Source organism: Rana temporaria, chromosome 1, assembly GCF_905171775.1.
Source record: "Rana temporaria chromosome 1, aRanTem1.1, whole genome shotgun sequence".
NCBI classification, from domain to species: domain Eukaryota; kingdom Metazoa; phylum Chordata; class Amphibia; order Anura; family Ranidae; genus Rana; species Rana temporaria.
In genome coordinates this window covers 377,605,136-377,893,493 of record NC_053489.1, presented here as the reverse complement: position 1 = coordinate 377,893,493, position 288,358 = coordinate 377,605,136, and the positions used below count along the sequence as shown (strand labels likewise).

Here is a 288,358-nt window from a genome sequence, read left to right as displayed (position 1 = left end):
GTCACGTCTACAGATCCATACGGGCTGAGGTTTTCGTTTTTTAATGATTGTTGACCACAAACTTCTCGCCTGTATGTCATACGTGCACGTTCTTTCTTACACCTACATCTACCCACCACGGTCTGTGGGTACATTGGCCCTGAGCGTTTCATTTTTAATTACCTGTCTCTGCGCGGCAGGTTACTCGGCCTCACTTACTGCTTACACTTATCACATACACTTGGGTGGGTTTTGTCGTCAGGTTCATTCACGCGCTGAGGTCTGGTCATTTCTGCTCACGTCTTTGGCCCAGGCAGGTACAGAAGGGGGGGGGTGTCTCATGTTTTGTTGTCTGTTGTCTTTTCTTCCTGTTTTCCTAGGGTTGGGCGTGCCGCACGTTTCGGGGGCGACACATTCTGGTACATCCTGGCTGCTCCACGTGGGGGTCCAGAGCATGGTAGTACTCCGTCACTCAGGGGTTGGTCCGTACTTGACTCAGCAGAGCGGTAAGTCATCAAGGGGTTTCCTTTTCCGGCCACAGCAGGGTAGGCGGTACGTTTCAGTTTGTGTCCAATTCCATCCCAGCTACTTCACATACTAGCATGGAGCATGTTCTGGCCTTTCCTGCAAGGATAATTTTATCAGGGTTCTCGTTCATGGAGTCGTCGCTTCTTCTCTGCTCATGGTAGGGGTCTGGGCCTTTATCTTTGGGGCTGTTCTCTTGTTCATAGGTTGCCAGATTGTTGGGGCAGGTCTGTCAGTCCAGGCTTCTTTGTCCAATTCCCAGTCTGTTCCTAGGGGGGGGGGGTCACAGTCACTCGGGTAGGTTGTGTCATGCCATGTCTGTGTTGCATATCGCTACTGCGTGTTGGCCTTATCCGTTAACATCAGCAACTCCTCTTTCGGGTAGCCGGCTCTCATACCCCTTCCCTCCTATCAGTTTGTCCATTTTTGGCATCTCTCCCTCTCACGTCCCCTTACCAGGTATGGATAGTTAGGCCAGGGGTTGTGGGTGTTTGACAGGGCTACTGGTCTTGTGTCCTGTTGGATGGGGTTTGCATTTCACAGGGCTCCTCAGGTCGGCCCTTGTTCCATTCCCCCACGTATCCTCTCGCCATCAGCATTTGTTCCCGTGTCTGTGCTTTCGGGAGGGAGGCTTAGTCTATCAGTCACGGGACAGTCGTTTGGTTTTCTGGGCAGTTGTGTAAGTGCCAACGGATGGGGGGAAATATAGGGTACTGAAGTTTTCACAGTATCACTAGTGTACACAATTTTAGGGTTTGACATGTTGAGTATCTATTCACAAGGCACAACCTCATCATTTCGATTTTACTAAAAAATTGCATTTATGTGCCCAAAAATTTACTTTAGTGTATTTTTTACTGAAATATTGCATTTCATAAGCCGTATCGCTAATATTGTGTAACATGAAAAACTGAAACTACTCTCCTACCTTACACAGCATGGAAGTCTTAGGGCCCTTTCACACGGGCGGACGAAAGATCCGTTTACGGACTCACAATGCATCCCTATGAAAATGATAAAAATGATAAGCTCTAATAGTTGTATTTTGTGTTTGTTTTTTGCGTGTTTGTTTTTGAATTTGTAGTAGCTGTCTGCTTGTGTGTTTTGCTTTTTGTGTGTTTCTTCTGTGAGTGTTTGTTTGTTTGTTGTGTGTATTTGTTTGTTTGTCCTGCAAGTTTCTTCTTGTTGCTGAGTGGTGTCTGTGATGGCACCCAAGCGCAGGAAGCTCAATTTTAATCAGGTTGAGAAGCAAATCCTTGCTAGGTCCATCGTCCTATATGGGCGCTATTTACATGGGCCTGAGAGCCGGAACACCTCCCCGGCCCAAAGGAAGGCGATTCTAAAAAACATAACAGATCAGATCAATGCGGCGGGGGTGGGAGGGGGGGAGACGAGGACCCCCGCTGGCATCCAAAAAAAATATAAACGATCTAAAGAGCGTGGTCCGTAACAATGTGGCAAAGATCAATGCCCATGCCAGGGGCACTGGAGGAGGGGGACCCTGCCCCATCCGTCTGAGTGAGGAGGAATGGGCAGTGGCGGGTGGTGGGCCTGCGTGGATATCAGACAGGTGTTCCTGTGGGGCCAGGTAAGTTTTTGTTTTTTCTATCTGGTGATTAGCATGTGTGGGTGGGGGAAGGGAAGATGTGCCAAGTGTGTGGATCCTCAAACCTGTGATTGTTTTGTGTCCTCCACAGATGACCAGGAGATTGCAGGCCCATCAGGCCAGGAGGTTGCTGGCCCATCAGGCCAGGCTGCTGCACCACCCCAAGGACAAGAGGCTGCTGAGGATTCCCCAGGGGAGGGGAGTGGCCAAACCTCCCCTCATGAGGAGGTTGAGGGGGAGGAGGAAGAAGATCTTCAAATTGGCCCGGAAGTCCTTTTGGCCTCTGATATGACCTTTGAGGATACCCCTGAGGCTACCCCAGAGGCTGGCAGCAGCCAGGCCACCATTAGGGGTAGCCCCTCCCACTCCTCCCCCAACAGGCCACAACCCACAAGGGTCACTCTCCCCCCACCTCCCAGGCCACAAGCCTCAGGGGCAGGCAGGATGGCGACCCAGGAGACCAGCGTCTGCCGGCCAGTCTGCAGAAGGACAATGCCCGGCAGACCCGCACTCTGGGTCAGATAAAAGTCACTCTGACCCAGATGGAGCACAGTAATGAAGGAGTCACTCGGTGATGTGGCCACCAACTGATTGGCGGTCACCACATGTTTGTGTGAGCTGCAGACCGCCACAACAGGCGTGGCCCAGGAGGTGACTGCCCTGACCCAGGCTGTGCAGGACAATACCCGGGCTGTCCAGGACAATACCCGGGCTGGCCAGGCCAATGCGGCTGCTGTCACTGTCTGTCTCACAAGGATAGCAGTGAGCTTAGAGGGCAGGCCAGCAGGAGGACAGACACCAGGGGAGGCTCCTCCTTCCCCTGCTCACTCACCCCCCCCTCTCCCCTGCTAACACCCCCCCCCCAATGAAGATCCTCCAGTTGGCCGTGGCCGTGGGCAGCCCAGACGGAGCAAACGCCACCGAAATTAATTTGCAGGGGTACTTTTGATTTTTTTTTTTATATTTATGATTTTGTTTATTATACTGTACTTATGATTTGGTTTATGTGTGTGAATGTGGCATTCCTGATTAAATAAGGGTGTCACCCTCAGTTTTGGTGGAGAAGGGATACCCAGGACCAGGGAGAAGTGATCCCAGGTTCCTGAATGGTGTATGAATGCACAGTAACAGAATTGGAGCCGTGGCATGGCGTTACTGCTCCCAAGTACCAATGGGGGGGGGGGGGTACTTGGATCTAATCCAATTAGATGTGCATGTGATATGTCTGTGCTAGGGACCACAGTGGTGTGCATTTATGCATTCTCATGGTGACATAATTAATGTGTGTGTTTACTGTGCAAATATGCATTCTGCGAGGCGTCTCCTGACTGCTGTTCCCTCAGAAGAGGGGGTACCCTCGGTCACTAGTCTAGCTATGCGCATGGATGCCCCTGGCATGTTGGCATACAGATTGTAGTCCAGCAAGTGTGTGTGCTCAGCTCTTCCTTAATGGTGTTGCTTTAGCTGACCTTTACACGGCATGTGTAAAATTAGGGCACCTTTTATAATGTGTAAATTTACACATTGAAACTAACAGAAGCGCACAGGGCGTAATCTACGGCGCACACACTTAATTTTGTGGATCGCCTTATCTCCCTCATTTGCATCTTTGCCTATGAAAACAGCGGCGTTTCTAGCGTAATTTGCACACAGAAAAGCGCCGGTGTAATTTTAGGTAGGACGGAAAAAACGGATTTTAAGGCGTATCTCGTTTTGAGGATCAGGCGCAAATATACACGCCGTGTAAATTTCAATTACGCCGCGTATCTCGAGTGAAGTCAGCGCATCTGCTTTGTGGATCTGGCCCTTAGTTTGCTAAGAAACTTTTGTCCGCTGGAAACCTGTCCGCTAGTCTAAGGACCAGTTTCCGCAGACATGTTCGACCGTGTGTACGGGGCCTTAGAGTTTGATTGGAATTACACCTTTTTGCTGCCAGAGCCGTTTTTGCACATGTTCCAAAAAATTTTAAGGCCTGAAGATTACACAAAGCTTCCAAACATTATGGCCGGGATTCAGAAAACAGATAAGCAGCGTAAGTGTAGATGCGAATTTGTATCTATGCACCTTATTCACAATACTAGATACGCCTGAAATATGGCTTCATCCGACCAACGTAAGTCTTAGTACGCCGTAGGATCTTGGGCGCATATTTACGCTGGCCGCAAGGGGCGCTTCCGTAGATTTACGCGTCGAATATGTAAATGAGCAAGATACGCCGATTCACAAACGTACTTGCGCCCTTCGCAGTAAGCTACGCCGTTTACGTAAGGCTTACGTCCGGCGTAGAGTTACCCCTGATATATGAGGCGCAGGTAATGCAAAGGTATGGACGTCGGAACAAGTGTCAAATTTTACGTCAGTCGTATGCGAATGGGCGTAGGTTACGTTCACGTCACAGGCATTGAGCCGGCGTATGTTATGGAGTAAATTCGACGTGATTCTGAGCATGCGCCGTTCGTTCAGCGCTTCATTTACATGGGGTCACGCTTCATTATAATACAACACGCCCACCTTCCACCTACTTTGAATTAGGCGGGCTTACGCCGGACGATTTAAGTTACGCCAGCGCAACGTTGTCGGCGAGTGCTTTGTGAATAGTGTACTTCCCTCTCTATGTTACGTCGGCGTAGCGCATATCAGATGCGCTACACCGCTCTAAAGATACGCCAATGTATCTGAAACCCGGTCTATGTATTTTCTAAAAGGAGACACCCTAGAGACTAAAAGGTGGTGGCATTGATTCTTTATGTCACACAATATTACCGCAAAGGTCCAGGAAACAAAATCTCAGTAAAAAACACACTAGTTACAAAAAAAAATACATAAGTTCATCCAGTTCAACCTGTGTAGGTGTATGTATCAGTGTCTATAATGATTTCCCATATCCCTGTATGTTGTGTCCTATAAGATGCACATCTAATGCCACGTACACACGATCATTCCCTTCTTCCCATAACGAAAATCACCCAATATTCCACGTGGAGGAATATTCCTGGAATCGCCCAATAAGCCACACATGAGCCAAGCTTACTGCTGGAACAAGACACTCTTTAATGGCAGCATGCTGCTAGGTATATATGCAGTTTACAAGCTAATCCTCAATCAAAGAACAATGAAATCTCCACCCCCTTTTCACACACAGTGGGGGCTTCCATACAGGTTATAGGCAGACACTTCGGCGCCGACTCTTTAGATAATGACATCAGTGAAGTTAATTACTAGTTGTAACAGAATACGTTATCTAGACAGCTTGGCTCCTCATACAGAAGAGGTAATTACCACAATGAAGCAATCATAATAATTAACATGAGCCACTTATCTAATCATTTAGACACAGAGGAATGAGTCACACCTGAAATCACCTTGTACCTCTAACACACACAGGATTACTAGCAGGGAGAATTAAACTGAAGCATATCCTTCACAGGCACCAAAAGATATCGGCCCAGACCCCCACCATTGTGGGCCGACACAGAGACATTGGTATCGAGTAAGGACTGCGCGGACCCGAGGGTAACCCGGCAGTGAAACTGACTGACGCTGCTAACCGTAATTGATTACACCAGTGTGCAGCACCGGATGGTAGAACATATAACCCACATAGTAATGGTAAAGACATTGTGTCCCGTGATGTACGATAAAGAAATTGGGTTAACAGGTGATCAGGAGCAGGACTTAGGGTGGTGGGGGCCCCTGGGCTTGAGTGTTGAAGCGGCTCTCTTCCCTTCAGCAGCCACAGTCCTCCACACACAGCGCTCCCTCCTGCTTGAAATTGAGAAGCGGGGGGCTGCCGCAAATTGAGAAGCAGGGGGGGCCTTTACAAAAACCACATACATATTTAAAAAAAAAAATAGTGGGGGTTGCTGTCCGGACCCCTAAAAAATAAATAAAAAAAAGGGTTGCCATCCGGGGCCCCCTATTGGGCGGGGCCCATGGGCTTGAGCCCAGTCAAGCCCAATGGTAAGTCCGGCCCTGATCTCCTGTTCTCTCCTCTCGGGCCAGGCCTGTGATTGGGAAACCCTGCACACTCTCCTCTGCCCGCTCCATCCTCGGAGCGGCACGTGTCAGTGCAGGGAAGGCGCGCTCCAGCCATAGCCCGACTCTGCCTGCCCAGTGCCCGCTACTCACCCAGCAGCTCCAGCGAGAACGCGGCCATGCCCCTGTGTGCAGGAAGCACCAGCTCACCCGACCACATTCAAACTCAGCGACTAGGAGGGGAAAATCAGCTGAGCGCCGGGAAGTCTCGAAGTAACGTCACTTCCGCAGAAAGACAGGTTTAAAGGACGCCGAGCAGCGCCAACTAGCGGCCATAATGAGAAGTGCATTGTGTGCTGGGAGGGTTCATTCTACACAGGAAGGAATTCTGTTCTATAGAAATGTCTGTTGCTTGGATCAGAGATCAGCATCCTGTGCGAGACCAGGATCTGTAGAATTCCACACAGTCACAGCTTCCATGGCACAGCAGTGAGGGCTGATAAACTGCGCACATGACATCAGCGTATTTCTGCGTTGGGTACAAATTATGTTCTCATCAGCGTCATACACTGTGCGGCGTGTTTAACCACTTGCTTACTGGGCACTTAAACCCCGCCCAGACCAATTTTCAGGTTTAGTGCTGATGCACTTTGAATGACAATTGCGCGGTCATACAACACTGAACCCAAATACATTTATAATTTTAGTGGCATTTGATCACCTCTGCGGGTTTTATTTAAAAAAAAATAATAAAAAAAAGACTGAATTTAAAAATAATTTTTCTAAATTTTGTTATAACATTTTGCAAACAGGTAATTTTTCGCCTTCATTGATGTACGCTGATGAGGCTGCACTGATGGGCACCGATAAGGTGGCACTGAAGTGCATTGATAGATGGCACTGAGAAGTTGCACTAATAGGTGGCAGTGATGGGTTGCAATAATGGGCACTGATGGGTGGCAATGGGCACTGATTGGCACCAATGGTGGTGGGCATTGATAGGTGGCACTGTGGACACTGGGAGTGGCATTGGCAGATGTGCCTCCTTCCTCTTCGGGACCGATGTCCCTTGCAAACTAAGCTGGTGATTACCGAGCTTTGTTTACATCACATGATCAGCTGTCATTGACTGGCCCCTTACTCGGATCTGTGATCACCTGAGTCTCAGTGACAGTGCGAAGGGCGCAGGAGTGCGCAAAGGGCAGGATGTCTATTGACGTCCTCCCGGCAATTGAGGTCCGCGCTGTAGCCATCATTCGGCTATAGCGCGGGCGGGAAGTGGTTAACCTTTTCAATACCGCCCACTTTCACACCTTCCTGACCAGGACCATTTTTAGCTTTTAGCTCTGTCACACTTTGAATGACAATTGCGTGGTCATGCAACGCTGTACCCATATGACATTTTTATTCCCCGAAACAATTATTATTTTTTTTTCTGAGTTTCTGTTACAAGATTTTTCAAATAAGTAATTTTTCTTCTTCTCTGATGGGCAGTCATGAGGCTGCATTGATAAGCGGCACCAATGAGAACTGATAAGCCTCACTGATGAGCACTAAGGCCTCTTTCACACAAGGTGGATCCGTTGAAACGGAGTCTGCCAGCTCAGCAGGAGATCGCTCTGCTGATCTCCACTGAGCTGGCAGATGACAGGTCCGTCTCTGCTCACTGATTTCTATGGAGAAATCAAAACGAAAATGTACAGCATGTCCATTTTTGTCAGATCTCATCCGATCCGCCAAGACGGAAGGCGAATGTTTTGCAATATGTCTGTCTTCAGTGGATCAGATTACAGACTGGTGTCAGCCGACACATCTCCGCTGACATCCGTCTTCATATAGGTGTCAATGGATGGCTCGCTCAGATCCGCGTGAAAAACAGATAGGCGGATCCGAGCATGCTTGCTGTGTTAAAGGGGCCTAATAAGCGGCACTGATAAGCTGCAACGATGAGCAGCAATAAGTGGCACTAATGAGCACTGATAAGCGCCACTGATGAGCACTAATAAGCGGCACTGATAATCAGGGCACTTTATCAGTGTAAAGACCAGTGGCGGCCCGTCCATAGGGGCCACCCCCCCCCTGTAGTCACCCAAAAAAAAAAAAAGGCCCTGTTAAGACCTGCAGTAGTTAAGGTACTGCAGCCTTCTTTCCATCCCTCAATCGCCAAGCATCGCTACCAATGGAGGTAGAGGAATAGTGAAGATGAATGCAGTTTCCAAGATGATTCTTCCGAATTGTTAGAATCTTCCCCTCCCAAACATGAGCCAAGACTTCATGAAGGGTGTCCAGATATAGAATAGCTTTATTGAGAGGCAGGTTCTTATATACACCAAAATGAATACTTGAAGTAATCAGATGAACAATGATAATCTCCTCCCACAACATCATACAATGGTTTTACCAACGAGCCCCCCCTTCAATAGACCTCTTAGGAGACAGACGTCCTGTCTCCGATATAATCTACACAAGTTAATTACTGGTCATTTACCCAGACGAGGTGACTCGGAGATAAGCTCTTCTCACCTGCTAAACAATAGAAATTCACACAATGAACGCTTCTTGAGAGACAGACGAAAGTTCATTTACATGACACCGCAGACGATATTATCACAACAAGCTCTGCCTGGGAGATATTGAGATCAGTTAAGGAATAAACCAATTATCTCCAGGCAGAGAGCACCCCAAGTTTCCCAAAAGTTGGAACACCACTTTCCGCACAAGGTATCCCTACAATTACATATCCCCTGATAGCCCCGATCTGGGGGACCAACATATCCAAATTTCACCCAGATCGGTCCAGGGGTTCTTAAAAAAACAAATAGAACGTATGAGAAAATACTGAATAAAGTCTATTTTCTTCACAGGCCCTTTAAGACTTTTTATTTTGCCTAAAATGTCGTTTTACTTATACTGCAGTGATGGCGGCCGTCTGGCTCTCGCAAATAACATACATACATTGCCACAATGAAGAACGGGGAAGGTGTGTTCACTCACACACACCTCTCCCCATTCTTCAGCTCCTGTTACCGATCGCGGGACACCAGCGGCGATCAGTCCCGCGGTCACGGAGCTAAGGGCCGGGTCGAGAGTGCGCCGCCGTGCTCTCGACCCCACGGCTGGGCTCTTAAAGAGGACGTACAGGTACGTGCTTGTGCCCAGCCGTGCCCTTCTGCTGACATACATCTGTGTGAAGGGGTCCTTAACCACTTCCAGACCGGCTCATGTACATATACGTCGGCATTTTAAAGATGGATATCTCGGTAACAGCAGCAGGTATCCATCTTTAGTGCCAATGGTCCTGTACACGATAACGGCGGTCTTTGCGGCGGATTCACCGCGAGATCGCCGTTATTGGTGGCGGGAGAGGGCCCGCCCCTCCCGCCGCTAACCGTTGCCGTCGGTAGCGGCGGAGGCGATCGGGACTGTTCGGCAAGTGACTGGAGTTGCGAGTGAAGGAAAAATGTCCTTCACCCGTCCTCATAGCTCTGCTGGACGGAAGTGACGTCAAAACGTCAGTCCCGCCCAGCGTCTTAAAGAAACTTTTTTTTTTGTCATTTGAAAAAATTACAGTTTCAATTTTGTTTTCTGCATTTAACTCTAAATATGAGATCGGAGGTCTTTTTGACCCCAGATCTCATATTTAAGAGGACCTGTCATGCTTTTTTCTATTACAAGGGATGTTTACATTCCAGGGCTAGAATCTGGTGCTTGCCTGTTCCTACGGCGCACGATCCTAGGAGTAGGACGTGTGGCTCAGGCACCAGAACAGGCAGGGTCTGCCGGTCCAGCCCAGCGCCGATCGTTCCGTTCCCTCTGGCCTTCTCCTGGCTTTCAGCTCCCTCCGCAAGGTAAGCCCCTGGCTCCCAGGGGTACCCCATCGCACCACTGCCTGCAGCGGCCGTCCTTTTCAGGACAAGCCGCGGCCCCCGCGCCACTTCCTGGTTCTAGTCAGTGGCCGCATTTTTAGGAAAGGCCGCGGCCTAGCGTCGCGCGGCAAGATACACGGAATTACACCGTGCATCTTCCAAAAACCCCCTCAAACGGGTCCCCCCTCCTATCCACCTCCAAACAGTCCAACAGCCCTATGCCTAGTAGGATTAAGCCACCCAGCTGCATAACCCCCCAGCAGGAGCACAGGCCTTCAGCCCGTGCCCAGCTTGTTACACCCCTAGACTCTTATCCCTCACCCCATTCTCAACCCAATAACTCCCTACTGGCACCCCCCCCCCCTAAAAAAGTTAACACAGGCTTCCATAGTAGCTTGATCCATCCGATCGCCCCTTGGGGGGTCAGGAAATAATTTTTTCCCCTGCCACGGCACATTGGCTTAGCACGGACAGGGGTTTTCCCGCCTTCCTCTGGATCAAGCAGGGAAGTATGATTCAGTGAATCGTCCCTCCCAGCATTACGGACCCCCCCCCCGATAATACTTCGCCCCCCAGGACGTCAATCATGACCAATCTGAGATACTCAGCAGTAACCATTTGGGGCATAAAGCCATTTGCCTCAATACTGCCGACCGCCACCAAAAATGCCTTAAAGAAAGAACGACTGTTTAGAATCGATCGACCGCTAAACATGGCACCAACCTATCCCAACCAAAATGCATATCATGCGCACTGGTCAACACAAGATCGGCAGTAAGACACCGACTGGAAATCCATGATCTTATCCTACAATGCGATTTAGACTGTCTGGTTATTACAGAAAGCTGGCTTTCAGCAGACTGTAACACCATTCTGTGCCTACCTCCGGGTCCAAAATCGCAGCTTCTTTCATCTTTAACAGAGTTCATCTCCACTTACACCCTAAACAGCAAACATCTTTTGCTGCTGGGTGACTTCAACCTCTGGGCCAACTCCCCAAAGGATCCCATCGCGGATGCCTGCATTGACCACTTGAAAGCACTAGGGCTACAGCAGCTAGTGTGTGGGCCTACGCATACCTCAGGTCACACCCTTGATCTTATTTTCAGACAAGAGCTGGAAGTAAAAATCCTAAAAAAATGAGCCCCTACCATGGACAGACCACCATATAATTAAATTAGTAATTATTAAAAACGCCCTTTCAACAAAAACATCTAAACCAGTGACTACGCACTGGACAAGATCTCAGAAGAAGCTCCATTCAGAACTCTTCAAAACATTGGGGAACAAAATAAAACCAATCCAATCTCGCCAATCAGCCAATGAAACCCTGAATGTCATAAACACAGCGTTACTACAGTAAGCCAACGTAGTAGCTCCGAAACGCAAAACTTGCATCCGGAAAAACAACGCCGGCTGGTTTAACGACCAGCTGGCGTTGATAAAGCAAGAGCGCAGAAGAGCTGAAGCAGCTTGGAAAAGAAGCGCCACAAATGAAAACCATACCACCTATAAGGTAGTAACAAAAAAAAATACCACAAAGAAATTTTTAAGGCCAAAAAAAAAAACATTTTTCCTACATCATCTCTAATGCCCTAAATCGCCCTCGCGAACTGTTCAAGCTTGTCACCCAGACCATGAATCCGGTCTGTTTGGAAGCCCCCAACTCTGACACACAAGAATTTTGCAATGAATTATCGGATTATTTCATTAACAAAATTGAGGGGATCCGGAAAAGCATTCAGCAAAACGGTACCCCCCTCAATCCTCCCCCAAGTCCCACACCCAACTCTTACACAAGTTGGCCGCAGTCAACGAGGTTTGTCCCAAAACCCATCTCCATTGAAACTACCAAAAACATCATTGACTCCTTGCGTAATAGCACGGCGCCCAATGACATTATCCCCACCAAACTGCTGAAGGAATGCGCCGATATACTGGCACCACTTATCATGCAGCTGATAAATCGATCATTTAAGGAAGGCATAGTACCCACCCTGTTGAAACAGGGCACAATTAAGCCTATCTTAAAGAAACCCACCCTCGACCCCAAAGCCCCTGAACATCGTCGTCCCATAACAGGCTTGAATGTCCTCTCCAAGGTAATGGAGAAAGCAGTGGTACAACAGCTGCAACAGCATCTGGATACCCATAATCTGCTCGATCCTTTTCAATCGGATTTCCATCCCGGGCGTGGGACGGAGACAGCACTGCTCAAAATATGGGACGATGCCCTCGAGGCTGCAGACGAAGGAGAATCATGTCTTCTGGTTCTGTTGGACCTAAGCGCAGCATTTGACACAGTAGAACAAACTTTTACTGACTCGGCTAGTTGAAGTAGCCAGAGTCACGGAAGGTGATTTATCTTGGTTCTCCTCCTTTCTGGAAAACCGATCACAAACAGTGAAACTTGGTCCGTTCACTTCTGAAAACGCACGGTGTCATGCGGGGTCCTTCAAGGATCCCCCCTGTCGCCGGTACTGTTCAACATCTATCTTCGCCCCCTCTTTGAAATCATCAGCACCCAAAAACTACTTTATCACTCCTATGCAGAGGACACAACTGTATTTTTACATCTGCAATAAAAAGGATCATCATCTCGGTCTAGAGAAATGCCTCTCTTTGATAGAAAACTGGATGACAAAGAGTTATCTTAAACTCAACGGGGCGAAAACAGAACTTCTTCTGTTACACGCCAGTCGTAAGAATCAACCAGCAACTCCTTGGACACCCCCGCCCATTCTGGGCCAAATCATCACCCCTAGCACCAAAGTCAAAAGTCTCTGGGTCATCTTTGACACCCACATGACAATGGATGCACAAATTGGGTCAGTAGTCAGCGGATCTCACCATCTGCTGCGCCTACTACGCAGACTTACTCCTTTCATTCCCAAAGACATAGCGGTCGTGGTGGGAACAATTGTGAACTCCAGACTGGACTATGCCAATACCCTCTACCTCGGACTCCCAAAGTACCAAATCACTCGTCTGCAAGTCGTTCAAAAGTCGGCCGCCAGACTGGTGACTGGGATAAAACCCTGGGAATCAATCTCACCTTCGCTGAGAACCCTTCATTGGTTGCCAGTAAAAGATAGAATTACTTTTAAAGCACTCTGTCTGATACATAAGTGCATCCATGGGAAGGCCCCCCAATATCTATGCGAAAAAAATCAAAGCTCACAACCCCAATCGCGTTCTGCGATCCACCAACCAAAATCTACTCCAGATACCCAAAGCCAAATACAAGTCCAAAGGAGAGCGAAGATTTGCGCTCCAAGGTCCAAGACTATGGAATGCTTTACCAACCAGCATTCGGTTGGAGGAGAATCACTTGACCTTTAGAAGAAAGATCAAAACTCATCTCTTTTGATATCAAAGGAGACAGAAACAACGAGCGCCCAGAGGCGATTTAATTCGCATGTGCTGCGCTATATAAGTTCTTCACTCACTTATAATATGAATAAAAGTGATCAAATTTTTTTTTTCAGTGTAAAAAGTAATAAAATAAAAATAAATGACAAAAAAAATGTTTTTAAAGCACCCCGTCCCGACGAGCTCTCTCGCAGAAGCGAGTAGCGCCTGCATATGAAAATGGTGTTCAAATCACACAAGTGAGGTATCGCCGCAATCGTTAGAGCGAAAGCAATAATTCTAGCCCTAGACCTACTCTGTAACTCAAAAAAACAGAGTTGGTCTTACCGGAAACTCTGTTTCCAGGAGTCTTCCAGGACAGCCCTTGAGAGATGGAGCTCCTCCCTGGACAGGAAACACATCACCCCCAGCTCTTTAAAAGGCGGTCCCTCAGGCATCTGGTCAGTTTTAATCCAAAAACCGAAGGACGGAGCTGAAATACAGTTAATAACATATATACCATTTACATTATTCATATATATATATATATATATATATATATATATATATATATATATATATATATATATATATATATATATATATACACACATACATATATATACACACATACACACATATACACATACATACATACATACATACCTACCTCAAAGCATAGGGTGGGAACGTGCTGTCCTGGAAACAGAGTTTCCGGTAAGACTAACTCTGTTTTTCCCCAAGGCGTCTTCCAGGACAGCCCTTGAGAGGATGAGCAAGCACTCACCAGATTAGGGTGGGACTACTGCTTGGAGGACTTTTCTCCCAAAGGCCTGATCTTGATTACTCAAGACATCCAAACGATAGTGTCGAATGAATGTTGACATGCTTGACCATGTGGCGGCCTTACATATCTGCCCAGGACGTGGCCACCGCCCTTGTAGAATGTGCCTTCAAGCCTTGCAGAGGGTCCAGGTGCAGAGTTTTGTACCCTTCCAAGATGGCCATTTTGATCCACCTGGATATTGTCCCTTTTGAAGCTTGTTTTCCTTTTCGATTTCCGGAAAAAAGAACAAACAGGGCCTCTGATGTTCTAAACTCCTTAGTTGCATCTAGATAGGCAAGGAGGCATCTTCGGACGTCCAGCCGATGCAGCTGTTCTTTGCTGTTCGCAGGTTTATTGCAAAAAGAGGGTAAAATGATGTCCTGACTCTTGTGAAAAGAGGAAGCGACCTTTGGAACAAAAGATTGGTCCGTCCTCAGAATGACTCTATCCTCCAATACCTGCATGTAAGGTTCTCTGATTGACAGAGCCTGGAGTTCGCTGACTCTGCGAGCTGTAGTCATCGCAATTAAAAAGATGGTCTTTAAAGTAATTAACCTTAGAGAAGCCTCTGATATCGGCTCAAAGGGCTCTCTAATAACTGCTTTCAACATAATGGAAAGATCCCATGTCGGTACTTTTCGGCATGGGGCCGGCCGTTGTTTAGCAACCGCCTTACAAAATCTGTTAATAAGTGGATCTTGCTGTAATGAGCGTTGAACGTAAACTGATAGGGCCGCAATTTGAACTTTAATTGTACTTAAAGCCAATTTCTTGTCGATGGCCCTCTTGTAAGAATTCTAGAATTGTTGGAGAATCGTATTCTCTCTTCCTATTCTGTTTCAGCCAGAGATTAAATTTTTTCCAGTGCTTCTGATAAATTGCTCTGGTATTTGGCTTGCGACTCTGCAACACAGTTTTGATCACCCTGTCTGATAGACCCTTGGACTTCAAGATGTCTATTTCAGATACCAAGCCGCCAGATTCAAAAAGGCTGGGTTGGGGTGCTGGACCGGACCTTGAGACAGCAGATCCGGACTGCACGGCAACATCCAGGGTGGCCGATCTACTAAGGATAGTAGAAGTGAAAACCACGCCCTTTTTAGGCCAAAAAGGGGCTATTAAAATGAGGGAAGTCTTCTCCGTCTTGAATTTGGAGAGGACTCTTGGCAAAAGATGAAGTGGAGGGAAAGCATAGGTCAGGGTGAATGTCCAACTGTTCTGTAAGGCATCGACTGCTAGTGGTTGATCCCTTGGATTCAGAGAGAAAAAGTTTGGTAGTTTGGCATTTTTCCTGTTTGCGAAAAGGTCGATTTTCGGAAGACCCCACTTGGTAACTATGTCTGCAAACCCTGTCGGATCTAGAGACCACTCCTCTTGAGAGATCAACTGTCTGCTCAAAAAATCTGCTAGACTGTTCTGCGTACCCTTGAGATGGACGGCTGATAGAGACTCCAGATTCTCTTCTGCCCAAACAAACATTTCTTTGGCTATATTCATCAGGCTGGGGTTCCTGGTTCCCCCCTGCTTGTTCAGATATGCCACTGACGTGACGTTGTCCGACCTGATCTGCAGATGTTGATGTTTTAGTTGGTCTTGAAATGCTGCCATGCCTTTTGCTACAGCTTTTAACTCTGTAATTTGACGAGCGCTTCTTTTCTAGGCGACTCCAAGGGCCTTGCGCCCATTGATCCCCTAGATGGGCTCCCCAGCCTTGGTTGCTGGCGTCCGTCGTCAGGATGAGCGTAACCGAGGGGTTCCACGACAGACCTCCTGTCAGATTGTTTTGGTTTCTCCACCACCAAAGTGCTTGTTTTGTTTTTTCTGAAAGAAACACTTTGTCCTCCAAGTCCTTTCCTAAAAGATTCTGTAAAAGGAATGACTGGAGCGGTCTTTGGTGAAACCTGGCCCATTTCACTGCTGGGATGGAGGCTGTCATGAGGCCTAAAACCGACATTATCTCCCTTACTGTTACAGGGAGATTTGTTTGTATTTGCGCTACCCGTTGACTTATGTGATCGATTTTTTCTTGAGGAAGAAAGGTCTTCTGTTCTGTTGAATTTATTATGTAGCCCAAAAACAGGATCTCCTGAGAGGGAATGAGGTTTGATTTCTCCTGGTTGATGATCCAACCTAACTGAATCAACCACTGCTGGGCGACCACTAGGTCTGCCAGCAGTTTTTGCCTTGTCGGTGCCAAGAACAGTAAGTCGTCTAAGTATGGGACGACTGTTATGCCCTGGAGTCTTAGGGGGGCCAGTGTCTCCGCAAGAATCTTGGTAAAGATCCTCGGGGACGAGGAGAGGCCAAAGGGAAGAGCTTGACTCTGAAAATTATAATTTTTTTTCTCTCACTTGAATGGCTATGCGGAGGAACTTTTGGGAGCTTTCCCTGATAGGAATATGAAGGTAGGCATCCTTCAAATCTGTTTTTGCCATGAAACAATCTTTTTGAAGCAGATTCTTCACAGAATAGATTGATTCCATCCGGAACTTTTTGTACCGAATGGCCGTGTTCAAAGGTTTTGGGTTGAAGATCAGGCGGTACTTGCCGACGGCTTCCGCACTAAAAAGACGTGCGAGTAAAAACCCTGACCTTCCTCTTGTTTGGGAACTGGTATTATGACTTTCTTATCTACAAGCTCTCCTTATGAGATGTTGTAATGCCTGGGCTTTTGTCTGATCTTTTGCCAGTTGTGTAACCAAGAACCTTTTTGGTGGTACTTGATCGAACTCCAGAGCATAACCCTTTTCTAGGACTCCCCTGACAAAATTGTTGGAGGTCAGTTTTTTCCATTGTGTAAGGAAGTCCCCCAATCTTCCTCCCACTTGGATCCTGACATCACTGGGTTTTGGGATTTTTGTCAGGAGGGTTAAAGAGCACATTGGCTTTCTTTTTCCCCCCCTGTGTCGCCCAGGGTCTATTGGCTTCCCTTTTTCCTGATTTTTCTTTTGCCCTTTAAAGGGACGAAAAAACTTCTTGAAACCTGACTTTTTCTCGTCAGGAAAAGTCTTTTTTATCCGCAGTGCGTTCTAACGCTTCATCTAGCGGAGTGCCAAACAAAAAATTTCCTGAAAAAGGAACGCTGCAAAGGCGTAACTTAGAGGCAGTGTCTCCCGGCCAGGTTGAGCCAAAGAGTTCTCCTCGCAGCCACTGATAGGGAAGCTGCCCTGGCTGAAAGTTTTACCGATTCTGCCGAGGCATCGGCGATAAAGCCCACAGCTTTAAACAGCATGGGAAAGGATTTTAACAGCTCTTCTCTAGACGTACCTGCTGTCAGGTGTTCCTGCAATTGTTTGAGCCAAAACTCCAAATTACGTGGTTGCTAGGGCTGGCTTAAGGTTAGCCATGGCCGTGTCCCAGGATCTCTTGAGGATAACATCCCCTCTTTTATCCATGGGATCCGCCAAATGTCCCATATCCTCGAACACGAGATCTGAGTGTTTAGATACCTTTGCTAGTGGGGCATCAAGTTTGGGAGATTGATTCCAGACCGCAGCGGGGTCCTCATCAAAGGGGAATCTTCTTTTTAGGCCACCTGAAAAGGGCCTTTTGTCAGGTTCCTCCCATTCTTTCAGGACCAAGTCTGAAACTATTTTGTGCACTGGAAAAACCTTTTGTTTTTTCCTACTTAACCCCTGATACATTCTATCATGACGTGAGAGAGAAGTTTTTTCCTCCTTCAGTTCTAACGTCTCATGAATTGCCCCAATTAGTTCATCTACCTCCTCCTGAGAGAGTTTGAATCTAGTGGGGGTGCAGGAGTCATCCTGATCATTTTCTTGCGCAGAATCTGGATGGGAAGAATCTGAATCAGAATTTAAGGGAGATCTCCTCATTCTCTACAGGATCACCTGTTCCTGATGCTACCAGAATAGGAGATGTGGGCACCTCCTGCTGTCTCGCAGTTGAACCTGGAATCTGAGTGTCAGCAATGAGTTTTCTGAACGATTGAAAGGTGGCTTGCATTTCATCTTTAAACGAACCCAGAAATTTATTGAGTGGGGAATCTTCTTCGCTATTCACCACAGTAGCAATACAGGGACCGCATAAACTTTTGGTATATCCAGAAGCAAGCCTTGCATTACATGTGGCACATTTCTTTTTATCTTTAGAAGGGTTTTTAACTTCCTTTGATTCTCTGACAGAAAAAAGAGAGAGCTACCTTTAGTGTTATGCATAGGCAAGAGCCCCCTCCTCCCCTGTTCTAAGGTGCCCACTGAGCTAAAATATAGGACTAACAGACCTATCTAGCTCCCTTTAAATACAGGTGAAAACACAGGAAAAAAGGTTCTGGCACAGCCAGCCTACCTGTGAAGAGCCGGCGCCGGACTCCCCTTGTGCAGCATCCATGCTGCTTCCGTGTATAGGCAGAGTATAGCCCACGCTTGCTGCCTTATAACACGCCGACTCGGCCTTCCTTCAAATCCCGCGCCAGGAAACCGGAACCTGAGCTTCCGGCGCACAGTGATGACGCGCATCTGGCCCGGAGATTACGCCCAGCGACTTCCGGGTCACGGCGTCCACCGTAAGGAGAGCTTCTCCCGCCTGCCAGACACCGCCGCCATGAACGCCATCACTGCCCACTCCCTTGCCGGGCACCGGAGGAAAGGAGGAACGGGAAACTCCATGCTCAAGCGGAGGGAACCCGTGGCCACACAAACGGAGAGATTTTTAAGCTAGGGGGAACAACCAGCCCAGCTGTCTTCCCCAGCCATTTAGAGATGGATACTCTCCCTGATCCATCCCCCTGTAAAAAAAGACGGTTCCTCGTGGTGACATGTCTCCTCCGTCTGAGGAAACACATAAAACTGACAAGATGCCTGAGGGACCGCCTTTTAAAGAGCTGGGGGTGATGTGTTTCCTGTCCAGGGAGGAGCTCCATCTCTCAAGGGCTGTCCTGGAAGACGCCTTGGGAAAATGCAACCTATAGAATTTTTTTAAACGTCACCTATCGAGATTTTTAAAGGATCACTAAAGGAATTTTTTTTTTAGCTAAATAGCTTCCTTTACCTTACTGCAGTACTGGTTTCATGTCCTTATTGTTCGTTTTTGCTTTGAAGTGGCTGTAATTCTGCTGTGATCTCCACACTTCCTGGTTGTCTTTTTCCTTATAACCATCATACTGGGATCTTTTCACTGTAGGTCTGAGCTGTCATTACTGTGTGTCTAAAACTCAACAGAACCAATCAGATTCATTTTAAAAACAAAACACTGCCCTGGATTTGTTTGTTTTTGTTCTGTGTGTCTCTCTCGTTCACAGGAACATGAAACCAGTTTAAGAGTGAAACTAAACTGCAGGCACATTATATGATTGATTATCCATTTGTAATCATTTTTAAAAGGAATCAGTTAACTTTTATGTCTCTATACCCTGTAAAAGAGTCATGTCAGCAAAAAAAAAAATTTCCTTTAGTGACCCTTTAAGGGTAAATGTTTGACGCCATGCCACGAGCGGGGGCAATTTAAGTGTGACATGTTGGGTATCATTTTACTCGGCGTAACATTATCTTTCACAATATATAAAAAAAAATTGGGCCAAATTTATTGTTGTCTTATTTAATTCAAAAAAGTGATTTTTTTTCCAAAAAATGGAGTTACTTACCGGTAACGTCCTTTTCCAGGAGTCTTTCAGGACAGCCACCTTAGAGAGAGATCCCAGCTCCTCCCCTCTCAGGAAACACCGCCTTCATTAAGGTATTTAATCCTCCTCCTCCCACTGGCCCTTCAGTTTTTCACGAGCACCTCCGGCCAACTGAGGAGACACAAGAACACGTCATACAACACAAACATCTTAGTCTTACCTGACGGTCTTATGGGGTGGGTACCGGTGCTGTCCTGAAAGACTCCTGGAAAAGGACGTTACCGGTAAGTAAATCAATTTTTCCCTGGATCGTCTTTCAGGACAGCCACCTTAGAGAGGATAAGCGAGCACCTTACCTTAGGGTGGGACTACTGCTTGCAGAACTTTACGACCAAATGCTTGGTCTTTGGCTGACAGCAGATCCAATCTGTAGTGCTTGACAAACATGTTGAAGCTGGACCACGTTGCAGCCCTACAAATTTGCTCCGGAGAAGCACCAGCCCATTCCGCCTGAGAAGCTGCAGCTGCTCTAGTGGAATGTGCCCTGATCCCATCTGGGGGGTCTGACCCTCCTATCACATAAGCTTGAACAATAGCCGATTTAAGCCATCTGGCTATAGTTCGTCTGGAGGCTCTGGATCCTTTCCTAGACCCCGAAAATACAAAAAGGGACTCAGACTTCCTAAATTGTCTAGTGAATGAATGAATGAATGAATGAATGAATGAAAAACTTATATAGCGCGGCACATGCGAACTGAATCGCCTCTAGTGCATTCTAAATACTGGAGGATGCACCTCCTAACATCTAAATTATGGAATGTACGTTTCCGTTCCCTCACAGGATTAGAACAAAAAGTAGGCAAGATGATTTCTTGGCCTCTATGAAATTTTGAAGCACCTTTGGCAAGAAGGCCGGATCAGTTTTAAAAATCACCCGATCCAGAAAAATTTGAAAATAAGGAGCCCTAATAGAAAGGGCTTCGAGTAAGCTTGCTCACCCTGCCGTGGTAATTGCCACCAAAAACGCAGTTTTGAGGGTAATTTTAAAGAGCAGGACTCCAATGGTTCAAAAGGTTCTTTTGTAAGAGCCTGCAAAACTAAGGAGAGGTCCCAAACTGGGAGAAAAGAGGTTCTAACTGGCCTCTGTCTACTTAGACCTTTAAAGAATCTTGCTATCCAAGGGTCTAGCGCTAGCGGTTTCTAAAAAAACGCTCAACGCAGAGCTAGAATTCCTCCTGACTGTAGGAATTCTAGCACTGCCACTGAACTGTGTACGTCAAAGGAGCCTTCTGAGCACCAGCTATTAAACCGTTTCCACACTTTACAATAGATGTTTTGAGTCTACACTTTTCTACAATTTAGGAGAGTCGGGATCAGACGCTCAGAAAAGCCCCTGCCCCTCAACAATGACTCCTCAGAAGCCAGGGTGCCAAGTTCCACCTGTCCACGTGAGGGCAGCAGATTGGACCCTGAGTGAAAAGGTTGGTCTGAGCCGGAAGAATCCAAGGAGGTTCTATTGCCAGGTTTTTTAGAATGGAGAACCACGGTCTCCTGGGCCAATCAAAATGAGGGTCGTATTCTCCCCCTGAAGCTTCCTCAACACCGCAGGAATCAGTACCGGAGGGGGGGGAAGGCATAGCACTTTGAAAATGCCCATGTCTGAGCCAGTGCGTCTATTCCCAGCGCCCCGTCCCATCTGTTTAGGGAGAAAAGACCTGTCTTGGTATTTTGTTTCGAGGCAAAGAGGTCTATGCATGGCATTCCCCTGAACTCTGAACAACCATGTTGAATACGTCCTGGTTTAAGATCCAGTCGCCTTCCCTCAGAGTTGTTCTGCTGAGGAAGTCCGCTGTTTGGTTCTGATCTCCTTTCAAGTGAGTTGCCGACAGGGACAATACATTGAGTTCGGCCCACTTCAGGATGGCTTCTGCCAGAAGCCACAGGGAGCAACTTCTTGTACCCCCCTGCCTGTTGATGTAGGCTACTGCTGGGGAATTGTCCGAACGGATTCGCACATGCTGCCCCTGAAGTTCCCCCTGAAAGGATCTGAGTGCTAGTTCTACTGCTCTCAGCTCCCTCCAATTGGAGGATCTTTGAGCGTCTTCTTTCCTCCAGGTACCTTGTACCCACCTGGGACCCAAGTGCGCTCCCCAACCTGATCCGCTGGCATCGGTTGTGACTGTCTTGGCCACTGGCAGAATCCATTCGAGACCCTGGGACAGATTTGCTCCCTTTCTCCACCACCAGAGTGACCATTTGACCTGTTTTGGGATGGAGATTAAGGCATCCAAAGAGGTCCGACTGTGGTCCCAAACCTTCAGAATGAATAACTGAAGAGGACGAAAGTGCAGTCCCGCCCAATGAACTGCTGGAAGTGTGGATGTCAGTAATCCCAAACCTGACATGGCCTCCCTGACTGAAACCTGACTGCTGCTCTGCAAACGTAACATGGCCTTGTCTACCTTTAGGACCTAACGAGCCAACCACATAGCCCAGGAAGGTGACTCTCTGGGCTGGGACTAAACTGGACTTTTCTAGGTTTAAAAGCCATCCTACATTTTCCAGGATGTCTCTCGCTACCTGAAGATCCTGAACCAATTGTTCCGCTGAAGGAGCAAACAAGAGAAGATCGTCTAGATATGCAACTATTGAGAGCCCCTTGAGTCGCAGAAATGCCAGGACTTCTGCCATCACTTTTGTGAAGATTCGGGGGGAAGATGATAGCCCGAAGGGGAGTGCTCTGAACTGCCAATGCAGTACCCGTTTCCCAGTCCTTACTGCTAGCGTTAGGAACTTTTGATGGTCCTCGGCTATGGGAATGTGTAGATACGCATCTTTTAAATCGATCGATGCCATGAAGCAGTTTGGCGGAAGGAGCGCTCTGACCGAATAGATCGAGTCCATTCTGAACCTCCTGTACTTGACGGAGACATTCAGAGGCTTCAGATTCAGGATGAGCCTGAATTTTCCTGATGGCTTTTTCCCGTGGGAGTAAAAGCCTCTGCCTGTCTCTGGATTTGGGACCTGGACAATCACCTCCTGCTCTTCCAACTCCTGTAAAGAGGAAAGGAGAGCAGAGGCTTTTTCCGCAAACACTGGTAGGTTGGTAACCAAAAACCTGAGTGGTGGGGGATTTGAGAATTCCAACCTGTAGCCCCGTCTGATGATCCCCAAAACAAATTGATTTGAGGTGATCATCTCCCACTGTGGAAGGAAGGCCCCCAACCTTCCTCCCATCGTTACCGTGTCACTGGGTCTTTTTGGGCTGTTCAGGAGGGCAAAAAAATTGCAGCTCCACGCCCTTTCCCCTTTTGTCCCCAGACTTTCTTCTGGTGACCTGTTTTAGGGGTTTCAGATTTCCTGTGAAATTTAATTTTTTTCGCCTGTTGCCCAAAATGTCCTTTTAATGGGAAAGGCTTTCTTTTTGTCAGCCGTCCTATCCAGGACGGCTTCCAGGTCAGGCCCAAACAATAAATCTCCAGTGAGAGGTATACCAAAGAGCTTAATCTTGGATGCACCGTCCCCCTGCCACGTTTTAAGCCACAAGGCTCTCCTTGCTGAATTGGTCAGGGCTGAAGATCTTGCCGACATGCGCACTGATTCGGCCGAGGCGTCTGCCAGATAGGCCACCCCTTTAAGAAGCGTGGGAAAAGCAGCAAGGATAGTCTCCTTTGCTGTACCGGCTTCAATATGCGCCTTGTTCTGAGTGAGCCAGAACTCCATATTGCGGGCCACCACTGTGGCCGCCATGGCGGGTTTAAGCTTCGTCTGCGACGACTCCCAGGACTTTTTCAAAAGGGAATCCATCCTTTTATCCATAGGGTCAGAGAGTACCCCCATATCCTCGAAGGCCAGATCTGTATGTCTGGACACTTGGGAAAATGCTGAATATAGTTTGGGAGTTTTATTCCAAACTAAAATTATCTTCCCCTGCAAAAGGAAACCTTCTTTTCAGTGCATTAGAGAAAAAAGGCTTCCTCTCCGGGTCTTGCCATTCCTTCCTAATGGCACTGACCAATACGTCATGGACTGGAAAAACCTCTCTGTTCTTCCAGACCCCTGTACATTTGATCATATAATGACAACACTTTCTTTTCCTCCTGGATACCTACAGTGGTGTGGATGGCGTCCAAGCTCTTCCACCTCCTCTAGTGAAAGTTTGTACCTTGAGGATTTTGTGGACTCCCCGTCTACCCCCCTCTGTATCTGATTCTCCCTGAGAATCTGAAATGGCGCTACCCGCTTCTTCCTCAGCATCCTCTGCCAGACCCTCCGGCTTCTCACCACTACTAGGGAGAAAATCCGCTAGGTTAGGTGAAACAACCTGCTGCGCTGGTGGGGGCATTGCTTTGGGGCAATTGAAGAGGAAAAAAAGAGCTTGAAAAGACTGAAAGGTACTAGAAATCTCCTTAACTGCCGCCGCCAGATCTGCCCCCTGTTCTGCTGTCTGTTCCCTTAAAACACCCTCAATACAACGCTTACAGAGCGTTTTTGACCAGGATTCCCCTAGTGTTGACCTGCACAGAGGGCACCTCCTTTTAGACCCATGGGCTGATTTACTTGCGGCTTTCTGAAAGAGAAGCAAACAAAGACAGCAGTACATTAGCTGGGCCCACCAGTGTTACGCACAGGGATCACCAGGAGTGCCCCCCCAGGACCAACCACCACCAGGGTCCCAGAAACTCCTATTCCCACCGACCACCAGGGAGGGAAGAACACCCGTGGAGCTAACGGGGTACAGGCAGGTGAACACCACCCCAGGGTTCCGCTTACCTGCGACTGGCTGGTGCTTTCCTCGGATGGAGCTGTCCTCGAGACCTCTGTCTCCGACATTGCTGCTCAGTGGAACGGTGGTCCGTCGTCTCCCTGCTGCTGACACGTCAGACTTGAGAGACTGCACCAGCCAGAGTGCCTGGTCCGCTTTCCTAGGCCGCGTCCGGAACCGTAAGACGCGGCCTCGTGTAGCTGTCCCGCCCAACCAGAACTGACGTCGCCCATTGTCCGGACCAGCAAGCTCCATGCTGGCTGGAAGGCAGGAGGGCCTGGGACAGCCCACAGCGCCACCCTAGGCGGAAGAAAAAAAAACGGACCTCCCAGCTTACACTTTTCCCCAAAGAGACGCTGAGATGCACACGAGCGCTTGCAGGTAACCAACTCTCTAGCCGGGCTGAGTGCCAAATTTAAATGTATCAATTTTAGGCAGAAGATCCTTATCTTCCTAAAAATGCCCAAACATTGCCTCAGCTTCCCCAGCCATCGGCCCAGGTTCCACAGCGGTGTTTCCTCACCGGAGGAAACACCATAACTGAAGGGCCAGTGGGAGGAGGAGGATTAAATACCTTAATGAAGGCAGTGTTTCCTGAGAGGGGAAGAGCCGGGATCTCTCTCTAAGGTGGCTGTCCTGAAAGACGATCCAGGGAAAAAAGTGCGCTTGTAAGACCGCTGCGCAAATACGGTGTGACAAAAAGTATTGCAATGACCACTATTTTATTCTCTAGGGTGTTAGAAAAAAAATATATAATGTTTGGGGGTTTTAATTAATTTTCTAGCAGAAAAAAACTGTTTTAGTTTTGCAAACACCAAATCTGAAAAACACCTAAGGTCTTTAAGTGGTTAATTGAAAGTCCCGCCTCCTGTGATGGACAGAACAGTTGTCCAATGAGACATAGTTAGTCAGGTTGAAAAAAGTCCATCCAGTTCAACCATAAAAAAACAAACAAACAAAATAAAAACACAGTACATCACATATACCCAACTCCATATCCAGAGGAAGGCAAAAAACCCCAGCAGAGCAATGATCCAATTTTCTACAAATTCTTTCCGGATCCCAGGAGAGGCAATCGGATTTACCCTGGATCAACTTAACTACACATCTTAGTACTCAGTTATATTATGTGCATTTAGGAAAGAATCCAGGCCCTTCTTAAATGAATGAATAACTTATATAGCGTGGCACATGCAAACTTAATCGCCTCTGGGCGCTTGTTGTTCCTGTCTCCTTTGGTATCAAAAGAGATGCGTTTTGATCTTTCTCCTGAATGCCAAGTGGTTCTCCTCCAACCGAATGCTGGTTGGTAAAGCGTTCCATAGTCTGGGACCCTGGACCGCCTATCTCCTTTCTCCTTTGGATTTGTAGTTGGCTTTCGGTATCTGAAGAAGATTTTGATTGGTGGATCGCAAAACGCGATTGGGATTATGAGCTTTTATTTTTTCGCATAGATAATGGGGAGCATTCCCATGGATACATCTATGCGTTAGACAGAGTGCTTTAAAAGCAATTCTGTCTTTTACTGGCAACCAATGAAGGTGAGATTGATTGCCAGAGTTTTTTTCCCAGTCACAAGTCTGGCGGCCGTATTTTGAATGACTTGCAGACGAGCGATTTGGTACTTTGGGAGTCCGAGGTAAAGGGCATTTGCATAATCCAGTCTGGAGTTTACAATTGCTCCCACCACGACTGCTATGTCTTCTTTGGGAATGAAAGGAGTAAGTCTGCGTAGTAGGCGCAGCAGATGGTGAGATCCGCTGACTACTGACCCTATTTGTGCATCCATTGTCATGTAGGAGTCGAAGATGACCCCAAGACTTTTGACTTTGGTGCTAAGGGTGATGATTTTGCCCAGAATGGGCGGGGGGGTCCAAGTTGTTGCAGGTTGTTTCATACGCTTGGCGTGAAACAGGAGAAGTTCTGTTTTTGCTCCGTTGAGTTTAAGATAACTCTTTGTCATCCAGTTCTCTATCAAAGAGAGGCATGTCTCTAGATTGAGGTGGTGATCCTTTTTATTGCAAATGCGGAAATATAGTTGCGTGTTGTCTGCATATGAATGAAAGCAGTTTTTGGCTGCTGATGATTTCAAAAAGCGGACGAAGATAGATGTTGAATAGCACCGGCGACAGAGGCGATCCTTGAGGGACTCTGCACGATAATGTGCGTTTCTCAGAGGTGAAAGGTCCTAATTTCACTGTTTGCGATCGGTTGTCCAAAAAAAAAAAAAAGGAGGAGAACCAAGATAAATCGCCTCTGGCTACTTCAGCTAGCCGAGTCAAAAGTAGCTTGTGGTCTACGGTGTCGAAGGCTGCACTTAGGTCCAACAGAACCAGAAGACAAGATTCTCCTTCGTCTGCTGCCTCGAGAGCGTCGTCCCATATTTTGAGCAATACTGTTTCCGTCCCGTGTCCAGGACGGAAGCCCGATTGAAATGGATCAAGTAGGTTGTGGGTATCTAGATGCTGTTGCAGCTGTTGTACCACTACTTTTTCCATTACCTTTGAGAGAACGTTTAGGCCTGTTATGGGACGGCGGTGAATTGGGTCCTTGGGGTCTAGGGTGGGTTTCTTTAAGATAGGTCGGATTATGCCCTCTTTCGGATTATGCCCTCTTTCAACTGGGAGGGCACTATGCCTTCCTTGAATGATTGGTTGATAAGCTGCGTGATAGGAGGTGCCAAGATGTCAGCGCATTCCTTCAGCAGTTTAGTGGGGATGATATCATTTGGCGCAGTGCCGTTACGCAAAGTTATTCTTTGTGGCATGGATAGAGATGGGTTCCAGCGTAAACTTACCTAATTGTGGTAAATTACTGCAGGTATTGTATGGATAATTATGGGGGGGGGGGTTGGGGGGGGGTTTTGCTGAATGCTTTCCCGGATTCCCTCGATTTTATTAATGAAGTAATCTGATAATTCATTGCAAAATTCTTGGGTATCCGAATTGGGGGCTTCAAGACATCCTGGATTCATGGTCTGAGTGACCAGCTTGAAGAGTTCGCGTGGGCGATAAAGAGCGCTGTTGATAGCCTCAGAAAAAGCAAGTTAGGCTTACCGGTAACTTGTTTTCCAGAAGTCTTTCAGGACAGCACCTCGAGAGATAGTGGCTCCTCCCTCTCCAACAGGAAACACCTTCACTTCAAACTTTAAAGGGAGGCTCCTCCCAGCACACCTCAGTTGTTACCGAGAAACCTCCGGCCCCGGCTGGAACATATAAACACATAGGTTAGTCACATCACAGCATGGCATATTTAACAAGTATCTCAAGCGGGCGGGTTGCTGCTGTCCTGAAAGACTTTTGGAAAACAAGTTACCGGTAAGCCTAACTTGCTTTTTCCCAGAGCGTCTTTCAGGACAGCACCTCAAGAGGATACCAGAGACTTACCACCTTAGGGCGGGACAACAGCTTGTAGGACCTTTCTGCCGAATGCTTGGTCCTTGGCAGAAATAAGGTCCAACCTATATAAAAAAGTGGAAGGGACCACGTTCCAAATTATTGACCATTTTGTCCCTCACTGGCGGGGTGAACCAGGTACCCGTGGGGTGTCAAAATTGGAGGCGTTTTGGATCTACCAGCTCAAGAGTTACACGCCCCACGGCCTTAACGTGGAATGGGACGTGAACTCATTCATTAATCAGTCTTAATAGTTTAATAAATAGTTTAATATAATCTTTCAGTCAGTCTTTTTTTGAACATTTGCTCTGATTGAGCTTTTTATGTATATTATCCAACATTTTTTCTGTTTCCCCATGATTTTCACCCATCCACTTATTAATTTAGTTGTTGGATGTTGCACACCTATATTCCAACATGCACACGCCAGCCCTGGCCTTTGTACCTATAGGACACTGTGTATAGCTATTGTCCTTATGGGATTTAATGCATTTGCTCCACAGCCAAGGGTTAATGCTACTGCGCTAATACCCTTTTTTCCCAATGAATCCTGGGATGCTTATGATGGAGCGCACGGCGTCATTATGTTTTGACGTTGGTGACACGCATGCAGCGGTCACATGACACCGGCGCTTCCGTCATCGCCGCCCCCTGTGATGACGAGTTCAGCTATGGACAGCATTGGGCTGAGCCTTGGACTCCGATTGGACGTGGGTGTAAGGCGGGGCTATCTACTCACACTCCCTCACATTGGACAGAGGGACACATGTGAGACAGGAGGAGGGGATGTTTGTATGATTCCCCCTTATGATTCGTCTGACCATCGTGTCTCACTTCCGCTGCGTGGAACGCAGGAAGGGGAAAATAGAGGCTGTGGAACGCACGCCGGATGGGAACGGCGTGGCATGCATGGATGACAGGTAGGCAATTATGGGGGTTATTTATAGGCGTGGGAAGGTGGGGGAGTCCAGTTTCATGCCCCAGTAGAAGTCTGTGAGGACGAAACCGGTCGGGTACACTGGACTCCAATCACTTTCACTACGCTATTGATCTCTGATTTTCTCGATTTGCTGTGGTGATTTGACCTGCTGTGGTGACTTAAGTGTGGAACCTTTTATCCTTTTGGAATTTTTTTATATATACATTTGTACCTGTTTGGACTCTCTCCCTGCTGTGAAATATTTTTATATCTTTTGAGAGATCTATTACATTTTCTACACTATGAGGAGGTGTTCTTTTTCCTTTTTTTCCCTCTGAAATTTGGAGTGTTCACTCCACACCATCTCACGGACGCTCCTGGGGCCAGCACTTCCGGAACATCAGAGTCAGGATTTTTCCTTCATCGGTGCGGTTGGAGGGTATCTGAGCCCATATAAGCCTTGGAGACCTACCCACCGTATGGTGAGATGTGGGTCAACGGGAGCCGGTAAGAGTATTTATCTTTTAACTTACCAAGGAATGTCCATAAGAAGAGTTTTGGTCTTTTCGTGTGAAGATGTGTTGTCTTTCAACTGAGGGGAATATTTGAACACTGTCACGTGCTATGAATGTACCATAAGGAACCACCCTTATACATATATATGGGACTATTTCACTTGTGTGCAATTATATCTGTGGCCGCACAGATTTATAGGACTTATTAATTGTTTATTTCACCTTGTATTTTCACACTTTCATATTTAGCCTTGAACATATATTTTTTGTTCGTGGCATATATGATCCTTCTTTCCACTGTGTACCCAGTTAAGTTCTTGGACATATCCCCTCATTGGGTGTTTGTCCATTTGGGGCCACTTTGTGGATATATCTCTTCACATAGGTTGGCGCTACATTTTTTTCATTTCCAGAAATAAGGTCCAACCTATAATGCCGTACAAACGTGTTAAAGCTTGACCACGTCGCCGCCTTGCAGATTTGTTCCGGGGTGGCACCAGCTCTCTCTGCCCATGAGGTCGCAAGCGCTCGTGTAGAATGAGCACAGATCCCATCTGGTGGGACAATCTTTGCATGCAAATAGGTCTCCCTGATGGCTAGCTTTAACCATCTGGCTATCGTACCCCTTGAGGCTGGATGGCCCTTTCTTTTGCCCCCAAACAAAACAAATGGTGAATCTGAGCGTCTGAAGTACTCGGTTATTTTTTTTTTCAAATTCTTTATTTTTCATTTTTCCTCATTTCACAATTCCACAAAAACAGGGACATTATCATATCAGAAAATAAAAGCCAACAGTCAAACCACTATACATTGTACTTGTTCCTGACCTATCTCTAATCTTAATTGCTTCTAACACGTATACTACCATATAGATCCAAAACTAATTCCTCTCTCTTCTTATTTCCTATTCCCCCAGGACATTTAACATGTCCTCTCCCTGTTTGAGAAATTGAGAATCCCAGTCTCCCCCTCACCCACCCCAACGTCCGGACCCCTTGTCCAAAAGCCTTCCCGAGCCCGGACAAAAAAAAAAAAAAATAATAATAATTTCAGTTCCTCCCTCTCCCCCTCTCCCCTCCCCCCACCCCCCCGCCTACTCCCCTCGTTCCCTATAACTGTCATAGGGGGCCCATATCTCCCTATACTTCTCCTCCTGTTCCCTCAAAGCCATCGTGAGATTCTCCATACATTGGATTTCCCTAATTTTTTCATGCCATTGTGGTCTACTTGGTGAACACATGCTCTTCCATAAGGCTGGAATGCATGCTCTAGCTGTTATTAGTAAATGTCTTACCAAAGATTTTTTATAATTTACTACTGATATCGGGATATCCAACAGCAGGTAGACCGCTGGGTTCTCTCCAAGAGACATTTCAGTTATCTCTATTTCCTCTGACACCATCTTCCAGAATTCTTTCACTCCTTCACAGTTCCAGAAAATATGTATCAGAGTTCCCTCTTCTTTTAGACATCGCCAACAAAGATTAGACGTTTGTGGAAAAATTTGATTTAAAACTTCCGGGGTCCTATACCACCTGCTCAGGATCTTATATCCTCCCTCCTGGTATTTGGATGCTAGAGAGGCTTTATGATTGAATTCAAAAAAAAATTCCCTCTGGTTCTCTGTAAAAGTTACCCCTAGGTCTCTCTCCCAAGTATGTATAAAGCCTATTTCTTGTGGAGCTTTAAGTTCATTAACCAGGGAATAAAACAGTGATAACGAATGTCTCACCGCTTCTCCCTTGAGACACAATTTCTCAAATTCCGACAATCTCATCCTCACCGTTGTCTGACCCTGTATTGATCGCAAAAAAACCCTTAGCTGTCTTCTCCTGTATGGCTCTAGGTCCTCTGCTAGTTCACTTTCAATTTCCTCCCATGTCATTACCCGATTTTCCTTCTGAAAGTGAATCAGTCTAGTTTTGCCTTGTCTTTTTAAATTCCCGAACCCTGGGTCGTTCAAACCTGGCATAAATGCCGGGTTTCCCAGGACCGGAGTCAGAGGATTTGCTTCTGTTTCATCATTTGATTTTCTAAATACTTTTTTCACCACCCTAATTGTCGTCCCTATCGTTGGGTGCTTTTTAACTGATTGTGGTAGAATGGATCTAGAAAGCCAAATTAGTCCTTCCAATGGTATTTCTATCATTGCCTGTTCTAAGAGGATCCATGGTTTGACCTTCGGAGTAACACACCAATCAAGAACTCTTGACAAATGCACAGCCTCGTAGTATGCGAGTGGGTCTGGAAAACCTATGCCCCCTTTTTCTTTTGGTAGGGTTAAGATCTCTCCTGACTCTGGCTGGTTTCCCTGCCCAAATAAATCCCGCAAACTTCGTTCTAATCTCTTTCAAAAAACCTTGAGGTATACTGGTAGGGAGTGTCTGTAATAGATATAATATCCTAGGCATTGCATTCATCTTTATAATATTGACCCTGCCAAACCAGGTAAAAACCTCCTTATCCCATTTCTGTAGGTCACGTTTTATTTGCCTCGTCAACAGTGCTAAATTTAGCTCTAAGATTCTATTTAGTTTCTTCGGGATTTTAGTCCCCAGATATCCGATATGAGAATTTGTCCATTTGAATGGGAAAAAAGCGGCCAATTGTCGTTGTTGTACCACATTCATCTCTACCCCCATTGCCTCCGACTTGTCATAGTTTACTTTGAAGTTTGAAAGCACGCCATATTTAGCAATCTCAGCCAGCAATGGGGGAAGAGATAAAATAGGTTCCGTAAGAGAAAACATCAAATCATCCGCAAAAGCTGCTAATTTGTATACTCCTCCCTTTACACAAATACCTCTGATGTCGGTATTCAGCCTTATCGTCCTCAAAAAGGGTTCAAGTGTCAAAATAAAAATAATTGGTGACAGAGGGCAGCCTTGCCGCGTCCCATTCCGTATCTCAAAGGGTTCCGACATAATCTCGTTTATCTTTATTCTAGCTTTCGGCTGTGAATATAGGCTCATAACCCATCTTTGCATCCCCTCCCCCAGACCAATATATTTTATAATTGCTTTTAAAAATTTCCAGTCCACCCTATCAAACGCTTTTTCAGCGTCGGTAGATACCAGAACTAGCGCTTTCTTAGATACCTGGGAGAGATGGATCGCGTTAATCACCCGCATCGTATTTTCCCTGCCTTCCCTTCCTGGGGTAAATCCCACCTGGTCTTGGTGTATCAAATCAGGGATATGTGGTAATATTCTATTTGCTAGGATTTTTGTAAAGATCTTCAAGTCAACGTTTAGTAGCGATATAGGGCGATAATTTGAGCATAGTGTTAAATCTTTTCCCTCCTTAGGTATAACCGCAATATGTGCCATAAGGGCTTCATCCGGTATCCCCTGTCCTTCTCTTATCGCGTTATATGCTTTTAGAAATCTTGGCATTAGTTTTTCTGCATAGGTCCGGTAGTAAAAAAGGGTAAACCCGTCGGGACCGGGGGCTTTACCTGATTTTAGTAATTTAAGGGTATTTGTGAATTCCTCAGCCGTAATCGTCCCTTCCATGTTTCTCCCAATTTCCTCTGCTAATTTCGGCATTCCTGACTTCTCTATATATTCCTTTATCTTCTCCTCCTGCCTACTAATCTTTCCTGTATCCCGCTCTTCTTTTAGTTGATATAGGTTCGTATAGTAATTTTTAAATACTTTTGCAATTTCTTGTGAGGATTTCACTATCCTATCCCCTGTTGTTTTGATGCCATCTATATGATTTTGGGTCCTCGTTTCTCTTAATGCCCTCGCTAGCATCCTACTCGGCTTATTACCATATTCATAGAAGGCTTGTTTACATCTTTTTAGTGAGGCTTTTGCATTGTCTGTTAGTAACAGGTTCAGTTCATCCCGCGTCTGCCTCAACTTCTCCTCAATCTGAATTGCCAACGATTTTTTATGTACCTTTTCTAGTTTACGAATTTCTCCCAGTAATGTTTCCATCTGTCTCCCTATCCTACGTTTCCTTCGTGTTCCCATTGAAATTAAAATCCCTCTCATAAAGCATTTATGCGTTTCCCAAATACAACTAGGCGACACCTCTCCTACCTCATTATCAGAAAAGAACCCCTCCATTTCCTGAACTATCTTTTCCTCATACTCTGGGTCTTTCAGGAGGGATTCGTTAATTTTCCAGTGCCACTCGCGAGCTACGGGTTCTCCCCATTCCAGTATACAATTTGTCGGTGAGTGATCAGAAATTGTAAATAATCCAATGGAGGCCTCCACTATATTCTGTAAAATATTTTGTGATACAAATATATAGTCTATTCGGGAATATGTTTTATGTTTGGCTGAAAAAAAAGTGTAATCTCTCTCATGGGTATGCCTAGTCCTCCAACTATCTACCACCTGTATCTCCTGTAGCAAGCTCTTTGCTTTACTTAATTTGCTATATGATAGATGTGATGCTCCCTTAGATGTATCTAGGATAGGATCTAGGGCCATATTCAAATCCCCTGCCAGTATGATTCTCCCTTCTGCATTCAACTGAATCACATTAATGTATTTCTCCAACGCTGCAATCTGTCCTTCATTAGGCATATAAACGTTAACCAGAGTTACTTTCTGGTCGTTTAAATAGCCTTTTACTATAAGTAGACGCCCTTCCTCGTCCTGAATTACCTTTAGTTCTTTCCATACAATCGTCTTTGATAACATAATTGCCACCCCCTTCGTCTTTGTTGACGATGAGGAACTCTGATAGACCGTTGGAAATCTATGATTGCCCAGTTTTGGGCTTTTATTTTTCTTAAAATGAGTCTCTTGGAGAAAAACAACCTGTGTCTTTAGTCTCCATAATTCTGCTAACAATTTAGATCTTTTCTCGGGGTTGTTTAACCCTTTTACATTATAAGAAATCAAATTAATCTTTGCCATTTTAGGATGTCAATCACGTGGCTCCTTGGGAGACTAATAGAGGTACCCAATGAGGAGATAAAGGGCTAAGGACAGGGGAATCCCCCCCGAAAGAGGGAAAAAAGACGGGCGAGAGAGGAGAGGAGGAGAGAGAGAAGAGACGAGAGAAAAAAAAAAAAAAAAAATCTCTCTAGTCCTCCAATCCGGTTGATCCCCTAGGATCCCAGAGAGGACAAAAAAAAAAAGAGTCTCCGACTTCCCTCCACACGGAGGAGAGGCGCTTCAGTGGGCTAAGGTGTGTGAGCACCGAGGAGAGTCACGCCTTAATATAAGTCCGGGTGCGCTTCCCTGAATTAACCCTTTCAATCCCTTTTCCCCTCCCCCCAATTCTAGTCGAATAAATAATACACACGAGAAATGAAATATCCCCCCCGCCATAAAGACCTTACCGCTTAGACATATTCAGTCGTATACATATACTATATAAGCACATTTAGACATATAAATCTCTGTCTAACTGTCTACCCAATTAGAGGTCTAATTTTTTAACCCCTATTATCAAGTTACAGGACTGTTATTTTAAGGTAGCATAACAAAGCCCTTCTCACATCTAGCATGTGAAAAAACAATTATTTTTTCCCCTGAGGGGTTTGAACAAAACGTAGGTAGCACAATCTCCTGAGAACGATTGGCTGCTGAGGCTACCTTCGGTAAGAATTTTGGGTCTGTTCTAAGCACAACCCTATCCAAAAATAAAGAAAAATACGGTTCCCTTATTGACAGGGCCTGTAATTCGCTCACCCTACGAGCTGAGGTGATAGCGACCAGGAATAGAACCTTCAAGGTAGCATCTCTAAGAGAAGCATCACTCAAAGGTTCAAAAGGCTTTTCAGCTAAAGCTTTCAATACAATTGACAAATCCCACTTCGGGAAAACCTTAACCTGTGGCGGCCTAGCCCTCGAGAGGGCTCTAAAGAACCTGGACACCAATGGTTCGAAAGGCTACCGATCTTTCTAAAAAGACTGCTAAGGCGGACACTTGCACTTTTAGAGTGCTGACCGCTAACCCCATATCTGCTCCGTTTTGCAAAAATTCTAGGATGGCCTTCAGGCTGCTAGGTGCCATGTTCGCAGTGTGACACCAGGACGTATACACTCTCCAAACCTTAGCGTAGATGGCTCTTGGCTCTCCTCGATTCAGGTGCTCAAGTAACACTGATTTACCGGGAGTTCTACCAGAAGCATTTGAAGCATCTACCCCTGATGGAGTTAGAGGATCTCGAAATCTGGGGTATTGGGACTCAGAAGCTTCCATATGATGGGTGTCTACAAGTGTGAAACTGGAGTTCAGTTCGGCAACTGTTGGACAACCAGGGGTCTGTGACGCCTTAGCCATTGTATGTCCCCGCCCACCAGGAGCTAATCGAAGTTCTATGATTGTGGGAACAAATACTGACTTGGTGAGACGCCTTATAACTCCATTAGTGATGGAAGAGAATTCTACTTCAGAGGAGATGCACCCGATGTTGCGGCCAATCTACCAGCGGATTATTCAAGAACAGAGGGCCCCTGCAGAAGTGGGACGGCTTTGGAGATTAGAAAGAGCAGAGAAGGTCTTACAGCCAGGAGAAAGGACTAGTTTCCGGGCCTCAGTCAAGTTGAATTGGTCACAACCAGGCCCCTATGTGGTCCTGGAAACTGATCCCAGAAATATGAAGAGATCTGGAGTGGAATTGGTGCCTGAGATAATATCCACCAGAGCTCTACAGCGGGCCCGTGGGAGAGTCTCTGTAAGTGTATGCAATGTGTCAGACTCCCCAGTGACCTTGAAGGCACGGATGCCGATTGGACAAGTGGCCACTGCCACACCCCTCTCACCCACTGAATTGATAGAGGGAGTAGACAGAGAAATCCCAGCTGAACGATTCTATACTAAAGATGCCCCTATCTCGCCTGAGTGGAAGAAGCAAATTCAGTCTCAGCTCCTCAAGTGGCAAGATTTATTCTCCAAGGATGAGTTTGATGTGGGGTGTGCTAGGAGCACTCAGCACCGCGTTCGCCTCCAAGATGACAAGCCCTTTCGAGAAAGGTCACGGCGAGTCCCATTGGGAGATCTAGATGACCTAAGGGAACAGCTGGCTGAATTGAAAAGGACCAGGATAATCCAAGAATCCAGGAGTCCTTATGCCTCACCCATCGTGGTAGTTCGCAAGAAAAACGGTTCCATCCGTTTGTGCATAGACTACCGCACACTCAACCAAAGAACCATTCCCGACCAATACACTACTCCTTGAATAGAAGATGCCTTACAGTGTCTGTCCGGAGCAAAGTGGTTTAGTGTACTTGACCTGCGAAGTGGATATCACCAGATACCCATGCATCCTGAAGATAAAGAGAAGACTGCTTTCATCTGTCCACTGGGATTCTTTGAGTTTAATAGAATGCCCCAAGGCCTCACAGGAGCCCCAGCAACTTTCCAACGACTAATGGAAAAGACGGTGGGAGACATGCACCTGATCGAGGTACTAGTGTATCTGGATGACCTAATAGTCTTCGGAAGAACACTGGAAGAACATGAGCAGCGGTTGGAAAAAGGTCTTGAAGCGGCTGCATGAAGAAGGATTGAAACTTTCCTTAGAGAAGTGTCAGTTCTGTCTGCCTTCAGTCACGTACCTGGGACATGTTGTTTCAGCAGAAGGCATATCAACTGATCCTAAGAAGTTGGAAGCTGTGGCTTCATGGCCGAGACCTCGTAATATTACTGAACTCCGGTCCTTCCTAGGATTCTGCTCATACTATAGGAGGTTCGTAGAGGGGTTTGCCAAGATAGCTCAGCCTCTGAACACGCTTCTAAGAATGGAAGGAGCAGAAGATGAATCAATGCCTTTTGAGCCGGGTTCATCAGCCCACGGAACTAGGAAGCCTTGTGAATCAATCCAGGAGGAATGGACCGACCAATGTGAAAGAGCTTTCCTCCAATTGAAAGGAAGTTTAACACAGGCTCCTGTCCTTGCCTACGCTGATCCTGCCAAGCCTTATGAACTACATGTGGATGCTAGCAGAGAAGGGCTAGGAGGAGTACTATACCAGGAATATGATGGCCTCCTGAGACCGGTGGCATATGTGAGTCGGGGTCTCACCCCTTCTGAGAAGAATTACCCCACTCACAAGTTGGAGTTCTTGGCCTTGAAGTGGACAGTGGTGGACAAACTAAAAGACTACCTGTACGGGGCCAATTTCGTGGTCAGAACTGACAACAACCCACTCACATTCTCACTACGGCCAAACTGGATGCCACTGGGCACCGGTGGTTGGCTGCCCTGTCAGGATTCCGCTTCAGCCTCAAATATCGCCCTGGGGTCAATAACCAAGATGCGGATGCCTTATCCAGGAGACCCTATAGCACAGGGGTCCCAGAAACAGAGTGGACTCATTTGACTCCAGATGGAGTTCAAGCCCTATGCCAAGGGGTGGAGTGCCGAACCAAAGGAATGATTGGAGCAGAGGCCATAGGAGTCATGGCTGCCGGTGTCCCTAAAATGTATTGTAACCCTACACAGCTGAGTGAGGGCCTGCCTACTTTCACGAAGAAGGACCTGAGAGTAGATCAGGCTGAAGATCCTTTGATCGGGTTAACTCTGAGAGCAATGAAAGCGGGTCAAAGAGGGCTCCTACTAACTGATTCACCAAAAGAGGCTTGTCTGGTCCACAAAGAGTGGGAATGGTTGAAACTGCTAGACGGGGTGGTCTACCGAAGGGGCCCCTCGGATGACTTAGAAGAAAAGCAGCAGTTGTTCCTCCCAGAGAAGCATAGAGAAAATGTGCTGAAAGCTTTGCATGATGACCATGGTCACTTAGGAGCAGAGAGAACTTTTAAACTGGTCCGAGACAGATTCTATTGGCCCTGCATGAGATCCGAAGTTGAAAGCTACTGCCATTCCTGTCTAAGATGTATCCAGAGGAAAACTTTACCTTCTAGGACTGCTCCAATGAGCCATCTGCAGAGTCAAGGGCCTATGGACCTGGTGTGTATTGACTTCCTGTGCTTAGAGCCTGACACTAGTGGACAGGGAAATATCCTAGTGGTGACAGACCACTTTACCCGTTATGCTCAAGCTTTTCCAACCAAAGATCAAAGTGCTCCTACTGTAGCCAAAGTCCTAGTAGAAAAGTTCTTTGTTCATTATGGTCTACCTCAGAGGATCCATTCTGATCAAGGCAGAGACTTTGAAAGTCGACTCATCAGGCAGCTCTTGGATCTATTGGGGATTCAGAAGTCAAGAACCTCCCCCTATCACCCCCAGGGTGATGCACAACCGGAGAGATTCAATCGGACTCTACTCAATATGCTGGGAACACTGTCGATCAGGGAGAAACAGCACTGGAGTCGGCATATCTCTACCATTGTGCATGCTTACAATAGCACAGAAAGTGATGTTACAGGATACTCACCGTACCGCCTCATGTTTGGAAGAGAAGCCCGATTACCAGTAGATTTAGCTTTTGGCCTCTCCCTTGACCAGACGTCTATTGCCTCTCACCAGGGTTATGTGGATAGACTGAGGAGAAACCTGGCTTCTGCATTTGAGAAGGCCCGTTTGACATCCGGGAGTAGAGAACAAAGAAACAAACGGAACTGACTTGAGGGTTCGGGTACAGGATTTACAGCCAGGTGATCGAGTTCTATTAAGAAATTTGGGTGCTTCGGCCAGGCACAAACTAGCTGATAGATGGAGTTCTCAGATCTACATCGTCTGTAAACAATTGGGTGCCGTGACGTCATCGCGTTCCGTCCTGAACGCCGGCTGTGTTTTCCTGACCGAGTAGCGAGAAGCATCGGAACAAGAGATCGGAGACGTTTTGCTATCCATGCTGTATTTATATTGCCTAATTGTAAGTGCAATTTTTATTAAACCCTCTTCTATTTTTAAACGTTATACGCTATGAGAGGTCCTTCTTCTCTTTTTTTTGGTTTATGACTCTTCGGATTGTATGCTGAGCTATACCGTGGTTATCTTGACGGCTAAGGTATTGGGAGACCAGACTTCCCACAGGCCCTATTAGACTGATGCAAAACAGTCTTTTCATCTGGTAAGCAGGCAATCTTATCCTTCCTCACGGGTGTATTGGTGACAGCTTACCTCACATCAATCAAGAGTCTTTCACATTGTCTGCACAATCCACTTCTCTTTCACAAGGAAAATTACTGGATAGAGTCATATGAACTTTGTTTCGTGGCTTTTTAAGACTTTTTCTTCATATATCCATCTGCATTTTTATGTTTTTTCCTATTCTGGCTAAATTTTCAGTTTATTCCAGAATGACTTTTTTTGTTTATTATTAATTTATATGAGCACAATATCACTCACTAGCGCTGCACTGTTTTTTTCTTTTTTTGTCTGTAAACAATTGCCTGGCCTGCCAGTGTACCAGATTCGACCAGAGGGAAAGACCGGGCCACTGAAGAATTGGCATCGGAATCATCTCCTACCTCTGAGTGAAGCTGTGCGGGTACCAGATAGAGATGAGTCTCCTTCACCCATTCCATCCACTTCCCGTCAAGCACCTGTTACTCGGTCCCAACAGCCACCTTCTACAAGAGAAAGTGAGGACGACAGCGATGAGGAAGATGTGTGTCCGAGTTGGATGTGGCCATCTGAACCTATGGATGTTCATCCAACTATTATGACTCCTGAGCCGGATTTGAGCAATTTGAGACCAGATGCCCCTGAATTTGTGCCTCAAGCAAACGAGGATAATTCTGTACCCTCTCAAGTGGAAAGTCTCTTGCCGGAAACCTCAGTGTTAGAAGATGCCCCTGTTCAGCCAGTTGAAAAGGAAACTGAATTCCCTCAGTTAACACAGCAAGTAGAAGAGGACTCAGCAGATGAAGGCCCATCCGGGTTTTTAGAATCAAGGTCCAAACGACTGGTGCGACCTCCTCAGAGACTCACTTATGACTCACCAGGGAACAGCACAGAGGAAGCTATCACTACTGTACGCAGATCACCCAAAGTGTCAACCCTAACCACAGAGGTATCAAAGGACTTGTGTCCAATCCCGACCATCAGCACACCTTGGTGGAGTGTTCCTCTGCCCCCTCCACTTGCTAGACGTTGTCATAGACTGCATCTATCTATGCGCAGTAAAGGTATTCAGATGGTCTAGTATAAACTTTATATGTGCCTTTCATACTGTATATATTGTCTGTAGAACTTACAAATACAGTTTACCCTTTGGGGGGGACCCCAAAGACTTTAAGTAGGGGGAGAATGTAGCCCTGTTGTGATTTTCAGCCATTTAAGAGGATGTAGATATATATATATATATATTGCAGCAGGTGGAGCCAGAGAGCACAGATTTGGAGGCTGCAGTACAGAACAGACATAGAGATACATTTCTACAGCAAGGGGCTGGATAACTGCATTTCCCAGGAGGCTTTGAGACAGGAAGTTCCGGGAGAGAGGGGAGTCAGGAGGAAGTAGTGAGGAGAGGGAGTCTGGAACAAGGACCCAGGCAAGACAGATCTGCATCACAGGGTGATTTAAGACGGCCTGTGTCAGAGCTGTGTGTTTGCCACTGAGACACAGGCTCTATGCAATAGTTCTTGGAGAGACTGATGTTTGTCTACTGAAACAGAGAGAGACTGTGTTTTGAGCGATAGAACTGAGGCCTGGTCGCAGGGCCGATCCAGCCACCGGAGTAATCCAGCCTGCCCAACTGAGTGAGTGGAGCATTGGGACCATTGTCATTTTCACAGCAAAAAGTGCTATAAAAATGCACTGATTACTGTGAAAATGACAATTGCCGTTAACCACTAGGGGTTAAGTGTGACCTCATATGTGTTTCTAACTGTAGGGGGGCGGGGCTGGACGTGTGACATCAGTGATCGTCTTTCCCTATATCAGGGAACAGATGATCACTGACACTGCCACAATGAAGAACGGGGAAGGTGTGTTTACACACACCTCTCCTCGTTCTTCAGCTCCGATCGCGGGCGCGGTCACGGAGCTTCGGACCGAGTCGCGAGCGTGCCGCCGGCGGTGCGCTCGCGACCCCACGGCTGGGCCTTAAAGAGACATGTACAGGTACGTGCTTGTGCCCAGCCATGCCATTCTGCCGACGTATATCGTCGGTAGAGGGTCCTTAAGCGGTTAAAGGCAATCATAAAAGGTTTACTGTGCCCAGTTAAGGGGGTTGTAAAGGTACCATTTTTTTTCCCTAAATAGCTTCCTTTGCCTTAGTGCAGTCCTCCTTCACTTACCTCATCCTTCGATTTTGCTTTTAAATGTCCTTATTTCTTCTGATAAATCCTCACTTCCTGTTCTTCTGTCTGTAACTCCACACAGTAATGCGAGGCTTTCTCCCTGGTGTGGAGTGTCATGCTCGACCCCTCCCCTTGAATACAGGAGAGTCGGGACACTCTCTACATTGCAGATAGAGAAAGGAGCTGTGTGTTAGTGGGCGTCCTGACTCTCCTGTAGTGCAAGGGAGGGGGCAAGCACAACACTCCACACCAGGGAGAAAGCCTTGCGTTACGGTGGTGAGTTACAGACAGAAGAACAGGAAGTGAGGATTTCTCAGAAGAAATAAGAACATTTAAAAGCAAAATCGAAGGATGAGGGAGGACTGCACTAAGGTAAAGGAAGCTATTTTAGGGGGAAAAAAATTACCTTTACAACCTCTTTAAAGGCAATCATAAAAGGTTTGCTGTGCCCAGTTAAGAAGCTGACTTGAGGGCAGGGCCAAATCACTTACAAGGTGACCTAGGCACAGGCCTTTGGCCCAATCAGTATCCAGGGTCAAGATTTTCACACCACATTCCTAAGGTTATTTATGGCGTTGGAATGCAAAGTAATTTAAAACCTTCTCCTCTTCAAGAGAAAAATAAGAGATAAGAGCTAAATCAGTTTACTTCTTAATGCAATCTTTTCCACTTGAGAAGCCACTGTGAGTGCGACCACTGATCACTTTATATGATACCAAACCAGACGGTTTTATTATACATACTGTATACAAACAGACACATTCATGTCTGATAGTTTTTATTGAATGTGATAACATACATACAAGTAAACAGTCAAATTACATTACAAATCTTCTCTCTGAGTTCTAGTCTTCAGGCATCTCAATTGGCTGGCAGGAGATGACATAAGTCCTGCGCATGCACAGGAGTCAGCCACCCAGCACACAGGAACCGTGCCAGCATTGAGCTGCATGTGCGCAATTCAGTTTACATTCTGCTGAAAACTGCCAGCAGGCAGGTACATGTATTTTAGTGTAGAAGAGACATTACATGTCCAGGTTCACATCAGTGAGACTTGTCATGCGATTTGCCAATTGCATGACAATGCACCCTAGTTGTGCCAATAGAACCATTCAAATCCATGCAACTCTGATTTGCACCGATTTTTAAAAGGTTCCTGCACTATTTTTGGCGATTTCATGTGCGACTTGCATAGTTATCTGTGCATGAAGATGCAGATGTTGGCAAGCCACACATGAAATCGCACTGGCCGGCGTTTTTTAAATCACTCCAAGGTAGCGTGATTTTAAAGTTGCATTCAGTGTGAATTGGGGCTTAATATCCTGCCTGCTTGCAATTTTGGGTAAAAATACATTCAGTTCTGCTTTAACATTTACGGCCCATTGGCACTTGTGCAACTTGATATGTGACTTTGGACCATTGATACTTGGGCGAATTGTCACGCGACTTTGGACATGACGAGTCACATGACAAGCCACAGCCCATTGTTTGCAATGGCACATGTTCAGGTCTGTATGACTAAACGTTGCAGTGATTTTGAAAACGTGCCTGCACTACTTTGGTGTAACTTTTGATGCGACTTTGGTCCAGAGAGTGTAAAGTCAGATCAAGGTCTCACCAAAAGTGGAACATTTCCCTCACTCAGGACAGGAATACGGCTTCTCCCCCGTGTGAGATCTCTGATGTGCGGAAAGATGGGACTTCACTGAAAAACATTTCCCGCACTCGGGACAGGAATACGGCTTCTCACCTGTGCGAGATCTCTGATGTCTTGAAGGTTTGGACTTCACTGAAAAACATTTCCCACACTCAGAAGAGAAAAACCTCTTCTCTGTTGGAAGGACGGCACCATCCCTCACAGTCTGAGGTTCCTCAGGATGAGAGGAATAGGATGGTCCGGCACCGTCCCGCACAGTCTGGGGTTCCTCAGGATAAGAGGAATACGATGGTCCGGCACCGTCCCGCACAGTCTGAGGTTCCTCAGGATGAGAGGAATACGATGGTCCGGCACCGTCCCGCACAGTCTGGGGTTCCTCAGGATAAGAGGAATACGATGGTCCGGCACCGTCCCGCACAGCCTGAGGTTCCTCAGGATAAGAGGAATACAATGGTCCGGCACCGTCCCGCACAGTCTGAGGTTCCTCAGGATAAGAGGAATACGATGGTCCGGCACCATCCCGCACAGTCTGAGGTTCCTCAGGATAAGAGGAATACGATGGTCCGGCACCGTCCCGCACAGCCCGAGGTTCCTCAGGATAAGAGGAATACAATGGTCCGGCACCGTCCCGCACAGTCTGAGGTTCCTCGGGATGAGAGGAATACGATGGTCCGGCACCGTCCCGCACAGTCTGAGGTTCCTCAGGATAAGAGGAATACGATGGTCCGGCACCGTCCCGCACAGTCTGAGGTTCCTCAGGATAAGAGGAATACGATGGACCATCTACACAGTGTGGTGCCGGATGGACATTTGAGGTAGTTGGGTTTTCTTCTGGACTATACTGTGTGATGTCCTCATCTTCTACTTTACAGTCTGGAGACAAAGTGAGACAATCCTCTGAGGTTTTCCTCATCTCCCGTCCATCTACTAAAATAGAAATAAAAAGATTATTACTAGACATGAGCAGATTGGTTCCCCTAAACCAGGACTCCGCCCACATCAGGCAGCTTTGTCTCTGAGGATCTTACAATTCCCCCCTCAAGGTAACTAGTAAATGACTCCTCTGATCTACTACCAGTGGAAGATTAAATGTTTACATGAGACAAGTTGCAGAGATCCCACACCGCTGCCTCCCATCTCCTGAGACTGCACTCAGTGGCCCGGATTCAGAAAGCACTTCCGCCAACGTATCTCGATATACGCCACGTAAGTGTAAATTTGCGCCGTCGTATCTTTGCGCCGTACCCAGAAAACTAGATACGCCGTAAAATAGGCTTCTTCCGACCGACGTAAAATTCTTACGCCGGCGTATCGTAAGGTGCATATTTACGCTGGACGCATCTGCCGCTCCCATTGATTTCGTATTCAAATATGCAAATGAGCGCAATACGCCGATTCAGAAACTTACGTTTGGCCGGCGCAGGCTGCGCGCGTAAGTGGAATGTCTGGCGTAAAGTTACCCCTCATAAAGCAGGGGTAACTTTGCACCAGACGTGCACAAGTCAGCTGGAGAGCAGCTACCATTGGAAATGACGTAAAAGCTTTTAGAGACCTGTTTGGAGCAGAACTAAGGGTAAAACATTTTAAATTTTGGATAAAGTAAGAGAGAGTTGTAACCCTTTTTTTTTTGCCATCTTGTCCCACTGGAGAGATTTTCCTTCACTTCCTGTCCCATAGCCAAAACAGGAAGTTAGGAAATTCTTCCAAAGTGAGAACACCATTGGAATATTTTCCCTCTATTACACAGTTCTAGGGACAATCTAAAAATTGTGATTCTCTTACTTTCGATGATAATGGAAAACATGATAAATACATAGTGAATCTCCCCAACACAAACAAACCACAATAAAAACCAATGGTTTCTACTACTACTACTCCACCTATCCGAAACAAAGGAAAAATAGGATTTTTTGTACTCCCCGTAAAATCCCTTTCTCTGAAGTCCATGGACGGACACAGCTCCTTAAATCTTGACAAGTGGGTTATGTTCCCTGTTTACAGGAGAGGACTAGGCAGAAACATGTTAAATAGTTAAATACATGTTACATTAACAGAGTTGAACAGCCACGCCCAGGGGGCGGTCCCTCCAGACATAACCCTCCTCACTGCAGCTTGCAGCCTCAGTTCATAACAAGCAGTACAAACCTAAAAAGGAGGGGTGGGAGCCGTGTCCGTCCATGGACTTCAGAGAAAAGGATTTTACGGTGAGTACAAAAAATCCTATTTTCTCTTATCGTCCATGGACGCACACAGCTCCTTAAATCTTGACAAGTGGGACGTCCCCAAGCAGTGTAAAAAAAACGAGGGGTGGGAAATATATCAGTAAAACCAATTTTTTTTTTCTTCACCCCAAAACAAGCAGAGCTCCTCAACGGAGGAGGTGCAACTTTAAATAGCCGCCGGCAAAAACTAGCGGCTGAAAAAAACATCATAAGATGCACTCACAGCAACCATGTAAATTCTGGGAAAAGCGTGAACGGACGAGCAAATCGCCGCCTCGCACACCTGTGAGACCGACGCATGATGTCGGAAAAAAAACCCAGGAAGCACCAATTGCCCTGGTCGAAAGTGCCGTGACCGAAAAAGGGGGCACGCCCCTTAGGGGCATAGGCCTGTATGGCGGCCTGCCTGATCCACCGAGAAATGGTGGTCGACGAGACCGCCAGGCCCTTTTGTGGACCAGACACCGACACAAAAGAGTCAGAAGCTCCGAAACGGAGCCGTAGTAGGCTGGTATACCCGCAAAGCGTGTACCACGCCTAAAGTATGAAAGGCCGAAACCTCCTTCGGAAGAAGGGAAGGTCGCGCGCGCACCATCACCTAATCCTTATAGAGGATCAAGCATGGCGGCTTGCAAGACAAGACCGCCAACTCAGAAACCCCTCTAACAGAGGTAAAGGTCACTAAAGGGGCCACCTTCTGAGATAGTGTCAAGAGAAAATCTCTCTGATGTTTCCAAAAGGAAGGTTCCTGAAGAACCGAGAGCACCAGAGTCAAAACTCATGGGGGAAAAGATGGGCCAAGAGGGGAAAGTATATGACAAACTCCCTGCCCACAAAAAAAGGGGACCCACCAGGGAACGGGCCGCAAAAAGGCCACTGAAAGAACACAGCCAAGGCTGAAATCTGCCCCCAAACGGTGCTTTAAGCTATTTTTAGATCCACTCCAAGCTTTAAAAAAAACAAAAAACAAACAGCAGGACCCTGGACACCGAGTACGTCCGTGGAGGTCACTCCATCCCTTTGCACCAAGAGAGGTGCGACGGTAGATCCTGCGGGATAAGACTACGGTGCCCTGTTGAGATGACCGAGTCAGACAGACCCCGGTCACCTAAAGTCTGGCTTCCAATAACCATGTTGAGCAAGTCAGTGACTGTACAACAGGAGGAAGTATGGGACCTTGAGACAGAGGAACCTCCTGCCCTGGCAACTGCCAGGGTACCTCTGCTACCAGGCGCCCGATATCAGCGTACCAAGGACACAGAGGTCAATCTGGAGCGATTAGAATCATCGGGATCTCCTTAGCCTCCACTCTGTGGGGCGGCCGAGGAAGCAACTACCATGGAGGAACGGCAAAAAAATCACTGATACAGACCCCACAGGGCCACCAGCGCGACTGACACGTCTGTACCAGATCACTAGACCTGGCCACTAACTTTTTTTTTTCACAAGAAAACAACTGGCCACTAACTTTGACACCCTTGCGGCGGAGACGAGCGACCAGGAGATCCATGCCCTGTGAGGCTCACCTCCTGCAAGGGAGCCGAAACACCCCAAGCACAAAGACCAGTCGTCCTGGTCCAGCATCTGGCGACTCCAGTAGTCCGCCTGCCGGCATTCCTGATGGTAGACCGAAGCCGTGGCATTGTCCGGCTGAAACCAGATTGGTCAACCACAAGGAGAAGCATAGCCTGATCGCCTAAAATAGTAGGACAATGAACAGTAGACAGCACCTGGTATTCCCAGGCAGTCTCCCACCAGGCACTAACCAGGCCCGACCCTGGGTAGCTACCGAGACCAGACACATTCAGGGAGGTGTGGCCGTAGGTCCACGCAAGTCCAGCGACTCAGGGCCGACTCGACCCCCCAGTTTTGTGAACCCCCCACAACCCGTGAGCTGGCATCCATCGTAAACACCGACCACTGGAAGGAAGAAACAACTTCCCGGACCGAAGAGTCCGGGATCTCTGTCACCACTCAGAGAGATTGACTAGGTTTGCACAGTAATCTAATGATTTCAGAGACAAGAGATTTTTACCACCTGGACAGTATTTCCCCTGGAAAACCAAGGTGTGGAACTGGGCATACAGTACCGCCTTGAAGGAGGCTACCCACAGGCCCCGAACCAGCAGGCGCCCGGAGAGAAGACCGATTGCGTGATGCCAATACCTTCACCGCAGACTGAAGAGTCTGCATTTTCTCCAGGGGAAGAAGGACCTTTGCCACCGAGGAGTCTGGATCAACACTAGATACTCCAACGCCGAGTCGGAACCTAGCATGCCCAGGATTTGAACCCTGGGTCACACACATGGAGGGCAGGCTTGCTGCCACTGAGCTACACCTTCTGGACTAAACGTTTAACACCCACCCGAATCTTTGGAGGGTCTGAATGGGAATAACCCATCCACTAGGTCGGAGACAGGAGCTGCTCTCAGAAGAAAGTCGTCCAAGTAGCTAATGAGGCAAAGCCTCGGTGTCCCAACAAAGTTAGGATAAGTGCGAGCTCCTAGCTGAAAACCCATGGTGCTGACGCCAGATCAAAAGGGAGGGCCACAGGCTGACAGAGACCCTTCTCTCATCACGAAACACAGAAAAAAAACACTGACATGCGTAAAACGGGACATGCATGTATGCGTCCCTGATGTCCGAGGACGTCAGGACATCCCCCGGATGGAGCGCAGCTACCACCGAACAAATGGATTCCATGCGGAACTACCCGACGTTCACAAAGGTATTTAGGGCCTGAGGCCCATAGAAAACCCCAAAACTCTCGTCCTGCGGGAGAGGTAAAATTACCCCGCAGCTTAGCAAATCCCACACTGCCCAAGGCAGACGGACGGGCCGGGAGAGGAAGACACGAGGAAAGAACTTTGTTCTGTGGATAGGAGGAAACCCTATCTAGTACTCCGAAGAGACCACCTCGCAGACCCACTGGTCGGAGAGCAGGGAGGTCTCACCGAATTGTGAACCTGCAAACCGCCCCTCCAGGGAGACAGGGAAACATACATTGGCAGGATTTGGGTGCCGGCGTGCTTGGCTTATGCACCCAGGGACGGATTAGTCCCCCAGCTGGGCCTTTGACGGCCTGGGAGAGTTTCCCCCTAAATAATACACACACATAGTGTGTATGTATATTATGTAGGTGTATGCACACATGCCTTTGGAGGAAACCGGAGTACCCGGAGGAACCCCACGCAGACACAGGGAGCGACAATGCAAGCTCCAGGCAGATTGGCGTCAGTGTCAGGATACGAACCAATGACTCTCTTGCTGCCAAGTAATGGAGTTAAGCACTACACCACCATGTGCATAAAACCATTCTGAAACAGACGCCCTGGATAACAAGGGCACAGCATTCAATGAAGCATCACAGACCTATATGAGGCCCTGGACCAGCTGGTCCGCTAGCCTAATAACCTCAGGAGAGAGTCGGTGCTCCTCCACTGTCTGGTGCAAATGCTCACTCTGTGAGTTGTATACAGCACTAGAGGTCAGGACTACTCCAAGATGGCCGCCAAGCATTCAGAACGCGGTCACAGGAAAATGGCCGGCACAATGTAAGCTGCGCCATAGAGCGGCTACGGCAAAATGGGCGCCAATGGGAGTTTTCAATGTAATTTAAAAACCTCCCAAAAAATGGTGCCAGCGCCGAATGAGACCCCAGTGTAGTGGCCACAATAGGCCGCAAGCCAGACCCCAGCATTGTAGACATGGAACGGGTCAGTACTTCGGATCTTCTATCAGTCAGATCCATACAAGTGGGGGTTCCCACCCGGCAGTGAGGGACTATAAAAGCCCTCAGCGGCTTTTCTCATTCCGCATCTCAAAAATTATCAAAGAAGGGCACAGAAGGAAAAAACCTACACAGCGGTCTGATTTGCGTGAGCCAAAAAAGACCGAGCCCTCGACGGAAACCCAGCTGCACTATGCAGCTTAGGAGAGTCCCTTGTAGCAGTAAAAAGCGCACCCATAAATGCCTTTTCTGCTTTTTTTTTATTTTTTATTAGGTACCTGGTCCATAGCTTCATAACAGAGCATTCCACAGGGGATAATGGGGGAAGGGGGCACTTTTACCGCCCACCCCCACCCTGGCACATACGGTGTCCAGGACTAACAATAAAAACTCTGTGGGAATCCCAGGTGCTAACACCTGCTGCCACCACCAGCATGTGGAGAAGGACCCAGATACTGGGGCAGATTCATGTAGCACTAACGCCGGTGTTTCTTGAGATGCGCGGCATAAGTGCAGATTTGCGCCGGCGTATCGCTGCGCCGTACCCAGAGAACTAGATTACGCTTCCAAATAGACTTCTTCGTCTCGGTGTAACATTTCAACGCCGGTGCGGCGTTGGCGCATATTTACGCTGGTCGGATCTAGCGCGGCCATGGTTTTTGTGTTTTAAATATGCAAATTAGGGTGTTGGGCCGATTCACCAAATTACGAATGACCGGCGCAGGCTACTCCCGCTGCGCGTAACTGGAAATTCTGGCGCCAAGTTACCCCTCATAAAGCAGGGGTAACTTTGCACCAGACTTGCACAGGTCAGCTGGAGAGCAGCTACAGCAGCACCGTTACAGACGACCTGAGCAACCACACTTGCTGGACAACACATCTGTGTGCCAACATGCCAGGGGCAGCCATGGTCATAGCACTACTGCGTCGACAGGCACGTAGGAAGGTACGCGCATTGACGTCTTTGCCATGGGGGAAGCAGAGGTGTATCGCATCTACAGATTCAGCCGTGAAGTCATCCTGGAATTAACCAGAATCCTGCAGGATGATATCACCAGCAAGAAACACCGCACACATGCAGTGAAGCCACTGGTCAAGGTCCTGGCAACACTGCATTTCCTTGCCACTGGCTCTTTTCAAAGAACAAGTGGATTGTCGGCTGGGATGTCACAATCCACCATGAGCAGATATGTGCACCAGGTTGTCCCCGCAATCCTCAGACGCATGTCCCACCACATCATCAAACCCTCCCAGGAGGTCCAGCGGATGAAGACAATGACAGATTTCTACCAAATTGCCAGATTCCCACGCACCATCGGGGCCATTGATTGCACACGTGGCACTACAGCCCCCCCGTGACACAGAGCACATATACTGCAATAGGAAGCACTGGCATTCCATCAACGTACAGGTGATAGCCGATGCCCAATGCCTCATATGGCACGTCCGTGCCAAACACCCCGGGTCCAGCCATGACAGCTTCATATACCGTCAAAGCCCCATCCCAACAGAATTTGAACAGAACGTGTATGGGAACAGCTGGCTGGTTGGTGAGTGACATGGGTGTCAGGTATGTCTGCCCCCCCCCCCATGATGCAGACATTACGAGGGGCACATGCATGACTTACATCCTCCTGTCTTTTCCCTTCCAGGTGACGCGGCATATGCACTGGGACCCCATCTCATGACTCCATTCCGGAACCCCCAAACCCCAGGAGAGAGAAGATGGAATGCTGCACACATAAGTACCCGTGGAGTGGTGGAACGCACATTTGGCCTCCTGAAGTCCCGTTTCCGATGCCTGGATAAGTCTGGGGGTACCCTGTTTTATTCCCCAAACTTCGTGTGCCAGATCATCGGGGCATGTTGCATTCTGCACAACTTCGCAGTGAGAAGGGGCCTGGAGATTGACATACGTGATGACCTGACACCCGAACCACATAATCCCCCCCTGCCAGAGGCTACCCCGTCTGCTGATGGAAGAGCAGTCAGGAGACGCCTCGTGGAACGATTCTTTTCATGTTAAACCCACACATTAATCATGTCACCATGAGAATGCATGCATGCACACCACTGTGGTCCCTTGCACATACACCCCACATCCACATTGAATTGGATTAGACCGAAGTACCCCCCATGGTACTAGGGAGCAGCAACGCTGCGCCAAGGCTCCAATTATGTTGCTGTACATTCATACACCTTTCACACGGGTCGTGGGGATCACTTCTCCCCAACGATTGAGGGTGACAAACCTTAATGGCAGGAGTGTCACCCCCCCACATTCACACTGAAGCCTGCACTACTCCCCGTGTGCAGGGATATCAAAGAAAAAAACTAAGAACCTGAGTATAAAATTAATAGGCAAAAAAATCAACGGCCCTGTCGTGGGCTCTTTCTTGTCCCTAGGCTCCTGGTGCGCAGTTGCCTGGGGCGAGCCGGGGCTGGTGGAGCTGGGGGGGCTGGTGGTGGAACCTCCCCCAGTCTCTCCATAGCTGCCTGCCTGCCCTCCATTGACACGGCTAGCCGGTGGAGGTAGGTATTTGTTGCAGCCTGCATCCGCAGCCGGCGGGTGGTAGTGCTGCGCTGCTTGCGCCGTGTCAGCCTCCCCTCCTCTCTGACAGCACCTGCCAGGCTCCGGACCTCAGCAACCAGCTCATTATGTGGTGGCCCTGCAGGTCCCCCAGACATGACAGAAGGGCTGCCCCCGTTACCCACAACGTCCTGCAGGCTCTCGTTTACGAGCCGACTCTGCCCAGCCTGCTGCGTAACGGCCTCCAGCACTGCTACAGTGCAGGCAGCCTGGCTCTCGGCAGAGGACGCCAGGCTAGCTGCGACCCGTGTCAGATCCCACGCAAGAGTCCCAATGTGGCGGGTCTGTCTGGTTTGGTCCCTTGCCAGATTGCCCTCCAGCTCTGCAGGGACTCCCCTCGTTTTTTTTTAAAGCCTTCCTCGGGGCAGGAGCAGCTTGAGGCCGGCTGGAGGGGCTGGCCCTGGAGGGGCTGGTGTCCCATGAGGGGCTGGCCCTGGGAGGGGCTGGCCCTGGGAGGGGCTGGTGGCCCGTGAGGGGCTGGTGGCCCGTGAGGGGCTGGTGTCCTTAGATGGGGAATCCCTGAGAGGGATTGAGAGCCCTGAGGGGGTAACTCTCATGAGGGGGGAGGTTTGGGAGGGGCCAGGAATGGGGGTCTCCACCAACAAAAAAATAGTCTCCTCCTCTACCACGACCTGCTCCTCCTCCACTTCCTACAGCACAGACGTAGGGGCAGTCTCCACCCTGGATGTGGTGGGTTGCCCTGCAGCCGATGATGGCCCAGATCCATCCTGCACATCTGTGAAGGACACAAAACATTCAGATGTTGGTGGACCCAAACACTTGACACTTGTTCCCCCCCCCCCCCCCCCCCCACACACACACACACACACATGCAACACACCCGAAAGAAGATAAAACACACTTACCTGTCCTCAAGGGCTGTTCTCCAGAATCAAAGCCCTCCAGGCCCTCCACCAGCTCCCTAGCCAGGAACCTGGCCACGACAAGGTCCTCCGGTGTCAGGGTGATCCTTCTGGCTGGTCCTCCACCTGTTCCACTGGCATGCTTTTTCTTGGCCACCAATTTCTCTTTCACTAGTCTACGCAGATCATTGATCTTCTTGCGGATGTGCTTGGGCTCCCTCTCCGCCACACCCAAAGCATTGACCTGGGTTGTGATTTCCACAATAATTCTGGCTTTGTCAGCCTTTCCAGTGTAGGCACTCTGTGGCCCATAGAGGTGGTCCCCATGTTGGGAGAGGCCCTCGATAATTACAGCCCTCTCCTCTGGGCTGAAATTGGTCATCCGCCCACTTGAGGAATCTTCATCAGCCATAATTGCCCCCAGCACACAATAGCAAACGACCTAGCACACTCAAAAAATGCTTGGGTACATTTGCACCTGTAGGGCGTAAGTCTGGGCTTATTTATGGCCTGGGCGTTGGCAGTGGGCCGGCGTAGCTCAGGGGTCACGCCGGGGCGCAGTTCTGAGCATGTGCAGATTGGGGCATTTACCCCCTGTAGGTCACTGCGCATGCGCGGTCTAAGATGTACCCCGGCGTGACCCCTGTGCCACGGTCGGCACTTCATTTGCATAGGGTGACTCCCATTTGGCCTTACCCCGCCTTCCGCCGTCTAAAATCCGCCCCGCTGGGGCATCTTGCACAGAAAAATTTTCATGAATCAACTACCTGCCTCTCCGCGCTGGGCCAGCGTAGTCTAAAAATTATGCGCTACGCCGGTCCAAAGCTGCGCCATTGTACATGAATCTGCCCCACTGACTCCAATATTTACATATAGTGTGTATTATAATGTGCACACCTGTCCATACAAATAGACAAAAGCTCCTAGAGCCCTATTCAGGGCCTCTGTCATGGAAGATTCTCCAGTATCAGGAGAATCCGGTCCCGGCACGTGCGCAGTGGTGCGCGTTTGCGCGCACATCGATGGCGCACGCGGTGACAGCGTTTGGCGCCAAAACTCCCTATATAAACAGTCTGATCCCTCACCAACTTGCTGTCCAGTCTACAGCGTTTACCTGAAGAATCTGCACCTGTGAATCCGTTGTTTCCTGATTACCTGACCCGGCTTCCTCTGACCTCTCTTGTTTGCAACCTGCCCCCGACCTCGGCTCCGTCTGACCACCGCACCTGCTCTGCCCTTGGCTCTGTCTCTGCCCGCCTGTTATACCGACCCGGCCTAAACTTTGACTACCCCTTTTGATTTTGCGCTAGTTTTGATCCTGTCCGTCTGTGTTTGACCCGGCTTGCCACACCTGCTTGATTCCTGTCCCACAAGTGCCGCACCTCCACTCCAGCTTGCTGCCAGCATCCTGCCAGGACCTTGGTGCCTCATCCTGCTGCCGCTTCCAGCTACTACTCAACCAACTACCAGGCACTTGTGCCCCTCTGCACTCTTGACCCCTTGTCTGCTCTACCAGGGGCTCCTGAGTCAGAGGCTTATGAGAGGCTGCTCCCTGCACGTTGGGCTCCCATCACCAGGTACGTGACAGCCTCTCACCCACTTGCTGCGCTGACCAGGGGTAACCAGGGGACTCCCTCAGGAGGAGACTGCCCAGCGCTGCCAGTGAGGAAAAGAACCATGAGGTAACTTCTGCAGGGACCTGTGTTTAAACAGGAAAAGCCTCCTAGGCTTTTTTATATAAGGATAAGACACAGATACAGCATAAAAAGCTAAACCGTTACAGGTGTCACCAATCAGTCAGCGTCTGCTGAAGTATAATCATAAACATCTGTGCTCATCACAGGGCTTTTTAACAGTGAAAAATCCCTCACAGGAAAGCCCAATACAAAAAAGAAAAAACACAGACCAGATAACAGTCCCCTCAGGAAGGCCCCCTCCCCCCTGATGTTAGCAATGCAGCAAGGGAAAGGAGCAGGGAAGGGAGCAAAGGGACCCCCGAACCCCAGGAATGCCCAGCCGTACCAACCCACTGAAGCAGGAGGGACTGTACTTACCTGTCCAAGCGAGGACTCGCTGACGCATTCCTGACAGAACTACAACCGAAATGGAGGTAGCTGTCGGCCTGGTCCACTGTGAGTGAGACAACACCACAGCAAAGCTCACCGCCCCCCCCAGGAGTCATGGGGTATGGCGTGGCAGACCAAGCCTCTTTGCAAAGGTGTGCCCTTGCTTGCTGGGCAGACTGAGTAGACTACAAGGATCTATATTATCCAGCCTGTCTCTCAGCCGACAGTTGAAAGAAGATTCTTCAAGAAAAAGTAAAATAAAACAAAACAACATTTCTCCTCAGGCGCTGGGCCCAAAGGGAGCCATACGTCCTTCTCCTTGCTAGGCAGAACGAAACTGAGGCTGCAAGCTGCAGTGAGGAGGGTTATGTCTGGAGGGACCGCCCCCTGGGTGGGGCTGTTCAACTCTGTTAATGTAACATGTATTTAACTATTTAACATGTTTCTGCCTAGTCCTCTCCTGTAAACAGGGAACATAGCTCCTTAAATCTTGACAAGTGGGTTATGTCCGTCCATGGACGATAAGAGAAAAAGTTTTGCATTTAGTCACACTTTAACCATAAATTATGGACTAGGGATGAGCCGAACATACCCACGTTCGGTTTGCACCAGAACGTTCGAACAGACCGCGGGTTCACGCGAACATTTAGAACCCCCATTGAAGTCTATGGGACTCGAACGTTCGAATTCAAAAACGCTAATTTTAAAGACCAATATTCAATTTGATGTTGGAAAACGTCTTTCAGAACCCGGGTCTTGCCCCAGGGAACATGTATCAATGGAAAAAAAAGTTTTAAAAACGGCTGTTTTTTCCGGAGCAGCAATTTTAATGATGCTTAAAGTGAAAAAAAATAATGAAAAATTCCTTTAACCACTTACCCCCCGGACCATATTGCTGCCCAAAGACCAGAGTACTTTTTGCGATTCGGGACTGCGTCGCTTTAACAGACAATTGCGCGGTCGTGCGACGTGGCTCCCAAACAAAATTGGCGTCCTTTTTTTCCCACAAATAGAGCTTTCTTTTGGTGGTATTTGATCACCTCTGCGTTTTTTATTTTTTGCGCTATAAACAAAAATAGAACGACAATTTTGAAAAAAATGAATATTTTTTACTTTTTGCTGTAATAAATATCCCCCAAAAATATATAAAAAAACATTTTTTTTCCTCAGTTTAGGCCGATACGTATTCTTCTACATATTTTTCGTAAAAAAAAATCGCAATAAGCGTTTATTGATTGGTTTGCGCAAAAGTTATAGCGTTTACAAAATAGGGGGTATTTTTATGGCATTTTTATTAATATTTTTTTTTACTAGTAATGGCGGCGATCAGCGATTTTTTTTTCGGTATTGCGACATTATGGCGGACACTTTGGACATTTTTGACACATTTTTGGGACCATTGGCATTTTTATAGCGATCAGTGCTATAAAAATGCATTAGATTACTATAAAAATGCCACTGGCAGTGAAGGGGTTAACACTAGGGGGCGGGGAAGGGGTTAAGTATGCCTGGGTGTGTTCTTACTGTGGGGGGGGGGGGGGTGGCCTCACTAGGGGAAACACCGATCTTCTGTTCATACATTGTATGAACAGAAAATCAGCATTTCCCCTGCTGACAGGAACGAGAGCTGTGTGTTTACACACACAGCTCCCGTTCCCCGCTCTGTACCGAGCGATCGCGTGTGCCCGGCGGCGATCGCGCCGGGCACACGCACGGGAGTCGGGGGCGAGCGGGGGGCGCGCGCGTGCCTCCGGCAGAGCGTGTGCGCCCCTAGTGGCGGCTAAAAGGCAGGACGTCATAATACGTGCTCTCGCCTAGGAGAGCCACCTTGTGGACGTATTATGACGGTGCGGCGACGGCAAGTGGTTAAATATCACACCTGCTGTGTGTCTATAGTAGTGGCACGTGTTTATAAATGTCCCTGCATAACATAAGATTATTATAAGAAAAAATAGGATTTTTGTACTCACCGTAAAATCCATTTCTCTGAGTTCATAGACGGACACAGCCTTCTTTGACATTAGGGTTATGCTTCTTCCTACCAGGAGATTTAGGCAGAATTTTACAGCACTTAAGGTGTTAAAACCTTTCCTTCATGCCGCTCCTCCCAGGGGGTGTGGCTCCCCCAGGCATAACCCACACCCTGCTCTGGCAGCCCCAGTTCGTAACAAGCAGTACAAACAAAGGAGAGGTGGGTGCTGTGTCCGTCTATGAACTCAGAGAAATGGATTTTACGGCGAGTACAAAAATCCTATTTTCTCTTTCGTTCATAGACGGACACAGTCTTCTTTGACATTAGGGACGTCCCCAAGCAGTGTCAAATTTTTTTCGAGGGATGGGAAAAACAACACAGCAAACCAGGGTACACCCCAAACAAAACCGGAGTTACTCAACGGAGAAACTCCAACCTTAAACTGCCGCCTGCGGCCGAAGGAGGCATCAGAAGATGCACTCACGTCCACCTTATAAAACTTTGATAAAGTGTGGACCGACGACCAGGTCGCTGCCTTACACACCTGTAACACAGAGGCTTGATGTCGGAAAGCCCAAGAGGCCCCGATCGCCCTGGTCGAATGCGCCGTGACCCGAAAAGGAGGCGCCCGCCCCTTCAGGGCATAGGCCTGAAGCACAACCTTAGACGCGAGTTTCACAACTCGCATTCGGCGCTCTATAAGTATTTATTCCAATCCAATCTGTCGGATCCACCTGGAAATGGTGGCCGACGAGACTGCCAGGCCCTTACTGGGACTGGACACTGACACGAACAGTGAGTCCGACTTCCGGAACGGAGCCGTCGCCGACAAGTAAACTCGAAGGGCCCGAACCACATCCAGGGAATGTAAAGAGTGAGTGAGTGAGTGAAGAACTTATATAGCGCAGCACATGCGAATTAAATCGCCTCTGGGCGAGGTAAAGAGGCCTCCTCCTGTTTTTTTGGCTGAGGACATAAGGATGGAAGAACAATGTCCTCGTTAATGTGAAAGGCCGAAACGACCTTTGGAAGAAAGGAGGGCTGTGGGCGCAGCACCGCCTTATCCTGATGGATGACCAAGTAGGGGGCCTTGCAGGACAAGGCCGCCAATTCAGACACCCGTCTGATAGAGGTAATAGCTACCAGAAAGACCACCTTCTGTGACAGGGTCAGCAAAGGGATCTCCCGAATGTCCTCAAAGGGGGCAGTGGAGGGTGCACCGGAGGGGCCACATGGCGGACCCCCTGCACAAACGTGCGAACCAAGGAGTGCGCCGCCAAGGGACGCTGAAAATAGACAGCCAGAGCAGAAATCTGACTCTTGATCGTGCTCAAGGCAAGAGCCTGGTCCACTCCCCGCTGCAGGAACAGCAGGATCCGGGACACCACGTAAGTACGGGGGTGCCACTTCATCTCCTCAAACAGAGATGTATGCTTTCCATGTACGATGGTAAATCTTCCGAGAAGTGGACTTCCGTGCACGCAGAATGGTAGAGATCACCGGGCCCGACAGGCCCCGGTCCTTCAGTACCTGGCTCTCAACAGCCATGCCGTTAAAGCCAGTGACTGTAAAGCAGGATGGAAGATCGGACCTTGAGACAGATCTTCTCTCAGGAGTAGACGCCAGGGGGCGTCTGCCACCAGACGTACCAGGTCCGCGTACCAAGAGCGACGCGGCCAGTCCGGGGCGATCAGGATTGTCGGAATCCCTTTGGCTTCCACCCTGCGCAGCAGGCGAGGGAGGAGCTTCAGAGGAGGGAAGGCGTAAATCAAGTGATAGTGACCCGAGGGAGCCACCAACGCATCTGACGCGTCCGCCCACGGGTCCTTTGACCTGGCCACGAACTGTGGCACCTTCCGATTGAGACGGGACGCCAGAAGGTCCACGTCTGGAGTGCCCCATTTTTGGCACAGGTTCTGAAACACCTGCGGGTGGAGAGACCACTCCCCCTGATCCAGAGTTGTGCGATTTAGGAAGTCGGCTTGCCAATTTTGAACTCCCGGAATGTACACGGCCGACAGAGCCGGAACGGACCTTTTCGGCCCACCGAAGGATGTGTTCGTACCCTGGTGTGGAATTGGGCATACGGAACCGCCTCGAAGGAGGCCACCATCAGACCCAGAACTCTCATGCAGAAGTGAAGGGATGACCACCTTCGTGTCGACAACTGTCTTACCGCAGATTGCAGGGTCTTTAGTCTTTCCGATGGGAGGAACACTCTCGCCTCCACCGAATCCAAGACTAGACCCAGGTGTTCCAGTCGCTGGGACGGGACCAACACTGACTTTTGGAGATTCAGAAGCCAGCCGAACTCTTGGAGAGTCTGACACGTGATAGACACGTCCTCCTCTAACTCTGAGCCTGAGGAAGCTCTCAGGAGAAGGTCGTCCAGGTATCCCACGATAGCGATCCCTCGCTGCCTCAGTAAGGCCAGGATCGGGGCGAGTACCTTGGTGAAAACCCGTGGTGCCGAAGCCAGACCGAACGGGAGGGCCACAAATTGAAAGTGGTCCTCTCCGATCGCAAAGCTCAGATACCTTTGGTGTCTTGTGCAAATGGGAACATGCAGGTATGCGTCCATGATGTCCAAGGACGCCATGAAGTCCCCCTGGTGGAGGGCCGCTATGATCGATCGGACCGACTCCATCCTGAATCTTTGCACCTTGATAATGGAATTGAGGGCCTTTAGGTCCAGGATAGGGCGAACCCCTCCCTTCTTGGGGACCACAAACAGATTGGAGTAAAACCCCTGGAACCGTTCCTGCGAGGGAACCGGCACAATCACCCCCCTGTCCAGAAGATCCTGGACAGCCCCGGACAGGGCGAGCCGCTGGAGGGAAAAAATCTGTTTGGGGGACAAGAGAGAAACTCTATGTTGTACCCCCAGGCAACCACCTCGCAAACCCAAAGGTCGGATAGAAGAGACTGCCATCGATCCGCGAAGTCGTCCCCCCACCCGAGACCCGGGCGGGGGCAGACCTTCATGCGGAAGCAGGCTTGTCTGCAGGCTTGTTGGGTTTGTTGAACCAGGTGCGCTTTTCGCCCTGCAGCGGGGGATTTAGCACCTTGCGAACCCTTTCCCGCTGTGCTGGGCACACAAAAAAAAACGCTTAGGGGTAGTAAAGGTAGGGCTTGCTTGCGGCGAGGTTCCTTACCCTTCCCAGACTGTGGGAGCAACGTGCTCTTACCACCCGTGGCATTCTTAATGATGTCATCCAGGGACGCCCCAAAAAGCCGTTCGCCCTTAAAGGGCAAATCCACCAAAGCCTTTTTAGAGGACTGGTCAGCCGACCAGCATTTCAGCCACACAAGGCGGCGCAGAACCACTGCGTAGACGGAAGCCCTTGAAAGCAAGGGGATCGTATCCATGGCCGCCTCACAGAGAAACTTTTGACCCTGAACCAATTGTTCAGCCAGGTCCCTAGAGGACTCGGTAGCGCCCTGGTCTTCCAGCTCCTGCAGTAGGAGCTTCGCCCTTTCAGTCAGGGTCTGTGCCACCAGGGTCCCGGCCAGAGCCGGCCTCACCGCCGAACCCACTACCGTGAATAGGGAGCGGGCCACGGCCTCCACTCTCCTATCAGCAGGGTCCTTAAATGCAGGAGCCCCTTCCACAGGCAACGTAGTAGCCTTGCTCAGTCTGGACACGGGAGGGTCCACTGACGGAGGAGAGACCCACTTTTTTTAAGAAGTCCTCCTCCAGGGGGTAGCGGGTTGCAACAGTAAAAACCTTTTGCGGTGTATCCCATTCCTTGTACAACACCGCAGAAATAAGAGCTCCAACAAATTCCTTGTCAGCAACTGACTCTGCAGCAGAGTCATCCTCACTGTCCATGTGGGCTAAGCCCGCATCCTCAGACACTACAGAACCAGAAGCAGCTTTTTACCCCCCAACCGTGCACTAGCTGTTTCAAACCTGGTGAGAAAGGACTCCAGGACAGCAGACATTGCCTCAACAGATGTGGCAGGGGAAGGGGCGCTAAGGGTTAACTCAGGCATTGCTGGGAATGAGGTACCCGATTCAGGCTCCATAGTGCCAGCGCTGTGTCACCCCCACTGCCAAAGCAGGAAAAAAAAAACCCACTGGTCACCTCCTGGCCGCTAGAACAGAGTATGGGGGCCCCTGGGATTCACCACCCCTCCAGTTGTAGCGTGGTCTGTGAAGGGCTAGAAGTGCTGAGAGCCATGCAGCGCTGTGCCTGTGTCTCCTCAGACGAATTTGCGGTCTTTTTCCACCGCTGAAACCGTCACAAGAGAGCAGAAAAGGCAAGATGGCCGCCGAATGCTGAAAAAACAGCATAGGACCACAAGAAAATGGACACCGGGCTATATAGAGCGCGGCTCCGGCAAAATGGCCGCCATGACGCACATTTAAAAAGACAGTGACACAGCAACTGCCATACAAAAAAATCACCTCCCAGCACACAGGAAAGGCCCAGAAGTGAACACCACAGCCCCTGCAGTGACACACACACAGCCCCTGCTACATACACGGGTCCAGTGACATGAGCCCCAGAAAAAAACCCTCACAGCCGTTACCCAAAAGGGAAGGAGGGAGAGGAATAAGGGAGAGAGGAAAGCAGGGAAAAGACCCTCAGTCGACCTCCCAAGGGAACATTCCAGCCAGACCACTTACCTGAGCAAGGGGCCACTACTTAACCGTCCTGCGACTACCCGGCTGGAGGTATCCCAGACAGAACCAACGTCCGTAAACGGCATGGCTGTCGGCCAGACACACTGTGACAAAGCCATAAAGGCCGGTCATATGTGTGCCCTAGAACCGAAGTTCCCCGGCCGCCCCTGGAGCAACGGGGCCTGTCGTGGACGTCCCAAAGCTGAGCTAAGGGCCGGCACACGCTCGATGGCCGAACATGGGGGGGACTACAAGAGTCGAGGACCCAGCCTGTCACCCAGTCGGCTGTTGATAGAAGAATCAAAGGATTAAAAAATGCAGGAACAAAATAATAAAAGCGAGAAAAGTCGCAAGAAAAAAAAACTCCAGAGTCCAGGACTCCAGAGAGCGCCTGACTCTCCTGTCATTAGGCATAAAAAGACTGGGGCTGCTAGAGCAGGGTGTGGGTTATGCCTGGGGGAGCCATGCCCCCTGGGAGGAGCGGCATGAAGGAAAGGTTTTAACACCTTTAGTGCTGTAAAATTATGCCTAAATCTCCTGGTAGGAAGAAGCATAACCCTAATGTCAAAGAAGGCTGTGTCCGTCTATGAACGAAAGAGAAAAGTAATTTAATACTGCTTGCGCACGTGCTGTGTGGCAACAATATGCTGATTATTTTAGGGGTGGTGGGGGGCCATTATTTTTTTGTGAAATAAAAATTGTAGAAAAAAGGGCACCCCTCAAACATACTGTAATTGGAGCGCAACAAAGAGCCACATGCAAAGTATTGCATCAAAAACTGTTATTAGACGCCCCTGTTAAACAGGGGCACAAAAATTAGGCCTTAGGCACTGGTGGCGGAGCCCAGAAACACAAAATTTCTTACTAGCTATCAGCAAGAAAAGTGAAGCGAAGGATATTCCATCAGCAGCATAAAAGGACAGTCACTCAGCATCAGCATACGCAGTCTCAAAAGGGATCTGACATTTCAACAAAAAATTATCATTCAGTAACATCAGCATCAGGTGCTTGGTAGCTGGTGTTGATCCAAGCCCGATTCATTTTGATGAAGGTCAGTCGATCAACAGAGTCGGTGGAGAGGTGCACCCTGTGATCAGTCACAAAGCCTCCAGCAGCACTGAATGTGCGTTCTGAAAGAACACTGGATGCAGGGCAAGCCAGTAGGTGTCCAAGTCGGATCTTGCCCCTAGGTATTCTCAGACCATGTAAACCAGACGCTGGCGATGGTTGCTGGAACCGGTCATACCTTGGGGATGTGGACTAAAAAATTGTCTGAACGCATCGGTCAGATGGCCACCTTCTCCACCGCTCCTTCTGTGACTCACCGAAGCCTCAGCAACACCTTGTCCAGGGCCAGGTTTTGGTAATCCCCCCGGTTCTGGGAACGCATTGCACAGACCCTTCTGCAAGGCCTCGCGCAGAAGTTTCATCTCCTGCTCCCTCTGCGATGGCAACATAAGGTCCGCTACCTTACTCTTGTAACGTGGATCAAGGAGAGTTGCCAGCCAGTAATGATCCCTCTCCTTGATAGCACGTACACAAGGATCCTTACGCAGGCTTTGCAGGATCAGGGAGGCCATGCAGCGTAGGTTTGCAGAGGCATTCGGGGCACAGTCCTCTGGGTCACTGAGGACGACAGGATCCGCAGCCACCTCATCCCAGCCACATAAAAGTCCACGTGTTACTTGGGACTGTAAATGATCCCTTGAAGACTGCTGCTGCTGATGCTGAGTGCTAGGCTCCACCTCCATGCTGCTGAAACAATCATCCTCCTCCTCCTCCTCCTGTGTGCTAGGTGGGCAAGCAGGACCACTGTCTGGATAAAGGGGGCCTTCAGAGGTAAGGAAGTCCTCCTCTTCCTCCCTCTGTTCTGCCTCAAGGGCCCTGTCCATTATTCCACGTAGCGTGTGCTCCAACATGTGAATAAGAGGGACAGTCTCACTGATGCATGCACTGTCACTGCTCACCATCCTCGTGGCCTCCTCAAATGGTGACAGGACAGTGCATGCATCCTTGATCAAGGCCCACTGGCGTGGTGAAAAAAAAAACAAGCTCCCCTGACCCAATTCTGCTGCCATATTGGCACAGGTACTCATTGATGGCGTGTGCAGCCGCTGCAGCGTGGCCAACGTAGAGTTCCATCTGGTGGGCATGTCACAAATTAGGCAGTTCTTGGGCAGGTTGTATTCCCTTTGGAGGTCTGTCAGCCGAGCAGTGGCATTATATGACCTCCGGAAATGCACACAGACTTTCCTGGCCTGCTTCAGGACATCCTGTAAGCCCGGGTACCTGCACAAGAACCGCTGCACCACCAAATTCAGGACATGCGCAAAACAGGGCACTTGGGTGAGTTTTCCCTGTCGCAGGGCAGAGAGGAGGTTGGTGCCATTATCCCTGACCACCATTCCAGGCTTCAGCTGGCGTGGCGTCAACCACCTCTGAGCCTGCCCCTGCAGAGCTGAAAGAACCTCTTCCCCAGTGTGGCTCCTGTCTCCCAAGCACACCAGCTCTAGCACCGCATGGCATCTCTTGGGCTGCATTCCTGCGTAGCCCCTCGTACGCCTATGGAGCACAGCTGGTTCTGAGGAAACATCACCACAGGAAGAGGCCACAGAGGTAGAATAAGAGGAGGGGGTGGAGGAGAGAGGTGTGTCACAACCAGTAGTAGTGTTTTGGAGGTGTGGTGGCGGAACAACCTCCAAAACTACTGTACCTTGCCCTGCGTCCTTCCCAGCTGCCAGCAAAGTCACCCAATGGGCCGTAAAAGACAGCAGTAAGATGCACCTTACCACTGACCGCCCTGTCCAGCGAGGCATGGATGTTGCCTTCCACATGCCGGTAGAAAGCCGGAATCGCCTTCCGTGAGAAAAAGTGGCGTTTGGGTACTTGCCACTGGAGGTACTGCACATTCCACAAACTCACGGAAGGGGGCAGAATCTACCAACTGAAAAGGTAGCAGTTGAAGTGCTAGCAATTTCACCAAGCTAACATTCAACCGTTGGGCATGTGGATGGCTGGGAGTGTACTTCTTTCAGCGCTGCAGCAGCTGGGGCAGGGAAATTTGTCTGGTACTATCAGTAGATTGCCCGCATGTACTACCACTACTAGGTTGTGACACACCTATTTCTACACCTTCAGTGCAGGCTTCAGAGAGGACTGGGGGTTTAGTGGGGTTGGAGGTCACAGAAGGGCAAGGGGAGGTCCGCTTTGGTCTTTGGTGTGGGTCTTTCTGGTATGCTTGCCAACGAGCTGCATGGCAGGTCGACATATGTCTGGACAAGCATGTGGTGCCCAAGCGGGTGATGTTTTGGCCACGCGAGATACGCTTGCGACATATGTTGCAAATAGCAAAGGTACGATCTGATGGACAGGTTTAAAAAAAAGGCCCACACCAAAGAACTTTTGCTGTACCGTTCAGACACAGCAGCGCCATGCACAAGTGTAGATGTGCGATGTAATGCAGTTGGTGTGCCCTTAACCTGACCCCTGGAGGGCATCCTGCCTCTTTGGAGATGTGCCTGTGCCTCATCCTCCTCCTCCTCTCTCCTATCAGGCACCCAGGTAGAGTCAGTGACCTCATCATCCCCTCCCTCCTCATCACTGTCGAAAACCTGGCAGTATGCTCCAGCTGGGGAAACATCACTGCCAGATTGCTGTCCCTCTCGGCCACCCCCTCTTCCTGGGCTCACATCAATGCCTTCCTCTATCTGTGTTCCATCATCGGAGCCTTCAAAACGCTGCGCATCTTCATTCAGCATGTACCCAACACATGCATGTTGAAACAGTTCGGGGGACTCCTCAGGAGGACACGGTGGGACTAGGGAAGGATTGTGTGATGCCATTGTGCAGAGGGAAGAGGACGCCTTGGCAGCTGCTTTGCCAGTCAAACTAAGATCAGTCTGTGTGAGAGAGGATGAGGAGGATGAGGACGGCTTGGTCATCCACTCTACTAATTTCTCTGCATGTTGAGGCTCAACACGGCCTATGTGCGATTAAAGAGCAAAATTGCACTTGCAGTAAATGCGCTTAGTTGCAAACAGGACATGTGCACTTACAGTAAATGCGCTTACGTGCGATTAAAGAGCAAAATTGCACTTGCAGTAAATGCGCTTACGTGCGATTAAAGAGCAAACTTGCACTTACACAAAATGCGCTTAGTTGCAAATAAACAGGACACATGCAGTAACACCCAGTACGTTTAGGTGTAAACTACACAGCACACAGGCAGGCAATACAACACGTTAGAGCACTGCAGCTATGCACAATCTCCTGCCTGACAAATACTAATAGCAGATCTAGCTAAGTTATACAGTGTATAAATATATGTACAACTCCTAGGGATGTATATATATTCTCTACACACTGTATTTCAAGCTAAACTGACTACCCTGCTCTATCTATCTAAAAAGATAATCTCTCTAACTGCTCTCTGTAACAAGCCGGAACACACTACACGAGGCCGCCCGGAAGGCGGCCTTTTATAGTGTGGGGCGTGTGCTAAAGCGTGTGCTAAAGCCCTGAGCCATAATTGGCCAAAGCAACCCAGGCTTTGGCCAATTATGGCTCTTCGTTTTTTGCGCGCTGTGATTGGCCAAGCATGCGGGACATACAGCATGCATCAGTGCTCAACGCCACAGTGAATTATGGGCTGTTTTGCGTCACACGAATTTGGCGCGGACGACCCGATTTGTTCGAATTTCGACGAACGATCGAACGGCCGATGTTCGAGTCGAACATACGTTCGTATCGAACGCGAAGCTCATCCCTATTATGGACCTAGAACTATTGGTGTCACTCATGGCGATACTTCACACATAGCAGAATTAATGTTCATATACAGTTTTTTTTTTTTTTATAAGAAATACATTTTTATATACATGTCTGCACGCTAAGCTGGGCGTTTAAATTTGGGTGTACAGGGGCGACAAGGGCACTTTATTTTGTTTAATTATGATTTGTAACAATTATTCTCCTTATTTGAAGTCTAAATGCAGCTAAAATGAAAGAAAAAAGTCAGCACAAGAAACAACTTCCAGTCAGTAGGATTTGCCCCTTTTTCCGATACCTCTTTCAGTTGGAATACTCTTCCTCCGTCCCCTCCCACCCAATATGCTGTAATCTTCTGATGTGGCAGGAGTTGATACAATAAGACATAGTTGCCAACATTTGAAAAAAAAATCCAGGGACACTTTGCAGCACAGCTATGAACATGCCGCCGCGCTCGCGACCAATGGCTCCGCATCTTAAAGGGGACATACCTGGACGCCCATGTGCGCAGCCGTGCCATTCTGTCGCCGTACATCGTCGTACGGCGGTTGGCAATCGGTTAATCCTTATCAACTGTCATTGCATGCATGCATTTTGTAAACTAAAAAAAAATATTTCTTAGGCCCGGTTCACACTGGTGCAATGCGAGAACCCTGTGAATCCACTGCAGGTTCCCGCATCGCACCCGTCACGCATGGCAGTTCACACTGCCATATGCGAACTGCTAGGGAGTGTCATTATATGTTAACGATACCCCCAGTTCAGCTTGCGTATCGCACTTCCAACTGACAGTTCAGACTTGAATCAGATTGCATGTGTGTGAACACACATGTGATCCGATTGTGGTCCGAACAGAAAAAAAGGCACACCACACAGACATCGCATGTAATGTGAACAGCAGTGCGCACACAAATTTCAAATGTACAGATAAAAAAGTAATCTCCTTAAAATTTATGGAGCTTTTATCTTCATAAATGGTATCAACATTCCCTGCACTTATTGCCAAAAACGGTGGCAAATTACATAGTTACATAGTTAGTCAGGTTGAAAAAAGACACAAGTCCATCCAGTTCAACCACAAAAAATAAACAAACAAAAAACGCAGTACAATCCCATACAGTTGATCCAGAGGAAGGCAAAAAACCCCAGCAGAGCATGATCCAATTTGCTACAGCAGGGGAAAAAATTCCTTCCTGATCCCCCGAGAGGCAATCGGATTTACCCTGGATCAACTTTACCTACAAATCTTAGTACTCAGTTATATTCTGTACATTTAGGAAAGAATCCAGGCCTTTCTTAAAGCAATCTACTGAGCTGGCCAGAACCACCTCTGGAGGGAGTCTGTTCCACATTTTCACAGCTCTTACTGTGAAAAAACCTTTCCGTATTTGGAGGTGAAATCTCTTTTCCTCTAGACGTAAAGAGTGCCCCCTTGTCCTCAGTGTTGACCGTAAAGTGAATAATTCAACACCAAGTTCACTGTATGGACCTCATATATTTGTACATGTTGATCATATCCCCCCTTATTCTCCTCTTCTCAAGAGTGAATAAATGTAGTTCTTCTAATCTTTCCTCATAGCTGAGCTCCTCCATGCCTCTTATCAGTTTGGTTGCCCTTCTCTGCACTTTCTCCAGTTCTCCGATATCCTTTTTGAGAACTGGAGCCCAAAACTGAACTGCATATTCCAGATGAGGTGTTACTAATGATTTGTACAGGGGCAAAATTATATCTCTGTCTCTGGAGTCCATACCTCTCAATACAAGAAAGGACTTTGCTCGCTTTGGAAACCGCAGCTTGGCATTGCATGCCATTATTGAGCTTATGATCAACTAAAACCCCCAGATCCTTCTCCACTACAGATCCCCCCAGTTGTACTCCCCCTAGTATGTATGATGCATGCATATTCTTAGCCCCCAAGTGCATAACTTTACATTTATCTACATTAAACCTCATCTGCCACTTAGTCGCCCAATTAGACAGAGCATTGAGGTCGGCTTGTAAATTGGTGTCATCTGCAAAGACAGAAATGTTACTTTTGATCTCAGACCCAATATCATTTATAAATATATTGAAAAGTAAGGGTCCCAGCACTGAACCTTGGGGTACACCACTGATAACCTTGGACCATTCAGAGTAAGAATCATTAACCACGACTCTCTGAATTCTGTCTTTCAGCCAGTTTTCTATCCATTTACAAACTGATATATCCAATCCTGTAGACCTTACCTTACACATGAGCCGTGTGTGCGGAACTGTATCCAACGCTTTTGCAAAATCCAAATATATCACGTCCACAGCCACGCCTCTGTCCAGGGTTTTACTTACCTCTTCATAAAAGGAAATCAGGTTTGTCTGACAACTTCTGTCTTTCATGAATCCATGTTGTCTGCTGCTTAAATAGTTTTTTTCCAGCAAGAACTCATCCATGTGGTCTTTTATTAAATGTTCCAGTATCTTCCCAACTATAGAAGTTAGACTAACAGGTCTATAGTTACTTGGTAAAGACTTTGTTCCCTTTTTAAATATAGGCACCACATTGGCTCTACGCCAATCCAGTGGTACTATACCTGTCATTAATGTGTCCCTAAATATTAGATACAGTGGCTTTGAAATGACAGAGCTCAACTCACCTAGGATCCGTGGATGGATGCCATCAGGTCCAGGTGCTTTATCCACCTTTATTCTGTCTAAATATTTCTGGACCATATCACTTTTGAACCATTGTGGATTTGAGGCTGTGTCACTCCCACCCCCATTTTGGACATGAGCTCCCCCATGCTCCATTGTATACACAGAGCTGAAGAAAACATTTAATAAATTTGCCTTCTCTTTGTCCCCAGTCACCCACTCTAGATTATTTTGTAAGGGGCCTACATGCTCAGACTTCACCTTTTTACTATTAATATATTTAAAGAATTTTTTGGGGTTTGTCCTACTATCTTTTGCAATCTGTCGTTCGTTTTGAATTTTTGCATCCTTGATTTCCTTTTTACATATCCTGTTATATTCTTTGTAACATTTAAACAACACTAGTGTTCCTTCATTTTTATATTTTTTAAAAGCTACTTTATTGTTTATAGCTTTTTTAACTTTGACCGTGAGCCACATAGGTTTTATTTTTAGCCTTTTAAACTTATTGCCCATGGGAACATACTTTGCCGTGAGGTTCCACACAGTCTTTTTGAAAAATTCCCATTTCTGTTCTGTGTTCATCTGTGCCAATAGTCCCTCCCAGTCCAAGTCCTGGAGAGCAGCCCTCATCCTTGGAAAATTTGCTCTCTTAAAATTTAGTGTTTTAATATTTCCTGTATGTATTTCTTGCTTATAGTTAACATTAAATGAAATCATGTTATGATGATCATGCATGGTTTGAGATTATCAGGTCCAACAGGGCATCATTCCTAGTTTGGGCCTCAATAAACTGCACCATAAAACTGTCCTGCAATAGGTTTTTAAATGTTTGTCCTTTAACTGTCCCAGAAGTGCCATTAATCCAGTCAATTTCTGGGTAGTTAAAATCCCCCATTATTATCACCGTCCCAGCCCTTGCAGCCCTTTCCATCTGTGCAAGGAGCTGAGTCTCCACCTCCTCATTAACATTGGGTGGTTTATAACAAACTCCAATGATTAATTTTGAACTACGCACATCTGTATGCAGTTCCACCCATAATGCTTCAGCCTCATCACACTCTCCATCAACCAGGTTCTCTTTCACGCTTGCTTTGAGGTCACTTCTCACAGAGACAGACCCCTCCACCTTTCCTTTTTACCCTGTCTTTCCGAAAGAGAGCATAGCCAGGAATATTAATAGCCCAGTCATGTGAGGATTGAAGCCAAGTTTCAGCAATACCGATTACATCATAGCTCTCCTCATGCACCAGAGCTTCCAGCTCACCTGTTTTGCTTGGCAGACATCTGGCATTGGTGAACAAACACTTAAATGTATTGTTACATTTTTCTCTGGTGTTTTTCATATAATTTATAGTAGTACAAATGGCACTATTATTTCCAATGGCTGTTTGCAAAATGGGAACTTTCTTGTCATCTGCCATAACCCTCCCCCCATCTATCCCCATTCCACTCTCCATTAATGTCTGACCCCTAGCTGACCTGTGTGCCCGATGTAATTCTAGTTCACCCTCCCCCCTCAATCCTAGTTTAAATACTCCTCCAGCATTCCCATAAACCTCTCCCCCAGCACAGCAGACCCCCTTCCATTCAAGTGCAAACCGTCTTTAGCATATAGGTTGCACCCCAATGAAAAGTCAGCCCAGTGCTCTAGAAAGCCAAATCCCTCCTTCCTACACCAGGTCTTTAGCCATGCACTCAGCTCTCTAATCTCCCCCTGCCTTTCCTGTGTTGCGCATGGCACAGGCAATATTTCAGAGAATATCACCTTGGAGGTCCTTCCCTTCATCTTGCAGCCTAGTTCTTTAAATTGATTCTTAAGGAGCCTCCACCTTCCATGTATTCCATGTATACGGTCATGCCCAGCCCCTCCCAGTAATTTATCCACCCAGTCCACCACATGCCGAACCCTGGCACCAGGGAGACAGCAAACCATTTGGTTGAAGCGATCCTGGCGACAAATTATTCTATCAGTCCTTCTGATTATAGAATCCCCTATTACCACCAACTGTCTAGGCCTACCTGCACTCCCCTCCCCACCTCTACTAGATGGGTTGCTCTCCCGGCTGTTAGGGGGTTGCAGTAACATCTAGGGCTGCCACCTCTGTGTTCGCGACCTCCACATCATCACCCAACTTGGCAAATTTGTTTTGATGCACAAATACAGGACTGGCCTTCCCTTTCTTCACGCCCCTTCCACTCCCTCTAAATTAAATAAAAGGATATAAAAAAAAAAGTTTGCCTACAAATGATTGAAGGATAGGTGCACTATTCTCTTCCAAAATCATACCATTTGTTGATCTAGTGCAAGCCTGTGGAAGAAAGCCAGGGATGTGCTTTGAATTATGTGCTTGCATTTACCTAAATAATCATGACACTGTGCTAAGTGTTGCCAACTTACTTGCCTTTTTAGAATTAAAATGTAGTTGAGTCCAGGGGCGTTTCTAGGTGCCAACAAGACCAGGGGCTTCAGCCCAAAGCCAAGCCAAGCCGGCACCGGGGGGTGGGGGTGCGGTCGATGGAGTGGCGCAGGGTGACCTACGTGAGTGTGTGTGTTAGTACACACACACACACACACACACACACACACACACACACTGACATAACCTGCATACACTAACACGACCTGACCTGCATACACTGACCTGACTACACTGACCTGACCTGCCTACACTGACCTGACTACACTGACCTGACCTGCCTACACTGACCTGACTACACTGACCTGACCTGCCTACACTGACCTGACTACACTGACCTGACCTGCCTACACTGACCTGACTACACTGACCTGACCTGCCTACACTGACCTGACTACACTGACCTGACCTGCCTACACTGACCTGACTACACTGACCTGACCTGCCTACACTGACCTGACTACACTGACCTGACCTGCCTACACTGACCTGACTACACTGACCTGACCTGCCTACACTGACCTGACTACACTGACCTGACCTGTCCTGCATACACTGACATGCTCTGACTACACTGACCTGACCACACTGACATGCTCTGACTACACTGACCTGACCACACTGACATGCTCTGACTACACTGACCTGACCACACTGACATGATCTGACTACACTGACCTGACCTGTCCTGCATACACTGACATGAGCTGACCTGCATACAATGACCTGACCAGACCAGACTACACTGACCAGACCAGACTACACTGACCAGACCAGACTACACTGACCAGACCAGACTACACTGACCAGACCAGACTACACTGACCAGACCAGACTACACTGACCAGACCAGACTACACTGACCTGACTACACTGACCTGACTACACTGACCTGACTACACTGACCTGACCACACTGACCTGACCACACTGACCTGTCCTGACCACACTGACCTGTCCTGACCACACTGACCTGTCCTGACCACACTGACCTGTCCTGACCACACTGACCTGTCCTGACCACACTGACCCGACCACACTGACCCGACTACACTGACCCGACTACACTGACCCGACTACACTGACCCGACTACACTGACCCGACTACACTGACCCGACTACACTGACCCGACTACACTGACCCGACTACACTGACCCGACTACACTGACCCGACTACACTGACCCGACTACACTGACCCGACTACACTGACCCGACTACACTGACCCGACTACACTGACCCGACTACACTGACCTGACCTGTATACACTGACGTTAGTGACCTGACCTATATACACTGACCTACCTACACTGAGTTAGGGCTGTATATTGTACTATAGGGGCAGGTTAGGGCTCGGCTCTATAAAGTGAGTGACAATGTGCTCACTTACTGTGTAGCTGCAGATACAGACATTCGTGGCTCCTGTGTACTCTCCTCCAGGATCAGCCAATGAACGAGCCTTTGGGTGGAGTAGAGGAGGCAGCCACACCCCCATCTCTGCCCACCAACTCCAGCTTACTCGGAAGGCATTGAAGATCGTGGAGGGACAGCCCTGCCTGATTGGATGACTGGGGAGACAGGCAGCCCCCCTCCCCTGCACCGCTGGGCCCCCTGCCGAGCCGATGATTACAAAGCTGGGAAAGTGCAGGGGCGCCCTCTCTTTATGACGGCCTTTCTGCAATCTCATCTCACACACACACCCCTGGACGGACACCCTCTTATGTGCGGCACCCAGGGTGGCCCAGGAATGGACTGTATATATGGGGTAACCTGCACTTTGAATGAAGATGTTAAAATATAATAAATATAAGACTGCAGCCCCCCCTATTATGTATCCCCCAGAGGAGATACAGAAAATGGGGTGTGGGGGTGGTGGCGCTGTCTCTACAATCCCTATATGTATAAGGAAGGGTGGGGGATGAGAATATAGATCAGACCAAGGGTGTAATTGTATAATAAACCCTAGGTAAAATCCTAGAAGGAAATTGCTAATATCTTTAAAGGAGAAATGAGACAACTAAATAAGTTTAGAAAAACTGGTGAGCAGCATATATGTATATGTGAACCACTAAGTTATGACACGAATGTGAAATCTGTGCTACTCATATCAGTACAATTACTAAATAAATGTGAACACGCACACATATATATGAAATAAGGGGTTCAGATTAAACCACCAAAAAGAAAAAGTGAAATAAATAATGAAATAAAAAATAAAAATAACGAAATAAAAAAAACATTTATTTCACTTATTCATTTTTTTTATTTCGTTATTTATTTCACTTTTTTTTTTTGGTGGTTTAATCTGAACCCCTTATTTCATATATATATGTGTGCGTGTTCACATTTATTTAGTAATTGTACTGATATGAGTAGCACAGATTTCACATTCGTGTCATAACTCAGTCCATGGCCAGTCCATCCATCCATGTCCATGTCCATGTCCATGTCCCACTCCCCACACTCCCCTACCTTAGTCACACAAGTCAAGGCAGCCGGGAAGCAGCATGGCACATCTTCTCCATCCAGTGTGCTTGCCAGAGCCCAGAGCACAGCGTGACATGGCTCCCTGCCTCAGCACGCTGACTACAGAAGTCAACACGCTGAGGCGGGGAGGCGTTTCACTCTGGGCTCTGGCAAGCACACTGGGTGGAGCAAGATGGCCGCCGCTCGGGAGCTAGGCCGAAGCCGGGGACTTTCATAGGCTCCGGAGCGCTCCGCGGATCGATCGCGGGGTCCCCTACAACCGGGACAAGTCCCGGCAGGCTAAATTAGCCGGGACTAGGTCCTATTTGACGGGACTGTCCCGTTAAAAACGGGACAGTTGGCAAGTATGTAAGAGGGTGTCACAGGCTCTCATCAAGCAAGCTGGACTATGCCTACTCTTTCCGACGACCTGCCCCATATACAAAAGCATTACTACGGGTTGCAAGAATGAAGGGGGCAGAGCCGTCATCCACCCATCGTCCATTGAACAGGAAAATGTGTGAACAGAAGACAGTAACCCGAGGTCGAAAAGCCTTAGAGACACATTCTAGTTTGAAAAAGTGTTTTCCATCTTTAAAAGATGTGTGCCTGCATCATTTGCTGAGGAGGTATTCAGCTGTGGCCAAAGTTGGCCAAGTAGAAAAAAAAAAGGGGCGGCTATGCCCCATGTTGGATATATATATATATATATATGTATATATATATATATATATATATATATATATATATATATATATATATATATATATATATATATATATATACACATACATATACATATACATACACACCCCCCCACACACACACATATGGCCTCTGCCAACAGTTACAGTGCAAGAGAACAATTCAGATACTGCCTAATGCTTCAAGTCCTGTTCAAGAAGGAAATTGTAGTCTAGCTATAACAGAAGCCAAGGTACCTCCAGTGTACCCTTACTGAGTATGAGATTGTGAATTTTTTTGACCGCAAGCTTTCCAGTCTGGAGAGATGAGGGGTCTTATTGACTCCACATGTCTCCACAAAGAGGACCTGTCACGCACCATTCCTATTACAAGGGATGTTTACATTCCTTGTAATAGGAATAAAAGTGATAAAAAAAAATGTAAAAGAAAGTAAAATTAAAAGAAGTAAAACGAAAGTGAAAAAGCCACTGTCCCAAGGTATCGCCGCCTGCGTTAGAGCGCAAGCACAAATTTTAGCACTAGACCTCTAAAATGGCAACCCGTAAAAAAAATGTAAGCGTCGCCTATGGAGATTTTCAAGTACCAAAGTTTGGCGCCATTCCAGGAGTGTGCACAATTTTAAAGCATGACATGCTGGGTATCCATTTACTCAGGGTACAGCTTTCACATACAAAAAAATTGGGCTAAATTTACCGTTTTGTTATTTTTTTATTCATGAAATGTTTGAAAAATTGTTGTACAAATACCGTGCATTTTATTCCCTAGGGTGTCTGCTAAAAAGCATATATGTTAGGAGGTTCAGAGTAATTTTCTAGCAAAATTTTTTTTTAAGATTTTTACATGTAGGAGAGCAGTACCAGAATAGGCCCAGTATGGAAGTGGTTAAAGGAGATATTTTTTAATTAAACCGAAGCCAGAGGACCAGAACTTGGCTGACGTGAATTGTCAAAGCAACCTTAGGCAGAATTACACCATCTTGTCCCTGTGAATGTACAAGACCAGGAAGGGCTCAATACAGGACAGCGTTCTGACACATGCTTCACAGACCTTATGGCAACAAGAAATGCAACCTTGTATGACTGGTTCAAAATGCAGTTTTTAAAGTGATGAGAGAACAAAAAAAAAAAAAAACTATGCCGCAGAAGCCCACAGTCCTGCCCCAAATACCTACCTGAGCCCTATCTCGATTTCACAAAGTGCACAAGAGCCTCACCTGTCTCAGGGGTCTCCTTCATTGGCTGAGACAGCAGCAATTGGCTCCCGCTACGGTCAATCACAACCAGTGAGAGGGGATGGGTTGAGCCACCAGTTGTGTGTGAATGGATGAGGAGCATCTGCTCAGAAGCAAGCCTGCTCGGGTGCCCCATTAGCAAGCTGCTTGATGTCTACAACTTGGTGGGAGGGGCCAGGGGGACCGAAGAGGAGGATGGGGTGGGGCTACTCTGCGTAAAACCATTGCATGGAGCAGGCAAGTATGACATGTTTGTTATTTGAGGTTTTAAAATGAATCTTTGAAAAATATGCCCACTACCCATTTCTATATGTATTATTCAACCAAAAAAATGCCCATTAAACACTGTAGCCTTTACAATGAAAACCACTTAACAGGGAAGATATGAAAGTGTTAAGATTTTAGCAGAAACTAACAGTGGCTATATAAGAGCATAAAAGCAAAAATACCTTTTGTTTTCTTTCTACGTCTTGGAGTAGGAGTGGTGGATGCAAATGTAGGCGTGGAGGGATCTGAAAACGTGGAAGCACTACTCAGTTGAGTCCTTGTTAAACGGGTGCTGTTAGTCTGGTCATCTTGATCAGCATTAGGTTCCATGTGTTCACTGTCTTCTGGATGTGAAGCATTTAGCCTTTCATCCTCACTTTCCTCTGAACTTGCAGAAATAATACGTTTTCTCATCTGTCTGACAGACGAGTCGCCTTGCTTTGTTACTTTGGTCAATGTAGACTCTTCAGCTTGTTCTAACAAAATAGTTTTTATAGACAGTTTTGTGAATTTCCCTGCTAGTTTGCCAATACTGTAGCTTATTGGCCATTTCCTAGGTCTGTCTACAATTTGCTCTCGAGACCTTGCATTTTCTTGCTCAGCTGCTGGAACATCCATCAGATTTTCTGATTTTATTCCTGAACATTGTAAGGACACCCTTTTTGGAGAAACTGGCAGACTGGGATTTGTTTGAATGCCATAAAGCTCAAAATACTTCACCAACTCATTTACAGAACGCTTTCCCCTATGACCTCTTGTAACTGTAGTAACTTGTTTGGTTTCCGTTTCAGAAATCTTAGCCAAATATTGTGAGGCTGGTTGTTCCTCCTGTGAAGTTCCTTCATTGACTTTGCGTTTTCTCCCTCTTTTTGGAGTTACTGGAAGCTGAACCTCAAGATCAGCACTAGTACTTTCAGATCTTGTTGATTTCCTCACAGTTCTCCGTGGGGTTTGGGGGTTCGCAACCTCAGACATGCCTCCCATTAGCCTTGCAACATCCGATCTTTTTAGTGGCGTTACCGCCTGGATAACGCTCTCAGCTTCCACATAATTTTTTTTGGTTTTCTTTTTTCTTGCAGGCGTCCTAGAAGTGTGGACACGTCTGCACTTCTTTAGAGACTCATTTTCGCAGGCCAATTCGTTATCCCCTCCAGAAATAAAATCTTTGCCGCTTATACCTTTGAATACATCTAGCAAGTTTTCTTCTACAGCTACCTTAATTGGCTCTGGCACGTAAGGCAAGGTCTCCATAATCTTTGTCTTATGTTCACCATCTACAAGGGTGAATGCATTTGCAGGGCACGTGTCGGTAATTTGAATTTCTTGCCCAGCATAGTCCTCAGTCTTTGAAACGGTTTTTAGTTCTTTGTCTGAAGAATGTTCTGATTCAAGAGCTTCAGTCTCTGCAGCTGCTTCAACTTCTTCCTCTCTTCCTTCTTCCTCAAGAACTAATGTAAAATTACTAGCAGCTACAGCATTCTCTACATCATCATCAGTTTCTATGGCATTCTTATCATCAGAATGTTCACATTTGTAGTGATCTTCAATAAGTTCAGCATTTGAATCCACCTGGAAATCAACAGCTGAATGCAACTCATGGCAGCTGGTCAGGAGTTCAGATTCGGATGCCTCTTTTTCCTTTAAATCCTTGTCCTATAAAAGAAAATTAAAGATTTTCTTAAAAGGGGTTGTAAAGGATCATCTATCTTTTTTTTTTTTTAAATAACAAACATGTTATACTTACCTCCACTGTGCAGCTCATTTTGCACAGAGTGGCCTCGAACTTGGTCTTCTGGGGTCCCTCGGCAGCTGTCTCGGCTCCCTCCCACAAGAAACCCCTTCATGGGAGCTCTCTTCCATGGGGGCTGGTTCTTGCTGGTGCACTCCCGTGATACAGTGAACGACTATGGCTGCCGGCTGTATCACTTGACCCCACCCCCGGTACACCGCGTCATTGGATGCGATTGACAGCAGCGCGAGCCAATGGCTGCGCTGCCATCAATCCATCCACTCTAGCCAATCAACGGCCAGACTGATCAGAGAAGAGGACATCTGGGGCGAGTGCAGCAGGTGAACTGTCTCAGTTAAGTAAAAACGGGGGGGGGGGGGCGTAACTGTCAGATGTTTCCACTTTAATGCATAGGATCAACAACCCCTTTAAAGCAAAGCTTTTTTAACTCAACATTAAAAACTTGTATTTACAACTGTGGCAACATTGACATTCAGAAAGTATTAAAAAAAGGTAATGCTAACATATTTCACTTTAAAGTATATATGTGTCAGCAAATTAAACATTATGCAATACATTATGCCAATTTCCTCATGTTCTATCCCTTTATCACTGCAAAAAAAAAAAACTGATGATCCTGCCAGAAACCCAGTGAACTACTCCAAAAACCCATAATGCGTAACCAGCCCTGTCCACTTCTCCCCATTAACTACAGAAATCCTCCCCATGTTACTGATGTGGAGTGAGGAAGGTGTTTTGTAGTCCAGCAGTGGTGGACTGGGCAGGGCTGACATTGCTTGGCATTTTAGTGCAGTGAAGGCACCGTGCTGGCAGCTCACTAGATGAGCTTAAGAGCAAATTGGATGTTTGGAAGAGCAACAAGTATTTTTCTGTGCATAAAGAGCTTTGATTCCTTGAGAAATTTGCTAGTGGTTCCCTAAACTGTGGCTGGTTCATCCCCCATCCGATTCCCACATAGATTTGGATCTAGAGCAGCATGGCAGTACCACCTGCACGACACCCTAAAGAGCTGTGTAGCCATCTGTAAGGGTTGCATTCTCACCACCACTGTGAGGGCACATCATTCTCACTGACCACCTATGTAAGGGGCATTTTTCTAATGAGTCCTAATGAATTCAACTCCAGGGGTTTCCAAAGACTTGAAAAATCATAGGATTTTTGTACTCACCGTAAAATCCATTCCTCCGAGTTCATGGACGGACACAGCAGCCTTTGACCTTGGGGTTAAATCCGCTTCCTTCAGGAGAGTTTAGGCAGAAAAAAAGCACTTTAAGTGTTAACAAACACTTTCCTTAGTGCAGCTCCTCCCAGGGGGCGTGGCCCCCCGGGTATAACCCACACCCTGCTCTAGCAGCCTCAGTTCATAACAAGCAGTACAACAAAGGAGGGGTGTGTCCGTCCATGAACTCAGAGAAATGGATTTTAAGGTGAGTACAAAAATCCTATTTTCTCTTCCGTTCATGGACGGACACCGCAGCCTTTGACCTTAAGGACGTCTCCAAGCAGTGTCAAAAATTTCGAGGGGTGGGAAAAATACCACAGCAATCAAGCTTACACCCCAAACAAAAACCGGAGTTACTCAACGGAGGAACTCCAACCTTAAACTGCCGCCTGTAACACCTTGCAGCCGAAGGAGGCATCAGAAGATGCACTCACATCCACCTTGTAAAACTTTGAAAAGAGTGGATCGACGACCAGGTCGCCGCCTTACACACCTGTAACACAGAGGCTTGATGTCGGAAAGCCCAAGAGGCACCGATCGCTCTGGTCGAATGCGCCGTAACCTGAAAGGGAGGCGCCCGCCCCTTAAGTGCATAGACCTGAAGCACAACCTGACGGATCCACCTAGAAATGGTGGCCGACAAGACCGCCAGACTCTTTTCAGGACCCGACACTGACACAAACAGTGAGTCCGACCTCCGGAACGGAGGCGTAGCAGATAAACACACACGAAGAGCCCGAACCACATCCAGGGAATGTAAAGTAGTCTCCTTCGGGTTCTTCAGCTGAGGACATAAGGATGGAAGAACAATGTCCACATTAATGTGAAAGACCCAAACGACCTTTGGGAGAAAAGAAGGCTGCGGTCGCAGCACCACCTCATCCTCATGGATGACTAAATAGGGAGCCTTGCGGGACAAGGCTGCCAGTTCAGACACCCGTCTGATCTATGTAATAGCAACCAGAAAAAAACACCTTTTGTGACAGTCAACAAGGGAATCTTCCGAACGTCCACAAAAGGGAGCATCTTGAAGCACAGAGAGGACCAAATCCAAGTCCCATGGGAGCAGTGGAGGGTGCACAGGAGGGGCCACATGCCGGACCCCCTTCACCAACGAGCACACCAAGGGGTGTGCTGGCAATGGTCGCTGAAAGTAAACAGCCAGAGCTGAAATCTGACTCATAACCGCACTCAAGGAAAGAGCCTGATCCACTCACTGCTGTAAAAACAGCCGAATCCGGGACACCCCGTACGTACGGGGGTGCCACTTAATCTCTTCACACATAGAGACGCAGGTCTTCCACATACGATGGTAAATCCTACGTGAAGTAGACTTCCGTGCACACAGCATGGTAGAAACCACCAAGCCTGACAGGCCCGGGTCCTACAACACCTGGCTCACAACAGCCACGCCGTTAAAGCCAGCGACTGTAAAATAGGATGGAAGATCGGACCCTGTGACAGAAGATCTTCTCAGGAGCGGTGCGGCCAGCCTGGAGTGAACAGGATTGTCGGAATCCCTACGGCTTCCACTCTGCGCAGCAGGCAAGGAAGAAGCTTCAGAGGAGGGAAGGCGTGAATTAGGCGATAGTGACCCCAAGGCGCCACCAACGTGTCTGACATGTCTGCCCACGGGTCCTTCGACCTGGCCACGAACCGTGGCACCTTCCGATAGAGACGGGACGCTAGAAGGTCCACGTCTGGAATGCCCCACTTTTGGCACAGGCTGTGAAACACCCCCGGGTGAAGTGACCATTCTCCTTGGTCCATCTCTTGGCGACTCAGGTAGTCGACCTGCAAATTCTGAAACCCCCAGAATGTACACGGCCGACAGAACCGGAACAGACCTTTCGGCCCACCGAAGGATGTGCACGACCTCCGTCGCCGCAGCTGAACTCCGTGTGCCCCCGTGATGGTTGACGTACGCCACGGCCGTGGCGTTGTCGGACTGGATCCTGACCGGTCGGCCCTGCAGATCCAGGGACCACCTGGCAAGGCACAGCTTGATCACTCGGAGCTCCAGAATATTGATCGGCAGGCCCTGGGCTGACTGGGTGCCCCAAACGCCCCCCCAACCGGAGAGCCTGGCATCCGTTGTGACCACTGTCCAGCGGCACGGTAGAAATGACTTCCCGGTCCGAAGCGCCGGAGATGTCAGCCACCACACCAGGGAAGACTTGACCAGATGGGTCAACCGAATCTGGGAATCCAGAGATGACGGGAGCTTGTCCCAACGAGACAGTATTTCCCTCCCCTGGTGTGGGGACCGCCTCGAAAGAGGCCACCATCAGACCCAGAACTCTCATGCAGAATCGAAGAGACGACCACTTCTGGGCCGACAACTGCTGCACAGCAGATCGCAGGGACTTCAGTTTCTCCGTCGGGAAGAAAACCCGCGCTTCCGCACAATCCAGGATTAGTCCCCAGGTATTCCAGTCTCTGGGACGGAACCAACACTGACTTCTGGAGATTCAGAAGCCAGCCGAACTCTTGGAGAGTCTGACACGTGATAGACACGTCCTCCTCTAACCCTGAGCCTGAGAAGCTCTCAGGAGAAGGTCGTCCAGATATCCCACAATAGCGATTCCTCGCTGCCTGAGCAGGGCCAGTATCGGGGTGAGCACCTTGGCAAAAAACCCGTGGTGCCGATGCCAGGCCGAACGGGAGGGCCACAAATTGAAAGTGGTCCTCCCTGACCGCAAAGCGCAGAATCTCTGGTGCTTTGTGCAAATGGGAACATGCAGGTATGCGTCCATGATAACCAAGGACTCCATGAAGTCCCCCTGATGGAGTGCCGCTATCACCGAGCGAATCGACTCCATCCTGAATTTTTGTACCTTGACAAAACAATTGAGGGCCTTGAGGTCCAGGATTGGACGGACCCCTTTCTTCTTGGGGACCACAAACAGATTGGAGTAAAACCCCTGAAACCGTTCCTGTGAGGGAACTGGCACAATCATTCCTTTGACCAGAAGATCCTGGACAGCCCCCGCCAGCGTTCGAGGAAGCTGGAGGTAGGAAGGAAAGAATCTGTTTGGTGGACTCAATGCTTTCCACAATGGAGTGTGAGGAGCGGCTCTTTCAGGGCACTTTGCAGGCGCCATTTTTAGCGTTATAGCGCCTCAGTGTGAAATGCATGATGTTCAGGGTATGCAGAATACACCGATGTCAGGAAGTGCATTGTGTTGTAGTGTGCTAAAGAGCACTTGGTAGCAGGAGCACTGGTCTATTTTCTTGTCATGTTTATCGCCATAAAAATGCATACAGTCAAGATTTACATAAAAGCTATAAAAAACACACGCTGAAACATAAACCTGAATGCGGAATGTAAACATTTACATTAAAAAGTACCTTCTCTTCCAAGCTGCGATGAATTGGGGATCTAGCCACAGGGTATTTCTCAATCACTAGACTTTTGTTTTCTACGACTTGTAATTCAACTTCTCCATTGAGCTCCACCACCTCATGTTCTTGATTTAGATGTTCTGAATGTTCACTTGCAATGTCTTCACTGTCATGAATACTAACAACAGCTACAAAAAGGAATACATCTGTATTATAACAACTGACATGAAAAAAAAAAAAAAAAACCCAGGCTAAAACTCACGGAAAGCTTTGCCAAATTAAAATAGAATAACTTTAATTAAAACCCTTTTCACACTGGGAGGCGTTTTTCAGGCGATTTTGCGCTTTGTGGGCTCTTTTAACCCTTTTTTGGCCGCTAGCGGGAGTTAAATGTGCCCCGCTAGCGGACGAAAAGCGCTGCAAAAATGAAGGCATTTTACTGCCGACACCCGGGTCGCTTTCAGTGTGGGGACAATTACATTCTATACAAAGTAATTATTTCCCAAACATATGGAAACAGTTGGGATGCATGGGGAAAAAAAAAGTATGGCATAGCTATTTTGAGGAAAATTTGCAGAATTACAAGTAGCTACAAAAGAGAATACTAGTTACCACAAAATAAATTCTAAGACATAGAATGGTGAAACAAGCATGCCACCCTTCCATGCACAGCAAGGTGACTGAATCAAGCCAATACCACTACAGCGGAATACATGCTCACTGCTCTACTTGTGCTTCCAGATAAGATTTTTTGTCTTTTAAGAGAAATGTGCCCCTAAAAGTAAACATGTGCTTTACTCATACAGGAAAACACAGTCATCTGCCACAAATAAACTGTATTTCCAGGTATTGGAGAGCATGTGAAACTCCCGCTCCTTGAAGGTTGCCATGCTGGTTTTCAAAGGACCAAATGCCTGGTACTATAGCTATAAAAAGGGAGAGTTTAGTGCTGTATAAGCTCCAACCACAAAAACTTGGGAGCTTACACAGGGTTTTTTCTACTGGCTCATTCTATTGAACAGAGCAGAGGGAGAATGGGAAGCCTTGTATAGGTAGCTGGAGGAAATTGAAAATGATGAAACAAGTCAATTGCATTGCCTACATAGTTCACCTAAACTGTTCACTGTAGTAGAATTTCAGCTCAAATTGGTAACGGTATAAAATAAATGACATCTTAACATGACACTAGGGGCCTGATTCCCAAAAGAGATACGCAGGCGGAACTGCTGTTCAGTCTGTGCCTAACTTTGGAAACGATCCTCAAAAGGCTTTTTCCAAAGTTAGGCAGAAAATCTGACATGTGTAAGACACTTACACGGTCAGATCTTAGGATGCAGTACCGCATCCGCCACTGGGGGCATTTCTCATTGAAATGCAGCTTTGAGTATGCAAATGAGGACTTAAGCAGATCCACAACGCTTTTCATCCTTGTGATTTCTGCGTAAGTTCTGATTTGCTTGCGCAAAACTAGGGCTGGTTTTACAATGTGGAAAGTTAGTCTCACCTTGTAAAGGCCCATTCAAGCGACGGCATTTGGTATGCATTCCCGAGGGAGAACCCCACGGCGATTTGTAAATTCAAAACCGGCATGGGTTCCCCCCCCAGGAGCATACCAGGCCCTTAGGTAATTAATGTGGGGGCCTTTTGGTGGGCAAGACTATTATTTATTTTTGGAGGGGGTGGCAGCACTTCAATCCTGGGCCCAGGCAGTACAATGTCTTGAATGAATGAAAAAACTTATATAGCGCGGCACATGCGAACTAAATCGCCTCTGGGCGCTTGTTGTTCCTTTCTCCTTTGATATCAAAAGAGATGCGTCTTGATCTTGCTCCTGAATGCTAAGTGGTTTTCCTCCAACCGAATGCTGGTTGGTAAAGCGTTCCATAGTCTAGGCCCTTGGACCGCGAATCTTCTTTCTCCCTTGGACTTGTAATTGGCTTTCGGTATTTGGAGCAGATTTTGATTGGTGGATCGCAGAAAGCGATTGGAGTTGTGAGCATTTATTTTTTCGCACAGATAATGGGGAGCATTCCCATGGATACATCTATGCGTTAGACAGAGTGCTTTAAAAACAATTCTGTCCTTTACTGGCAACCAGTGGAGGGATCTCAGTGAAGGCGAGATTGATTCTCATGTTTTTTTCCCAGTTACTAGTCTGGCGGCCGTATTTTGAACGACTTGCAGACGAGCGATTTGGTACTTGGGGAGTCCGAGTTAAAGGGCGTTTGCATAATCCAATCTGGAGTTTACAATTGCTCCCACCACGACTGCTATGTCTTCTTTCGGAATGAAAGGAGTGAGTTTACGTAGTAGGCGCAACAGATGGTGAGATCCGCTGACTACTGACCCTATTTGTGCGTCCATTGTCATGTAGGAGTCAAAGATGACCCCGAGACTTTTGACTTTGGTGCTAGGGTAGATGATTTTGCCCAGAATGGGCGGGGGGTCCAAGTTGTTGCAGGTTGATTCATACGCTTGGCGTGAAACAGGAGAAGTTCTGTTTTCGCTCCGTTGAGTTTAAGATAACTCTTCGTCATCCAGTCCTCTATCAAAGAGAGGCATGTCTCTAGATTGAGATGGTGATCCTTTTTTTTGCAAATGCGGAAATACAATTGCGTGTCGTCTGCATATGAGTGATAAAGTAGTTTTTGGCTACTAATGATTTAAAAAAGAGGACGGAGATAGATGTTAAACAGCACTGGCGACAGAGCGATCCTTGAGGAACTCCGTCCGATACCGTGCGTTTCTCAGAAGTGAACGGTCCCAATTTCACTATTTGTGATCGGTTTTCCAAAAAAGAGGAGAACCAAGATAAATCACCTTCTGCGACTCTGGCTACTTCCGCTAGCCGAGTTAGTAACAGTTTGTGGTCTACCATGTCGAAGGCTGCGCTTAGGTGCAACAGAACCAGGAGACAAGATTCTCCTTTGTCTGCGGCCTCGAGAGCATCGTCCCATATTTTGAGCAATGCTGTTTCCGTCCCGTATCCGGGACGGAAACCCGATTGCAATGGATCAAGTAGATTATGGGTATCTAGATGCTGTTGCAGCTGTTGTACCACTACTTTTTCCATTACCTTGGAGAGAACGTTTAGGCTTGTTATGGGACGCCGGTGAAGTGGGTCTTTGGGGTCTAGGGTGGGTTTCTTCAAGATGGGTTGGATTATGCCTTCTTTCAACTCGGAGGGCACTATGCCTTCCTTGAAAGACTGGTTTATAAGCTGCGTGATAGGAGGTGCCATGATGTCGGCGCATTCCTTCAGCAGTTTGGTGGGGATGATATCATTTGGCGCTGTGCTGTTTCGCAGAGAACCGATGATATTTTTAGTGGCCTCGATGGAGATCGGTTCTAGAGTTAATTTTCCTAGTTGTGGTGAATTTCTGTGGGTATTGAGTGAATAATTGCGGGGGGTGTTTCGGGGGCTATTGTTCTGCTGAATGCTTTCCCGGATTCCCTCAATTTCATTAATGAAGTAATCCGACAATTCATTGCAAAACTCCTGGGTATCTGAATTGGGGGGTTCAAGACAGACGGGATTCATGGTCTGAGTGACCATCTTGAAGAGTTCGCGGGGGCGGTTTAGGGCGCGGTTGATAGCCTTGGAAAAATAGTTTTTCTTGGCTATGAAGATTTCTTTGTGGTATTTTCTTGTTATTGCTTTGTAGATGGTGAGGTTTTCTTCTGAAGAGCTTCTTTTCCAGGCGGCTTCCGCCCTTCTGCGCTCTTGCTTCAGTAACGACAGCTGGTTGTTAAACCAGCTGGAAGTGTTTTTCCGGATGCAGGTTTTACGTTTCGGCGCTATTAAGTCGGCTGACTGCAATAGAGCTATGTTTATGGCATCCAGTGTTTCTAAGGCCGTTTGATGAGGTTGAATTGTATTTATTTTTTCCCTTAGTGTGGTTTTGAAGAGTTTCGAATGGAGCTTCTTCTGGCATCTAGTCCAGTGTGTTGTCACTGGTTTTGATGTTTATGTTAAGGGGGGGATTTTGGAGATTATGAATTTAATTGCATGGTGGTCTGCCCATGGCAACGGTTCATTTTCCAAAATGTTTATTTCCAGATCTTGTCTGAAAATAAGATCAAGCTTGTGACCTGAAGTATGTGTGGGCCCACATACTAATTGCTGTAGCCCTAATCCTTCCAGGTGGTCAATACAGGCATTGGCGACAGGGTCTTGAGAGGAGTTGGCCCAAAGGTTGAAATCCCCGAGCAGCAAAAGGTGTTTTCTGTTAAGGGTGTAAGTGGAGATAAACTCCGTCAATGATGATGTAAGCTGAGATTTTGGACCGGGTGGTCTATAGCAGAGTAGAATCCGTACGGTCGCCTGGGAATTTGTTTGCAGTTGCAGAGTAAGGGTTTCCATGAAGGGGGTTTTGAAGGGCTGGTTTAGTGATCGCAAGGTGATTCTTGTGGATCACCGCCAGGCCTCCTCCTCTTTGTCCTATTCTGTTTTCGGTTATAATATGATAGTTTTCTGCCACCAGTTCTCCCAGTATGGTGTTAGTCGGCTGTGAGCCAGCTCTCTGTAATAAATAGGCAGTTTAAATCATATTGTCGAATTAAATCGTGGATTTCTAGTCAGTGTTTTACTGCCGATCTTGTGTTGATCAAGCACATAGTATGTGCTTCGGCTGGGGTAAATGGCTGAAATTTGACAGTCGATCGTTGATCGATTCTCAATAATCGTTCAGTTCTTAGGGCTTTTTTGGTGATGGCTGGTAGTATTGCGGCAAAACGCCTCAGGCCCCAAATGGTTTCTGCAGAATATTGCAGATTAACCATGGTCGCCAAACACCAGGGGGGGGGGAGGTTTTTTTTAAGGGTGATGGAGGGAAGATTAGTCTAATCTTCTCTCCTGGCTTGGTCCAGAGGAAGGCAAAAAAAAAAAAAAAAAAAACCCTGGCCGAGCTCTGCCAATATGCTACGGCAGGGAAAAAAAAATCCTTCCTGACCCCTTGAGAGGCGATCGGGGCAAAGCCCTGGATCAAGTTTTAATTGTGATTAAGAAGTGGGGGAGTGGGGAAGAGGGGTGCCCTTGTTTCTGGGTGTAGCAAGATGGCTGCTGATCAGGCAGCAGGATCCAGGCTGGGGACTGTCTGTTGGGATCGGAGTTGCCAGGGAAGGCTGGATGGGTGACTGGGAGAGCCAGGTATCCTTCTAGGGTATTGGGGGGGGGGGGGTTCTGGCAGTTTGGAGGTAATTCCCGGGGGAGGGAAGCGGCGTGCCGCTAGGCAGCGGGTGAAGCCGCGGTCTTTCCTAGATCGCGGCTGCCGCGGCTCTCAACAGGCCGGCGCGGATGTCTGGGGAAACACCATAAAAAGGCAGGCGATTGAGGCGGGGAGGTGGAGGTGGTGGGGGGATGTCTGGAATGGGGATGGTAATGTGGGGGTAAGGAGAAGGGGAGAGCCGTGATGGTTGAGATTATTTGCGGCGGCTTATCCTGAAAAGGATGGCCAGCAACGGTGCTGGTGGATGGCCCTTCTTCCCTAGAGAAGGGAAGAAGGAGAAAGCCAGGTGATGTCAGGCTGAGCCGGGGGAGGCCAAGTGGTGATTCTGCAGAGGGAGCCGACAAGCAGAGGCCGGGGAGAGCAGACAGTGTGACGGGGGGGGGGGGGAGAGGCTGGAGCAGGGGGTGGAAGCCCTGCCTGTCTGGCTCCAGGAGCCGTACATCCTACTGCTAGGATCGCATGGCGATTACTACTGGAGCTCAGTTCTAGCCCTGGGGAGGAGTCACTCTTTCAGACTCAATCCTGGAGAGCAGGAGATCAGTTCTTGGGCCGGCCCTGAGATATAGATATATCCTCCAGGCCAATTTAAGCTCACCTGTGCAGACAGACTTCGCTCTGCCCTGGGAAACACAGATAGTGTTGGTCTGTGAGAGCAAAGAGGTTGGTTAAACAAAAACTGTTAAGCAATCTATGTGGAGGCTGACAAGCTGTAGGCTTGTTCAGCCTGGTAGTGAGGGTGTGTATATTGTATAGTTAGAGCCGGGACACGGCTAGGCTTGTGTTTAATTACTTTTGTTTTTTCTGCACACTGCACAGCACCTGTAAAAAGACTTTGTATATAGCACCAATAAACACCCCACTGTTTGTCACTTATATTATGGACTTGGCATCTGTGCCTGCTCACCCCCAGGGAGCCTTTGTACCTTCTACCTATTCACCAGCTGACTATATATATATACACACACACACACACACACACACATATACGAATACTATTTTTGGATATGTATTCTAGCAGAAAGTAAACAAATTGTTTTTGTTTATAGGAGAAAAAAAATAAAAAATAAAAAGGTGATCAAATACCACCGAAAGAAAGCTCTATTTGGGGGGGGGGGGGGGGGTTTGTTTGGGTACAGAGTCGCACGACCTGTCAATGGGGCAAATCCTTCCAGGGCTGAAGTGGTTAAAGAGGAAAGGAAATTTTCATGTTACTACCTTCTATTTAAAACTCTACATTTATAAAAGCCATGTTTGTACTTTGAGGCAGTCTAAACAGCCCCAGGCATTGCCAGAAAAGATAAAATGTTATAAAGCTGCAGGAATATGAGAATAATGCTGTCTTCCCTCTCATGTTACCATCTAAAAGAAGCAATGAAAGGGCCAATCCAATTTGTAATTGAGTGCAGACGAAGACAAAATATACAGGACTGAAAACAATTACCCACATTTACACACACGCAAACACACCTTTATCTTGCAAATCTTGAACATCTGAAACATGGATTTCTGCTGCTGTTAAGCTGCTCACTTCAGAAGGCAAGAGTCTTTAATGATGAGCTCCGATTTACCTGTTACAGCAACTGCATCATCTTCCATATCTTCTGGTGTTAGAGCATCATGATACTCCTGTGTTGTCTGATCCGACCTTGCAGATACATAACTTGAATCCCTACTGGGACTCCCATCCTGAATACCAGATGAAGACTCAATCTCATCAAGGTCTTTAGTAGAGGTGTTGCTTATAGACAATGTCATCCTTTCTTGACAAATGGTATCCTGAGCAGATCTTATTAGTGGGGATGATGCTGGCAAATCCCTGTCCGGTGTTAAAACCTGCAGTAACAAGACAAAAAAGAAACTATTAGTGCTTGTCCAAGTTTTCTCGAACAGTTAATGGGGTATTGGACCTAGACCATTAGAGAATGGGCACCAAGTGGAAGGGTATACATTGTCTTTTGAAAGCTTAATTCTCTTCACAAGAGTAGAAGCTCATGAGTAACTAGTAGCACAATTCCCCAAAATGCAAGCATGGCAAAAGCCCAAAAGCAAAGAAAAAAACAGCCAAGAAAAAAAAAATGTCCTACCCGTTTATACTGCCACTTACAGGAGGACTGGACCCCAGCAAAAAAAAAAAATTGTATGTCCAAAGAATGCCCAACTGAAGGGTGGGAAAATGAAAAAATCCATTGTGCCAAACAGGAACTAGGGAGTGTGTGCAGCTCAAAGGACCAACGCCTGAAACTAACGACAAATGCCCACCTGATAGGAAAAAGACCAGACTAGGTGGTAAATTGGCACAGGGAGATATGCCTGGTGACAGAAGACCAAGGAAATATGGGAGAGCAAGAGAAGGGAGGACCACACTCAGTGCTGACTGAGCAATTTGACAGCGCCACTGGTAAATAGAGTGGGGCCCTCTGGTGACATCACCACTCAGACTCGCCCCTTGTGACATTGACCCTGCACGCCCCAGAGTTTATTTAGTGGTGATACTGTCAGCCAAAAGCAGACTTTTTTTTTTTTTTTACGATGGCTCTACACCTGGGGACTTTGTGCCTTTTTGTAAGCACTTTTTTGGTAAATGAGAAGGGATACCATGTAACCCATACTCATTCACATGGAAGGGGGAAGACCAGGATCTGGGGGCGCTCGCCTGAGACCCTACGCAGTTAAAAAATGGTGTGGGGATTCCCCTTAAAAAAAAATAAAAAATCACTAAAGCCAAAAGGTTTACAATGACAGCTGGTGAACTACCAACTCTTAAGAACTCAATAGTAGCCCCCAAGAATCTTAACAAGAGTATTTTTAACCACTTGCTTACTGGGCACATAAACCCCCCTTCGTGCCCAGGCGAAATTTCAGCTTCCGGCACTGCGTCGCTTTAACTGACATTTGCGCGGTCGTGCGACGTGGCTCCCAAACAAAATTAACGTCCTTTTTTCCCCACAAATAGAGCTTTATTTTGGTGGTATTTGATCACCTCTGCGGTTTTTATTTTTTGCGCTATAAACAAAAAAAGAGGGACAATTTTTAAAAATATATATATTTTTTACTTGTTGCTATAATAAATATCCCAATTATTTTTTTTTTTTTAACTATTTTTTTTCTCAGTTAAGGCCGATACGTATTTTTCGACGTATTTTTGTAAAAAAATTAAAATCGCAATAACCGACTAGTTTGCGCAAAAGTTATAGCGCCTACAAAATATGGGACAGAATTATGATTTTTTTTTATTATTATTTTTACTAGTAATGGCGGCGATCTGCGATTTTTTTATTGGGACTGCGATATTGCAGTGGACATATCGGACACTTGACACAAATTTGGGACCATTCACATTTATACAGCGATCAGTGCTATAAAATTGCACTAATTACTGTATAAATGTGACTGGCAGTGAAGGGGTTAACACTAGGGGGTGAGGAAGGGGTTAAATGTGTATCCTGGGTGTGTTCCAACTGTGTGGGGGGAGGGGGGTGACTGGGGGAGGTGACCGATGCTGTGTCCCTATGTACAAGGGACACAGATCGGTCTCCTCTGACAGCACGTGGAGCTCTGTGTTTACACACAGAGCTCCACGTCCCTGCTGTGTTCCCGACGATCGCGGGTACCCGGCGGACATCGCGGCCGCCAGGCACACGCATCGGCTTCCCAGCGATGCGCCGGGACAGTGTTTACCCGCTGCGCGCCCCCAGAGGCGCATGCAGGTAATGCACTTTAAATGACGTCCAAAGACGTCCAGTTGGCACCTGAGAGCCGCGCTGTTGACGTCTTTTGTCTCAAGTGGTTAAAAAAGTACTTTCAGCCCTCTACATATCATAACTTCCTATATTCAAGTTACAAATTCCAGGACAAGATATATCTAAAAGCTTACCCCTTTGATATATTTGTTACTGATCTGTTCCATGAAAGAGATTTTAGCCTCTCTAGGTCGTAAAGGAGGCGTAACCGATCTTCCAGGAGAAGCTGAAGGAGAAGCCAGAGGGGTAGTTCGAGCACTGGACCTCAAAATGGACTGAGGCGTATGCATTGTAAATACAGAAGAAACTGAGCTTGCAGCTAAAACTGTTGCCCTCTAAAAACAAACAAACAAAAAAAAAATTTTCAGTGATTATCTATATTTATATTATATTCTATTCTATATCTCTCTCTCTATCTCTCAATTAAAGGTTGTAAACGCTGGCAGCTCCTCCCTGCATTAAGTGTCCACATTGGAGAAGGCTCTCCCAAGGTAGACACCCATGCGGACGTGCTCCCGAGTCCTGAATCTGTGTCCATTCACACAGAATGCAGGACACAGCAGCCTCGATTGGATTGACCGCAGCAGGAGCCAATGACTGCGCTGCTATCAATCCAATCAGGACACGAGAGCAGCCAGAGCTGGTGTGCTTGTTCCTGTCCAGAGGATGAGGCTCAAGTAAGTAAAATGGGGGGCTAGAGCACTATAGAAGGTTTTTCACCGTAATGCATAGAAAGCATTACGGTGAAAAACGGTAAGGCTTTACAACCCCTTTAAAGCGGGGGTTCACCTGCAAATTTGTTTTTAAAAGCCATCAGCTACAAATACAGCAGCTGCTGGCTTTTAAAACATGAACACTTACCTGTCAAGGTAGAATACCTATAAGAAGGTGGGATTTTCAGGGCAACCACAATTATGAATGACAACTAAGGTCATAAAAAATACTGATTTTATTACAAAAATTGGTAAACATACTAAATATCACAATAACATATCAAAATACACTGTAAAAATATCATTCTAGAAAAAGTACTGTAGATCATCGTATGCCCCAGGGCATAGCTAAGGGCACAGATGGTTGTTTCATTTTGATATGTTATTGTGATATTTAGTATGTTTACCAATTTTTGTAATAAAATCAGTATTTTTTATGACCTTAGTTGTCATTCATAATTGTGGTTGCCCTGAAAATCCCACCTTCTTAGAGGTATTCAATTTTTTATTGACCAAGGGATGATGGCAACGTCATGCCTCTACACATGAGCCAATCTTTTCTATCTTACCTGTCAAGGTTGCCCACGACATTGGCAGCCGAAGGCTTCCCCCACCGCCATCCTCTGTGAGGGAATCAGGAAGTGAAGCGCTGCGGGTAACGCAGAGGGGCCGGACTCCCGCAGGAGTCTATACCAGGAAGTGGTGCAAATACGTGTTTTTGTGAACCTCCGCTTTTCGGAACCCTCCCCCCCTCTGGTGTCACATTTGACACCTTTCAGGGGGGAGGGTTCCGAAAAGCGGAGGTTCACATGAAGCAGTAGCTACGTAATTTGCGCGGGTGCTCCTTAAAACTGCCCGGCGTAAGGGCGCGTAATTTAAATGATCCTGTAGGGGGCGTGGATCATTTAAATTAGGCGCGTTCCCGCGCCGAACGTAGTGCGCATGCTCCGTCGGGAAACTTTCCCGACGTGCATTGTGGCAAATGACGTCGCAAGGACGTCATTTGCTTCAACGTGAACGTAAATGGCGTCCAGCGCCATTCACGATTCACTTACGCAAACAACGTAATTTTCAAACATCGCGACGTGGGAACGACGGGTATACTTAGCATTGGCTGCCCCTGCTAATAGCATGAGCAGCCTTATGCGGAACCCGACGAACGCAAACTACGTAAAATGCATACGTAGTGCGCGCGTACGGTTGTGAATCGGCGTTAGTATACAATTTGCATACTCTACGCTGACCACTACGGGAACGCCACCTAGCGGCCATCGTAAGAATGCAGCCTAGGATACGACGGCATAAGAGCCTTATGCCAGTCATATCTTAGGCTGCAGTCGGCGTAACAAGCTTTCTGAATACAGAAAAGTCGTTACGCCGGCAATTGCTTACTGAATCCACCCCAATTACAATGGAAGTAGTATGGGAATGAAAAAGTATGCACGTTGGGAATGAAAAAAAAAAAAAATAGGATTTTGTACTCACCGTAAAATAGATTTCCCTGAGTTCATGGACGGACACAGCAGCCTTTGACCTTAGGGTTATATCCGCTTCCTTCCAGGAGAGTTAGGCAGAAAAAAAAGCACTTTAAGTGTTAACACTTTCCTCAGTACAGCTTCTCCCAGGGGGCGTGGTCCCCCACGTATAACCCCCACTCTGCCTCAGTGGCTCCAGTTCGTAACAAGCAGTACAAACAAAGGAGGGGTGGGTGCTGTGTCCGTCCATGAACTCAGAGAAATGGATTTTACGGTGAGTACAAAAATCCTATTTTCTCTTCCGTTCATGGACGGACACAGCAGCCTTTGACTTTAGGGACGTCCCCAAACAGTGTAAAAAATTTGAGGGGTGGGAAAACAGCAAACCAAGCTACACCCCAAACAAAACCGGAGTTACTCAACGGAGGAACTCCAACCTTAAACTGCCGCCTGTAACACCTTGCGGCCGAAGGAGGCATCAGAAGATGCACTCACATCAACCTTGTAAAACTTTGAAAAAGTGTGGATCGACGACCAGGTCACTGCCTTACACACCTGTAACACAGAGGCTTGTTCCCGGAAAGCCCAAGAGGCACTGATCGAATGTGCCGTAACCTGAAAGGTGAGGCGCACGCCCCCTTTAGGGCATAGGCCTGGAGTACAACCTGTCTAATCCACCTAGAAATGGTGGCCGACGATACGGCCAGACCTTTCTTAGGACCAGCCACCGACACCAACAGTGAGTCCGACTTCCGGAACGGAGCCGTAGCCGATAAGTACACTCGTAGGGCCCTAACCACATCCAGGGATTGTAAAGTGGCCTCCTTCGGGTTTTTCGGCCGAGGACACAAGGATGTCCTCATTAATGTGAAAAGCCGAAACCACCTTCGGGAGAAAAGACGGCTGAGGTCGCAGCACCACCTTATCCTTATGGATAACTAAGTAGGGAGCCTTGCAGGACAAGGCCGCCAGTTCAGACACCCGTCTGATCGATGTAATTGCTACCAGAAAAAACACCTTTTGTGAGAGTCAAAGGGATCTCTCGAATGTCCTCCAAGGGAGCATCCTGAAGCACCGAAAAGGACTAAATTCAAGTCCCATGGGGTAGTGGATGGCGCACCAGAGGGGTAGAGACCACCGAGCCCGATAGGCACCGGTCCTTCAGTACCTGGCTCTCAACAACCAAGCCGTTAAAGCCAGCGACTGTAAAGCAGGGTGGAAGATCGGACCCTGCGACAGAAGATCTTCTCTCAGGGGTAGACGCCATGGGACAATTGCCACCAGACGCACCAGGTCCGCGTACCAGGAATGGCGCGGCCAGTCTGGAGCGATCAGGATCGTTGGAATCCCCTAGACTTCCACTCTGCGCAGCAGGCGAGGAAGAAGCTTCAGAGGAGGGAAGGCGTAAAGTAGGCGATAGTGACCCCAAGGTGCCACCAACGCATCAGACGGGTCCGCCCACGGGTCCTTTGACCTGGCCACGAATCATGGCACCTTCCGATTGAGACGGGACGCTAGAAGGTCCACGTCCGGAGTGCCCCATTTTTGGCACAGACTTCGAAACACCTCCGGGTGAAGTGACCATTCTCCCTGGTCCAGTGTTTGGCGACTTAGGTAGTCGGCGTGCCAATTCTGAACACTCGGAATGTACACGGCCGATAGAGCCGGAATGGACCTTTCGGCCCACCGAAGGATGTGCGCGACTTCCATCGCTGCAGCTGAGCTCCGTGTGCCTCCCTGATGATTGACGTACGCCACGGCCGTGGCGTTGTCAGACTGGATCCTGACCGGTCAGCCCTGCAGCTCCAGGGACCACCTGGCAAGGCACAGCTTGATTGCTCGAAGCTCCAGTACATTGATTGGGAGGAAGGACTCCTCCTGAGTCCAGCGCCCCTGGGCTGACTGGGTGCCCCAAACGCCCCCCCCGGCCGGAGAGGCTGGCATCCATCGTGACCACTGTCCATTGGCATGGCAGAAACGATTTTCCGGTCCGAAGCACCGGAGATGTCAGCCACCACACCAGAGAGGACTTGACCAGTTGACTCAACTGAATCTGGCAATCCAGAGAAGACGGGAGCTTGTCCCAACGTGACAGAATTTCCTTTTGTAGTTTCCTGGTGTGGAATTGGACATAAGGAACCGCCTCGAAAGAGGCCACCATCAGACTCAAAACCCTCATGCAGAATCGAAGAGACAACCACTTCTGGGTCAGCAACTGCTGCACCGCAGATTGCAGCGTCTGGAGTTTCTCTGTTGGGAGAAAAACTTTCGCCTCCGCGGAATCCAGGACTAGTCCTAGGTATTCCAGACGCAGAGACGGAACCAACGCCGACTTCTGGATATTTAGAAGCCAGCCGAACTCTTGGAGAGTATGACACGTGATAGACACGTCCTCTTCTAACTCTGAGCCTGAGGAAGGTCTCAGGAGAAGGTCGTCCAGATATCCCATGATAGCGATCCCTCGCTGTCTCAGCAGGGCCAGTATCGGGGCGAGCACCTTGGTGAAAACCCACGGTGCTGAGGCCAGGCCGAACGGGAGGGCCACAAATTGAAAGTGGTCCTCCCCGATCGCAAAGCGCAGAAATCTCTGATGCTTTGAGCATATGGGAACATGTAAGTATGTGTCCATGGTATCCAAGGATGCCATGAAGTCCCCCTGATGGAGTGTTTCTATTACCGAGCGAATCGACTCCATCCTGAACTTTTGCACCTTGACAAAACAATTGAGGGCCTTGAGGTCCAGGATTGGACGGACCCCTTCCTTCTTGGGGACCACGAACAGATTGGAGTAAAACCCCCTGAAATTGTTCCAACGAGGGGACTGGTACAATCACTCCTGTCCAGTAAATCCTGGACAGCCCCTGACAGAGCCTGCCGGCGAACTGGAGGAAGCTGGAGGTTGGAAGGAAAAAATCTGTTTGGTGGACAAGAGAGAAACTCTACCCCAAGGAAACTACTTCACAAACCCAACGGTCGGAGAGAAGAGACCTCCCACCGAGCCGCAAATTTGCGAAGCCGCCCCGAGACATGGGCGGGGGCAGACCTTCATGCGGAAGCAGGCTTGTCCACAGGCTTGCGATACCAGGGGCGCTTCTGCCCTGCAGCGGGTGCCTTAGCACCTTGCAAACTTTTTCCCGCTGCACTGGGCACGGGAGGGTCCACTGATGGAGGAGAGACCCATTTTTTCAAAAAGTCCTCCTCAAGGGATAACGGACCGCAAAGTTCTTTGGAATAGCAAAACCTTTTTGTGGCGTATCCCATTTTTTGTATAACAATTTTTCCAAATATGGAATACAGGGAAACACTTTTGAATGAATGAATGAATGAATGAATGACTTGTATAGCGCAACGCATGTGAACTGAATCGCCTCTGGGCGCTTTTTCCAGCCAGTATCTACTTGGCTGGTGCGGTCATTTTTACCCCGTAGGATCATGACACGCTAGGGACTCACAGTCATACACACATATATACATATATACTGGGCCAATTTGGACGAGATCCAATTTACCTACCAGCATGTCTTTGGAGTGTGGGAGGAAACCGGAGTACACAGAGGAAATCCACGCAGACACAGGGAGAACATGCAAACTCCAGGCAGATGGTGTCGTGGTTGGGATTCGAACCAGCGAACCTTTTGCTGCTAGGCGAAAGTGCTACTCACTGCACCACTGTGCTGCCCTTTTGTGGTGCCTGGCGGTTTGCGGAACCCAAAAGGGACCAGCACGCGGTGCCTCCGCCAAATCCTCAAGTTTCTGAGTATCCCGCCCCGCAGAGATGAAAGCTCCAACAAATTCCTTATCATTTACTGACCCTGAAGCAGAGTCATCCTCACAGTCCATGTGGGTTAAGCCCGCATCATCTGACATGACTGAACCAGAGCCAGAAGCAACTGCAGGACATGATTCTGTGTCAGAGACATCCCCAGAAGCAGGTTCAGGGAGGGGGCGCTTTGTACCCCCCTTCTGGCTACTAGCTGCTTCAAACCTGGCGAGAAACGCCTCAAGGACAGCCGACATTGCCTCAACAGATGCAGCAGGGGCAGGGGGATTAAAGAATAATTCAGGCATTGTTGGGGGCAGAAGCACCAGGTTCAGGCTCCATGTTGCCCCACCACTGTGTACTGCAAGACAGAACAACCCACCGGTCACCTCCTGGCTGCAAATAGAAAGCAGAGGCCCCCCAGGGACTCACCACCCCACCCAGTTGCAGAGAGAGCTGAAAACCTGAGGTGTGCTCTGAAGTGCTTGCTGCGCAGCGTCTGTCACCTCAGGGATGATTCGTGGCGTTTTGCAGCACTATCACAGTCACAAGAGGCCAAGACTATTCTAAGATGGCCGCCGTCTGAGGTAAAACGCACCAGCGGGCTACAGGAAAATGGTCGCCGAGCTATGTAAACCGCAACCACGGCAAAATGGCGGCTGTTGCGCAGTTTAAAACCCCCAGTGACGCACCAAAAACAGAACAGCACACAGTAGCACCCCCCATAAGTAAAAACACAGCCCCCCGCAACACACGGTCCCCGGTGGTAATAAAAAAAAAACAGAAGGCCCCCCCTCACAGCCGCTACACAGTATGGGGAAGGAGGGAGAGGAAAGAGGAAAGCAGGGCGGACCCTCAATCGACCTCCCCAGGAAAAAACACCAGCCAAACCACCTTACCAGAGCAAGTGGCCACTACTTACCCGTCCTGCGACTACCCACTGGAGGTATCCCGAACCAACGTCCGCTAAACTGCATGGCTGTCGGCCAGACCCACTGTGACCAGGCCATAGAGACCGGTCATATGTGTGTCCTGGAACATGTAGTTCCCCGGCTGCCCCTGGAGCAATGGGGCCTGTCATGGACGACCCAGAGCTTAGCTGAGGGCTGGCACACGCTCGATGGCCGAACATGGGGGGACTACAAGAGTCAAGACCCAGCCTGTCACCCAGTCGGCTGTTGATAGAATTCAAAAATGCAGGAACCAAAATAATAAAACCGAAAAATCGCAAAAAAAAATCCAAAGTACAGGGACTCTAGAAGGCCATGTCCTCTCCTGGCATTAGGCAGAAAGAAACTGGAGCTGCTGAGGAAGAGTAGGGGCTATACCCGGGGGACCACGCCCCCTGGGAGAAGCTGTACTGAGGAAAGTGTTGTTAACACTTAAAGTACTTTTTTTCTGCCCAACTCTCCTGGAAGGAAGCAGATATAACCCTAAGGTCAAAGGCTGCTTTGTCCGTCCATGAACGGAAGAGAAATAAAGCAATTTCGATATTTATTTGGTTTAGGTTGGTATGGTACTAAAGCAAACAGATTACAGTTTACCAAGACTTGGACGTGGCAGCTGCATTCATTTTTTTTAGGCTCTTACCTCGATTTTCACCTGGCGATCTTTTTTTAATGTAGCTTTTCTACAGAACAAGTTGTCCAGCAAAAGTAGTAGTAATAGGGCCAAGACAAACCACTGACAGGAGTGCGTACAATGGTCAGTATTTATGTAAAACCATTATGCCAAAAGGGGGAAAAAAAAAAAAGTTTGCTGCAATTGCTTAAAATGTGCTAGCTGGAGATTGGCTGCATTAGGCTCTTCTAAAAGCTTCTATCCTGGACTCCGCTTGGCTCAGCAAGGGATTGGCTGATCCCCAATGAGCAGGCAGGTGATGACAGGTCCATTTCCACTCCCTGTGCAGAGATGGACCCTTTTAGAGTCCCCCCTCTCCTCTATGGGGAGGACCGGATCAAAACAGACCATCCATTTGGATTTCACAGAGGGGGATTGGATAGCAGTGGCTGTCAGCAAACATTTCACCGCCGACAGCTTCTGCCCCATAGGAGTGAATGGAGCATCCAATCAGGTGCGTCTGAAAAACTGACAGGCGGACCTGATCGGAAAGCCTGTGTGAAATTGGTCTTACAATTAATAAAAAAATAAATAAATCCAAGGTGTTCTCAATGGCAGAGGTGCTGATTGAGCCACCCTGTGGTCAGTATACCAAAAGGAAAGTCGTTCAAGCAGCATCAAGAAGAGAAAACCACTGACTGCATAAAGCATAAAGGCTGCTACAGTAAATTTATGAATAACCAGTGACCTTCCCGCTGTGAAATATGAAGAGTAAAATGTAACCAAGGAGCTATGCCTTCAATTACTGTATTATAGAGTTTGAGATTACTGGCTTGAATCAAATAAAAAAAAAAAAATGATACACACACATATACATAGAATTTTACACAATCATATCAATGTCACACTACATCTTTCTTAGTTCATTTAAAATACCTTTACTACGATAGGCGTTTCCAGAAGGTTAAACTCTGATGCTTTGGTCAAATTTCTCAACTGTGCCATTTTCCTCAGATTTGATTGGACAGAACTAGAAGTAACCAACATGGAAGATTTACGAGGAGTTCGCTCATTAGCCACCTCAAAAGCTGCATCTAAAGTTGAAAGCTCTGTAAAGACAGGATGGACAATAGAATCCAGTAATCTGTGGAAAAAACAAAGACATCCAACCATTTAGGGCAACTGGGAAAAACTTTTTCAAATAAATAAATTTCTAACAGAAAAAAACACTGCGCAGAAACAATAAGGTGTAAATGCTGCCAAGTACCAAAAAATTGGAGATACAAATTAGAAAGCAAGTGAAAAAGGCGTACAGTGCAAAAACTATTAGTGATTGATAGAGGTACCTACGTTGTGAACTAAGGTATATGTATAAAAAACACAATATATATATATATATATATATATATATATATATATATATATATATATATATATATATATATATATATATATATATATATATATATATATATATATATATATATATATATATATATATATATATATATATATATATATATATATATATATATATATATATATATATATATATATATATATATATATATATATGAATTACATATGATAATGCAAAAAAGCAAAAGTTCATATTAAATGAGAAAAATTATTATAAATAAGTGCAGTCCATACACATATAGTGGTGAATAATATAGAAAATACAAAGAGTGAAAAAAGTCCAATGAGAATCGCCGATGCAATATTCAAGATGTGACATCCATAATAATCCAAACGATCTTATCCACCAAAATAAAACACCCAAGTGATGAGGTATTGTAGTCTGCTTACCGAAGCTATTGACCACTACAGTGGTCAGTATGGGCCCAGGATATTTTTATAGTCTCCCAACAAGACTGAGGGGTGTCCGGTTCCTAGATCCTAGGTAGTACCTTCACAATGTGTCTCAGAAGGGAGAAAAGAAATGGAATCCCCATAGCGTGATATTGTTTCACCAGCGGTATTTAATAAAAAGTAATGCACTTACATTTAAGTTGAGAATGCAAACACATAAAAGTATGGCGTCCGCCTATACGAACAACCGCCTATACGAACGATCTCGGCGTCTTCTCCTCAAATTCTCCCGCTGTCGCGTGGCTTGCATCCCGACGCCATCTCGTCTCACATAGCAAGCAGGGACAGCGGGAGAATTTGAGGAGAAGACGCCGAGATCGTTCGTATAGGCGGTTGTTCGTATAGGCGGACGCCATACTTTTATGTGTTTGCATTCTCAATTAAAATGTAAGTGCATTACTTTTTATTAAATACCGCTGGTGAAACAATATCACGCTATGGGAATTCCATTTCTTTTCTCCCTTCTGAGACACATTGTAAAGGTACTACCTAGGATCTAGGAACCGGACACCCCTCAGTCTTGTTGGGAGACTATAAAAATATCCTGGGCCCATACTGACCACTGTAGTGGTCAATAGCTTCGGTAAGCAGACTACAATACCTCATCACTTGGGTGTTTTATTTTGGTGGATAAGATCGTTTGGATTATTATGGATGTCACATCTTGAATATTGCATCGGCGATTCTCATTGGACTTTTTTCACTCTTTGGATTTTCTATATTATTCACCACTATATGTGTATGGACTGCACTTATTTATAATAATTTTTCTCATTTAATATGAACTTTTGCTTTTTTGCACCATTGGAAATTTTGCATTATCATATGTAATTCCTATATATATATTGCTTGTGTTTTTTATACATATACCTTAGTTCACAACGTAGGTACCTCTATCAATCACTAATAGTTTTTGCGCTGTATCTCTTCCTTTTTCATTCATTTAGGGCAACTGCCTTCTGTAAAAAAAATCAAGGCAAAAAACAAGAAAAACTAAGCCGTATAAAATTTAATATGGCATTAAAAACAAAAATGGGCAAGACTGGAAAAAGACAAGAAAATAAAAGAATGTCATTTGGCATCAGAGGAGTGTAGTTACTAACCTTGACACTCTTCTAGATTTGGATATCAGTGTACCAATAAATGCATCAGTCATTTCTAAATGTGGCAAAGCAGTTACTGGATTCTGCTCTTCAGTAGTTAGGCTGCAAAGTAAATGAAAATTTTTAAATGGATTTGGTTACTTTGCAAGGTAATAGTAAAGAACTGTAGAACCTCACAAATTACCCCTACCATCTCAGTAATCGCATGGTTGGTCCCCAACCTACAATTCAACTCTTTGTAAAAGAAGGGCATATCTTAGATCTCAGAGGAGATTCAGTTCGCATGTGTTGCGCTATACAAGTCATTCATTCATTCATTAGATCTCAGTCCCCCAGACAGCAAATTTTGCACACGTGTAGAGGAGAACTGGTATCCACAACTATTTTCAAAGTGTATTTATCATACAGTAACGAAAATACCTTTTGTAGGGTGAGAAGTTAATGTCTGTGGCAGATACTTCTTTTATCTTCATCAATACATTGCTGATAAAAGTTGCCTTGCTCATAACACTTCCTGATGGAGCTTGATTTACAACAGTAGATAAAGGCTTGGGCCTTGTCACTAAAAGCCAAAAGAAAGACAAATTCATATTAAGAGAACTGTTAGAGGATACATCTATTGCATATATTTTCTTTTATGGTCATGGCTAGAAATGGTACATGTTACATGTCTTTCAGTTAGCATTTTCATAAAAAGCCAGCAGGTGGTGTTCTAGTCCTAAGCCAGTCATGTATGGTCCGAACATGTATGGGCACACTGAATGTACCCACAGTGATCAACCAGTCTGTTGGACTTTACATGCGATTATTGCTCGTGGCCATTATAGCCACTAGCAGTAAATTACTGTGTTCTCCTGGCGGAGACAGCTACCCTCGCCTGAGCACAATGGCACAGGGATTACCCCTCCCCCCCATCAACACAGAGCTGATGGGGGAAAAAAGTGATTTTCTTTCCTGCAATACCTAGAGGTATTTTCCTGAGCCAATACTCCCGTAGACAGCAGTATAAGCAGAAGGTTTAAGACTCCTTGTATCCTTCAATGGATGAGAAAGAAAACAAAAATGAATCCAAAAACAGGTTCCATTTAGCCATCCTAGCAAATTTTATTAGTAGGTACATGACATTTTTCTTCCCATAACTATCCAGTTTTTCTTGTTTTTGTTTTCACTCAGGGCCCATTATTATATATATTTTTCATGTTACATTCATGCATGCAAAGTTGCGTGTAACATTTAATACATCTCGCATCACTCCCCCACAAGTGTATTTGCATTTCTTTCCATTAGAAAACTATTTTCAGACATCATCCAAAAGCAGCATCCAATTTTTGGACTAAAAATTCTGGCTTTGGAAATGACTATGTAAAAACAGCAGCCTGTGCAGTTCTCCGCTGTAGTCATAAAATATCAAACACACATCAGCCCTTGCTACAGCTTAGTGTTAATCACTGTTGGGAACGGCAAGTGATCCCTGCTGGGGTGGATTCAGGACGATATGCATCTTCCTCTGCCTGCTGCAGACAAACCGAAAGCTCAGGTATATATTTTTTGGAATACTTCATTCTTATACACTTAGGCCCAGATTCACAAAGACTTACGACGGCGTATCTCCAGATACGCCGTCGTAAGTCCGAATGGCCGCCGTCGTATCTATGAGCCCGATTCATAGAATCAGTTACGCATAGATTTGGCCAAGATACGAGCGGCACAAGTCTCCTACATCGTCGTATCTTGGGTTGCAATAATTCTGCTGTCCACTAGGTGGCGCTTCCTTGATTTCCAAGTCGAATATGTAAATGAGCAAGATACGCCGATTCACGAACGTACATACGTATGCCCGTCGCAATTCGTTACGCCGTTTACGTAAGACATACGCCAGCGTAAAGATAAAGCATGTCTCTAGGTGGCGCAGCCCATGCAAAGTATGGACGTTGGAACAAGCGTATCTTTACGTCATTTGCGTAAGTCGTACGCGAATAGGGCTGTGCGTAAGTTACGTTCACGTCACAGGCATTGAGCCAACGTATCTTTGGGCGTAAATACGACGTGATACTGAGCATGGGCGCGCATACGCCGTTTGTTCGGCCATGCATCTACATGGGGTTAATCCTCATTTAAATACAACACGCCCCCTACCAGCCTACTTTGAATTACACTCGCTTACGCCGGCCCATTTACGCTACGCCGCTGTAAATTAGGACGCAAGTGCTTTGTGAATACAGCACTTGCCTCTCTAAGTTGCGGCAGCGTAGCGTAAATACGATACGCTACGCCCGCGCAGCGTAGAGCGGCCGTACGTGAATCTAGGCCTTACTTTGAAAACCAAGGTATTAAGTGGACTTAAAAAAATAACCAGGGACTTTTACATTTTTTAAACAGTGGGGGTGGGGGGGTATTATTGCTGCCATCTGTGCTCCCATTGGGAAGATTTCCACATCAATTGGGGAGAAAAACAATGGTAAATTGTGACATCAAATGTACCTTCCTTCCAAAGTGTTGATAATGCAGAGTGCTTATTTCTTTCATTTGCAAGAGTCCGCTGCACCCCTGGCAGTGTTTTGCCATACTGATCAAGTATAGCGTTCCTGTCTACTGCTCTCTCTCGAAGCTTTTGATCTGAATCAAACTGCACAAGCAGAGAAAAATAAAAATGTATAAAATAAAAGATTACTCATAGCAGGATATATAATGTGGCAAGAGAAAGGTGTATTTCCTCATCACACAAAAGCATTTAGTTGTCCTGCATTGGAAAACCGTTATCCTTTGCACAAAAACCTTCGTCTTTTGATGCCCAAATGTGGGCAAGTGATCTTACCTTTTGGCAACCTTTCAAAGACTGGTTCAGCTGCAGAGCTGGGATGTAATTGGCTCTCTGCAAGTGATGCACCAGAAGCAGTTCTTGATTTTGCACACCTCCACTTGTCTGCAAAAACCTGTGCAAAAATCCCTGAAATTTAAATGGACATGTTGTAAATTAGCTAAAGCAGTAAAATGACATTCTTCAGACCAATAGCTAGATTCAAAAAGACGCACCCAACGTTAGGTAGGCGTAGCGTATCTCATATACGTTACGCCGCCGTAAGTTAGAGAGGCAAGTGCTGTATTCACAAAGCACTTGCGTCCTAAGTTACGGCGGTGTAGCGTAAATGTGCCGGCGTAAGCGCGCCTAATTCAAATTGTGAAGAGGTGGGCGTGTTTTATGCAAATAAAGCATGACCACGTAAATGACGTTTTTATGGACGTATCCCAGTTACGCCAAATTACGCCACAAAGACTCATTGGTTTCGACGTGAACGTAAATTATGCCCAGCCCCATTCACGGACGACTTATGCAAACGATGTAAAAATTTGACGTGAGACCGACGTCCATACTTAACATTGACTGTGCCATCTTTTTGGTTGACTAACTTTAGGCCTGAAAACGCCTTACGTAAATGGCATAGCTCTACTCCGACGGGCAAGCGTACATTCGTGAATAGGGCGTATCTCGCTGATTTACGCATTCTAGGCGTAAATCAGTGTACACGCCCCTAGCGGCCGGCCTAAATAGACAGCTAAGATACGACGGCGCTATCTTAGCTAGATTTAAGTGTATCTCAATTTGAGAATACACTTAAAATTTACGACGGCGCAGATTCAGAGTTACGACGGTGTATCTACTGATACACCAGCGTAAACCTCTCTGAATCTGGCTATAAGACTTCATACTTTAGGCATTGATGAGCATGAGACTTATGGGTTGAAGACATTACATACTTGCTCAGAATCCGTGAATGTTAGTTTTAACAGATCTTCTATGAGTCCCACTTCCCGGCATGTTTCATACATGTGTTTTGAAAGCTCTTCTACATTCAGTCTGGTAGAGTGAAGCCTCTGTAGATTCCAGGCCTCAATAAGATTTCTGACAAATGAAAAAACATTTTTTATATATATATATAAAATTTTAATTATTTCACCCCTACCGGTTTTACAAAGTTACAGGTACAAATTTTACATGTCTAAATTTTACCCAAGTGACATAGGCAAACAAGGTGCTGCCATGTCCATTGCCAAGAGGTAAGAGAAGGCTGTAGAATGAACAAATACATTTGCTTGCGTTTTTTTTTTAAATCCCCAATATTCCCAGGAATGGATCAAAATCTTGCCAGTTCCTGCTAAACTTTAAAAGCATCATGCTAGGTGAAAATAAATTAAAGTGATCTTGTCCATAAATGAGTTGATTTTTTTTTTTACTCAAATCAGAACCCTTGCCTATTACTTCTTGTTTCAAGATTATTAAAAGGAATTGAGGAACGACAATTGTTGCCGCTAAGAAATATTTTTATATATCATTTTAAAACAGCGGCAGAGATAAGCAGCCTTGCAGGTCTTAGAGGCAAGTTCTGGAACTGCCAGCATCCATAGCTAAAGTCCAGGGGCCAGATCCACACCGGAGCAACCTAGCAGTTATGCGGCGTATCTATTGATATCTATTGATACGCCGCGTAACTGCTAGGTTGCTCCGGTGTATCTTTGTTTTGTATCCACAAAACAAGATACACCTAAAGCTGGGCTAGATCTAAGGTGCATATTTACGCTGGCCGCTAGGTGGCGTTTCCGTCGATCTCCGCGTAGAGTATGCAAATTAGATATTGCCATTTTGTTATGTTCTAGATGAAGAATGAAAAACATTAAGATTAACTGCAGTAGAAATGAGATAAGCAGGGCACAAAGATGGGATGAAGTCACATGACGTGACGAACACGTGTGGGACACTAAGCCCTGGCAGCAGCACCTGACGGACGGTAAACGAGCGCGGCGCTCGTAGGATATGTAACCGATACCAGACTGCTACATGTGAGTCTTTTAAGATTGTTTTATGCTTTAATTAAATAGTTTTTATACGGAATCACGCGATGTGCCCCCTTTCTTCTCCTTCCTCCACCCCCTCTGCCTTCGCATGAGCCATCTGCTCCGCGGACATCTAGGGAAGAAAAGTTGTGCAGGAGAATTTAGGGAGACGAGCTCGGCGCTCGTGGAGACAAGCACTCCATTTCTACACAGCGTGTAAGTTGTGTGAGTTTCCATCCACCTTATACAGAGCTCCCCCTTTATTTATGTGATACCAGCATCACGCCACATTATCTTTATTATTATATATTTTCCATACATGACCAACTACTGAGACTCACCAGGAAAATCCCCACCAAATGAAAGGCCAGAGCACCCATTTTTGGGGTTGTTGAATAATAACCAGGAGGTAAGCTGCTTGGATCACTAACGGTGTGGGCGCACTTGTTTGGATTTGATTTTCCCGCACATCTTCATTCATTTGGATTTGATTTTCCCGCACATCTTCATTCATCATTGGCTTTGGAACTTTATTTTTGATTATTTACTCAGTATGCTTTCTTGCAACAGCACTTTTTGGAATTTGATTTTGGTTCTTTTTTTCATCTAACTTGGGACTATCAGATATATGTACTGTAGTTTTTTCTCAGTCCTCTTCAGTGATATGCACAGTTTTGTCTAGTTTATGTTGATTTAATCACCACTTTGCAATTGCACCTCTACCATTTTTGTGATTTCATTACTGCTCCAGAGACCCACCTGACTTCAACCCCCCCTCCCCCCTTTAACCTTAATTCTCCCCCCCCCCCCTCACCTTCCCCTCACCTTCCTCTCTCCCCTGCCCACAGTGGTAATCATTCACAGCGCAGACATCACCTTTTGCACAAAGATGGGATTGCTGTATTCTATGCACGTAGTATAATTGTGACGAATATTACTTGTATAACCTAATTACTTACATATGATTGGCTGGGACTAGAGCGTCCCTTCTTGTAAGAGACAGAGACATAGAGAGATAGATATATAGAGATATATATGAGATATATATAAAAGTTACGCTTACCGGTAACGTCTTTTCCAGTAGTTTTTTAGGACAGCCACAATTGAATTCCTTTAGGAAACACTGCGCCAACCCATAAATTCTCACTTCCCCCCCCCTGCCAGACCTCAGTTTTTACGAGATCACCTCCGGTCAGCTGGGGAGACACAAGAACACATTAGTAACATACTATTACATATCATTGTCATGTCCTGGTCCTTCAATGAGACTTCCATCTATTCGGGTGGGTAACCAGGGCTGTCCTGAAAGACTACTGAAAAAGAGGTTACCGGTAAGCGTAACTCTGTTTTTCCCTTTCCGTCTTTCAGGACAGCCACAATTGAGAGGATAAGCGAGCACTTACCAGCTAGGGTGGGACTATAGCTTGCAAGACCTTTCGCCCAAAGGCCTGCTCATCTGCCCACACCAGGTCCACTCTGTAGTGTTTAACGAAAGTGGCTTAGCTGGACCATGTTGCTGCTTTGCAAATCTGTTCCGGCGTTGCTCCAGCCTTTTCTGCCCGAGAAGCTGCCAAAGCTCTGATAGAGTGTGCCTTTATCCCTGTAGGGATCTCCTTTCCAGCCAAAGTATATGCTAGCCCAATGCTTACTCTAAGCCATCTGACAATAGTGCGTCAAGACGCTTTGTACCCCTTTCTGGTTCCAGAAAATAAAATAATGAGTCTGACTTCCTAAAAGCTTTTGTCAGCTCCAAGTAAAGTAGGATACATCTCCTGACATCTAAAGTACCGAACCGAAACTCCCTGGGACAAAAGGAAAGTAACACCATTTCCTGACTTCTGTGGAAGGATCGGTCTTAAAAATAGGATTTTTGTACTCACCGTAAAATCCATTTCTCTGAGTTCATAGACGGACACAGCATCCTTTGACAGTAGGGTTATATCCGCTTCCCTTTAGGAGAGTTTAGGCAGAAAAAAAGCACTTAAAGTGTTAACACATTCCTCAGTGCAGCTCCTCCCAGGGGGCGTGGCCCCTTCGGGTATAACCCACCACCTGCTCTAGCTGCCTCAGTTCATAACAAGCAGTACAAACAGAGGAGGGGTGGGTGCTGTGTTCGTCTATGAACTCAGAGAAATGGATTTTACAGTGAGTACAAAAATCCTATTTTCTCTTCCGTTCATAGACGGACACAGCATCCTTTGACAGTAGGGACGTCCCCAAGCAGTGTCCAAAAATTTCGAGGGGTGGGAAAATAACACAGCAAACCAGGTTACACCCCAAACAAAACCGGAGTTGCTCAACGGAGAAACTCCAACCATAAACTGCCGCCTGTAACACCTGCGGCCGAAGGAGGCATCAGAAGATGCACACACATCCACCATGTAAAACTGTGAAAAAGTGTGGATCGACGACCAGGTCGCTACCTTACACACCTGTAACACAGAGGCATGATGCCGGAAAGCCCAAGAGGCCCCGATCGAATGCGCCATAACCCGAAAAGGGAGGCGCCCGCCCCTTCAGGGCACAGGCCTGAAGCACAGTCCGTCGGATCCACCTAGAAATGGTGGCCGATGAGACTACCAGGCCCTCTTGTAGGACCAGCCACCGACACGAACAGTGAGTCTGACTTCCGGAACGGAACCGTAACATTAAAGTATACTCGTAGGGCCCGAACCACATCCAGAGGATGTAAAGTGGCCTCCTCCTTGCATTTTGGCCGAGGACATAAGGATGGAAGAACAAGGTCCACATCAATGTGAAAAGCCGAAACGACCTTGGGGAGAAAAGACGGCTGCGGCCGCAGCACCACCTCATCCTTATGGATGACCAAGTAGGGAGCCTTGCAAGACAAGGCCGCCAGTTCAGACAGACACTCGTCTGATCCGAGGTAATTGCTACCAGAAAAAAATCACCTTTAGTGACAGTCAACAAAAAACCTCCCGAATGTCCTCAAAGGGAGCATCCTGAAGCACCGAAAGGACTAAATTCAAGTCCAATGGGGGCAGTGGAGGGCGCACCAGAGGGGCCACATGCCAGACCCCCTGACCAAACGTACGCACCAAGGAGTGCGACGCCAAGGGTCGCTGAAAGTAAACAGCCAGAGCAGAAATCTGACTCCTAAACGTACTTAAGGCGAGAGCCTGATCCACTCCCTGCTGTAAAAACAGCAGAATCCTGTACACCACGTATGTACTAGGGTGCCATTTCATCTCCTCATACATAGAGATGTAGGCCTTCCACGTATGATGGTAAATCCTACGTGAGGTAGACTTCCGTGCAGGCAGCACGGTAGAGACCACCAAGCCCAATAGGCCTCGGTCCTTCAGCCCCTGGCTCTCAACAGCCACGCCGCTAAAGTCAGCGGCTGTAAAACAGGGAGGAAAAATCAGACCCTGTAACAGAAGATCATCTCTCAGGGGAAGACGCTAGGGGGCGTCTGCCACCAGACGCACCAGGTCCGCGTACCAGGAGCGCCGCGGCCAAACTGGGGCAATCAGGATCGATAGAATCCCATTGGCTTCCACTCTGCGCAGCCGGCGAGGAAGAAGCTTCCGAGGAGGGAAGGTGTAAATTTTAGGCGATAGTGACCCCAAGGAGCCACCAACGCGCCTGACGTGTCCGCCCACGGGTCCTTAAACCTGGCCACGAACCGTGGCACCTACCGATAGAAACGGGACGCTAGAAGGTCCACGTCCGGAGTGCCCCACTTTTTGGCACAGACCCTGAAACACCTGCTGGTGGAGAGACCACTCTCCTTGGCCCAGTGTAGTGCGACTTAGGAAGTCGGCTTGCCATACTGTACCCCCGGAACGTACACGGCTGATAGAGCCGGAACGGAGCTTTCGGTTCACCGAAGGATGTGCGCGACCTTCGTCGTTGCAGCTGAACTCTGTGTGCCTCCCTGTTGATTGACGTACGCCACGGCCGCGGCGTTGTCGGACTGGATCCTGACCGGTCGGCCCTGCAGATCCAGGGACAACCTGGCAAGGCACAGCTTAATTGCTCGGAGCTCCAGAATATTGATCGGTAGGCGGGACTCCTCCGGAGTCCAGCTCCCCTGGGCTGACTGGGTGCCCCAAATGCCCCCCCCAACCAGAGAGGCTGGCATCCATCGTGACCACTGTTCAGTGGCACGGCAGAAAACGACTTCCCGGCCTGAAGCACCGGAGACGCAAGCCACCACACCAGGGGAAACATGACCAGTTGACTCAATGAACCTGGTAATCCAGAGATGACGGAAGCTTGTCCCCACGTGACAGCAGTTCCCTCGGTTGCACCCTGGCGTGGAATTGGGCATACGGAACCGCCTCGAAAGAGGCCACCGTCAGACCCAGAACCCTCATGCAGAATCGCAGAGATGACCACTTCTAGGTCGACAACTGCTGCCCAGCAGATTGCAGAGTCTGAATTTTTTCCGTTAGGAGAAAAAAACTCCCTCCCCGGCGGAATCCAGGACTAGTCCCAGGAATTCCAGTCCCTGAGACGGAATCAACACTGACTTCTGGACAATACAGAAGCCAGCCGAACTCTTGGAGAGTCTGACACGTGATAGACACGGCTCCACTAATTCAGAGCTCGAAGAAGCTCGTAGGAGAATGTCGTCCAGACACCCCACGATAACAAACCCCCGCTGACACAGCCGGGCCAGTATCGGGACGAGGACCTCGGTGAAAACCAGCGGTGCCGACACCAAGCCGAACGGGAGGGCCACAAAATGAAAATGGTCCTCCCTGACCGCAAAGCCCAGAATCTCTGGTGCTTTGAGCATATGGGAACATGCAGGTACGCGTTCATGACATCAGAGGACACCAGAAAATCCCCATCCTAAAGGAATTAAGGGCCTTAAGGTCCAGGATTGGACGGACCCCTTCCTTTTTTGGGGACTACAAACAGATTTGAGTAAAAACCCCTGAAACCGTTCCCTTGAAGGAACCAGTATAATCACTCCCCTGGCCAGCAGATCCTGACCAGCCCCTGACAGGGCCACCCGGCGTACCGGAGGAAGCTGGAAGGAAAAATCTGTTTGGTGGACAAGAGAGAAACTATCTTGTACCCCGAGGAAATTACCTCGCAAACCCAGCGGTCGGAAAGAGGGATCTCCACCGAGCCGCGCATCCGCAAAGTCGGCCCCCCATCCGCGTAGGCGGAGGCCCTGGAGAGCAAGAGGAGCGTATCCAGGGCCAATTCACAGACAAACTGCAGGCCCTGCACTAACTGGTCAGCCAGGCCCACACAGAGCTCAGGAGCATTATGCGCCTCCAGCTCCTGCAGCAGGGACTTTGCCCGCTCGGTAATTGTCTGGCACTAGAGCTCCGGCCAAAACCGGTCTCACTGCCAACCCCACTGCTGTAAACATGGAGCGGGCCTCAGCTCTCCTATCTGCGGGGTCCATAAAGGCGGGAGCCCCTTCCACAGGTAACGTGGTAGACTTGTTCAGTCTGGACACAGGGGGGTCCGCTGACAGAGGACTTTTTTTTTTTTTTTTAAAGTCTTCCTCAAGAGGATAACGGACCGCAAAGTATTTTGGTACATCAAAAACTTTCTGCGGCCGATCCCATTCCTTGTATAATATTTTGCCCAGGTAAGGAACACAAGGAAACACTTTTTACGGGGCGGTGTGCGGAACCCAAAAGGGACCGGCATCGAGTATCCTGCACCCCAGTGATAAAAGCTCCAACAAAACGCCTTATCAAGCGCTGACCCTGAAGCAGAGTGATCCTCACTGACCGTGTGGGCTAAGCCTGCAACATCTGACATGACAGAACCAGAGCCAGCAGCAGGATCTGGTTCCGTGTCAGAGCCTTCCCCAGAAGCAGGCGCAGGGAGGGGGGTTTTTTACCCCCCTTTTGGCCGCTTGTCACTTTAATCCTGGCGATAAACGCCTAAGGGACTGCCGTATGGGCTCTACAGAGACCGCAGGGGCACTAAGGGTTAACTCAGGCATGGTTGGGGTAGAAGCCTCTGTTCAGACTCCATGTTGACCCACCGCTATGCCGCCCTAGTACTGCAAGGCAGAGACCCACAGGTCACCCTCCCGGCCGCAAAACAGAGAGCAGGGGACCCCCAGGTAACTCACCACCCGGCCAGGCTGTAGTGCTGCTGAAGCACTGAGAGTGCTGTCCGCTCTGCGCCGTCCCTCAGGAAGCAATTCGCGGGCTGCAAAATGGCGGCCATACACGTGTTTAAAGCAACAGTGACACAGCATAAAACGCAGCCCAGCACACACAGCAACTCCAGTACAACAAATTAAGAAGGGAGAAGCTGCTGTTCCAGGTGAGCACACCTGAGCAATCAATGTCCACTCAGAAACAGGTGGGTGCCTGCAATGCATGAGGCAAAAACTTGAAGGCAGGGTATGGACAGCCGCACACCAATGAATCTTAAAAAAGTAAGCCTTTAATGGTGAAAAAGGAAAGGCACTACAAAAAATTAATAGCACCACACAGCAGCACAGCCCCCATAGTGACAAAGCCCCAGGCGGACCCCCCCCCCCCTTACAGCCGCCACCCAGCATGGGGAAGGAGGGAGAGGAAGGGAGAGAGGAAAGCAGGGCGGACCCTCATTCGACCTCCCCAGGAAAACACCAGCCAGACCACTTACCTGAGCAAGGGCCACTACTTACCCGTCCTGCGACCAGGAGGTATCCCAGACAGATCCAACGTCTGCTAAACGGCATGGCTGTTGGCCAGACACACTGTGACAAAGCCATAGAGACCGATCATATGTGTGCCCTAGAACAAGATGTTCCCCGGCCGCCCCTGGAGCAATGGGGCCTGTCGTGGACGTCCCAAAGCTGAGCTAAGGGCCGACACACGCTCGATGGCCGAACATGGGGGGGACTACAAGAGTCGAGGACCCAGCCTGTCACCCAGTCGGCAGTTGATAGAAGAATCACAGGATTCAAAAATGCAGGAACAAAATAATAAAAAGCGAGAAAAATCGCAAGAAAAAAATCTCCAGAGTACAGGACTCCAGAAGTGCCTGCCTCTCCTGTCGTTAGGCAGAAAAAAAACTGAGGCTGCTAAAGCAGGTGGTGGGTTATACCCGAAGGGGCCACGCCCCCTGGGAGGAGCTGCACTCAGGAATGTGTTAACACTTTAAGTGCTTTTTTTCTGCCTAAACTCTCCTAAAGGGAAGCGGATATAACCCTACTGTCAAAGGATGCTGTGTCCGTCTATGAACGGAAGAGAAAAACGACCTGATCCAGAAAAATAACACAACAAGGGGGTCTGATTAATAAGGCTTCTAGCTCGCTGACCCTCCTAGCAGTGGTCACTGCAACCAAAAACACAGTTTTTAAGGTCAGTTCCTTTAGAGAACATTTGTCTAGGGACTCAAAAGGAGCACCCGTCAGGGTTTGCAACACCAGAGATAGGTTCCAGCTGGGGAAGGGCGGACCCTGAGCCAGCCTCTGACTGGATAGGGCCCTAAAAAACCTGACTACCCAGGGGTTGGTGGCCAGAGGCTTTTCTAAATATGCACCAAGTGCAGAAACCTGACTTCTGAGGGTGCTAACTGAAAGACCCTTATTCGCGCCACACTGAAGGAATTCTAGGACAGCCGTGGGGCTCTGTACTGAACAGGGGCAATCTACACACCATTTGTTGAAACAAAGCCAAACTTTCCTGTAGATTCTGTGAGTCTCCTTTTTCCTACTGTTAAGGAGGGTGGCAATCAATCCTTCTGAAAACCCTTTGGATTTCAGTATGTCTTCCTCAGTAGCCACGCCGCTAACCTCCACCTGTGTACCTGTGGGCAGAGAACTGGGCCCTGCGAGAGGACATCCTCTCGCAGAGGTAGAAATAAGGGCGGTTCTGCAGCCAACTGCACTGGGCTAGATCTCAGAAGAAGCACCATTCGGAACTCTTCAAATCTACCTTGGGAAACCGAATCGAAACTATTCATCCTCAGTTAGCAGCCTCAGATACACTGGATGCCATAAATGCAGCTCTGCTACAGTCAGCCGACTTAGTAGCACCGAAACGCAAAGTCCGCATCCGGAAAAAAAAGTCCGGCTGGTTCAACAACCAGCTGTCCGTACTGAAGCAAGAGCGCAGAAGGGCGGAAGCTGCCTAGAAAAGTAGCCCTTTAGAAGATCACCTCATCATCTACAAGGCAACAACAACACGATATCATAAAGAAATCTTCAAAGCCAAGAAACATCATTTTTCTATGGCGATTAACAGCGCCATGAACCGCCCCCGAGAACTCTTCAAGATGGTCACCCAGACCATGAATCCGGGATGTCTTGAAGTCCCCAATTCAGACACCCAAGAGTTCTGTAATGAACTATCGGATTTCTTCATCAACAAAATCGAAAGAATCCGGGAAAGTATTCTGCAAAACAACACCCCCCCTCAACCCCCCCTTCAATCAACCGCAAAACACCAACAGAAACTTTCTACAATCAACAAAGTTCTCTCTGGAACCGATCTCCATCGATACCACAAAAAATATCATTGGTGCCTTGCGAAACAGCACAGCACCCAATGATATCATCCCCACCAAACTGCTGAAGGAATGTGCCGACATCCTGGCACCTCCCATCACACAGCTTATAAACCAATCATTTAAGGAAGGCATAGTGCCATCCCTGCTGAAAGAGGGCACAATCCAGCCCATCTTGAAAAAACCTAACTTGGATCCCAAGGACCCAACTCACCGCCGCCCCATAACAGGCCTAAATGTTCTTTCCAAGATAATGGAGAAAATAGTGGTACAACAGCTGCAACAGCATCTGGATACCCACAATCTACTCGATCCATTTCAATCAGGTTTCCGTCCCGGACACGGGACAGAAACGGCCTTACTCAAAATATGGGACGATGCCCTCGAGGCCGCAGACGAGGGAGAATCCTGTCTCCTGGTTCTGCTGGACCTAAGCGCAGCCTTTGACACAGTAGACCACAAAATGTTTCTGATGCGACTGGCCGAGGTAGCCAGAGTCGCAGAAGGTGATTTACCATGGTTTTCCTCTTTTCTTGAAAACCGATCACAAACAGTGAAACTGGGATCTTTTACGTCGGAAAAACGCACGGTGCCATGTGGAGTCCCCCAAGGATCCCCCCTGTCACCGGTGCTGTTCAACATCTATTTTCGCCCTCTCTTTGATATTATCAGTAGCCAAGAACTACTTTATCACTCCTATGCAGACGACACACAACTGTATTTTCGCATCTGCAACAAAAAGGATCATCATCTCAGTTTAGAGAAATGTCTCTCTTCGATAGAAAACTGGATGACTAAGAGTTATCTTAAACTCAACAGTTCCAAAACAGAACTTCTTATGTTTCACGCCAGCCGAAAGAGTCAACTGGCAACTACCTGGACACCGCCGCCCATTCTGGGCCAAATCATCGCCCCTAGCTCCAAAGTCAAAAGTCTAGGAGTCATTTTTGACACCTTCATGACAATGGACGCACAAATAGGGTCAGTAGTCAGCGGATCGCACCATTTGTTGCGCCTACTACGCAGACTTATTCCATTTATCCCCAAAGAAGACGTAGCAGTCGTGGTGGGAACAATCGTGAATTCCAGACTGGACTATGCAAATGCCCTTTACCTCGGGCTCCCAAAGTACCAAATCGCTCGTCTGCAAGTCGTTCAGAATACGGCCGCCAGACTTGTGACTGGGAAAAAAACATGGGAATCAATCTCACCTTCGCTGAGAACCCTTCACTGGTTGCCAGTAAAAGACAGAATTGCATTTAAAGCACTCTAAAAATTGGGGAGAAAAAGTTGCGCTAACCATAAACAATATTAACCTGCAGCCGCCAGCACCAACAAGAGACAATGTTGTGTACAGAGAATGAAAAAGAAAAAGTGCAGCGCTAAATATTCAGTGAAGTGAATCAAAAAATATGGTAAATAATCAAATTCAGTGAAAAATCAATGAAATTGAAAAAAAGGGGAGAACACACCACCAAGTGGTATGACAAGTGAAACACAGAAGGTGATAACCATGTGGTAACCTGGAGAACCACTGGGAGGTGGGATCTCTCTAAGTTACTATATAATAGGAGCACACCGTGATGAGTGATGTGACACAAAAATAAATAATATTTGAACCCCAAATGAAGTCCATATAAAATATACGTGTTAATCCAAAATATAAGTATGATAGTCCAAGGTCAAACTGGCATATACAATCCAAATTTTTTTTATTTTTTGAGGTTGGTCAGGAGTTCTTTGTGGAAAAAAACAGTCAACAGAGGAATGGAAGATGATGTGATCTTCTCAGGTGTGGAATTCAGGTATTCTTGGTAAATAGTGGGTACCTCATCAGCAATCCATAATGGTATCCAAACAAATAAATATAAAGATGGGTACTCTTACCAGAATATGTGGACATACACGTCAGCGACGGTATGTCAAACAAGCATGCACAAACTCCTAGGCAGCAGTGATGTCAGTAGGAAAGCCGTTTGATGTGCCAGCCTTTGATCCACCATAGCGGGTTCGGTCCAATAACAGGAGACAACTCATGCAGGTGAGGTTCTCAGATGAAGGTGTATAATATGCAGGCCAAACGTGGAACCATGTAAGGGAAAACGTAACTCACAGTGCGGTTAATCCCAAAACAAGCCTTTATTAGGCATAAAAAAGTAAGCCACAATGAACAGAAAACTGGATAAAAATAGATGTATAAAATAAATAAAAAAGTACAAGCCCGGTGAAAGACGAGTACAAGTGATCACAAGTAAAAAAATGGCGTAATGGGCGGGTAGCGTATGAGCTATGTACCCGACATGTTTCGAGCAGCAGAGCTCTTCAACTGGGGCTCGATTATTGGACCGAACCCGCTCTGGTGGATCAAAGGCTGGCACATCAAACGGCTTTCGTGCATGCTTGTTTGACATACCGTCGCTGACGTGTATGTCCACATATTCTGGTAAGAGTACCCATCTTTATATTTATTTGTTTGGATACCATTATGGATTGCTGATGAGGTCCCCACTATTTACCAAGAATACCTGAATTCCACACCTGAGAAGATCACATCATCTTCCATTCCTCTGTTGTCGGGTTTTTTTCACAAAGAACTCCTGACCAACCTCAAAAAATAAAAAATGTTTGGATTGTATATGCCAGTTTGACCTTGGACTATCATACTTATATTTTGGATTAACACGTATATTTTATATGGACTTCATTTGGGGTTCAAATTATTATTTATTTTTGTGTCACATCACTCATCACGGTGTGCTTCTATTATATAGTAACTTAGAGAGATCCCACCTCCCAGTGGTTCTCCAGGTTACCACATGGTTATCACCTTCTGTGTTTCACTTGTCATACCACTTGGTGGTGTGTTCTCCCCTTTTTTTCAATTTCATTGATTTTTCACTGAATTTGATTTACCATATTTTTTGATTCACTTCACTGAATATTTAGCGCTGCACTTTTTCTTTTTCATTTAAAGCACTCTGCCTGACACATAAGTGCATCCATGGGAAGGCTCCGCAATATCTTTGCGACAAGATAGAACCTCACAATTCTAATCGCGTTCTGCGATCCAGCGACCAAAATCTGGTCAAGGTTCCAAAAACCAAATACAAGTCCAAAGGAGAAAGAAGGTTTGCTTTTCAAGGTCCTAGACTATGGAACTCTTTACCAACCAGCATTCGGTTGGAGGAAAACCACCTGACTTTCAGAAGACAGATCAAAACTCTGCTCTTTTGATGTCATGAGACACGAACAACAAGCGCCCAGAGGCGATTCAGTTCGCATGTGCCGCGCTATATACGTTTTTCATTCATTCATTCATTCAACTGCTTGAGGACTGAGAACCACGCCCTCTTGAGCCAGTATGGTGCTACCAGGATTAGAGAGGTGTGTTCTGACTGAAACTTCCTCTGAACTGCGGGTTAACAGAACTGTCAGCGGGAATGCGTAGCACCTTCCGAACCGCCAGCTCTGAGATAGAGTGTCGTCCCCCCCCCTCTCCTCTGTTCAGAGAGAAAAAACAGGGGGTTTTCGCGTTTTCCCTTGACGCAAAAAGGTCCACCTCCGGAGGTGCCCATCTCTCGGCCAAGAGACAGAAGACCTCCCGATTGAGGGCCCATTCGCCCTCCCTCAGTTGCCTCCGACTGAGAAAGTCTGCCGTCACTTTCCTCTCTCCTCTCAGGAAGACTGCTGAAAGTGAGAGGGTGTGGATCTCGGCCCAGCCCAGAATGTCTGCTGCCAGGGCCGACAGAACTCCACTTCTCGTGCCGCCCTGCTTGTTTAAATAAGCCACGGCCGAGGAATTGTCCGACCTCACCTGAGTGTGGTGCCCCTGAAGTTCTTCCCGAAAAAACCTGAGGGCTAGGCCCACTGCCCTCAGCTCCTTCCAATTGGATGATCTCTTTTGATCCTCGTAATTCCAGATGCCTTGTGCTGGAAGGGATCCCAGATGTGCCCCCCAGCCTTTGCCACTTGCGTTTGTGGTCACCACCCGAGACACCGGGATAAGCCACAGACGTCCCTGCATTAGGTTTGTGACCTTCCTCCACCACCAGAGGGATCTTTTTACCTGATCTGGTACTTGGACTAAGGCATCTAGGACCTCTAGTGAGTGATCCCAGACCCTTAGAACGAAGGCCTGCAGGGGACGAAAGTGAAGACCTGCCCACTGAACTGCTGGGAGGGTAGACGTCAACAGCCCTAGAGTTGACATCAGAGACCTGCTGACTGCCCTGGAGGGAGGCCACTGCACTGTCCAACTTCTTGATCTTATCCATCGGGAGGAACACTCTTGAAAGAGTCGAGTCCAGCAGGTACCCTAGATAAGTGACACGTTGCGATGGGATTAGGCTGGATTTTTCCAAGTTCAGCAACCACCCTAGGTCTGTTAGAACCTTTTTTGTCACCTCTAGGTCTCTGGATAGCTGCTCTGGGGATGCTGCAAATAGAAGCTGGTCATCCAGGTAAGCTATGATGGACACTCCCTGGAGTCTCAGAAGCGCTATAGGTTCTGCCAAGATCTTGGTAAAAATACGGGGCGAAGAGGATAGCCCGAATGGCAGAGCCTGGAACTGCAGATGTACTACTGTTCCGTCTAGGTCCACCGCTAGTCGCAGGAACCTTTGAGAGCTCTGTGCGATCGGGACATGTAGGTATGCGTCTCTGAGGTCCAGAGATACCAAGAAACAGTTGTGGGGGAGAAGGGCTCTGACTGTGTATATCGATTCCATGCAAAACTTCTTGTACGCAATGGATCTGTTCAGAGGTTTTAAATTCAGAATTAATCTGAATTTCCCTGAGGGCTTTTTTACCACAAAAATGTGTGAATAAAATCCCTTTCCTTCCTCCGCCTCTGGAACCCATTTTGATCCTCCAGCTCCCTTAGGGCCCCCAGCAAGGCCTCGGATTTTTCCTTGCCTCTGGGTAGCTGTGTGACTAGGTATCTCCGAGGGGGTGGTGTCGAAAATTCCAGACGGTACCCCCTTCTTATGACCGCCAGGACAAACCGGTTGGGGGATATTGCTTCCCACTGTGGGAGAAAGGCCCCCAATCTTCCTCCCACCCGACTAGGGCGTCATGGGTTTTTAGGGGGCTGGTCAGGAGGGAAAAAAAAAAAAATCGCCCCTCTGCCCTTGGGGGTCCAAACCCTCTTCTGGCCTTGCCGGTTTGGGAGCCCCCTTCCGTCTTTGCGAACGAAACCCCATCCCTGACTGTACCGAGGTTTTCCGCTTGGGAGGAAAGGACTTTTTGTCCGCCATGCGGTCTAACACTGTTTTAAGGCCTGGGCCAAAAAGCAGGTCACCTGTAAAGGGTATACCACACAACTTGGATTTAGAGGTGCTGTCCCCCGCACCCTACAACCGCGCTCGGCGAGGATGGGGTGGCGGAGCGGTGGGAATGTACCGCACCTAGGATAACCTGAAAGCCCCTGCTTCCCAAGGTATGTAAAACGGCCTTAGTCCCTTGACTATTTCAGCCAGGTTCCTTGCACAGTGTCTCCCCACCGGAGGAAACACTAATAACTGAGGTCTGGCAGTGGGAAGTGAGAATTTATGGGCTGACACAGTGTTTCCTAAAGGAAGAGGAGGAGCCTCTCTCTCAATTGTGGCTGTCCTAAAAGATGGAAAGGGAAAAAAAAAACACGTTATACTTACCTGCCGCCCTGTGCAGTGGTTTTGCAGAGCAGCCCCTATCCCATGGGTCTTCAAACTACGGCCCTCCAGTTGTTCAGGAACTACAATTCCCATAATGCCTAGTCATGTCTGTGAATGTCAGTGTGTCACAATGCCTCAAGGGATGTGTAGTTCTACAACAGCTGGAGGGCCGTAGTTTGAGGATCCCTGCCCTATCTTCTTCTTGTTGGCTGGTGCAGATGATGCAAAGAATAATCAGACATATATGGATGGCTGTAGTTTACTTGGATTCATTTGTATTGAAGAGACATACAGCAGAGAGCATGGTGCTCATGTTAGCACACGAGATATAGAAGAACAACAACCATAGATAACAGGAAAATGCAGTAACAGATAGTTAACACATAGAACATTATGATAGAGTATCTGTGTATAGTGACATCTAGTGGTCATACTCCAAATACACAGGGAAATAAACCAAGCAATGTATAACATAGCATGAAACAATGTTCAGTCTCCAACACCCCTTCTCATTGTGAAGTGCTTAATTAGACAAACCGATTCTTCTTGTTAGATCCATATGTCTCTTTGCAGGCAAAGGCTTAGTAAGGATGTCTGCTAACATTTCCTCAGTGGGACAGTATTGTAGATCCATCTGTCCTTGCTCTTGTAAGTCTCTTAAGAAGTGATATCTCACGTCTATGTGTTTGATTCTCGGGTTTATCCGCTCTGTCTGTGCGAGTGCTATACATCCTTGATTGTCCTCATAGATTGGCGTGGACTCTTTCTGGTTCTGGTCTAGATCTTCCAGCAATTGTCTCAACCAGATTACCTCTTGCCCTGCTTGTGATGCGGCCACGTATTCTGCTTCGGTGGAGGACAGTGTCACTGTGGACTGTTTTCTGGTGGTCCAGCTGATCAGGCCGTCTTTAAATAGAAACAGGTGTCCACTGGTGGATTTCCGATCACTGGGGTCGCCTGCCCAGTCTGCATCCACATATCCAGTCAGACCACTCTTCCCTGTTGATGAAAGTTTCAGTTTAAAGTCTATTGTTCCCTTCAAATAGCGTATGATCCTTTTTGCTGCGTTCCAGTCCATCTGGGTTGGCTGGGATACTTTTCTGCATAAGAATCCCACTGCTGTAGCTATGTCAGGCCTTGCCACTGTAGCAATGTATAGTAACTTCCCCATTGCCCTTCTGAATTGAGTCATTTTGCAAGGGGTAAATTGAGTTGTTTAATTCTTTAAGATAATTTGTCTCCATAGGCGAGTTGACTGGTTTGGCATCATTGAGCCCAAAAGTTTCAATTACTTCCTGTATTTTGTGACTCTGGTTAATAAGAAAACTACCATCTTCTTCTCTTTCTATCTGCATGCCTAGGAAGTGTTTGACATCACCTAGATCTTTTGTTTCAAAGTCCATGTTTAAGACCTCCAGCAGTCTGGAACAATCCTTCTTGCTCATAACATACTAACAGATCATCTACATAAATGAGTACAAAGATCCACCTACCATTTAGTTTCTTGGTGTATAGGCAGGGATCGGCCTTGCTCCTCTGAAAGGATTCGCTCAAAAACACCTCATTAATCTTCATGTTCCATGCTCTGGCTGCTTGCTTGAGCCCGTAGATCCCCTTCTTAAGTTTACACACCTGTTCTGGCTTTTGTGGGTCTACAAAGCCCTCTGGTTGCTCCATGTAGATGTCTTCTGTTAAGTCACTGTGTAGGAAAGCGGTTTTTACATCAAAGTGCTTTACTAGCATTTGTTTTGTAGTTGCAACTGTGAGTAGAGCTCTGATTGTGGTATGTTTGACGACTGGGGCAAATGTCTCATCGTAGTCTTCTCCATATTTTTGGGAGTATCCTTTGGCTACGAGTCTCGCTTTATATCTCTCAACTGTGCCATCAGTGTTGTACTTGACCTTGAAAGTCCATTTACACCCAATTGCCCTCTTTTTGGCCGGCAGTTGCGTTGGTACCCAAGCCTCCGTGTCCTGTAGTGAGATGATTTCTTCCTCAGCTGCCTTTATCCATCTCTTGGCTTCCCTCTCTGGGAGTTGTGTTATGTCTTTCCAACAAGTGGGTTCTCTTACGCAGGATGTTTCTACTTTGTACGAGAGTCTGTTGGGGGGTTTACCTTTGTTTTCCCTCATTGAGCGTCTTGGTTCAGCGTCATTAGCTGGTTCAGTTTGTTCCAGTCTTTTCTGTGACACAGTATCACTTTCGGGGGTTCGTTCCATAGGAAAGAAAAACCTGCTCAGCGTTATTTGGTTCTTCTGCTCTTGGCATGGCTGGCTCCGTTACTTAATTTCTCGGGTCCTCGATAAATGTTACGCTGCTGCTGATTGTCACTTTATCGGTCTTCGGGTCTATGATTCTGTATCCTTTGGTGTTGTCGGCATAACCAACAAAGACACCTTCAATTGCTCGATTCTGGAGCTTGCTGCGCTTTTCTCCCGGAATGTAAGCAAAAGCTTTGCTTCCAAATACCTTGGTGTCCTATGCTTGGTTTTCGACTGTGCCATAGCTCGTATGGAGTTTTGGTTGTTGCCTTGGAGTGTAATCTGTTTTGTAAGTAGGTGGCCGTTTGTACTGCTTCTCCTCAATATTTTTCTGGGAGTCCAGAATCAGTCAACATGCATCTGATCATTTCAGTCAGGGATCTGTTTTTCCTCTCTGCTACCCCGTTCTGCTCTGGAGTATATGGGACAGTCTTTTGATGTTCTATTCCTAGTTCCCTGAGTGTATTCTCAACTTGAAACCCGGTGTACTCCCCACCATTATCACTTCTGAGTACTAATGGTTTTCTGTGAAATTTATTGCTTACTTTGGTAACATAGTCCTTCAGCTTGTCGAATACTTCTGACTTATTCTTCATTAGGTATGTCACTGTAAACCTTGAGTAGTCTATAAAAGTTAATATGTATTTATTTCCTCCTGGGGTGGTTCTCATAGGCCCGCATACATCTGTGTGTATTAGGTCGATCGGTCTTGTTGCTCTGCTTTCACTTGCCTTTGGTGGGGTTACTCTGGTGGCTTTGGCCTTGATGCAGCATTCACACCTTAGCGTGTTTGGGCAGCCTGTTAACTTGAAGCCTTTCGTTAAATCCCGTCTGGCCAGCTCCTGTATGCTGTCAGGGTGCCTGTGGCCCAGACGTCTGTGCCATAAATGAATACAGTTCTTGTGTTTATGTGTGCAGAGCTTTGTTTCTTGCTCAACAACATCAAGTTCATAAAGGTGCTTGCCCGCTTTAGCTGTTGCTATCACTCTTTCCCCATCTTGGATAGTGCATTGGTCACCTTTAAACGTTGTGGTTAGTCCTTTGCTTGCCAGTCGCCTGACTGATATAAGGCCGCCATTGAGTCCGGGAACATACAATACATCCGTCATTGGTATTTTTAACACTTGTCCATCCTCATTTTTACAAGTGACTATTCCATGTCCTGTTCCTTCAGCAGTTGTGCAACTCCCATCTGCAAGATATATGGCTTCTTTCTTGTCTGGATTGAGCTCTACAAAGAATTCTCTGTCGTTAGTCATGTGACTTGTTGCTCCAGAATCTATATACCATTTATGGTTGGTGAAGGCATCTGTCACTTTAAAAGTTCCGTGCCACGCTGCTTGGTCGTTGTTTTTCATCATGGTTATGAGTGCCTGATTGGGATCTTTTTCCCTCTGCTCATTCCTCCACAATGGACAGTCGCGCTTGAAATGCCCAGCCCTGTTACACCGGAAACATAGTTTGGCCTTCCAGTTTGGCATCTTAGTGTATGTTGCTTTAAGTGCTGCTCCTGTATCGCTCTCTTGCCTGTGAGAAGTTTGCTCCTTTCTGCACTTGTATTCATCTGAAAGTCGATATTTCACTAACTGTAATGTGAGTTCTGCTTCAGATCTTGTCTCTAATGCATTAATCAGAGGGTTGTATGACTCTGGCAGGCTGCATAAAAGTATTGCTGTCACATGGTTATCTTTGATCTCCTCTCCGAGGTCCCTGAGTTGTGCAACAATCTCCAGCACGCTTCTTATATGTTCTTGCATATCCCCTTCTGGAGTCAGTTTTGACTGGTACAGCTTCCTTAGTAAATATAACTTGTTGTTTAAGCTGGAGCTCTCATGTAATCTACGGAGTGCATTCCACATACCTTTGGCAGTATCTAACCCTTTTATGTGGATAAGCTGTTCATCTTCTACCAGTAGGGCTATTGTGGCTCTTGCCTGTCTGTTTTTCTTATCCCACTCCTGGTTGTCTACATCCGGCCTGTCTGTGGTGAGGACATCCCATGTGTCATGTTTGCTCAGCAACATCTCCATCTTGAACTTCCACATCTGGTAGTTGTCACTATTTAGCTTAGTGATCCCCAGTTTAAGATCCCCGCTGCTAGCCATGATTAATGTACCTTGCTCGTATTCCAAGCGCCTGGATACCTCAGAGCAGATTTCCTCCGCAGCTTGATCAAAGATGGTGTGCAGGTGAAGACTAGGCCTCTGTTCCGGCTGTCTGATGATTCACGTTGTCTGGGCCCATAACCTTTGTTGGCTGGTGCAGATGATGCAAAGAATAATCAGACATATATGGATGGCTGTAGTTTACTTGGATTCATTTGTATTGAAGAGACATACAGCAGAGAGCATGGTGCTCATGTTAGCACATGAGATATAGAAGAACAACAACCATAGATAACAGGAAAATGCAGTAACAGATAGTTAACACATAGAACATTATGATAGAGTATCTGTGTATAGTGACATCTAGTGGTCATACTCCAAATACACAGGGAAATAAACCAAGCAATGTATAACATAGCATGAAACAATGTTCAGTCTCCAACACTTCTCAGCTCCCTTTTTGGCACTCCTGGCTCCTCACTCCTGTTGAGTGCCCCCCACAGCAAGCAGCTTGCTATGGGGACACCCAAGCTCAGCCACAGCTCCCTGTGTCTATTCCACAGCCCGGCCCTGCCCTTTCTATCATTGGCTGACAGCAGCACAAGCCAATGGCGTTGCACTGCTGTTTCAGGCCAATGAGGAGGAGAACCCTGGGCAGCCAATACTGGCTATGTTGCTTGCAAATTAAGACAATCTATATGTCAAACCTGAAAAAAAGCACCCTCCTCAAGGGTGTCCATACAGATTAAAACTGCTGGGACTCAAGCTGTTAAACAAAACGTGGCAATATACAACTTACTTGTTGGTCAGCAGCACAGTGATTTGCAGTTTGACTTCTGCACTTGTAACTGGAGGCTTCATTACTTGTATGTAGCGCAGGGCTTGTCTGTAATCTCCTTGGCACATTAAAGTTTCAATTATTTGATTATGCTGCCAGCTCATCACACGGCTTGCAGCTGGGTAAAGAAAACAGTCCAGAGAATTCTAAAGTAAAAAACAAATATTTTACCATAACTTCAATTTTGTAACTTAGACTAGGTTGATATTAGCAAAGTGTGGACTAAAATTGAACAAGATGGAGTTTTAATAAACTGAGGAAAACTCAGCTAAAACTGGTATCTCCTTGCATATTAGCTTCCAACCAGGGGTCAAGTCCTGGGGAAAAAAGTGTGGGAACTCCACCCAAGATCCACTCCCCCACGAAAAAAAAAAAAATCATACGCTCATATGCATAATTACTTAACCGCAAGTTCTTTCTAAACCCCGCGATAACTAGCGACAGACCTCCGCAATGTCTCCTGGGAACAATGACAAAAGCTCCCAGGAGACATTGCAGCATCGAAGAAGTGACGGAATACCCGCACACTACCCGATGAATACAGGAAGCGGCCAGTAACATAAAGGAATACTAAGGTTCGCCTGCCCCGACAGTGACTCGAGCTGGGCATCGCCGCTTGGTGAAGGATTGGCACGGGCGGCTCGGCTGCTCTCGGCTGCTCTAGTCCTGCAAAGGGAACGGAGTTCCTGCTGTGAAAAAAGTGCAGGAACTCCGTTCCCACGCGTTCCCGCAGGACTTGAGCCCTGCTTCCAACAGATACCTCTTTTTTGCTGGCTTCTACAAAGACCTCTCCATAACATGACCAAGTTTAAAGAAACGGGTGATTATATCCAGCGGCTCCCATCATTTTGCCAATTATGTGGTCTTTTGCAAATAGCTCATTTGTTAAAGAGCATGTAAACCTATATACTCTGAAAACTAATAAGTGATTTTTTTTATATATTTTAAATAAAATAATCCTATGGACTAGAATTCCTGTTATAAGGAGATAACCATTCCAGTAGTCCTTCTGCGTGGTCACCGTCTTATTGGCTCTCCCAATGGAGATTAAAATGGGCTGTGCCAAAGTATTAGTATGTTCCAATGATAACCGAAAAACCACCCTACAAAAATTACATGTGGCAGAGGGCATTCATATAGACAGGAAATGGCTGTAAAGGTGTGCAGCAGTGCATAGAAGATAAAAACAATTTTTTTTACACTTAGTACAAAATCCATTTGTTGGAGTTCATTGAGGGGCAGATTCAGAGACTTCTGAGTTACACTGCCATCTATAGAAGGATTTGGACACGGCACCAAAAAAATAAATACAAATTTTGTGATTAGCCCAGTAGAACTCCTACAGTTTTATGCAAAATCAGTACCAAAAGAATGATCAGACACACATATCGTGATCACAATTAACTCCAAGAAATGGATTTTAAGATGGGTACAAAAATAGGATTCTATTTTTCTTGTTTATTGAGGGGCACACTTTCAGAAACTGTTGGGGACAACTAAAAGCAGCCCAAAAATGCCATGTCTTCTAGAAGCCAGGATGGAATAATGGTGAGAAGTCAAAACTTCGGACAGAAGATGTAGACCGTTTAGAGGAGCGCACAAAGAGTCTGTCAGGAGACAGGTGAGGTCCAAGTACACATCTATCTACAAGATTGGCATAATGAGAATCACTAGGGATGAGCCGAACATATCCGCGTTCGGTTCGCACCGGAACGTTCGAACAGACCGTCCGTTCGCACGAACATTTAGAACCCCATTGAAGTCTATGGGACTCGAACGTTCAAATTCAAAAGTGCTCATTTTAAAGTCCAATATGCAAGTTGTTGATGGAAAACGTCTGAGAACCCGGGTCTTGTCCCAGGGAACATGTATCAATGGAAAAAAAAGTTTTAAAAACGGTAGTTTTTTCTTGAGCAGCGATTTTAATGATGCTTAAAGTGAAAAAAAAAAATACTTTTAAATATGGTACCTGCTGGGTGTCTATAGTAGTGGCACGTGTTTAGAAATGTCCCTGCACAACATGAGATTACTCTCAGAAAAAAGTAATTTAATACTGCTTGCGGCTCCAAACACTGGGGAACTCTCTTTGGAACCAGCACCCTCATCAGCTCCGAGCATCCTCCTCCTTGATGGCCTTCCGTAAGGGCTTGAAAACACTTATTTTTTCACAAGCCTACAGATAGAGACTTGGCCTTCCAAGCCCTTAGCAGGACGCTGCCTTAATCTCAGGCTGCGGTCCATGGTCAGGGAGTAGGGATAGGCTTTTTGTGCCCTGACACCCCCCCCCCTTCTTTTTATATTTCTTGTCTGTTCCCCTCTTTTACTTAGATGTCCTAGTTTCTTCTTTTTGCTCTTGGGAACTGGATACCCCCAGCTTGTTGGTAAGCGCTTAGACGCGAGTTTCACAACTCGCATTCGGCGCTCTATAAGTATTTATTCCAATCCAATCCAATGTTTGGTCCCTGCAATATGGAAAAAAATCATTGAAAAAAATAGCATGAATTTCCCCGCCACCACTCCCCCAGGTCATTACAAGACCCAGTGCCAATCCTGACCTCCCTGGGGCCCTAAGCAAAATGACATGGCACATGGGGGGGGGGGGGCGCTGACGACAGTGACATGTCACATTAAAGAAAGTTGAGAAGCGGGGGGAGGGGGTGTTCTGCTGTCGGAAATTACTCAGCCAGCGAGTTTAGTAGCGGGGTGAGGGGGCGAAAATGACTTCTCACCAGGCGGGGCCTCTAGTAATTTGGGGGGCCCTTTGCAGCTTTGCGGGACCCTAAGCGGCTTGCATAGTGAGCCTATAGTGAGGATCGGCCCTGACAAGACCTTTTGGCCCTATATACTTTGAACAACAGTATACAGGCATTGCAAACAAGATAAGGACTGTAGGTTTCTTAAGTAGAATCAGAACCATGTCATACTTTGCTCCTGCATATTGCACAATTTCCTAAAGAGACCCTCAACAAACTACATGACACTTGTGCCTGATGAGGCCACTGATGTTCCAGTGGTGGTGGCCCGTGAGACTGTCCATACAGGCTTGGCCCCCCAAAGTGCACGTGCTGTGTGGCAACAATATGTCTTAGGGGGGGGGGGGCATTACAATGCCAGATCTTGGCTCAATAAAATTATTTTTTTGGGAAAGTAAAATTCTAGAAAAAAGGGGGGTTGCCATCCGGGGCCCCCTTTGGACAAATTCTGTGAAGAACTCCTGTTCTCTGAAGGCCTCCATTATTTCTGCAAGTCAAAATTTCGCAAAAAAAAAAAACACTAATGTCAGTCAAGCCTTAGCTTTCTCCCCATATCTAACCCACAAACTCATCCACTGATCATAAAGTCCAAAAATCAAGTTTCGTATCGTATTGCACGATCGTTTGTGCGAAGCTCCGCACGTTGCCACGCCCATGACGATCGTTCTAGTGATTGACACGCCCCTTTTCAGTCGTTCAATGCAAGAGTCAGAAGAAATGGTGGAGGGAAGACAGCAAGCTGCAACCAGGCAGGAGAGAGGACCTGCACACCAGGAGGAGCAGGAGTTACAAAGCCACCAACATGAGCTTCGAAGAGATGGTAGAGATGGTGGCTGTTCTTAAAAAGGAGGACTACGACGGCAAAAAAGGCCCTTACAAGAACCCCAATAAACTGAAGGAACAGATTATGGAGATGGTGCAAAATTCGGGGTGCAGAGGTCCAGGGAGCAGCTGCGGAAGCGATGGTCTGATTTGAAAATCAGAGAGCCGGACCAGATGGGGAGAATTAGAAGAGTTTTCAGAAGACGTAAGTAAATTTCATGTGTACTCTGAATATTTGTTTTAATTCTTTTGCGTCATTTAGTTTTCTTTCAGGTTGTGTATATAGACAGTCCAAGAATAGATGTTTCAAGGTTCCTGTTTGTGGGCATAATACTTGGTTGTTTTTTTTTTCTTTTAAAGTGTATTTTGTGCGTGTACTCGAGAGAGGAGCCGGACTGCAGGAGTTGGGAGTAGGCAGGCCTCCCCCAGAGGCAATCTGCCACCTTTCTCCATGCCCCGGGTGGCAATGGTGGGTGTGTGAGGGGGTCCTCCCACACAGCCTGCCCTACCTGCTCCACTTTGAAGCCCAACGGCTTCAAAAGGGAGTGAGAGGCTCTAGCCCGCTCAACCAGCCCCGTTAGTCCTTCGCCTCTCTTTTTAGAGACCGCGTGGTCAAAGTGCGTGCATGTTAACCCAATTTTGAGTGCGTGCAAGTGTGGTGGTTTTTGTGGGAGGGGGGTGGGCGTACTAAGCGCAGGCTTACCTCGCATAGCACACCCACCGGGAGCCGGGCTGAGACCACCAAACCCAATTCACATGTAGCCGAGACTGGGATCCGAACCTCTAGCTGCAGAGGTGAATGGCTTGTCAGCGCAGTGCCAATCGCGTTGAGCCACCGCAGCTCCCCAATACTTTGTTGTTCATTGTATTTAAGATCTTTTTATGTGAGACCAATTTTTTTATTGAATGTAGATGGGTTATTAACTAGATTTAAATAATCCGACTTAAGTCATTATACAGTAAAAGGAGAGTATGCTCAGTGCAGAAGTTGATTACACATATGGACTCAGTAGCACAATGGTTGGCATGGCCGATCCGCCCTATAGGCTCGCTATGCAAGCCGCTTACTGCCCCGCAAAGCTGCGAAGGGCCCCCCAAATAACTAGAGGCCCCGCCTAGTAAGAAGTCATTTTCGCCCCCTCACCCTGCTTCTCAACTCGCTGACTGCATGGGAGAAGAGGCAAGAAGTCAGCACCCCTTGCTTCTCAATTTAATGTAAGATGTCATTTCCGACAGCACAATACCCCCTCCCCCCACTTCTCAACTTTCTTTAATGTGACATGTCACTGTTGTCGGCGCCCCCTGCTTCTCATTTTTAATGTGCTATGTCATTTTGCTTCGAGCCCCAGGGAGGTCATGATCAGCACCGAGTGTTGCTCACAACAACAACCTAGTTAGGGTGAATTTAGGTGAGGAGCTATTGATTGGGCTTTGAGGGCACACAGTACAATTTGGTATAGAAAACTAGAGATTTATTGAGTATGAAATATCATATAAAATCAAACAGACATAAAATCGAATTTAGGTCAGTGACTAATACTACAAGGGTAGTGACAACAATATACAATCTTATTATATACAAGCTTTATCTGACAAGCACAGTTACAAGTATAATGTTGAGTTGTGTATCCCATGTGGTATTTCCGGAGGTTTACTGGAGGCCTTGCTCTACATGTTACGCGCGTTAGCGCTTCCTCAGGAGCATAAGATATTGCATCTATTAAAACATATATACGGGAAAAAAATTAAGTTCACAAGTATACATACATAGGAAAAAGATTTTTGTGTTATAAACAACACATAGAAAATAACATAAACATAACAAATTATATAAAGAAAAACAAAATAGACACAAAAAATGTAAAATATTTGCATTTGTCAGCATAGGTGCGGTAGAGCAAAGGGGCAGCGTGTCACCAAAACCCATTGAGATAGATAAAAAGAGAAAGCATCACAAAAATTTGACGCCAAGAGAGAAGGGGGTAAAATGAAAAGGGAAGAGAAAAGAAAAGAAAAAAGGGGGAAGGGGAAAAGAGAAGGAGAAAAGAGAAAAAGGGAGAAGGGGGGAAAAAAGGGGGAGGGGAGAAAAGGAATTTATAAGGGGTTGAGAAAGAGGTAAAGGGGGGGAAAAAAAAAAGGGGGGGGAAAGCAAAAAGAAAGTGCAGGAATGAGGGATAGAAGAATAAAGGGGAAGGAAAAAGGGGGAAGAGGAGGGAAGGGGAAGGGAAGGGACAGGGTGAGGAGGTAGAAAAGAGAGGGGAAGGGAAATAGTTAATGTGGGTAAATAAAAGACATGAATAACTTACAAAATAAGTCGCATTGGGGGTAGACAAGCGACAGTGGTGTCCTAACCCCACAGTGGCTGAGTGGACAAAGTCTGTCAATCCAGCCTAACGTGGGGATAATATCTGTAGACAATATGGAGTTATTAATATGGTACTTTTATAGGACAGAATGAGAGGGGAAGGGAAAGGGGGGATTATTTTTTGGGGTTTTTTTTTTGGAAAGAATGATTAAACCTACTGTATCTGGATACCTACTCACCAAAAAACACATAAAAGATTGTAAGAAAGGGTGATCAAGCAGTCAGGTGCTGGTAAGCACTTAAATTCAGATCCGCGGATCTGCACGTGCGGTATTTCAATGCTCAATGTGCTGGGCTAGATAGGGTAGATGAAAACATCTAATAACGCAGTCTTTCGATCCTAGGTATGAGTGCCAGAGGATATTGTATAATACTGCCAGAACAGAATCCTAAAGATAAAACGAGTATATGAAAGGGTGAGTCTTCAATGTAAATGACTGAGAGTCATTATTGGCATTAAGGCCCTATGTTTAGACCTATATGGTAAAGTAAAGGTGTGTGTACCTGTAGCCTGATCCGCACGTGTCCCCAGTGAAGTGATGACGCCGATACACCTATATGTTACAAATTACCAGATTTATAGCACCCTACCTGATTGTAAGGAGCTATGTCAGCTGGAACAGCGAGGTCCGTCGCGTCAGTGATGACGTCATCTCCGAGCGTCTATCACGTGACCCGACGTCGAACGTGATGTAGTAAGAGATGGTTGGATAAGGAGGGCGGGCACAGCAGGTACCCAATGAGGGAGCTATGAAAACGAGGCAGGAGGACAATTTGGTGCCGTACATAGTGCAGACAACGCTGCATCACATGATAATCCCCCACGTGGGCTGCAATAACATTGTTAAACGGCGTCACACATAACGCGCTGTCAGGTCGGCATGGAGACCGCCCAATAGGGCGGGTATATCGCCTAGACCGGCCAGTGGGAAAGGGTTATCAGGGAGGGGGGAGGAGGAGTATGGAGGACAGGGGGTAAACAACCGTTCACATCAGCTCAGTAGGTCCATATAGAGGTTGTTAGAAGGAGGGGAAAAAAAAAAAAAAAAGAAACAGTGACAGCAGGTTAGGTGAAGTGGTTATAACTAAGATGGAAACAAGGTTATATGGAACCATATCGCAGCCCAATGCTGCACCGCACCGACATAACAAATACTCTACCACAGATGAACAAAGCACATCACCCCTGGTTACCAAGGATGGTGCGCTGAGTAAAGAGTTAAAATCTTCATCTAAATCATAAAGATAAAGATAAAGGAGGAATTAAAACGTTTCTCATACTTCAAAAACTGAAAAAAATAAAATAAATTTATATATAATATACAGTTTGTTCTTTTCGTTTCTCATTTATTTTTCGTTTTATTAGTTTTTTGTTTCTTTTTTTTGATACTAGGCCACATAACGTAATATTCCTTGCTTTAAACCATTATGGATTTTGTGGGCTCGGCCTGGCTGGGATATGTTAATGAAATACAAACAGGATGCAATGTCAACAATGGACAGGAAATAGGAATTAATCAATATATCAATAAAATGAAAAGGCTGTTGAAGAAAAAGTCCAACCTACATTGGCATGTGAATTTTCTTCAACAATATGCCCATGAGAATATCAGCCCCTTGGGGCTCAGAATTCAACTGTTTCCCTCTTTCCAAAATGTTAGCATTGAACTAAAAAATTGCTGGGAAAATATATTAAATCAAAGCAGCAATGCACTCATTAAACTTTTAATTACTCACTACCAAGCCGAACTCAACAGCCTGGATGTAGAGATTATATCTCTACAAACCACTAGCGAAAGCCTAAAAAGCCATGCTCAATTTGACAAAAAATGGCAAGAAGTAAAAGACTATATCACTAAAATTAACAAAGATATCATTTTAAAAAAACAAAGCAAATTGGCGAAGGATAGGCTAGCCTTTGTTGAGGGCTTTGCCTATCGCTGGCAGAACCCCTTCCAAGGGCGAGGTCCAAGACGAGTGAACAAACAAAAAAGTCGGGGTGGCAATGATACAAGAGGGTTTGAGGAACACACAGAATCAGACTCCTCTATCTCTACTTCTTTTTTACAGTTCTCACAAGGACGAGGACCGAATACGGCACACAGTGGTGAAAATACGGCGCACAACGGTAGACGTAAGAGAGCACATGGTGATGGGCACTACACACCTTACCCAAAGAAAAAATCAGATAACCGTGAGATAAGATCTTTTGACCCACCACCACATCATGTTGTTCCACCCATTAATTCCAATGGGGACACGTCACAAAACAAATACATAGGAGCGACAGCACAACAGGCGTTACAAATACTAAATGCATCAAAGCAGCAACTCACCAACAACACAAACCTATATCCCTCAGGTTTGGGTCCCATTAATATACAACTACCAACCAATTCTGGGGACACTGATCCCCAAAGTCGACCACCCAATATACCAAATACACCAAATTTATATCCCACAGCTCAACTACAAACGTGTAGGAAACAGAGCACACTAGACTCCCACATCAACATCAACAGTTCTCAAATACTAAATTTTCCCTCACTGGGGATTCCCCAACCTCCAACATAGAACAAGACATCCTTAACCTCACCCCCTATCATTTTACCACCGATGAATTAAAAGTTCTAAGATATGGTTTGAGTTTCTGCCCTTCAGAACGGATCGATAAATACGAAGTAATCAAGGACATATATATGTTCACTAGAAATCTTACTTTTAAATTCATTTTTGATCAAGACCGTTCCAGACTAAGAGAGGAAAGGGAATTCTCGGAAAAAATAAAACACTTCAAAATGGAAGAATTTAGGGCACTTTGTGACCTAATTTTCCTATTAGAAGAAAACTAAAGTAGTACACCAAGCGGGGAAAACAGTCCAGATTTTAAAACCGGTAAAAAAATTCAAACTAAAGTCCAAAAACTTTCCTGACCTCACTACCAGCCCAAAAGCTTGGGCATTCTTATGTAACATCATTAGCGACATTAAGCGATTAAATATTCCGTTCAAAGATGATAATCTTACAAGAGATGAGCGCCAAACCATCCTCAAATTACAGAGACACCCAGATGTCATCGTTAAGGCGGCTGATAAGGGTGGAAATATTGTTCTGATGACGAGAGTATTCTACGAGGACATGTGCCTAAAAATTCTCCAGAACAAGGATTGGTACCGCCCCATCTCTTCTACCCAAAACACCAAATTTAAGAATGAGTTCCTGGACATCATCAATGATGCCTTTTCTAAGGGCCTCATTGACCAGGAGCTATACGATTACCTGAACACTCGGTCCCCCAGGGTGGCAACATTCTATGCGCTTCCCAAAGTGCATAAGAATCCATTGTTGCCCCCTGGGAGACCGATTGTTTCAGGAATCGGTTGCCTTACGGAAAACGCAAGCCGACTTGTTGACTCGGTACTAATGCCTCACGTTCTAGCATTACCCTCCTATACTAAAGACACCTTGGCCTTCCTTAGGCAAATTGATGGTATGGTGATCCCTCCCAACTCCCTCCTCGTGACTTTGGATGTGGAGGCACTATACTCCAGCATCCCTCATGAGGGGGGAGTTGGGATGGCACGTACCTTTTTGATGGAAGAAGATCATCATCATTGGCCCTACAATGAATTTATTATTCGCCTGCTGGGATTCATCCTCACCCACAACTGGTTCAGCTTCAACCTCTCCCACTACCTCCAGATACAAGGCGTGGCTATGGGCACCTGCTGTGCCCCGGCCTACGCGAACTTGTATCTGGGGGGGTGGGAGAGGGAGCTTTTCTCTAATGACATCATGTCACAATATACTGATCGCATCCTTTGTTGGATGCGATATATTGATGACATCTTTTTTGTATGGACAGACACAAGAGAAAGGCTGGACGAATTTGTCCTAAGGCTGAACTCAAACACTTTCAACTTAAAATTTACCTTTGAATGCAATAGTAATAAAACCAATTTCCTTGATGCAACTGTATTTCGAAATGAGGATGACTCCCTAGCAGCTGATTTATACCGCAAAAAAACTGCGGGGAATACATTACTACATGCATCCAGCTCACATTCTCCAGCCCTAATTCGTAGCATACCCTATGCACAATACATCCGTTTAAGACGCAATTGTACTTTGTCATCAGACTTTCAAATTCAATCCAAACTACTTCAGACCCGTTTACTGGCCCGAGGCTATAGCAAGAAATTGCTGTGCCAAGCGTATAACAAAGCAAATAATCAAACCAGAAATGCTCTGTTATTCACAAACAAAACTAGAGCACCCAACACCACAGTGAAACTTATCACCAAATTCTGTTCCCAACATGAGAATATCAAATCTATTCTAGAAACTCATTGGCACTTGTTAAGAGAGGATGTCACCTTAATGAAATATGTGGGTATTCACCCACAAATAATATTCAGACGAGCTTCGTCTATTCGTGACAAACTAGTCAAGAGCTATTATACTAGACCAACCACAGACTTCTTATCTCTCCCTCTGGGGACCTCTTGCTGTGGTGCTTGCTCCTTTTGCAAATGGATAGCACCGTGTAAAATTATCAAACTCCCGAATGGTGAAAGTTTTACACCCAAATTCTCTGCTAATTGCCGCACACAGGGCCTAGTATATTTGATGACATGTAATTGTGGGGCATTCTACGTGGGGAAGACAGTTAGGCAATTCCGCCAAAGGATCAACGACCATGTATACTATTATTCAGGGAATGGTAAAATGCTGACCCCTGTTAGTAGACACCTTGACCTATACCACCGTTTCGATACATCTTGTATCAAATTTACCGCCCTGGCCGTCATTCCCCAAAATCCAAGAGGAGGTGAATGGGACAGATTTGTTCTCCAAAGGGAGACAATTTGGGTCGAGAGGCTTAATGCCACCCAACCCCCCGGATTAAACGAAACACAATCATATAAACCCTTCCTATAGTTTTGCTTGGGCAAACCCCCCCCTTTTTTTCTTCCTTTTCCTTCCCTAATCATAAAATGCCCCCTTTTCTTTCTTTCCTTTTATTATTCCTTTCCCCCCCCCCCATTTTTTCTTTCTCTCTTCCCTCTTCTCCCATTTTGCCTTTCTCCCCTCTCTCTTTTTTCGGTGTGCCCTGCTACTATCTGGCCATCGATACCTCAGTCCGTGTCTATGCTATCACTTATTAATATCAATATATCACTATAGATACTCATTACTCCAGGCGACAAAGGAGTATCTTCTTAACCTTGTTATTAACACACTCACTAAAAAAACAATTTTTCTTTCCCAATAATTTTTGGTCATTACTGATATGACCATCGTACCTAGTTAGTACGTGTTAATCACTTATTTTATGTGTTTCAGTTACACAATAGACCTTATATAAGGCATAATGGGCCTTTTTGGCATGCACTTTTTTGAACCCCATTTCATTAATTTGATCTAATTAATTAATTTTTCACTTCTTTTTTCTCTCTGGCACGGACTCAGACTCATGGCCTGGCCGGATATCTCCTGGCTTCTAAACATACTTTATATGAACAATCTGTCCCAATCCCACTCTTCTAACCACCCCTGTGGAACCTAATTTGGGAGCTTTCTGCCCTCTGTCCATGGATGATTGAGTCTGGTTCAGAGTAATGAATTCACAAAATAAACAATTTATGCATGTTCATACATACATACTTAATGCAGGATATAATATGGTAAACAGCTAATGAATATCCAATTTTGGCGAAAGAACAAACTGTATATTATATATAAATTTATTTTATTTTTTTCAGTTTTTGAAGTATGAGAAACGTTTTAATTCCTCTTTTATCTTTATCTTTTTGATTTAGATGAAGATTTTAACTCTTTACTCAGCGCACCATCCTTGGTAACCAGGGGTGATGTGCTTTGTTCATCTGTGGTAGAGTATTTGTTATGTCGGTGCGGTGCAGCATTGGGCTGCGATATGGTTCCATATAACCTTGTTTCCATCTTAGTTATAACCACTTCACCTAACCTGCTGTCACTGTTTCTTTTTTCTTTTTTTTTTTCCCCTCCTTCTTACAACCTCTATATGGACCTACTGAGCCGATGTGAACGGTTGTTTACCCCCTGTCCTCCATACTCCTCCTCCCCCCTCCCTGATGACCCTTTCCCACTGGCCGGTCTAGGCGATATACCCGCCCTATTGGGCGGTCTCCATGCCGACCTGACAGCGCGTTATGTGTGACGCCGTTTAACAATGTTATTGCAGCCCACGTGGGGGATTATCATGTGATGCAGCGTTGTCTGCACTATGTACGGCACCAAATTGTCCTCCTGCCTCGTTTTCATAGCTCCCTCATTGGGCGCTGTACCTGCTGTGCCCGCCCTCCTTATCCAACCATCTCTTACTACATCACGTTCGACGTCGGGTCACGTGATAGACGCTCGGAGATGACGTCATCACTGACGAGACGGACCTCGCTGTTCCAGCTGACATAGCTCCTTACAATCAGGTAGGGTGCTATAAATCTGGTAATTTGTAACATATAGGTGTATCGGCGTCATCACTTCACTGGGGACACGCGCGGATTTAGGTGCGGATCAGGCTACAGGTACACACACCTTTACTTTACCATATAGGTCTAAACATAGGGCCTTAATGCCAATAATGACTCTCAGTCATTTACATTGAAGACTCACCCTTTCATATACTCGTTTTATCTTTAGGATTCTGTTCTGGCAGTATTATACAATATCCTCTGGCACTCATACCTAGGATCGAAAGACTGCGTTATTAGATGTTTTCATCTACCCTATCTAGCCCAGCACATTGAGCATTGAAATACTGCACGTGCAGATCCCCGGATCTGAATTTAAGTGCTTACCAGCACCTGACTGCTTGATCACCCTTTCTTACAATCTTTTATGTGTTTTTTGGTGAGTAGGTATCCAGATACAGTAGGTTTAATCATTCTTTCCAAAAAACCCCCCCCAAAAAATAATCCCCCCTTTCCCTTCCCCTCTCATTCTGTCCTATAAAAGTACCATATTAATACCTGTCTAACTCAAAAAAATTTAACTCCATATTGTCTACAGATATTATCCCCACGTTAGGCTGGATTGACAGACTTTGTCCACTCAGCCACTGTGGGGTTAGGACACCACTGTCGCTTGTCTACCCCCAATGCGACTTATTTTGTAAGTTATTCATGTCTTTTATTTACCCACATTAACTATTTCCCTTCCCCTCTCTTTTCTACCTCCTCACCCTGTCCCTTCCCTTCCCCTTCCCTCCTCTTCCCCCATTTTCCTCCCCCTTTATTCTTCTATCCCTCATTCCTGCACTTTTTTTGCTCCCCCCCCCCTTTACCTCTTTCTCAACCCCTTATAAATTCCTTTTCTCCCCTCCCCCTTTTTTCCCCCCTTCTCCCTTTTTCTCTTTTCTCCTTCTCTTTTCCCCTTCCCCCTTTTTTCTTTTTTCTCTTCCCTTTTCATTTTACCCCCTTCTCTCTTGGCGTCAAATTTTTGTGATGCTTTCTCTTTTTATCTATCTCAATGGGTTTTGGTGACACGCTGCCCCTTTGTTCTACCGCACCTACGCTGACAAATGCAAATATTTTACATTTTTTGTGTTTATATTTTGTTTTTCTTTATATAATTTGTTATGTTTATGTTATTTTCTATGTGTTGTTTATAACACAAAAATCTTTTTCCTATGTATGTATACTTGTGAACTTAATTGTTTTCCTGTATATATGTTTTAATAGATGCAATATCTTATGCTCCTGAGGAAGCGCTAACGCGCGTAACATGTAGAGCAAGGCCTCCAGTAAACCTCCGGAAATACCACATGGGATACACAACTCAACATTATACTTGTAACTGTGCTTGTCAGATAAAGCTTGTATATAATAAGATTGTATATTGTTGTCACTACCCTTGTAGTATTAGTCACTGACCTAAATTCGATTTTATGTCTGTTTGATTTTATGATATTTCATACTCAATAAATCTCTAGTTTTCTATACCAAATTGTACTGTGTGCCCTCAAAGCCCAATCAATAGCTCCTCACCTAAATTCTCGATATATCGGGGCGGTGGCACATTTTATACAGGTGCATTCGCGGTATCACCACGCGACATATGCACATTAAAATAGGCTTTTCCTCTTTGCAAAATAACCTAGTTAGGGTGTCACACAGAGGTGGATCCAGTGTATACTTGTTGTTTTTCCATGTAGGAAACTTGTCCAAAGATAGAGAAATGCAGCAGCTTCGGTAATGGATAAAATCCAGTGTTAAGCTTAGAAGGATTTTAAAAGCAGACAATTGTACTACACTTTTTAAAAAGAATGATTGATATTCCACTTTCAGGCCTCTAATCTTTTTGATTCATCTATCCCTTTTTTTTACAATCTCATAGGCCGCAATCAAGCTGCAGAAATGGAGCCGACCAACCCCACACAGTGCCAAGTCCCACCCTCGCCGGATGTACAGGAAGTGCAAAATGCCACCACATCAGGTCAGTGTCATACAGCACAGCTTCAGGTAATACATGTAGGCCTGCATAATTTTAATACATGTTTTTTCACAAATTTCAGGTGTACGAGCTGTTGGTGGTGGCTTAGACACTTCCAGTGCCCAGGTGCTAATTGGGGAGATAATGTCCTGCAGGGCACAAATAGGACACAAACATCGCCCTGGAGAAGATCATAAGGAACAATAGAAAGGTGGACCAAAGCCTCAAGAATATTATTGATGTTCTGGGGAGGGTTTAAAAAAATAAAAATAAAAAAAAAAATCCAAAAAAAAATAGATGTAGAATAATATAAAAAAAAAAAAATGTAAAAAAAAAGAAAAATGACACATTTTAAGTGTGATACAATAAATATTTTTGGATACTGAACAATGTCTGGCTTCTTATTATATCAATGCTGCCTAAAAGAACAAATCTTGATTTGTGGTGTTTAAATTGACAATGATGAGTATTTAGTAAAGGAAAATAAACATGACACTATGATAACGTAGGAGAAAGCTAGAATGAACTCAAATTAGAAAAGAATCAAACCAAGAAAATTACTGCAACAGGGGCATAAAATTTGGGTCTTAGGCACTGGTGGCGGTGTCACAACACTGCAACCCCTCACAGATACTGTAATTGGAGCGCCGAAAAGAGCCACATGGTAAGTATTGCATTAAAAATTGTTATTAGACGCCCCTGTTAAACAGGGGCAGAAACATTGGGCCTTAGGCATACCAAAACACTGCAAGCCCTCAGATACTGTAATTGGAGTGCAGAAAAGAGACACATGCAAAGTATTGTATTAAAAATTGTTGTTGTTAGACGTCCCTGTTAAACAGGGGCAGAAACATTGGGCCTTAGGCACTGGTGGCGGAGCCCAGAACCAAAAATGTTCTTAATAGCTATGAGCAAGATCAGTGAGGAGGAAAAGGATATTCAATCAGCAGCATAAGAGGACAGTCACTCAGCATCAGTCTTGACCACTGGGCACTTAAACCCCCTTCCAAACCATATACATTTTCAGCTTTCCGTGCTCTCACAATTTGAATGACAATTACTCAGTCATACAACATTGTACCCATTTGAAATTTTTGTCCTTTTTTTCACACAAATAGAGCTTTCTTTTGGTGGTATTTGATCACCTCTGCGGTTTTTATTTTTTGCGCTATAAAAGAAAAAAGACTGAAAATTCTGTAAAAAAAAAAAAAAAAAAATTCTAGTTTCTGTCATATTAGCGGGTTATTTCTGACACACAGCATATGCATACTACAAATTACACCCCAAAACACATTCTGCTATTCCTCCCGAGTATGGCGATACCACACATGTGAGACTTTTACACAGCGTGGCCACATAGAGAGGCCCAACATGCAGGGAACACCATCAGGCGTTCTGGAGCACCCAGACCAATTCTGACATTTCTCTCCTACATGTAAAAATCATCATTTATTTGCTAAAAAATTACCTAGAACCCCCCAAACATTATATATACTTTTTTTTCCCAAAGACCCTAGAGAATACAATGGCGGTTGTTGCAACTTTTTATCTTGCACGGTATTTTCGCAGCAATTTTTGGAACGCGTGTTTTTAAAAAAAAAACTGTTTTGTGCTTTAAAAAAAAAACACAGTAAAGTTAGCCCAATGTTTTTGCATAGTATGAAAGATGAAGTTACGCCGATACCCAACATGTCACCCTTCAAAATTGCACACGCTCATGGAATTGCGCCAAACTTCGCTACTTAAAAATCCCCATAGGTGACGTATTACAAGGTATTGGAGTATTGGGGTATTGTGGAGTATTGAGGGTATTGTGGAGTATTGCACAGTGCGGGGGGTATTGCACAGTGTGGGGGGTATTGTACAGTGCGGGGGGTATTGCACAGTGTGGGGGGGGGTATTGCACAGTGTGGGGGGGGGTATTGCACAGTGTGGGGGGGGTATTGCACAGTGTGGGGGGGGTATTGCACAGTGTGGGGGGGGGGTATTGCACAGTGTGGGGGGGTATTGCACAGTGTGGGGGGGGGGGGGTATTGCACAGTGTAGGGGGGGGTATTGCACAGTGTAGGGGGTATTGCAGACAGTATGGGGGTATTGCAGAGTATTGCGCAGGGAGGGATGGCTGGATCTGTGTTTGTCACAGATCCAGCCCACAGTGCTGCTGCTGCCACCCGCTCCCCCCCCCCTCTCTCATTTGATGGAGCGATCACGTGGTAAACGGCCGATATCAGCGGCAATTTACCACGGTCTGTGATGCGCCGGTTCTTCTAGACCCGGTGCTCACGGATGATTCCAGGAGCGCGCCCCAGGGGGCGCGCGAGTGAAGGATTCTGGGAGGACGTCCCAGGGACATCCTCCCAGAATAACTCCACCGCGCTGTATCAGTATTTTCACTATGGCGCGGTGGGAAAGTGGTTAATGTAATGCTTGGTCCCTGCAATATGGATAAAAATCATTGAAAAAAATAGCACGAGTTTCCCCGCCACCACTCCCCCCAGGTCATTACACAAGACCCAGTGCCGATCCTGACCTCCCTGGGGCCCTAAGCAAAATGACATGGCACATTAAAAATGAGAATCGGGGGGCGCTGACGACAGTGACATGTCACATTAAAGAAAGTTGAGAAGCGGTGGGAGGGGGTGTTCTGCTGTCGGAAATGACTCAGCCAGCGAGTTTAGAAGCGGGGTGAGGGGGCGAAAATGACTTCTTACCAGACGGGGCCTCTAGTACTTCACGTCTTTGCGGGGCCCTAAGCGGCTTGCATAGAGAGAGAGAGAGAGAGAGAGAGAGAGAGAGAGAGAGAGAGAGAGAGAGAGAGAGAGAGAGAGAGAGAGAGACTTGTAAAGCGCAACACATGCGAACTGAATCGCCTCTAGTGAGCCTATAGTGAGGATTGGACCTGACAAGACCCTTTTGCCCTATATACTTTGAAGAGCAGTAGACAGGCATTGCAAACAAGATAAGGACTGTAGGTTTCTTAAGTAGAATCAGAACCATGTCATACTTTGCTCCTGCATATTGCACAATTTCCTAAAGAGATCCTCAACAAACTACATGACTCTTGTGCCTGATGAGGCCACTGATGTTCCAGTGGTGGTGGCCCGTGAGACTGTCCATACAGGGTTTGCCCCCCAAAGTGCACGTGCTATGTGGCAACAATATGTTGATTATTTTAGGGGTGGGGGGGGGCCATTACAATGCCAGATCTTGGCACAATAAATATTTTTTTTGGGAAAGTAAAATTATAGAGAAAAGGGGGGTTGCCATCCGTGGCCTCCTTTGAACAAATTCTGTGAAGAACTCCTGTTCTATGAAGGCCTCCATTATTTCTGCAAGTCAAAATTTAGCCAAAAAAAATAATGTCAGTCAAGCCTTAGCTTTCTACCCATATCTAACCCACACTCATCCACTGATCATAAAGTCCAAAAATCAAGTTTCGTATCGTCGTACTGCACGACCGTTTGCCCGACATATTCTACCAACTGCGAACGACGTTCTAACTCACGCAATATCCCTTGATACACTGCACATGCGGGAAGCTCCGCATGTATTCCCGCCTATGACGATCGTTCTAGTAATTGGCACGCCCCTTTTCGGTCGGTCAATGCACTTCAGTGAAGAAGACATAATGGAGGAGACTCAGGAAGCTGCAACCACAATTATGGAGAGAGGCCAGGCAGACACCAGGAGAAGGAGCATGAAACCAGCCACCAGAATGACCTTTGATGAGATGGTGGAGATGGTTTCAATTGTTGAAGAGGAGGACTATGACTGTCTAATAGGGCCTTACAGTAAACCTAAGAAGCTAAAGGGCCAGATCATGGAGAAGGTACGGAGGACTCTCCATGAGAAATTCGGGGTGCAGAGGTCAAGGGATCAGTTGAGGAAGAGGTGGTATGACTTAAGAAGAAACCCAGAGCAGCTGGAGAGAATTCGAAGAGTCCTCATAAGACGCAAGTAATTTTCATGTGTACTCTGAGTATTTGTTTTTATTATTTTGCGGCATTTGTGGTTTTTATTTCAGGTTGTGTATATATACGGTTCAAAACTAGATGTTTCAAGGTTCATGTTTGTGGGCATAATAATTGGTTGGTCATTCCATTTAAGTTCTTTTTATGTGAGACCAATTTTTTATTTAATGTAGATGTGTTATTAACTAGATTTAAATAATCCAACTCACGTCAATATACAGTAAAAGGAGAGTATGCTCAGCACAGCAGTTGGTTACACATATGGACTCAATGGTTGGCATGGCCGATCCGCCCTATAGGCTCACTATGCAAGCCGCTTAGGGCCACGCAAAGCTGTGAAGGGCCCCCCAAATAACTCGAGGCCCAACCTGTTAAGAAGTCATTTTCGCCCCCTCACCCCGCTTCTCAACTCGCTGGCTGCATGGGAGAAGAGGCAAGAAGTCAGCACCCCTTGCTTCTCAATTTAATGTAAGATGTCATTTTCGACAGCAGAACACCCCCTCCCCCCACTTCTCAACTTTCTTTAATGTGACATGTCACTGTCGTCAGCGCCCCCCGCTTCTCTTTTTTAATGTGCTATGTCATTTTGCTTCTGGCCCCAGGGAGGTCAGGATCGGCACTGAGTGTTGGCCACAAGAACAACCCAGTTAGGGTGTCACACAGAGGTGATCCAGTGTATACTTGTTGTTTTTCCATGTAGGAAACTTGGCCAAATAGAGAAATGCAGCAGCTTTGGTAATGGATAAAATCCTGTGTTAAGCTTAGAAGGATTGTAAAAACAGACAATTGTACCACACTTTTTAAAAAGAATGATTGATATTCCTCTTTTAGACCTTTAATCTTTTTGATTTATGTATCCCTTTTTTTACAATCTCATAGGGCGCAATGAAGCTGCATCAGTGGAGCCGACGAACCCAACACATAGCCAAGCCCCACCCTCGACGAATGTGCAGAAATTGCAAAATGCCACCACATCAGGTCAGTGTCATACAGCACAGCTTCAGGTAATACATGTAGGCCTACATAATTTTAATACATGTTTTTTTTTTCCAAATTTCAGGAGGTGTCGGAGCTGTTGGGGGCACAGTGGACACCTACAGTGCCCATATCCTAATTGGGGAGATAAACTCCTGCATGGCAGAAATAGAGGAAACAAACATCATCCTCGAGAATGTTATAAATAAAAAGCGAAATCTCGAACAATTGAAGAATCTTATAGATGTGCTGGGGAGGGATTTAAATAAAAAATAAATAAAAATAAAAAAATACATGTAGAAAAATATTTCTCGACCCCCAAAAAAAAATAAAAAAATTTATATTACGATATTTTTTGAAAAAATTAAAATGACACATTTTAAGTGTGATTCAATAAATATTTTTGGACACTGAACAATGTCTGGCTTCTTATTATATCAATGCTGCCTAAAAGAACAAATCTAGATTTGTGGTGTTTACATTGACAATGATGAGTATTTAGTAAAGGAAAATAAACATGACACTATGATAACGTAGGAGAAAGCTAGAATGAACTCAAATTAGAAAATAATCAAACCAAGAAAATTACTGCAACAGGGGCATAAAATTTGGGCCTTAGGCACTGGTGGCGGTGTCACAACACTGCAACCCCTCACAGATACTGTAATTGGAGCGCCGAAAAGAGCCACATGCAAAGTATTGCATTAAAAAATGTTATTAGATGCCCCTGTTACACAGGGGCACAAAAATTGGGCCTTAGGCACAACACAACACTGCAACCCCTCCCAATATCTGTAATTGGAGCGCAACAAGGAGCCACGTGTAAAGTATTGCATCAAAAATTGGTATTAGGCGCCCCTGTTAAACAGGGGCATAAAAATTAGGCCTTAGGCACTGGTGGCGGAGCACAGAAAAACAACATTTCTTACTAGCTAACAGCAAGAAAAGTGAGGAGAAGGATATTCCATCAGCATCCATCAGCATCATAACAGGACAGTCACTCAGCATCAGCATACGCAGTCTCAAAGGGATCGGACATTTCAACAAAAAATTACTATTCAGTAACATCAGCATCAGGTGCTTGGTAGCTGGTGTTGATCCAAGCCTGATTCATTTTGATGAAGGTCAGTCAATCAACAGAGTCGGTGGAGAGGCGCACCCTGTGATCGGTCACAAAGCCTCCAGCAGCACTGAATGTGCGTTCTGAAAGAACACTGCATGCAGGGCAAGCCAGTAGCTCAATTGCGTACTGTGCAAGCTCTGGCCAGTGATCCATCCTCAAGACCCAGTAAGCCAGAGGATTTTCGGTGGGGAAGGTGTCCATGTAAACCAGACGCTGGCGATGGTTGCTGGAACCGGTCAGACCTTGGGGCTGCGGACTAAAAAATTGTTTGAACGCATCGGTCAGATGGCCACCTTCTCCACCGCTCCTTCTCTGACTCACCGAAGCCTCAGCAAGACGTTGTCCAGCGCCAGGTTTTGGTAATCCCCCCCGGTTCTGGGAACGCATTGCACAGACCCTTCTGCAAGGCCTCCCGCAGAAGTTTCATCTTCTGCTCCCTCTGCGATGGCAACATAAGGTCCGCTACCTTACTCTTGTAACATGGATCAAGGAGAGTTGCCAGCCAGTAATGATCCCTCTCCTTGATAGCACGTACACGAGGATCCTTACGCAGGCTTTGCAGGATCAGGGAGGCCATGCAGCGTAGGTTTGCAGAGGCATTCGGGGCTGTTATATCCTCTGTGTTGTGAGGGACACAAGACTCTGGTCTGGAACAATGGAGGTTTATTTCAGTACAGGCTGTACACTGCAACATGCATTTCTGGACAGTACAGGTTATCTCTTCCTACATGTGCTCTCTCCAAGATGGCTACTATGCCCCCTTGACCCTTGTCATCACTGCTGGGTGGAGCCAGCCTTAAAGTGCCAGTACATGTGGAACCCTTCAGGTATAACACCTTCCATCCATCCCTAAAAAAAAACTCATTGTGTTTGACCATCTTGTCTTGGGACTGCAGTACATGTTCCTGGACTGTTTGAGGGCGGAGCATATCCAAAACAGTCCATGGCTGCCGCCCCAGAAGGAGTTCTGCTGGAGTTTTCCCAGTGGTTGCATGTGGTGTGTTTCTGTAAGCAGAAAGGAAGGAGTCCAGCTGCTGGGGTGACAGGGACTGTTTACTTGCAGCCACTGTAGCTTTGAAATAGCGTTTAAAAGTCTGCACAAACCGCTCTGCTTGACCATTTGTAGCCGGGTGGTAAGGTGCGGTCAACTTGTCTCCATTGTTTCTGGGTGATAACTGAAACTGGTGCTCCTGTGTCTACATCCATCTTGAGTCTCTTTCCCTCAACGGTTACATCTACAGTCATTGCGGAGGGTGCCGAATGCATATGATGAATGTCTAACCTGTGGAGCACTTCCTCATCCTCTGACTCAGATGATGATGTATATCTTCCCACCATATATGTCTTTGTCTTGGGGTTCAGAGGTTGTTTATCTCGCACCTTCTTTCTACGGCAAACTCGTTTCAGATGGCCGGTCCTACCGCAATTATGACATGTCTGATCCTTAAACCGGCAGACTTTGTGATCATGGTCTGTATTCCCACAACGGTAGCAAGCTGACTCCCGGCTTGGTGGGGGTCTGTATTCCCACAACGGTAGCAAGCTGACTCCCGGCTTGGTGGGGGTCTGTATTCCCACAATGGTGGCAAGCTGACTCCCGGCTTGGTGGGGGTCTGTATTTCCAGTTTGCAGCAGTTGGCTTGACTGCTGTCCTGAAAACTTCCTGCTTCACCTCTTCCCTTCTGCTCTGGGGGTTCCATTCCTCTGTCTCTTTCACAGCCATTTCCATCACTGAAGCTATCTCAATTGCCTTTGTAAGGGTAAGGTCTTTCTCTGTTAACAGTCTCTTTTGTGTTGACTCACAATTCAGTCCCATGACAAACTTATCTCTCAGTGCAGTAGGTAGGTAGTCCCCAAAAGAACAGGTAGAGGCTAGTCTGCGAAGGGTGAGCACATAAGCTTTAATCTCTTCACCTGTCTGCTGCTGCCTCTGATAGAAGCGAAATCTTTCTGCAATTTCTAATGGTTTAGGCTGGAAGTGATCCTCTAGCAGTGTCAGCAGCTCTGCCAATGTCTTAGTTGCTGGTTTTACAGGGGAAAGCAGATCTCTAAGAGTGTCATATGTTTTGGCCCCAACCACTGTCAGAAACACTGCTACTTGCCTGTTGTCTGGGTTGTCATTTGCACTGAAATACTGTTCCAGTCTCTCAACCCAGGAAGTCCAGGATGTCTGTTCTCCATCAAACTCACTTAATGTCCCGATTAATGACATTTTCCTGCTGGCATCTGTGATTGCTTTTATCCAGGTGACAATCCACAATGTCTTTGTCTCTCTCTCAGGCTGATAGACACTTTGTAAATCCCATTCTCGTCGCCACTGTTATATCCTCTGTGTTGTGAGGGACACAAGACTCTGGTCTGGAACAATGGATGTTTATTTCAGTACAGGCTGTACACTGCAACATGCATTTCCGGACAGTACAGGTTATCTCTTCCTACATGTGCTCTCTCTAAGATGGCTACTATGCCCCTTGACCCTTGTCATCACTGCTGGGTGGAGCCAGCCTTAAAGTGCCAGTACATGTGAAACCCTTCAGGTATAACAGGGGCACAGTCCTCTGGGTCACTGAGGATGACAGGATCGGCAGCCACCTCATCCCAGCCACGTAAAAGTCCACATGTTCCTTGGTGTGTAAAGTGAAATTCCGCGCCTAACTAATAAAAAACAATTAAATTTATATATAAAAATACATACAAATATTGAGAGTGAATACACATAAATGATAAGCTGCTCCTCAATAACACAAGTGGTATGTGGACATGATAGAATATAAATAGAGGGCGCTGGGCCCATACAAATTAAGTATAGTGCCGTGACAAAATGTCTGTTTAGCAATAAAATTGCAACATAAATAACACAAAAAATATATGAAAGAGTCCCAACAATTGCAGTCAACCTGCACTTGAAACCACGCGAGTGAATTCAAATATGATCAGAAAAATATAAAAAATAAAACAGTGAACAAGGTCCAATTGTAATGATAATTCTGTGAAAGAAGAAATGCCACCACCGCTTCAGTATAATTATCAATTCCACCCAAGGTGCTTTAGATAAGGTGTGCTCTTACCAGAGCTCGTTGACCCCTTTAGTGAAAAAGATGGTCAACTAAGCTTATGCAGGATTGTGCCTGCAACACATGAAGATATGGACAGACCACTTTGCAAATCCAGGAACCTCACACGGGATTATATGTAAAAGAAGAGAGGCCAGATAGCCAAATAGCGTGATACCGTTTTATTTAAAATTTTAAAATAGACATAAAAATCTGCCGAATGGCTCCTTACATTAGGGGGTGCCCACCCGGCACTGAGGCTGCGGACCTGTCACCGCTCGAAGAGGTTCTTTAGTCGGATACGCTGGGGGATGAGAGCCGCCGCTCACATGTAACGCCAAACGATCCCTTCAACAGTCCAAAGCACGGGGGGTACGTCACGTGACCAGGCTGCCTCCGACGTACGTTTCGTTATGTTAGTCATCAGGGGGGCATGGACATTGCCTTCCACATGCCGGTAGAGAGCCGGAATCACCTTCCGTGAGAAAAAGTGGCGTTTGGGTACTTGCCACTGAGGTACTGCACATTCCACAAACTCACGGAAGGGGGCAGAATTTACCAACTGAAAAGGTAGCAGTTGAAGTGCTAGCAATTTTGCTAAACTAGCATTCGACCGCTGGGCATGTGGATGGCTGGGAGCGTACTTCTTTCGGCGCTGCAGCAGCTGGGGCATGGAAATTTGTCTGTTACTATCAGTAGATTGCCCGCATGTACTACCACTACTACGTTGTGACACATCTATTTCTACACCTTCGGTGCAGGCTTCAGAGAGGACTGGGGGTCTAGTGGGGTTGGAGGTCACAGAAGGGCAAGGGGAGGTCCGCTTCGGTCTTTGGTGTGGGTCTTTCTGGTATGCTTGCCAACGAGCTGCATGGCAGCTCGACATATGTCTGGACAAACATGTGGTGCCCAAGCGGGTGATGTTTTGGCCACGCGAGATACGCTTGAGACATATGTTGCAAACAGCAAAGGTACGATCTGATGGACATGTTTCAAAAAAGGCCCACACCAAAGAACTTTTGCTGTACCGTTGAGACACAGCAGTGCCACGTAATGCAGTTGGTGTGCTGACCCCTGGAGGGCATCCTGCCTCTTTGGAGATGTGCCTGTGCCTTGTCGTCCTCCTCCTCTTCCTCCTCTCTCCTATCAGGCACCCAGGTAGAGTCAATAACATCATCACTGTCGAAAACCTGGCAGTATGCTCCAGCTGGGGGAACATCACTCCCAGATTGTTGTCCTCTCCCTCTCCATGGGCTCACATCAATGCCTTCCTCTATCTGTGTTCCGTCATCGGAGTCTTCAAAACGCTGCGCATCTTCATGTAGCATGTACCCAACACTGTTGAAACAGTTCGGGGGACTCCTCAGGAGGACACGGTGGGACTAGGGAAGGATTGTGTGATGCCATTGTGCAGAGGGACGAGGACGCCTTGGCAGCTGCTTTGCCAGACAAACTATGATCAGTCTGTGTGAGAGAGGATGAGGAGGATGAGGACGGCTTGGTCATCCACTCAACTAATTTCTCTGCATGTTGAGGCTCAACACGGCCAGCTCCCGAAAAGAAGGACGAGCGGCCACGTGCTGAAGAGGATGCACCACATCCACCACCAGCGTTACCTCTAGATGCAGAGCCTGCTTGCCCTCGTGACTCTCTGCCTCTCTTTGTCCTTCCAGCCATATTTATGCGTTCAGGTGCTATGTAACAAAACAGGCGCAGTCACACCGACTGCGTTCAGGTGTTAGTAAACTGCACACACGCAGTAAGAGCGACTGCGTTCAGGTGCTATGTAACAAAACAGGCGCAGTCACACCGACTGCGTTCAGGTGTTAGTAAACCCTACACACGCAGTAAGAGCGACTGCGTTCAGGTGCTATGTAAAAAAATAGTCGCAGTCACACCGACTGCGTTCAGGTGTTAGTAAACTGCACATACGCAGTAAGAGCGATTGCGCTCAGGTGCTATGTAACAAAACAGGCGCAGTCACACCGACTGCGTTCAGGTGTTGGTAAACTGCACACGCACAGTAAGAGCGACTGCGTTCAGGTGCTGTGTAACAAAAACAGACGCAGTCACACCAACTGCGTTCAGGTGGTATTAAACAGCACCCGCGCAGTAAGAGCGACTGCGTTCAGGTGCTATGTAACAGCACACACGCAGTGACACCAACTGTGTTTAGTTGCTATTAAACAGCACACACGCAGTAAGAACGACTGCGTTTCTGTGCAATTCAATAGCCCACTTGCATTAACAGCGACTGTTTCTGTGCAAATAAATTGCACACGTGCAGTAACAGGTAATGCGTGTATGTGCAATTAACTAGCACACGTTGACTAACACGGAGTACTAAGTTTAAATCGGTTCTCCACCCTAAAGTGGAGTCCCACTGATCGGAACCCTCCCCCCCTCCGGTGTCACATTTGACACCTTTCAGGGGGGAGGGGGGTGCAGACACCTGTCTAAAGACAGGTATTTGGGGGGCGTGGCTTGCAGCCGATGGAGTAGGACGCTCTGAGCTCTAGCTCCGCCGGGTATCCTGTAATAGATCCTGATTTACTCATCCTACACTACCGCAAACTTCACTACCTAGCTTCCCGAGGCCCGGAGGGGATCGCGATCCTGCGGAGAACCGGTGGCAGCACACAAATATGTCCCGGAGGGGGAAAGACTTCTCGGCCGCGGCAGACCATGCTGCACAAGATGGCGCCCGCTCCACGCGCTCAGCGAAAGAGGCAGCTATACGGCTCTTTACCAAGCCCGGGGCTAAGGATATCCCTCCTCGGTCTGACCTTTCATCCTCAGACCGATCGGAACGTGAGGAGATGGAGGCCTCAGGGCTGGTCTGGTCCGACGACACCGCGGACGCCGCCATGTGGGACGCAGTGAGTACACAGGCCCCCCTCCCTACAACCGCTGAGGAGCCGGGTCCGTCTGGGCCTGCGGCGGAACCCACTCTGAGAGATGTATTGTCAGCAGTTACATCCTGCAAAGTGGCCATCACTGCCTTGACCACAGAAATTAAGGGGGTGAAGCTGGAGGTCAATTTGCTCAGGCACGATATGCAAAAGCTTCGTGACCGCACCGCTGACCTGGAGGGGAGGATGAGCAATGTGGAGGATGATGTGGCGCCATTGTTGAGGGAAGTGCATCATTTACAATCTCACTCCTCTGGTCACACTGCCCGTTTAGAGGACATGGAAAACAGACTAAGAAGGAATAATATAAGGGCAGTGGGGATCCCAGAAAAAGCGGAAGGGAAGAACCCAGTGGCCTTCATAGAAAGCTGGCTGACGGATACGTTTGGGGAGCAAGCCTTTTCAAAAATGTTTGCTGTGGAAAGGGCTCACAGAGTCCCAGCTAGGCCTCCTAGGCCTGGTGCACCCCCGCGCCCATTCCTCTTTAAGCTCCTGAATTTCAGGGATCGCGATGCTATTTTGCAATATGCCAGAACCAAGGGTGACCTTATGAAAATTGATAATGCCAGGATATCCTTTTATCCGGATTTCTCTGCGGAGGTGCAACGTCGACGGGCACAGTTCACTGATGTTAAAAGGCGCCTCAGAAAATATGAGGTGATATACGCTATGCTCTACCCTGCTAAATTACGTGTTGTTGCTAACAACGAAACCCATTTTTTTGAGAATCCCGCCACTGCATCCGCCTGGCTAGACAGAATGGAGCACTCGTTAAGAGGTGCGCCCCCTCCTGTTCACTAAGCTTCATCTACCTCACCATGGTTGTCAAGAGTTTTTCCTGTTTATGGTCAAGATACGGGGTGTTTTTAAATCTGTATACGGATTTGCTTTATGTTCCTGTAAAGGCGGATGGATGGAACTCTGGAAGAAGCTGTTTGGTTGCGTCCTGATGTGAAGAGCACAGATGCAAGTTCCTTCGATCGTTGTGTTGTATCGAGACGTTGGGGCCCCCCCAGTTCCCCACTTGTCCTGCGAGGATCAGTTCTTGCAGCAAAGATGTGTTCTGTTTTTGCTGCTCTTTTTTGTTTCCCCTATTTTTTATATTTTTTTTTCAGTTTTTTTGTCCCTTTCTGATTTTTTTTTTTTCAGCCTTTTGCCGATATCTTCTTGCGAAACTGAAACACAGTATGCCTGCTACCTGTCATTTCTATGGACTTCTACACGTGATGACTGGGGTTGGTATGTACTTACTTACCTGTACTGAAGTGTATACTAGCTGCTGGACTGGACATAAGACTTTGTGGCACGTACGGAGGATGCCTCTGAGTCTCGGGCCATATATTACATTGTTACAATACATGTATTTGACACGCCCCATACTCATTAATGCTATTATTTTAGATTATGGCATCTGTATTGAATTTTGTCTCTTGGAATGTGCGTGGGCTGAGTGACGGAGTGAAGAGAGTAGCTCTGTTTACTGCTTTAAAGAAACATGCGGCGGCGGTTGTTTGCTTGCAGGAAACTCACCTGCGGCCGGACACCCTAGCTGCTCTTAAAAGAGGCTCCTACCAAATCCAGTTTCACTCCACTCATACTGCATATTCCAGAGGTGTTAGCATTTTAATTGCCAATACTACTCCCTTTGTGTTGATACGGTCAGTTATTGATGATCAGGGTCGATATGTGTTTTTGCTCTGTAAGGTAATGGGGGTTTGTTGTATCATTGCTAATATATACATACCCCCTCCATACACGCCCGAGTGCTTAGTTAAGCTTTCTCAGTTTATGGCCCTGCATTCTAATGTTCCACTATGGGTACTGGGCGACTTCAATAATGTGCTCAACAGGTGTCTAGATAGATTCTCGCCCCGGACAGTGAGTGGGGCTGTTATGGGGGGTATGACTCCATTTGCTAAATTGATCAATGAGTTGGGCCTACGGGACATTTGGAGGGAGAGGAATCCTGAGGTACGGGTGTACTCATGTTACTCAGCCACCTACCATTGCCTGTCACGTATTGACCTCTGCTTGGGGAATGTAGGGGCACAAGATAAGACAGATTCAGTGCTGTATGTCCCCAGGAACATCTCAGACCATTCCCCCTTGGTAATAGGTGTCAGGTTTACTCAACAAACACAATCTAGATTGTGGAAAGTAAATCCATTTTGGTATGAACTATTCCCCGCCCCTGACCCGATTTCTGGCGAAATCTCCGATTTCCTCTCAGTCAATAAGGACACCGCTAACCTCACGGTGGTATGGGACGCCCTGAAGGCTCACATGAGGGGGCTTATTATCAGACAGATATCCAATATTAAGACTAAAACCAAGGAATGGGAAAATACAGTTATGAATATGGCTGGAGAAGCAGAAATACAATACATTCAAGACCCCTCAGATATTACAGAAAGGAAGTGGTTGGAGGCCCAAACGTTATATCAACAAGTCACATTAAATGCAGCCGAAAACAAACGTTTTTTTATCCAACAAACCTATTTTAATGAGGGGGAGAATACAGGGCACCTTCTGGCGGTGATTGCAAGAGCACAGCAGGGTAAAACACATATAGCCGCCATCCAAACGCCGCTTGGGGACACAGTCTGTGATCAGGCTCATGTTGCCTCGGTGTTTACAGACTTCTTTAAAGAGGTATATACATCCAAAGTGGATCCCACCGAGGAAGCGGTCTCCAGTTTTCTGGACCAATGTACCTTACCTAAGGCCTCGGCCCAGGAAGTGTTGATGCTGAACGCTCCACTTAAATTAGAGGAACTGTCACTGGCTGTGTCACAAATGGCAAACAGTAAAGCACCTGGTGCGGATGGGTTACCCGTAGAAACATATAAAAGGTATGGAGGCACGCTATTACCAGGGCTGTTAGAGGTACTCAATGAATCCTTTAAGATGGGTCGATTACCGACCTCTATGGGAGAAGCTGTGGTGGTGGTACTTCCTAAGCCAGGCAAGGACCCTTTGCAACCTGACTCGTACAGGCCTATATCGTTATTAAACTCAGATGTTAAAATTCTGGCACGAGTTCTGGCAACAAGGCTCTCCACGGTGATAGCTAGGCTGGTCCATGTGGACCAGTCAGGCTTTATCCCTGCTCGCTCCACGGCACTGAACATTAGGAGACTCTTCCTGAACCTGCAGTTGCCGGTGGAGAATCCGGGGCATAGGGCGATTCTCTCGCTCGACGCTGCCAAAGCTTTCGACAGCGTCGAGTGGAGATATCTCTGGTCGGTGTTGAACAGATTTGGCCTGGGGGAGGACTTTATCAAATGGGTAAAACTTTTGTATGCAGCCCCGTCAGCGAGAATTAGGATAAATGACGAAATGTCGGAGGCCTTCCCTTTGTTCCGGGGCACTAGGCAGGGGTGCCCTTTGTCGCCCCTGCTTTTTGCCCTAGCATTGGAACCCTTGGCCGCTAGAATACGCACGTCCCCCGACATAGTGGGGTTTCGGCGCAGGCATGGAGAGACCAGACTGTCCTTGTATGCGGACGATGCACTGCTCTATTTGGGGGACACGGAGGGGTCCCTGCTTGCCGTGATGCAACTCATTGAGCGTTTTGGGGATCTATCTGGCTTTGCCATTAACTGGCATAAGTCGGTGCTCCTCCCACTCGATGACTTGCCTTCGGAATTACCGGGGATAGCGTCCAGAATTCAAATAGTAGACTCCTTTAAATACCTAGGAATTACAGTGACTAAAGACCCAACAGACTATGTGTCCCTAAATCTTAAACCTTTACTGCATAAATTTAAAACTAAATGTTCTGCCTGGTGTAAGTTACACCTGACAGTAACAGGACGGGTAAACCTGATTAAGATGGTCTGGGCCCCACAGTTGTTGTATATCTTGCATAATGCCCCGGTGTGGATCCCGAAATGTTGGTTCCAACGCATAGACTCCCAATTCCGATCCCTTATCTGGAACAATCGGGTGGCCAGAATAAAACTCCTCACTTTACAATACCCTAAGGATCAGGGAGGAATGGCGGTTCCCCATGCTCAGACATATTTCTATGCAGCCCAATTACAGCACTTTGCAGGTTGGAACCAGCCAGCAGTGACGGACCCTTCAAGGGCCTTGCTCATTGACCCGACCACTTCATACTCTGCGATGTCTCACATGGAGATGGGTTTCCCTGGGGCCCCGGATACGTGCCCTACGATTTGCCTCTTAAAGAAAGTGTGGAATGCTGTTAGGAGAAGGATGGGGATCACGGGCTTCCTACCTAGTACACCCATTTGGCGGAACAGATTTTATACCGAGTTAGTTAAAATTCAGGACTGCTCCAGATGGGAGGCAGCGGGCATTCAATACTTAAGTCAAATCTTTGATGGGGCGGCCCTGAAATCATTTGAAAGGTTGAAGGAGGAGTTCCCCTTATTGGTCGGGTCACAATATCAATACATTAGGCTGGCACATGCGATTAGATCCCAGGGTCATTGTTCCATGTTGCGACGGGAAGAGTCTCGTTTCTTAGGCTCAGTCTTTGATGACACTGAGAAAAAGGGGTTTATTTCCAGGGCATACCTACAGCTACTGGCACCCATACAAGCACCTGATGTTCTTCCATGCAGAGGGAAATGGGAGAGTGACATAGGGCCCATAGATGGGGAGCAATGGGAGCAAATACTGAGTACAGGTCCTTTGGTTTCAGTCTCAGCGGCCCAAAGACTGTCACATTTGTTTATTCTTCATAGAGTCTATCGGACTCCAGTGCAATTGCATCGTTGGGGTAGGCGTGATACACCCATATGTCCCAAATGCCAGGCCCACCCGGGTGACCTCATCCACATGCTGTGGAGGTGCCCCAAGCTAGTGAGGTACTGGAACGCTGTGGTTAAGATCATTAATTCTACCTATCAGGTCCAACTGACGGTAAGCCCACTGGTGTGTTTGCTGGGGGGTGTAGATGAGGACCTGTACCTGCCTCCTGTCTACACTGCCTTGCTTAGACTACTGTATTTGGCACGGAAGCTTATAGCGAGATACTGGTTGTCTGCCCGGGTTCCGTCGAGCCAACAGTGGATACAGGAGGTCAATAGGATCCTTATAAGGGAGAAGAACACCTATTTGCATAGAAAGGCACCACAAAAATTTGACAACATATGGCAGGGATGGCTGGGTTCCCCGGAAGTGGCCCCTCAACAGTTGGTACTTGATAGGCTGTTACTTGGTTGAGGACCTAGTTAAATGCAATGGTGGGATGGGATCATCTCTCCAGACTATTGATCGAGCAGCTAATGGGATGTATGGTTTAACAAACGTGATACCTTCGGCATCAGGCTGGGCTGGTTCCCCCCCCCCCCCCCCTTATTGTTTTTCCTTCCCAATTTTTTTTTTTTTTTTTTTCTTTTTCTTTTCTCTCCATTTTTTATTATTATTTAGTCTTTATATTTCTCTTATGTTTAATGTGCCACGAGGTGGAATACCGGAAGTATGGAAAAATCGCTTTAGTACTGTACTAAGATTATGTATTGCTTCTTGGCTTGGTGTTCAACTAAATATGTACCCTGAATGGCCTTGTTTCCTTTTGGTCACTTGTATGTACGGTACATGCCTGGTATTCTGTACTGCTACTGTTTTTCTTTTTCAAAATAAACACTTTTCTGATTAAAAAAAAAAGACAGGTATTTGCACCCACTTCCGGCCACACGCTACGGGCGAAAGTCAGGTTTTTCTGACTTCCCGTCTGTTGCCCGTTGTGTGCTGGGAACACTCGCTCCCAGCACACAGCGTGTGAGCCAATCGGCGGGCGCAGCGCGACTTGCGCATGCGCCGTAGGGAACCGGGCAGTGAAGCCGCAGCGCTTCACTTCCTGGTTCCCTCAGCGTGGATGGAGGGGGGAGCAGCAGAGAGACGAGCGATCGCTCGTGCTCTGCTGCGATCAGCGCTGGACTCCAGGACAGGTAAGTGTCCTAATATTAAAAGTCAGCAGCTGCAGTATTTGTAGCTGCTGGCTTTTAATATTTTTTCCCCGTGGCACATCCGCTTTAAGCTAAACCCTAATGCAGGCAATGCAACACATTAGAGCACTGCATTTACATCAATCTCCTGCCTGACTAATAGCAGATCTAGCTGAGCTATACAGTTTATAAATATATTGACAACTCCTAGGGATGTGAATATATTCTCTACAAACTGTAGATTTAACTATACTGACTAGCCTTCCTGCTCTATCTATCTGGTAGAAAAGACACTGTGTCTCTATCTCTCTCTAACTGTCTGACTGACTTCTCTAACAAAAGCCGGAACACACTACACGAGGCCGCCGTGCAGGCTGCCTTTTATAGTGTGGGGCGTGGACTAATCCCCCTGAGCCATAATTGGCCAAAGCCACCCTGGCTTTGGCCAATTATGGCTCTTCGTTTTTTGCGCGCTGTGATTGGCCAAGCATGCGGGACATACAGCATGCTTGGCCAATCATCAGCGCTCAACGCCGCAGTGAATTATGGGACGTTTTGCGTCACTCGAATTTGGCGCGAACGACCCGTTTTGTTCGAGTTTCGTCGAACGATCGAATGACCGATGTTCGAGTCGAACATACGTTCGTATCGAACGCGAAGCTCATCCCTAAGAATCACCAGAAGGCCTTCCAACTCAAACCTACGGCACAGGTGAGCAAGGAGTCTGAGGAATTAAGTCATAGATCAGGTCCACCTGATCCCACAGTGACACCAGAGAATCCACTGCAAAAACTGGAGCATTCCTGGACCTGGGGACAAACTCGCAGGCTGCTGAAGAACCTGAAATCTAGAAGTCCACATCCGTTAACCCAAACTTGTGACAAAGTCTTCAAATAATTCAGGTTGAAGAAACCACACTCCAGATGTTGATGAATGAGTGGGCTTGCCAGTTTTCCACACCCAGGTTGTGCATTGCGGAAAGGAGTGGGATGCGACACTTGGCTCAAGCAAAGATAATGTCCAAGTCTCTTTGAGATGCCAGACTTATGGTTTCTTCCCAATCATTGATGTAAGGCAATGCCATGACAATATCTTGCTGCATCCTGGGTTAGATGTCCTTGACAACAAAATATCCAGCATTGATTGGATAACTCTAGGATTCAACACATTTAACCAGGAGACACGTGTCCTCTATTCTGACCAAGTCCATTGCAACAAGAGAATATCTAGGGCTTCTGCCCAACAGTCTGGAATTGTTAGAACTTCCCAAACCCATGGGAGGAAGGATTTTCCCCCAACTAGTACAGGACTTGTGATCCACTAGGCCAGGGAATGACTGGTTTAATTTTAGGTGCATGCGATGATCCAGAGAGACTGGTCAAGACCGAGCTGGCAGACTGTTGAGTTGCAACAGTCTGCACCAAAATATGAAAAAAAAAATTGAAATAGGCTACCATGCCCAGAACCCTCATGCAAAATCAGAATTTTGGTTGCCTACTGAACTGCCGAGTCTAAACATGGAAGCTGAAAGCAGTACGACATGTGGTTTGAAAACCTTAGACAGGGCTTGATGCAAGATACTCAAAGAAATTAGCCCGTTTCCAGCTCAGACTTCTGGAAATTTGGGATCCGCCTAAACCAGGGGTCTCAAACTGGCATCCCTCCAGCTGTTGCGAAACTACAAGTCCCGTGAGGCATTGCAAGGCTGACAGTTACAAGCATGAGTCCTTCAGGCAGAGGCATGATGAGACCCCTGACCTATACCTTTGCAAGATATGGACAGTGCATTGAACATTGGCTTTAAGAGCCAGTGTCAATTGATCTTTTAGAAGAAAATAGTCTAGATATTCCACTTAGGGGAATTTCCTGAGAAGAAAACAAGAAAAAGGCTCACCTTGGTGAAAACCTAATGTGCAGTGGACAGATTAAAAGGGAAGGGCAAAAAAACTGTTTGAGAAAAGGCAGACCCTTAAAGTGGTTCTAAAGCCTCTGTCCAGCAGGGAGATTCACTAGCAATAAACAGGATGAGGCTGTCTTATAGGTTCATGTCGCTGAGATTATATATCTCTCTATGTCAAGGCTTTACTCCTCATGGAAGGCAAAGGAATGGACCACACCCCTGGACCTGTTTAGCACCCTACTGCTAACTACACTTGTTGCACCAAGCTGCCCTACAGTATGGGGTCCAGGTACAGCTCCCAAGGTATTACTGAGGTTAGACTGATCTGGATGCACTGCTTTTATTGTTACAGCAAAAGGCAGTAAAGAGTTGACTGAAGAATCCAAAACAGTAAAAAAAAAAAAAAAAAAAACGAGGACCCGCTTAGTGAGGTGGGGTTTTAGAATTACACCTATGGGCTGTGCCAAGCAAAGCCTTTGGCAGCTTTTAATTACCTGAACGTAGCAGCCTATAACCCAGGGATTATACAATTACGATAAAAAAATTGCACTCAAAACAGTGCAAGTGTTTGATAGTTTGTGCTTTAGCAAAATGAATCATCCAGTTAAAGCAGTGTTTCTCAATTCCAGTCCTCAGGCCCCCCCAACAGGTCAGGTTTTCAGGACTTCCATTATTTTGCACAGGTGATTTGATCAGTTTCACTGCCTTAGTAATCACCACAGCCTTTTCATCTGAGGGAAATCCTGAAAACCTGACCTGTTGGGGGGGCCTGAGGACTGGAATTGAGAAACACTGCGTTAAAGTGTATATGTACTTTAACATATGTATACACATTAAACATATCCGAAGGACAACCCTGTACATGGAATATTACAATACTGCCTCAATCAACTGCAGAACGTGGCATGACAAGTACGAACAAAACTAAAAGACAAATTAAAAATGGTACAAATATAATTTATCAGGAGCCAAGGCTTTTCAATTTGTAAGTAAATAAAAACAGAAAAACAATGCTCTACCTGGTAATCATTGTGATCCAACAGCCAAAATCCTTGAATAAGCTTTACGAGTCCACAAGGGACAGAAAAAGCACTAGGAAAGGACTCAATGGAAGAATTAGGCTTGTCTGGAAAGGAGTACATAATGTCCAATAAAAAATAAATTGTCTGAGTTGCAAAATGTTAATGCAGAACCAGAAAAAAAAAAAACGCAAAACAAGATTTTACACACACACACACACACACACCTGATCGCCAAAGTACTGTATAAATCGTTTTTTTTTAGATCATAAAGTAAGGCGATGTTATATTTATCCAAAATAGTTAATATGCAAATACAGTGATACCTATTATAAATAAGGTGCCAAATGTGATATTAAACAGCGCTCAAAAAAATAGGTGAAAATGTAAATCAACAAATATAATATTGGTACAGTGACATAGTGAAAAATAAATAAATAATCCACCCTCTAAGTGAGTCAATATATAAGTGTCCAAAAATCCGTGCAAAAATCGCATCAAAAAATACCAGGTTGGCAAATAAAGTCCATGAACTGTCTAAGTGAACAAAAAAATATATAAATAATTCATAAATGGAGAGCAAAGGAAAAGAAAAAATCCTTCCCGATCTTCAATAAGTGCTTTCACCACACCACAGTGACTGCGTGCTTCCACCACCCATCAGAAATGCAAACTCACCGCAACAAATGGCCTGACACTTTCGTGTTTAGGCACACAGGCTTGTTAACTGACCCCCTCAGTTTAGTTGATAGAACTCCTTCTTTTCATATAGAGTGGAGCATTCAGTTAAACAGATGGAGATCCGAAGCAAAGAGAAAACTCCAAGATAACAGCCATATGCAAATAAGAAAAAGAGAGCACAATAGTGTGATACTGTAACACAACTTTTAATAACACACTACAAATCTCCCAAAGAATGCACTCACAAAGGTAACTCTTGTTACAAGCAGTGTATAAATCCAAAAACTGACACGGTGTAAAACAAAAAATAAAGATATCCTCCAGGTGAACTAGTGGTCACAGCGGACCAACGAATAGCCCAAGTGTTACTCACAGCCCTTGTGCAGGTGTACTGGAGCTGCTGCTTAGGTAATTGAGCTGGTGGCAGATTAGACCATTCCACGTTCAAGCTTAGAAAGTTAGGTGTGCGGTTGTGACTTCAGTAATCACTCCCCGACATGTTTCATCGAAATGATTTCTTCATGGGCTTACTTACCAGCTGTCTAGTGCCGCTTTATATAGTTGCCAGGGTCCTCCCTCCCCCCTTGTGTTGATGCGTGCCTTCTGATGTTAACAAGCTGCAGCTGCGTGGACTTACGTTCCTCCCAGCCATGCTAACATGCAGCTGATCCGCTCATCCAATCAGAGCAGCATCATCGTCATGACGCTGTAGCTGGCATTCTTCCAATGTGGTGGAGGCCCTCAGTGGCGACGTTGGTGTATTACACCACATCCCACTGCCTAGTATCGAATGTAATGTCTAACCCCGATGGTTAAACTGGGGTATGACACTCAACCTGCCTGCAGTGTATTCCATAATGGAGGGATGAAAACCAAATATTGCTGACTGTCAGCTTTTCGGATGTCCCTATGACCACAAGTTACCTGTAGGTCTATGCATACAGAGTATAGCAGTATAAATTCAGAAACACAGAGTACATTGGCTCTCATTATTTAAGCACAAGAGCCAGCCAATTAATGGTGTGTATAGTTATGAATGACATGTATACATATATAAAATATATATTATATAGCACTCTAAAATCTACAAACACATCTCTAGACAATAAGTGTATATACAAAATATAAATGATATGTTAAAAATTGTATATAAAAGAGTTGCAGATATTGTTATCCATATTAAAAATGCATAAAAATATTAGTTAAAAGATATTAATAGGAATAAACAATATATATAAAATAATACATATATTTTTAAAAATGTTAAAATTATTTAAAAACATTATATTAAAATGAATACTGGAAAAAGATAATAAACTGGGCCATGAGCTGTAAATGACATGTGTATAAATATACGTTAGTAAAACAAATAAATGCTCTGGTTTAGACGTAAGTGGGTGTACTACATCATCCCCATATGCATGCACTCATCAAAACTCTGATCATGACGGGTAGCCCAGTTGTTTGGCCCCCTTATATAAACATAGCTCATGATCATCCTATATATGTAAAAACGCATGTCTCAAATCTATTGCTCATAATTTAGGCATTGCTAATGAAGCAATTCACATCCAGTTCTATGTTTAGTCCCCTCGGAAAATGGCTTTTTAACAGGAAGATCCATTGAGTTTCGCGCTGCGACAGGTCTCTCACCCTATTTGAGCCTCTCCACGAAGGGTACACACAGTCAATACCGCAGAACTGAGCTAACGAGGGGTCTTGGTTATGTTTTTCTTTAAAGTGGACTGACACACTATGATACTCGAAGCCTTTCTTAATATTCGCAAGGTGTTCAGCCACTCGAATCCGCAATAACCGCTTGGTTCTCCCTACATAAAGTAGCCCACAGGGGCACCAGATCAGGTATACTACGTAAGAAGAGTTACACGTAATAAATTCTTTAATAGAAAAACTCTTCCCATCACTACTCATGACCTGTTGTTTACCCCTGTTACTTGTTCGTACAGTTCTACAGCAGATGCATTTCCTACAGGAGAAAAATCCTTTAAGATCTATTCTAAGGCCCTGTTTGTCTGGGGGATCTAAAATCTTACGAACCACCTTATCACCGAAATTAGGAGCCCTCCTGTAGATGAATCGTGGTTGACTCGGAAGAATTTCGGCAAGGTGTCTGTCCTTACCCAAGATGTGCCAGTGATTTTTAAAAATGGCCTCTACCTCCCTATATTGGGCATGAAACCCAGACAGGAATCCGCATTGGTGTTGATTATTGTTTGGCTCTTCTGCCTTCTTCTCCAAGCATTTATCTCTAGGGATAACAGCAATGTCTTCAATCATAGTATTCAAAGCTGGCTCATCATATCCCTTTTGAACAAATTTATTCTTGAGTATTTGTGCTTGTGAGAGATAGTCAGTGACATCTGAGCAGTTGCGTCGAACTCTTAAAAATTGCCCCTTAGGGATATTTTTAATCCACGCTGGATGGTGTCCACTATTAATGGACAGGTAACTGTTCCGATCAGTGGTTTTAAAATACACTTTAGTCTTTAATTTATTTCCTTCTCTTTGAATAGTCACATCCAAGAAATTGACAGTATTTCCACTGATCGTGTATTCCAGTTTAATATTATTGGAATTATTATTGAGTTCTCCCAGGAACTGGAGTGCTTCTTGTTGTGATCCTTCCCATATAAATAAAATATCATCTATAAATACATCGAATTTGTTCATCGTTTTTCTAGGGGCACATTTTAAACCCGTATTGAGGACATTGAGCTCTTTCGGGCTCAGCGCTACCTTACTCAGGTTAAATATTCCTATGCTTCCACTTCCCTCATTCGTTTTCTGGGATTGTTTCCTTCGCCCTGCCCTGCATCCCCGTCTTCTCTTTGATAGATTTCTGGTCCTCTTTGCGGAAATTCGATGTGTACATGGACACACAGAAATTCATCAGGACTCTTAATTTAAAGAAATATTTCTTGAGCCACCCTGTAACGTCTTCTATGAATAGTACCATTGTGACAACGAAAGTAGATAGTGGACTTAAGAATAAATCATTATTCAATCCCCAGATTTCCAATAATCATTTTATTGAGGTCTTCAAACAGTTGGTACTCAAAGATATTGAGGAATTACCTCTGAAAAAAGGGGTTAACCCCCGTTACATCAAAGAGGGTATTGAATCTTTGGAGGATAAGAAGGATATTGTGATCCGACCAGCGGACAAAGGGGGAGGGGTGGTAGTCCTGGACAAGGAGTTCTACTGTACCCAATTATCCCATATGTTGAGCGATACCTCCACATATAAAAAACTACCATCAGATCCTACTGAACCTTTTAAGGTACAACTTGATGCGTTGGTAGATTGGGGATATCACATTGGAGCTTTAAGTCTTAAAGAGAAAAAATACTTAGCTCCTTCAGCGTGCAGGATACCGGTGATCTATACTTTGCCGAAGATCCATAAGAATGAAACCATTCCACCTGCTCGTCCAATAGTCAACGGGATTGGATCAGTTACAGCCAGACTGGGAGAATATCTCGATAGGTTTCTTCAATTGAGTGTGCGGACCACTAAGGCATATCTGAAAGATACCACTGACCTGCTACAGTCCCTGGACAAAGTGAGCATCAAGCCTGATATAGACATCTTTTTGGTGACAGCCGATGTGGCGTCACTTTATACTATCATTCAGCATGATGATGCCGCACTGGCATTGAACTGGGCTCTTAGCAGGAGGGATGATTTATCGCACATTCAGAAGAGATTTATGGGACATGTATTAGAATTCTGCATGTCCCATAACTACTTCTGGTTCGATGGCTCTTTCTTTTCCCAGAAGGTTGGCGTGGCTATGGGGGCTAAGTTTGCCCCCAGCCTCGCCAACCTGTTTATGGCTGAGTGGGAGGACAGGCATGTTTTTTATAACCGGAGACCCCAATTATTATTTTATCGGAGGTTTATAGATGATATTTTATTTATATGGGAAGGATCACAACAAGAAGCACTCCAGTTCCTGGGAGAACTCAATAATAATTCCAATAATATTAAACTGGAATACACGATCAGTGGAAATACTGTCAATTTCTTGGATGTGACTATTCAAAGAGAAGGAAATAAATTAAAGACTAAAGTGTATTTTAAAACCACTGATCGGAACAGTTACCTGTCCATTAATAGTGGACACCATCCAGCGTGGATTAAAAATATCCCTAAGGGGCAATTTTTAAGAGTTCGACGCAACTGCTCAGATGTCACTGACTATCTCTCACAAGCACAAATACTCAAGAATAAATTTGTTCAAAAGGGATATGATGAGCCAGCTTTGAATACTATGATTGAAGACATTGCTGTTATCCCTAGAGATAAATGCTTGGAGAAGAAGGCAGAAGAGCCAAACAATAATCAACACCAATGCGGATTCCTGTCTGGGTTTCATGCCCAATATAGGGAGGTAGAGGCCATTTTTAAAAATCACTGGCACATCTTGGGTAAGGACAGACACCTTGCCAAAATTCTTCCGAGTCAACCACGATTCATCTACAGGAGGGCTCCTAATTTCGGTGATAAGGTGGTTCGTAAGATTTTAGATCCCCCAGACCAACAGGGCCTTAGAATAGATCTTAAAGGATTTTTCTCCTGTAGGAAATGCATCTGCTGTAGAACTGTACGAACAAGTAACAGGGGTAAACAACAGGTCATGAGTAGTGATGGGAAGAGTTTTTCTATTAAAGAATTTATTACGTGTAACTCTTCTTACGTAGTATACCTGATCTGGTGCCCCTGTGGGCTACTTTATGTAGGGAGAACCAAGCGGTTATTGCGGATTCGAGTGGCTGAACACCTTGCGAATATTAAGAAAGGCTTCGAGTATCATAGTGTGTCAGTCCACTTTAAAGAAAAACATAACCAAGACCCCTCGTTAGCTCAGTTCTGCGGTATTGACTGTGTGTACCCTTCGTGGAGAGGCTCAAATAGGGTGAGAGACCTGTCGCAGTGCGAAACTCAATGGATCTTCCTGTTAAAAAGCCATTTTCCGAGGGGACTAAACATAGAACTGGATGTGAATTGCTTCATTAGCAATGCCTAAATTATGAGCAATAGATTTGAGACATGCGTTTTTACATATATAGGATGATCATGAGCTATGTTTATATAAGGGGGCCAAACAACTGGGCTACCCGTCATGATCAGAGTTTTGATGAGTGCATGCATATGGGGATGATGTAGTACACCCACTTACGTCTAAACCAGAGCATTTATTTGTTTTACTAACGTATATTTATACACATGTCATTTACAGCTCATGGCCCAGTTTATTATCTTTTTCCAGTATTCATTTTAATATAATGTTTTTAAATAATTTTAACATTTTTAAAAATATATGTATTATTTTATATATATTGTTTATTCCTATTAATATCTTTTAACTAATATTTTTATGCATTTTTAATATGGATAACAATATCTGCAACTCTTTTATATACAATTTTTAACATATCATTTATATTTTGTATATACACTTATTGTCTAGAGATGTGTTTGTAGATTTTAGAGTGCTATATAATATATATTTTATATATGTATACATGTCATTCATAACTATACACACCATTAATTGGCTGGCTCTTGTGCTTAAATAATGAGAGCCAATGTACTCTGTGTTTCTGAATTTATACTGCTATACTCTGTATGCATAGACCTACAGGTAACTTGTGGTCATAGGGACATCCGAAAAGCTGACAGTCGGCAATATTTGGTTTTCATCCCTCCATTATGGAATACACTGCAGGCAGGTTGAGTGTCATACCCCAGTTTAACCATCGGGGTTAGACATTACATTCGATACTAGGCAGTGGGATGTGGTGTAATACACCAACGTCGCCACTGAGGGCCTCCACCACATTGGAAGAATGCCAGCTACAGCGTCATGACGATGATGCTGCTCTGATTGGATGAGCGGATCAGCTGCATGTTAGCATGGCTGGGAGGAACGTAAGTCCACGCAGCTGCAGCTTGTTAACATCAGAAGGCACGCATCAACACAAGGGGGGAGGGAGGACCCTGGCAACTATATAAAGCGGCACTAGACAGCTGGTAAGTAACCCCATGAAGAAATCATTTCGATGAAACATGTCGGGGAGTGATTACTGAAGTCACAACCGCACACCTAACTTTCTAAGCTTGAACGTGGAATGGTCTAATCTGCCACCAGCTCAATTACCTAAGCAGCAGCTCCAGTACACCTGCACAAGGGCTGTGAGTAACACTTGGGCTATTCGTTGGTCCGCTGTGACCACTAGTTCACCTGGAGGATATCTTTATTTTTTGTTTTACACCGTGTCAGTTTTTGGATTTATACACTGCTTGTAACAAGAGTTACCTTTGTGAGTGCATTCTTTGGGAGATTTGTAGTGTGTTATTAAAAGTTGTGTTACAGTATCACACTATTGTGCTCTCTTTTTCTTATTTGCATATGGCTGTTATCTTGGAGTTTTCTCTTTGCTTCGGATCTCCATCTGTTTAACTGAATGCTCCACTCTATATGAAAAGAAGGAGTTCTATCAACTAAACTGAGGGGGTCAGTTAACAAGCCTGTGTGCCTAAACACGAAAGTGTCAGGCCATTTGTTGCGGTGAGTTTGCATTTCTGATGGGTGGTGGAAGCACGCAGTCACTGTGGTGTGGTGAAAGCACTTATTGAAGATCGGGAAGGATTTTTTCTTTTCCTTTGCTCTCCATTTATGAATTATTTATATATTTTTTTGTTCACTTAGACAGTTCATGGACTTTATTTGCCAACCTGGTATTTTTTGATGCGATTTTTGCACGGATTTTTGGACACTTATATATTGACTCACTTAGAGGGTGGATTATTTATTTATTTTTCACTATGTCACTGTACCAATATTATATTTGTTGATTTACATTTTCACCTATTTTTTTGAGCGCTGTTTAATATCACATTTGGCACCTTATTTATAATAGGTATCACTGTATTTGCATATTAACTATTTTGGATTCTATAATTTTTAAAGCAGCAGCTCTTGCATATTTATTAATTTATTCATTTATTTTATAAATATCACTAGTGTTCACATTTATTCTCCAGCTACGCGCAGTGAGGGTGGCTCACATTAGACGGCCCTTATCTCCACCCCTTTTTTCTACCTGATGTTATATTTATATGTCCACCTAGAATTTGTGAATGCTTCCCAATATCTTACAAAAAAAAAAAAAAAAAACAAATCAATGTGAAGTGCTCAAAAAATCAAATATATATATATATATATATATATATATATATATATATATATATATATATATATATATATAATTTTTAAACAATCAACAATTGTTAAGCTCACATTAAAACGTCCCCCGGCCAGCACCAGCTTAAAACAGCCAGCACACTTGCCCCCTGGCAAACTGGGTCTAGCTCACCGGACTCGTTCACCCTGCCAGTTGCCGATATTTCACCGGCGTACGTCCATTCCACCAGTGCCTGGATGCAACGTCGGTAGGTTATCCACGGCATTAGACAGCAACCCAATCTATATGCATCTTGCTTATAGAGGCATCATCAGGAAATGTCGCTTTTCAGAGATCCTAATATATCTATATCCATTTTTTATTTCTACAACACTTTTTTTTTTTTTAATATGTCATGCACAATATTACTTTTTCGAGCACTTCACATTGTAAAAAAAAAAAAAATATTGGGACACATCAATATAAAATGTAACAGCCACTACCAGAGATGGTGCCTTAGCTCCATTGAGAATTAACCCTTAATGCCGTGAAACCAGTGGAAAATTTCAAGGGGATAAATACTTTTTCCAAGTACAACATCCAGGAAAAGGTGACAAGAGGCAAATGCATACTAGGCACGGTGCGGATAGGTAGGTCTTAATGCTGTAAAGCCACAATTGTTGAGGTAGCCCTGCTTTAGTTGTTTAAACCCAAAGACTGAATGAAATGACAGCCAATGTAGAAAGGATACAATAGCATGCTTGCTTATGTCATCTACATTTTCTAGGAGATATAGATCCAAAAGTGCCTGAAAAAAGAAGAAATGTGTTAAGCAACCATTGTCCAGAGGCAAAATGACAAAAAAAAGGAAATATAAAAAAGTAGATACATACATGCAAGGTAGCAGGTGGATATTTGCCTGCGCCTCCATCTCTCTTCCATAACTGCTCAGCTTTTTCCCCAAGCTGACAAACCATTCCATCAATCATCAAAGTACTGGTGTTCCATTTGCCTCTACAGAGATAAAAGTGGTGCTTCCCAATTAAAAGCATGTTCAGCAAATATTGACTATTTTATTCCAAGCACACTGATTTTTTTTGGAATTAAAATTAATTTTAAGACCTCTCAACTGGTATCCTGCATGGCTCACCTGGGCGAAGTCCCGTGTATACAGCTTCACCCAGGAGAGCCAGAGGGCGAGCTCCATCAGCCATGCGCGTTTACACACAAACCCCCCAAAAAAATTGCAAATCCTTGCCATTGCTATATCTATATCTATATATCTATATATCACATACACAAAAATATGTAGAAGAATACGTATCGGCCTAAAATGAGGAAAAAAAAAATGTTTAAAAAAAATATTGGGAAAATTATTATAGCAAAAAAGTAAAAAAAGATGAGAAAAAGAAAGCTCTATTTGTGTGTGTGTGTGTGCGTGTGTATGTCAATTTTGTTTGGGTACAACATCGCACGACCGTGCAATTGTCAGTTAAAGTGACGCAATGCCGAATCGCAAAAAAAATGGCCTGGTCACTGGGCAGCCAAATCTTCCGGGGCTAAATCGGTTAACAAACATTTTATGAAAGTTAACCAATTCATTACCAGGCCATTTTCATGTGCCCGCAATACAATAGTTTGACAATTCTGCTCTTTTGGTGGCATTTAAGAACTGCAAGGTTTTTCATTTTCCTAATACTATTTTAAAAATACCTGTTTCTTTATACTTTCTGTAAAAACAACAAAATTAGCCGTTTTGAAAAAAACAGACACGCCCAAGGTGATAGTTTTTTTTTGCCACAATTATTTGGAAATGAAACTTGCAGGTCCTGAAGGAGTTAAAAAAAAGCTTGAGAAGGTACATTAATATACAAATCATGTACACAGGGAGGAAAGGAAGGGGTTAATGCACTAGTCACCTACATTGGCATTATGAAGATGAAGGGGGTTAATGTTCAGATGTAAAAGGATAAAAAAAGAAGGAGAAAGTTGAGTTACACGCCATGTGGAGACAAGCATGTGTAGGAGATGAGGTAGGAGGAAGGGGAAAAAAACAAAAACAAAAACAAAAACCACATGAAACAATACCCAAATCTGCAGCTGCTCTTCAATTTATTCTGCCCTATTACTTAATCTCTCCAAATCCCCTGATGTAAGGGAAAAGAGGGATCAATACTGTAAACTGTACCATGTGACTGCTGTGATGACCAAGAACAGCAATCACTTCGTACTCAGCTTTTTAGAACAGCTTGTGTACTGAGCCATCTATCCAGTGCCGCTTATTTGTAGTAAATAAAGGGCTGCTGATCCACAGTTGAAAGACGTACAGCTGTACATATGGGGTTAAAGAAAAGTTCCAGGTATGGGTATTTTTACATAGTTACACTGGCCCAGATTGGACCAGTGTAACTACACATATACTATAACATATATGGGGGGGGGGGGGGGGGGGGGGAAATAAAATATTTTATTGTATTTATAAATCGTGCTGGGTTTTTGAACTAAAACAAGATGTCCAACCTCAAAGCTCACTGTATGTCTAAAGATGGCTGTAGATCTCCTTCCCATTCTTTAAAAGTGGTTGTAAAAACGTATAGATCACTTTTACCTACAGGTAAGCCTAGATTAAGGCTTACCTGTAGGTGCAACAAATATCTCCTAAACCTACACGGTTTAGGAGATATTTTCAAAAAAGGCAGCACTGATATCTACGACGCATGAACGCCTTAGACAATGGCGCAGGCGCACTGCGCGTGCCACTAGTGAATGTGGCAGCTCCCACTCGCATGCGTGGGCGTGACGTCATCGCAGCTCAGGCCAGTCACAGAACCGGAGCCGCGATACCCGGAAGTCACACCAGGAGAGATGGTAGCAATGCAGGACGGCTGCAGGGGCTTCGATCTCAGGTAAGTACTTCATAATGAGCTAGTATGCTAGGCATACTAGCTCATTATGCCTTTGTCTTGCAGGATTTTTTATTTATTTTTTAACCAAGGCTTTACTTCCTCTTTAAGACAATATAGAAGGCTGGAGAACATTTTTGCGTAGGAGTAGCCATCATTTGGGTTTTCATCACTATTTAACATACCTAGATAAATGCTCTAATTTTTTCCGCCGATCTGCGCAATACTGCTGCATTAGATTGTAACTGTAGCAAGGTCGGTTCAACTGCTTTGCTTCATCTGAAAATAAGGCAGAAAAAACAAAAATAAATAAAACACACACACACACACACAAGCAGCATTTTTACAAAAGAATACATACATAAAATTAGACTCTCGCCTTTCTGTGGAGTATATGGGAGGGACAAAGTCATACTGTTATGTTATACCGATGTCTACAGCAGGACTGAACATTGGCAAACAAAATTATTGTAAGCCAACCCAGGATCTCCTACTACCTTCTCATAGCCAGCAAACCTCAGGTTCATAGCAAAGCAAGATTAAGAGCATGATACAACACAGAGGCTGGGCCTTCATCTCCTAATAGGCTTCAAGAAAAGGATTTTATGACTAGTACAGAAAAAGGTCTATATCCATTGGGAAGTCCACAGGAAGTCATACTGTCAATATTTCCAAAAGCAATTCAACAGAGGTGAACAGCAAACCGCTGGGGGCAGACTGAAGTTCGAGAGCCACTAAAGAACCAAACAGGACTAGCCATTCCCCATGTAAAAAATTCTTAGCCCCTCAACTGCAACACTTCCTAGGATGGACTAAAACAAATCCATGAGATCCAATACAGGGCTTGTTATTATCTAGTTATCTAATTCCAATTAATGAAGCGTGGAAGGTTTGACCTGTGGAAGACAATACATGTCCCAACTAATGACATTCTTCAATCATTTGAGCAGCTAGAGCAGTGGTCTCAAAGTACCGGCCCGCGGGCCATTTGCGGCCAGTTTTTTTTTTTTTTGAGCTGGCGCCATCTGGTGGTGGCCGTTGGTATTACAAGTTAAGCATTACAAGTTAAACAGCAATTCTAATGTCATTTTACACTATTTTCACTGCCATCTTCTTCCCTCTAATTAGAACCCCCAAACATTATATATATTTTTTATCCTAACACCCTAGAGAATAAAATAGCGATCATTGCAATACTTTCTGTTACGCCGTATTTGCGCAGCGGTCTTACAAGCGCACTTTTTTTGGGGGAAAAATTACACTTTTTTTAATTAAAAAATAAAACAGTAAAGTTATCCCCATTTTTTTTTAATATTATGAAAGATAATGTTACGCCGAGTAAATTCATACCCAACATGTCACGCTTCAAAATTGTGTCTGCTTGTGGAATGCCGACAAACTTTTTTACCCTTTAAAATCTTCATAGGCGACGTTTAAAAAAATCTACAGGTTGCATGTTTTAAGTTACAGAGGAGCTAGAATTATTGCTCTCACTCTACCAATCGCGGCGATACCTCACATGTGTGGTTTGAACACCGTTTACATATGAGGGTGCTGCTCACGTATGTGTTCGCTTCTGCGCGCAAGCTCGTCGGGACGGGGTGCGTTTTCTGGCTCCTAACTTTTTTAGCTGGCTCCTAGATTCCAAGCAAATTTGTCAACCCCTGACTTACACCAGTGCTGGTGGTAATAATGCGCTCGCTGACACCAGTGCTGGTGGTAATAATGCGCTCGCTGACACCAGTGCTGGGGGTTAATAATGTGTTCGCTGACACCAGTACTGTTGTTTTTGAAGTTTGAAAGTTTGCATGCGGCCCCCCCATGGCATATGAAAACTTGTCTTGTGGGGCGTGGCCTGGACATGGCTGAGTGAGGAAGCAGAAACTTGGAGCTCCCGGCCTTGTCCCCTCTTTCACCGGCCAAAACCTGTGATTTTCGGCATGCAATCTGCCAGGAAGACTAAGGGCAGAACAGTGACCCGTAACACCCGTTCCAGCGCAAGAACAGGAGATTTACTCCGTTTTTTCAGCCCCTCGGCAGCGATCTCCTCGGGCGCGAGGGTGGCGGCGCCAAGAGACAGCCCACGTGGCAGCCCAGCAGAGGACTTGGAACAGGGCCTCTGGACCTTCCAGCCGGAGGACACTACAACGTACCCCGCTGCGCCGGGCGCGTCTGAGGCTATCGGCACGGATATGTCGATCGTGACTCCCCCAGCAGGAACCATGTCGGCGGAGCAGGAGATAAGGGCGCTCCTACAGGCCCTCCCCACGAGAACCGACATAGAGTCCCTCATCCTTAAGTTAGAGGAGACCCATAGGAGAGACTTTCAGGAGGTGCGCGCGGAGGTCTCCACGCTGTCAGACAGAGTCGCCTCCGGTGAGGGATCGCTGGCAACATTGGAGAGGAGAGTGGCCGACCTAGAGCGAGATAGAGACCGGCAGAAGGAAACGGCGAGTGCGCTCCAACTGCACCTCGAGGAGGTAGAGGACAGAAGCCGGCGCAATAATTTGCGGATCCGGGGGATCCCGGAGACGGTGGAGCCCGCTGCCCTGGATGATGCTCTCTTGGGTCTATTCCGCGAGGTGTTGGGAGACCCGGCGGAGACAGTGGAGGTGGACCGAGCGCACCGCGCTTTAGGCCAGAGGTCGGCGGACCCGGATAGGCCGCGGGATGTGGTGTGTAGGCTGCTGCGCTACACACAGAAGGAGCGCATTATCCGTGGAGCTTGGGACCGTGGAGAGATTCTCCTGAATGGGGCCTCTGTGAAGGTGCTTCCGGATCTTTCCAGGGCAACACTACGCAGGAGAGCGATGTTAAAACCTGTCCTCGACCTGGCTAGACAGCGGGAGTTCACCTACCGCTGGGGTTATCCACTGGCCGTGACATTTAAAAAAGACGGTACAGCCTTCACGGTTCAGTCACCCGCAGACCTGCCGGCCCTCTTTCGATTTTTGGACGTGGAGACGATACAGGTCCCTGACTGGCTGCAGATGCTGCCCCGCGCGGCGGGGAGATCGGGACCCTCAACATACAGACCTGGCATGGAGAACCGGCAGAGAGGACGTGGACGGAGGAGACAGCGAGATCCCTCAGGAGAGGGAGACAGCGAGATCCCTCAGGAGAGGGACACCGTGAGTAGGCCTTGGGCCGCGTTTCTCTGACCTCCACACTCTCCCCTAGAAAGAACCTCTAATACCTCCCGATCCCTTTCCATGCCGTCCCGGAACCCTCCCCGTGGTACTGTCCTGCTAATTCTGGGTCACCGGTCCCCACACCCCGATGGTTTCTTCATGGGAAGAGAGATGGTTACCCACCCCGTTTTTTTGGTGGACCCCCCCGCCCGTACCTTGCCCTGAGTGACCCGGGAGATACTACCCATGATACCAGGGGGCTACAACCTCCACCCTGACCGTTCCGGTCCATCACAACTATGGGGCTTCCGCGCTGTTAGAGCGCGCCCCGGAACGCCTTTGGGATCCGCACATCCCCCCCCCCCACGAGCTATGGACCCCATCTGCACTTTTTGAGATCACCCTCGATTGGAGCCATTCCCATGGGTTGAGGGATCCCCGCTTCCCCCTGTATTTTTACTTTTTTTTTCTTCCTTTTTTATATTTTATGATGTTTTTTCCGGGGCACGCCTTACACCTCAGGCCTATCTGACACTGACGCATGCAGCTGCCCCTATATACTGCACTTTAAAGAGGAGTGACCGCCGTGCTGCCCGATGCACCCGGGAGAGAAGGTGGGAGCGGGGTGGGATCTTATGTGATGTGTTGTGTTATGAGGGGTGGGGGCGGTGGGTTATACCTGAGAGGAATAATGTGAGGTCGGGGTCCGGATCTGGACGGAACTGGAGAACTATGGGGGAGTGGAACTCCGAATGGGGTGGAGGGGAGGAGACGGGGGAACTTTTTCCGTTCAAGGTGGGGAGGGAGACCAGGGACCGGAGATCCCACAGGACTTTCTGTAGTTCACTGATCGACCTCCCTATCAGTTGTACCCCTCAGCTTTGAATGGGGTCCTTCAGAGGGGACGTCTGACGTTGGTTATATGTTCCTCAAGTTGAATGTTTCTTGCCTAAATACTGTTATGTGTTATATGTGCTTTGTTACAGATTGCATTGCCATAAAAGTGTTTTACTGATAACAATGGCCGGGGGGGGGGGGGGGGTTGGATGGGGTCGGGAGTTCACAGTGCTGGCCCTGTCCATTCACCTACCCACATAGGTCTGCGCTCGTATTCCAGGCTAGATCTGGTGAGCGCTCTAGCTTATTAAGCTAATTTAGATTTCTCTCTTAGCCACACTCCCTGGTGCTGGCTTCCTAATACGCACTTTTCTACTCCCTCCTCTTCCGGACCTCTTCGGAAGACCTACTTTCTCTCCCTTACCATCCCCAACCTCTCCACCCGTCCCCTTACCCCCACCCCCACGAGCATGGACACGCTGACTATTACTTCATTGAATGCTAAAGGCCTGAACACCCCCGAAAAACGCAGGATGCTGCTCCGTGAGGTGCGCAGCCTGAGAGCGGATGTTGTACTGCTGCAGGAGACGCACTTCAGGGAAGACAAGCTCCCAATCTTAAAAAATAGATATTACCCTACGGTTTATCATTCCTCCTATTCGGAGGCGAAATCCCGAGGTGTTTCTATCCTGATAGCGGCCGGTGTACCTTGGACACTGGATGACATACAGAGGGACACGGGGGGACGCTTTCTGTTCTTGAAAGGCCGGATAGGCTCGACGGCCGTGACCCTGGCCAACCTTTACGTCCCCAATGACAACCAAGACAGCTTCCTGACAAAACACCTAGAACGACTGTCGAGATTTGCTACCGGACAACTGATTGTAGGGGGCGACTTTAATGTTCCACTGTCCCCCCGGGAAGATACTTCCTCAGGGACATCCTCGACCTCGGGGAAGATGCGGGGACGTATACAGACAGCACTTCACACCTGCCAACTGGTAGACACGTGGCGCCTATTTCACCCGGGAGAGAAAGATTTCACTTTCTTCTCCAGACCCCACCAGGTATACTCCCGGATCGACTACTTCTTGGTCCAGCATAGGAACCTGATTGCGGTCAAAGACGCTAAGATAGGATCGATAACCTGGTCGGATCACGCCCCAATAATCTTAGTATATGCCCTGTCGGACGCAGAGACGGAAAGGAGACACCCCTGGAGATTGAACGAATCCCTATTGCAAGACCCGGACATACTGGCAGACGTAGTAAAGGAGCTGGGACACTACATCTCCACCAATACCGTCCCAGATAGTGGACCGGAGGTGATCTGGGAAGCCCATAAGGCGGTAGTACGGGGCATTTTTATTAAACATGGGGCCAGACGGAAAAAACTTAGGGCGGAACAGTTGACAACATTAATGACCAAGCTGAAACTTTTAGAGACGCAACATAAACAGACGCCGACCACGCAGCTGGGACTGGAATTAGACACAGTACGACGACAGGTAACGGACGTTCTTACATATAAGGCCAAAGCAGACATCCAGATCTGCAGACGCAAGGTTTATGAGTCGGGGAACAAGTGTGGGAGGATGTTAGCCGATCATTGCGGACACAAAATAGTGCAGCGTACATACCCCACATTGTCACCAAAAGCGGACAGAAGGTGGCAATCCCACAAGCGATCGCCCGTGAATTCAGAGACTTCTATGACACCCTATACAATATACCCCCAGCGAATCTGAACCCCGACGGGGATCCCTCTCGAGACTATTTGGCCACCTCGACCATGCCAACACTGTCCGCCGAGGCCAGAGACCTGCTAGAGGAACCCATTACCTTGCAGGAACTCCAAATGGCTCTAGGTAACACCAAACCGGGCAAGGCCCCGGGCCCAGACGGCCTAACGGTAGCGTACTACAGGGCATTGCTCCCCGCCCTGGGCACACATTTGGTTGAGCTGTTCAATGGGCTGGGGACGGGAGGGAAATTACATGTGTCCACCCTACAGGCACAAATAGCCATCATTCCCAAGGAAGGGAAAGACCCAAGTCAGTGCGGTAGTTACCGCCCTATCTCACTCCTCAATGTAGACCTCAAGCTCCTGACTAAAATTGTGGCGACCAGAATTCAACAACACCTAACGGGCCTCATCCACCTCGACCAAGTGGGGTTTGTCCCTACTAGGGAAGCTAGGGACAACACGGTTAAAGTCCTTAACCTATTGCATGTTGTAAACACCACCAAAACACTGTGTCTTGGTGAGCACGGACGCCGAAAAGGCGCTCGATCGCGTCAACTGGCAATTTATGTTTGACACACCAAGACACATCGGCATGGGCCGCAGAATGCTGAACTGGATCTCGGCGACGTACACAGAGCCGACGGCTCGGGTTAGGGCTAATGGGGTGCTATCGGAGACCTTTCAAATACGAAACGGAACGAGACAGGGATGTCCCCTGTTGCCGCTGTTATTTGCGCTTACTCTCGAACCATTCCTGAGACGCGTGCGCCTGAACGCGGACATTTCGGGTGTTAAAGTGGGGGACGGGGAGTACAAGGTTTCCGCCTACGCGGACGACCTGATGTTCTCACTGACGGATCCTGAGGTATCCCTACCGAGCTTGATGAGAGAGTTTGAGGTCTATGGGCGACTGTCCAACATGAAAATTAACATGGGAAAGTCAGTGGCGATGGGGGTGGGAATTCCGAGCCCCCGTTTAGACAAGCTACGCCAAGGCTTCAGTCTGCAATGGACAGACACAGCCATAAGTTACTTGGGAACCCGCATTCCCCCGTCCCTCTCACAGCTTTTTAGACTCAACTTCCCGCCACTATTAAAAAATACCCAGAAGTTATTGGACCAATGGACAACCGGCCTCCACTCCTGGTTCGGGAGGTGCGGAATACTTAAGATGTCCATTCTCCCTAAATTTACATATCTCCTCCAGGCTCTTCCTATACACATACCGGCGGACTACTTCAAGCAGGTGCAATCCATGTTTAAAAACTTTCTGTGGGCTGGGAAACACCCCAGGATTCACAGGACAGTGTAGTCTCTACCCAAAGCACACGGCGGACTGGCCATGCCCAATATCCGCACTTATTACCACGCGGCACACTTAAACCGGCTCGTAGACTGGTGCCGACACGGGAGCACCAAACTATGGCCACACATAGAGCAGGCACAGAGCGAGTTTCCCTTGCAGAGGGCCCCATGGTGCGATGCGACTCTACCCAGATCCCTGAGGTCTCACCCACTGATAGGGACCACAACCAAAATTTGCGCGAAGATGCTATGTCAACTGGGGTCACCGCCGGGGAATTCGCCCCTACGTCCGGTACTAGGCAACCCGGAGTTCGACCCGGGGGTCCATGACGGTAGATTCCGAGCCCTGAGAGAGTCGGGTGTGAGTCAAGTCTCCCACTTTAGTATAATGGGCCGCTGGAGAACACTCGCGGAACTGATGGATCAGGAAGGGGGATTTCGGTTAGACTTTATGCGAGCAAACCAACTTAAACATTTCTTACGCACCATGACTCCCCCCCAGGCGGGAAACCCAACTCTCACGCCAATAGAGGAGATATGTTCGGAGACGGGCATACTACCACATGCATTGTCCATCTTACACAACATACTGGTCACACCGCAGGAGAGGTACCAGCTCCCCTGTATTGCGAAATGGGAACAAGAACTGCATTGCACATTCTCGGCCAAAACAAAACAACAGATCCTGGCCTTCACACACAAATCTTCTATTTGTGCTAAAATACAGGAAACAAATTACAAACTCCTGACTCGCTGGTACCGCACCCCGGCCCTACTTCACAAATTTTTTAGGTCCACATCGGACGTGTGCTGGCGCTGCCAGGAAGATGTGGGGACATTGACCCACATTTTTTGGTCCTGCCCACTGTTGAAGTCCTACTGGGCGGAGATTAGGAGGATATGGCAGAAGTTTACCGAGCGCCAGATTCCGAACGACCCGGCATACCTCCTGCTGCACGCTAACACCTACCCCGCACGCGTGTATAAAAAATCAGTGGTCCGACATCTCTTAGACGCTGCCAAGGCGTGCATCCCCGCCTGTTGGAAGTCCCCACGTCCACCTACGGTGGCAATGTGGCTCCGGAGGGTTGATGACATCAACAGAATGGAGGATCTCATCCTCACAGACCGAGACAGGCAAGAGTTGTACAAGCAGACGTGGCAGCTGTGGAACGTCTTTACCTATTCAGACGAAGGACAAATGCTCAGGGGACTGACATAGACTGTTCGACCTACATCCCCCCCTGTCTGGGAGGAATTGGCCCGGCCACTCAGTAGAGAGATGGTAGGCCGGAAGGCTGCTTAGCTCCATGCTCGCGGACACCTTCCCCCCCACTCCCCCCCTTCCTCTTTCTTCTGCTACTCTCTTCTCTTTTCCCAATTTTTTCTTTCTTTCTTTCTTTCTCTTCTACCTTTTGGTTAACGGAAAAAGAAGGGCGGGTCTGCGGATCCCTGAATTCGTACTGCACCTTATAGGTAGATGCCCTCTTGATGGCAAGTCCGTCGGGAGGGGACTAGACGCACTCGGTCTCATGGACGAGATGCTGTAGATCCATTGACTTTGTTATAACCACTGTCTTAACGTATTATACTGAGGTAAGCTGGTACGTATGAAGATGTTGCTGTTTACATGTTGCTAATGTGGTCCATGTGGACGCGCCTTTTGATGTGAGTAAATAAAGAATTTTGAAAAAAAAAGAAAACTTGTCTTGTGGCCCTCAGGTAATTTGAGTTTGAGACCCCTGAGCTAGAGTGTTAAATTTGAAATAATGAAACAATGGTTCTTTCAATTTCTTCAGTTACAGCATGCTACCCAGGCACAGGCCCGTACTCATTCTATGAGATTTATTAAATCCAGTAAAATGAAGGACTCAATGATATTGTATACCAGAGGCGCAACTAGAAACTTCAGGGCCCCGGTGCAAGAAATCATTTCTTTTTCAGTGACCTCCCTCACCTCCCCACATTCTCTTTGGATAGGGGCGGGGGCAGGGCGGTCCACGCCCACTGTCTCAGCTCTGCCTTCTCTCCCCTCATCCTCAACAGTATCAACTGACGAACCCCCCTCCTCCCGCAGCGGAGCTAACTGGCGGGCCGTTCACACTAGCAGATGAACGGGCGGGGGGGGTTTTCCGCGGCACCTCACACTGGCGGACGGATGAAGGGGGGTCTGCGGGCCCTCGTAAAGTAGCAGAACTGCGGGGCCCAGTCGCAATTGCGACTGCCGCGACCATGATAATTCCGCCACTGTTGTATACTCTAGAGCTGCACGATTCTGGCCAAAATGAGAATCACAATTTTTTTGCTTAGAATGAAGATCACGATTCTCACGGCATAAAATCTTGTCTCTCTCTGTCCTCATTATTTCCCTCCTCAGTATCACACAAGTCCCCTGTGTCACCGCACTGATGTCGTCACCGCACTGATGTCGTCACCGCACTGATGTCGTCACCGCACTGATGTCGTCACCGCACTGATGTCGTCACCGCACTGATGTCGTCACCACACTAATAATGTTGTCACCGCACTAATAATGTTGTCACCGCACTAATAATGTTGTCACCGCACTAATAATGGTGTCACCGCACTAATAATGGTGTCACCGCACTGATGGTGTCACCGCACTGATGGTGTCACAGCACTGATGTTGTCACAGCACTGATGTGGTCACCGCACTAATAATGTTGTCACCGCACTAATAATGTCACCGCACTAATAATGTTGTCACCGCACTGATGTGGTCACCGCACTGATGTTGTCACCGCACTAATAATGTTGTCACCGCACTGATGTTGTCACCACACTGATGTTGTCGCCGCACTAATAATGTTGTCGCCGCACTAATAATGTTGTCGCCGCACTAATAATGTTGTCGCCGCACTAATAATGTTGTCGCCGCACTAATAATGTTGTCGCCGCACTAATGTTGTCGCCGCACTAATGTTGTCGCCGCACTAATGTTGTCGCCGCACTAATGTTGTCGCCGCACTAATGTTGTCGCCGCACTAATGTTGTCGCCGCACTAATGTTGTCGCCGCACTAATGTTGTCGCCGCACTAATGTTGTCGCCGCACTAATGTTGTCACCGCACTAATGTTGTCACCGCACTAATGTTGTCACCGCACTAATAATGTTGTCACCGCACTGATGTTGTCACCGCACTAATAATGGTGTCACAGCACTGATGGTGTCACGCACTGATGGTGTCACGCACTGATGGTGTCACCGCACTGATGGTGTCACCGCACTGATGGTGTCACCGCACTGATGGTGTCACCGCACTGATGGTGTCACCGCACTAATAATGTTGTCACAGCACTGATGTTGTCACCGCACTAATAATGTTGTCACCGCACTAATGGTGTCACCCCACTGATGGTGTCACCCCACTGATGGTGTCACCGCACTGATGGTGTCACCGCACTGATGGTGTCACCGCACTGATGGTGTCACCGCACTGATGGTGTCACAGCACTGATGTTGTCACCGCACTAATAATGTTGTCACCGCACTAATAATGTTGTCACCGCACTAATAATGTTGTCACCGCACTAATAATGTTGTCACCGCACTAATAATGTTGTCACCGCACTAATAATGTTGTCACCGCACTAATAATGTTGTCACCGCACTAATAATGTTGTCACAGCACTGATGTTGTCACCACACTAATAATGTCGTCACCGCACTAATAATGTTGTCACCGCACCAATAATGTTGTCACCGCACCAATAATGTTGTCACCGCACCAATAATGTTGTCACCGCACTAATAATGTCACCGCACTGATGTTGTCACCGCACTAATAATGTTGTCACCGCACTGATGTTGTCACCGCACTAATAATTTTGTCACCGCACTAATAATGTTGTCACCGCACTGATGTTGTCACCGCACTAATAATGTTGTCACCGCACTGATGTTGTCACCGCACTAATAATGTTGTCACCGCACTAATAATGTTGTCACCGCACTGATGTTGTCACCGCACTAATAATGTTGTCACCGCACTAATAATGTTGTCACCGCACTAATAATGTTGTCACCGCACTAATAATGTTGTCACCGCACTAATAATGTTGTCACCGCACTAATAATGTTGTCACCGCACTAATAATGTTGTCACCGCACTAATAATGTTGTCACCGCACTAATAATGTTGTCACCGCACTAATAATGTTGTCACCGCACTAATAATGTTGTCACCGCACTGATGGTGTCACCGCACTAATAATGTTGTCACCGCACTGATGTTGTCACTGCACTAATAATGTTGTCACCGCACTAATAATGTTATCACAGCACTGATGTTGTCACCGCACTAATAATGTTGTCACCGCACTAATAATGTTGTCACCGCACTAATGTTGTCACCGCACTACTAATGTTGTCACCGCACTACTAATGTTGTCACTGCACTACTAATGTTGTCACCGCACTAATAATGTTGTCACCGCACTAATAATGTTGTCACCGCACTAATAATGTTGTCACCGCACTAATAATGTTGTCACCGCACTAATAATGTTGTCACCGCACTAATAATGTTGTCACCGCACTAATAATGTTGTCACAGCACTGATGGTGTCACCGCACTAATAATGTTGTCACCGCACTAATGTTGTCACCGCACTAATAATGTTGTCACCGCACGGATGTTGTCACCGCACTGATGGGCACTGGTGCCACTGCACAGATAATTAACTGGTGTCACCGCACTAATGGGCACTGATAATGCACTGGTGGGCACTGACATTTGGGTCTGGTTGTGGTTCCGGGGCCGATGCGGGGGGCCGAGGCCGATGTGGGGTGCTGTGCCGGGGCCGATGCGGGGTGCGGGGGCCAATGCGGGGCGCTGTGCCGGGGATGATGCGGTGGGCAATGTTATGGTGGCAATGTGCTGTGCTGGGGGAAGAAAAAAAGGAGGAACTCAGCACAGGGATGGTGAGAACCCCTCATAATGGGCACAGCGGGTGTACAGACCCGGGAACTCAGCACAGGGAAGGTGGGAACCCCTCATAATGGGCACAGCGGGTGTACAGACCCGGGAACTCAGCACAGGGATGGTGGGAACCCCTCATAATGGGCACAGCGGGTGTACAGACCCGGGAACTCAGCACAGGGATGGTGGGAACCCCTCTGTGACGAGATCCTTTCTCGCCCAGGTCCTGCTCTCCCGACACTCCTCTGCTACCAGTGAGTCAGCTTGCAGATTGCAACGTCTGATGGTCCAGTCATCCAAGGTTCCGGGATCCGAATTACAGCTATGTGCCATTCGGACCCATTGAGAACAAACACCAGGCAGGCTGTATGTAAGTTCCAACAGGACTCTTTATTTCAAGTACACAGCACACTTTTATACAGAATTTTGGAACATCCCACTCCCAACAACCGCTTTCCTATTGGTCAATTGTAAAGTATATCCAGTCTTCACTCAGGTCCCCCTTGACCATGCAAATGAGGACTTGAAATTGTCAACAGGGATTGGTCCAATAGCTTGGATAGAAAGACTTGTGTATTGAGACAGAAGCCCCAGGGGGTAATCAATGTACACAATAACCTGGTTCCAGCTAGACGGCCTGACTCCGACACCCGCTCTTAACCTGCAGAACACAATAAAAGGTATTTCGCAAGCTGGTTCCACTTAGCATTTCAAAAGCCTTGCATTGAATGTCCCTCTCCTGTGTAACATATGTCAAGTAGAAACACTTTAATATCTCAAGGTCCATGACACCCTCATAATGGGGCACAGCGGGTGTACAGACCCGGGAACTCAGCACAGGGATGGTGGGAACCCCTCATAATGGGGCACAGCGGGTGTACAGACCCGGGAACTCAGCACAGGGATGGTGGGAACCCCTCATAATGGGCACAGCGGATGTACAGACCCAGGAACTCGGCACAGGGATGGTGGGAACCCCTCATAATGGGCACAGCGGGTGTACAGACCCGGGAACTCAGCACAGGGATGGTGGGAATCCCTCATAATGGGGCACAGCGGGTGTACAGACCCGGGAATTCAGCACAGGGATGGTGGGAACCCCTCATAATGGGGCACAGCGGGTGTACAGACCCGGGAACTCAGCACATGGATGGTGGGAACCCCTCATAATGGGCACAGCGGGTGTACAGACCCGGGAACTCAGCACAGGGATGGTGGGAACCCCTCATAATGGGCACAGCGGGTGTACAAACCCAGGAAGTCAGCACAGCACAGGGATGGTGGGAACCCCTCATAATGGGCACAGCAGGTTACAGACCCAAGAAGTCAGCACAGCACAAGGATGCTGGGAACCCCCTCATAATGGGCACAGCGGGTGTAGAGACCCGGGAACTTGGCACAGGGATGGTGGGAACCCCTCATAATGGGCACAGCGGGTGTACAGACCCGGGAACTCAGCACAGGGATGGTGGGAACCCCTCATAATGGGCACAGCGGGTGTAGAGACCCGGGAACTCAGCACAGGGATGGTGGGAATCCCTCATAATGGGCACAGCGGGGGGTACAGACCCGGGAACTCAGCACAGGGATGGTGGGAACTCCTCATAATGGGCACAGCGGGTGTACAGACCCGGGAACTCACCACAGGGATGGTGGGAACCCCTCATAATGGGCACAGCGGGTGTACAGACCCGGGAACTCAGCACAGGGATGGTGGGAACCCCTCATAATGGGGCACAGCGGGTGTACAGACCCGGGAAGTCAGTGCAGGGATGGTGGGAACCCCTCATAATGGGCATAGCGGGTGTACAGACCCAGGAACTCAGCACAGGGATGGTGGGAACCCCTCATAATGGGCACAGCGGGTGTACAGACCCAGGAACTCAGCACAGGGATGGTGGGAACCCCTCATAATGGGCACAGCGGGTGTACAAACCCAGGAAGTCAGCACAGCACAGGGATGGTGGGAACCCCTCATAATGGGCATAGCGGGTGTACAGACCCAGGAACTCAGCACAGGGATGGTGGGAACCCCTCATAATGGGCACAGCGGGTGTACAGACCCGGGAACTCAGCACAGGGATGGTGGGAACCCTTCATAATGGGGCACAGCGGGTGTACAGACCCGGGAACTCAGCACAGGGATGGTGGAACCCCTCATAATGGGCACAGCGGGTGTACAGACCCGGGAACTCAGCACAGGGATGGTGGGAATCCCTCATAATGGGCACAGCGGGTGTACAGACCCAGGAACTCAGCACAGGGATGGTGGGAATCCCTCATAATGGGGCACAGCGGGTGTACAGACCCAGGAAGTCAGCACAGCACAGGGATGGTGGGAACCCCTCATAATGGGCACAGCAGGTTACAGACCCAAGAAGTCAGCACAGCACAAGGATGCTGGGAACCCCCTCATAATGGGCACAGCGGGTGTAGAGACCCGGGAACTTGGCACAGGGATGGTGGGAACCCCTCATAATGGGGCACAGCGGGTGTACAGACCCAGGAACTCAGCACAGGGATGGTGGGAACCCCTCATAATGGGCACAGCGGGTGTACAGACCCAGGAACTCAGCACAGGGATGGTGGGAACCCCTCATAATGGGCACAGCGGGTGTACAGACCCGGGAACTCCTCATAATGGGCACAGCGGGTGTACAGACCTAGGAACTCAGCACAGGGATGGTGGGAATCCCTCATGAAGGGTTCCCACCATCCCTGTTCTGTGCTGACTTCCTGTGCCTGTACTCCTGCTGTGCCCATTATGAGCGTACGAATCCGAAGCGAGTTTCGGGCACAAAATACGAAATAACGGCTAATGCGAAACGGAACTAAACAAAATGAATTTATTGACAGTGCACATGTCTGGTATATGTATACACACCACATATATAACAAGATATATATATCATCTTGTTATGTAGATATATCTGCACAGGAACAAATTATTTTATATATTTACTGGTTCCTGGAAGGAGAAGGGGAGGAGGGGAGGAGAGGTTTGCATAGAGAAGGGGGCGGTAACTTCCTCTGACACTCCCGTTGCTATTGAAACCTGATCTGAAACCATTTCACTGCTGAAATCCAGAAGTCATACAGTCTGGCTTCATGATGCCCACACTTAAGATGGCCCCAGTTAATTTCTGTTTTATAAAGTGTCTAAATGCTGTAACAACCTAACAAAACGGACCTTAGTTTACAGACTAACTGTAGTAGAATACATTAAGCTTGTGTATTACAGGGGTATTTATATTTAAAAAGTTTTTATATTTAAAATTGTGGCCGGAACTCCGCTTTAAGGCCTGTATTTTAAAGATGTTTTTTTTTTTCTACACATGTACAACTTCGGGTCACATAACTTGGTTGTAATGAAGAGTATCCCACATTCTGCTGACTGCCAAATACTTAAAAAATAATCTCTTTAGTTAGGTCAGATCCATACCTCGACACTTCCAATGCTGTATGGGTTAACTGCCATTACCTGTCAATCACGTACCTCTCCCTCATTCACAGAACACGTTACATTTTATGAAACAAAAAATGTTGCCGCGCTAAACCGATATTGAATAAACAAGTGTCCATAAAGTGTGAACAAGTGGTGCTGTGCCATTTTAGTGCAGATGAATGCCTTGATGAATATCCAGCAACAAGGAGTATGATAGATGTGCGTTTTGATCACCCAAGTGCACCTCTGATACTAATATAAAATGCCTCCTTAGCAAGAGGTACCACGCATGCCAATCCTGTATATTAGTCGATCGACTTCTGGGATGTCTTGGAGCCATGCTTGTTTTTACCGGATTTCTGTGTTTAGCACCGAAATATTTTCATAAACTTTTAAGCAGTTTTACACTGTGTGGCGGTTTTATCTTTCCTTCATGGGCCCTACATGGAGTAGACTTTACCATCAGCCATGACAGTACCACTCCTGCAATATAATGGAGGAAGCCGACTGGATCTTCTATACTTGCATATCACGCCTGTCTAGACTCTTATAATTTGGAGTCTAGACCTCTGGCAAGGAGGCATTTTATATCAATATCGGTGAAGGTGCACTTGGGTGATCAAAATGCACATTATACTCCTTGTTACTGGATGTTCATCTAGGAATTCATCTACACACTAAAAAACAGCACCGGTTCACACTTTATGGACACTTGTTTAGCGCAGCAATTTATTTACTGCTTCACGTTTATCACAATTGGTCCTGTTGTATTGTTGCCAGCAGCTTGCACTTTTGTAGTCTGTATACCTGCGCAATCATTTCTTTTGTTTATGTTGTATATTTAACCACATAATACCCGGACCAAAATGCTGCTAAAGGACCTTGCGCCTTTTGCGATTCGGCACTGCGTCGTTTTAACTGACAATTGCGCGGTCGTGTGACGTGGCTTCCAAACAAAATTGGCGTCCTTTTTCCCCCACAAATAGAGCTTTTTTTTGGTGGTATTTTATTTTTTGCGCTATAAACAAAAATAGAGCGACAATTTTGAAAAAATTCAATATTTTTTACTTTTTGCTATAATAAATATCCCACAAAAATCTATAAAAAAAAATGGCTTTCCTCAGTTTAGGCCGATATGTATTCTTCTACCTATTTTTGGTAATAAAAAAAAAAAAATCGCAATAAGCGTTTTTCGGTTGGTTTGTGCAAAATGTATAGCGTTTACAAAATAGGGGATAGTTTTATTTCATTTTTATAAAAAAATATTTTTTTACTACTAATGGCGGTGATCAGCGATTTTTCTCGTGACTGACATTATGGCGGACACTTCGGACAATTTTGACACATTTTTGGGACAATTGTCATTTTCACAGCAAAAAATGCATTTAAATTGCATTGTTTATTGTGAAAATGACAGTTGCATTTTGGGAGTTAACCACTAGGGGGCGCTGAAGGGGTTATGTGTTCCCTAATGTGTGTTTACAACTGTAGGGGGGTGTGGCTGTAGGTGTGACGTCATCGATTGTGATTCCCTGTATAAGGGATCACGCGATCGATGACGCCGCCACAGTGAAGCACGGGGAAGGTGTGTTTACACACGGCTCTCCCCGTTCTTCAGCTCCGGGGACCGATCGCCGCACTCCAGCGGCGATCGGGTCCGCGAGTCCCACGGTGCTTCGGACCGGGTCACGGGAGCACGCCCATGACCCACGGCTGGGTACTAGTACAGGACGTATATGTGCAGGAGGCGGTCCTTAAGTGGGTAATGAAAGCCATGCAAAGAGCTTTGTGACTTGCAGAGAGTTCAGAAAGCAGTTAACCCATACAGCATCAGAAGCTCAGCACTGCAAAGAGAATGTGGCTTCAATGAGAAGATTTCTACAGTAAGAAGCAGCCAGTGGGGCATGGGTCCACCAGCTTACTTATAATGAAGTGTAGGACTAGAGCTATACCCCCAAGAACTAAACTTCAGCCTTAAACAGTGGTCTGTAAAACCCAAGCTTTGGTGTGGACTACCTTTGCAGGCAGGGATATCGTCTATTACAATTTGTTCTCTAGGTAGCCCCCAAAACACCAGAGGCTTCTATGCTGCCATTAATGACAGACGAGCTGAACCCAGTCAGAGCATCCCAACTCTTTGAGAGGATGGGGTTTCTACCTAATAGCTTTAAAAAAATTGTGAAGATAGGCAAATGCAGTGTTCTTTCAGATGCATTTCACCCAATTTGAGATAAATTTGGTGTGCTGGGGATATACTATTCAGTCACCATGGTTTTTCCAAGAAAGAAGGGGAGGGGCATTTTAGTCCTGAAACGTTCATCGCTTCCGTTGGTGACTTTAAAGTAAAAAAGGTAGATATGAGGAACATTTGGTGTGCTGGTGGCTATGCAATCTATTGTTTAATGGTAACAATGCCATTTGAGTGGTCTTTTCAGCACTCTCAGTTTGAGAACCATTAGGTGGGCACTGGGAATTACCATAGTTTTCCAGACACTTCGAATTCCATTTGAGTGCTTTTTTGGTTGCATTTCACCTGCAGTTGATACAATTTGCATTTGATCTCAAACTGCCTAAAGCTGCTTTTGCATACCCATAAACTTGTACAAGAACAAAATTCTGATGTGAATTAAATCCCTTAAACAGGCAACTTTTCACACTGAATGCTTTGAACAAATGCAATAAAATTACTTTGCAAAATTAGAGCTTTTACAGCACAAAATTGTTTTTCCCTTACCTGAGCAATCTGGTAGAAGTCCACATCGGCAAAACCAAAGCACAATAGAGGCATACTGAGCCAAGAGCTTTGTCACCGACTGTTTGTTTGCTAGGTCTATAATCCCTGTTAAGCAAACAATAAAAGACAAAAATCAGGCAAACATAAGCAAGCTAGGCTTGAAAATAAGCAGGCTGGGTTTGAAAAGGCATGGAACCTGTGGATTGCATACATTTTAAGCTCCCTAAACACTTGGGCCACCTTGTGAGGGGAGGTCCGGGCTAAAGGGACCTACTCTGTTCTTTCCTCACACTTTGTCTCTTTCAATCTTTTTTACAATTTAGTTTTTCCTGTTTTTTGGTTTTGTTATACCTTTTTTTTGGTAGGATGCCGATGGGGGGGCAGTAAAAACCTCCCCAATTATACAATTCTCTCTAGATCGAGACCCCATGTTTTGGGGCATGGATCAATCTTAGACAATGTTTTTCTACCTTACCATGTTCTAGAGATCTGCCTGGCCTACAGCTTACGGTATTACTTGGTAATTATTTCTATTGGTAGATTTTTCTTGGTACTCAATTGTTGATACAAATGGTTGCGCTAAATCGGTAGTGCCAGACTGTTAGGCCTATAACTTTTGAAATTAATTGCTTTGTGTTTAGCTGGTCAGGGCCTCCAATCACTTTGGAGAATGCATCTTTTTTGCATTATTTGACATTAAGTTTTTGTACAATACGTAAAACTTCCAATAAAAACGAGTGAAAGAAAAAAAAAAAGGAGAGTTTCCTCTCAGGGTTTAGTTCTATCTTACCCATATCAAAAATGCAAAAGTGTAAACTGGGCATAATTACTTTGAATTACACATCAGAATAAAATCACATTGCCTAGAGATATTGGTGGTTATTTTGCACCCTGCAGTGTAATCAGTTTAGTCTTCTTCTTGAACATCAACATACAAGACCCGTGATAATAATGATCACACCAAGACAAGACCGTAATAAATGCAGTACCTTGTTTAGTAAGTTCCTGGGCTTCTGTAAAAGAGCGGTTTAAGACGATAGTCAGGTTGCGGAGATGCAGGTGACAGTTATGCAGAGAATGCAGTGTTTGAGGTTCAATAAAATTGCAAGATCCATCAAACAATGGAACACCTGTAGAGCAAAACAAATTTTTATAAAATTACAAAATGTAAATATGTACTTGTTGCCAAACAATACTCCAAATATTACATTATACTGAAACTTACACAGTCTGTCAAATTCCCGCTTTACAAGAGCCACTTTATTCCATGTCCACTCCAGAACAAATCGCAAGTTGACTGCAGATCTTGGTTGCTCTTAAAACAAATATAAAATAATTTAGTCATTACTTCCTAACAAAGCAGACTATAACATAGCACTGCAGGATCAATAATCAATCTTTACCTTCTGCAGTCCACAGTTTGATGTAACGAGTTAAAAGGCTTATTGAACCAGTTTCTACAGCTGTTGATAACACAGCTTGTAATTGTTCTTCCTAGAAATTGAAATGTTTTAAATGACTCCAAGTTTTGCTGGTATACCAATGTTGAAAAAAAAAAAAAAAGTGCTTACTTGACTCATGCTTGAAGGCTGGACATGAGCCAGTCTTGGAGACAACAGACCAGCAACTAAACATCGACTATAGACATCAGGAAGATTTTCCTTCAAGGAAGAGCCAGAATTCTTCAAAAAGTACAGAGTCTAGTTTAAAAAGCAAACAAACGGTGCTGCTTTAAATATTCTGATCAACCAACCATGATTATATGCTATTGTGAGGGCCTACAAATGGATGGTTTAGTACTAGCCAACAGCCAGTAGTGTTTGGGCTCTGGCCAAGCAGGATTTAAAAAAAAGCCTACAGTTGTAGAGTTCCATCCCAAGCACCCAACAAAAGAAAATGAGCAATGTATACAATGATGTGGTCATTAAACGATTCAGTTTCCACGTACATTTACTGCGGCAGGTTGGCACGAGCACGCAAAATCATGTACCCATCTTCTTACGCGCGATTTAGGGGGCGTGAGCCAATCTGTGGGTCTGGTGGTTGTGTACATCGGCACACCGCTGAGCTGTCGGAGGAAAGGTGAGAGATCATGTTTCAGCCAAGCTGAATCACAATCTCTTTTCGTCCAGTGAATCCACTCCTCCCCCATTAGAAACACCTACCAGGGAACACATTTACCCCCATGATCACCCCCTGGTGTTAACCACTTCCCAGCCAATGCAATTTATACAGTAATCAGTGCATTTTTATAGCACCGATCACCAAAAAAAAAAAAAAGTAAATACAAGTCCCTAAACCTATCCTGTAGTTTGGTTTGCGCAAAGGTTATAGCGTCTACAAATCAATATATGCCTATTGGGATTTTTTTTAACTTAAAATATGTAGCAGAATACATATTGACATCAATTAATGAAGAAAATTGCTTTTTTTAATTTTTTGGGGATATGCATTATAGTAGAAAGTATTATTTTTTTATAAAATCCTATAAAAGTTGTTCGAATGACTGGGACCACAATGACGTCACTCCCATGCATGCGCGCAGTAGCCACGGCATGGCACTCGGCATGCATGTGCTCTGAATGCAGACCGTCATTGCACATGCCATCGCTGATGTGAAAATCTCCTAAAGGGTACACGTTCAGGGGATATTCATTGTACCTGCAATTCTAAAATTCCTAGTAATTAAAAGTTCTAAAAGAGTCTACTTCTGCTTTAAAATCTACTGTTGATTTTCAAAATTGTTTTATGCAGCTGCATCCACTGTAATCCCAGGCAGCCAAAATGTAATAAAGACCTGCTATAAGTTTACCACAAAACTTCAGTTTTTTACTAAAAACATGGCCAGGAGGTCCATATTTTATATTAGCACAATTCTGCACTTGTACAACAAAGGGGAATTTATAGCAAAGCTCCACCCAAAAGGGGAAGCTCTGTTTGACCGCCCCCCCCCCCCTCTGCCGCCACATTCACAGGTCTCAGAAGACTGTAACCCATTGACAAAGCTCAGCGAGCTTAGCGCAGTAGGAGACCGGGGCTGTGAGGACACAATGTCCGAATATTAAAAATCAGCAGATGCAGGATTTGTACCTGCTGACCTAATTTTTTTTTAGGGGCCTGTGTAATATTATAGTAAATTTACCTTGTAGCTTGTTTTGTTTTTTGGTCTAGCAAAACTGATGAATCTCATTTATGATTTACAGATAATATGAATTATTCCAGAGCTCAGCAAACATGTGGCATCTTAAAAATAAGGGGGGGAGATATTTAAATAAATCATACTGCAAACAAAATCACACAGACATGGCTTTTTTGTTTCAGAACTCACAAATTGTATGCAGCCAACTTGACCAACATGGCAAATTACTGTAAAGCCAATGCTGACCCTAGATCCCATTTTCTATCCAGCAACTGTCATGGCCAGGACGACAGATAATTGCTAGTGTCTTTATCCATAGGCAATAACCACATGATCAGACAGGCTGGTTGTTTGATTGATCGACTTGGGTACAATCAGCCCTGCCATACATTGCTCGAATCTCTGGTCCCTGCTGAACCAGCTGAGATTCAAACGGCCTATGGTCAGTTTACCAGAGAACCATACATGATTATCAAACAAAAGATGCACTTCTAGCAGCCAGATTTGCCAATGTGGATAGTGTGAGTAACTAAATGCCAATTCTTCCTTCATATGAAACATTAAAAGACAATTTTCAGGCTTACTGTATCTTTTAACTTGTTTAGGCAAAGTTAGCCCAAACAGCTTTCTATGCTAAGCAATGTCCCCACTGGGCCACTGTATAAAAATGGTATGTAGCCCTGGCTTCATACACTATATACACACAGCCTTGTGTTTTGGAACCGAAGGGAGAATTTCCATAGCGGAGGCTACAGTTTATATAGCACGCCCAGCTGATGCGCTTGTAAGCTGTTCATTTGGATCAGCTTGACCCTTGGGTTTGGGGAGGGAATGCCGATGATCTGCATCAATTTAAAAAGCTTCAATTTTAAGAAGACAAAATATGCAAACAAACAACCACCATGTTATGTGTATGCAGATATACATGAAGTCTGTATAATCTGATTACCAATAAAACCTTTGTGATTTTAAGACAGGGTATAATTAGTACTTATATAAAATACCCAGTGGATGTATTTTTATTATAATTAATTTGATCATTATGCTGCCAAGGTTCTTGAAAGGTCCCACCCCATAAACCTGTGAGGCCATTTCTGTTAAATCTATAGTTCTCATCAGTCCAGATTTTATACACCTAGAATTGTTCCCTTGCATCTCAGTTTCATCAAGCTTTTTAATAGATGCTTTATAAAAAATTAAAATATGATTATGTGTCATACTTTGGAAAATATCCACTGATATTAAAGTACAGAACAGTTACAGCCAATCCCTGTCCAAAAAATGGAGTTACACTTACCGGTAACGTCCTTTCCAGTAGTCTTTCAGGACAGCCACAATAGAGAGATAGGCTCCTCCTCTTCCTGTAGGAAACACTGCACAGCCTTCAAATTCTCTCCTCCCCTTGCCAGACCTCAGTTTTTTTACGAGTACCTCCGGTCCGCTGGGGAGACACAAGAACATGTTAGTAATCCATAATTAAACACCAATGTCATACTATGTTCCTGGACTAAAGACAATCACTCCAATCTTCGGGTGGGTAACCAGGGCTGTCCTGAAAGACTACTGGAAAGGACGTTACCGGTAAGTGTAACTCCATTTTTCCCTATCCGTCTTTCAGGACAGCCACAATAGAGAGGATAATCGAGTACTTACAATTAGGGTGGGACCACGGCTTGCAAGACTTTTCTCCCAAAGGCTTGTTCGCCTGCTGACACCAAGTCTACTCTATAGTGTTTGACGAAGGTGGCGTAGCTGGACCAAGTTGCGGCTCTGCATATTTGATCAGGTGTCGCTCCAGCCCTTTCAGCCTGAGAAGCAGCTACTGCTCGAGTAGAGTGTGCCTTTATTCCTGTAGGGACTTCCCTACCAGTCAAGGAATAAGCCTGCCCAATAACTAATCTAAGCCATCTAGCAATAGTGCGTCGAGATGCTTTCTGTCCCTTTCTGGCCCCTGAAAACAAAACAAACAAAGAGTCTGACTTCCTAAAACTTTGAGTCAACTCCAAGTACTGTAGGATACATCTCCTGACATCTAGTGTACTAAACCTGAATTCCTTCTCACCTGAGGGATTGGAACAAAACGAAGGCAATACAACCTCCTGGCTTCTATGAAACTTAGAAGCAACTTTAGGCAGAAAGGCCGGATCGGTTTTAAAAACAACCCGATCCGGGAAAATAACGCAAAAAGGAGGTCGTATGGACAGGGCTTCCAACTCGCTGACTCTCCTGGCAGTGGTCACTGCAACTAAAAAGACTGTTTTTAACGTTAAATCTCTTAACAAACATTTGTCTAATGGTTCAAAAGGCAACCCTGTTAGCACCTGTAAGACTAACGAAAGATCCCACTTGGGGAAGGGGAGTCCCTGAGAAGGCTTCTGTCTGGACAAAGCCTTAAAGAACCTAATAATCCAAGGATCTGCGGCCAGAGGTCTTTCTAGATATACACTAAGGGCTGAGACCTGACCCTTTAGGGTACTCACTGATAACCCCTTATCTGCCCCACACTGGAGAAACTCCAGGACGGATGTGGAGCTCTGTACTGGAAAAGAACCTTCTCGGCACCACGCATTGAACCTTTCTATAGATAGAACGAGTCTCCTTTTTCCTGCTGTTAAGAAGAGTGGCAGTTAGCTTCTCTGAAAACCCTCTAGATCTCAGTAAGGTCTCTTCAGTAGCCATGCCGCCAGGTTCCACCTGTGTACCTGGGGGCAGAGTACTGGTCCCTGTGAGAGGAGATCCTCTCGTAGTGGCAGAAAAAAGGGGGGGGTTCTACGGTCAGTTGCTTGAGGACCGAGAACCAAGCCCTCTTGGGCCAGTGAGGTGCAACTAGAATTAGCGAAGTCTTCTCCAGTTGAAATTTCCTTAGGACCAGAGGTAGAAGGACTGGCGGAGGGAATGCGTAGCAAATCCTGAAGTGCCAGGTTTGGGACAAGGCATCTACCCCTCTTGTTCCCTCCCCCTTGCTCTGAGAGAAAAAACAAGGGGTTTTTGCGTTTGCTCTGGACGCAAAGAGGTCTATCTCCGGAGCACCCCACTTCTTGACCAGGAGATGGAAGACTTCCTGATTGAGGGCCCATTCGCCCTCTCTTAGTTGGCTTCGGCTGAGAAAATCCGCTGTACTGTTTTCTATCCCTTTTAGGAAAACAGCTGACAGGGATAGGGTGTTCGCCTCTGCCCAGTGAAAAATCTCTGCTGTTATGGCCGACAGAGCTATGCACCTGGTGCCACCCTGTTTGTTCAAGTAGGCCACGGAGACATTGTCTGACCTCACCTGAACGTGGTGCCCCTGTAGTTTTTCCTGGAAGAATATGAGGGCTAGACCGACCGCCCTCAGTTCCTTCCAGTTGGAGGAATTTTTCAGCTCTGCATTTTTCCAGAGGCCTTGCGCTGGAAGCGACCCCAGGTGAGCACCCCAGCCCCTGCCGCTTGCGTCTGTGGTAAGAACCTGTGGGAACGGAATATGCCACAGTCGACCTTGCGACAAATTGGAGATTTTTCTCCACCACCAGAGAGACCTCTTTACATGGGATGGGACCTGTACTAGGATGTCTAGCCGTTCTATGCTGTGATCCCAGATTTTTAGCAGGAAGGCCTGCAGGGTCCGAAAGTGAGAACCTGCCCACTGGACAGCCGGGAGGGTGGAGGTTAACAAACCCAATGTTGACATCAGGGATCTGATTGATACCTGATGACTGCCCTGAAGGGCAGCTACCGCCCTGTCTAATTTCAGAGCCTTCTCTAAGGGAAGAAAAACCCTTAAAGGGTGGAGTCCAAAAGGTACCCCAAGTACGGAATGCGTTGAGAGGGTATTAGGCTGGACTTGTCTAAGTTTAACAGCCACCCTAGAGCCGTAAGGGTCTTCTTGGTTAAGTCTAGGTCCCTGCGTAGTTGTTCTGGAGATGCCGCAAAGAGAAGCAGGTCGTCCAAGTATGCTATTATGCCTACCCCCTGGAGCCGCAGAAAGGCTATAGGTTCCGCCAGGACCTTTGTGAACACGCGGGGCGAGGAGGATAGACCGAATGGCAAGGCCTGGAACTGAAGGTGCACCACCGTTGTTCCTAAGTCTATCGCTAGACGCAGAAACTCCTGAGACCCCTCTGCAATGGGTACGTGCAGGTACGCGTCTGAGGTCCAGGGAGACCATAAAGCAATTCTGAGGTAGGAGGGCCCTGACCGAAAAAATTGACTCCATACGGAATCCCTTGTACGCAACTGACCTGTTCAGTGGTTTTAGGTTTAGGATTAACCTGTACTTCCCAGAAGGTTTCCTTACCACGAAAATATGGGAGTAAAACCCCTTTTTTTCTTCCACTTTTGGGACTCTGAGGACAACATTTTGATCCTCCAGGTCCTTCAAGGCCCCTATCAGAGCTTCTGCCTTTCCCTTGTCTCTGGGAAGCTGAGTGACCAGGTACCTTTGAGGGGGAGGGAATGAAAATTCCAGTGAGTACCCCCTTCTGATGATCTCCAAGACATACCTGTTGGGGGGAAAAGGACTCCCATTGTGGAAGGAAGTCCCCCAACCTTCCCCCCACCCTGATCTGGGAGTCATTGTTTCTTAGGGGGCTGGTCAGGAGGGCGAAAAATCGCTCCCCTTCCCCTTCCCCTGGGTGTCCAGGTCTTTTTCTGGGCTTCTGTTTTAGGGACCCCTGTGTTTCTTTGGGGACGAAACCCCCTCCCTTTCAGTGGGGCTTTATGTTTGAAAGGGAAAGATTTTTTCTTATCCGCCGTGCGGTCTAAGACTGACTCCAGACCTGGGCCAAACAGGAGGTCCCCTGTGAACGGAATTCCACATAGTTTGGACTTGGAAGCAATGTCCCCTGACCAGGTCTTGAGCCAGAGCGCTCTTCTGGCAGAATTAGCTAGAGCTGCCGACCTCGCCGACATGCGAACTGACTCTGCCAAAGCATCAGCAATATAGGCCACCCCTTTTAAAATTGTAGGGAAGGAAGCTAAGATAGTGTCCTTATCTGTCCCGGCCTCAATGTGTTCTTGAATTTTTGAGAGCCAATGCTCCAAATTACGGGCCACTACCGTAACTGCCAATTCTGGCTTTAAGTTCCCAATTACGGACTCCCATGTCTTTTTCAATAGAGAGTCCGCCCTTTTGTCCATGGCATCTGTCAGATTGCCCATATCCTCAAATGCCAAGTCGGTTTTCTTGGAAACCTGGGAAAAGGCCGCATCTAATCTAGGCATTTTATTCCAAACGGAAGTGGGGTCTTCTGAGAAGGGAAATCTTTTAAGGGACCGAGAAAAAAAGGGCTTCCTTTCAGGGTCTTGCCACTCCTTCTTAACAGTATTTACTAGAAGTTCGTGAACCGGGAAGACCCTACCCTTGTATTCCCCCAGACCTTTGTACATCTGGTCGTGGAGGCTAAGGGGCTTATTGTCTGTGTGAATGCCTAGGGTCGTGTAAATAGCCCCTAGTAATTCCTCAACGTCGTCAAGAGACAATTTATACCTAGAAGACTTCTTGGGCTCACCGTCCTGGTCTTCTTCATCTGATCCTGATGGGAGTCGGAAGCAACATTCTCTTACAGAGTGGGTTGTACCTGAGAAGGGCCTGCAAAATCAACTGCTACTGCTGAAGGGTCAGGAGAAACAGGAGCAGGACCCTGATCGTCAGGATGGGTTGTAACCTGTGTGGGGTCCAAAGGGGGCTGCATTCTTTTAAACAGTGATTTAAAGGAAGAAAACGTAGAAGCCAGTTCTTTAACAGATGCTGCTAAACTATCTTCCTGTTCTGCATCCCTTTCCCTAACAAGAGAAAGTATGCAGTCTCTACATAGCACTTTAGACCAAGAGTCAGGAAGAGAGTCCCTACAGGAGGCACATTTTTTCCTTGAACTATGTGCCCTTCCCGTTTTCTCTAGGCTTTTCTGAAAGATAAGAAAGGGGCCCCCCACACATTAATGATTAAACCAACAATTTACATACAAAAGTGTTTTTTTTTTTTTTTTTTTTAAAACAGCGGTTACAACCCTGGGGGAATCCCTGGACAGACACTACTGCTGGGTTCCCTCTGTCTTCTCCCCCTCCCCCCCAACCACCAAGGGGCATTAGAGGGGAAAAAAGACAAAAGCCTAAGGTTCGGGATCCCTCCCCAGGAAAACCCTTACCTGAGGCTGGCTGGAGGAAGCGTCCTTGGTCGGGCAATGCTCCGGAGAAGTCGCCGACATTGCGGTGGTTGCGCTTGTCCTACTCGCCCCAGCGAGTATCAGACTCCTCCAGCAGACGCGTGGGTCCCTATCAGCGCCGCGACCCGGAACCGGAAGTCGCGGGTCAAAGGGGAACGTTTCCGGAGCACGTCACCCGCCATTCGGCCCGCGAATTTTGAGAGATGAATGCGGCCTGAGAAAGGAGGGCGCTTGGATCTGCCCCCCCACGCCTCGGTCCTGTGGACACGATAGGGACCCCCCGCAAGCCGGCTGCCGTGCTCGACACGGATTGGGCTGCGTTTCGGCGGTAAGTCCTCGCCTGTTTTCCCAGGAAAGCCCCTGCTCCCTTTGATAGGAAAGTCTCTGTAGCCACAGTCCCCCGACTGCCCAGCTCTGATTCCTCTGCAGTGTCTCCCCACCGGAGGAAACACTAAGAACTGAGGTCTGGCAAGGGGAGGAGAGAATTTGAAGGCTGTGCAGTGTTTCCTACAGGAAGAGGAGGAGCCTATCTCTCTATTGTGGCTGTCCTGAAAGACGGATAGGGAAAATAAGGTTTTCACATTTCCTACTAATTTTTGTCCGCAAAAATAATGTTTTGCCATTACACCATTTGAAAAGTCTAAGCTAATAGCTTAGGGGAGGAAAAAAAACACACACACACACACACACACACAAACTACATAGGGGGGGGGGGGGGGAACGTAAACTGCAAAACATGACAGACAGCAATTATCTATGAACAAAGCAAACCCATATGCGATTTTTTTTTCTGGATTACAAAACACCACAAAGAAAATTATGCCTGTACTTGGCTGGCCTTAGCCAGTGCCTGCTTCAGTGATCTGTACTACTGTAAATTTAGATAAATTCAATAGCAGTTATTGAGCAAGGACTTGGTCTTTAACATGATACACGTTCCACTGACCTGCAATTTGGTGAAATGCAGCAATGTTGTAAAGAGTCTCATTTTGTTACTCTAAATTTAATAATTACCAAAATTGTAAGTGCCGGGGTAGTAAAACTGCTCTGGAGGAGGGTATGATGTTGGCGCTCCTCTGCTAAAACTACGCTCATGCACAAGCATATCAAATATGTTGTCCTGAGTCACATTCAGCACAGATTCGAGGGACCAGAATACAAAGTAGGAGCAATTCCTGAGAAACTGACCAGGCCTGGAATAAAAAAAATTGTATGATGAAAAAAATGTAAGAATCCAGAGAGATATAAAGACCATGATAAATCCAAAGAAAGATCCAAGTGACATCAAACTGAATTCCTCAGTACTCTTACCTTAGAGAATATGGCATCTGAGCTTGATACCAACGATTTATATCAAACACTGCCATGTAGATGGATGGTTTACCATGTTCATAAGTAGCTACTTGCCAGCTGAAGACTGTGACACTGGTATCAGGTGATGTTACTGAAAGCCAAAATATGAACCAAAATATTTTTGAATAAGTCTAGATTACCAAAATGATAGACAGCTTAAAACCTTCAAAAAATGAAGATGGCCATACCTTCATGAAGTCCATCTTCTCTTTCGCTGTGAGCATGGAATTTTTCTATGGTTTGACAGCCCAGTAACTTTGTACTGTTATTTTGACTTCTAAAAGACAAAGAGCCAGCCGAAAGATCCAAGCTGTATCTTTCTTCACAATATTCCAAGTGCTGTAGAATCATAAAACCACCAAGTGTAAAAATACTAATAGTAATTCTGCCATAAAAATGCAATCTCAATGTGTTAAAGCTGAGCTCCAGGAAGAGATATTTTTACATGGTTTAATGAGAGATTCCTTACCCAAGACAAAATCAATGTGTTCCACCCACCGATTAATCCTGTTTTTTTACTCCGAGTGAGTGAGAAACTTATATAGCGCAACACATGCGAACTGAATCGCTTCTGGGCGCTGTATCCATTCTCGGGTAAGAAAACCCCTTGACCTCAGAAGAGATGGGTTTTAATCTTTCTCCTGAAGGCCAAGTGGTCCAACTCCAATCGGATGACGGTTGGTAGAGCGTTCCACAGGCGAGGTCCCTGGACTGCAAATCTTCGATCTCCTTTGGACTTGTATCTGGCTTTGGGTATCTGGAGTAGGTTTTGATTGGTGGATCGCAGAATGCGATTGGGGTTATGGGCTTTTATTTTTTCGCATAGATATTGGGGGCGTTACCTTGAATATACTTATGTATTAGGCAGAGTGCCTTGAAAGTGATTCTGTCTTTTACTGGCAACCAATGAAGGGATGATTCCCATGGTTTTTTGCCGATCACTAATCGAGCGGCCGTATTTTGAATGACTTGCAAGCAATTGATTTGGTATTTGGGGAGTCCGACATAGAGGGCATTTGCATAGTCAAGTCTGGACTGCAATGTCCTCTTTCGGGATAAAGGGCGCGAGTCTGCGTAGTAGGCGCAGCAGATGGTGAGATCCGCTGACTACTGACCCTATTTGTGCAGCCATTGTCATGTGGGTGTCGAAAATGACTCCGAGACTTTTGACTTTGGTGCTAGGGGTGATAGTTTTACCCAGGATGGGCGGGGGAGTCCATGTTGAGGCAGGTTGATTTTTCCTGTTGGCGTTAGTCATCCAGTTATCTATTAGAGTAAGGCATTTCTCTAAGCGCCCAGAGGCGATTAAGTTCGCATGTGCTGCGCTATATAAGTTTTCATTCATTCATTCATTCCTCTAGTCCAAGAGAATGATCCTTTTTGTTGCAGATGCGGAAATACAATTGTGTGTCATCTGCATAGGAGTGGTAAAGTAACTTCTGGTTACTGATGATTTCAAAGAGAGGGGAGAGAAAGATATTGAACAGTACGAGCGACAGGGGGGATCCCTGAGGGACTCCGCATGATACCGTGCGTTTTTCAGAAGTGAAAAACTCCAGTTTCACTGTTTGTGATCGGTTTTCTAAGAAAGAGGAAAACCAAGCTAAATCTCCTTCCGAGACTCTAGCTACCTCACCTAGTCTGGTCAGTAGTAGTCCATGGTCTACTGTGTCAAAGGCCGCACTTTGGTCCAACAGTATCAGGAGACAAGAGTCTCCTTCGTCTGCGGCCTCTAGCACGTCATCCCATATTTTAAGCAACGCCGTTTCAGTTCCGTGACCTGGACGGAAACCTGATTGAAACGGGTAGAGTAATTTATGGGTGTCCAAATGATGTTGTAGCTGTTGTACAACTTCTTTCTCCATTACTTTGGAGAAAACATTTAGAGCTGTTATGGGTCTGCGGTTGTTTGGATCTTTGGGGTCGAGGGTGTTTTTTTTTTTTTTAGGGCTGTGCAAATTAACTTTTAATTAATCGATCATTAATTTTTTTGGTCGATCAAAATCTTTTTGATCGAATTAAAATTCTTTTGATTGGTACTCACCTCTCCGCCGGCTTCTGGGCCTTCAGGGAGTTCCGTCGGAGATCCAGTAATGTCACGGACACCGGCGGGGCTTGCCGTGTCCATCTGAAGGGCTCCTTTGCTGTGCCTTCATATCTGCATGCCAGCGGGACCTTACTATCTGCCACACGCAAGGGCTGTTACACTTCCCTCTATCAACCTGGGATTCTACAGCCATCCACTGGGAGTTGTGATAGTTCCCTTCATGGGACATCTACATGCCAACAGACTGATGTTAACCTCTCCTCATCTGGATTCAGCAGTGGTATCGTTGTACATATTTTCATACCAGTATCATACTTAGCTACATGTGTTTATGACTGCTTTTGGTACCGTTTGGTATTACTCGCACCATTTTTACAGTTTATGTAGCTACATCGATTTTATCTCCAGTGCAATATTTATTTGGTTACCTACTTGAAGACTATAAAAGTTTTAATGCTATTCCCATCGAGCGCTGCCTTTGTGTTTTTTGTATCCTGCTATCCATTTTTCCAGTGGTTGGTAGCTGCACTGGGAATCAGCCTGCAAGGAGAACAGCTAAAAGTAGTTGGATCTGTATGTGCGTTATAATTAATCGAAATTAGTCGATTAACCCTTTCATGCCTATGCCTATGTATGACATTTGGTGTTTACAAGTTAAAATCCATATTTTTGGCTAGAAAATTACTTAGAACCCCCAAACATTATATATATATATATTTTTAGCAGAGAATCTAGAGAATAAAATGGCGATTGTTGCAATATTTTATGTCATACGGTATGTGTGCGGCGGTGTTTTAAACACAACTTTTTGGGAAAAATTTACTTTCATGAATTTTAAAAAAATGAAAAAGTAAAATTAGCCCAATTTTTTTGCATAATGTGAAAGATGATGTTATGCCGAGTAAATAGATACCAAGCATGACACGCTTTATAATTGCACGCACTCGTGGAATGGCGACAAACTACGGTAACTAAAAATCTCCATAGGCGACGCTTTAAACTTTTTTTACGGTTACCAGGTTAGAGTTACAGAGTAGGCCTAGTGCTATAATTATTGCTCTCGCTCTTACGATCGCGGCGATACCTCACATGTGTTATTTGAACACCGTTTTCATATGCGGGCGCGACTTCCGTATGCGCTTTCTTTGCTGCGCAAGCTCGCGGGGAGGGGGGCGCTTTAAAAAAAATTTTTTTTGTTTTCTTATTTATTTATTTATTTTTTCTAATATAATTTTTTTTTTTTTTTTTTTTTACATTTTGATCACTTTTATTGCTGTCACAAGGAATGTAAACATCCCTTGTGACAGCAATAGGTCGTGACAGGTACTCTTTATGGAGGGATCGGGGGTCTAAAAGACCTCCGAGCCCTCCTTTGCACTTCAAAGTATTCAGATCGCCGAAAACGGCGATTCTGAATACTGTGTACTTTTTTAAATCCGGCGCCATTGGCATCTGAGAAACCCGGAAGTGACATCATGACGCCGCTTCCGTGGTTTCAATGCGGACACTGAATCAAAGCCGTTTACGGCTTTGTTTCAGAGCGCGCCGAGACGCTGGAGGCGCCGGATCGTGGATCGGGTCTCCCGGTGGGACGGGAGGCCCGGTCAGAGCGGCGAGAGGCGGCGGGAGGGGGGGGATGTCCCCTCCCGCTCCTCCGGCATAACAACCGAGCGGCTTTTAGCCGCATCGGTTGTTATGTTTGGAAAGCCGATCGCCCGCTCTAAACAACGGTACCGGGATGATGCCTGCGGCTGCAGGCATCATCCCGGTATAACCCCTGAAAGCCGAGGACGCATATATGCGTTCCGTCGGCGTGAAAGGGTTAATCGATTAAAAAAAAAAACGATCGAACAGAACAATTTTAGCCCTAGTTTTTTTAGAATCTGTTTTATTGTCCCTTGTTTCAGCAAGGTGGGCACCATGCCCTCCTTAAATGGTTGGTTTATGGAGCTACGTGATAGCTGGTGCCAATATATCGGCACTTTCTTTCAGCAGTTTAGTGGGGATGATGTCATTTGGTGCTGTGCTATTTCGCAGAGTACCGATGAGGTTTTTAGTGGCCTCGATGGAAATGGGTTTTAGAGTGAATTTTGGTGATTGCAGCGGATTTAAGTGGGTGTTAGGTTTGTGATTTGGGGTGGGGTTTAGGACGGTTCTATTTTGCCATCACGGATTTTTTCAATTTTATTAATGAAATAATCCGATAATTTGTTGCAAAATTCTTGTGAATCAGAATTGGGGGCCTCTAAACAAGCTGGGTTCATAGTCTGAGAAACCAGTTTGAAGAGTTTGCGAGGGCGGTTTAGGGCATTTGCGATGATGTTGGAGAAATTTTTTTTTTTGGCCATAAAGATTTTTGTGATATTTCTTGGTTATTTCCTTATAAATGGTGTGGTTTTCTTCCAAAGGGGTCCTTTTCCAAGCAGCTTCTGCTCTTCTGCGCTCTTGCTTTAGCAACGCTAGGTGGTCGTTAAACCAGCCGGAGTTGTTTTTCCGGATGCAAGTTTTGCGTTTTGGTGCTACTAAGTCGTCTGACTGTAGTAGCGCCTTGTTGATGGCGTAAAGCATTTCTGTGGCGGTTTGTTTTTGTTGGATTGCTTTTATTTTGTTTTTGTTGGATTGCTTTTAATTTTGTTTTTGTTGGATTGCTTTTATTTTGTTCCCTAGTGTTGTTTTGAAGAGTTCCTAGTGGAGCTTCTTCTGAGATCTGGTCCAGTGTGTTACCGGTTTTATCGTTTTTTTTGGGCTGGTGTTTTTGGTAATTGAGAATTTAATGGCATGGTGATCAGTCCATGGTTGCGGTTCATTTTCCAGGATGTCAATTTCCAAATCTTGTTTGAAAATGAGATCGAGCGTGTGACCAGAGGCATGAGTGGGGCCTTGTATTAGTTGCTGCAGACCTAATCCTTCCAGATAGTCAATGCATGCATCGGCGACGGGGTCCAGTGAGGAGTTGGCCCAGAGGTTGAAATCCCCAAGCACCAAAAGGTGTTTGATGCTTAGGGTATATGTGGCGATGAACTCCGTCAATGACGTGAGAAGATGCGTTTTTCGGCCTGGTGGTCTATAGCATAGTAGAATATGGACCGTGTCTTGGGGATTTGTTTGCAACTGCAGAGTGAGGGTTTCCATAAATGGAAGCGAGTTTTGAAGGACTGGTTTGATGATCGAGAGGCGAGTCTTGTGGATCACCGCCAGGCCCCCCCTCTTTGCCCCACTCTGTTTTGCATTTGAATGTGATAATTTGCTGGCACCAATTCTGTTAGAATGGTGTTGCAGTCAGTTGTGAGCCAGCTTTCTGTGATGAAAAAGGCAGTCAAAATCGTGTTGAAGGATGAAATCATAGATTTCTTGTCTGTGTTTGACTGCCGATCTTGTGTTGATCAAAGCGCATAATATGCGCTTGGGCTGGGGTACCTGCGTATGATTTTTGACAGTAGCTCACTCCTTAAAGGTTTTTTGGTGGCAACTGGAAGTATAGAATCAAATGGTTTTAGTTCCCAGATGGTTTCTGTGGAGTAGTTTAGATAACCCATAGTCGCAGAAAGAACGCAGGGAAAGTAGTGTTTATTGGGGGGGGTCTTTTATTGTGAATGGGAGGAAGAATATCCAAGTGAGCCGTCACTCGTTAAGTCTTCCCTCCCCGATTGGTCCAGAGGAAGGCGAAAAACCCCAGGCGTGCTGTGCCAATCTGCAGCGACCGGGGAAAAAAATTCCTTCCTGACCCCTCGCAGGCAATCAGTGAACCCTGGACCAATTGCTTAGTGGGGGGGGAGATATGTCCCCCTATGGGGGGATAGGAGTCAATTCACCGTTATTTGGACTGGGGGAGAGGAGTTTAGGTATGTCCCAAGATTTACACTTGCCAGGGTGTAGCAAGATGGCCGCCGACCGGGCCAAGGCCCGAGCCAGGGGCTAGTGTAGCTGGGTAAAGCCCTGTGGTATGCAGGGGAGGTTTTTGGGGCGCCGAGGGGGGCGTTGGTGATCCTGCTGGGCAGAACAAAGGGTGATCAGATGCTATCACTGTGGATGGCTAGTGCGAAAGTGGCGTGCTGCTAGGCCGCGGACTTTCCTGGATGCGGTCGCCGCGATCGTGTTGGCCTGAGGATGGTGGGAACCGGGGTGGAAAAGTGGCCGGGGGTGGGGGGGAGGGGAAGTATTGGATGTGACTGGGGAGTGCAAGGGGGGGATGTTGGGCCAGCGCCGTGGATTATCCTTAGGACGGCCGCAGTTTGCCCAAATGGAGGAGGAGGATGAGCCTGGGGAGGAGGCCTTGCCTTGTGGATGCTTCCCGGGGGGGGAGAGGGGCCAGGAAGCCAGGGAGGGAGGATATGCTGAGCTGGTACGGCTGGAAACCCTGCCTGTTCTGGTGCCTGAGCCGCACGTCCTACTCCTAGGAGCGCGCGCCGTCGGTACAGGCAAGCACCAGATTCTCGCCCTGGGAGCTGATCAGCTGTGTTGCTAACCAAGGGAACTGCTCAATGCATGACAGAGGAGAAAGTCTGTTGATTAGGGAGTTTGTTTCAGAGCCGCCCCATCCCCTTACCTGAACATGTCTGGGGATGGGGCTCCAGCCACTGTCTGTCCACACTGGATAGACTGATGGCAGCATGAGCCGTTGGGTCCCGCTGCTGTCAAAATCCAGGGGCAGAGGACTGCCGTCAATGAATGCAGCAGCAGGAATCATGGGCACGCACGCATTGTGTCCCCATTGAAAGCAGCTATTCAGAAGAGGAGCAGGGCTGCTCTAGCAGGTAAGCATGACAAGCCCAGAAGCGATTCAGTTCGCATGCGCCGCGCTTTATAAGTTTTTCATTCATTCATTCATGTTTGTTATTTTTAATAATAAAAAAAAAATTGCAAACCTTTGCAACCCCGTTAATCAATTGCTTACTGGGCACCTAAACACCCCGCACCCCCCCCCAGACCAATTTTCAGCGCTGACACACTTTGAATGACATTTGCGCAGTCATACAACACTGTACCCAAATTTTTCCACAAATAGTGCTTTCTTTTGGTGGCATTTGATAACCTCTGCAGTTTTTATTTATATACACACACACACACACACACACACACACACACATACATCTAATTTTGCAAATGGGTAATAAAGGGATTTTTAATAACAGCTTACCTGTAAAAATCCTTTTCTTGTAGTACATCACGGGACACAGAGCAGCATAGCCATTACATATGGGTTATATAGTGTACCTTCAGGTGATGGACACTGGCACTCTCCGACAGGAAGTTCCCTCCCTATATAACCCCCACCCATAGTGGGAGTACCTCAGTTTTGTAGCAAGCAATATGTCTCCCAAAAATTCCCCATAAGAGGGGTGGGAGCTCTGTGTCCCGTGATGTACTACAAGAAAAGGATTTTACAGGTAAGCCGTTATTAAAAATCCCTTTTTCTTTATCGTACATCACGGGACACAGAGCAGCATAGCCATTACATATGGGATGTCCCCAAGCAATGCTAAATGAGGGGAGGGAGAGCATCCAGGTAAAGCAAAAAAACAGCGGGTGCCAAAGGACAAGAGGACTTTATACTGCGGCCTGTAGAACCGCCTGCACGAAGGCTGAATCAGCGTTCCTCCTAACGTCCATTTGATAAAATTTAGCAAACGTATGAACAGATGACCAGGTCGCTGCCCTGCAGACTTGAGCCATAGAGACCTGGTGATACGCTGCCCAAGAGGCGCTCACAGCTCTAGTGGAGTGAGCCTTAACCGACAAAGGCGGGTTTTTCCCTTTTAGGCCATAGGCCTGAATAATCAACTGTCTAATCCACTTGGAAATGGTGGCTTTAGACGCTGCCTGACCCTTCTTGGGTCCTTCTGGCAGAACAAGACGTCAGTCTTGCGAACCTGGGCTGTGGCTTTCAAATAAATCCTAACAGCCCTGACCACATCTAAGGAATGTAGTAATCTCTCCTTCTTTGAAGAAGGTTTAGGAAAAAATGACGGAAGAATCAAGTCCTGATTTAGATGAAAACTAGATACTACTTTCGGAAGAAAGGACGGATGTGGCCGAAGAACGACCCTGTCCTTATGTAGTACTAAATAGGGTGCCTTACAAGACAAGGCTGCCAGTTCCGACACCCTTCTGGCGGAAGACATAGCCACCAAAAAAAACAATTTCCTAGTTAACAAGACCAGCAGGATCTCAGATAAGGGTTCAAAAGGCTGGAATTGTAAGGCCGATGGAACCAAATTTAAATCCCAAGGATACAGGGGAGCCTTCACCGGAGGATTAATTCGAATAACCCCTTGTAAGAACGACTTTATTAGAGAGTGAGAGGCCAAGAGTCTTTGGAAAAAGACCGATAAGGCAGAAACCTGCCCCTTGATTGTGCTAACAGCTAGACCCTTCTCTACTCCTAACTGTAGGAAATCCAAGATTCTCCCGATGACATACTTGCGGGGATGCCACTTCCTAGCCTCACACCATGCAATGTAGGCTTTCCACACCCTATAGTATATAAGTCTAGAAACTGGCTTTCTAGCATTAACTAGGGTGGAAATAACCTGGCCAGAAAGGCCCCTGTCTTTAAGAATTAGGGATTCAGCCGCCAGGCCGTCAAATTTAAGGCCCGTAAGGCAGGATGGAAGAACGGCCCTTGTGAGAGGAGGTCCGGCCGCAACGGGAGGACCCAAGGTTCCTCTATTGCCATCCTTATTATTAAGGAGTACCAAGGCCTCCGGGGCCAAGCCGGGGCTACCAGAATCGTTGGTTTGCGCTCCACCTGGATTCTGTGAAGAAGACGGGGTAGCATCCGTAACGGAGGGAAGGCGTAGATCAGCGCAAACTGTTGCCAAGGACATACCAGGGCGTCCGTCCCGCAGGCCAATGGGTCCCTTGTCCGGGATACAAATTTGATTAGTTTCGTATTGAACCTGGAGGCCATGACAGCCACCTCCGGAGTTCCTCATCTCTGGCAGATGTCCTGAAACACTTCGGGATGGAGAGACCATTCTCCCGGGGACATTTGTTGGCGGCTGAGAAAATCCGCCTGCCAATTGTCCACTCCGGGGATAAACACTGCTGAAATGCATGGAATATGGGTCTCTGCACAAGAAAAGATTCGGTCTACCTCACTCTGGGCTGCCAGACTTCTGGTGCCGCCATGGTGGTTTATATAAGCCACAGCAGTGGCGTTGTCGGACTGTATCCTTACTGGGGAGTCCTGTAATACATCCGTCCATGCCACTAGAGCCAACCGGGCTGCTCGTATCTCTAGGACATTTATGGATAGAGTCGACTCTCTTTTTGACCACTTCCCCTGCTGGGTCAATCCTTCCAGGACTGCACCCCAACCCGATAGACTCGCGTCTGTGGTGACAATTCTCCATGAGACTGGACTGAACGATCTTCCCCTTAGAAGGTTGTGCGGGGCTAACCACCAGCACAGACTGACGTGCTGCATGGGATAGAGATATGGGAAGATCCAGGGCCTGGACCCTCTTGTCCCAGGCTGCGAGAATTGCTCTCTGTAGTTTTCGAGAGTGGATTTGGGCGTAGGGCACCGCTTCGAAGGTCGCCACCAACTTGCCCAATAGGCGCATACACAGACGAACGGTCGGCCTTGCGCTGCTTAGAATTACTTGAATTAGCTCCCTTATAGAATCCACCCTGGACTGGGGAAGAAAGATTTTCTGATGCACAGTATCTAGAATCAGCCCAAGATATTCCAATCTTCTTGTGGGCTGTAAGGCCGATTTGTCCTGATTTAGGATCCAACCCAGAGATTCCAGGTAGGTTACCACTAGGCCTACTGCTTGCCTCAGACTGGCCTCTGAGAGATCGATCACTATAAGATCATCTAAATAAGCCATAACCAGGATCCCCCGAGATCTTAGGTTGGCCAGAACTGGGGCCAGAATTTTTGTGAAAACCAGAGGGGCCGTGGCTAGCCCGAAGGGCAAGGCCACGAACTGAAAATGCCGATGTCCCAGAGCAAATCGGAGAAACTTGAAATGCCCGGGAAAGATCGGGACGTGCAGGTATGCATCCTTGATATCGATAGATGCGAGGAATTCTTTCCCTTGTAGGGCGGCCACTACCGAACGAATAGATTCCATTCGGAAAGAGCGAATCTTTAGGAAGCGGTTTAGGGCTTTTAGATCCAATATTGGTCTTACATCGCCGTTGGGCTTCGGGACTACAAATAGATTTTTTTTTTTTTTGTAAAATTCTGTTTATTAAAGGTTTTTTTTTTGTTCATACACAAAAAACACAACATTCCTTGGCACCCCGCCAAGTTTAACTCACGGCCAACATGACCGGAAACACAAACACTGTGCCATCGCAGATGGCATATTCAATACAAGCCCTCCCCAGATCGTCCCCCCCACCCCCCCTACTCAGTTCCCATCCCCGACCATCTTTAAATCAGGACACCTTTAGTATCAACACTCCCCTCTGTGGCATACCACCGACAGCTACTCCGAAACACCAGGAATATAAGCACTACCCCACTTATATATCTAGTTGATCATAGTTCAGCCTCCTTTCTCCTACCCCACCGTGTGGTCAGATTCATACCAGGCCCTCCACACCTTTTCAAATTTTCCGACACACCCCCGGGATAGGTACGTTGCCTTATAGTAAGGCATCATAGCGTTCACCAAACCCTTCCAAAAAGCGATCTCAGGAGCCCCTGTATTCTTCCATTTAAGCAAAATTGCCTTCTTTCCATAAAACAACAAGATACTCAATAACGTTCTGTGGGCTCTAGACGGCACCACCTCCTCCACCAATCCCAGTAAGCAAACATTAATTTCCAGTGGGATTGGTACTCCCAGCACTTCTGCAATACAGGTCGTGACCCCAGTCCAAAACTGTTGGATCTGAGGGCAAGTCCAGAACACGTGTTGCGCGTTAGCAGGGGAAAACGTACACCTCCAGCATTCAGCAGGCACCGATGGATAGATCGATGCCAACCTGGCCGGGGTATAGTATACTCTATGTAAAAATTTAAACTGAATTAGCCTATCTCTCGCTGCCACTAGATATTTAAATGGACGGTCCCACATTTCATCCCATTCCTCTCCCTGCACACCCGACACTTCTGCTCCCCATTTCTCCCTGCACTTGAGTAACGCTTTGGGACTGGCCTTAAAAAGCTCTTTGTAGGTCACTGATAAGGTCTTTGGCAGTTCCTCCATCATAAGTAAGTCTTCCAGCCTAGAGGGGAAAGATTCCACTTTCCGCGATCCAAATTGAGACTGAAATGCATGTCTCAGACTTAGATAGCGGAAAAACTGCGTGTTCGGAAGGTCATGTTTGGCCTTCAACTGATCAAATGTTAACAGTTCTCCATCCCGAGTAACATCCCTGAGCAGTTTAACCCCCTTAACCGCCCATCCGGGTGCATCCTCTAGTTTGTAGAAATGATGGAGTTTAGGGTTCATCCACAACGGTGTTGAGGGGGAAAATCCTGTATAGCTAGGAGATGCGAGTTTTTCTACCTCCTCCCAGGCTTTGATCGTAGCTTCCATGGAATGTGTAAGGGGGAGGTCCCTGCCCGTACCCCTATGAATGGCCAATCGCAGAGACTCGTACGATCCGAGATGGGCAGCCTCCAGTACTGTGGCTGAATCCCCCGAATCTGAGCTCAGCCACCTATGAACAAACACCAACTGACCAGCCAAGTAGTACCTGCGCCAGTCAGGGAGCGCCAGTCCCCCCTGACCCCACGGTTCTTGAAGGACCTTCAACCCCACCCTAGGCATTTTTGGGGCCCAGAGGAACGAGCTTGTAAGACTATCCAGTTTCCGAAAGAAGGACTTCGGTATCCATACCGGAGCGTTCCTCAGAAAGTATAGGATAACCGGGAGAATTTTCATTTTCAAGAGGTTAATTCTACCAATCAATGATAACGGAAGTTTTTGCCAGACCAATGCTTTCTGTTTAAAGAACGTTAAAAGTGGCAGTAAGTTGAGGGACATGTAGTCCATCACACTCGCCGTGACCTTCACTCCCAGATACGTTATTTGTTTGACCCATTGAAGAGGCAGGTCGGGATTCGCTTTTGCCCTAGCCCCCTCCTCTAACGGGAGTATAGATGACTTCCCCCAGTTGACTTTCAAGCCAGAAAATTTAGTAAATCTATCCATAATATTCAGCGCCGTATTAAACGACTCCACAGGATCCCTCAAAAAACAAAAGAAGGTCATCAGCATACAATGCCAAGCCCTCATCTATAGTTCCCACCCTGATGGCCTTCACTTCCTCCGACCCTCTCAATGCCACAGCCAGGGGCTCCATCATTAGGGCAAACAAAAAGGGTGATAGGGAGAGGGACGAGGCAGGGATGCCCCCTATCGTGAAAAATTCAGAAGTTGACCCTCCCATGCGAATAGCCGTCCTAGGCTTACTGTAGAGTAGTTTGATCCACTGCCTAAACCCCTGGCCAAAGCCCATTGCCTCAAGGACTGTGTGCATAAAATGCCAGTCCACCGAGTCAAAGGCCTTTTCTATATCTATGGAAACTATTATTCTACAGGACGCATCTAAATTAGGAAGCTGTAAGTGCGTAAAAAGTCTTCTCAGGTTTGTGTCGGTGGACTTGCCAGGCATGAAGCCCGTCTGATCCACATCCACTAGTGATGCTATGACCACAGCAAGTCTCTTTGCTAGTACCTTTGTCAGAATTTTCAGGTCCATGTTAAGAAGGGCAATAGGTCTATACGATGAACATTCCTGCATATTTTTACCTGGCTTAGGCAGTAGGATAATGTATGCCTCGAGCATCGACGCCGGAAGCGTTTTATGTTCTAAGCAACAGGCAAATAAAGTCACCAGCCTGGGAGCCAATTGCTCCGTATACAACTTGTAGAAGTCTGCCGGGAATCCATCCGGACCCGGTGCTTTATGAGGTGGGAAATCAAAGATTTCCGCTTCCACTTCTTTTTTAGTGATTTTTGCGTCTAGAGTCAGGCATTCCTCAATAGTAAGTTTGGGGAGAGTCAGGCCCCCCAGTAAATCTCTCAACTCCTCATGGTCATACGGCGGGATAGGAGCATAGAGGGTAGAAAAATATGTCTTGAACTCCTGCAACACTGCAGCCGGATCCCTGACCAGGTCGCCCGCTGACCCCTTTATAACCGAGATATGCTCAATATGATTGTGGTCCGCTACCAACCTAGCCAATAATTTACCATTTTTATCCCCTTCCGCGAATAACGAATTTGTCCTGTGTTTAGCTTCAGTATGTGCAAGGTCATTGTAATGTAGGGAAAGTCTGCGTCTAGCTTCCAGCAGGGCGGTATACGTGTCATCCGTCTTGTCAGTGGCATGGATAGACGCGCATTCGCGCTCCTTTTCCTGCAACCCCCGAACTTCAGCTTTTTGGTCTACTCTCACTCTTTTTATAGCCGAGATAGCTTCTCCCCGAATTACCGCCTTAAAGGCATCCCAGACCACTGGGGGGTCTGCTGAGTCTACATTCAGGTCCCAGTAATTACCCACCGACTCAAGCAGGTGCGAAGAGACCTGCTCCTCTTGTAACCAACCCGGCGATAGCCTCCAACTCCTCCCCCCCCCCGACTGCCGGGAAAAGCAAGGAGAGAACGAGCGGATTATGATCCGATAGGCCTCCCGCCAAGTATTCTGCCCCTTTCACATACGTCATCATAGCCTGGTTCCCAAATGCAAAATCAATTCTGGCCGAGGAGCGGTGTGTCTGCGATAAATGAGAATAGCATATTGTATTTGGGTACTGAGCACGCCATATTTCCGTTAAACCTGCCATGGATACCCATGACAATAGGTCCTGGGACCCACACCGCCCTGGGTTTGAGGAATCTATCTCAGCCAAGGTGGCGTTAAAATCCCCCATAATCAGGAGCGGTAAATGAGCATGCGGCGCCAGTTTAACATATAAATCATACAACAGTTGTACATTGAAGGGAGGTGGTACATACACTGTCACCAGCAACAGTTTACGATTTCCCATATCCAAAACTACTGCCGCATATCGACCCCCCGGATCAGTTATCACCTGGTGAACCGTGCACGGAAGCGATCTACTGATCAGAATGGACACTCCCCTGGCAAACGTGGAATATGTGGCATGAAATGCCTTTTGAATCCAATGTTTGCGTAAGGCCAGTATTCTACTGCCCTCCAGGTGAGTTTCTTGCAGGAGGACCACATGCGGCTTAACTGACTTCAAATACTGGAACATTGAGGCTCTTTTGAATTTACTACTCAATCCTCGGATGTTCCAGGATACCACTTTAATTACATTAGCCATAGTCAATTTTACCAAATAATCCCCAGGTGTTTCCGTCACACGCCCCGGAATTCAATACAAAATAATATACCACACCCCGGAGGAGAGGCCCTTGACGGTCGAGGACCGAGAACTGAGTAACTAGAATTAACTGTGAACACCCCCCCACCCCCCAACCCAACCTTCCCTCCCCCCCTGCCATTATACCAGATCATGTCAAAAATAAAAAATGATAAGAAAAAAAGTGAACCATGAAGCAAAAAGGCTTCAACAAAACTCCCCTTCATCTGGTATGCAGCTTTACCCCAAAAACTATGTAAACACCCAAAAAATTAGATGTTTTCGAAAGGTCTTCCGAACAGTCACTTGTCCAGCAGTAAAAGCTCCAAAAAAACAAGTAAAGGAACTAAAAAAGAAAAAAAAAATCAACCGTAGTCCAAGGGAGCTCCGCCAAAACCTCTGCATTGTGGAGCCAAATAACCAGGACCTAGTTCCTTGTGGAGAAGAGAACAGTACTCCATCGCCATCTAGTGGCGTCAGCTTGGTAAGGCACATATGACTCACATTAATAACAGCAGAGCATTAGTAGCTGACCCAAGTCTTTGGCCTCTATGTGCCATTTCCAGGATGACCTTGTAAAAGTGCTAGCATCATGCACAGAAAGGCTAGTCAAAATCATTCTGCCATACAAATAAACGTAGATAAAAACAAACATGCCACCCAACTTCATGTAGCAGGAAGAAAGTCTGTGCTGCATTCCGATGCATCCTTACTGAAGAAAAATGTCCTCCAAAGAGCCAACGGGCCTGACACACAGACAACCAAGCCCTTCCACCGGAGAAAAACACAAAATAAAACTGTACCGGCAGCTAGTAGGAAAAGTGAAACCAGCCTAAACGCTGGAGAGCTTATTAACAAGGTCATACTTATCATGCAGCGAATCTTCCTCATGGGTTCCTATCCAGCCATTCACATGCAGCCCGTGGGTTGTCAAAAAATTTCACAGAGCCTTGGTGTTGCACCCGTAGCCTACTAGGATACAGCATACTGTACTGTATGTTTTTCTCTCTCAGACGCTTTCTGACATCATTAAAGGAACGCCGTCTTCTCTGTGTCTCAGCCGAAAAGTCAGGGAAAAGCATCACTCTAGCATTCTCGTATTTCAGGTCTTGGGCCTTTCTGGAAGCAGTTAGGATCATATCTCTGTCCCTGTAATTGAGGAACCTCACCAGAAATGGACGAGGGTATTCCCCCGGAGGCCTTCTTCCCATAGGCACCCTATGCGCCCTCTCCACCACATACGTAGGTGGTCTCTCGCCCAGATTCAGGAGATTTTAAAAAAAATTTTCAGCGAAGGCAGTAGAGTGTGGGCCTTCGGCCCCCTCCGGGAGCCCCACCATGCGGACATTATTCCTCCTTTGTCTGTCTTCGGCGTCGTCAGCGCGGTCTTGCAATTGCCTCACTATTGCCTGCAGCTCTGCCAACTGATTCCCCTGGGACTGCGTCTCATCCTCGACCGTAGAGATCCTTCCCTCTGCCTCTGTCAGCCTCCCCCTGATTTTATCCAGGTCGTGCCTTATCAATGTACACTCAGTTGCAAGGTGGTCAATGCTTACCATGACCGCCGCCTTGCTGGCACTGATTGCCTCCAGGATCGGCCGGGTAATCGCTTCCTGCGTCGGATCCTGAATCGGAGGATTGGGCTGTGGATCATCCGCTCTGGCTATCACTTCAGGAACCTCCATCTGAGCAGAGATGTCCGAATGCTTTTTGGCGCTGCCAGCAACCGCCGGAGGATGCAAGATGGCGGCGGGCGAGGCCTCGTTCGCGCCTCGTGAAGAGCGGGTCTGCCTCTGGCTCTTAGGGGTCTGATGGCCGTGCCTCGCAGCTCCCTTTGTCATGTCCAGGCGTTCCCCCACCAGGATCGGAGGTCCGTTCTCCGAAATCAGGGCTCGAAGCGCTCACAAATCGGATAAAAGAGCAGGATTATTGCGGAGCTCTCCCAGAGCACGTCCTGCCTCGCTCACATCCGGACACGCCCCCCCGACTACAAATAGATTTGAATAAAATCCTTGTCCGCGCTCCAGGGCTGGTACCTCCATAATCACCCCTTGATTTAAGAGGCGGTCTAGGGCCGCTAGAAGCGAGACTCCTTTTTGAGGATCGCTTGGGAGCCTTGACTCCTGGAAGTGGGGAGGGGGAAACCCCCAAAACTCCAGCTTGTACCCCTGGGCCACTGAGGACAGAACCCATTGGTCGGAGATTCTGGCCTTCCAAAGCTCCGAGAAGAAGCAGAGTCTTCCCCCCACCCGAGAGAGTGGGGGCGTCCCTTCACAAATTCGCTTTAGGGGCAGCTTTAATTGGTTTACGAAACCATGGCTTCTTGTTGCCTGAAGCTTGCCCTTGCGACCTGTTAGCAGGTGAACGGCCAGCAGGCCGTCGATACTGCCTAGAGGGTGACGGTCCTGAGACTGGAGAGGTTGGACGTTTAAAGGTAGGCCCCCGAAACCTCTTCTTAACAGGCAAAAGAGTGCTTTTGCCACTGGAGATCTTCTGAATATATTTGTCTAGATCATCTCCAAACAATCTTTCACCCTGGAAGGAAAAACCCGTTAAGAGTTTCTTGCAGGGGGTTTCTGCAGACCAGTTTTTTAACCAGAGAAGCCTTCTCATATGAACCAGAAGTAAGGATAAACGAGAAGCTTGCTGGATGGAATCCTTAATGGCGTCTACGGCAAAACATAAGGCTCTGGGCAAGTCAGCTAGGTCCTGAGCTTGTTGTGCCGGAAGGTCCCTTAAGACCTGTTTGGTCTGTTCCTTCAATGCCTGGCATACTCCTATGGCAGCCACAGCTGGTTGAACTACTGCACCTGCAGTGGCAAAGGAGGCCTTTAACAATGTTTCAAGTCTCTTATCGACAGGGTCCTTGAACATATGAATATTGTCTACTGGACAAGTTAAGGCTTTGTTAACACATGAAATGGCTGCGTCCACTGTAGGGACAACCCATTTCTTAGAAAAACTTTCTTCCAAAGGATACAGCACTGAGAACCTTTTAGGAGGAAGAAAAATCCAATCTGGTTTGACCCAGTCCTGAAAAATTAGGTCCCTCAGTAAGGGATGGACCGGAAACACTGCATTGGATTGAGGTGCCCTTAGGGAACCTAGAGAGGATACGGCAGCCTGAGGTTCAGGCAGGGGTAACTTAAACTCCGTCCGTACCATGTCCGCTAGGGACTGGATCCATAACCTCTCTGCTTGGGAAGCTGAAAACGGTTCCTCTATTGTGGACTCCTCAGAACCCTGTTCCAAGTGGTCTTCCCCTTGCTCCGTTGAGAAATCTAATTCCTCTGCGGAAAGGATCTCTTCATCTGGAGACTCAACCCTAGGGGATGGGGACCTAGCCCGCTTCTTCCCAGGTAATGAGGCTGAAATCAAAGCAGCCATTCTCCGCTCAAAACCACTCAAGGTGGTGGCTAACATCTCCTCCGTAACAAAGGTAGGAGCTGGTTGAATGGGGCCAGCCGCAGCATCCAACAACCCTGATGGCACATCTAGGGCAGCAACCTCCAGTTTATCTGGGGAGGAAGGCACAGCCGACGATTGGCCGAGATCCTCAGAGCCCGATGGGGAACCCTTCTGTTTCTTTGGGCCCTTGGCATTTTTGGAGCCTCCTGCGCCCTTAGGAGCCATGATACAAACCCAAGGTACTCCGCTATAATACCACTGACTATTGAGTCGGAGTAAATACACGCCCCCTAACAAGAGAGGCGTCAGTTACTAAAATAGAAATAGTAATAGGTTAGGGTAATATTACAAATCCTTGTTTCCCAAACCTAAGAGGATAGGTAATACAATGCCCCAAGGGCTTGTCACTCACAGGACCACTATGAGTCAGGTATTACCCCCCTTAAATTGCTGGTCCAGAAGCCTGGGTTTACCCACTAGCTTAGGCTGCTGCAAGTACACCGGCTTTTAGAATCACTATTTAAGAGCCAAGCTCTTATTAGGGTGCGTACTCCAATTTGGCCACCGGGTGTCACTCTCCCCAAAAAAAACCTGGTATAACAAACCATACGCAGCTCAGGCTGCAGCTCCGTGTCCCACGGCGATCGTGACTGACTGAGAGCCTAATATAGGCTTCAGAAGGACCGCCCTACGCTCAGCCCGCCCCCCAAACGCTGCATCGCCGAAATTATTTACAACGTGCGCGCGCACGTCTGACGCTGCTGGAGGAACCAGGAAGTCTCAGGGAGACAGCGTGGACGCTGACGGAGCTATGGGGAGAGACGGGCACCCAGGGAAGACTCCCATCTCTGGGAGGTAAGTCCAGCTTACTTTTTCCAGGACCCTTCCCTCTATGGCAGCGCAGCAAGCCTCTAGACCAGCCAGGGGAAAATTCACATGGGGGAAAAAAACATCCAGTGCCAACAGACTTTGTGGTGATATATATTGCCCATGCACAGAGGCATAATATAGGCTGCCCCCGAATCCCCTGTGGAGGGCCCACTGACAAACCAAGTTCCGTGGGCCCTCGCTTACCTTCTCCACGCCGCAGGGTATTGCCAAAGGCCCCAATCTTCCCCCATCTCCGTGGGTATGGTCATAGACCTTCAGGGACCGGGGTCCAATTTAGGAACACCACACACCTGGACCTATATAGCACTGCTGGCATCAGGATTGCTAGGTTAAAAACCAGTCCTGGAACCCAGAGTCCAGCCCTCCCAAAAGGAGAGGCATTATAGGCAGAACCCCTCCACGACTTGGGGCCCGGGTACCGTCCACTTTGGCTATGAAGCACCTTGGACGGATCCGGTAGGCTTGCCCGACAACTATAGGCAGAGCTCTTCAACGTGCACCAACACCTAAGACACTGGCGAAAAAACTGAGGTACTCCCACTATGGGTGGGGGTTATATAGGGAGGGAACTTCCTGTCGGAGAGTGCCAGTGTCCATCACCTGAAGGTACACTATATAACCCATATGTAATGGCTATGCTGCTCTGTGTCCCGTGATGTACGATAAAGAAATTTCTCTGGCACTTGTAGGCACTGCACTGGCAGGGGGTACTGACTGCACAGGAGGAGGTGGAATTGCCTTCTTCCTCTTCGGGACCGATGTCCTTTACACAGGAGATGGTAATCGTTTTTTTCTCCTCACGCTGTCAGCATGAGAAAAAAAAAAAAAACACAGATTATCCGCTTTTTACATTACGTGATCAGCCGTTATTGGCTGACAGCTGATCACATGGCAAGGGGCCGGGACCAAGTCCTAGTAACAGGGGCGTGCAGGGAGCGCGCAAAGAGGACGTCCATTGACGTCCTCCCGGCATTTGGGGTCCGCACTGTAGCAGTCATTCCGCTATAGCGCAGGCGCCAAGTGGTTAAAATAAGTAGTAAATACAAAAAATGTACACAGTATATACATTTGTTCAAGAATGTATTTTACAGACCCAAAAATAAGTCAGTAAAATCTATCTTCGATTCCAATGGATTAGGAAAATCCTCCAACGCAGTAGGTCCTAAAAAAAAGCATGGTTGCTCTAGCTGTGCCCGAAAAACAGAAAATCTCTCTCCAGATTTTCCCAAGGAAGGAAGTTTAGTATGAAGTCTAGACAAGTCTCCAGAATCTGTGTTCAAGGTTATTTAAAAGGTTGTGTGTTGGGCCGCTCGCTAATTAATGTGTCTACATACATTTTATATATATATATATATATATATATATATATATATATATATATATATATATATATATATATATATATATATATATATATATATATATATATATATATACACATATATATATATATACACATATATATATATATACACATACATACATACATACATACATACATATACATACACACACACACACACACACACACCCCCTATGACTAAGCACAGCCACGATACGCGTGAGGAAATTTGCGAGACGTCGGTGACGTCATCTCCGCTCTCGGCCAGGAGTGGAGAAGCCATTACATCTTATGTTTGTTACTGCAATCTGAAATGTGAGTTTTTATTGTATTTTTTTTTTTAATAAATAGTTGTTACGATTTTACACTATTGTGAGTATCGTTCCACCTCCTATGCACCGTGCGGGAGCCATTGGTCCAAGGAAAGAGGGGTTTTGGTTATTGGCAAAACGCTGCTGCTGATCTGGAATGAAAGTGATCCGCATATGCACATTTTTTCTCACATTTGGACCTTATTATCATTGAAGTTTTAATACTTTTTGATGCATTTTATCAGCATTATCACTTGATTATGCACTTTATTAATTTTTGCTGCATTTTTTACTCATTTGCTGACAGGAATGTGTTGCTTTTATTAACTATTGTTAGCACTTACCACATTATGCACTTTATTGCTGCACATTTTTGATGTTTTATTTTGTTTCTTCATGCACTTAGTACACGGAAATTGCATGAGATTTCTCATTTTTGGATATTAGATTATTTAATTTATATATTGACACCAGTGCTGGCCCAAGACATTGTGCTGCCTGGGACCAAGAATGAAATGCTGCCCCCCCCCCAAAAAAAAATCACGCCAACCAAAAGGCCCCCACATATTTTATATCATAACTAAAGGGGACCCGTCAAGGCTCTATACATGTATGAGTATAAAGAGCACCTGTCATGGCTCTATACATGCATATAGGCATATAAAAGGACCTGTCAGGGCTCTATATGTATCCAGGAGTATAAAGGGGCCTGTGAATTGCCGGCGGCCACTATGTCTTTTGCGCAAACTAATCAATGTACGCTAATTGTGTTTTTTGTTTGGTACCAAAAATATGTAGAAGAATACATATCGGCCTAAACTGAAGAAATTGTTTTTTTTTTACTTATCTTTTATTTTCTCCATCATATAACCCAAAATGCTGCAACTGACATAGTGAAAATACATATTCCACATATTTCAACATCCTTCAGTTCTTTTTCTAAACAATCTTCACTCCTATTGCCATATTATCTAATACTCCCTATTATCTGACACACTACCGACCTCCTGTACTTCTGCACAGGTATCTGTGAACTATGTAACAGGAAAGGGGCAGGGTCGTCCGGGATCAACTCTTCGATAAATTTTTGTGAAATTCTTCGCACCTCCTCCCAATAGTGTCTCATTTTTTGGCAGGACCAAAAGATATGAAAAAGAGTTCCTTGCTCTCTGCCACACCTCCAGCAGCTTTCTTCTACTTCTTTATCAAATTGATGTAACCTTTCTGGGGTGTAATACCATTGTGTAAGGAGCTTATAATTAGCTTCTTGCGTTTTTGAACATACCGAAGAGTTGACTGCCAGGTATATTATTTGTTTATGTTGAGTTGGGGTGAAAATTCTACCCAAATCCTTCTCCCATTTCCTAATACCTGGCATCACAAATTCTTCAGCTGGCGTGTTCAAAAACCCATACATTTTAGATGATACTCTTGATAATGGTTCCACCCCATTACAACATCTCTCCAATGTTGTCAGTTGCCTTTGAAATTCTGTTACCAGGCCCAAGGATCTTAAAAAATGACTAACCTGAAGCGCCTGCCATATTGCAAGTTCAAATGTGCCTCCTGCCTCTGTTAGGTCCCTAATCGAGGGCCAAGCACTTGACTTTACAAAGTCTAAAACTTGACAGAGGCCCTTTTCTCTAAACTTTTCAGCTGTACCCCCTCTCCATCCCTGGGGTAAAATTAGGATTACCTATTATGGGTAGCAATGGTGATTTACTTGGTGCGTATTTGTTATCGCCACATATTTTTGCTGAAATTTGCAATGTGGGGCCTATTATAGGGTGTCTCTTGAGATGTCTGGGAAGTGCCGCATAACACCAAGGTGCTCTAGCTAGAGGTATCTGACTTACATACTGCTCTATGTTTACCCAGCGTTTAAACTCCCCGTGTCTGCACCAATCTACCAGCCTAGTCAAGTGCGTTGCTCTGTAGTATTTTATTATATTTGGGACTGCCATCCCTCCTGCACTTTTAGGCATTCTCAGTAATTCTTTTAATTCTGGCTTTTTTCCCTGCCCAAATAAGTTTCATAAACAAGGTGTTCACCTGTCGGAGAAAGATTATTGGTATGGAGATTGGCAGTTCCTGAAACAAATACAATACCTTTGGTAGGATACACATTTTAACTATACTTCCTCTCCCAAACCATGAATGCAGTCCATGTCCCCATTTGTCTAGCAGAGTTTGTATTGCATTATACAATGGGGGAAGTTCAACGCGTAGATATTCTTAATACATTAGATGATATATATATATTTACCTAAATATTTTAGTACCTTCCCCCATTTGAACCTGAAATTCTGTTTTATTGTGTCACCCATTGGTCCTGGGATCGCCACCTTCATTGCTTCAGATTTTGCATTGTTTATTTTCAGATTAGATATTCTCCCATATTTCTCAATTTCTCTTACAAGATTGGGGAGTGATACATGAGGGTTAGTCACTGAAAAGAGCAGGTTGTCCGCATATGCTGCTACCTTGTGTATCTGCTCTCCCATCTGTATTCCCTGGATATCCACATTTTGTTGAATTCTATTTAATAGGGGCTCTAGTGTGAGGGCAAACAGAGGCCATAGGGGACATCCTTGTCTTGTTCCATTTGTAATTTTGAAAGGGGATGATATTACTCCATTAACCCTTACTGAGGCACGTGGGCTTGTGTAGACACTCATGATCCATCTGACCATACGTTCCCCCAATCCCACCTGTCTCAGTACTTCCTCCAAAAAGCGCCAGCTCACCCTATCAAACGCTTTTTCTGCGTCGGTGTTCAAAAATACACAGGGGATTTTTTTTTTATCCCACATATTGCACCAGGTTAAGGATTTTTATCGTATTATCTTTGGCCTCCCTCCCCGGGACAAATCCCACCTGGTCCATATCCACTAACTGTGCTATCCATGGTTGGAGCCGAGACGCTATTGTCATGGACCTTGAGATATTAAAATGTTTCTACTTGACATCTGTTACACAGGAGAGGGACATTCAATGCAAGGCTTTTGAAATGCTAAGTGGAACCAGCTTAGGAAATACCTTTTATTGTGTTCTGCAGGTTAAGAGCGGGTGTCGGAGCCGGTCCGTCTGGCTATAATTGGGGATTGAAGGTTAATTGAATCTATTATGTATGTTTTAAGATGTATGTGTTTACGCTAAAGGACTTTGTATTGTTCTAAAGGTTAGAAGCCTGTCAGCTGTATTGAATTAGCATTCTATTGTCTAAAGCAATGTAACCTCTCAGAGGTAGTAATTAAGTAGACCGGGTTATTGTGTACATTGATTACCCCCTGGGGCTTCTGTCTCAATACACAAGTCTTTCTATCCAAGCTATTGGACCAATCCCTGTTGACAATTTCAAGTCCTCATTTGCATGGTCAAGGAGGACTTGAGTGAAGACTGGATATACTTTACAATTGACCAATAGGAAAGCGGTTGTTGGGAGTGGGATGTTCCAAAATTCTGTATAAAAGTGTGCTGTGTACTTGAAAATAAAGAGTCCTGTTGGAACTTACATACAGCCTGCCTGGTGTTTGTTCTTAATGGGTCCGAATGGCACATAGCTGTAATTCGGATCCCAGGACCTTGGATGACTGGACCATCAGACGTTGCAAGCTGACTCACTGGTAGCAGAGGAGTGTCGGGAGAGCAGGACCTGGGCGAGCAAGGATCTCGTCACATTGGTTGGCAGCGGTGGGATTTGCTCTCCAGTTACTGGGACAACTCCAAACCACCACCATAAATGACCAGCTATGCAGCATGCAGGAGAGCCACGCTAAAAGACTTGCTTGAGAGCCGTGGAGGGACCGGTGGGAAGAACAAGGCCACCCTGATCATTGCGCTAGCCGAGATGGATCAGAGGGATGGTGATGCAGGACCCCGGTCAGTTGAAGACTTGTTCCAGCAGCGAGTTCAACAGCGGTTGGCATTATATGGTGCGAACCCATCAGAGACCGCCATACAGAATACCATTAGAGACCTCCAGCGGCAGGATGAGAGAGAACGAGAGCGACAACAGAGAGAACGAGAGCGGCAACAGGAGCTGAGAATTGCAGAAATACGGCGATCGGTGACAACGCCTAAAGAAGCAGCACCAAAGGAAAGAAGAGGAGAGGTGTCACGTACCTTACCAGAGGCCGAAGTGCTGAGAGGGCTTCCCTTGCGACTGAGTGCAGAACGCCCCCTGGAGGTGAGACAGGGGGTGCTGTGCCCGGAGATGCAGGGGTTGCCAGCTGCGACTTGCTGAGAAGGTGTAGAAGCTCAGCTATGCACCAGGATACGTAGTTAGGCAGGGGTACCACGGAAGTACCAGATGAGGTAGGTACGCAGGGAAACCCAGGGGCGGAGTCAGGAGCCAAGCCGGAAGTCATGCACAGGAAGCAGGATGTAGTTGGAGTAGGTCAGAAGGCAAGCCGAGGTCATACACTGGAACAATCAGGCAGGAACAGGATAAGGGTAATCCGAAAGACAAGCCGGGGTCATACACTGGAGAAGTCAGGTCAGGCAAGCCGGGTCGTCAACAGGTAAACAGGAACACAGGAACAAGGGCTCAGGAACACACAAAGGCTAACGATCATGCAGCAGTTGGTAACTGCTGCAGCAAGTCTTTAAATAGGGCACTGACGCCAGGAGTCCCGCCCGCATTGCGTGCGTACTGGCGCACACGCGTGCGCAGTGAAGAATACAGGATTTGCAGAGTTGTTGCCCGTTTGCGCGCGCATGCGCATTGCGCGCATTTGCGCGCGCATGCGCACTGCGCTTGCTTGTCCGTGAAGAGCACGTTTGACAGCTCTTCCACGGTTGGTTCCCTGACAAGAGGTACAGATACCAGTAACCATGGAAGAGGAATTCAGCAGGAGGTTGCGAGAGAAGCAGATACAGCGCAGAGGACCAGTATCAGAGGAGGTCCTGCTTGGATGGTCTGATTCGATCCGCTGCGAACTCTGGAAAGAAGCGCTAGCCCGTGAGCAGCGACACCAGGGAAAAGCTCTCCCCTCCATCCATGTAAGGTACTGGTCACAGTATGAAGTAAGAATGCTGTTATTAGGGGAACAACCGAAGCAGGAGTGGACAGCAGAGTTAAGCAGGCTGATCCGGGCAGAGATGTGGTTGGACGAGAGCTACAGAGCCCTCCGGTGGTATGTAGTCCAAGAGTGCCCGTGGTCAGCGGATGACAGCCCCACAGAAGGCTTTGGCTATGATGGCCTGGGATTGTTTTATTGGAGGATGTCCAGGGATCCCAACTTTGGGAGCGATCGGGAGTGGCGTTGGGAGGAAATAATGGAGCACAGAGAGCGAAGACTGAATGTCCCGGAAGTGCACTGGTTACAGGAAGATTTGGAATTCCTGGCCGCTCAGGAATGGGAACTGGAAATCGCCTACAAACAGCTGCTAGACTTCGCTCAGCAGCAGGGTGAGGTTCCCTTTACAGGGAACTTTGAGGAAATATCAGCTGACAGTGATGAAATCCTGGCTGAAGAATCGGCAATGTGGCAGAGTAACAGTGGGCTTTGCCAACCTGCCCCTGTAGCTATGGACCTGGAGGTCTTAGGGCGGATGCAGCAAGCGCTGACTGACCTTGATGATCCGGTTTCTGCATGGGATGATTTTGAATGGAGGATTGTGCCTGTCCAGCAGTATGCCAGTGAATCGGCAGTGGAAAATCTGGAGATGGCCATTCCCAAAGCTGAAGTGCAGAGCCGAGCTCTGCTAACCTCTGCTCAGTACCTATAGCATCTTCTGGGTTCCATGGACAGGAGATGGTGAACCTCTATCCCCAGACACTAGTTGTAGAGACAGGGGATTTGATAGACTTTTCTGCTGAGGAAGAACAACCTGGGGAGCCTCCAGCAGAAGTGCTGGCAACAGGGCGGAGTGCTAGCCATCTCTGCCCAGCACCGGGACCAACTGTGGAGTTCCAGGGAGCCGGGGCGGTTGGCCCCCCTCCCCAGCAACAAGCTGAGGTGGTAAAGCTCGTACTCCCAGCTGAATCACTGGCAGCAGGACAGGATGCTACTGGCGGCTACACCCCACTACAGCTTGAGCGGATATCGGTGGATGGGACTGTGGTCTCCACTCACAGCAGCCCAGCGGAAGAGCTGGCATCAGAGCAGAGTGCCCCGGGCCTCTGCTCTCAACTAACAGAAGAGGGGGTTCCTGTGGTAGTGGATGGGACTCCGATCTCCACGGACACAACCCCAGAACATGGTGCGGCACTGAGACAGGAGGATGTCGGCTTTGCTTTGCAAGCACCGGGGGATTTTTACCTAGCCTCAGTGGATGGGACTGCAGTCTCCACTGGTATACCCCAGGAATGGTGGCCAGTTGGCCCAGATTCCCAACGGCATGATGAACTGAGCCCAGCCACCCTGTCTTCTCTCCAGCGGCTGAAAGGACTCCAGGGAGAAGGGCCAGTCCAGGCCTCTCCCCAGCGGCAGGCGTGTTCTCTGAGAGAGGCAGAGATTGGCTGGGTGAGTAATGCTCTGTTTGGGACAAGTTATCTGGGGTACTGGGTGGGTACCGGAATTGGGGTCTCTCCCAGTGTTAGTCTCCTGCCAAAGGGGATGATGTGTGACAGACCTACCTGGGACAGGGGCTTTTGGAGAGGACTGAATGTGAGCCTCTTGCCATCCGATTATGGGCCAGGACCTCAAAACAGGAAGGCAGATGGGTCATCCCAGCAGACAGTCCTGGAACTTTAAGACTATTTTTCCAACATCCTCGAGTTGACCCGTTTGGGTCCCACTGCGGCTGTTGGACTGTTTCCCAGGGGAAGTAATGTCATGGACCTTGAGATATTAAAATGTTTCTACTTGACATCTGTTACACAGGAGAGGGACATTCAATGCAAGGCTTTTGAAATGCTAAGTGGAACCAGCTTAGGAAATACCTTTTATTGTGTTCTGCAGGTTAAGAGCGGGTGTCGGAGCCGGTCCGTCTGGCTATAATTGGGGATTGAAGGTTAATTGAATCTATTATGTATGTTTTAAGATGTATGTGTTTACGCTAAAGGACTTTGTATTGTTCTAAAGGTTAGAAGCCTGTCAGCTGTATTGAATTAGCATTCTATTGTCTAAAGCAATGTAACCTCTCAGAGGTAGTAATTAAGTAGACCGGGTTATTGTGTACATTGATTACCCCCTGGGGCTTCTGTCTCAATACACAAGTCTTTCTATCCAAGCTATTGGACCAATCCCTGTTGACAATTTCAAGTCCTCATTTGCATGGTCAAGGAGGACTTGAGTGAAGACTGGATATACTTTGCAATTGACCAATAGGAAAGCGGTTGTTGGGAGTGGGATGTTCCAAAATTCTGTATAAAAGTGTGATGTGTACTTGAAAATAAAGAGTCCTGTTGGAACTTACATACAGCCTGCCTGGTGTTTGTTCTTAATGGGTCCGAATGACACATAGCTGTAATTCGGATCCCGGAACCTTGGATGACTGGACCATCAGACGTTGCAATCTGCAAGCTGACTCACTGGTAGCAGAGGAGTGTCGGGAGAGCAGGACCTGGGCGAGCAAGGATCTCGTCACAGCTATTATTTTGGAAAAAAGTTTTAAGTCTGCGTTTAACAATGAAATAGGCCTGTAACTGCCACATTCAGCAGGGTCCTTCCCCTCTTTAGGAATCACAGTAATATGGGCAAGAAGTGCCTCCGGAGAGAATGCCACAGTACCTCCCAATGGATTGAAAAACTTTGCCATCTGTCCGTTTAATATCATGGAAAATTCCTTATAGTAACTTACCGAGAATCCGTCCGGACCTAGAGATTTCCCTAACTTCGCCTTCTTTAGGGTTTCCCCTACCTCTTCATTTACATATAGGGCTCTCTAACTTCTTTCGGGCTGGGGATGGCAATCTAGATATTCCTGCAATACTCCTCTATCTCCGACTGTGTATCAGCTTCTGATGGTAGATTATATAACGCCGAGTAATATTCCCCAAATGTTTGGGCTATCTCTCTAGGTTTTTTTAAGAGCTGTCCCTCTTTCCCTTTAATCTGCGGAACATATACTGATCTGCTCTTTTCCTTGAGTTTCCCTGCAAGTAATTTACTGCATTTATCCCCCAACTCGTAGTTAGCCTTCCTTCCTCTCTGTATGATCGCTTTGGCTTTGAACTGCATCATCTCTGATATCTGCCTCCTTAGTTGTCCTAACTCCCTCCCCACCTCAGATGTTTGTTTTTTTGTGTGTTGGAGTTCTAGTTTCTGAATTTCCTCTAATATCTCTCTAATCTGTTTATCCCGTTTTTTTTTCCAGGTATGACCCATGTTTTATCAGGATCCCCCTGATTACTGTCTTGTGGGCCTCCCACACCATACCTGGATTGCTCCCTGGTGTGTCATTGACCTGAAAGTATGCTGCAATCTCTTTAGCCACATTGTCTTTAACTTCTGGGTTTTGCAGCAGACTTTCATTCAAACGCCAAGTCCTGTCTTGGGCAAATACCTCATTAGAGAGGGAGAGACACAGACTGATCGGGGCATGGTCTGACCACGTTATATTCCAAATTGTTATCTCCGTTACTGAGGGATAAGAAACATATCTATACGAGTATATACTTGATGTGGATTAGAAAATAAAGTGTAGTCTTTTTCATCTACGTGTAGAATCCTCCACACATCCACTAATTGTACCTTGTGTAGTTTCTTTATTATCCCCCTTCTGATACTCCCTGGGATCGACGAGGCCCCTGAGGATGCATCTATTCTGGGATCTAGCCTGATATTAAAATCGCCTCCCAAAATGTATTTACCCTCTGAAAATTCAACCAATTCTGTAAGAGCTTTCTTAATATGTCTTGTTTAGTATTTGGTGCATACAGCGTAGCCAGGGTCACCTTGACCCCTCCTATACTACCTTTCAGGAAAAGGAACCTGCCATTGGAGTCCAGACGTTTGTCTTGTAAAGTCCAAGCCACTCGATTCGAAATCAAAATTGATACTCCCTTCGATTTCGCCTCCTGATTCATCGCATGGTACACGCATGGAAAGAATCTGTTCTGGAGAAATGGCAGGCTCCCTCCCCTAAAATGGGTTTCCTGGACAAAGGCCACATCCGTCCCCCAATTCCTTTAACATAATTTTCAGTTTTTCTGGAATATTCAGTCCTTTAGCATTCAGAGAAGTTACTTTCATTGTCCCCATCTCGAGAGTCAATGAGGGAAAGAGAAAGAGAGAGAGAGAAAAAAAACAAAAAAAAATAACCCCCCCATCCTCCCTTAGTCCCGTGTCTCGGTTTTATCTCTTCTTATCATGTTCCATTCATATATCCTTTGTGAGTTTGTGCAATTATAATTCATGCAACTCATACCGTCAGGTGGAGGGGCCGGGCAAAAAAAAATAAAAATTGGATGTTACCTCCCTAACCTCCTAGAAACGGGGGGGGAGGGGGGCGGGCGGAGCAAGAGGCAGGGGAAGAGGACCCCCCTAATCACCCTTCAAGGTCTCCCCCCATTCTTCAGTCTCTCTACTACTTCTATACGGCCTCATTTTCTTAACTTTGATAGTTGCTGCAGCCAATCTGGGACTTCTATTGGCTCTATTCCCATAAACTTAAACAGGCCGGGGAGGTCCTCAAACTGCTTAGGTCTTCTAACTGTTACAGATATTGGATACCCCCATCTATAGCTCCCCCCGACCCCTTTATTTTGTCCAACAATGGGCGCAACATGGCCTTCGTTGTAACGTGGCTCTCGATAAGTCCGGGAGGATTTTTATTTGTGCCCCCTCAAATACAACTTCCCCCGCCTCCCATTCGGCTCTGCTGACCATCTCTTTGTGGGCATATCTATGAAAGAATCCAATTATGTCTCTAGGCATATCCAAATTCGTTGAGCGGGGCCCAATGCTCTATGTAACCTTTCAAATTCAAACCCCTGGGGGGGCGGCAAAAAGCACCTGCTGGCTGCATATCCCATTTATGATTGAATGCAAGTTCTCCTTTTCCACCGTTTCGGGGACCCCTCTGAACCTTAAATTCCTGCGTCTGCTATGTTCCTCCATTTCTTCCAGCCTAAGCTGCATATAGTCAACCTGGGATATTTTTAACATATATGTCTGTTCTATAGCCGTGACCGGTGCATCCAATTTTGTCAACAACAGTTCATCTCTTTCCAACTTATCTGATATCTGCTGTACTTCTTCCCGTACGACCTCCAAGTCCTTGCGGTGGGATTCCTCCATGCATTTAACCAGTGTCTCCATATCTATCTTTGTAGGGAGAGCTTGCAACATAGCTTTCAAAACGCTCAGCTCGGTCTCATGGTCTCCCTGTGGGGACTGTGTCTGAGTCAGCTCTTTATCCTTCTGTTCCATCTGTGCCTTCTGACCTCCGCTCTCTCCCATTTCCCTTCCTCCTGTAAGCAGCATCTCTGTCCCCACTGACAAGGTTGAGGAGAGAGCGTCTACAGGCTTGAGTATTGCCCCGTACGTCACACTACCATGTGACCCAGGCTCGCGGTGTTTGCTCGTAGCCGACCGCGTCAATGGAAAGTACCGCTGGATCTCCGGCTGGGATGCATGAGTCGGCTTGGACGGGCCCGACAGTTTGGATAGCCGCGATCCCTGTGACGTCTCCCTCTGCGGCAGAGGCGTTGCTAGGGGGGTGCGGTCCGCCCCGGGTGACACCATCCCGATTTTTTTTTTTTTAGCTGACGTGGGAGGGGGGGGGCGGCTCCCCCCCCTGCGACTGCAGCGATGAGCGCCGCGGTACAAGAGGAGGGGGGGTTGCGGGGTGACACCGCAGCACCATCCATCCCCTCCTCTCACAGCCACGGGCTGTTAGCGGTGGTCGGCAGTCGGCACACATGCACAGCCCACTCCTCTCTGTTTGTGTGTACAGAGGGGGAGGGGCGAGGGAACCTTCTGTCCTTGTGCCGTGGCGCTGCCTGCGATGATCTGAGGTACTGAATGGGGAGGGGGGGTGTTTGCACCTGGGGGTATTTTACTGAAGGGGTGGGGATGTACTAAGGGGGTGTTTGCACTGAGGGGGTTTTCACTAAGGGGAGTTTGCACTGAGGGGGGGTTGTACTAAGGGGGGGGGTGTTTGCACTGGGGGTGTTTGCACTGGGGGGTTGCACCGAGGGGGGGGTGTCTGCACTAAAGGGGGGTCTGTGTAACATGCAGGGGTCCAGAGGTGCAGGTGGCTGTGTAATGTAAAAGGGGTGCAGTGATGCAGGGTGCTGTGTAATGTAAAGGGGTGCAGAGGGCTGTGTAGTGTAAAAGGGTCCAGAGGTGCAGGGGGCTGTGTAATGTAAAGGGGTCCAGTGATGCAGGGTGCTGTGTAATGTAAAGGGGTCCAGAGGTGCTGTGTAATGTAAAGGGGTCCAGAGGTGCAGGGGGCTATGTGATGTAAAGGGGTCCAGTGGTGCAGGGGCTGTGTAATTTTAAAGGGGTCCAGTGATGCAGGGTACTGTGTAATTTTAAAGGGGTCCAGTGATGCAGGGGGCTGTGTAATGTAAAGGGGTCCAGTGATGCAGGGGGCTGTGTAATGTAAAGGGGTCCAGTGATGCAGGGAGCTGTGTAATGTAAAGGGGTCCAGTGATGCAGGGGGCTGTGCAATGTAAAGTGGTCCAGAGGTGCAGTTGTGGAGAGGGGTACACAGTAGTAACAAAAAGATATTGAAGGATGCAAAGGTATGCAGGGGGCACAGTGTGGTGTTTTTACATTTTAACGTGTGGGGGGTGCCAGATATTGGATCCGCCCCGGGTGCCAAATGCTCTAGGTACGCCCCTGGCCTATAGGCTCCTGAGATGTGAATTCCGGTTCTGGAGAAAGAGAGGTGGGGGGAGGGGACAAAGAAAAATGGAGAGAAAGAAGGGATAGAACGAACAAGAAAGATGGATAGGGAGAGAGAGAGAAAAGGGGAAGAAAGGAGAACAGAGAGCAAACAGTAGGGTAAAAAATATTTGAAAAATATTATTTTTTTTTTTTTTTTTAATTGTCATTTTTTTGTTGTTTATAGCACAAAAAATAAAAACCGCAGAGGGTGATCAAATATCACCAAAATAAAGCTCTATTTGTGGGGAAAAAAGGACATCAATTTTATTTGGGTACAATGCCGCACGACCGCGCAATAGTCAGTTTAAGCGACACAGTGCCGTATTGCAAAAAATGGCCCGGTCATTAAGTAGACAAATCCTTCCGGTCCTTAAGTGGATGATCAGGGCTGGGCAAGGCAAGGCAAGTCTCTCTCATGTCTCATACAACTTGTGATGTGTGTTTGTACTTACAGTTTTGCTTCAGACTCCACCACCAGATGCGGGTTGTCACCTGCCACACATTGCGGATTTTCACTTGCCACATGTTGGGGATGGTCACTTACGTCACTTGCCACATGTTGGGGATGGTCACATGCGTCACCTGCCACACGTTGCGGGTTGTCATTTGCCACGTCAGAACAAACCCCCCTCCATTAGTACAGACCACCAGGACAAACCACCACCCCCTCCATTAGTGCAGACCCCCAGAACAAACCACCCCCCTCCATTAGTACAGACCCTCCCAGAACAAACCACCCCCCTCCATTAGTACACACTCCCCCATGACAAATCACCCCCCCTTCATTAGTACAGACCCCCCAGAACAAACCACCCCCCACCATTAGTACAGACCCCCCCAAGAACAAAGCCCCCTCCATTAGTACAGACCCCCCCCAGAAAAAACACCCCTTCTTTAGTACAGACCCCCCCATAACAAAGCCCCCCTCCATTAGTACAGCCCCCGGACAAACCACCCCCCTTCATTAGTACAGACCCCCCCAGAACAAACCCCCCCCCTCCTTTAGTACAGACCACCCAGAACAAAGCCCCCCTCCATTAGTACAGCCCCCCCGGACAAACCACCCCCCTCCATTAGTACAGTCCCCCCGGACAAACCACCCCCCTTCATTAGTACAGACCCCCCCAGAACAAACCCCCCTCCTTTAGTACAGACCCCCCCATTAGTACAGACCCCCCGAACAAACCCCCCCTCCTTTAGTACAGACCCCCCAGGACAAACCACCCCCCTCCATTTGTACAGACCCCCCACAAACCACCCCCTCCATTAGTGCAGACCCCCCTAGGAAAAGCACCCCCCCTCCATCATTAGTACAGACCCCCCCGTTGACAAACCACTCCCCCTCCATTAGTAGACACCCCCACTGGACAAACCACCCGTCTCCATTAGTACAGACCCCTTGACAAACCATCCCCCCCTCAATTAGTACAGATACCCCCTTGGACAAACCACCCCCCCTCCATTAGTACAGACCCCCCCAGAACAAACCACCCCCTTAGTGCAGACCCCCCCAAGGAAAACAGATGGACATCGACAGGAAACTCAAGTTGCTTGCGTCGGCTGTGGTGACCGGAGGAGAGAGCCGCCTACGGACAAGGAGAGGAGGAGGGAGGAGAGCACGCTGGCAGCCTGGAGCCGCGCTCCTCACAGGCAGCAGAGCGGGCGGGGGTATGCCACCCCCCTAAAAGTGCCGCCTGGTACTCATGGTACCACCCGGTCCCATCATAGGGCCGGCCCTGATTGACACATTAATTAGCGATCGCTCCAACACACAACCTTGTGTATGTTTAGACAACCAAGGAAAGAAGGCATATGAAGACTGAAATAAAATTACTAGGGAGTAGAGAAGACTTGCCTCCAAATAGTAGAATGTCACCAGGTAGAAAACTATCTCTGAAGTGTGACCCTGCTGCTACCTTCAGGAAGTGAACATGAGAAATTACCTTTAGGGGGGCCAACAGACTTAAAGTTTTTGTAAACTCAGCTGCCTTGTATGTAAATAAACAGTAGGGCAATCAGTGAAGTCACCACAATATGCATCTCCTTATCCACTTGCCACACAAGCCAATTCTGGCATTTCTCTCCTACATGTAAAAATCATATTTTTTGCTAGAAAATTACTCGGAACCCCCATATTTACTCCAATTTTGGTATCATGTGAAAGATGTTATGCCAAGAACACTTGTATTCCTATTACAAGGAACGTAAAGATCCCCTGGAATAGGGCATGACGGGACCTCTTTCTGAGAGATCTGGGGTCTATAAGTCTCCACATCTCTCCTCTATGCTGGTATGCCAGAAAGAAAAAAAGAAAGGCTACTAGACATACTCCATACCCAGTAGTGAGTACCTGAAGCAAGATTCTAGTGGGAGTGGTCTGCTGGCAATCCAGGGGAAACACAGGGTCCTCCAGCCATGCAGAAGGTGAAGTGCACTAATGCCTAAAAGCCTTTCTGGCAGAAGAGTTGGATGACAATGAAACATCTGAGGCAGACCATGCAGATGAGGGCAGCACTCATCACCATTCAACAAAGGAACCAGGGCACATTTTTATGTCACAATGTAGAGAATACGATTTCCTATCATCTGTGCCCAGTCTTGCCACACAGAGTTAATCCAGCGCTGAGCAATCCTCTTTTCATTGTTCAGTGGGATAAAACGGACTTTCCTCTAAAAAGCAAAGTCTGTTCCGCCTCCATGCTTTGAGTGACAGGTTATTTACATATCTCGTGCACTAGCCTGCAGACCATGCACAGTTTCTGTAAACAGTGTACAAATCACCCCCCCTCCCCTCTCCTCTCCTAATATGCCAGAATTGTCTACTTGTCCTGTGTTTTGATTAAATGTTTAGAAAACATGAGGTGTGACAAAGTTCAATGTCATGATGAAATGCTCCAGTGAACAGCCATCAGAATATACATAGACAAGTGATTAGGGGAGATAGTCCGAGCGTGAGTGATCTTCTAATTATTGTTATATTGCAATGTGTGTGTGTCACCTGATCACATATGCAAAATTCCTATATTACCAGGATGTGTTGTGAGGGGGAGGGTGGATTTTTCACTTTTAATACTTACACCCAGGCTGAATGAACTTAGGGCTGGTTCACATTAATGAGCTGTACGAGATCGCAAGTGATTCGCACTGCACTGCTGTTCAGATCACGTGCGATGTCTGTGCGATGCGATTTTAGCCATACAAACTGTATGGCTGAAATTGCATCTCATTTGGAACAAACTCGCACAGGACCCTTTCTTTGGTCCACACCAGAATCGCATTGGTTTTCACACCTATGCGATCCGATTCATGTCCTAACTGTCAGTTCGCAGTGCGATATGCGAGCTGAAATGGGGGTGTCATTACCATTGTATTACACTCCCCAGCATATGGCAGTGTGAACTGTCGTGCGAGTCGGGTGCGATGTGGGAACCCGCAGTGGATTTGCAGGGTTCCCGAATCGCACCAGTGTGAACCGAGCCTTGGTGGGAGCAGTCAGGTGACATTTGTAGGCTGCATGCTTTGAGGCTTGGTTCACACTGGTGCGATTCGGGAACCCTGCAAATCCACTGCGGGTTCCCACATCGCACCCAACTCGCACGACAGTTCACACTGCCATATGCGAAATGCTGGGGAGTGTCATACAATGGTAATGACACCCCCATTTCAGCTCGCATATCGCACTGCAAACTGACAGGACATGAATCGGATCGCATAGGTGTGATGCTTGTTTGGTCCGAATGTGATGCGATTTCAGCTATACAGTTTGTATGGCTGAAATCGCATCGCACAGACATCACATGTGATCTGAACAGCAGTGCGATGCGAATCACAGGAATGCGTAGGGTACAGAGGTGGGTAGTACATGCAGGATGGTGTCAGGATAGTGGACAGTGTCAGAATTTTTTTTTTTATTTTACAATTTAATATTTTTTGTTCCCAAAACTTTTTTTTGGGACCAATGGATTTTTTTCTTTTTATACATTTTTACAATAACATTTTTTTTTTCTTTTTACAATTTATTTTTGTACTATTGATGGGAGGGTGGGGTTTTATTTTTTAAATATATTTTTTCACAATGCTTTTTGGAAAGGGGTTGGGGGATGGGGCAGTGGTTGGTGTCAGTGGGGTAGTGAGCGGTGTCAGTGGGCAGTGTCAGTGGGGCAGTGGTTGGTGTCAGTGGGGTAGTGAGCGGTGTCAGTGGGCAGTGTCAGTGGGGTAGTGGGTGGTGTCAGTGGGGTAGTGGGTGGTGTCAGTGGGGTAGTGGTCGGTGTCAGTGGGGTAGTGGGTGGTGTCAGTGGGGTAGTGGTCGGTGTCAGTGGGGTAGTGGTCGGTGTCAGTGGACAATGTCAGTGGGGTAGTGGTCGGTGTCAGTGGACAATGTCAGTGGGGTAGTGGTCGGTGTCAGTGGACAATGTCAGTGGGGTAGTGGTCGGTGTCAGTGGACAATGTCAGTGGGGTAGTGGTCGGTGTCAGTGGACAATGTCAGTGGGGTAGTGGTCGGTGTCAGTGGACAATGTCAGTGGGGTAGTGGTCGGTGTCAGTGGACAATGTCAGTGGGGTAGTGGTCGGTGTCAGTGGACAATGTCAGTGGGGTAGTGGTCGGTGTCAGTGGACAATGTCAGTGGGGTAGTGGTCGGTGTCAGTGGACAATGTCAGTGGGGTAGTGGTCGGTGTCAGTGGACAATGTCAGTGGGGTAGTGGTCGGTGTCAGTGGACAATGTCAGTGGGGTAGTGGTCGGTGTCAGTGGACAATGTCAGTGGGGTAGTGGTCGGTGTCAGTGGGCAATGTCAGTGGGGTAGTTGTCGGTGTCAGTGGACAATGTCAGTGGGGTAGTGGTCGGTGTCAGTGGACAATGTCAGTGGGGTAGTGGTCGGTGTCAGTGGACAATGTCAGTGGGGTAGTGGTCGGTGTCAGTGGACAATGTCAGTGGGGTAGTGGTCGGTGTCAGTGGGGTAGTGGTCGGTGTCAGTGGACAATGTCAGTGGGGTAGTGGACGGTGTCAGTGGGGTAGTGGTCGGTGTCAGTGGGGTAGTGGTCGGTGTCAGTGGGGTAGTGGTCGGTGTCAGTGGGGTAGTGGTCGGTGTCAGTGGGGTAGTGGTCGGTGTCAGTGGGGTAGTGGTCGGTGTCAGTGGGGTAGTGGTCGGTGTCAGTGGGGTAGTGGTCGGTGTCAGTGGGGTAGTGGTCGGTGTCAGTGGGGTAGTGGTCGGTGTCAGTGGGGTAGTGGTCGGTGTCAGTGGGGTAGTGGTCGGTGTCAGTGGGGTAGTGGTCGGTGTCAGTGGGGTAGTGGTCGGTGTCAGTGGGGTAGTGGTCGGTGTCAGTGGGGTAGTGGTCGGTGTCAGTGGGGTAGTGGTCGGTGTCAGTGGGGTAGTGGTCGGTGTCAGTGGGGTAGTGGTCGGTGTCAGTGGGGTAGTGGTCGGTGTCAGTGGGGTAGTGGTCGGTGTCAGTGGGGTAGTGGTCGGTGTCAGTGGGGTAGTGGTCGGTGTCAGTGGGGTAGTGGTCGGTGTCAGTGGGGTAGTGGTCGGTGTCAGTGGGGTAGTGGTCGGTGTCAGTGGACAATGTCAGTGGGGTAGTGGTCGGTGTCAGTGGACAATGTCAGTGGGGTAGTGGTCGGTGTCAGTGGACAATGTCAGTGGGGTAGTGGACGGTGTCAGTGGGGTAGTGGACGGTGTCAGTGGGGTAGTGGTCGGTGTCAGTGGGGTAGTGGACGGTGTCAGTGGGGTAGTGGTCGGTGTCAGTGGACAATGTCAGTGGGGTAGTGGACGGTGTCAGTGGGGTAGTGGTCGGTGTCAGTGGGGTAGTGGTCGGTGCCAGTGGGGTAGTGGTCGGTGCCAGTGGGGTAGTGGTCGGTGCCAGTGGGGTAGTGGTCGGTGCCAGTGGGGTAGTGGTCGGTGTCAGTGGGGTAGTGGTCGGTGTCAGTGGGGTAGTGGTCGGTGTCAGTGGGGTAGTGGTCGGTGTCAGTGGGGTAGTGGTCGGTGTCAGTGGGGTAGTGGTCGGTGTCAGTGGGGTAGTGGTCGGTGTCAGTGGGGTAGTGGTCGGTGTCAGTGGGGTAGTGGTCGGTGTCAGTGGGGTAGTGGTCGGTGTCAGTGGGGTAGTGGTCGGTGTCAGTGGTCTTGGGGCTCTGGACCGTGTCAGTATGGGGGGGGGGGGGGAGCGGTTGTTGTGTTTTTTTTTTTTTTCTTTTTTTTTTTTTACAATTTTTTTTTTTTATCAGTCCTGTTGGGGGCGTTGGTGACATGTCAGGGGTCTAAACAGAGACCCCTGACATCTCCCATTTGATACAGAGAAAGGGACAGAGGACATTCATCATTCCCCAGTCCTTTTCTCTGCATTGAAGATGAATGGACAGAAGACAGCGTCTCCCTTCCATTCATACACTGAGCAGAGTAACACACAGGTTATTCTGCACAGTTATCACAGGACGCACAGCGATTGTTAACGAATGCTCTGTGTCCCGTCCAGAAAAGAAAGGAGCTGGTAATTGACATACCAGCTTCTTTCTCCGCACAGATCTACCCGCTCGCCCCCACCACCCCTCGCAGCCCTCGGGAGAGGAGAGAAATGGGAGGGAAGACCGCAGATGCGGAGGATGGAGGAGAAGGAAGACGGGGGGGGGGGGGGGATGTGAACATCAGGACGAGCAGGAAAAAGACACAGGGGGGGGTGTGGACACACGGAGAGGGGGGGTGCTGAAGAAGGACACCGAGGACAGTCAGGGATGATCGGTGCGAGGGGGGGGATAAGCTGTGAACACCGATCCCCCCCTGCATGGCTTTTCAGGTGAAAGCCACAGGAGGGAGAAAAGCAAATGATAGGGGAGGATCGGTGCTCACAGCTTTCCCTTCCCCCCCCGCACCGATCATCCCAGACTGTCACTGGATGTGTGTACAGCAATGACAGGGGGCCGTGAGCGCGCTCTGTTTTTAAAATGAATGCGCGTTGCCTCCTCTATGTACGCTCTGGCCAAGGGGAGTGTAGAGGTGGGCAGGGCATCTGCTGACATCATGACCCCGCCCACCAAGCGCCGATGACAGACCCACCCACTGCATCTGCTGTTTTTGGGGGGCTTTTAACTAAGAAACGGGACACATTTGACTGGCAAGGATACATGCAGGAGGCATGTATCGCCTTATAGATCAGCACTATGGCAGTAGTTTACAATTGATGAGAGTGGCTTTACATCCACTTTAAGCAATTGTGCAATATAGTCTAGGTCAGGGATATGCAATTAGCGGACCTCCAGATGTTGCCAAACTACAAGTCCCATGAGGCATAGCGAGACTGACAGCATCAAGCATGACACCCAGAGGCAGAGGCATGATGGGACTTGTAGTTTGGCAACAGCTGGAGGTCCGCTAATTGCATATCCCTGGTCTAGGTCAAGAGACTTCTTGTTCTGGGGAACCCACAAAGTTAGCTCAAAAAGGGAAGCAGCGAAAAGAGCAACCCATTCTCCAGGGGATTTCTTGGTCCATAAGAACCATGTGGATGTCTCGCCCCAAGGGCATGCTCCCAGGTACCAAATTGGAAGCTGAAGAGCAAGAACCAACAAGAGTAGCTGAGACATTGAACATTTATTCCCTCAACACCCCGCAAGCTGCTCAAGGGTAAGATAAGAATAAGCCCCTGAAAGCTAAAGAAGGGTCCCACTGCTCAGCCATTGCTGACAAATAGCTAACACTAGAGACTTAAGAGGTCTCACTGGCTCAAATCTTGTCTGCAAGGGTCCAAAAAGTTGACCCTCTTTAGGTGGTCTACCACTTCCACGTGTGATGCCACAAAAAGGAACTAGGATAATGAAAAGGTCCAGAGCTATGAGAAGTAGAGGGTACCTATGAGGGATCCTGAGGGGTGTTGAGGGCTACCAACCACCACAAATGGTTTAATAGCATCTGAAGGTGTAACTTTCTCATGAACAAAGAGTATAATCGTGGATGGGAGACAAGTTAGACGCCAAGCTCCCACTTTACAAAAGGGACTGATGAAGAAAATGCCAAACTGAATGGGTTAGCCAACAGGCAAAAAAAAGGGGTATGTTAAGCACTCAAATGCAAGGTGAGCAAACTATTCAAGAATCTGTTTGGATGTACATGGAACCACTCCCCACTTATAGAAGTAAAGGCACCCCTTCATGCAGAAGTCCTATCATAGGAATTAGCAGACCTCTGGGCTTGTGCCCTATGGCTCAAACTGAAGGTCTACAAGTACTTATTACCAAAGCAGATAACGGAAAAGGTTGGAGAATGATTGAGAAATTTAACCATCTCAGCTCTGGAAGGTTTTACCCCTTTCATTAGCAGACCATTTTTTGCTATTTAGCCCCCCCCCCTCCCCTTAAAAAAAAATAGTAATGGCAGCGATCAGCGACATAGTGGGGCTGTGATAGTGCAGTGGGCAAACTGACACCAACAGATCCTGACATCACCAGCGACACTAATACAGTGATCAATGCCAATACTATACACAGTCACTGTACTAATTGCTGGGAAGGGGTTAACATCCAGGGCAATCAAAGGGTTAACTGTGTGCATAAGTGTTAATGTGTGCTGCTTAATACAAAATCTATTTCTTTCTTTCTTTGCAGGGATTGTTCCCTTTGATTGCCAACACAGGGCTCTGGGCTATAATTAGACACAAATCAGCAGGTCCAGCCATGAGTCATTGGCCAGGACCTGCTGACAAAATCCCACTGCATCCAATTCACATCAGGAATTGGCACGGGGTGAGCAGGGGGTGCAGCCTAAACCCCAGGAAAGGCAATGAGCCTATGGGACATAACATAAAAGCAGCAAATACTGTAGTGCATTTTCATATACATTACTGTACCTCATAAATAATTTGTCCGGACGCCAAGCATTTTCTATCCCCAAATGCCAGCTGTAACAAGTGTAGGCTTACATCTTTTCCGCTAAAACAGAAAGTAAAAATTTTAAAAATACTTAGTATACTTTATAGCTGTCAATGCAAGTTAGGAGCAACTAAGAAATTCTAAAATAGATCACATTTGTAAGCACTTGGTGGCTCAAATAATAATAATAAAAAAAAAGTGGGTGGGGGCAAGCAAAGAAACAGCTACCAAAGGGCGCATACAGCTTTACCGTGGTCCAGACTATACATAAGTGAAAATTAAGCTGTGCCATTTCAGTGTCAGTGAGCAGCACAGACTCTGGTGTTTGATAGTGAAATTAGAGGGCAGGGCTTTGCACCCAGTGGAGGCAGGGCTACAAGCAGAACCAAAGTCATTTTAAAACAGATGGGGAGCAGGGAGGCCATTATCGCAGAAGAGATATGGAATGTCTTTTCTGTGATAAAAAAAAAAAAAACACACCTGCCTGGCTGTAGGTCTTCTGTGGTATGTATGAGCATCATTGGCAGGTTCTCTATTGGCCAGGAAGACAGAGTCCTATGCAGGCAGGGGTTACGTCATTGCATGCTGGCCAATACAGATGCCGAAGGCAAGGAACCAAAGAGGATGCCGGGACCCAGATTGTTTGAGAGAAAAAGTTGAGAACCTGTGACAGTTGGGCTTAGAATCTAAAGGGCTCCAAAAGGGATAAGTACTTGCAAGCACCTTTTGAAGCACTTTTTCGGCTAAGGTCAAGTATACTTCGAGGACGTACATACATTAATTGGGGAGAATCCAGAGATTATCCAAGTCAGCTTTCAGGAGTACCAGTATGCCATGTATAGTAAAAGGTGAGGGAGAGGATAAAATTCATATCTATGCAACTTTGATATAAAGTTAACAAAATGTCACCTGGAAAGCAGACTGAGGCGCAAGGATGAGCTCCGGTGTGTTCGCACAGTCCACGTGCAGAGCCCGCCAGGAAGTCGGCACCATGCTGCGCTAATCACAGGCCGGGAGACATTTTCCGATCTCTGCAGCCGAGCATCGGGAAAGGTCTCCCTGCCTGTGATTAGCACAATGCCAACTTCCTGGCGGGCTCTGCACGTGGACAGTGCAAACATGCCGGAGTTCATCCTTACTGAGGAGCTTGCTGAACTGACACCAACTGATCTGATGGGTTGTTAGCATGTTGCCAGAATGACCTCATGGTGGTTATTGCCTACAACTCACCAATTTTGCAGCATTCTTGCTGTCTGAAGGTAAACTTGCTATAGGTTCACACTATAGCGTTTCTGCAGGCATGGAAGCCCATTAATTTAAAATGGGCTGCTGTGTTTCCTGCAGAAAAAGGTGCATGCACCTTGTTCAAAACGTGGCCAGCAGGGAAAGGTCCCTAAGGTTTATGCACCTGCACTGCAATTTTATTATGCGGGGGTGCCGTTCAAAATGGGTCTAAACCCCACACAAAGGGAAGAAAAAGTTCCCCATGTAATACATTTTTGTTGACATGTTCTCTTTAACGAGACATTGGGGGGTCCAAAAGAGGTCTCAAATCATACAGAATTTGTTTCTTCTCTGGCCATACTGCCTGGGGAAAGTGACAGAAACCCGGATATTATGTTTTACACGCTGCTTCCAGGTCACGAATGGATGTCTCTGGTCTCCCTCCTTTAACCAGGGGCACCCGCCATCAACTGAAACTACTCAAAATACCTGTCCGTGGCCTGAACAGCCCAAAGATAGCAGCAATTCCGGGGGTCATTCTCAGGCTCTTGAAAAGTAACCGCAGACACAGGAACTTTTCCACCTTCAATTTGAACATGGCATCTGTCAGACAAAAAATGTAAAGCATGACACATATGCAATACATTACAACAACACAATATGCAATACATTACAACAACACACAGAACTAGTTCACACACACATCTTTGATTTCCCTCTTAAGACTGTTCCAACAGTATTAAAATCTGTAAAACCAAGAAAACAAAAACACATGTGCTTACCTATATGGCAGAAGCATCAGTTGGAAGCTGGGAGCTGCTGCTTAGTGGCATGCCGAGAGGCTGAGCCAGCTGCCGATAAGCCATTTGGGTGGATCCAGACATTGTAGGGATCCCTCAGTCTATAGCGTTTCTGCGGGCACAGCAGCCCATTAATTTAAATTAAGCTGCCATGCTTGTGTTTCCTGCAGTGCAATGACAGTTCACCATTGGCTGATTTTGTGCACTCCTTTGACCCTCAAGAGAAGTATGGGCAAAAAAGTTTTAGTGATACTTAATGTGCTGGGGAGGCTACAACAGCCCTCATATTTTCAATTTGGAAAATGAGGGCTGGCAAGAATGGGCTGCCTGGGGGGAGCACCGTCGGCAGGCGGGATTGGATGGGAGTCCTTCTTCCAGCGATTGTGGAGGGGAAGAGAAGAAAGCTGGCCAGATCAGAGCTCGGGGAACATCAATAGCACAGCTTTCATTTCAATTGCTGCATGTTCTCCGCCATCGCATACAGCCCCGCCTCCTGGTCCCAAGACTGACAGATCACCCGTCCAATCCCCAGACATGTATCAAAGTTCCCCAGCCAGGAGACAAGGATGTATGCGATGGCGAGAACAACGAGCAATTGAAATGAAAGCTGTTCCAGTGATGTTCTAGGCAGACTGATCATTCGGCCAGCAATCCTCTTCCTCGCTTCCCCTGCACAGGTAGGCTGCATTGGTGGGCATGAGCCAGGCAGCATTGATGGGCACAGAAAAAGTTTATATTTATTTTTATAACCTAATTCTGCATAAAACCTTTAGCCATCTTTTCATGAGATAATTTATGAGGGTGTGTTTAGGGGCATGGTAGGTGGTTGGGTGGGGAAACTGGTGGCAAGTAACCCTTGAGGCATGGCTAGTAGCTCAGGACTTAAAAATGTTGAGCTCCGAGCTACAATATGAACTAAAATTGCTGTCAGTCAGAGGCGTCCCTAGGGGGGGGGCAGAGGGGGCCCTGACCCCCCCCCCCAACATCATGCTGTGCCCCACCATGTGCCCCCACCCCCCCCCCCGCCCCAAAAAAATCTATTTTTTGCAATTTTTGTATTTTGCTCCCCGAGAGGGAGAGCGTCCCCAGTCAGCTCTGCGGGGGATTCCTCCCCCTCCCTGTGCTTGCCGACACTGCATAATGCGAGCGCTCACACAACCAGATATTCTAGCCTGGGCCGTGTTTAAGTATGTGCACTGCAGTACATTGTAATCACTGAACTACATTATCTCCATCCCTTCTCTCCCCCCCCCCCCATCTGTCTCCCTCCCCCTCTCCTGTTCTTTCAAAACATTCACAATTTACTTTCACTTTCAGTTAGGCAGATAATATACGCTGCAAATTTCTTTCCTGCATCCACAGATTGCAGGAAAGAAACTTGCATGATTCCCCCATCAACAGACAGTGGTGACAGGAGAATATCCCTCCTGCCCAGCAATTATATTCTCCCGACAAACAGTGATTATCACTAGTGACTATACAGCAACCACTAGTAGAGGTCGACCGATATGGGTTTTTCTCTGGCCGATGCCGATATTTAGAAATTGGGGAGGCCGATATATGATGCCGATTTTTGCGGCCGATATTTTGGGCCGATTTTTGCATTGGGATGCATTGTGGAGGGGAGATGGATGGTGCTGGGCGTGGGTGGGAGATGTGTTGTGGAGGAGGGATGGATGGTGCGGGCCGTGGAGGAGGGATGGATGGATGGTGCTGGCCGTGGAGGGGGGATGGATAGATGGTGCTGGCCGTGGAGGAGGGATGGATGGTGCTGGCCGTGGAGGAGGGATGGATGGATGGTGCTGGCCGTGGAGGAGGGATGGATGGATGGTGCTGGCCATGGAGGAGGGATGGATGGATGGTGCTGGCCGTGGAGGGGGGATGGATAGATGGTGCTGGCCGTGGAGGAGGGATGGATAGATGGTGCTGGCCGTGGAGGAGGGATGGATAGATGGTGCTGGCCGTGGAGGAGGGATGGATGGATGGTGCTGGCCGTGGAGGAGGGATGGATGGATGGTGCTGGCCGTGGAGGAGGGATGGATGGATGGTGCTGGCCGTGGAGGAGGGATGGATGGATGGTGCTGGCCGTGGAGGAGGGATGGATGGATGGTGCTGGCCGTGGAGGGGGGATGGATGGATGGTGCTGGCCGTGGAGGGGGGATGGATGGTGCTGGCCGTGGAGGGGGGATGGATGGATGGTGCTGGCCGTGGAGGGGGGATGGATGGATGGTGCTGGCCGTGGAGGAGGGATGGATGGATGGTGCTGGCCGTGGAGGAGGGATGGATGGATGGTGCTGGCCGTGGAGGATGGATGGATGGTGCTGGCCGTGGAGGAGGGATGGATGGATGGTGCTGGCCGTGGAGGGGGGATGGATGGATGGTGCTGGCCGTGGAGGAGGGATGGATGGATGGTGCTGGCCGTGGAGGAGGGATGGATGGATGGTGCTGGCCGTGGAGGAGGGATGGATGGATGGTGCTGGCCGTGGAGGAGGGATGGATGGATGGTGCTGGCCGTGGAGGAGGGATGGATGGATGGTGCTGGCCGTGGAGGAGGGATGGATGGTGCTGGCCGTGGAGGGGGGATGGATAGATGGTGCTGGCCGTGGAGGGGGGATGGATAGATGGATGGTGCTGGCCATGTGTGCATTGTGAAGGTGGATGAGGATGAGAGTTACATTGTGAAGAGGCAGATATCCACCCAGAGTCATCATCCATTTTCACAATGCAACGCAATGCCTGCTTGTCAGTCTTAGCCAGGTGTCCCATTAAAGGAGATTAAAGTCTACAGGGGGCACAGCAGCACACAACATTTTTGACTTGCCCTTTTTTTTGATAGCTATAAGAAGCTACAATGCACTATAAAATAAATTGCATAGCTTGAATGTCTTTTGCTATCTGTAGCCTTACAACCTTCACCAGATAGAATTAACTTGTGTGACATGCTCTGATGCAGCAAAAAAAGATGTTGTAAAGCTAAAAACAATAATTCCTTGCAAGCTTTTTAAAAAATTACTGGTATGTAGGGAAAATACAGTAATGCTTGGTACCTTGCAGCTATCTAGACTCCATGCAGGGAAGGAAGAGGAGATAGTGCTGGCCATGATCACCTCTCTGAGTTACTAGTCAGACAGGCAGCAGTGGCGGCAGCGGCACGGGCTTGTGACATGTTTGATCATCACGATGCTTTCTTCCTCTGCTACAGCCCGCCGAGGTAGGGGGGCGGGGCTGGGCGGTGCTACTGAAACTTGTTTGTTTCTCTCCTCTATAGGGGCCGGCACAGGCTATCAGCGGCGCGGGTAATGATTTCTCGTGCTGCTGTAGGTGGAGTGGGGCAAAGCAGCGTTTAGTGTAGTGGCCGAAAATCGGCCTAATTTTCACAATAATCGGCCGATGCCGATTTCTTAAAAACGGCCAAATATCGGCCGATATATCGGCCGGCCGATATATCGGTCGACCTCTAACCACTAGTGATAATTATAAGAGAATCTGCTCATTAATGGTTCAAATCTCAGCCAGTTTCTGCTGAACCAGCTGAGATTTAAACTGTCTATGGCTGGTCTTAGCTCTTAGGCAGCCCATACATTGATTAACACTGTGGGGTGTCGGCTTCCTGGCGGGATCGGGCATGTGGGATTTCAAACACACCCGAGCCCATCTCTATTGGTTGTAGACAGTTGAGCTCCCTGCAGGTTGCTTAGCAGCAGTGGACCCTTCTCTGACATGCTGATCGGGATGCAATCCAGGTGATGCTCTTAGTCAAATCCTAGTCATAAATATCAGAGATTTTATTGATCAAAGCCCACACTTTACAGGCATAGAGCCCACATGGCTGCTGATCATACGGTTGATTATATTTATGTGGTTGTACTCTTGATGCTAATAAATTCTGTGTTTATTAGATCTGACTGGGAGCATCACCTGGATCACATGCCGATCAGCATGTCAACAGAGAAGGTCTTACAGCATTACTGCTGCTAGGTGACCAGCTGGGGGCTCGGCTCTCTATAACCAATAGTGCCAGCCTTCCCCTGCATGCACCCATAATGTCACCAGCACCAGGTCCTAATAGACTGCCATCGCTGCCAAGGAGACAGATGCCAGACCAGCGCTGTAAATAGCAGGGACAGGACAGCTGGGGATCCCCACTGTGGCAGAACACCAGGGCCCGGTGGCAAGACAACCTTTGCAACCCTGATAGTTCTCCCACTGCTTTGTACCCTTATATTTTCTTGGTGTGCTGGTGACATATATCTCTTGTTTTCTGCCACCCTGGGGGGCCCCAGTATAGTAGGAAGGGAGCTCACTGCAGAACATGTGCAAGGGCCCATAGTGGGATCGTAGTAAAGGGCCCCAGGAGATATATATATATATATATATATATATATATATATATATATATATATATAAATAAATAATTGCATTTTATATTTGGCCCCCCTACTTTTGTCCCTGTCCCCCCCCTACATTTGAAAGCTGGAGACGCCACTGCTGTCAGTACTGTATAGCTAAATCAAAGAAATCATATGACCATGTAAAGTCACCAGTCAAACCACACAGGGAGCTCATTCATGTATATAATGAAACTTCAGTCCATTTTACAGTCAATGCTGTTTTAATAAGAGTAAAGCCAAAACAGCAAGGTAATTTTACTCATCCTAATCCTGAAAAATTTGATGGGAAGAAAAAATAAAATAACTCACTCCCTTCGTAAAGTTTTCATGTTCCATAAGGAAAGATATCCATCAGAAAATCCAACAGCCAGCTGGTTAGTTCTGCTGATAAAGCTGAGGGCAGTTACTGAAGTTCCTGATGGGGCTAGCAATTCAAAACATAAATGGCGACGTTTTCTTGATGCTACTTTTCTCAGTTTTGGGATTTCGGCTGGTATCCCACTCATTACTTCCAAGTCTATAAAAAGAAAATTAGATTTTAGGTTACAAGCAAAAGAAAACAAACACACCTTCGCGCCCACCGCAGCAGGGGGGCCCCCCTAGATCCATCCTGGCAAAACTACTCCACTACCGGGACAGGGAAGCGGTGCTGCGTCAGGCTCGGGAGCGAGCGAATATCCAACAGAATGGCGTCCGGGTGTCATTTTACCCAGATTTTTCGCAGGAAGTACAAAGGCGCCGGGCTAAATTCCTTGATGTAAAGAGGCGACTGCGACGTCTACAACTCCCCTATGCTATGCTCTACCCAGCGAAGCTCCGGGTGGTGGTGCGGGGTCAAGCCCAATTCTTTGAGTCTGCAAAGGAGGCCATGTCATGGCTGGATAGAAACGAACAATCTCTACAACGCCAAGCGCAGGAGGAGGGGGAGAGTCTTGAGCAAGTTATTTTTATTTTTTATTTCTTTGGTTTTGCCTCCAGACACTGAATGTGCAAGATTGGAAATGTTTCTATGCTTCACTGCTGTCCTTTTGGGGGGATCCCCTACTTTTTGCCTGTTTGAAAACTTTTTTCACTTACCCTTTGGCCGGGGGACATTATGATTGGCAGCACATCGTGAGGAAAGCTGTTCTTAGTATGATGATTACCGTGACTGGAGTAAGCCGACGTTTAGTCGCACAAAGTGCTGGAACTGCCCTGTTGGCGGGCATTGATGATTCGGGACCCGTTTGGTCCGCAAGTTATGCTAACTTTTGTTTTTCTAGCTACCATATGAAGACAGAGGTACAACTCAACAGACCTGGGCTGTTGGCCCTTATGCAAGATATTGTGCAGGAGTGGACAGATATGGGGGGAGGCCCTTTTTCCCGACAGTGGGGTCAGACTGTATATTTTTGCCCACAAGTGTATTGCTTTTTGATGTTAAAGGAAGACACCCATGGCTAAGGTATCTATTGTGTCATGGAACGTGAGGGGTATGCATTCTCCACTGAAACGCACGATGCTGTTTATGTGTTTAAAAAAATTTCTGCCAGGGGTGATATGTCTTCAGGAAACGCACCTGACAGCGGAAACTGTGTGCTTTCTGAAATATGTGTGGGTGGGCAAGGCATACCACTCTACACACACCTCCTTCTCTAGGGGGGTGAGTGTACTAGTGCACAATGCCCTGGATTTCCAGGAAATTGACAGTGCTGTAGACTCTGAGGGTCGCTATGTATTCATCCATTGCAAAATTGGTACATTGATTTGTGTATTGGCGTGTGTTTATATCCCCCCGCCATTCACGGCAGCGGTGCTCAGGCTCCTCCTCTCTTTTTTGGAGGGCAAGCCGGAAGTTCCGTTGCTCGTGCTTGGCGACTTTAATTGTTGTCTAGACCAGGTGGCAGATAGACATCCGGGCCCTAGACCCTCTGCCCTCGCTAGGAGTACTCCCCTGGCGCGGTTGTTGCAAGAGGTGGGCTGGGTGGATATCTGGAGGCACCGTAATCCCGGGGGCAGGCAGTTCACGTGCTTTTCGAAGACGCATGGATGCCTGTCCAGGATAGACCTGGGGGTGGGTAACGCAAGCATGCTTCCACTGATAGCGGACCTGTCGCACAGGCCCCGTAGTGTGTCGGATCACTCGGCCCTGGTGGTGCAGCTCTGCGTGGCACCGCAGGGGAACTTGGTTAAGGCACCATGGAAGCTGAATGCATTTTGGTTGAAATTGATTAGATCCCATGCCGAAATAGAGGAGAGTATACGGAGGTACTTTGTTGCGGAGGAGGGGGTGGAACAGAATGTACTACAGTGGGATGCCTTCAAGGCATATCTTAGGGGCCTCCTCATACGGGAAGTGACTGGGGTGAAGAGGGCCTCTGCTGCATTATTGATAGAAGTGGAGAACAGGGTCCAGGAAATGGAGCGGGCTTACATTGCTGATCCTTCTGACTTGGCCAGGGAGTCCTGGCGGGCGGCTCAGTCCGCCTACCAGCAGTTGCTCTCCTCGTCAGCAGAGAAGAAGAGATTCTTTGCCAAACAGGCGTTCTTTGAGGAGGGTGAGAAAACCGGCCGTATACTGGCACGGATTGCGAACTCCCATCAACGTTCACCTGAGATAGGGGCTATTAGAGCTAGGTCAGGAGGGGTAGTCTCTCAGCCAGACCAGATTATGCAGGAACTGGCGGGTTTCTATGAGGCCCTGTACAGCTCCGGCGCGGAGTATACCCAGGAGGATCTGGAGTTATACTTGACTCAATTGACCTTCCCGGGGCTGTCCGCTAATCAGCGTACTTTGCTGGAGAAACCGGTCACTGTTGAGGAGTTGCAAGAGGCAGTCAGTGCCTTCCCTAACTGTAAAGCTCCGGGGGAGGATGGGCTGCCCATGGAGGTATACAAACAGTACTCGGGGGTGTTGCTGCCACAGCTTTTGCAGGTTTTTAACAGCGCCAGGGAGGGGGGGACTTTGCCCCCTTCCATGTCCAAAGCAAATATAGTATTGTTGCTTAAGCCTGGCAAGGATCCCGTGGACCCGGGGGCCTACCGTCCCATTTCCCTATTACAGAGCGACGTTAAGATCCTGGCCAAGGTGCTTGCTATTCGGCTAAATGGGGTGGTGACTTCTATAGTACATGGAGACCAAGCCGGGTTCATGCCTAACAAATCGACGGCGGTTAATTTGAGAAGGCTGTTCCTTAATATACAGGCGCGGGCGGACAACATGGGCAGTAGGGCTCTATTATCCTTAGAAGCAACAAAAGCCTTCGATAGTATTGATTGGAACTATCTCTGGACCGTGTTGCGGAAATTCGGATTTGGCCCCGTCTACATTTCCTGGGTGCGGTTGCTGTACAGCCAGCCGCAGGCGGCGATACGGACATTTGGCTCGTTGTCGGCGGGCTTTGCACTGAGGAGGGGGACGCGGCAGGGCTGTCCCCTGTCCCCCCTCCTCTTTGCCCTGGCTATTGAGCCGCTGGCCATTAGTATCAGGGCTAACCCTCGCATCATCGGTTTTTGTTATGGCGACATGCAGGAAAAGGTGATGTTGTACGCTGACGACACGCTTCTTCTGCTGGGAGACACGGACTCCTCCCTTAGAGAGGCTATGATGGCAATCACAGAGTTTGGAAAATTCTCTGGTTTGCTCATAAACTGGGCAAAGTCAGCATTGCTTTTGTTGGACGGCGATGACACACAAGTAATTAACTCTGTCTGCCCCATATCCATTACTTCATCCTTTAAATATCTAGGGGTACAGATAACGGCTCGGCCACGAGATTTCATTCATCTAAATATCTCCCCCCTGTTGCTGAGGTTTAGGGACAAAGTTAAAACTTGGAAGGCCCTGCTTCTGTCGGTTGCCGGGAGGGTGAATCTTATCAAGATGATACTCATGCCGCAACTATTATACTTTCTCCACAACACCCCTATGGTCATCCCCTTGAAAGTTTTTCATACAGTGAACAGTATTTTTCGTGGTCTCATCTGGAAGGATAAGAATCCTAGGATTAAGTTGGAGCACCTGCAGAGACCTAAAGATAGCGGGGGATTGGCGTTGCCAAACCCCTGGCTATACTACTTGGCGGCTCAGATGCAGCAGCTGGTTGGCATGTTTCGGCCGACGGTGCGGTCCTCGGTTTAGAAGCTTATGGAGCACACCGTGGGCGGAGGTCCGATCCCTGAGGCGTTGGAGGCGCAGGCATTTGCTAGACCGCACAAGAAGCTCCCCACATTTAGTCTAATTCAGAAGATATGGAATAAGGTTAAATATGTCCAAAACGCGGAGGGTTACACGAAGTACAGTCCTATATGGCAAAATGACACGTACACTGAATTGGCTAAACTGCAGTCCGGTGCCAGGTGGAAACATTATGGGATTACACACCTTACCCACATATTCCGTAACGGGGTACTTCGCACGTTTCCGGAATTGCGGGAGGCGTTTGGCCTGCCACAGTCCATGCACTTCTCATACATACAGTTGAGACACGCAGTGGCGGCACAGGGTCGCTCCTCTGAGTGGTGCCTGTCGCCGACCCCTGCTTTTGACCTTCTGGGGGATGCTGGGACGTCTAAGGGCTTTATCTCCCAATGCTATGCCATCCTGTTACAGTATGTGATGAAGCAGCATCCCCTGAAGATACGGGAAAGGTGGGAAGCAGATGCAGGGGACTTGGACGGTGAACAATGGGAGGAAATTTTTCAGGCAGTAGGCAAGTGCTCACTGAATGTCTCACAGAGGCTCACGCAGCTGTACATTTTGTTACGAACCTATTATACCCCTCACAGGCTCCATAGAATGAATCCACAGCTCGACCCTACCTGCACCAGGTGCAAGAGAGACCATGGAGATCTGATACATATGCTGTGGAGATGCCCAAAGCTCCACACGTATTGGGCGGGAGTCGTGAGTACCATCAATTCAGCATTTGGAGTGTCTCTTCCGCAGGACCCGAGGGCGTGTCTCTTGGGGGCTCTGGAGGAGTACGAATGGGAGGAGGCGGACAGGGAGGTGGTGCAAAGGGTCTTGTTCCAAGCTAGGAAGCTTATTATGGTTCACTGGAGGGCCGAGGCTCCTCCGACTCTGGCTGAATGGATCAATAACATTGGGATAGTGCTGAGGATGGAGAAGGTGATATATCAACACAGGGGCAATGCCCAAAAATTTGAGAAGTTATGGGCAAAGTGGCTGGATGTGCCGGGTCTGGCCCCTGTGGACCTGGTGATGGACAGGCTTCTGGGCATCAATATTGGGTGAGGTGGGCACTGAGCTATTTGTCGGGAGGGAAATGTTTGACTTGCTGGGGGGGGGGGTTACCTCCTGTACATAGATGTAGTGTGAGTAGTGGTTATCTCATTGCAGCTCTTTATCTTTCCCCGCAATGTCAAGGGGACCTTGTATACCTTGTACCTCTGTAAACTAAATAAAATTTTGTTGGATTAAAAAAAAAAAGAAAACAAACACACACACACACACACACACTTCAACCATATGACAATTTTCAAAATCATTCCTAAAAATTGGAATTTAGTGACTCCGTTAAACAAAATAGCATTTGCTGTCAAAATAAGGATGAATCCTTAAGTGTACCTGTATTGACAGGAAATTTGGTAATGATAATATATATATATATATATATATATATAAAATGCAAGCTAAAAAATACAGGCAGATACCGGAGTTGTCTGCCGTTTCTTTCAAGTGGTTGACTATTAATTTTATATCCAATGCATTTAAAGCTGAACTCTGTACATGCCTATAGTTGTACAAGCTCCTCGTCTGTACTAAAAGGATGCATTCACACCACATGCGGTGGGACCGAATTGGGCAATTCCACCACAGTCCCACTGCATGACAAAGTGAAATACCTGGTCTACCCATCTGCGGGGGGGGGGGAACGTACCTTGCCGAGATCAGCACATTATGATCTGGGCCGGGCCATACTGCACACCAGCCATCGCAATGTAATGCAGCTGTTGGTGTGAACATACCCTTGGTCTGATATCACTGCACATTGTCTGCTCTCCGCAGTATACATTAGAAACTCAAAAAAAATCAAAATCCACATCATTTCCTGGATGTAGCATAGCCAGAATGATAATTTTTAAAAAAATATGTCATTAGCATGTTGGCAGAATGGCCATGACTATGGTATACCAGAATACACCCTGACCGCTAAGACCCCTTTACAGTTAATACCCCCACATAACCCCTTAATAAATAATGAGACCACCACTTAATGTTGGAGTAAAAACTGGCCGTAGCAGCCTCCTTTATTTTAAATACTCTTTAAATAATAAATAACCAATAACCATAACAACAAACACGTAAATTCCTGAGATAATACCTCTCCTAAAATGGTGTTAGACTTTGCAGGACCCACTAACCACTAAACTTGTTCATATCTTTGGGGTAATATCTTCTCCTGCAAAGTCCGAAAACACCCGCCACCAGCACCTTACCTTCGGGCGCACCTCCACACCCTCATCGCTTGCTGTACCCCCCTCCTCTAAGCGCAACACCCACATGTCAATCCCCACGTCCGTGAGGTGAACACCATCACTCCTGAGGTACCGCCACGTGTCCACTTCCAATTCCGGGTGCCGAACCACCAGCCCCCCGTTCCTAAGCACACACCGCCCCACATTCCTGTTGAGCTTCCTGCGCGCACGATTCACCGCGTCCACCGACCTAGCCATCCTCCATGATGTCCTAGCCACCATGTCCGACCACACCACTACCGCCTCCGGGAAAGACAACCGGAGCCGCTGAAAATCAAATTTAATGTCCCGAGCTACCTCCAGCATTGATCTCACTCCGAGGTCATTCCCCCCGGCATGAATAACGAGCACATCCGGAGGCCTGTCCAAACGTGCCCATTTGTGTACCTCCGGCACAACTCTGCTCCACAACATCCAGGGGACCCCCAACCACCGTACCCTCGCCTCCTGTCTCGAAATCCCCAGCTGACGACCGGTCGGGCGCGCCTCCGCCCGTTTTTCCCCCCGAACCACATAAGAGTGGCCTAATATCCAGACCAACAAGGGTCCAGTACCTGAAAGACAGTAAGCAAAGAACAAAATAACTAACATATCCCCAAATACCTAGACGCCCCCACCTTTCCAAACAGTCACCAAAAACACATTTTTCCCTTAACCAAACATCAGCTCCCAGTCCCTCAACACAAATCCGCCACCAGCTGCGGCCTAACATATGAACGAAACCTCTTAGATTCCCACCGTCCTATCCTCTTTATTGCGTCCTCACCCAGTCCATTCCTCGCCGCCTCCGTAGCCGCCCCGATCCTAAATGAATGAGCCGAGAACTCCTTTGCAACCAGGCCCAATTCCCCCAGACACTTCCTAAACACCGCCACAAACTGATATCTCGACAGCGGGGCCCCATTTTCGTGTACCAACAAGGTGCCCCCGACTTCCGGTCGGATGTCCAGATATTTTCGGACCAGCCCCACTGGGCAAAATTCCGATCCCTCAATCGGGAACACATGGACCGCTCTGCCCTTGCCACTCTGGTCCGTTTTGGACCTCCTGAGCCACAGCGTGACCCCCTCCGGGGCCCAACTGACGTCCGATGCCCCCATGCCCCCCTGGACCATTTTTGACGGGCTCACCAGCTCGCCTATCCTAAAAGCCCCAAAAAACGCCAGCGCGAATGCCGCGCGGAACAATGTAACCTCAAAACTGGACGAACCCACTGTACCCATCATATCCATAAGCCCTTTCAGAATGTCGAAAGACACCGGGTGGCGCGTGTCCGGGCGCCGCCCCTGCTTCCTGTACCCTTTCAGAGCCTGGCGCACCCAGAAATCCTTCGTAAAATCTGGCCACCCTTGCCACTTGAATATAAACGCCAAGCCGGCCAATTTCTTATCCAATACCGACTGAGACACTCCTGCCTCGATGTTCCTGGACAAAAAATACAACACCAGTGTCCTCACCTCCGGTCCCGAAAGGTGCACCTCCGATTCCCTAACCAGAATACTCCATTCCAACCATACCTTTTCATAGGCCGCCCAAGTACCCACACTCACCGATTTTTTAATCCAGGTGGAGATGATTCCAACGGAATCTGCCACAGCCACTCCGGACAGGGGACCCCTCGCTCTTCCGCTTCCGGCACCAACTCCCGGAACCTGTCCCACTGAAACCGAGACAAAGCATCAGCCACTACATTGTCCACCCCCGGTAAGTGCACCGCATACACAAACACATTCAGCTGCAGACAACGAAGTACCAAGTGTCTCAGGAGCCGAATCACTGGGGGAGAAGACGCGGTCACGCGATTGATCACCTGTACGACCCCCAGGTTATCCCCATGGAAGCGCACCTTCCGATCCCGGAAAGACGTGCCCCACAACTCGACCGCTAGCACCACTGGAAACAGCTCCAGCAGCACCAGATTTTTTGTAAAACCCGCAGCCAACCAGGACTGAGGCCAAGGGCCAGCACTCCACTGTCCCTGAAAGAAGGCACCAAAGCCTGATCCCCCGGCCGCGTCCGTATACAGTTCCAGGTCAAAATTGCTGACCGGGCCGGACATCCACAAGGCCCTACCGTTAAAAGCCTCTAGAAAAGAGTGCCATACCAGCAGGTCCTCCCTGTGCTCCCTCACCAGCCTTACATAGTGGTTGGGCAACCTAACCCCCGCCGTGCTAGCCGACAGCCGTCGACAAAAAATCCTCCCCATCGGGAGGATCCTGCAGGCAAAATTAAGCTTACCCAAGAGCGACTGCAGCGCTCGCAGTTGTACCTTATGCATGCCAATCATACCCCTGACCTCCGCCTTGAGGCCCTCCAACTTGTCCGCCGGCAACCTGCATTCCATAGCATCGGAATCGATGACTATGCCCAAAAATTGAATGACCGACCTAGGCCCTTCCGTTTTATCGGGCGTCAGTGGCACCCCAAACCGTTCCGCTATGTGCTCCAGCGTAGATAACAAAACCGCGCAAATCCTTGACCCCGCCGGGCCAATGCAGAGAAAGTCATCCAGATAATGGATAACCGAATCCACCCCCGCCACGTCTCGCACCACCCATTCCAAGAAAGAACTGAACTGTTCGAACAATGCGCAAGACACCGAGCAACCCATGGGCAGGCACTTGTCCACGTAGAATTCGCCCTCCCAGTGACACCCCAACAACCGGAAGCTGTCCGGGTGCACCGGCAACAGCCGGAAGGCCGCCTCGATGTCCGACTTGGCCATCAACGCCCCCCGACCGTACCGCCTAACCCAACCCACTGCCGCGTCAAACGAAGTGTAGCACACTGAACAATCCTCTGCATTAATCGCATCATTAACCGACCCCCCTTTCGGAAAGGAGAGGTGGTGTATGAGCCTGAACTTGTTCGGTTCCTTCTTCGGTACCACCCCCAACGGGGACACCACCAGGCCAGCTAACGGGGGGACTCAAACGGGCCCCCCATTCGGCCCAGCCCGACCTCCTTACGCAGTTTCTCGGAAACCACTTCCGGGTGTTGCATAGCAGAACGCAAATTTTTGGACATTGGCGGAACCACAGTCAAATTAGAAGGGATATGAAAACCAACCGTAAAGCCCTCCTCCAGGAGCTGGGCAGCCGCCCTGTCCGGATACCTACCGAGAAACGGCAGCATCCTTTTCACCATCACCGGTGTGCTCCCTCTTGCCTGAAGAATCCCCGGAACGGCCCTTGCCCTGCTTGAAGCAGCGGGAAGAGGGGTGATTACCCCCACACCCGGAGCACTCATGCTTGTATCGGCACGACCCTCCAAACTTGCAGTTTCCTTCATTAAACTGCCAACAAACCCCCTTTTTCTTTCCGGCCGACTGTCCCAGGGAAGAGGCCCCGCCGCCCCCCCCCCTGAAAAAACGGCGCTGACGTCCTCGGAGCCGTCATAAGCCGCATCCACAGGCTAATGTCTTTCGCGTCCCACCGAATGTCCGGCCTGATCGCCCGGCGTTGCCTAAATTGTTCGTCATAACGAAGCCAACCCGTGCCCCCATAACACCGATAGGCCTCACTGATCGCCTCCTGGTAGCTGAAGAGCGCCGAACAGTGTTCGGGGTTCTTCTCGCCAATCACGCTGGCCAAAATAGAATAAGCCTGCGACCAATTCGCAAACGTGCGAGGTATGAGCCGATACCTCCTCTTTTCCTCATCCTCCTTTTTGGAGTCTTCTGGCTTCACCCTGTCCAAGTTGAATTTCTCCAACGGTAACAACGCGAATATCTCCACATATTCGCTCTTCCAAATTTTTTCCCGGACCTCTTGTTTCAAATGCGCCCCCAGTGGCGCATCATAACAAGTGTACACTTGCCCCTTCGCTTCGTCCGCTAAACGCACCAAATCCCGCTTCTTGACTGTGGCCCCTGCCGGCTCGGCAGTCACTGCCGGCTGCGACGCCGCCCCGGACCCCAAGCCACCCCCACTTGCCTCCTCAGTCACCACAACCGCCATTGGGGCAGCCGCCGCAGCCACCCCCGGCGCCCCCCCGCCTGGCCCCCAAGCCGCCGCCGGGCTCGCGGGGGGTCTGTCACCCCCTTTTAGCTGGCTAACCAACGCCTCCAGTCCAGACAAAATTCTCTGTAACCCCGCATCCACCCCAGGATTCCCCACCTGTGCGTCCGTAACCTGGGAAGATGTCGCACTGCCCCCAGCCACCGCGGGCATCACCAACCTATCCCGGGACCCCCCCACCCGGCCCCCCACAACCACATCATCACACCGTACATTAGAAACAAATGTGGAAACGGACTTACCGGGCTGCGTGGAAGCAATCCCATCAGCCGATCGTCTCGGATCCCTCGCTGTAGGCACCGTCCTGGGTAAGACCTCCTCCTCCGAACCGGACAGCTCCCCTTCCGACTGGTCCTCGCACAACACCTCTTCCCCCGATGAGGACCCCCCCGGGCAGCTCGGGCCCGGAGGCCAAAGGCCCAGGGCCGGATTCACTCTCCCTGCGGGCCCTGGACCCGTGAGCGGATTTTGCCGGCGCTTTTCTGCCAGGCGTACATCTGCTGCTGCGGTCTTCCTCCTGACTTCTCCCCCTCGCCGCCTGGGCCTCCTGCAAGTGGCTAGCCGTAACAGCTGGGTGGCTAGCCACCGTACCCTGGGATCCCTCTCGCCGAGGCCTGCTGACCGGGCCCGCCTCCACCTGCTCCATACGCCGGGCGGAAAAAGCCGCCGCACCTGAGCCCCCCGGCCGTCCCCCCCTCTGTCCTTGGGTGCTTCTGGTCCCCCCTGCCGGGCCCTCAATGACCCCCGTCGCCGCCGCGCGTTTTGCGGGGGGGCCCGATGGGGCCCTGTTGCGGACGCCCTCCGACCGTTGCTGGCTAGGAGATGTGCTGGGTGAATACCGGCGGGGGGGCGCGACGAGCGCGACCGCGCGGTCCCCCGGCCTGTGTGACTAGGCCCCGATAGTGCTGGCACTGCCTCCGGACCGCTCTGAGGGAGAAGCTCCTGGCCTGTGTGGTTAGGCCCCGACGCCGCCGCACTAGTATCCGCCCCGCTCCGAGAGAGAAGCGCCCCCAGCTGAAGCTGCAGCCATTCCTCCCCCCGCACCGCCGCCTCAGCCCTGAGCTGAGCAAACAAGGCCTCTATCGCTGCCATGTACCCGCCGCCCCTACCTGTGCCACAAACGGGAGAAGAAATTCACAGTTGCAGGCTGAACAGACCATGCAACTTCGCTCCCCCACGCCTAACTTGCCCGGGAAACTGGATGGTGGGAGATATATATAATCTCCCCTCCCACAGCTCTTACTCCTCCTCCCCCCCAGCTACCAGGGTTCTGTTAACCCTGTCATGGCCGGCCCTACGCTGACTTGCAGTTGGCTCCGGGCCTCACTCAACTGCCCCAGTAGCAGGAGGGACTCGCATATCACTCCAGCACGAGTGCGGTGACATCATACTTGAAGTCAATTGTTTACTTCCTCCAGCCCTGTAACAAGGTCTGTATACAGATCCAGAGTTTAACAATGCAGGAGCCTATGCACCTGTAATGCATTGATCACAGCTGAAATGCTCTGCAGGCTTCAATGCAGACATTTTATTAATGTACTTTTAACTCACTGTTGGTATATAATTTTCTTTAATATCCCATGTAACAATTAGACATGCGCTAGCGCACAACCTACAGTCTTAATCTATAAGTTATGGATGCAATGGGTACCATGTGTAGCGCCCCCTTACTTTCAGTATGGGCACTACGCTAAAGTTAGTTGCTCCAATTTGTGATTTATCTAAATTGTGACTTCTGTCATTCCAGAAAGGTCTCCTGGGCCAGTCTGCATTCTAGGGATTTGGTATCTTCTCTGGCCAGCAGTTGGTGCCAGAGGGGTTTCTGGCAGAGCAAGTCTTCCCCAGCAGCCAATTGGAGGAGCTCCTCCCTCGCAGGGCATACTGGGGAGGAGTATATCTGTGACAGGTGTCGTGTTCTAAAATCTTCGCAGCATCCACCTTTAGGACCCCGCCGGCGCAGCCCACCTGGCCAGGCTTACAGGCTTTACCGAGCCTCAACCGGAGGCTAAAGAGGACCCCAGTGACCTACTGGGTTCCAGGTTCCATTGAAACGGATCTCAGGCTGAGTGCCGAACCAATCGGGGATCTGGTGGCCGGGATGCTACAGATACGCATTACTGTCTCCCGGTGACATGGGCTAGAGTCTATCAGAAGGATTCGCCCCATTCACTAATTTAACAGAAGCGGCGACGAGTTTACAAATTGGTACTACTAAGGGCAGGCTTGCCCATCCACATCCAGGCCTGACACCGCAAGTTCTCCTTTTTCCTCCTATCAACCTTTCTTTCCTTCCTAACTGAAGTTGATGTTGGCTGTGTTGGCCTGGAAATAAAGCATTGGAAAAACCTTTGACTGTCTGGACCTCCGCTCACTACTTTGCTCTTGCATCACACCCCTAGACAACGCTAGGGTAACGTAATGTGCCGATCCCAACAATCAATCAGCGGCTCCTTCGGGGGTAGCACTACACGTGGGGGCTCGTAATCCGGGATTCGGCTGTTACCCTTCGCAACCACAAGTGAGTGACTATTTACTAAAGAGCGGAGAGAGTCCAGCGTTGTGTATTGAACTGTCCGGCGGAGAGGGAGTTAACCTCATTATCGCTGAGCTGGGGCGTGCGTGCATCACAGCACACACCTGCAACGTGTCCGGACAAGTTTTCAAGTGGGAGGAGTTACCCTCCCCTGCGCGAGACGTGCATTGGGGATTTCGCGCCAAACGAGTGACGGAACACCCACTTGCGTGCCAAGGAGCAGAACACCACTCGCCTCTAAGAAGAGCAACGTGGTGATGTCTGCCCCCCGACAACCGGGCGATGCCGCCCAGAGATTGAGGGCCCTGACCACTCCACCGGGGGTCTTCGACACATTTGTCCCATCCGGGGTGCCTGTGACACAGGTGTCCGCCTGACTACCCAGGGACAGTTCGTCCTCTTGTCCAGCGGGGGAACGGAGATGTTGGGGCTGGCCTGCCCCCACTGTGGGGATCTATCCGTGAAGATCCAGCCTTTTGCCCGATGCCAGGCCTACTTGTTTGTGGCTGTGTCGCCCACACAGGCTCCGAAGGAATATCGGGCAAATTTCATTAGTCACCCTCACCGCAGAGGAGGAAGCCATATGGCCGGAACCCTCCCCGTCGGTGCCAATTGTGGAACCAGAAGTTCGGGACCCTGAGGTAATCTCCATATCGTCCACTTTGACCCTGCCGTTGGCTACCTCGCCACCTTCCTCATTGGAGGTAAGCCCTGGAGACAACCCGGACTTAGAAAGTGTCCTATGCAGCGTGTCAAGCTCATCGTACATGACAAGCTCTCAGAGCGAGACCATGTCAGGGACGGCTACAACTTCCACTACGGTTTTTGTGTGGCATGCCCCTGTTGGAGAAGGACCCACTCCAGCCTCTTGCGGCTGTGGGCAAGGCCTACTCGCCCAGAGTTCCCCACCGGCAGAAGAGTGGCGCTTAATTGACTTTAATCTATTGCCAGATGACTCTATGATCAATGATTGTGACCTTCCCCCGAAGCCGAAGGACTTCAGGAAATCCGACACCTCTGATACTGTTCCACCAGCCGATAGATACCAACCTCCTAACAGACCGGTGACATCCAGCCCTCGCTATCCACGCCAGGAGGATAACGTACAACGCTGCTTCCGGTGCAAACAGTTGGGTCACTTCAAGCAGAATTGCCCCCTGAATGACAACACCAGGTCAAATTGTTCTCAACCTGGGTACCACCCACCAGCAGCAGCCCATTGTGTAGACTCGGCTTGGGATCTCCAGGAGCTGGGTCAGGAAGAACCATTGGGCACTTCTTACGAAGCCCTCATGGTACAATCTGTTATTACGGACAACAGGGAACACCATTGTCAGCTGGTCATGAGCGACAGCCATGAGCCAGAGGGGCCCTGGAGGGAGCTGGGCAGAAAAAGGTACCGCCGGCTACCCCCCAAGAAGAAGAGGTCCTGGAAGCTGTATAACAAGCGACTGGAGGAGAGGGAGTCGCAGCGGGCGTCCCAGATGCGGGCCGAGATGTTCGCCAAGGGCCCACCGGTGGCCCCTTACACCACCACCCAGTTCCTGATGATGAATGACCACGTGGAGAGCCTGCAGGACATGAGCAAGCAGGAGCTGATCCGTGAGTACATAGAGCTGGAGGAGTGCATAAGCCGCATGGAGGAGGAGAACCACCACCTGAGGTCACAGCAGGCTGACCCCCCCAGGCTCCATGAACTGGAGATGGAGCTGGAGAAGCTCAAAGAGGAGAACCGGCGGCTGCGGAGGGAGCATAGGGTGGCTGACCCTATGGGGCACTGATCCCCTTCCCCCCCCGAACTCTGAGCACCAGTGCTACAGCATCTCAACAAATATAACTTTTTCCTTTTTTTTTATGAATCTCCTGGGATTGTCACGCCAAACGGAGTTAACCTCGGACTAAAAGCTCTGAACCCGTCAACCCTACTGGACCAGGAAAGGTCCAACCGAGTTGCCGGAGCAGGGAGAAAAAGGGGGGCCATTGTAACGGATGCTTCAGTGTAATCCTCCCTGCTAGTCTACTGCTGTGTGTTAGAGGTGAAAGATGATTTCATGTGTGACTCATCTCTCTGTAAAGACTGTTCATATGTTAAATAAGGCTGGCTTTTGAAAGGCCTTTAATTGTGTGATAACACTGTCTACAACCTATTGATGCTCAGAGGTGTGAATAGGTGTCAAACTGGATGCGGAGACGAAATGTCTGCCTAGGGAAATCAGTGTGTGAAGGTGGTTTGTTTGTTATGCCCTTAATTAAGGAACGGGCAGTGATTAGACATGATAATTACAGGCCGGTGCCGACCGGTCTAGAATGTTTTAGTAATTAGCCCCCACTGTGTGTGGAAAGGGGGTGGAGATTTCATTGTTCTGTGATTGAGGATTTAGCTTGTAAACTGCATATATACTTAGCAGCACGCTGCCATTAAACAGTCTTGTTCCAGCCGTAAGCTCGGACTCATGTGTGCATTATTGGGCGATTCCAGGAATATTCCTCCACGTGGAATATTGGGTGATGTTCTTATGGAAGAAGGGAAGGTTGACGGGGATATCATTTTAATACCGTCACAGAATGCTCCGCCTGGAACGCACTGAGTGGGCCCAACCGACTGTCTGGAGGCCCCACGCCTGACCTGGCGAGTGGGCGAGTCAAGCTTTGCGTCTGTCGCTGCTCACTACCCCCTTGCCCTTGGTTGTTCCTGTTCCAAGGAGGGCACCGGACGTTTTGGTGTTGCTGGGTCGCGGGGACACGAAAATCCTGCCCAGATTGGCTCGCTTGTAGCATGTGGTGACCCGGAGAGTCGCCACTGAATACGGGTATGAGTATCCCTATGTGCCTCCCTCTCTCCTTTGCCAAATTGATCGGGAGGCTTGGTGCCAGGAGGCTATCTGGTCGTACCCAAGGGCACCCCATATCTTGGTAGGTGCAGATTCGAAGCTGCCTCAGTTGAAAGCCAGGTTTGAGGAATGCCATCGAAACTGGAGCTGGGGCCGTCATCTTTACCGGGACCGAGTTGTGCTGAGGTGCCCCGGGAAAGAGGATCAAGTCTTTAAAGTGCAACTCACTACACCGAGGGGAGATTTTGTTTGGTTGCCTGACCCTCAGTTTTATCGGTAAGGAGACCATGTGAACTGAGCCTGATTTGCTGACATTAGGGAAAGTTACGGACAAGTATGCCCTCCCCATTCTTTTGAACTGTGTTTTTTTTTCCCGGTTTCCCTTTTCCCCCCTGCTCTTCCAGAACCACATAAACTTTTGTGTAGAACTCTTGGGAGGGGTCAGGGTTCAGTCAGTTAGAATGGGGACCTTGTACAAACCTTTTGCTGCAGTACCAGCGCACTGACCACTAGGGGCAGTGAGCTGCACCAGGACTTTGCAGAGAAAAAAAAATATGTTGAGTTCTGCTATTCTGATTTCTTGCATAACCAGAGTATTTCTTCCATAGCACTTACAAGTCTTAAAACTCCAGGAGAGGGAAGAAGGCTTTGTGCTCAGGCTTGAGTCCACAGCTTCAAATCCTGAACTGAGAGATTGTGTGAAAACGCTATACATTTGAATGAGTTTTTCCCTACAGGTTTTTTTTTTTTCTCCTGTTTTTGGACCCACCTATCATCAACGCTGCAGAGAATGGGCAGCTAGATAGATACGGCTGTGTATGTTGTATGTCATTTATGATATTGTGATTTCCTGTGTGCATTCTGTCCTTTTCCTCTTTTCTCTCAGGTTGGTGTCAGGCCAGGATTCATGTTTGAATGCTTTGGACACTGGGGACCGTGTCAATTCAGGAGGGAGGAGTATGTAGCGCCCCCTTACTTTCAGTATGGGCACTACGCTAAAGTTAGTTGGAATGGGAGAGTTACATTGCTCCCATTCGTGATTTATCTAAATTGTGACTTCTGTCATTCCAGAAAGGTCTCCTGAGCCAGTCTGCATTCTAGGCCAGCAGTTGGCGCCAGAGGGGTTTCTGGCAGAGCAAGTGAGTGAGAAATTTGTAAAGCGCAACACATGCGAACTGAATTGCCTCTGGGCGCTGCAACCATTCCATGGGTAAGGAACCCCTTGACCTCAGAAGAGATGGGTTTTAATCTTTCTCCTGAAGGCCAAGTGGTCCGACTCCAGTCGGATGGTAGTTGGTAGAGCATTCCACAGTTGAGGTCCCTGGACTGCAAATCTTCGACCTCCTTTGGACTTCCCCAGCAGCCAATTGGAGGAGTTCCTCCCTCGCAGGGCACGCTGAGGGGTATATCTGTGAGAGGTGTCATGTGTTCTAAAATCTTCGCAAGGTCCTTGTGCCGGGTGCGGCATCCACCTTTAGGGTGCGCGCACCTATGGACCTCGCCGGCATGGCCCAACTGGCCAGGCTTACAGGCTTCACCGAGCCTCAACCGGAGGCGAAAGGGGACCCCAGTGACCTACTGGGTTCCAGGTTCCATTGAAACGGATCTCAGGCTGAGTGCCGAACCAATCAGGGATCTGGTGGCCGGGATGCTACAGGTACGCATTTCTGTCTATCGGAAGGATTCGCCCTATTCACTCATTTAACGGCGAAGAGTTTACAAATTGGTACTACTAAGGGCAGGCTTGCCCGTCCACATCCAGGCCTGACACCGCAAGTTCTCCTTTTTCCTCCTATCAACCTTTCTTTCCTTCCTAACTGAAGTTGATGTTGGCTGTGTTGGCGTGGAAATAAAGCATTGGAAAAACCTTTGACTGTCTGGACCTCCGCTCACTACTTTGCTCCTGCATCACACCCCTAGACAATGCTAGGGTAACATAATGTGCCGATCCCATCAATCAGCGGCTCCTTCGGGGGTAGCGCTACACATGTATAAAATTATAACAGTACAATTTTCAATGTCCACAATTAAATTAACCAAGACATTAACCAAGACATACAAAATTCATATCCCTTCCCACAAAAAGGATGCTGCTCTGTTATGACCTTACAGTTCCAGCAAAACTCGTAAATAACTGGTCAAGTGTTTAACAGGGTAGGACACAAGAATAGAAAGGACGCCGCACACCAGCAGCTCATCGAGCAAAGAGATAACGCGACTCCAAAGCCACGCAATGAGACGTTTTGCCCCATCCACCTGGGCTTAAATTGCAGTAGGATTAAGCCCTGTAGACGAGGCAAAACATGTTAGTGGGGCTTAGGAGGAGTCCAAGGGTAAGGCTCGTCACATCTCTGATGAGATGGCAGTGTCCTTTCTATTCTTAGATGCTTAATCTAGAAATCAGTAAAGCATATAACAGTCTGCGCCCACACAGACACCGGACTGGTTTATCATTAGTACACCTCGAGCAGCACTACAAGTTTCTATATGGTATCACGAGAAAACAGGGTGGGAGCCAGCCGCAGCACAAGTGTCAAGTCTACTGAGACTACACAGACATATAAGATAAATAGCAGCCATTTACCCTTCTCTGCATGTTCCAAAGTGAAAGCTGCATAAACTAAACCTGTCAGAAGTGATCCACGTTAATTGTCATTGCCAATGCTTTTCTGAAGCAGACAATTATACTGAATCTATCTTCACAGGTCTCTTATAACATTTACATATGGATCTTTTTTAACAGAACATATGGAATTATTAAAGTGGTTCTAAAGGCTGAAGTTTTTTTCACAGAGAAGAAGAAGAAGAAAAAAAAAAAAAAAAAAAAAAAAACCCTTCATCATGCAAGCTTCCCCCTCTTCCAAATACTTACATGGGCCAGCAATGTGCATGAGAGCAGCAGCTTTCCTGGCTCTCTACCTCCTCACTGGCTAAGACGCAGCTGTCCATCACAGCCATAGAGTATGGAGCAGGGCCGAGCTTTGCTCTGTCTCTTAGACACAGAGGCAGCTCGGGAGCGAGCATGCACAATTTGCCCCCAGAGCAATCAGCTTGCTATAGAGGCACTCAGGGAGGAGCCTGGAGTGCCAGGGGGAGACCAGAGAAGAGAAAGATCTGGGCTGCTCTGTGAAAAAACATTACACAGAGCAGGTAAGTAGAACGGGTTTGTAAAAAATTTAAATAAATGGCTGAAGTTTTACAAACCCTTTAAAATCTTAACATTATACAATATTGCAACACAAAGTATGGAATGTAAATATAACATTTAAGGGAGGGGACAAACCGTGTTAATAACGTGTACCTGATGCTTCCAGTTCATCTTGATTGCCCGATACATCATCGAAGCATAAATCAATAAGAAGAACATGGCCAACATCCGTGACCACTGCAGCAACGCCAAAGAACCACCTCAAACTTTGATGAAAATGTTGTGTGCTTGCGCTAGGTCCACCATGATTGATTATAGGTTCAACAGAAGTTACCTAAGTTTGCATTGAAATCAAAAAATGGGAAGTGGAATGTTAGTCATAAAACCCCTTTGCAAAGTATATTGTTATATCTTAGATATAGCAGCCCTATGTAAAAAAAAGTACCTGCTATACAGACACTGCTGACATTTTAGCAAATTACAGCCCGATTCCTAAAACCGAAAAACTAAAATTTCCCATTATTTTCATTCCGAACATGTACTGAGGGGAAAGCTCCTTAGTAGATACAGTTTACATTAAAACCCTGATAGAAACTATAAACATTCCAACCCGTTCTACCTAAAATTAAAGGTTTTGGATTCAGTGCCCTTAGATTATTAGATTTGCCCCATTTTCCATCTTCTGTCCTCACTCCCATCTTTGTTTGGAGTATTATCGAAAGTGCCAATAGACCCACTGAGGTGATGGTGATTATCTGTCAGCACAAATCCACTGCAGAGACTGTTCTGGAGCCATTTTATTCACTTATTCAGCATTGAAGGATTTTATACTTATGTGCATGTGGACTTTTCCTATACATTTTATACAATCACCATTTGTCACTTATTCACTGGAGATTATTATGAATTATACATTTATATTTTAGTGCCAGTGAAGGAGCTTGCGAACGCTGCATTGCTGGAATGAAGCAGAGTACTTGTGGACTTTACTTCCACTTTAACAACCTCAGCAGGGCTATAGAACATAACTTGTGAAGAAAACCAAGATCATCCATGCAATAAATGAACACATTTAAAGTACATAAAAAAAAAAAAAAAACATTAAGTACATACCAAACCGGGAAGTACAACAGCTTTAACTACTCTTGAAATGCCAACATCATATAGGCAGAGAACACTGCTTTTGGCTTCAATTAGTCCCACAAGTAATCCAGTCCTCTTCTGCCATGAAAACTCTTTGACAATAATAATAGTAGGAGGTCGTCTACTAGTCACTCCGTTAAAATGGTAGGCAGAAAGCCTTTCACCTGTTAAAGCATTAACAACTTCCAGCTGAGGTCCACAAGCCAGCCAAGCTAGTCTAGCTTTGGAGCCTAGTTCAAAACATGAGAAAGAAATTACCAAAAATGTAAATGTAGCACTGGTATTTTTGTCATGTAATGCTAAAGATTGCATACCACTAGAGGGAGCCAAATGCCAATGTGAACTTTAACTTACACATGCAGAGCAGAAAATGTTTATTGACTGTGAAGTGACTCACTTACCCATAATGCTCACTCACTTACCCATGAACACTAAATGGCTGAACTGCATGCTGGGTGGGAAATAAAAGGCAGAGTGCAGCCATTTTCTGTCTCTTCTGGATGCATGGTCTGCCTGCAAGGATCTGTGAAGGAGTGTTGAGAGGGCCTACATCGTGCAGAGCAGAACAACATCCATTGACTCTGCCTTACCACAGTGTGCTGGAGAGGCAGTGTGATCGGGTCTGAGGACCCTTGACGGAGCAAAGTGGATGTCCGGTTTGCTTGCGGAGCGGAGCAGTGCGACAGTGCTGACTGGCAGCAGGACTGAGACAGCCGGAGCGGAGGTTCACAACTTTCCAGACCTGGTGTGGTGAGAGGGCTGTCGCCCAGAAGTTATTTAACACCCGTAACACACTAAGGCCGGGTACACACGGACAAACATGTATGGTGAAAGCGGTCCGTCGGACCGTTTTCACCATACATGTCTGCCAGAGGGCTTCTGTACGATGGTTGTACACACCATCGTACAGAAGTCCGCGCGTAAACAATACGCGGGGCGTGTCCGCGGTGTCGCCGCGTCGATGACGCGGTGTCGCCGCGACAATGACGCGGCGACGTGCGCGGCCCGCCTTTAAAATGCTTCCACGCATGCGTCGAAGTCATTCGACGCATGCGAGGGACGGCGGGCGCCTGGACATGTACGGTAGGTCTGTACCGACGACCGTACATGTCCGAGCGGGCTGAATTCCAGCGGGCTGTTTTAAAACAAGTCCAGGAATATTTGTCTGCTGGGAAAAGGCCCGGCGGGCAAATGTTTGCTGGAATTCGGCCCGCTCGCGCCCACACACGACCAAACATGTCTGCTGAAACTGGCCTGCGGGCCAGTTTCAGCAGACATGTTTGCTCGTGAGTATGGGGCCTTAGACTCATTTCACAGTGTTGCTGGGACCTGTAGTCCTACGGGGAGGTCTCATTCAAATAGACTGAGTTCAATCAGGTTTAAAAGCCTATGCTTCATTGAGGGCTGACTGATGATTAAGTTATACCTACTCCGAAGGCATCTACAAGTGTGTTGTATAGCAGGAATTGTTATCACTCTTCAGATATGTTACTTCATTACTTGTTAAACCATTGGATTACAAACACTGCAGTATAATCGCTAGCCGAAGAAAAAGAAGACCAGAGACTACACTTCTCATTGGGAGGGTTTGTGCTGTGGATACAGTAAGACAAAAGGCTGCCTTATACCTCAGGGGAAGCTCTTGAGAAACTGTATTGTGCTGTGTTGATATCTTTGCATTGGTATGTTTGGTGCGGCCGTACTGGAAGTGGGAAGGTGACCAGTGTCAAGGCATTGTCACTCTGAGCACTAGTCCCACTTGGAGACGCACCGCAGTAGAGGCTCAAGGGACCTTTAAGTGTTAATAACTTGTGTACACTCATTGCACTATTATAGTAAGTTGTATGTTGATACAGTTATTATAACTACTGTCTCTATACTAGTTCCAGTAAACTTACATTTTGGTTGATCACAATTGGTGTGAGGCTTGTTCATTATTCTAACAGGTGGAACAAGGGATGCCCAGATAGCGATAAAGGTACACTATATACACACTGTTATGTGGGGTTGTTCCGTTTAGTGAAGGTTTCACATCCACACTGTTACACAGCTGTGTCAAGCGGGTTGAGACGAATTATTTGGGGGTAGAAAAGCAGAGTACAGGCCCAATCAATTACCAGCAGCTCCTTCGGGGGTAAGTGCTACATAAACAAAGATGTGTCACAAGGAAAGCATTCCTGCAGCTCTTAAATAGAGATGTACAGAACTGTTCGCCGGCGAATAATTTGCGGCAATTTCTGCGCGTTCGTGTTCGCCGCTGCGGGCGAACATATGCAATGTTTGATCCGCCTCCTATTAACATTGAACAAACTTTGACCCTCTACCTCACAGTCAGCAGACACATTCCAGCCAATCAGCAGCATACCCTCCCTCCCTGACCCTCCCACCTCTAGGGCAGCATCCATTTTAGATTAATTCTGAACCTGCATTCTTAGTGAGAGGAGGGACAGAGTTGCTGCTGCTGAATTTATAGGGAAATCTATAGCTAGACCAGTGTTTTCAGTGTCCACTCCAGTCCTGAAAGACTCATCTGATCTCTGCTGCAAGGACAGCACCCCAAAAAGCCCTTTTTAGGGCTAGTATATCAGTCTGCTTTTTTTTTCTCTGTAATCTAATTGCAGTTGCCTGCTAGGCAGCATGTGTGTGTCAGGATCACAGCGTACACTATGCCCAGTGCCACCCACCACTCATCTATCTTGGTGGCACAGTACATAACATTAAAACAATTTTTTTTTTTACTGCAATAGAATAGTAGTCAGTTGCCTGGCTGTTGGCGTGTGTCAGGGGTACAGCGTACACTGTGCCCAGTGCCACCCACCACTCATCTATCTTGGTGGCACAGTAGAGAACATTAAAAAAAATATATATTTGACTGCAATAGAATAGGAGTCAGTTGCCTGGCTGCCAGCATGTGTCAGGGGTACAGCGTACACTGTGCCACCCACCACTCATATCTGGTGGCATAGTAGATGAAATAAAAAATAAAAAAACACAATTTTGACTGCAATAGAATAGCAGTTAGTTGTCTGCAGGTGTGTATCAGGCCTACATCGTCTACTCTGCCAACTTCTGCCAGTGCACAGTGCCACTCATATCTGGTGTCACAGTAGCTTGCACGCATAGTACAACTAAACAAATAAAAAAAAATGACAGGCAGAGGCAGGCCACCCACAGGGGCTGTCGTGGTGCTGTGATTCCCTTTGGCCCTAGAATAATGCCCAGTGTTCAGAGGCCACGTACCCTGAACTCCAAAAGTTCTGAGGACATAGTTGACTGGCTAACACAGGACACCCATTCTTCTACAGCTTCCGCTCATAACCTTGACACACCATCTTCCTCCAGCTCAGCTTCGGGCACCTCTCAAGTTACCACTCGCCCGCATGCCGCCACCACCAACACCACCAACACTAGCATCACAGCTGCTTCACTTGATCTGTCAGAGGAGTTATTTACACATGAGTTGGAAGAAATGAGTAATGCGCAACCATTATTGCCAGAGGTTGTAGATAAAAAGGGATATGACTCAAGTCAGGCAGCATTACACACATGGATGTATGGTGTGATGATGATGTACCCGCTGCTGCTTCCTTTGCTGAGTTGTCAGATACAAGTGAAGTGGTTGATGATGACGATGTGTCCGGGGATGTCACGTGGGTGCCCGCTCGAAGAGAAGAAGAAGAACAGGGGGAAAGTTCAGATGGGGAGACAGAGAGGAGGAGGAGACGAGTTGGAAGCAGGGGGAGGTCGTCGCAAGGAGCTAGTGGCACAGTCAGACAGCATGTATCAGCACCCGGGGTCAGCCAGACAGCATGCCAATCAACGCATGCTGTCACCACCACCAGAATGCCGTCTTTGCAAAGCTCAGCAGTGTGGCATTTTTTTGTGTGTCTGTCTCTGATAACAGAGATGCCATTTGCAACCTGTGCCAAAAGAAACTGAGTCGTGGGAAATCCAACACCCACCTAGGTACAACTGCTTTGCGAAGGCACATGATCGCACATCACAAACGCCTATGGGATCAACACATGATGAAGAGTACAAGCAGCACACAAGCTCAAAGCCACCATCTTCCTCCTGGTGCAGCATCTTCAGTCACGTCAACCACTGTTGTCCTCGTTGCCCCCTCTCAACCATCCGCCACTGCGTCTCTCACCTTGAGCAGTTCCTGCTCATCTCCCCACAGTCAGGTGTCTGTCAAGGACATGTTTGAGCATAAGAAGCCAATGTCACAGAGTCACCCCCTTGCCCGGCGTCTGACAGCTGGCTTGTCGGAACCATTAGCCCGCCAGCTTTTACCATACAAGCTGGTGGAGTCTGAGGCCTTCAAAAAATTTGTAGCTATTGGGACACTGCAGTGGAAGATACCCAGCCGAAATTTCTTTTCACAAAAGGCAATCCCCAACCTGTACTCCATTGTGCAAAAGGAAGTCATGGCATCCCTGGCACAGTGTTGGGGCAAGGGTCCATCTGACCACCGATACCTGGTCTGCAAAGCATGGTCAGGGCAGGTATATCACCTACACTGCACATTGGGTAAACCTGCTGATGGCTGACAAGCATGTAATGCATGGCTCTGCAGAGGAGTTGGTGACACCACCACAACTTTCAGGCAGGTCTGCTGCCACTTCCTCTACTCCTCCTACTCCATCCTCTTCGATAACCTCCTCGGCTGAGTCCTCTTCTGCTGCTGCATCTTGCTCCACATTAGCTGCACCCCCCCCCCCAGCTCCCCAGGATACCACATCACGGATACGACAGTGTCATGCCGTCTTGGGGTTGACTTGCCTGAAAGCAGAGAGTCACACCGGACCAGCACTCCTGTCCGCCTTGAACGCACAGGTGGATCAGTGGCTGACTCCGCACCAACTGGAGATCGGCAAAGTGGTGTGTGACAACGGAAGCAATTTGTTGGCGGCATTGAATTTGGGCAAGTTGACACATGTCCCGTGCATGGCACATGTGATGAATCTGAATGTACAACGCTTTGTGCATAAGTACCCAGACTTACAGGATGTCCTCAAGCAGGCCAGGAGGGTGTGTGGCCATTTCAGACTTTCCTACAGGGCCATGGCGCACTTTTCAGATATCCAGCGGTGAAACAACATGCCAGTGAGGCGCTTGATTTGCGACAGCCCGACATGTTGAAATTCAACACTCCTAATGTTCGACCGCCTGCTCCAACAAGAAAAAGCCGTCAACGAGTATTTGTATGACCGGGGTGCTAGGACAGCCTCTGCGCAGCTGGGAATTTTTTTGCCACGTTACTGGACGCTCATGTGCAATGCCTGTAGGCTCATGCGTCCTTTTGAGGAGGTGACAAACCTAGTCAGTCGCACTGAAGGCAGCATCAGCGACATCATCCCATTTGTTTTCTTCCTGGAACGTGCCCTGCGAAGAGTGCTGGATCAGGCCGTAGATGAGCGAGAGGAAGAGGAAGAGTTGTGGTCACCATCACCACCAGAAACAGCCTTACAACCAGTACATAGCACACGCCTGCATTCTACAACCTGTACATAGCACACGCCTGCATTCTACAACCTGTACATAGCACAAGCCTGCATTCTACAACCAGTACATAGCACATGCCTGCATTCTACAACCAGTACATAGCACACGCCTGCATTCTACAACCTGTACATAGCACAAGCCTGCATTCTACAACCAGTATATAGCACATGCCTGCATTCTACAACCTGTACATAGCACACGCCTGCATTCTACAACCAATACATAGCACACGCCTGCATTCTACAACCAGTACATAGCACACGCCTCCATTTTGCAAGCCCCCCTACACAGCAACCTCCCCCTTCTCTACCAGACCAGCACAGTCAGAATGGCAGAGGGCAGACACACCAACCTCTTCTCACAACCCATACACCCCCCTATTATAAGCTCACCTGGGGCTCTCAGTTTCAGACTCCAGAAGTTGGTGTGGACACAGTGTGTAACAGCAGCAGCCACCCCCACACTGAATGACACTCAGCTGGCTTCTCAGCAGTGGTGGGTGGAGCTAGCAGGGGAAAACAGAAACCAGACCATACCATTTCGGCCACAGCACTGGGGGTGTTCCAGCTAACAGAAAAAATACTAAACAGAGCAGTCAGATGGGGGGGGCGTGGCCACGATGTGAACGGGAGCAGACGTGCGTTAGCTGGGCTCCGCTCTTACCCTCATCCTGACTGACTTCCAGCGCAGATTCCTGCTTCCAATACCCGCTTGACAGGCACCCTGGGGCGGAAGAAGGCACCAGCTACCCCGAGAGCCCCTCCGCTGTCGCCGGGTAAGCTCCGCTCGTCCTCGACGCCTGGAGCACGGGCAGCAGCGGCCATCTTACCCACGAGGCTTTCAGCTATAGAGATGTCCGTCGATTTCCCAGCCCTGCCTAATCCGTCGGCATCGCAAGCCGCCTCACATGCTGAACTCCTGGCAGCCATCAAGGAGGGCCGGGATTCTGTGATGGTGAAGATCGATCACCTAGTGGCGGATGTGAGCCTCAGGCATGACATGGACAAATTTAGGGCCCGGTTCGCCGAGGCGGAGGGCCGCATTTCGCAGCTTGAGGATTCTACCAGGGTAGACTCAAGAGACCTTCATGCCCTGCAGCTACAAGTAAGAGCCCTTCAGGAGAAGTCCATCGACACCGAGAATAGGCTCCGGAGAAACAATATCAGGATCCTGGGCCTCCCGGAGCGGGCGGAAGGCCCCAAGCCTGCGGAGTTCACTGAAACCTCTCATCTCCCTCCTGGGCCTACCAGCTATGCCACCTACGTTTGTGGTTGAATGGGCACACAGGGTTCCCCCCAAGCCTCCGGTCCCCGGGGCCCCTCCGCGGCCTTTCCTGCTTCGCCTACTTAACTACCGTGACAGAGATCGAATCCTGGCGGCTGCCAGGGAGAAGAGGGATTTGATGTTTGAGGGAGCCAGGATCATGCTTTTCCCGGATTACTCTCCTGAGGTGCAACGCCAACGCCGCTCTTTCACTGAGGTGAGAAGGAACCTGCGTGACCAAGGCCTCAAGTTCAGCCTGCTGTACCCCAGTAAGTTGCGGGTGATAGACGGGGACCGCACGCGCTTCTTTACGGATCCGGAGGCGGCTATGTCCTGGCTGGAGACCCGCTGATGGAGCATACCTCGTGGCAAGTATCGAGACCAGTTTTCTGATTGTCCCTGGGTCACCCCTTCCTCTTCTTCCCACCTTGATGGTATCCTTGTTGGTGGGCTACAGCTTCGGGGTTTCAGATGGGGATCAGCTCTCCCCCCCCCCCCCTTGTTTTTTCCCCCTTTTTTTTTGTCAGTGCTGACTAATTTTTACATTTGTTTTTCCTTTTATTTTACTATACCATTGCCATCCGTTGCAAGATGGCTGATGCCGTCCCTGATCCCAAATCCTGCTGTTACAGGGGGGCGAATATGCATGTGTCCCTCAAGAGGTATTCTCTCTACATTGTGAACCGAGATACGATTCCCCCCATCGTTTCATCTTTTTATTATTTCATTTATTTACTTTCTCCTCCCCGTTTTGCTGGACTGTCCTCCTTCCGCTGCCTTCCGAAACGGGGGTCTTTACCCCCCGCATCTCGGCCCCCGTGCCCTGCTCAGGCCTGGAATCTGCCCATTCCGATGTTTTAGAGCTGGTTACCCAGCGCGTGGACACGGCGGCGCATCACTTAGACTCCACGGAACTGTGACGAGCAGGAGCCGTTACCCCCCCCCCCCCAGTGCTTGTTTTGTCCCTTCTTCATTTTATTTTATTTTTGTTTCTTGTTTTTGGATCCATTATTGCGCCCTGGCCCATTTGGGCTCCCTGGGCATGAACATTGACCGCAGACCCTCGCTGTGAGAGGATAGCCCTGCGGATACTGTGTAGGGTCCCCAGTTTAGGGGCCCATTTACACCTTTAACAGTTGACTGTTTTTTGGGGAAAAACTATTCCTACCCCTCGGGCAGTTGCTAGAGGTATGGGACATAGTCGGATAGGCACCCAGTGCCTGGGAAATTTGTTATTTTCTGTGTTTACTGTATGTGTTATGCTCAATGTCTTTTACTCTATAAGGATGATGGAATGTGCAAGGTTGGCCTATGTGTCAAGCAGTGTACTCGGTGTCTTGCTGTTCCTGAGGTGTCCCGAGCTGTTCTCATATGAGTATCCTGTCTTCCCTTCACCCTTTATGCCTAATGGCTGATCGCCCGACTGACTCATTCTCTATCCTCTCCTGGAATGTCAGGGGACTTAATTCCAAGTTTAAGCGTGCCACCCTCTTCCAATATTTGAAGTCACGCCCTGTACAGCTCATCCTACTCCAGGAAACTCACCTCATGGGCAGCAAGATCCTGACCTTGAAAAAGCCCTGGGTTCAGCGGGCGATACATGCTACGTATTCTACATATGCCAGGGGGGTGACAGTCCTTGTTCATAAGAATTTTCCCTGTGTCATTGAAGAAGTCCGTACGGATCCCCTGGGTAAATATGTGATACTTGTTTTCACACTGTGGTCGCAGAGGTACATTGTTGTTAATGTGTATATCCCCCCTCCCTTCTCCTCAGCCCTACTATATGATGTCCTAGACAAGATTACGCCCTTCTGCCCTGGGAGGGTTATGGTGATGGGGGATTTCAATGCCATCTTGTCCCAAGAGTTAGACAGACCTACCCCACCGAGGTCACGATGTTCAGATTTATTGGCCTGGGCTCAGGCGGTGGGCCTGGAGGAGGTCTGGAGGTGGAAGCACCGAGATGTGCGCGCATATTCCCGTTATTCAGCGTCCTACAAGACCGCATCCAGGATAGATTTGGCCTTCTCCAACCCTGCACTGTTAGCGGATGTGTTGGAGACGGACTATCTTCCCAGCGGTCTGTTGGACCATAGCCCGCTGTTTGGTGGTGCTCCGCTCTCCGGCCTCGCGATGTGCCGCACTTTGGAGGCTGGGCGCGCAGTGGATCACTCACCCTGATGTGACTACTATTGTACCCCCCCTACTGACAGAATTTTGGGAGAAAAATGCTGGTACGGCCTCCCCGGACGTAGTGTGGTTTACTTTTAAGGCATATACAAGGGGGCAATACATCTCCTCTATAGCTAGTGTCAAAAAACAACATTCGGCGCAGCTGGGTGACTTAGAGAAACTGGTTACAGACCGCACTGCCACTTATAACTCTGACCCCTCTTCGGATCATTTTGATCTGATGATGGCGGACCAGCGTGACTTACACCTGCACACAGCTGAAGCGACGCGTCTGGAACTACATAAGGGCAGACAGAGGGCCTTTGAACAGGGGGACCGGAATGGCCGGTTTCTGGCCATGATGGCCCAACACGACCAGCCTCTCACGACCATATCTATCCTTCAGACTCCGGGAGGGGGAACTGTGTCCTCCCCTCGAGACATACTGCAGACTTTCAATGACTTCTACAGGACCCTCTACTCTTCTGGGTTGCCCGCGGGCTTCCGGCCTGAGACACTAGGTGACCTGCTTGATCCCCTGGCGTTGGGCTGGCTCTCCGACCAGGAGAGGGAAGCCCTAGTGCAACCATTCACAGCTCTTGAGGTTCAGAATGCCATCCAGTCCTTCCCACCGGGCAAAGCGCCCGGACCGGATGGTCTCCCCTTAGACTTTTATAAAGCTCATGCGGGCCTCCTGGCCCCTTTATTGGCACAGCTCTACACTACATGTCTAGCCGAGGGCAGCCTCCCCGCTTCTATGTACCATGCCCACTTGACACTGATCTACAAACCTCCAAAAGACCCTACTTCCTGTGCATCTTACCGCCCTATTGCCCTACTGAACACTGACTTTAAAGTGCTTACTAAGTTACTAGCCCTTAGACTATACCCCATGCTGCCCACGGTGATAGACTCTGACCAGACGGGGTTCATGCCCAAGAGGTCTACGGACGTTAATCTTAGGAGGCTCTTTACAAACATTCACACCCAACACCTTAACACCGGAACGAGGACTGTGGCCTCATTAGACGTGGAAAAGGCCTTCGACACGGTCGAGTGGCCTTTCCTATGGGAGACCCTGCGTCGGATGGGATTCCCCTTGCTTTTCATAACTTGGCTACAGGTAATTTACAAGGCCCCCACTTCGTCGGTGCGTTTGGGTGGTGGAGTTTCCGTCCCCTTTCAGCTTTCTCGTGGCACTAGGCAAGGCTGCCCCCTTTCCCCGGCCCCATTTGCCCTTGCCATCGAACCTGTGGCAGAGGCTCTTCGTATATCTCTCCACATTAAGGGGCTAAGGGTGGGTATGCTAGAGGAGAGGGTGGCCTTATACGCCGACGATATGTTGCTTTTCCTGAATGATGCAGGCCCCTCTCTGCAGGGCGCTTTGTCTGTTCTGGACACCTTCGCCCCGGTCACTGGACTCAAAGTGAACTGGTCCAAATCTCTCCTTTTCCCGATAGACCAGGCGGCCAGATCCACATCCCCCCGATAACCCCCTTTGCTGGGTGGACACGTTTAAATATTTGGGAGTATATATCTCTACCTCGGCTTCTGACTTTGTCCCCCTTAATCTCTTTCCGGTTCTGGTGGACGCCCAATCCAAGTTCAAAGCCTGGGGCAACCTCCCTCTATCGGTATGGGGGAGGGTGAACCTTCTTAAAATTAAAATAGTTCCCAAACTTCTTTATCTTTTCCGTCACTCGCCGCAGTGGGTGCCTAGGTCCTTTTTTACTAAACTGAATCAACTCTTTTCTTCCTTTATCTGGGGGTCCTCTCCGCCGAGGTACAAACTATCTACCTTAATGAGGCCGCGAACGCAGGGTGGGATGGCATTTCCTGATTGCTACAAGTACTACCTCGCCGCCCAGCTGGTAACGGCGGCCTGGTGGTTGCGGCCGGATGGTACCAACACTTCCACTGCTCTCGAGGCATCGGTGGTTGGCTCGTTGGAGGCCCTCCAGCTCTTGCTGTTTCGGGGCCCCCATGCGCCATACTCTCTCACTCCTTCCATGCTTACCACCCTGAGGGCGTGGCGGACCGGCCTAGCCATCGAAAAATGTAAGCCCACTGAAATTTCACCTAACGCCCCGATCTGGAAAAACCCTACCTTGAACCATCTTTACAGGTTGTTAGATCCCCTCGCGTGGTCGAAGCACGGCGTGAAACTGGTCTCCCATATTGTGTCGCGGAACGCGTTGAAGTCCTTCGCCGAGCTCTCGTCTGAGTTCAACCTGCCCACTCACTATTATTTCAGGTACCTCCAACTATCACACGCTTTTTCGGCGCAGGTTTCCTTTGTCCTCCTGTATCGTGGCCCAGTCGGAGCTGGAGAGGACACTCAGATTCGATTGTTGCGTGAAGCCCACATCACACCTATACTCCTACCTACTCTTTGTGTCCCTCCCTCCCCTTGACGGGCTGCGAGCCAGGTGGCAAATTGACATTCCCACGCTAGATACAGACGACTGGGATGACATATGGGACCTTCCCTTCACTACGTTGGTGTCTGTTCGCGATAGACTGGTCCAATACAAAATAGTGCATAGGGCATACTTCACCCCCTACAGGTTACACAAGATGAACCCTTCACACTCACAGAAGTGCTGGCGCTGCGGCGCCTCCCCGGGTGACTTCTCCCATATTTTCTGGCGATGCCCAGAGGTGATGCACTATTGGGAGGCTGTGCTGGAACTGACCAACAAGATTGCTGGAACATCGCTACCTTTCACTATGGAGGTATGCCTCCTGGGCATAATAGAGAATGTTGTCCGAACCTCGGCCAGACGTACCCTAGTAAGCCTGCTGCTTTTTTACGCCCGCAAGAACATAGCTATGCATTGGAAGAAACCCTCGCCCCCATCCTTAGTGCAGTGGCGGCGACTGGTGAACGCCAGCCTTCCGTTATATAAAGATACGTATGCCAATCGTGGCTGCCCGCAGAAATTTGATAAGATATGGCGGGTCTGGGTGGAGGAATCCGAGACTGCGGGTTGAAGGTTCTGAGATGTGACACCTCCCTTTCCCCATCCTCCCCCCCTATGTGTATGCCGTTCACTGCAGGTACCAGCCTATTAACATGTTTGCACGATAGATGATGTTATCCCTCTGTTGTACCAACTGCCTCTCCTTGAGAGTCGTACGATGTTGAGCTGTCTGTGTCTAGTCTTGTCTAAAATGTGATGTTTAATGTGTTTAAAAATCTCCAATAAAAATATTAAAAAAAAAAAAAAAAAAAACAGAACAGTCAGAGCCAGGGAGGCCCTTGGGAGTCTGTTAGACAGTGTCACCCGACCTTTGTGCAGAGTGCACCCCCATAGCAATGTCACCTGGCCACTGACACCCCCCAATGTGTGGCACCCTGGGGCGGACCGCCCCCCCGCTTGGTACGCCCCTGTGCAGGCTTGACCTGTGGCCTGAGCTATCCCAATTTGCGATAGAACTTCTGGCCTGCCCCGCTTCAAGTGTCCTTTCAGAAAGGACCTTCAGTGCAGCAGGAGGTATTGTCACTGAGAAGAGAAGTCGCCTAGGTCAAAAAAGTCTAGATTACCTCACCTTTATTAAGATGAATGAGGCATGGATCCCGAAGGGACTGACAGTGGGCGATACATTTGACTAAAGGCCTGATGAGATGAGCTTCCTTGGGCTACAAATGGTCCACACGCTGCTGTATTTTATCTCTGCATGCCAGATGACTTGCATGACTTATCCGCCACCAACTAGGGTTCAAGCCGCAATGTTTTAGTGCACTTTCTGCCTGGAAAACATAAATTTTTCTGGCCGCTGCTACAGCAGCAACAATACCTACTTTTTCAGGCATGTGTACATGCCTAATTTTTCGGGCCACTGTGGCTGCAAAAACAAAACAAAAAAAAAAAAGGCACATACATGTGTCAATTCCCCTTCGTGATGGTTACCTTGTTGTGGTGAAGGGGCTTGCGTATCACAATGAAGCGACCACCTCTATGAGTGTGTTGGCAATGGCAATGTTGGCACACCCCAGATGATAAGGTTGTTGCTTCATTGTGAACAGACCAAAAGCGATCGGCTGGATGATTTTGCATAGAAAAAACATTCATTTTCTTTGTGATCATCTAAGGTGATCATTAAAGCCTACTAGGCCAACAATGGGCCCACACTGCAGAATCATTGTTTTCTGGGTCACTTAACTGTCACTGAACGACCTCAGCACGACCATAGGCTTTGAAAAACCCCCATCGCCTGCAATCTCAAAAACGTTCATTGACGTCAGTGAGGACAAGGAACGGGACATGGCTAGCTTGGTATACAACCTTGTGTAAATGGGGAGTTTGCGGTTGTGCAAATTAACTGTTTGCGGTGCGTTAAACGGGGAGTTTGGTCTGTCACTGTGAACCCTAACCCTATTACAGACAGGGTTAGGGTTACAGATAAGGTTAAGGTGATGGTTACAGATAGGGTTAGGGTTACAGACAGGGTTAGAGACTGCAACCCTAACCCTGTCTGTAACCCTAACCCTGTCTGTAACCCTAACCCTGTCTGTAACCCTATCTGTAACCATCACCCTGTCTGTAACCCTATCCGTAACCCTAACCCTTACACTACCTGATCGATACATCATACCTGATGTTTTAAAGCACGTTATTCCAAACAATTTATGAATGTTAGGTGATTTATGCCCTTAATTTTCCATGGGAGTTTTGCCATGGATCCCCCTCCGGCATGCCACAGTCCAGGCGTTAGTCCCCTTGAAACAACTTTTTCATCACTATTGTGGCCAGAAAGAGTCCCTGTGGGTTTTAAAATCCACCTGCCCATTAAAGTCTATGGCGGTTCACCCGTTCGAACATTTGCGTGCCGAAAATTTTAGGTTCGCGACATCACTACTCTTAATCTGGCTAATCTGCACCTAAAGGGCAACTCCTCTTTTGAGGGAAATAGAAATAGCAAATAAATATTGCATATACAATAGCTACTCAAGCCATACTGAAAAGGGAATGCTATTAAAAAGTAAAAACATGTAATGATGGGTATATGTTTAAAGGAGAAGTACAGCCAAAGCTTGCTTGGCTGTACTTCTAGGGATCACAGGAGTGCAGTTCGTTCTGCACTCCCGTGACCTGTTTTCACCCTCCTAAGCCAGTACTGAAAAAAAAAATCCTGTTACTTTAAAGCAGGATATACAGCATACTGCTTATGCAGTGTCATTTGTCCCTCTCTATGCTGCAAAATACCTGGTTGATCCTGCCTGTTCCTGTGCGTCTCCCCCACCTTGTGTGCTGACCATGGCTGCTGATTCATGATACCGCAGTCAGTTTACCTCCCTATGGGGGTGTCTCTCCTCCCCTCCTGCCCCTATGGCTGCAAAATCACCAATTTCAAATGCTGGAAGCCCCTGTTACAGAAAGATATATTATGCAGGATCGGTTTTAAAAAATTAGGCAGCAAAATGCCTTATTTCAAGCACCGCTGTGCACTTACGTGACCTCCTGCTGCACACCCAGCTGCCATCAATGGGGGAAAAAAAATCACATCTCCTCCCACTGTAGTCCTCAGATCGGGAAAGGAGAGCACCGGGATGTGACACAAGCAAACAGCAGCGCTTAGAAAAACTATTTTGCTGGTCATTTTTAAAAACACAAATACTGCAAAGTATATATCTTTCTGAAAGGAGGGGATTCCTGGATTTGAGATTAGTGACTTTACAACCACTGTAAAGATTACACACACACACACACACACACACACACACACACATATATATATATATTATAAATAAAAAACATACCTGTAGCAAATTTTGCCCGAAGAACAGAATCTTCAAGTGCTTTTATAGTTGCATCAGGAAATTGCAGGAACTCGCTTGTCACTTGGGCAGACAGATCTTGCATCTTTTTGCCTACAAATCACAAAATACAAGATTGTAAAATAATAATCTGTAACTTATGAGTGATACGTTACATCAGTTATAGGCTGGTCAGAAAGAATGACAATAAAAAAAAACGTATTATGGCGAATGCCCTCCCAATTTTAACAACATGCACACACACTTCAAAAATTCCCCTCCCGAGGTCCCGGGATGTGAAGAGAAAAAAATTAGCACTGCTGCGGGTAATGAGAGGCATGGTGGATCTTCTATTCACATCACAAGGCCCCCCCGGAAGAGTGGTGCAGCAAGCTGCAATAAAATTCAGACATGCTGCAATTTACTGCAGCATACAAGACAGGATTTGGGCTGCAACCAACGATTATTTTCACAATCGATTAGTTGGCCAATTATTGTTTCGATTACCGTATTTAAATCGGCATATAACGCGCACCTTTTCCCCCTTAAAATCAGGGGAAAATCGTGGGTGTGCGTTATACGCCGATCCGCGCTGTCTCTGAGCGCCGCCGACATAGACCGAGCCGAGCGTACCCGAGTGTACTGCGCACTCGTCTAGGCTCGGCCACGCTCGCAGTCACGCCCTGTCCCTCCTAGCCTTTATACGAGAGGAGCCGAGCCCAACCGAGTGCGCAGTACACTCGGTCTATGTCGGCGGCGCTCAGAGACAGCCGAGAGAAGACGAGAGGACACCTCCAAGGCCGCCGATGGACGCCGGACAAGACAGCAGACGGACACTGACGACAGGCATTCAAAATGTAAGTATTTTTTTTTCTTAACCTTCCCTTCTAGGCTTGGGGTGTGCGTTCTATGCCGGTGCGTGGTATACCCCGATAAATACAGTAGTCAGATGATAGACTTAAAAAAAGAAAAATTTGCATTTTAAATTATTTTGGGTCAATTTGTTGTTGGGCAGATTACAAAAACACAAATTGCCGCAAAAACACATTACATGCTTTTCTGCAGCTTCTCCATTGAAGTATATTGAACCAAAAAATAAAACGGCACCACTTTGCATTAAAAAGTCCTCGCCCTTTCCAATTACGCAGCAGCTGAAAAAAATCATGGATGTGAACGTGTCCCATAGGAAAACATGTAAATAAATATACTTCTTCAAAAAACAGAGGTGTGACCCCAGGCCTGAGATGTTTAGTAACATAATGGGGTTAAAAAATAAAAGTACAAAAAGAGCAAATAATCGCTACTGTAAGGGGTTCATTTTTTTTTCTGTGGGACAGTGAAAGTAATATTTACAGTAGCGATTTGCTTTTTTGTACTATAAAGGGCTAATTTTAGTTTTTTTTAACCCCATTATGTTACTGGCCGATTAATCGCTTATGAAAATTGTAATCGATTAATTTCATAATCGATTAGTTGTTTCGGCCCTAGACAGGATCGCATGTCACTATTCAGCAGAACAACGCACAATGCTGCTGTACATGAATGAAATGTCACTTTTGTGCACATTAAAACAAAAAAAAGGAAACTGTGTGATGTTTCTTTTTTAATGCTGCCCCCCCCCCCATTTTCCTACCTATGCTGCATAGCATACCTTTACTTCCCAGTGCCTTTTTTGATGCATTCATTGTCAGTGCATCTCAATGGGCTGGTGCGTTTTTTTTTTTTTTTTAACTGACCAAACATGCAGCATTTTTAACACCACTTCAAAAAAGGTGCAGATAATGGTCAACAATAAATTCATGATATTAAAAAGTCAATCATAATATATAATTTTTTTTTCTTTACTGTAAGTTTCGGTCAAGTGCATTTGTGGTTTTGGCACCATATTATTCATTTTAGTACACCACTAGATGGGTAGCATAAGCTGACAACACACATAATTTCAGCCAGTTCCTAATGAACCAGAGAAAAGTCAATCACTTGGTTGCCCTATCAGCACCACTCCACCAAACATCCTTTAAACACTTCTCCATACGAACATATACAGCCCAAAAATGCCAAAACCTGCCTAGCCAGGCGAGTACAGAAAAAAACGGAAGCAACGAGGAAGCTTCCAGTAAGGCCCCTTTTACACTGGGGCCGGAGGTGAAGTGGCAGTAAAGCTTCACTATTTTTAGCGGCACTTTACTGCCAATTTCACGGCGCTATGTGGCCGATAGCGAGGGGGTAAAACCGCCCGCTAGCGGCCAAGAAAAGGGTTAAAACTGCCCACAATGTGCCTCTGCAGAGGCGCATTGCCAGCGGTATAGCCACGCTGTCCCATTGATTTCAATGGGCGGGAGCGGTATAGGAGCTGTATACACACATACACCACTCCAAAGATGCGGCTAGCAGAACTTTTCCCATCCTGCTAGCATACCACTCCAGTGTGAAAGCCCTCGTTCATGCCTTTGCGATTTAATTACAGGTATTTATAAAGCACTGTCATTTTACACATATATTTTGTACATTCACATTAGTCCCTGCACTCAAGGTACCCAAATCACACACATAATCATATATATTTTATACACACACACACACACACACACACACAGTATATATACACACACCAGTTTAGACAGGAGCCAGTGAACCCACCAGCTTGCCTAGATTTTTTTTTGCAGAAAATGCCGATTGCTGGCTGAACAGCACCTGCATCTAACTGCAGCTCTCTTCATTTATCCCAACACCACTGAGCTCAGCCACTGCTGGTATACACTGCACATGAATCCCTTTTGAACCAGCAAGCCTGTTTCACTCCTGCAATGGTGACGAGCACTCAACATCTGTCAGGTTCTTGAAATAAGCCAGACACAGGAATAGAAACAGTATTTTAGCCAGACCTAATGGGTGACATTAAAGGAATGCAGGTAGGGCAATACCACATTAAACAGTATTTTTAAAGTACTGGGGCCCCTTGTTTTCTCAGACCAGTTTATGTAAAAAATGAACTTTATCTGAAAATGTTTGCCCTCCCACCTTTGTAAATGCATACCTACTGGGATCCAATTCCCACAGCATCTTCAAGAGAGTTAACGCCCGCCATGGTACTTGCCTACAGCCACATCTCCCTGAAAGCGCCAGATCTCGTCTGATCTCGGAGGCTAAGCAGGGTCAGGCCTGGTTAGTACCTGGATGGGAGACTGCCTGGGAATACCAGGTGCTATAGGCTTTTTTTTTGGGAGTCCTTGAATATCTTTGTCTAGTCTTCTCCCAAGCCATCTTCAAGAGAGTTAAGGCCAGCCATGGTACTTGCCTACAGCCATATCTCCCTGAAAGCGCCAGATCTCGTCTGATCTCGGAGGCTAAGCAGGGTCAGGCCTGGTTAGTACCTGGATGGGAGATCGCCTGGGAATACCAGGTGCCATAGGCTTTTTTTTTTTTAGGGAGTCCTTGAATATATTTTTCTAGTCTTCTCCCAAGCTATCATCAAGAGGATTAAGGCCAGCCATGGTACTTGCCTACAGCCTCTTCACCTTTAAAGCGCACAATCTCGTCTAATCGCGGAGGCTAAGCAGGGTCAGGCCTGGTTAGTACCTGGATGGGAGACTGCCTGGGAATACCAGGTGCTGTAGGCTTTTTAATCCACATAGAAATGGAGGCTCTGGACGCCGGAAGACCTCTTTTCTGACCAGAAAAACGAATAGATGGGTAGAGCGTCTAAATACACGAACCCTCTCTAAATAAGCTAATAGACACCGTCTAACATCCAGACAATGAAAGGAAGCTTCCTTTTCATTCTGGGGATTTGAACAAAAAGAAGGGAGAACCATCTCCTGTGACCTGTGAAACTTGGTCACTACCTTAGGGAGGTACAGGGGTCCTGACTTAGAACAACCCTGTCCTCAAATAAATGAAAAAACGGCTCTTTAATGGAGAGCGCCTGCAGCACAGCGGTGCAGTGAATAGCACTTTTGCCTAGCAGCAAAAGGTTCGCTGGTTCGAATCCCAACCACGACACCATCTGCCTGGAGTTTGCATGTTCTCCCTGTGTCTGGGTGGGTTTCCTCCGGGTACTCCGGTTTCCTCCCACACTCCAAAGACATGCTGGTAGGTAAATTGGATCTCGTCCAAATTGTCCCAGTATATATATGTATATCTGTGTGTATGACCGTGTCCCTAGCGTGTCATGATCCTACGGGGTAAAAATGACCGCACCAGCCAAGCAGATACTGGCTGGAAAAAGCGCCCAGAGGCGATTCAGTTTGCATGCGTTGCGCTATACAAGTCATTCATTCATTCATTCATTCATATCACCTATCCTCTTGGCTGTCGTGACTGCCAAGAGGAAGGCAAACTTAAAGGTGAGTAACCTGATGGGGATACTGTCAATTGGCTCAAACGGAGCCTGGGTTAACCGAGTCAAAACCAACGAAAGATCCCAGGGCGGAACCCTAGAAATTCAAACTGGGGACAACCTATCTCTGGCTATAAGGAACCTTCTAACCAGGGGATCCAGGGATAGGCGTCTATCCAAAAAATACGACAAGGCTGCCACTTGAACTTTAAGAGTCCTTGTGGCTAGCCCCTGGTCTACTCCGTTCTGGAGAAAATCTAGGATGACCAAGGTCTCCTGCTGGGATACCTGTCTCGTCGAACACCAGCGAGAAAAAGATACCCCAGGTCTTGGCATAAATACGCCTAGTGACTACCTTTCTACTGGCCAAAAGCGTCTCAATTACCTTCTCGGAGCAGCCCTTCTCCCTCAGGCTCCGCCTCTCAAGCACCAGGTCGTCAGCTTGAAGAAGCCGGGGTCTGGGTGATAGACTGGACCCTGCCGAAGAAGGTCCGCCCGAATAGGGAGAAGGAGGGGAGGAGCCACCGACCCTCGCTCTAGAGCGGGAAACCAGGTCCTCTTGGGCCACCAGGGTGCGACCAGAATAAAATTTCCTACTGCTAGGCTTAACCTCTGTAGGACTCTCGGAATCAGGTTCAAAGGAGGGAATGCATAGGCCAGATGAAAACTCCATACCTGGGCCAATGCGTCTACCCCCTCTGACCCGTGTACCCGGGGGAGGGAGAAGAACCTCTTCACCTTCCTGTTCGGCCCTGCGGGCGAAGAGATCCACCTCTGGGCTGCCAAAGTGCTGACAGATCAGACTGAAAACTTCTGCATTCAGTTCCCATTCCCCCTGGAGAATGAGATGGCGACTCAAGTAGTCTGCCTCCAAATTGAGGGTCCCTTTCAGGTGTACTGCCGAAAGAGGAAATCCTCCGCTCTGCCCAGCCCAGGATCTCTAGCGACAACTCCAGGAGGGTGCAGGATCTGGTGCCTCCCTGATGATTGAGGAAGGCTACCGTGGTCGCATTGTCGAAAAGAATCTGAACCTCCCGGTCCAAAATTCTTTCCTCGAATGCTTTCAGAGCTTCTCCGACCGCTAATAGCTTGCGGTAGTTTCAAGAGGGCCCCCTCGGTCGTTGACTCCAGGAACCCTGGGCACAGAGCTCGTCCAAGTAAGCTCCCCACTCCCATGTGCTGGCGTCTGTGGCGATCCTGACCGGATCGGTCTGACTCCACGAAAGACCTAACTGCAGATTCTGTGGGAGAAGCCACCAGCTTAACTAGTGCAAGCTTCACTGGGTCTGGGACACTGACCCTGACATCTAGGGATTCTCTTTTTCCGTCCCAGGAGGAAAGGAGGAAGAGTTGGAGGGGTCTGGAATGGAGCTGCGCCCACGGGACCGCCGGGATACAAGAAGTCATT

At 47.4% G+C, this 288,358-nt stretch overlaps 1 protein-coding gene and 2 pseudogenes across 1 annotated transcript; 2 read left to right on the top strand and 1 right to left on the bottom strand.

The window, feature by feature from the left end:
* Positions 1-75,631: 75,631 nt before the first annotated feature.
* LOC120928965 (protein ELYS-like) lies at positions 75,632-268,396 on the bottom strand. Its single transcript, XM_040340111.1, is given in 29 exon segments — positions 75,632-77,296; positions 81,967-82,148; positions 88,757-89,021; positions 91,063-91,263; positions 99,373-99,580; positions 101,412-101,513; positions 101,832-101,973; positions 103,893-104,037; positions 104,227-104,358; positions 105,168-105,312; positions 125,507-125,691; positions 160,835-160,981; positions 169,479-169,535; positions 169,621-169,741; positions 171,816-171,909; positions 189,772-189,876; positions 190,761-190,901; positions 190,997-191,086; positions 191,175-191,265; positions 191,343-191,471; positions 192,944-193,014; positions 200,065-200,243; positions 200,362-200,494; positions 200,592-200,742; positions 241,314-241,395; positions 243,049-243,162; positions 248,060-248,267; positions 266,915-267,095; positions 267,875-268,396. Coding segments are annotated over 29 exon segments (5,652 nt in total). The 5' UTR covers positions 268,217-268,396; the 3' UTR covers positions 75,632-75,787.
* A 17,310-nt stretch (positions 268,397-285,706) lies between these two features.
* On the top strand, positions 285,707-285,825 carry LOC120925482 (annotated as a pseudogene).
* Positions 285,826-285,907: 82 nt separating this feature from the next.
* Positions 285,908-286,026, top strand: LOC120925272 (annotated as a pseudogene).
* The last annotated feature ends 2,332 nt before the right edge of the window (positions 286,027-288,358 follow it).